The sequence below is a fragment of the Pipistrellus kuhlii genome, unplaced genomic scaffold (assembly GCF_014108245.1).
Source record: "Pipistrellus kuhlii isolate mPipKuh1 unplaced genomic scaffold, mPipKuh1.p scaffold_m20_p_43, whole genome shotgun sequence".
Taxonomy (NCBI): domain Eukaryota; kingdom Metazoa; phylum Chordata; class Mammalia; order Chiroptera; family Vespertilionidae; genus Pipistrellus; species Pipistrellus kuhlii.
In genome coordinates, this window is record NW_023425544.1 from 2,851,887 (window position 1) to 3,116,261 (window position 264,375).

General features: G+C 54.3%; 1 protein-coding gene and 1 long non-coding RNA gene across 3 annotated transcripts; one reads left to right on the forward strand and one right to left on the reverse strand.

Moving 5' to 3' along the window:
• Positions 1 to 64,484: 64,484 nt before the first annotated feature.
• LOC118704407 lies at positions 64,485 to 74,056 on the reverse strand. The gene is made up of 3 exons (XR_004983417.1): positions 74,042 to 74,056; positions 70,107 to 70,112; positions 64,485 to 64,610 (listed from the first exon to the last, which is right to left on the reverse strand). It is a non-coding gene; the product is annotated as an uncharacterized LOC118704407 (long non-coding RNA).
• A 7,715-nt stretch (positions 74,057 to 81,771) lies between these two features.
• MVB12B (multivesicular body subunit 12B) lies at positions 81,772 to 203,083 on the forward strand. 2 transcript variants are annotated; one of them, XM_036412064.2, is made up of 10 exons: positions 81,772 to 81,929; positions 96,219 to 96,341; positions 117,566 to 117,673; positions 120,810 to 120,906; positions 127,241 to 127,370; positions 127,978 to 128,100; positions 152,540 to 152,634; positions 187,216 to 187,271; positions 189,349 to 189,408; positions 200,787 to 203,083. In XM_036412064.2, exons 1-10 carry the CDS (start codon positions 81,873 to 81,875, stop codon positions 200,871 to 200,873), a joined length of 936 nt encoding a protein of 311 aa, XP_036267957.1. In that variant the 5' UTR covers positions 81,772 to 81,872; the 3' UTR covers positions 200,874 to 203,083. The 2 variants fall into 2 exon arrangements, with proteins under 2 accessions (XP_036267957.1, XP_045428013.1); XM_045572057.1 differs by lacking the exon at positions 81,772 to 81,929 and adding an exon at positions 82,127 to 82,341.
• Positions 203,084 to 264,375: the final 61,292 nt, after the last annotated feature.

A 264,375-nucleotide genomic window follows, 5' to 3' on the forward strand; every position in this document is an offset into this window, starting at 1 on the left:
CCTTTACTGGGGATGTGCCCACAACCAAGGTACATGCCTTTGACCAGAATCAAACCCAGGGCCTTTCAGTCCGCAGGCCAACGCTCTATCCACTGAGCCAAACCAATTTCGGCTCTAATTTCCTAATTTTAAAGAATTTTCACATCTGAGCTCATAAACTAGGTTCATCTGTAACATAGTTTTTGTGGTAACTCTCTTCGGTGCTGGCTTTAGGTTTCACCAGGCCCCTAGATGAAACAGGGAAGGTAATGAAATCAGGTTGAATGATGGACCCAAATCTCTCCTCCTCTGTAGTGCAAGCAGACATCCACACCTCCTTCCGTCCTGTTGTGCAGAGTATGTCCTGCCCTTGGCATTGGGTTCATCCGTGTGAATTACTTTGGCCGATGGAGTGAGAGCCCGAAATGTGCTTGCCCTTCTGCCATCACCGTGAAAACACACACACCCCAGCTAGTTTACTGGCCCCCAAACTGGGAGACACATAGAACACACCTGGGCCCTACAGTCCGGACTCCAGTCCAGCTAAGGCCGTGGTCGGCAAACCGTGGCTCACGAGCCACATGCGGCTCTTTGGCCCCGTGAGTGTGGCTCTTCCACAAAATACCACGTGCGGGCGCACACATACAGTGCGATTGAAACTTCATGGCCCAACACAGAAGTCGGTTTTCAGCTCTCAAAAGGAATTTCAATCGTCGTACCGTTGATATTTGGCTCTGCTGACTAATGAGTTTACTGACCACTGATAAGGCAAGATGAGATCAGCCAATAACCAGGTGACATCCAGAAGGGTAAGCAAGAGTGAATGATTATGGTTTGGAGGTGGCGTGTTAGGTAGCATTACTGTGGCAAAAGCTGACTGATACAGCCACCTTTTCTGGCATATACTATTTTCCTTTTCTCTAAGGGACTTCTTGTGACATTTCTTGTAAGATAGGTCACTGGCAACAAATTCTATCTATTTTGGTTGTCAGAGAAACTCTGTTTTTCCTTCACTCTGAGATGATCATTTCGCAGGGTATGTAATTCTATGCTGGTGATTTTTTTCCCTCTTACCCTATTAAATATTTCACGGCATTATCTTCTTGCTGGCATGGTTTCTGAGGAGAAATTCTTATTTTTGTTTCTCTATAGGTAGGGTGTTTTATTCCTATGGCTTCTTTCAGGATATCTTTTTTATCTCTGATTTTCTGTAGTTTGAAAATGATATGCTAAGGTGTGTATGTATATATATATATATATATATATATATATATATATATATATATGTGTGTGTGTGTGTGTGTGTGTGTATATATATATATATATATATATATATATATATATATATATTGGCATTTATCATGGCTGGCGTTCTCTGAGCTGCTTGGATCTGTGGTTTGGTATCTGACATTAATTTGGGGGAAGTATCATCATTGTTTGAAGGAATGTGTTCTGCTTCTCTCTCTCCCTTCCTTCTGGTCTTCCCATCATGTGTGTGTTATACCTTTTGTAGTTGCCTCGCATTCCATGGGTATTCTCTTGTTTTCTCCAGTCTTTGTTCGCTTTGATTTTTTAGTTTTGAAGATTTCTGTGGATAGATCCTCGAGCTCAGAGATTCCTCAGCTGGGTCTTGTCTCCTAATAAGCCCATCAAAGCACTCTTCATTTCTGTTACCGTGATATCTGATAAGCATTCTTCACTTCTGTTAGCGTGCACCTGGCGGCTGGCATTCCCTTTTTGTTCTCTCTGAGGACGTGCGTTTCTCTGCTTACATTGTCCATCTGCTGTTGCACGGATGCTGATTTTGTCCCTTAGAGCTCTTAGCATAAGAATCATACGCGTTTTAAATTCCTGATCATCCCAACGTTCCTGCCTGGTCTGATGCCGATGCTTGTTCTGTCTCTCCAAATGGTGTTTTTTTGTCTTTCACTTTGTCCTTTTTTGTCGATAGCCAGACAGGAGGGAAAAGAAACTGCTGTAAAGAGGCCTTGGGCTGAGTGGTGGTGAGGTGTGGGGGAGGGGAAGTCGTCTGTAGTCCTGTGATTAGATCTCAGTCTTTTTTATTTTTATTTTAACTGAGCCTTCGCCTCTGGCTGTGAACTTCACAACGTTTCTCAGTCCCCCCTCACACCCCACCCCCAGATCCCCACTTAGGTCAGACAGGATGGCTAGAGTGTCTGGAGCAGGCTATTTCCCCTCCCCCACCAGTCAGGCTCTGTTAACTCAGTTTCCCCCCAGGGCAAGCCTTGCTAAGAAGACCAGGGCACTCTGGTCTGTTTCAGATGGTTCCTTTTCTCCTTTCCCTGCCTGAAGCATGAGGATTTTTGCTTCTCCTCCTGGAGTTGACAAAAGTGTAGGGGAACCCATGACTGGGTGCCCCGGTCTTGTCTGCACTGAGCCTCCCTCCCTTTGCCAATTACAGTTCCGGTTTCCCTCTGGGCACTGGCTCCTGCGGTGCATTCACTCTCTGGGGGCTGCGACTCCCTGAATTTGAGACTCAGGTCCCTGAGTTCCGGTGCAGGAGGTCTGGGGAGGGACTTGAGGGCTCCCCTTTCTGACGTGTTCCCAGAGGCTGCTGATGCGGCCTGGGACCCCCTTTAATATCGAGCTTGGATGTCAAAGTCTGACATCACAGACCCAGAGTTCTCATTTGATCCACTGGTGACGTCTGTGTGGCCCTGGGAGAGCCACGGGATGTCACTGGCCATGACCTTCTCATCCATGGGGGGGTGATTGTCACCTCCCTTCCCCGGCTTGTTCTGACATGAAGGGAAAGGATGTATTTGGGGTGCTGGTGTTCAGGGAGCCCTCAGAAACTTGGGAGTGATTATTATTGGTCTCTGTGACTTGGGCATCCACGGGGGATGTTTCCGTCTGGGCTTGCCTGGCCGTGGGAGTGGCATGAGGGCAGAGGTGGGTCTGGCCAGGGTGGGGAGGCAGTGGATGGGTGGCTGTGTCTTAAGCCCCATCTTCCAGCCCAGATCCCTGCAGTGAGGGGATGGGGTCTGGACACTGGCTCCATGGTGCACCCCCCTCCCCCGTTTTCCATCCCAGTGCAGCTCATTCCTGGGGATCCTTATTTCACCTTCTTCGACACCCACACACACTACCCTGACTCCTCACCCAGGCCCCCAGCTGCAGTGCTGGCCCATGGTCCCCCCAAACATCCTTCCCTGTCCCTCACTGACACTCCTGCATCCACTCTGGCCAGAGCGGGTCAGCCACGCGGCTGGGGTGGGGGGGCCCTGCCCCAGACCCAGGCCGGCGGGACGAGAAGGGGCCACGCCCTTTCCTTACACACACTCCTAGCTAAGTGCTTGGCAGAGGACTCAGCCCACCGCCTCCCGGGTAGGAGCCGTACACGCGTGTGAGTGAGTGTGTGTATGTGTGTGAGTGTGCATGTGTGCGAGTGCATGTGTGTGAGTGTGCATGTGAGTGAGTGCATGTGTGTGCATGTGTATGAGTGTGTGTGTGCTTGTGTGTGTGTGAGTGTGAGTGTGTGTGAGAGTGTGTGTGTGAGTGTGTGTGTATGAGTGTGTGTGAGTGTGAGTTTGTGTGTGTGTGTATATGTGAGTGCGTGTGTGTGTGTATGAGTGTATATGTGTGTGTGAGTGTGTGTATGTGTATGAGTATGTGTGAGTGTGTATGAGTGTGCATGTGAGTGTGTGTGTAGTAAGTGTGCTTGTGTGTGTGAGTGTGTGAGTGCATGTGTGTGCATGTGTATGAGTGTGCATGTGAGTGTGCTTGTGTGTGTGTGAGTGTGCATGTGTGTGAGAGTGTGTGTGGGTGTCAGTGTGTGTGTGTGAGTGTGTGTGTGAGTGTATATGTGAGTGTGTGTGTATGAGTGTATATGTGTGTGTATGTGTATGAGTATGTGTGAGTGTGAGTGTGTGTGTATGAGTGTGCATGTGTATGAGTGTGCATGTGAGTGTGTGTGTGCTTGTGTGTGTGAGAGTGTGTGAGTGTGTGTGAGTGTGTGTATGTGTGAGAGTGTATGTGAGTGTGAGTGTGTGTGAGTGTGTGAGAGTGTGTGTGAGTGAGAGTGTATGTATGTGAGTGTGCATGCGTGTGATTGCATGTGTGTATGCGCATGTGTATGAGTGTGCATGTGAGTGTGTGCTTGTGTGTGTGTGGGGGTGAGAGTGTGAGAGAGTGTGTGTGTGTGTGTGTGAGTGTGTGTGTGTGAGAGTGTGTGTGAGTGTGAGTGAGAGTGTGTGTGAGAGTGAGTGTGAGTGTGTCTGAGTGTGAGTGAGTGTGTGAGAGTATGTGTATGTGAGTGTGTGTGCTTGAGGACAGCTGCTGCCCTCCTCACCTCCAGCCCAGTCCCCCTCGGCTCTCCCCAACCGGCGAGGGGGCCAGTGGCTGCTTCTGGAGCTGGCTGCTGGCTGCCCTCATTAATATTTATGACAAGAGAGGAAGTTGCATAAATCTTCCTGATACTTAATTAAACCAAACTTCTTCTGATTTCCCCTCTTTCTGCCTCACCGGCTGTGGCCAGCTCGCCTCTGAGACATTCTTCCTCCGGGTGACTGGGAGAGGCTGGGCACCCCATGCTTCCAGGCACCAGCGGGAGCTGGGGGCCAGGGACCTGCACACCCACCGAAGGCTGTGCCCGTGGCTTTGGGCAGCGGCTCTTTGCAGCTTTTGGGGGTCACAGAGACCTGAGAGGACACCGGCTGCACCCCTAACACGCCTCCTCAGGGCTGGAAGGATGGAAGTTTGGAAGGGTGTGGAGAGGAGCTGCCGCCTGCCCTCCTTCCTCTCAGACAGGGAGGCTGGGACTGGTGCCAAACCTCCGAGGAGACGCTGAGTCCCCTCGGGAAGTGGCACTGGCTGCGTCCCCGCCTCCCTCCCACTCCTCACCCTGGCACCCGCCCGCGGACCCGCCGGAACCTGGCCAGAGCTCACAGCTCCTGCCCTCCAGGAGCTGTTAGCACCCGCTGACATATCTTTGATGGGGAATCATACACAGGAAGCAGCTTGACCCCCGAAGGCCCCTCTTAGCGTGGGATTGACACCGAGCATTGACTTTGCTTCAGGCTTATCCACAAATCTCAGCCAATTTTATTAAAGAGCCGCGTGTGGTTGGAACATGCCAGCGAGACAACTTTATTTATGGCTCTTGATCGGTAGAGAGGAGCCACGCTGGATCCCGGGGTGCCCCGGCCGCAGGTGATTGGCAGGTGTGGCTCCTCACCGCCCCCTCCAACCCAGCTGCAGGAAGAGACACACTCACACGTGCAGACACATGTACCTACATTCACATGGGCAGGAGCAAACACACACACACACACACACACACACGGACGCTCACAAGTCCCACAGTGCTATGGGCTGAATTGTGCCCTATCCCCCACTCCCCTGAAATGTATATGTAAAATCTGAACCCCCACTGTGGCTATCCAGTTGAACCTTGACCAGTGGGAGGGTTGGGGTGCCAAACACCTGCACAGTCGAAAATCTGAGAATAACTTTTGACTCCCCCCAAACTTCATCCCCCTTGGTATCCATGGGGATTGGTTCTAGGACCCTGGCAAACACCAAAATTCACGCGTGCCCAACTCCCCTACCTACAGCGGTGTAGGTCCATCCCACAGCGGGGCCTCCACCTCCTCAGACTCTACATCCTCAACGGCGGACCAGAAACAGTCCAGCTGTCCATTGAAAAAGAATCCTTGTATAAGAGGATTCATGCCATTCAGACATGTTGGTCAAGGGTCAACTGGATTGAGAAATAGGACCTTTCGGGAGATACTGAGGTTAAAGGAGGTCATGAGGGTGGAGCCCTAATCTAACAGGACGGAAACCTTGTAAGAAAAGGCACATCTCTCTCTGAGGGTGCACAGGGAAGGCCTCTCGGGGACGCAGTGAGGAGGCGGCCACCTGCAAGACAAGAAGAGAGTCTCCCCAGAAACCAAATTTGCAACGTCTAGAGCTGTTGTCGGCAAACTGCGGCTCTTTGGCCCCTTGAGTGTGGCTCTTCCACAAAATACCACAGCCTGGGCGAGTCTATTTTGAAGAAGTGGCGTTAGAAGAAGTTTAAGTTTTAAAAAATTTGTCTCTCAAAAGAAATTTCAATCGTTTTACTGTTGCTATTTGGCCCCGCTGACTAATGAGTTTGCCGACCACTGGCCTAGACCATGGACTTCCGGCCTCCAGAATTCGGAGAAAACAAATGGGTGCTGTCCAGGCCACTCAGTCTGTGGAACTGTATGTCAGCTCCTGCAGGCTAATGCACACAGACCACACTCCAACACAGAAACACAAACCCGTGGAGCCATCCCTACAGACGTGCTCACAGCCACGCACCAATGGAGACCCAGACACGCAGAGACACACACGCTGACCTTGCTAGACCAGGGCAGTGCCTCCCCTGATAGACCCCCAGCCCTAGGAGCTGCTCGGTGATGGGCTGGTGACCTGAGGGGAAGGAGGGGAAGGGAGGTAGCCAGGCTCCTGGGCTTTAGGGTCTTAGACCTGTAGACATGCCTATGCAGACACTCATGCCCTGCGGTCCCTCAGACAGCGGGTGCAGAGGTCTGGAATTAGTAAGAATAAACAAACCTACAGGACCAGCTTGCTCTACATAAATGCAGTCGGCATTTACTGGGTTAACTATGAACCAGGCATCTCACACGTAAGATCTCATTTTCACTTTCTCAACTCTGTAAAGCATGACACTCTAAGGAAGGACAGGTGCCGGGTGACACCGCCGGAGACAGGCTGAGCTGGTCCACCCGGGATCACCCTTAGTTTTCTAACTGTGCCTTACCCACTTGCACGGGATAACCACAGTAATGCTGATAACCACCACCTTTTCTTTCTTTTTAAAAATAAATATATTTGTATTGATTTCAGAGAGGAAGGAAGAGGGAGAGAGAGAGAAACATCAATGATGTGAGAGAAAAACCATGGATTGGCTGCTCCTGCACACCCGCTGCAACCTGGCCATGTGCCCTTGACCAGAATCGAACCTGGGACCTTCAGTCCGCAGGCCAGCACTCTACCCATTGAGCCAAACCAGCTGGGGCGTCTTGACGGCTCCCCATGTGCCAGACACGGGTGATCCAAACAATCCTGGGCAGACATTTCTCTCCACCCCTGTGGTCTTGTTGATGGGGTTATAACTGACCCTTCACAGGCAGGCTCCAGACCTGGCTGACTCAGTCATCTGGGAAGGGAAGGGCGAGAGGCATCGGCAGCCATGCCGCCATGGAGGCCAGCCGACGGGAGAGGTCCCGGGTCCTCATCATTCATTTCAGATGCCATGCGGCCATTAATGTGGACTAGACGCCTAGACGCCGACAAAAGCAGGTGACCTGTCTGGGGCCGGGCAGACAGGCCTTCTCCCCGGCTGCCTCAAGGTCAGACTGAAGATGCTCCCGCTCCAGAAGCCTCTCTCTGTGGAGACAAGGGTCCGGGGGCGGGGGGGAGGGAGGGGGCCATGGGGATTTCCGCCAAGCCCGCGTGTTCAAGGACGATGGACTTGAACCGAATTTCCTGCGGCTTGTTGCGTGGAGCCTGGGCAGAAGGATCAATGCCCACTCATGGCCCCTGACCCTGAGGACTCTGGGTAACGGGAGGGTATGGTAGGGCTGAGAACTGTCCCTCCGGACAGCAGAGGCCCACGGGTCAGGAAGAGAGGGGAGAGGCTGAGCCGGGATGGGGGACCAGGTCTGGGACTAGGGGCCTCTGGGCTCCACGCTGCATAGTCTCAGGGACGTGGTAATAAGGGCAGAGAGCCTGGGCGCCACCCGGGCAGGGCTCCTGACCCGCATAAAAGCGCCTGGGCCTGGGCAGGAAGCGGAGGCAGGCAACCAGCAGCGAGGACAGGGCACGGGAGGCGCTCCAGGTGCTTGGGAACAGTGGGAGGCACCCGGCTGCAGGGATGGGCAGGGGGCAGGCCTGGCCTGGGGCAGGGCTGCTGGGGAGGGAGTCAGGCAGGGGTGACGGGGCTCATGTGATGGCAGCAGGGCCTATTGTAAAGAGGGTGTTTCCAGCGTGGCTGAGAAGGAATGTGGAGTGACTGCTCAATGGGCTTGGGGTTTTATTTTGGGGTCATGAAAAGGTTTGGGAACTAAATAGAGGTAAAGGTACTAAATGCCACGGAATTGTACACTTTCAAATGGTTGATTTTTATGTGATGTGGCTTTCACTTAAATTGAGAGGGGTAGGGGGAGGTTGGGCATTTAGCTGTATGCATCTCCCCTGGAATATCAGCTCTGTCACTCACCAGCCGGTAACACTGGACACAGTTTTACTCTAGCCACTGTCCTCATCTGTAAGATGGGGTAAGATTAGCACTCAGCTAACATATTGCTCTGGATAGAATGATGAGATGGATTTGAGAGTACCTAGAGCATAATAGAAACTCTGCCAGTTTGAAAAAGTAAGCCAAAGCACTTTCTAAATGTGCCTATGGTCTTCTCCACCCCAACACCTCCCCCTACCACCACCCCGCCACACACACACACACACACACACACACACACACACACACACGGCAAATTTCAACAGCACTTGGGACCAGAGCTTTGGTTCAAAAATTCGCTCACAGTTGTGTAGTTTACAAGTCTGGGTGGGTCCAGTAGGGTTCTCTGTTTAGAGTCTCACTGTCAGTGGTTGTTTTTGTTTGTTTGTTTTGTTTCGTTTTTCACTGTCGAGCATACTATATTTATATTCTTTTCTTATGCAACCTGGAGTTGATAGGTGCTGGCTTTTTTTTTTTTTTTCTTCACTTAGATTTTTATGTCACTATGACTATTGGAAAGAATTGTAGGACCTGAATACCCCCTCTTGGGCCCAAATCATGTTCTCCACCTCTTGTGCCTGCTCTCTGGGCCCATGTACAGCTGTGGTCCCTTCACTTCTCTTGTGTTCTAGACCCTGAGGCTTCCCCCTTTACTCCCCCTATTTCTTAGGATCCATCCATCAATACGTCCTTGACGTATGGAAAGCCGTCTTTCTGAATATGCTTTACCCCCCGCTCCTCATTGGGTACTCGGGGCTGTGTATAGACTCCCAGATTAAAAATCACTTCCTCTGTTGTGATGTTTGCTCCACTGTCTTCTGGTCTCACGGTAACTGCTGAGAATTCTGTGATGTGATCTGTCTCTTTTTTTCTATGGAAGCTTTTAGGATTGATGGTTCGGGGCCTAATGCTCTGAAATGCCACAATGATGGGCTTCGTGGTGGGTTTTTCACTCACTGCTCTGGATCTGCAGTGGGCCTTCCTATTTGGAAACTCGTGTCCGTACGTTCTGGGAACTTGTCTCCTAGTGTTTCTTCCTCAGTTCCATCCTTATTGTGAGCTCCTTTCTCCCTCGTTGGAACTCCTGTTAGTGAGATGTTGGATATCCTCAACTGGCCCTCTAAGTTTTAACTCTTTTCCCTTTCTTTTTTTCTTTTTTTCTTTTTTCTTTCATTTCTGCTCCTTTGGCTTTGGCCTGAGAAGTACCTAAGTGGGAGATTTCTTCAATTTTATCTTTGAACCTCTCTATTAATTTTAACCTTTCTGTTAGCGTGTTTTAAATGTCCACCCTACTGAATACTGGAAGGCAATATTTGACGAGCCTTTAAATTTTTTTCTTTTGTATTTGAGATTATGGGCTTTGAAAATCAGTTTGGAAGCCCTGTGTGCAGGGGGGATGAAGGGGGGAGCTGAAAATTGGCGGGCTTCACCAGCAGTGCCCAGGTGGGGCTGTGCTCATTTCACCAGGTCTCCCACACGTTAGCATCCATGAAACTTCTCCAGGACCTGCATTCCTCAAAAACAAAAGAACAAACTAAACAAAAAAGAAACTCAGAAATTCTCTCAAATCTTTTAACAGATTCCTGGCCATAGAGCTCTAGAAGGTAAATGGCAGAAGAAACAGAGGGTGGGGTGGGATATTGGGGTCGGGAGGGATGGGGGCCTCACCATTTGGTTTGTAGTCTTTGGTTTCATTCTGTTTTTGTCATAGGGCCTCTCACCTTCCTTTGAGTCAGGATGCCTGGGTCCCTAGAGCAAACATGTAGTCTCCTGCTAGGAGGAGGGGAACACTTGCTGTGTGGGTTAGAAAAAGGGGCCGAGGAGGGGTGGGAGATCCGACAGCTCCTTCTACAGACTGTCAACCAAATCCACCACCGCACACACCTCCTTCCATTTCCCTCGTTAACAACACACTTCACTTCCACTTCCTTCCTCAGCGTCTGCTCTCATCTCTTCCTTTCATTTATCCCAAAACTCACTGGGAGAACTGTCTTCTGTCCAACATGGCAGCCACCACCTGCATGCGGCTGTTGAGCACCCGTGGGCAGCCAGCGGAGATGGGAAGGTAAAATACACACCAGATTTCAAAGCCTGGGAATGGCAACGAACACACGATATCTCATTAACAATGTTTATGCTGATTCCATGTGGAAATGATAACGCCTTGTATGTATTGGGATAGAGAAAAAATATTACTGACATTGATCCCCCATTCTTCCCCTGCTTTTTCTAAATGTGGCTGCAGAGAACTTCCTACGTGGCTTGCGTTCTGTTTATATTGGGCAGGACTGGTCTGAACACATGCTCGGGAGCTTCTCCCTCTTGTACCCTCTTGACCTCACTCCGAGCTGGTGTCCACCTCGGCCATTCTACTGAAACGGTTCCCTAAAGAGTCACTGACAGCTGCCAGGGTCCCCCCCTCCCCGCCCCCCAATTCTGAAGCCACAGCATGACCACAGTTGACACTCTCTTTTCTTGAACTCCAGGCACCACAGCCTTCTGGTCTCCCTCCTTCCACTTAGACGGCCCTGCCCAGGCCCTCTGCGCAGGCTCCTCCCTCCCCCACCTCTCGGTGTGGCCCCGCTCCAGAGCTCGGCCCTCGATCTTCTTGTCTACCCACGCTCCTTCCCTTGGTGATCGCATCTCTCTGACAGCTTCAAATACTGTCTGTCCATCACTGGGACCGCCAACCTCAGCGTCTGCCAGCCTTCCTCACCCGGCTTCCGTCCTCAGACCCTGCAGAGCAGTCCACCCTCCAGGCCTCAGCCTCCGCTGCCTGTTCCCTCCGGGGGAACACCCTTCCCTCAGCTTCCTGAATCATCATCCCCTTTCCTCATACAGGCTCTACTCACCTGCATGTAACCTTCTCCTGGAGACCTCCCTGGCCACTCTCTCTGAAACTGCACCCCGCCCCATGCCCGTCTTTTCTGTCCCTCATTTTCCTTCTGAGCTCTTACTGCCGCCTGATATCCTGTTTCACCAGCTCAGAGTCTGCCTCCGCAGCTAGCGCACGGGCTCCGTGAAAGCCCCACTCCAGCACAGCCGGCCTTGGCCGGACCAGCCCTCCGGCTCCGGCCCCGTCTGCCTTGCTTCCTTTAGATGCACCACTCTCTGCCCCTTTCTGGGGTGCTGGGCTGGGCTTCGGGGAGCTCTTTGTTGGCGCCCCCTCGGCTGGCTCTCCATGTGTGTCTCTTCCAGCTTTGCTCACTCCACACCCTCATTCCACTTCCCAGCGTGTCCCCACATCTCTCATCCCCTTTCACCCTCTGTGCTGGTGCCTTTCCCTTTAATGAGGTTTCAGAAGGAAGCAGAAATAAAAACATTTTTTCAGCCGACCTCACTTAGCTGTAAAGTCCTGACATACTATTGCGGGGGACACCTTTCTCCCCTGGATTGTATAGGGTCTTTGTCCGTGTGCATGTGTGCGTGTGTGTGTGTGTGTGTGTGTGTGTGTGTGTGTTTCCATTGTAATTGGCTGCATGGTACTATGCTGTGTGGATAGACTGTAACTTATTACACTAATTCCCAGCGCTGGACTATTAAAGTTGTTTCTAATTTTTTGTTACGATAAAATACTATCATTCACGTGGTTATAACGTGTCCCCTCCTATCTGTAGGATTATTTAAATTCTCAGGAGGGGATTCTCAGAGGCCAAAAGGCATGTGTGTTGTTAAGCCTTCTGATCCATGTTGCTAAATGACAGTTTCAAGAAATATTCCAACCCACAGACCTCCCAGCAACAACTGTTTGGGGGTGAGGGGGGTGGGGGAGCCTGTTTCTGGGTGCCTACACCAGCAGTGGGCATTATCATTATTTTAAACCGTTAACAATGCGATCGGTGAACATCTATCTCGCCGTTACTGTGGTTTGTATTTCCCTTAATTACTAGTGAGGCTGAGCATCTTTTCATAGTTATTCGCCTTTTATATTTCTTCATCTGTTCCTGACATATTGTAAAAGATAAAAACCGGTTACAAAACATTATGGATGGTGTGATCCTATGTTTGTAACAAACAGTTTATCGGAGCCCAGGAAAAAACAAGACTGGCAAGACATAAGCTAACTACGGGGCCCGCTGGATGAGTTTTATTTTTCAAGCTTTTGTGTATGTTCCAGATGTTATACAATGAATGGGCATTATTTTTGTAACCCCCCCAAAAACGTGATTTTTAAAAGTAGCAATTATACTAATCATACTAACGTAGCCCAAAGTTTTTAGAAGAAAGTTGGGTAACCCCAACAGCCCTAGGTTCATGCAAAAGCCCCAAGGACATGGAAGATTGGTTGCCTTACCGCTGCAGAAGCCCGCGGGGAGCTAGTCGCCTCCGGAAAGGGCAGAGGTGGGCGGTGGGGGTGGGGCGGCCAGCCGGGATGTGGCCGGTGGGTACCGGGCGCTCACAGGCGTCAGCGGGTAATTACATCTCCTTTTAACGCATGCAAATTGTATCCGTATTATTTATATATTCAAAGCCACGGATGAATAATATATGCATTTATGCAGAGGTAATTGCCTTAGCCAGGTTCTTCCTGGGACTTTTATTGTCTCCCCAGACACTGAATATGCAGCTCCCCTCTCCTGACTTGGAGGGGGTCGGGGGAGGGCGGCAGTGATCATGTCTGCAGCCCCCACCTCCTCCAGGGAAGGGGAGGAGGCTGAGCAGGAGACGGAGACCCCCAATGTGGTGTGTGTGTTGGGGGGGGCATGGAGGCCAGGGCCCTGGACTTCCCGCTCCAGCTGATTCTGGCGCTAAGGGACCGGTCGTGGGTTCTGAACCCCTGAATCTGGCCCCGGGGGTGACACTCGGCTTCCCTTCTTTGGTGCAAACGGTTAGTCCTGCAGGTGTCTTCATTAACCCTGGACGCCAGCCCTGTCCGTGCAGCAGCCCCTTGTCACAGGCCTCCGCCGTCCTGGCTCCGTGGACCGTCATCTTTCTGAACCTCTGACCTTGACCTGTGCCCTTTCCAACCTGCCCCAGCTGGCCTGGGCGGGGTTGGCTGGGGCTATCCACAGCCTCTGGTCTCTGTGGGAGCCTCCTGGGTAAAGACCTCCCCGTCTTCTCTACCCCTGGCCGTTTACCCCTGGCCAGTCCCCGAGGGGGTGCACGAGGTGGCTCCAAGCATCTTCCCAGACGCGTTCAGGGAAGCAGTGGGAAACCAAGTCAGGCTGCAGTGGGTGAAGGACGCGGTAGGATGTCAGGGTCCACGGTCGCCCTGGGTCAGCTCTTCTGTGCACCTCAGGCCTGAGAAGGAGTCACTTCAGGAGAATGGGCTCGGGGACTCACCCACTCCCTCCCCCCGCACTCCCAGTCTTTCCTCCCCCATGTGCTCCGACCAAGTGGGGAGCCCACGAGAGGATCTGTGTGGACTGTTTTAAGGGAACTGGCAGAGAGAGGATTGAGGGTTTTGGTGGAAAGAAAAATGTGCTCGAGGAAATTATTTGAGCTCCGGCTGGTGTGGCTCATTGGTTGGAGCATCGTCCCAGACACTGAAAGGCGGTGTTTGATTCCCGGTCAGGGCACACGCCTGTGCTGTGGGGCCCACCCCTGGCGGGCGTGTGCGGGAGACAACGAATCAATGTTTCTCTCACATCGATGTTTCTCTCTCTTCCCCTCTCCCTTCCTCTTTCTAAAATCAGTAACCATATCCTTGGCCTGGCAGGTTTTCCCCGTGGTTAGAGCGTCGGCCTGTGGACCAAAAGGTCACAAGTTCGATTCCGAGTCCAGGCACAGACCTCAGTGTCGGGTTTGATCCCTGGCCCCGGTTAGGGGGATTGTGGGAGGCAACCAGGTGATGTGTGTGTCTCTCTCTCATTGCTGTTCATCTCTTTCTCCTCCCTCCCTCCTCCCTTCCACTCTCTCTTTAAAGATCAATGGGGGAAACCCACACATATCCTTGGGTGATCCTTGGATTAGAAATACACACACACACACACACACACATACACACATATACATACATACACACACACACACACACACACACATATTGTACATACATACATCCTGAGCCAGACCACCTTTGACAGCCTTCCCTGCCACATGCCTGGTGCAAGCCCGCACCCTCTCTAACCTGATGGCACAGGAGCCTCACCTGCCTGCTTCCATCCAGGTCCCTCCAGGCACCCCCCCCCCCACCCCTCACACACACACACACACACACACACACACACACACACACAGCAGCCAGAGCCTCCTTTCCAACCTGTCACGGCTCCAGGGGTCTCACCTCACATCCAGTCAGAGCCAGGGTCTCGCCATGGCCTCTAGCGCCCTACAAGATCAGCTCAGCACACCCCTCCCTGCCCGCTTCTCCAATAACCCGCCCGGCTGTCCCCGCCCCGGGCTGGCCTGGGGCCCTGCTCTGGGTGCGGGTGGCAGCTGTTGTAGCTCAATCATCTTTGAACTCATTTGAGGTGGTGTGGACACCCACCTGCCCATGCCACGTCCAGAGACGCACGGCCAGCTGCACAGCCAGGTCCTGCTCCCACCGGGTCAGGTCTGCTCGCCAGGCACAGGCCATGGGAGCGTGGGGCAGCCGCTGGGGACCCTGCAGAAGGCAAAGGGGATGCCGTTAGCCAGGGAGCAGGGGCCAGGCCCGGGCCTGGAGAAGATGATGGGGGAGGTGGGGGTGTTTCACGGGAGAGGGTGTATTTAAAAAAAAAATTATCATGAGAAAATTCAAACATTCTAAATTGCAAAGCATAATGGACACTCTGTACCCACCAACCATTTCCAATTATTATCAACTCATGACCAGTCTTGTTTCATCGATATGGCCGCTCACTCTTCTCGGTCATTTTGAAGCCAATCCCAGACATGAGAAGGGTTTAACCTTAAATCCCTCAGCAGCGTGTGGCGTTCACATCTCCCCGGAGCTGCCCCTGGGCCGGGGAGTCTCTTGGCTCTTCACTCCCAGGTCCAGGCTGGGCTCGGAGTCCGGGCTCCGGGCTGGGTTTGGGGTTCCTTGGACACCCCAGCCTTCCCGCTCTGGCTGGGTTGGCAGGGAAGGACAGTGTCGGGTGGAAGGCTGATCTTTCAGGAAACGATGTTGCCGAAGAGGGCGGCTGAGGGTGGCTGCTTCGGAACGGGGACTTTCCTGCCGCCCCTGGGCTGGGCCACGCCGGCAGAGGGAGCTCGAACGCAGGGGTGGGCAGAGGGGGCTCAGACGCAGGGGTGGGCCGGGCAGCCCTTTCCGTAGTGACCTGCAGAAAAGCTCAGGGCCTTCCCAACTCCCAGCAGGCCTTTCAGGAGAAACTGACATCCAGATTCTAAAACGTTTATGGAAAAACAGGAGACCTGTGATAGCCTGACCAATCTTACAAAAGGAAAATAAAGTTGGAGGAATCACTCTGCCTGATTTTAAAACTTACTATAAAGATGTAGGAATGAAGACAGCAAGATTTGGCATCAGGGTAAATCCAATGGAACCACAGAACCAAATGGAGCCAAGAAACCACAAAGAAATACCATCACACCACACACAGTCTGTTGGTCTTTTGTTTGTTTTTAAAAATATCTTTATTGTGGAAAGTATTACATTTGTCTCCTTCCCTGCTCCCCATGTTGACCCCTTCTAGACATCACCCGTACCCCCCCACCCCAGACCTTCACACTAGTGTCTGTCTTCTTTGGTTATGCATATATGCATACAAGTTCTTTGGTTGATCTCTTTCAATGTGAATAAGAAAAGTCTTTTCAATAAATAATGCTGGAACAACTAGATAAAGTTATGGGGAACAACAACAACAAAACCCACAAAACCCATTGACCCCTACCTCACACCACACACAAAGATTACTTCAAAACAGATCCTAAAAGCTACAAGAATAAAGGAAATGCAAGAGAAATACATTTGTGACTTTAGCACAGGCAAAAATCTATTAGAGAGGACACAAAAGAACTATAAAAGAAAAAGATGATAAATTGAAAACTTTTTATCAAGGGACACTTAGGAAAATAAATGGGTAAGGCAGATTAGGAAATAATATTAGCATATATATCTGGCAGAGGACTTGTATTCTTTTAAATTTTTTTCTTATTAATTTTAGAGAGAGAGGAGAGAAGGAGGAAGGGAGGGAGGGAGGGAGGGAGGGAGAGAGAGAGAGAGAGAGAGAGAGAGAGAGAGAGAAACACTGATTTGTTGTTCCACTTATTTATGCATTGGTATCTTCTTGGTATGTGGGATAGAACCCACAACCTTGACGTTTCTAGACAAATGCTCTAATCAACTAAGCTACCCAGCCAGGACCAGACTTGTATGCTTAGCATTTAACTAATGTCCTACATATTAGTAATCCAAAGGCAATCTAAATAAAACCAAGCAAAATACTTAGACACCAGAGAAAATATTTAAATGGCCAATAATCACATGAAAAGGTGATCAATAGCATTAGTCATAAGGAAATGCAAATGAAAACCACAACGAAATACCACATAATGGAATGGAGAAAAAGTTTAAATGTTGACAATATCAAATGTTGGCAAGGACATGGAGCAACCAGAAAACTTAACTTTGCTGGAGAGAGTGTAAAATAGTACATCCTTTTGGAAACAGTTTAAAAATTATTTTAAAAGGTTAGCAGACACTTACTCTCCTTAGCAACTTCCCTTCTAAGTATTTATCCAAGAGAAACAAAGCGTATTCCCACAAAAATGTGTGTATACAAATGTTTGTGGAAGCCATTTTTCATGATAACTACCTATTGGAAACAACTCAAGTGATTCTCAACAGGTAAATGTATCAGTGAGCACACTATTGTGTAGTTGTGCAGTGGTGTATTATTCAGAAATAAAAATGCACAACTTGCTGATGCAAATCACAAGAGAGCATACTATCTGATTTCATTGCTATGAAGTTCAAGAGCAACTAACTTAACTTGTGGCAAAAGAAATCAAACCATGGGACTAGAGAGAATTGACTGCCAGGGAGCAAGACAGAAGGTCACAGGAGCAGGGAAGTGATCTGTGCCTTGGTTGGCATGAGATTTCATGAGGATGTACATTAGTCCATATTCAAGGATTGTACACCTAAAATCTGTAGGTGTTTCTCTCTCTCTTTCATTCTATCCAGTCCCTTCCTCCCACCAAAAGCTGAGAAGCTTTCAGATGATTCACCCCAATCCCTGAGACCCAGAGAAGGCAAGGTGCCAGCCTAAGGTCACACAGCAAGTTGGGGCACAAGAAAATGCTAGAACCCAGTATCTTCCCCCCACAGCCCCCACATCTTTCCCAGTGTGTCCGCCAATTGGGTCATCTCTGACTAGCCTGGCCTCCCACCGGGGAAAGAGCTGGGAGGAGAAAGACAGAAGAAGGATGGAGTAAAAGAGGGACCCCCCCCAACCCCGCATGGCTTCCCCGAAGTCGGGGAGAGGTTCTGCCGGCCAGGCTCGGCAGCCTGAACGATCCTCCTGTGTTAAGGAGAATCGACAGCAGTGAGAGGGTCACAGGCACCCGCGGGCGGTGGGCACAGCCCTCGCCCACCTGGCGAGGGGTGTGAGGGTGCGCCTACACGGTGCAGGCAGGGCGGGGAGCTAGGTGAGAGAGGGGGAGCACACAGGAGGGGGAGGCGGGGCGGGGGAGCTGAGCTGGAGGCGGCCGAGCGGGAGCCTCCAAGGACTGGTTCGCCCCTAAATCACCGGCCCCATGAATAATAAATAAGGACCGCTCGGATCCTTAATAGTAGTCGCATGTCTTATTAAACTAATATTTCACAAACTTTTATTCTCCCTGTGGTTGGAGGTCAGGAACAAAGCCCCCCCTCCCCAAACCCAACACACACACACACACACACACACACACACACACGTTGGGCGGGTGGCCTGCAGCAGGGACTGGGGGGGCTGGGGGCAACCGGGGTGCCGGGCGCCCTTCCTGCCCCCTCCCAGAGGGCCTGGCGGGGCCCCGTCCGTCTCCCTCATGTGTTCATTCAGCACATGTGACAAGGTTCCTGGTCGGTGCCAGGCCCCGTGCAGGGGGCAGAGGCGGGTGGGACGGACCCCGTTTCTGCTGTGAGGGGGGCCCCCCCGGATCACAGAAAGGGGGAGACAGAGCCCCGAACAAGCCTTTGTCCTCGGGAGTGAGCAGGGCGCGGCACAGAGGGCTGAGCTGCTGGGAGGTGGGACCGGCAAGGAGGGGCAGCCTCGCCCGGCAGGTGGAGGGCTCTGTAGAGGGCAGACCAAGCTTAGGACAAGGGGACGCACGGCAGGCGCAGGGAGCCGGCCTGGTGTCCACCTGCTTCTGCCGCCAGCCATGTGGCCTTGGGGCTGCCTCCTTGCGGTCCGAGGGCCTCGGAAGGACAAGGGACCATCCGGAGGGCCTGCTGTGCGGGGAGCAGGGAGCCGGGAGTGGCCCTGGAGACCCACGGGGCTCACCCACGAGCCGAAAGGGCAGGGGCGCTCGGGAGCCAGAGGCCCAGGGTGGGGATCCAATGAACCGCTGTGGCCAGTAACAGCAGCATCCTTGTCTGAGCTGCAGTGCCTCAGTGAAGATGCTGAGTGAAGTGTGAAGCGATGCTCTGTGAGGGCCCAGGAGGCGGAAGTGTGTAAGCAGGAGAGGGATGGCTTTGTTAAGGGCTCCTGTCCATCTGAGGGGCCCGTGCTCCTGTCTCCAGGCTGGCCGCTCCGGTAGCTCAGAGAAGTGCGGCTGCGGGAAGGAAGCCAGGCTGCGGGAAGGTGGGACGCACTTGTAGAAGCGACAGGAAACGTGGGCTGGACAAAGAGCCCAGCGAGGAACCACCAATATGGCAGCCTGTCCACAGGGCGCTGTGGTGGAGGGCCCGGCTCAGCCGCACAGCTGACCTTTCAGTTCCCGGCCATGAAGGCGGAGGTGGCTTTGCTGGTCCCAAGGGGCTGGGGGGTGGGGAGATGCTGGCTCTGAACCAGGGCAGAGGGATGTACCAGGGACCCACTGGAGATCTTAAAGGAGAGAGTCCCCAGCTACCCCGTGTGCAGGGGGAGGAGGCGGGGTGGGGAGGATGAGAAGGATAGCAGTGACCACGGATTGGGATTTCCCCCTGCTGTTTAACCTAGATCCGTGGTCGGCAAACTGCAGCTCGCAAGCCACATGCAGCTCTTTGGCCCATTGAGTGTGGCTCGTCCACAAAATACCACGGCCTGGGCGAGTCTATTTGAAGAAGTGGCGCATTAGAAGAAGTTTAAGTTTTTAAAAAGTGGTTCTCCAAAGAAATTTCTTTTCTTTTTTTTTTTTCTTTTAAATATATTTTATTGATTTTTACAGAGAGGATGAGAGAGAAACATCGACCAGCTGCCTCCTGCACACTCCCTACTGGGGATGTGCCCGAAACCAAGGTATTGATACATGCCCTTGACCTGGGACCTTTCAGTCTGAAGGCCGACACTCTATCCACTGAACCAAACTGGTTTGGGCAAAAGAAATTTCAATAGTTGTATTGTTGATATTTGGCTCTGTGGACTAATGAGTTTGCTGACCACTGTCCGAGAGGAAGCTGGAGCTCCCACAGCTCCAAAGACTTGTGCAAGGTCACCTGGTCATTGAGTGTCAGGACCGGGACCCACCCTGGGACACACGGAGTTTGCACCTGCTGCCCGGAGCTGCCTCCCTGGGGGTGGCAGCCTCCGCAGCCTGCACACCAGGGCTTGCTATGCTCTCTGCGACGTGAAGCAAACCCCAGAAGAGATGAATGGAGAGGACTCCGAGGCTCCTCGCCCAGAAGCCTCCGGGCCCTGGGGAGGACTCTGAGCTCTGTGCATGGAGAGTGAAGAGGACCCTCTAGCCCGCCCACCCTGCTCAGCGCAAAGCAGATCCCTGGTTCCGCCCTTGGAGGCCTGGCTGGTGGGGCTGCCCAGGGAGTAGCCAGCACTGGGAGGGCCTGGCCGGCCAGCCTGGGAGGGATGCTCGGAGCAGCTGAGAGTGGCTGTACCTGACAGTCAGGAAGTGGGAGGGGTGGGCGCTGTGAAGAGCTCCAGGTACAGGAATGGGCAGGCCAAGGTGGGGCGGGGGGAGGAAGAACGGGGGCAGCAGGTCAGTTCAATTTTGAGGAAGGACCTTGTCAAGTCAGAGCTCCCCAAGGATGGTAACGAGTCCCCGCCCCTGGGGGTGGCCCAGTTAAAGCCGGGGGACATTCTGGGGGGGATGGAGGGAACCCAGGTGTTCGTGGATGCCCTGGGCCTTCAGGGTCCCTCCAAGCTGGGCATAGCGGAAGGTTGTCCATAACCGAGCCTGCCCCTTCCTAATCCCCTCGAGGCCCACGTCCAGCTCTGCTTCCAGCAGGGAGTGTCCCTGCAGCTGCCCGCTCAGACCTGTCTCCTTCTCCCCGTTCCTTTGGGTGAACTGGACCCCCTGTCAAAGGGAGGGAACCAAGTCAAATGGAATTGTGGGAAGCTGACGAGAGCCAGGACCTGGGGCCGCACACCCTCCCAGCAGACGCCGGTGCAGGCCCCGCCCCGTGTCTCAGTCTCTGGCTTTGTGCCTCCCCCTCCCACGGCGCGTCTCTCCGTCCTCACATCTGCCTCCTCTTCCCGCCCCGCCTCTCGCTGTGCCCCTGGGCTTGTCTGTCGTTCTGTCCTGTCTGTGACGCCTGCCCCTGGGCTTGTCTGTCGTTCTGTCTGTGACGCCTGCCCCGGGCCCAGCAGACCCGCCACGTGGCCCCCACTCCCCCTGCCCTGCTGGCGGGTCCTTTGTCTTCACGGCCGGACCGGGTGGCTCTCCCTCGCTCCCCCCATTTGTGAGCCTGTGTGTCCGCAGACAGGGCAGTGGGCTGGAGGCCACTCACAGTGACCCGTCTCTGCGATCACCTCATTATTTATCGCCGGGGACACCGGTGCTTCCATAAATTACCCCGGCCCGGAGCCGCCCGCGCCCAGATCAATAGTCGCCTCTCGACTAATACCCAATTATTAATAACCACGGGGAAGGGTGGCCCTGGCCCGGTGGGGAGGGGGAGATGGGGGTGAGGGGGTGGGTGGGTGGGAGGTGGCACCCTGTTGTGAAATACCTGCACGGGGCACGAGGTAGCGACCAAGGTGCCGATCCTCTCTGGGCGGCTGGGCGATGGGAGCAGAGACATGGCTTCACCCTGAGGTCGGAGGGGGAGGCAGAGCCCCATCTCCAGGCGCCTCCAGGCTGAGGACGGAGACGCACCGGGCCCTGAGGGCTGCTTGCTCAGGACCTACCGGGGCCCAGAAGAGGCTCAGCTTCCCCGGGAAGCGGGGCTGTGCGGGGTCTCCCTCCAGGATCTCTGGCTGCCGGCCCACCGGAGGCTGCTGGAGGCAGGGTCAGAGGTCAGCGGGCACGTGAGCCCTGCGGGTGCACCTGGATACATAGCTGAGCCCGAGGGGGAGGGCATCAGAGAGAAAACTATAAGACAGGAATGGACGGGGTGCCCTACCGGTGGAACCAGGGGCCGGGGCCAAGAGGTTGGAATCGGAGCAGCTGTCCATGCAGGTGATGGGGTGGGGGGGCGGGGTAGGGGCCAGCAGAGGGGAGAATGGGTCTCAGAGGTCCCTAACCTTGGGGTATCCCACACCCAGACACACACCCCACAGCTACTGGCTCTCTCCTAACTGCATCCAGAGGCCCAGTGGGAAACATGCCCTTAGATCACAAAGCAAAGGCAGAGACACTAAAAAACAGAAGTGCAGAGAGGCAGAGATCACACAAAGAGATACACACCCTGCTAGGCACAAAGACACACACACACACACACACACACACACACACGCACGCACGCACAGAATCAGAGACACAAAGATGCACGGATAAACACACCCACACACAGACATGCTAACACGCCCTTGTCCCTATCCATGGAGGCATTTCCTCCCGCACACAATGCCCACACGTGTGGACACAAGTGCGCGCTGGCAGCCCATCCTGCACACACACCCTTTGTGCACACAGTTGGCACGGGCGGCAGCCAAGGCCTCTAAGGGCATCTTGCAGGAGCCAGGATGAGGCTTCTGCTCCTCCCGAGCCCAGTTGGTGCCAACACTGCCACCGTGTGGCTGCAGGGGTGCAGTGCACAGGCTGAATGCTGGAATGCCAGGAATGCCTGGCCAGGGGGACCGGCTGGGAGAGACATGGCCTAGGACTTGCCCTCCCCCACCCCAAACTGGAGCATTTCCTCCAGAGGAGGCCATGCCGCCCACTTCCCAGTGAGACCAGACGTGGCCTTGGGAAACTGGGGTCCGATCGTGTGGCAGCTGGAGCCAGTACTGTGGGCCAGCGCCGTCCACTCCGGAGGGTCCAGGCGGCTCCTTGGCTGGTGTCTGGGAAAACCGTGGCTGGCACCAAGCGATAACCAGGGGGCACCCACGCTGGTGTAGACGGGGGGCCACGTTGGCTAAACTCTCCCAGAGAGACGGGTTCAATCCCAACTTGCAAGCTCACCGTTCACTCACCAGAAGGTACTGACGCTCTGTCCTGTGTCCAGGTACAGTGCTGGGATGGTACAGGGGTGCGCCTTGTGTTAATGGTGAGCATCTCCGAAGTGCCAGGGGCCCAACGTTGAAGACACAATGCAATAAACACTCACCAGGTTGATAACAGGAACCGGGCGTTAAGGGTGGGGCCAACGTGGCTAACGATGGGCAGTTACCTGTGAGCCACCCTAAGGACAATGGGTGTGTCAGTGTCACGGAACAAGACGGAGGGGTTTCGCCTGGGAGGAGGGCCTGTCTCGGAAGGCTTCCTTGAGAAGGGGACTCTAAGCTGAGTTTGAAAGGATTCTCAGAGGTGAGGTAGTGGACAGCAGTGGAAAGCTGAGCGAAGGGGAAGCTCTAGGCAGGAGGAAATCAAGAGCTTCGAGCTAAGAACTAAGTAGTGAGGGGTGTGAGGGAAGCCGAGAGGGTTGGCATGACCCCAAGTCTGCCATCTTTAGGGCTCTGGGGAGACACCACAGGAGGTCAATCACAGGCAGAAGAAGGTCACGGCTCGCCGGGTGCTTGGAAAAGCTCGCAGCGGCTGCAGAGGGGAGGAGGGCTGGGCGGCGGGGCACGGAGTGGGGATGGGAGCCATGGGCAGAGCTGAGATCGTGGGGCAGGCACACTCTGAGTGCAGGTGTTGTCCCCTCTAAAGTGGGGCTGTAATGCTCCCCTTGCAAGGGAGATGAAGAGAAAGCGCTGGGGCCTGGCTGGTTGGCTCAGTTGCTGGAAGGGTTATCCCGTACACCAAAGGGAGGCGTGCTCGATTCCTGGTCAGGGCACATGCCCACGTCGCAGATTTGATCCCTGGCTTGAGGCCCAAGCGGGAGGCCACTGATGGATGTAATCAAGCATTTGGTAGGTGCTGGGCACGTAATGAGTGCTTAACAAATAGCGACCAAGATGCCTCATCCTGTTGTTACTAGAAACTCAAAGGACCACTCACAGTGTGTTCCAGTGGTTTGTGCCACTTGGGGCCAAGCTCACTTATGGGGTCCAGAGCCCACTGTGGCAGAGATGTCCTTGCTGGTTCTCAGGTGCCCCCCACCTCCAGCTTCTCCCAGAGGTGGGCTCCCGAGGGAGAACAGTGCCTCTCAGGACCATGCCCAGGCTTCCATCCTCTGAGAGAGGGCAGTGCCAGGGCAGACACTCAGCACCCTGACCTATACGACCCCTCCCCTGACCCCCAGAGCAATAGGAAAAGGAGGCCCTGGGAGATGGCCACGCACTGAGTAGACATGGCGCTGTTGTCCTTGATTTAAAGTCTCAGTGCGAAAGTTGAGTTATTCACACGTCTCAGTCCCAGGCAGCGTGTTCATGGGAGGCCAGCTGTTCCCGGAGCCCCATGGTGCACCGGGCTCAGCCACGGGACCCCTGAGCACCCACAGCTGGTTCAGGATCGGTTCCCTCCTTGGGGAGAGCATGGGTTTGCACGGCCAACTCCTGCGCAAAGAGCTTCGTCTCACCACATGCTGATGGGAGGAATGTATCTTAAGGATAAGGGTCCATAAACGTGTTTGTATCTGAATGGTAATAAAAAAGGCACGTCCTTCAGTGAGGAGTGGATATACATCATGTATCACTGTGATGGAATAGTATGCAGCCGTTAAAACAAATGGCGTGGGCATTAACTTATGGATGAGAAAAGATGGTCAAGCGTTGATGATCAGATGTTTAAAAATTAGGTATTCACAGATTCCCGTTTTGAAAAACATAGATATACACTTACACTTTCTTCATTCTGAGATGTACATGTTTTTCACATCTTAAATTTCTGAAATCAGGATGACTTTGCAATTAATACATATGTTTGATGCAGTAGTTCTTTTCTCCCTAGAGACTGAGCAATTAAATCAATGGTGTACCCCAGAATCAGTGATGTCCTAGAATATCTTCCTCTCTCTCTCTCTCTCTCTCTCTCTCTCTCTCTCTCTCTCTCTCTCTCTCTCTCTCTCTCTCTCTTTCTCTCACCCACCCGGCCCTCCCCAGTGTCACTGAGCTGTACCTGACGTGTGAGACGGGATCTTTGAAGAGGCAGTAAGTTAAAACGAGGTCGCTAGGCTGGCCCTCGCCCAGCATGCCTGGTGCCCTCGGGAGGAGAGGAGTCAGGGCACGGATGGATGAGGGAGGACCACGAGGAGGAGAGGGTTGGCCTCGGAAGCTGAGAGAGAGGTCTCAGAGGGAACCAAACCCCCGACACCTTGCTCTCAGACTCCCAGCCTCGAGAACTGCAGGAATACATTTCTGTTGTCTAACCACCCGCCAGCCTGTGGAATTTTGTTGCAGCAGCCGTAGCAAACTGATACACTTCTTATCCCTCACAACCCTCCGGGAATAGGTGTCTCCGTTACCTTTTGCTGCACCATAAGCTGCTCCAAAATTCAGTGACTTAAAACAACAGCTGTCATTTCGTTTGCTCTAGGTCAGTGGTCGGCAAAACTCACTAGTCCACAGAGCCAAATATCAACAGAACAACGACTGAAATTTCTTTGGAGAGCCAACTTTTTTAAACTTACACTTCTTCTAACGCCACTTCTTCCAAATAGACTCGCCCAGGCCGTGATATTTTGTGGAAGAGCCACACTCAAGGAGCCGAAGAGCCGCATGTGGCTTGAGAGCCGCAGTTTGCCAACCACGGCTCTAGGGCTTGGCAGGGTCAGCTCATCTAGGCTCCACATGGCCTCGGCTGGGCAGATGGCTTCAGGATGGCTCACCCACGTGGCTGGCCGGCAGTGCCTGTCAGCCAGCACAGCCACGTGGCTGCCTGACTTCCTCCCCACGTGGCCGCAGGATTCCAACAGGGAGTGTCCCGAGAACAAGGTGGAAGGACGTGGCATTTTTATGACCCAGGTTCCAGGGGAGGGCACACTGTTCCCAGCATCCCCTGGGAGAAGTCAGAGGTTCTTGGAAGCAGAGCTTACGGGCTGGGACACACATGACGGCTTCCATGTTTGGGAAACGCGCCTGCCTCGGAGGCACTATGATTACCCCATCTCACAGCGGGGGAAGCTCAGGCCGAGAAAAGCTTGGAGTGACCGGCTAAGACCAAGGCATTGGGTCGGTTGATGCTGGATCGTGAAGGGTCTTGAGTGGCAAGTTCAAGGTTTAGGTTGAAAATAGGTGGGCACTGGGAGCCACTGAGGTGTTTGAAACAGAAGGTGACAGTATTAGAGGCTGTGTTTGAGTAGAACAGAAAGAAAGGGAGTCGGAGGGCTTGGGGTGCCCAGGAGGCGGTGACCACAGCCCCAGGAAAGTAGCAGCACCACCCCCCAGGACCGCGCTGGGAAATGGAGGGGGATGGTGGGGTAGGCCAGCCGCTGCCCCCGGCCTCAGGGTGGGGAAGAGCACCCTTCGCACCCCTCCTTGGCCCGGCCCAGCTCCAGGCTCCCTGCATTCTCCCACGACCCCCACCTTCAAGGCGCCTGGCTGGGCCTCCCTGTCCCTTTCACCGGCTCTCACCACCCGCTCGCTGCTCTGATCTCACTGCACATGTCAGTCCTCACTGTTTGCAGAGTGAACAAATGAAGGAGAGAAGGAAGACATGAATGCATGCGCGACAAGTCACACACACAAAAGTCTAGTAAACTCCGGGACTGGAAAGGAAAACGTGCTTTAAACATAACCCTGCACGGAAGGAATAGCGGAGTTGAGATTTCTCGCTGGAAACCCCGGCGGGGGATGGAGAATGGGTGTGTAACTGCCTCCGGAAATGAGCAGAGAAGAAGGGCCTGAGCAGGAGCAGGGTGGATTCTGATTGGATATCGTGGCGTCTTGGAACCAGAGAAAGACGGGGAACCCTCCCCTAGGTCCTGCGCCCCAGGCACCCCTGCTTGGGCTCCTCCTGAGTCAGTCCCTATAGTTTCCCCTAAACATCCAAAGAGCATTCCTTCTGGACTCAGCCTAGACTGAGGGGAGCAAAGAAAAGGTAAATTTCTCTCCCGTGGGCCTGAGGGCGGGGGCAGCTGAGTGTCCCTGGCCCGGCCAGTAGGGGCGGTGGGGTTGTGGAGACAGTGGCAAGCGGGGACCCTGGAGGATGGTCCTCCTGGACCCCATTCCTCCTGGGGCAGCTGTACCTCCGGGTCCTGAGCCCACCCCTCCGGGCCCAGCCCTATCCTGATGAAGCCCCCACATCCCCACATTCTGGGGCTCTGGGCTGGACTCCAGCTGAACTCATCCACCTCCTTAGCCTCATGGGATCTCCCCCCACCGGCACCCCTACTGGTCACCCCTGCTGGTCACTCCATCCTGATCTGGGCAGGAAGCTCAGCAATGGGCACCAGCACCAGCCACGCCGCCTGAAGGCCATCAGCAGCCCTGCAGGCCCCGGCCTTGCCCATGCCCTCGCCAGCTGGCTCAGCTCAAGGCCAAGTGCTTACAGCCCTTTGGACACGGGTCCAAACAGCTCCCGGGGCAGCGGGCTGGCTCACAGCCAGGCCAGGTCCTGCGAGATGCTTCCCCCCTCCCCAGCCCATCTTATCCAGCGCCCCCGCCCGCCCGCTCCCGAGGCCTGCCTCCCCCGCGGGTGTCTGTTGGATTTGACATTCGCCCTGTGGCTCAGACTCCGAGGACCCCGGCCGCCCCGCCTTGGGGACCCCGCCTGGGTTCCAGCTGGCTGGCGGGCCCAGCCAAGCGTCACGACGCCCGCGACATCCCTGAGTGACAGGGAACAAGGCGCTGCTTCCAAGAGGCGAGGCTCTGACAAACACTCACTAGGAAATAATAAAGTGGCAAAATAATTCTGCATCGGACACACTTACCAGAGCAGAAAGCGTCTGCGGAGGAGACAACATCTTGTACCATCTATCTTCCTTAAGTCCCCGCGCGGTGACAAAGTGGAGGGCGAAATCATGATGGATGATCGGACACACTTAGCCGGTACCTGGGCTCTGCAACCGCGGCCGCGGAAGGGGCGCTAATGAAGATCGGTGCCCCCCGCCCCCAACTGGCCCCGCGGAAACAAGTCTTTATTAGGGAACGGGTGGGTGCCTGGTCCTCCCGCCGAGGAGGGAGGGCGGGGGCTCCAGGGGTGACGTGAATGAACGCCAGCACCTGCGGGGTCGGCCCGGCCCTTGGCGCAGGGACAAGCGGGTTCAGCTCCCGCCACCGCCCCCGCCTGGCTGTCAAGGCGCCCGCCGCCTTCCCGCGGTGCGGGAACACGCCTTGGTTTTGTTCCCGCCCGGCCCCCCATCATTTATTCTGCAGCCTCATTTGAATATGATGAATACCGTTAGTCCTTTATTTGTTCACAACAACCAAATAATTGTAGATCCGCGGGCTTCGGGGCAATTAATCACATTTTTTCCCTCCACCAATCCACCGGAAACATGACATTGAACAATAAAGGACATTAACCTCTGCTTTTGCACAAAACTTTGCTTATTTAAACGCGGCGGGGTTATTTGTTTTCCTTCTTGCCAGGGAAGGGAAGGGTGGTGAGGAGAGAAGGCCCACCCCCCCATACCAGCCAGGCACCCCCACCCTCACAGCCCATCCTGGCCCGGGCTCGGCCGCGCATGGGCCATGGAGCATGCAGCTGTGGCTGCAGGTGCCGGAGTCGGTGTCTCCGGGGCAGGGCCTGTGTGTGCGCACAGGTGTGCCTAGGAAGGACGATGGGTGTACGTGTGGGAATGTGTCTGCATTACATGTGTGTTCATAGGCTCATACGTGTTGGTCTAAGTCTGCTCTCAGAATAGAGGCTCTGAGGGCAAGGCCTACGTGTGTGCAGGCACACATGCGTGTTTAGAGGTGTGGATATTGGGTGTATGTGCGTAATATATGTATGTGCGTGTGTGTGGCGGCTTTACATATGATTGTTAATTCCTTCACGTGTCTCCCATCAGGAGGTGGGTCCGTGTCCTCCGCCCGTTGGATCTCAGTGGACCTGTGACTCTTTGTGTGTTTTTTTAATATATTTTATTGATTTTTTTTACAGAGAGGAAGGGAGAGGGATAGAGAGCTAGAAACACCAATGAAAAAGAAACATCGACCAGCTGCCTCCTGCACACCCCCTACCGGGGATGTGCCCGCACCCAATGTACATGCCTCCAGAAAATGGCAGCTTCAAGAAATAGCTTATTATTTGGGAAAATTCTCCCCCAATCCTGATAAAGGTAAAAGGCAGTTCTTCCACAGAAAAGAAAAAGCCATCGGATGCATACCCCTCAGCTTACAGCCACCCAGCATGTTGGCTGCAGGATCCCGTGCCTGCTGGGTGCTCTCCGCCTTCCCACCAGGCTGAGCGAGGAGCTGCCCCTCCTCCTGAGGTGCCGCCCTTCCCCCAGAGAACCCCATTCCGGCTGTCAGTCACGTGGCCCTGACTGCCGTTGCCATGCAGGGCCGGGCGTCGTTGCTGGAGTGAGTGGGTTAATAAAGCCTTGGGTATGTGGTGTGTGGCTATTGATTCGGCAAGCTCCTTCTTTTCTACTGCGATCAGAACGGAGCATCTGAAACAGAGCAACCACAGTTATTTGTCGTTTTGCCCCAGGGCTGTATTCACACTCTGTCCTCTCTCATGAAATAGCCCAGGGGGAGCTGGACTCCATCCAGGTGACACAAAAAAAGTATGTGATTTATCACATCAATGACAATCTTGCCGATACGAGCCAGCGAACAGTGGCCAGCTCGCTGGAGGTTCGGGGAAGACCCATGCCCACCAGAGGGTGTGCCTGCGTTTGTAATTTACGTCAAAAGCATTGTACAGCATTACCATTCTTTGGTTTTTTTTCAGTTGTCACTATGGTTTTTGTTTGTTTGTTTTTATTTATTTTATTGATTTTTTTTTTTACAGAGAGGAAGAGAGAGGGATAGAGAGTTAGAAACATCGATGAGAGAGAATCATCCATCAGCTGCCTCCTGGACACCCCTCCTAGGGATGTGCCCGCAACCAAGGTACATGTCCTTGACCAGAATCGAACCCAGGGCCTTCAGTCCACAGGCCGATGCTCTATCCACTGAGCCAAACCGGTTTCGGCTGTCACTATGTTTTTAAGGCCTATTTGTGTGATCTGTACATGGGATCCTTGGCTTCATAATAATAGTGTGGGCCAACCCCGATTGCTAAATATTGCTCCTCCTCTAACAAACCCATTTGTAGATTTCGCTTTGCCTCTGTGCTCGCATGTCTCTGGGTCCCAGGGTCTGTGTGTGGTTAATTCACATAAGTAGTTCGGGACCCCCTCTCCAGGAAGGCTTTACCAAGTGACACCCTGGGGGCCCTGTGTGAGGGAGACGAACTTCCTCGCCTCTGCCGTTAATTGGTATCACCCAGCATTCCGGTTTGTGCCTGTCGGAAGGTGCAAAGTGCGATCTCCCTCTAATTTGCATTTCTTTGACGACTAATGAGTCTGAGCAGCGCCTCGCGTGCTTATTAGCTTTTGGGGTTTCCTTTTCTGTAAATTGCCTGTCATATCACTTGCCCGCGTTGCTATTGGAGTTGATGTTCTCTTCTTGTTGCTTTACCAGAGTTCCTGGTAGATTCTAGATGTTAACCCCTTGTCAGTTTTAGACTCTGAAAAAAAATATCAGCCCTATCAGCCGACTCTTAATTGGCCCCCTCCCTTTTTTTTTTTTTTTTAAGCACAGCTTCTTAATTTTGATGTCATGAAATTCAGAGAGTCTGTGCATTATGGTTTGTGATTTTAATGTCTTGTTGACTAGGAAGCCTCCTTGCCTTTCTCTAAGCTTAAAGACAACCTTCCCGTTTTTGCTTCTATTAAAACTATGGTTTTTAACCTTCATGTTGAGATCTTTAATTCACTGACAGCTCCCCTTATATGTGAGGCTAAACAGGGATCCAGCAATAATTTTCTCAGTAGATTGAGCCCAGAGTTTTTACAACCAGAGAGACAGAAGTGCTGGTTCTAGAGACAGGAAAAAGCAGTTTGGGAGTTGAACTGCAGAACTGGGATTCAGTTTTGGGCACATGACGCTTAGATTCGGTTTGACCAGTGCAAGGTGTATGGGTGCAGGGCAAGAGAGGATGGGATGATCAAGGAGAAAGGTGGGCAGGTCCAGGTAACCCGTCTTAGAGCACATGAATATTTTCGTGAGTGCAAAGAGGGTGATGGGAAGGAGTGTTAGCAGGAGCCGGGCCTGGTTCATAATGAGTTTTAGGAGCACCACTGACTTAGGGATGGAGAATGGGTTGTAGGAAGAGAGAGCAGAGGAAGGAGACAAGTTGGAAGGGATCTGGCTTTGCTAGGCACAGGTCCCCACCAGGGCCCTGCAATCCAAAGGAGCTTACATTTGGCCAGATGCTTTGCCTTTGCTGACCTGAGATCCTTAATCATTTTGTCTTTGTGTTTTGTAAGTCGAGTCCTATGGGACAAGGGAGCCCGTGCATGAGCAGGGGGGATGCACACAGTACGTGTATGCCTGCCACGATTCCTGGCTGCCAGTTTGTATGGAGTGTGTGACACCGTGGGAGCACAGAACTCTGGTGGATCTACCACCAAGGGGTCTTACATGTTCAGTATTATTGGCTTGGTGGCCTTTAAGTTTGAATTTGTCTAGATGTACAATCTTTGGCCCTTTTCCCCACGTCTGCATTTTTCAAAGCACTGCTTCGTTTTGGAAACATTAAAAAGTCACCGTCTCGTATCTTGATGCCATGCTGATCTTCTTTCCCTCAGTAGTAAGTTGGACTTAACCATAATGCCTAAAGGGATTTTTATTTTATCTCTGAGGGGCAATATAGCATCACTAAGCGTAGTCTCCGTCTTGACTAGTGTAGGTTTATGCTCATGGGACAGGGGGTGCCCTTTTAATACTTAGATTCAAGCCTTCTATTTTAGAAAATATTTGTAATTCCATTTTTAAAACTTCATTCTCTTCAGGGGTTAGGCTTTCTTCTTCAGGACCCTCAATTATACATATGTTGGATTTCCTTTGTCTGCTTCCATATCTATCACTTCCAAGTCCTTTTAAGCTCTTTCTTCATTTCTGCTTGATTTTCTTTACTTATCTGTTCTATATGCTCCATATTCCTTACTGTTCCCATCGAGGTGCATACCTCCCTTGTGCTCCTTCTAAATTAATCTTTATTTCTGGGTCATTTCTCTCTTTCTCTCTCTCTTTCTCTCTCTCTCTTTCTTTCTCTTTCTCTCTCTCTTCCAATTTGATCCAATTGTTGGAAATTCTCCTGTATCCCAGCCATCTCATTTCTAGTGCTTTGATTCTGATAGGTGCTGTTCTTTCACAGCTTCTCACATTTTCTGAATTGCTTTCAACTAACTTAGCTTTGTGTCCACATATGTTCTCTTTGTCTACCAAAATAGTATTTCATTTACTTCCATCTCCATCTTTTTATTTTCTTGTAAAACCCTTTGTTGGCAGTTATATTATACCTTTTCTTCATTTCCTGAATTTAAAAAAGATGTTCATTCCTAGATTCATGGGAGAAGGTTGCCATGAAAGGGGCAGAGAGGGGCCAGGTGGCTTTCCCTGCATTTTCTGCTGTTGCTGTAACACGCTCAGATGGTGGTTTCTACGTGTAACTTTTTTTCGCTTCTCAGAACTAAAACAGAATCAAGAGGTTTTCTGCCTCCCTCCCTGGGTTTCCTATTGCTCTGGGGCCGTGGTCGGCAAACTGCGGCTCTCGAGCCACATGCGGCTCTTTGGCCCCTTGAGTGTGGCTCTTCCACAAGATACCACGGCCTGGGCGAGTCTATTTGGAAGAAGTGGCGTTAGAAGAAGTGTAAGTTTAAAAGATTTGGCTCTCCAAAGAAATTTCAATCGTGGTACTGTTTACATTTGGCTCTGTTCAGTAATGAGTTTGCCAACCACTGCTTGGGGGGTCTTGCTCTTTAAGGCAATGCTCTAATCTTTACACTTTCAGTGTCCAATACAGTGGCCTCTAGCCTCATGCAGCTACAGAGCCCTTGAAACGTGTGTCCTCTGAATTGAGATGTAAAATACACACCAAATTCCCAAGACTTGGTATGAAAACGTATGCCAGCTCATGAATCATGTTTATGTTGATTACACGTTGAACCAAGATTTTGAGTATATTCGATTCAATCAAACATTATTAAAATTAATTTCACCTGCTTTCATTTACCTTTTAAATGTGGCTCCTAGGCAATAATGACATACGTGGCTGACATCTGTGGCTCAGACAGCTCCTCTAGTCAGCTCTGCAGCAGACGTCATGTATAAGACAGCAACATCAGCTTCCTATCAACGACCTCTCTGTTCTCTGAGCCTCTTCTCTCACTCCCCCGAGGGTTCCCTCTTTGTTCAACTCGTTTCCTGCTTCCAGCTGTTTTCTCTCAGGCTTTCCCCATCTGGAAGTGAGTCTTTTCTGGATATCTGTGAAATCCATGGAGTGCCCCCTCTGCACCACCTTCGTATCCCCAGCTGCCACTTGCAGGCGGTGGGGGGGGGGGGGGGGGGGGGGATGTCCCAGTTTGGTTAGGGACTCTGTGCCTGCTTGCCCCGCGCCCACTCAGGATGGAGTACTTTTCCTTGGGGCCTGCACGTATTTTACTGCTCTGGGGCCTCGGTGGTCATCAGGCGTCCACTCTCAGTGCCCGGCGCCCCTGATGCACAGCTGCCCTCTGCCCCGCGCCTTCTGTCCCTGGGTTGATCTCCTGCATCTGCCACACACTGGACGGATGGAGACGCTTCCTCACCTCGTCTCGTTGAAGAGATTGTCGGTGGATTCTTTTGCTTTTGCGGCGGTATTGATTTTGAGGAAATGTTTTGTGTTATCGGAAAGCTACCCAGCTGCCAGTCGCACTCTGACTAGAAGTCTCTTCTTTTCCATATTCAGTTCTTTAATCTGGCTGAGATTTAGTTTGATGGACAGTGTGGATCGGCTGTCTTTTCCCCCATTTTTAAGCAATTCCACCTTTTCTTTTTGTCTAAGTTGTATGCACATATTGCAAAAAGCAAAGGAGCCCAAAGGGGGTGAGGAATGAGTTCTGATTCTCCCCCGAGAGAACCATTGTAACCGTTTGATCTCTATGCTTCTAAGCGTTTTCAGTCGGATGACCTTGCAAATTACTTAACATCCTTGAGATCCAGCACTGTCATTTATGGAACAGGGGAAATAACATATTTAATTAAATCTAATATGACATCAATTGTAAGAATTGCCTTTTTTTTTTTCCACTGAGACAGAAAAAACTGCCAATTAAACTATGACACATAAGCAATCCATTTTAGGTATGTCAATATATAAAATTTAATCTTAGAATCCATTCAAAATGATGATGATGACCTTATGGGACTGTTATAGGAATAAAATGATATAATGTGTGTAAAGTATAAGAAATTATAAGTGTTATTTCATTATATAATATAACATTTATAAACGTAACCTATTGTTCAACATGCAGGTTTTCTCAAGGTTTTAGCTATTATAAACATTAATAATTCATTAATAGATAATGCAAATGATCAAAAAATCTTAACACTAAGAAATGCAAATAAAAAAATGGCAATGAAATACATTTTACTTTTCAAATGGGTAGAATTCTTTCACAATAAAGAAACATTAGGAAAACCTCAATACCTAGCAATACAATGTAACTAAATAATTGTGGTCCAGTGGTATTCTTAGCCAAAAAAAAAAGACAAATGTGAACAATTTATGTCAACCGCTGCAATTCATAATGAAAGCACAGTTATGCATATCTGCACACTTAGCAAGAGAAGCTAAAGGAGGAAACAAATAGAGACAAATTAGTTATAGTAGGCTTTAACTCACCTAGGTTTATGACATACATTAAAAAGAATAATATGAAACACCTAAAAATATAAAGAGTGGCTTAAGTCTACTATGTAACCACACTGACTAGTCCTCAGAAACTGTGCTTCCAGATGCCTTTCAAGCACTCCTGTGGGTTCACAAAATTGACCACATATTAATCCAAAAAGAAAACAAAGGTAAGAATGATGGTACAATATTCTTTAATCACATACCTAAAATCGATTGCTTATGTGTCATAGTTTAATTGGCAGTGGGGTTTTTTTTTGCACAGTTAAAATAAAAATAACAATACTCACATGCAAAAAAATTTCTGACTATAAGATTTAGAACTTTCAAACAATTTTTAGGTCAAGAAAGATTCAGACCCCAAACTTCAAAGTATTTTAAAAAGAATGATAATAAATATCCTAAATATTAGACCTATGAGATAAAGTTAGAACAGTGATCAGAGGAAAATTCATAGCCTTTGATATGTATATTAATAATCAAGTAAGAATGATCAAAATGAATGCATCATGTTTAACTCAAGAAATTAGAAAGAACAAGCCTTTAAAAATCAGAAGAAAGGAATCAAAAGGAAAAGCAGACACCAATGAAATAGAAAAGAGAAAGAGAGAGAGAGAGAGAGAAACACTACTAATTCCAAATGGAAGTTCTTTACTATGGGAAACAAGAGTATTCCAGTGGTTTGGTAAACTAATTTTAAAAATGAGAAAGTAAAAATACACAAAATAATCATGATAATTGTAAAATAAATACAGAGGCAATTATAAGGATTGTAAGAGACACGTTGTTCAACTTTATGCAAATAAATTTGACAACTAGAAGAAATCTATATTTTTATTAGGAAAAAAGGAATTTATAAAAACTGACTTCAGAAGAGAAAGAAAGAATAAACAGACAAATTAACATAGAAGAAATAATAGAAAATGCTCTTAAAGATTTATTCACTCTCTTGAAAAATAATCTGTCCCAAACAGTTTTACAAGGGAATTCTACCAGTTTTTTGAGGGACAAATAATTGCAGTGCTACTAAAACTAAAACTGTTTTAGTGCCTAAAAGTCTTTTTTTTTTTTACAGTTCAAATTGTTTTTGTGAAGCAAACAAAGATACATGGTCATACATACACATCACATATACATATATTTTTGAATATTGACTCAAAGCCAAATTAAAACACTAGCAAGCAAAATATAACCATGCTTATAAACAAAACTAATATACTATGGCCAAGTGTTTACTATAGTCATACAAAAATGGTTCAATATTTTAAAATAATTTAAATCTCTTATGTGATAAAGCAAGGATAATAACAAGTTCATGGTAGAATGTAGGTGGTAGATATATGCTTTTTGGTGTAACATTATTTCAACTTTGGTAAGTTTGAAAAATTTCATAATAAAATGGTGGGGCAATATTTATTAATATAATTCATCATATGAATAGGTCTAAGGAGGAAGATCACAAGATCATCTTCATAAACACTGAAAAGACATTTGACAAAATTCAATATCTACTCTTAATTTTTAAAATATTTCATAAAATAGGAAAATATAGTTATTTCTTTAACATGCAAAGTAGATTCATCTCAACCCATAGCCAGCATTATGCTTAATGGGAAAAACACTAAAAGCATTCCCATTAAAGGCAGGGTAAAACAAAAATGCCCAGTATCATTATTGGGCTATTATTTAGCATTGTCCTGGAAGAAATAATCAATGTAATTAAAGAAAGATATTAGAGGTATGAAAGTAAAAAAGTGGGACATTAAATTATCTTTATTTGCAGTTGATAAGATGAGATGATATAATTATATAGCTGTAAAACCCAAGAGACTCAACTGAAAAACCATTATTAAAATAAGGTAGCTCAATAATGTGGTTGGGTACAAAATTAAAAGAAATATCAGGAGTACATGTATATCGGTGCAACATACTCTGTGATTCTTAACACACTAAGTGTTTTATCGAAATAAGAAAGGTGTGATATATATGTGAATAAAATTTTGGAATGTTGAGGATCACAAGTGATAACTTAAAACTGGAAACTTATTACATATTCTTGGGTAGAAGACAAAATAAAGATATCAGGTCTTTTTAAATGAATTTACAGTGTAATGGGACCTTACCAAAATGCCAACAGTATTATTTAATGAAACCAGGTGATTCTAAAGTTCAGATAACAATGAACAAACCAAAATAGGGAACGAGGTTTTTAAATGTCAAGAAATGAGGGGGAGATAAGACAGCAAACATTAAAACATATTACAAGGCTACAGTAAGTAGAACAGTGCAGCGCTGTATGGGCAGATCAGTAGTACAGACTAAAAGTTGAGAATTAGACCCAATTATGCACTGTGGGTTAGTGTAGCATAGAATGGCATTTCATATCAATGCAGGGAAGCCTGGTCTTTTAACACAATGTCTTTGAGATCATTGGACAGTCATCTGGCGGGGAGGGGAGTTGGGTCCCTGATATGGTGGTAAGAGAGAATTTTCATGAGTTTGAGTCAAACTGATGACAATTGCTAGGAAGCGAAATCTCAACAATGGCGAAAACGCTCCAGAGAATGGCAGTTTTGCAACTTAATGTATACGTCAGAATCCAAAGAGGAGATACAAGGACAGGACGTCCATGAAATCCATGGGTGGTAGACTTAAAGGGGCGGGAAAAGCAGCGTGGAGAAATCTCTGGGATGGACAAAAAGGCAAGCTGGGGAAACACATGCTTGTTCTGTGCTGGTGGGTACAGAATAGTTATTAAACACTGACAGCACAGAGAGATGGTACTCAGAGAACAAGATGGCCAGGAGGGGGCTGTGATCCGAGGCCGCGGGTGTGCCCTGAGGGCCCGGAGAGATGACTGGCGTTCCCCAGGTGTGCGGGTTTTGGAGGCAGAAAGGCCACAGACAGGCTCCCTTCAGGGGAAGACGGGCTTTGTCAGGGCGGCGACAGGCCTGGGGCATGGCCGCCACGACTCGCTTTTCGTTAGTAGTTTTCCGTCTCTGAGTTTGGAAGCCCGCCTCCCGCCAGCTGTAGAATGCGGCCCCTTTTCCGTCCACACGAGATTGTACCTCACACCAAAATAGGTTTCAGGGGGTCTGGAGAGGTAAGCATGAAAACTGAAGGCATGAGCCACAAAACAATGTTCTGATAATTCTGGAATGGCAAAGGCCGAGCTAAGAGTGACCAAAACCCAGAAGCCATAAAAAGATTGACTAATTCGACTACATTAAAAAAACAAAACACACACACACACACACACACAACAAACAAACGAAAAAAAACTGTAAGGCAAAATTCCATCAAAGCTAAGTCCCAGGAAACTACAACCTGGGGGAGTTATTTGCACCGTCTGTCACAGGAAGCCAGGCGCTCTCTCGAATGAAAAGAGCCGAAGCAGCAGCCCCGAGGTGGGAAGCGTGTGGAGGCTCTGAAGCATGCATTCTCTCCCAATGGGCGTAACATCGCCCCCAGGAGGGCAAAAATCATTTCTTGGGGAAAATCTCTCAGGTATTACTGGTGGCCCTGCGCACCAGTCTGTGCCCAGGAGCTCTCTGCAGGGCCGGACCCTCCGCGCCGCTGCCCAGAGGCCCATCTGTGCCCCAGCTCGGTCAGAGGCCCATCTGCAGCTGATGCAGAATGCTTGCCTCGTTGCCACGGCGACAAAACAAGCATTCTGCCAGGCCTCTCATTCTCAGTGGGTGCCCCCCTGGGACTGGGGGACTCCAGCAGTGCTGAGAGGACTGGGCGCTGCCATCTTTGTGATGGAGTGATGGTTAATTTGCACATTACCCTTTAATTAGGTAGGATAATGTTTTGTGACTCTCCAATGCTCAACTCAAAGAATTGAATACTTCTAAGTATTAATTTCTTTAGTTTAAAAAAAAAAAAAATCAAACTTGCCCTAACTGGTTTGGCTCAGTGGATACAGCCTACAGACGGCAGGTTTGATTCCAGTTAAGGGCACATGCCTGGTTGAAGGGCTCAGTGCCCTGTAGGGGGCATGCAGGAGGCAGCCAATTAATGATTCTCTCATCATTGATGTTTCTATCTCTCTCTCCCTCTCCCATCCTCTCTGAAATGAATTTAAAAATGTTTTTAAAAAGAAGAAATTAAACATAATGATTTAACTGGTTATTTAAATAAATTTATTGATGATCATATAAATGAATATAATAATTTAACAATTCAAATAACTACTAGATTGATTTATTTTATTAATTAGATGAATTAAAATTTTCTCCTTATGGAGTTGATCATAAAAAAGGGTTTGCAAATATGGGTCTAAACAGATGGTTGATAGAAAAGGAAACAGAAGCGGTTGATCATGTAATAGGCTTATACAAAAAACGTACAGTACTAGTAAAGGATCGCAGCATGAATAAAAGCCACATGCTGGAAACAGCTCAAATGCCTGCCAACTGATGATGGTATATTCACACAACAGAATATTACTGAGCCACGAGAAAGGAAATACCAGCACATGTTACAACACGCATGAGCCTTGACCACACTGTGCCAGGGGAAAGAAGCCAGGCGCAATGGGCCACATACAGTATGATTTTATCACCATGAAATGTCCAGAAGAATCTATAGAGGCAGAAAGTCCACGAGTGGTGGCTGCAGGCTGGTGGCCATGGGTGTCTGAGAGATGATGGCCAAAGGGTATGGACTTCAGTTTGGGGAAATGGCTGCACAACTCTGAGGCTGTATCAGCAGGCTCTTATTTGTATATTTTATATACATATCTATTTTTTTATAGACTTCAGAGAGTAAGGGAGAGGGAGAGGGAGGGACAGAAACATCAAAGAGGAGAGAGAATCATTGATTGGCTGCCTCCTGCTTGCCCCACACTAGGGATCAAGCTCCCAACCCAAGCATGTGCCCCCACTGGGAATCTAACCGTGACCTCCTGGTTCATAGGTCGATGCTCAATGACGGAACTATGCTGGCTGGGCCTTATTTGTACATTTTATGTTTTTTAAAAATATATATATTTTATTGATTTTTTTACAGAGAGGGATAGAGTTAGAAACATCAATGAGAGAGAATCATCGATCAGCCACCTCTTGCACATCCCCCACTGGGGATGTGCCCGCAACCAAGGTACATGCCCTTGACCGGAATCGAACCTGGGACCTTTCAGTCCCCAGGCCAACGCTCTATCCACTGAGCCAAACCGGTTTCGGCTACTTGTACATTTTAAATGGGTGGATTGTATGGCATGTGAATTATATCCAGTAAAACTATGACAGAAGAAAAAAAAGAAAGAGAAAAGATCAATAATAGAAGTTCTTAGTCTTTCTTTTGGACTAGGTCACTGGGGAACTCCTAAAACTATGATTCTCCCCCAGAAACATCACCCAGGCAGAGATGTTTGCCTCTAATTTCAATGAGTTCAAGGGCTCCCCAGACTCCTTAATGTCCATGTGGCTCCGATTAAGAACTTCTGCTGCGAAATATTCAATGATATGGAAATCCATTAATTAATTAGTCCTTACGTATAAAGCGCTGGTCTGGAAACGTAGAATGCTAAGCAGGAGTTCCCTCCTGTACTGTGTGCGTGCAGACGACGAGGAGAATAAACATCTGCAGAACATCAGCTCTTCCGGTTCCGGAACATTCCTCCTTCATCCAGGTGCCCTTTTATGTGAAGTTTTATGGTTCCCTTCATATGTCTGCACTTTTTTTTTTTTTGGTTGTTTAATAATTTGGGTTGCTTTTTTGAATTGTATTTTTATTCTAATATTGCTTTATAGACTTTTATTGCTGCCACATTCATTTCATACGCTGCTACCTTATCGAATGTTATTAGTTTTTGTTTTTGTTTTTTTAGTTTTCACCCCTCCATTTTATTTAATTTTCAAAATGAAAATATCATTACTGTTTTCTGAATATAAAAGTAATACATGTTCATCATTTTCAAATTCAAACAATTGAAAAGATTAGAAAGTGAAAGTGCCTGGGTAATGCCTCCCCCTAGGGAGAGCCACTGCTTCTTATTAGCTTTGAGTATTTTTCAGTTAATTATCTGGGGTTTCCCGGATAGAAAAATCACATCATCTTTAGTGAATGTGTGACAAGGATAATGTTTGGAGGATATTAAACCAATGCATTTCCTTTAAAAGGGAATTTTAATTATGAAATATTTAAAACATACAAAGAAAGGATAGAGAATGACATAACAGATATCCATTTCATCATCATTGGAGTTTGGAGTCTCCTTACCCACCCCCAGTCATTTTCTACCCTCTTTTCCCCATTGGTGAGTATCATTCCCACCTGCTTACATGACAAGTATAGATTCATAAACAATGCATAGAATTCTTTTGTGTGTTCTAAGTTTACATGAATAGTAGCATACTGTGCATGCCTGTGATCTACTCTCTTAGCAACTTTCAAATATACAGAACAGTATTGGTAACTGCAGTCACATGTACGTTAGACCCCAGAACACACTCAGCTCACACTGGACGCTTGTGCCCTTTGGCCAACAAACATTCCTTATGAGATTCTGTAAGCTCTTCTCTCTCTCCCAGATAACTCCTCCTAGATGAGCATGCAGTTTTTGTGTGAGAGTTTTTAAAAATATCTTTATTGATTTCAGAGAGGAAAGGAGAGATAGAAACATCAATGATGAGAGAGAATCATCATTGATCAGCTGCTTTCTGCATGCCCCAAAAGGGGGTTGGAGCCCACAACCTGGGCATGTACCCTGACTGGGGATCAAACCATGGCCTCCTGGTTCATAGGTTGACACTCAACCACTGAACCACCTCGGCTGGCAAGCATGCAGTTTTATCACATGCTTTCCCCACATCAGTTGAGATGACATTGTGGTTTTTCGCTTTTACTGTATCACTGGGCTTAGCATTAATATTTTTAAATGCTACACTATCTGTGCATTCCTTGTGTGTGAGTGTGTGTGTGTGTGTGTGTGTGTGTGTGTATTCAAAAGAGAAGGAGAGAATTGATAGGTCTGTATTTTGAAAATGTGGGGTATTTTCCAGCGAATAGCAGAAGGATTCCCCCATCACCTCAGTTGGCTGCACTGAATGATACTCCAGACTGTTTAGGCTCTTATATATATGAACTTGGAAAGAGAATAGTGTCTTTTGCTGTGGATTTTTAAAAACCCTAGAAGGCATCATATTGTATGTTCCGCACCTTTCCTTTTTTGGTCGATAGTAAGCATCTTTGCCTGTCCATGTCTATACATCACGCTGGTTCACTCTCACTGCTGCAGTGTACTGCGCAGTGTGGATTTAATATAGTTGGTCCAGCCGCATCCTGTTTGAGGGGCGTTTGGATGGCTTCCAGGCACTGCTGCTACAGAATGCTGCAGTCGACATCCTGTGCAAGCTGCCTCAGGAATGCGGGCCAACGTTTCTCCAAGGGAGACGCGAACATGTGGAATTGTCATCTTATGGAGTAGGCATTTTTTTTCATTGTGGTCCCGTCCAAATGCCCTCCAAAGCGGAAATGCCATTGTAGGTACATTTTTCACAGGCGGTTTATATTTCCTCTCAAAATGTATGAATCTATTACCCCATCCTGCCAATTCCTGTTATAGTCAAACTTGAAGAAATATGGTACACTAATGAATGAGAAACAGTATCTCTATTTTACTTTGCAGTTAGTTCCCGATTACTGTTGAAAGAAACACCTTTTAAAAATATGATTACTGACCATTTGTATTTTATTTCCTGTGAGTTGCCTGTTCATAGTCTTTGTCCATTTTCTATTATTAGGTGGTTCATCTTTTTCTTACGGACTTGTGTAAATTCTGTATTTATTCTTGATCCTAATCCTTTGTCTCTTAAATAGATGACCAATATTTTTAACGTTTGTTATTTTTTCAGGAACTTTGGGGGTATCATTTTTTTTACACCACAATCAAAGCTTATAGTCAGATGTATTGAACTTTGCATTTATGGCTTTTGATGCCTGTGCTTTGTCTAAGAAACTGTCCATTCCTCAAGTTGACAACACAGTCTTCTCTATTTCTTCTAATACTGTTGTTTTGTGTTTTGCTTTTAGGATTTTAATCCATTGGAATTTTTTCCTTATGGACAGTGTGAGGTAAGGGCCTAATTTTATATTTTCTCAGTGGGAGGCAGTTGTCCCAATATCACTTATTGAATGATATGTACATGCTTTTGACATTGTATCTTATTTAGATTAATGTATGGATGGACAGGATATATCCGAACTCTCTGCTCAGTTGTATTATCTATTAATTTAACATTCTTTTCCTCCACCAACATCACCCCATTTTGAGGTTTATAATTTATAAAGTTATTAGTCTTATCAAATGAAATTAGGTTATGCTTAATGTTTATCTGGTTGGTTCAAGTACATTTGCTCTTCCATATTAATTTTGGAATCAGCTTGTAAAATTCCATGAAAAAAGCCTATCGAGTTGCAACTGGTATTATATTGACTTCAGAAATTATTTGAGAGGAAATTTATTTTCCTTTCCAAATGATTTGAGCTTTCCATTTGTTCGAACTTTCATTATAATTTTTTTTAATTTTGTTGCACTTAAATGAGAAAATATAGGCTTCCTCCAAAAATAATATTTACTGAGCACCTACTTTGTGGGAGCAGCCATGCTAGGAACTAAGGATCAATGCTAACAAGTCAAACCTGTCCTCTGCCCCTGGTGAGGTGTTAACATTTCCTTTGTTGGCAAGAAAACGTTTCATTTTTTTTTAATGCTAAGTAAAATGTATTAAGATTGAGTATCCTATGTATGTAGGTTACAGAATTTTAAATATATCTTGTAAATAGCCTTATTAATGAAGTTATTTCTTTTTTTAATGAAGTTATTTTTATCTTCCATATTTTTATTTCTTTTCCTATTCCTACCTGATGTGACAAAGATAAAGTGATGCAATACTGTTAAGGTATCCTACTTAGGTTTTGATTTTGCCAAATTCATCTTAGTATTTCTAATAGCTTTTGCTTTGTATATTGCTTTATTAACAATACCACTTATTGGATTTTTTAATAAAGATGTTAAAGAATATCCCATAATCCTACCCACAACATAATCCTCAACAGTTCCCAAACACACACACACACACACACACACACACACACACACACACTCTCACACTCACACACACTCACTCACTTAGGAAATTCAAATTGTACAGAAAACGAGAGAACAAAAACTCGTTTCCTGCTGCACTATCCCTCTTCCTCAAGGTTGCCACTCTTAGCATTTTGGTGAATTTTGTCCGAAGTCACCTCCCTTCCCTGCAGCGTGGTTCCATGGAGCCCGTGTTTCGGGAACACTGTGATGAACTGGATGGTGGGAACTCTCTCTCAGGAACAGCCCGGTGGAGTGGGTGGTTCTGGAGCTGTGTCCCAGCTCCGGCTGCCAGTGCCTCCTGCTTTGGAACTGCTTAGGCCTCAGCCGCCTGCGCCCTCCTTCTCCCCTCCGTATTCCCCCCAGAGACTGCCTCCCAGACACTTATGGCTATTCCAATGCCTGGAGAGACTGGCACAGAGCAGATGCCAATTCGGTGGGGTGCGTCTAAGGTAAGGTGACCAGATGTCCCGCATTTGGCTGGACAGTCCTGATTTTTAACCATTTGTCCCGCGTCCCGATCCAAAAATCGGAACTTTTTTAAAATGCCGTGGGACTCGGGACAAATTGTTAAAAATTGGGACTGTCCCGCCAAAAGCGGGATGTCTGGTCACCTTAGTCTAGCACATGTGTCAAACACAAGGCCCGCGGGCCAAATCCGTCCCGCCAGGCCTTGCAATGTGGCCTGCACCTCGCTGTCATCACTGCACTCCGCTGCGTTTCCATCACAATGACAGTTTATGACTGTTCAGTAAACCATTCGGCCCGCGATTTAGGCTGGATTTTAGATTTTGGCCCCTTCTCTGTTTGAGTTCGACACCCCTAGTAAGGTAAGCCCTAAGATTCCGTATTTTCCATCAGTTCCCAGCTAATCCCCAGGCTGCTGGTTCATGGGTCACAGGCTGACTAGCAAGGCCCTATCCTTAAACCTGGCTACACTTTGGAATCCTCTGAGGTGTTTTATAAAAATATGGAAGTCAGGGTGCCGCCCCCAGGAATTCTGATACAATAGGATGTGTTGTGGCCTGGCCAGTGTGGCCCGGTGGTTGAGCACTGACCCATGAACCAGGAGGTCACAGTTCGATTCCCGGTCAGGGCGCATGCCTGGGTTGTAGGCTTGATCCTCGGCAGGGGCACGCAGGAGGCACTGATCCATGTTTCTTTCTCATTGGTGTTTCCATCTCTCTATTCCCTCTCCCTTCCTCTCTCTCTAAAATCAATTAAAAAATAAAGTATTAATTGGATGGGTCATGGAGCAGGTAGTGCTCACGTGCAGCGAAATATAGAAGGACCACTAGTCTCAGGAAGCTGCTTTCTCCATCACCACACCTTCCTTTGCTGCAGAACTGCTCTCGGCAGGTGCCTGAGCCAAAGCTGCGACCCAGGCTCCTGTAGCCTGTTCTGCCGGGTCCTAGTGAGGACCAGGACCTTGACCGTGTGCTTCTCAGGGCACAGACGTCACGATGGACCTCAGAGGGGGCTTTCTACGTGGCCTTGTTCCGCAGTGGTAGGCCGTGCTCCGGCGGATTCCCTCTCTCCCTTCAGGAGGCACCGTTCTTACCTCGAGGAAGCTCCCAGAGAGAGAGAACGAGCTCAGAACGTGCTGGCTGTGCTGAAGGCATCGGTGGAGCAGACAAATGTGGCCCATCCTCACCTCCTGCACTGGACAGTCCTGGCCAGCTGTTCTCCATCAGCCAGGATCTAACACAGGCTTGCCTCCGCCTGTCCTTGCCCTGCCTGGCCCCCATTGTTTGTCTGGCCTTTGCAGTGCCTTCCCTTAGAAAAAGTGGTTCTCCAAGTGGGGTTCCGTGGCAGCAGTCTCAGCATCGCCTGGGAATTGCTTAGAAACTCAAAAATCTCAAATACCATCCCCAACCCTATTGGTCAGAAATTTTGAGGGTGGGGTCTTAAAGTCAGTTTTTGTCAAGCCCTCCAGGGAATTATTGTGCCCACTCAAGTTTGCGGAACCCTCGCCCCCCGCCCCCACTGATTCCCACCTGACCTTCAGAATTGTGCACCTTTGTGAACCTTGCAATGCAGGAGGGCCCCAGCTCGGGGTGCGAACCTGAGAGCAAGCCATCGCTCCCTACTTCAGTCCTGGGTGACTTGGGAAGAAGGTCAGCCCTGAACGTTGCAACTGGAAATGAAGTCTTGAGCTAGAAAAATAGGTTTGACCTTGTCGCTCCCTTGCTGAGGGGACCCTCTGAGACTCCACGCTGCTCTTGGGAAAAGTTCCAATCGTTTAAGGTGGCCTCTGTGACCTTAGCGGGCCTGGTGACTGCTCGTCCTGCTAGTCTGCTTTCTAACCACCTCCTGACTTCTTTTTCTTAAATTGAACTTTAAAATGTACGTCAGAGTGCATGCACATGTTCTAAAAGAGTCAAATAGCAGCGTAACGCGTATGATCAAAAGCAATAGTCTGTGCTACATCCCGTTTTCCCCTCCCAGGAGACAACTTTCAGCTCTCTGGCAATCCCCTTAGCTTTTGTGCTATTTGTCAAAACAAGCTTTCATGCTGATGGTTCCACCTTTCGTAAGAACTATATATTGACTTTCTAGTAAGAACGGTGAGGACTTCGTTCTTTTTAAAAATATATATTTTATTGATTTTTTACAGAGCGGAAAGGAGAGGGATAGAGAGTTAGAAACATCGATGAGAGAATCATCGATCAGCTGCCTCTTGCAAACCTCCTACTGGGGATGTGCCCGAAACCCAGGAACATGCCCTTGGCTGGAATCAAACCCGGGACCTTTCAATCCACAGGCTGACGCTCTATCCACTGAGCCAAACCGGTTTTGGCTGGACTTAGATCTTTACATCATCACACCAAACAGTGGTCTCAGAAGGCTGCCTTCTCCACCCCCACACCTTCCTTCATTTGTGACCCTTTCACCACATCAGCCTCAGACTTGCCAATGAACTCTGAAACTCCTCCCAACGCTTCGCATCCTTCCAACATAATGACAGCACAATGTTTATTAGTTGAATATTCAATCTATATATATATATAAAAGGCTAAGTGACTGCCTGACTGTCTTGACTGTCCGGGTGGCTGGTAGGTGTGATGTGCACTGACCACCAGGGGGCAGATGTTCAGCGCAGGAGCTGCAGAGCTGTGGTGACTTGGCAGCCTTGGTTCTTGGGTGATGCACCCCAGAACCAGAGAGGAGGGAGCCTGGTTCCTCACGGGGCCTCATGAGTCCACCTTCGGCTGTGCGTTATGTTGTTGCTGGGAGACTGTTGGCCCCAAATATGGTTTACAGCTGAGCTACAGTGACTGTGGACGCCCTTCAGGTGCAACAGGCCAGGGAGGGACCATGGGAGGTTGGCTCCAGGTCCTGCCCGGCCTGCCTGGCCCAGTCCCCCCACCCCTGACCTTCTAATTAATTTCCTTTCAGTGTGCATGAATCCATGCACCTGGCCACTACTGTTTATATAATTGGGGTTATGTGAATATTTGCCACAGGTGAGCCAGGTAGGGTACTAATCATACATTTTTTTTTTTTTTTTTTTTTTTTACAACTTTTATTTTTCCCAGAGTTCCCACTTGCCTAGTTTTTGTGACCCTCTCACCACGTCAGCCTCAAACTTGCCAAAGAACTCTAAAACTCCTCCCGATACGGTCAGACTCCTCCAGTCACCTATCATTGCATTTTCTTCACTGGAGTCAGCCCTCCTGCAGCCTCCCAAATTCCTGCCATAGCCCGGGTGATTTGTCTCAAGGCCTGCCTGGTGTACAGCTTGTCATCCGGACATGTTTCCTTCCCATTGTCACAGGTTTTCCTCTTGCCTTTCTCCTGGATTCCATTCCCTGTGCCCCATGCTTTTCTCTTTCTTGGTTCTTCTCCCTCATTTAGCCTTAGTACGTCTTCCAGGAGCATCCTGAGGAGACATACCGAGGAGCTAATATATTTGTTTAATCTTCCAAGTCTGAAAATACCTTTACTTTTCTTGGATGACTAGGTGAGAGTTAGAATTCTTGGTTGGGAATTATTTTTCCTTACAATGTGTAAGTCTTTGCTTCATGTGTTCATGGTTGCTACTGGAAAGTTCAATAGTATTCTTGTTTCCAGTTCTTTGTACACAACTTTCTTCCTTTCGGGACCTCTCTTTATTGCAAGGATCCCCAAATGTCACAATACCGTGACCGATTGCAGGCCTTTTTTCATTGGGCTGGATTGTTTGCTTCCAATCTGCAAATTCGTGTCCTTTAATTATGGAAATTTTTTGGTATTATTTCTTTGGTAACGTTCTCCTTTCTGTTTTTTCTTTCTTTATTAAAAAATTATTATTTATTTGAGAGACTTCAGGAGGGAGTAGAGGTAGACACATCTTCAGTTATCCATTTTTACCTGAAGTTCTATACCTTTCTCCATCATTTCCTCCTCTCTCTCTCTCTCTCTGCCTCTGGATGGGCCGTGCTCATCCCCTGCCCCACCCCCTGGAGCACTCTTCCCTCTTGCACCTGCTCTTCACGGGGCTCACTGTGACTCATCATGCATGTCTCAACGTAAAAGTCCCACCCTCAGAGAGACGCCCCCCATCCGGGGCCTTCTATCTGCATCAAGTACCTCCCGTGGCCGCCTCTGCTCGAGCCAGAGCTGCTTCCTCTGGATCTCCTGTGCCCCGCCTCCTCCTCTCAGACTCAGGAGGCCTTCAGAAAGATGAAGAAAGATGAAGAAGAGCGTCCTTCCAGATCCCCGAGCACCCTGCTGGCAGGCCACGCAGGCCGGCCACGGCCTCCTCCACCCGGCGACCGTCTGTCTGCTGAGCTGGTCCTGGGATCCCTTCCAGCCGCCGGCCAAGAGCCAAAGGTCCAGAGAAACAAGGCCTTCCCTTTGTTCCCTCCGCCTCGCCGCACATCTGGGGCATTTTCCTCGCACCCTGTTTCTCTTCGTCTCCGGCATCCTCTCCCTGGGCCTCTCTTTGCCTCCATCTCAGTGTCCCTCCCTCTCCCTCTCTCCCCCTGGGCCCCTGTTCTCTCTGCACTGTTCTGTCTCCCACCCCCACCCCCGCCACCTGCTCTCCTCCCATTCTCTGCTCCCCCCTCACGTCCACCCACCTCATTTTTCCCTTTGTCTTTCTCCACATTCTTCCTGCGCCCACTCTGGCTCTGGCTCTGGCTCTGGCTCCAAGAACACCTCTCTCCCCCACCCCGCCCCCCACCTGGCACCCACTCGCTTGCAGGCTCCTCGGAGTCCTCCCCTCGCATCTCCTCAGGTGCAGGGGCGGCGGGGGCTCCCCCACAGCGGGCCCCAGGTGTGGCGTGGCCCGGTGGCCGGCCGGACCGCCTGCTGTCTAACACTCTTGTAAGGTTACTATTTATCTAGTGCAACCAGAGTTGGCACACACATCTGGCGCCTGGTACTTAGTGCAATTATTTATGATTTCCACCAAGATTTAAAAGCTCATCGCCGGCCTTGTAATGCAGTAACTGATTGCGCTGCTAATGTAATTAAGAAAAGATTATGATGTCCACGTGGCGTACCAGATGGTGGCATTCACAGCGATCGGCGTGCACAACTGGCAGACAACTGCACAAGGGCAGCCGCGCGGAGGCAGCTGGAGACCGACGTCTCCCTCCAGCCACCGAGCCAGGACCGGGGGCTGCTGGCGGAGCGGACAGGGCGGGGTGGGCAGGGGAGGGCTGGGGAAGGGAGAGGAGGAGTGAGGAGGCCTGGAGAGGAGATGAGGGGCCCATCATCCCTGGTCTGCTACCTCTAAGTGGGCCTCCTTTTTATTGCTCACACACACACATACACCAGAAAGTTTTGCTGTACAGGTACACACACACACACACACAGACACACACAGACACACACACACACACACACACCAGTACTTGGACTGCCATAGCTAAGGGAATCGTTCCCTCCTTTACTAAACCATGTTGAGTAAGCGACCAGTGTTGCGAAGCCCTGACTGAGTCGACAAATAAAGCAGATGTGGTCCCCTTCCTTGCGGAGCTCTACAGACTATTATAGAAAAATAAATAAATATGGATTCCGATCCAGGGCACGTAGCTTGGTTGCAGGCTCCTCCCCAGCCCGGGCCCTGGTCGGGGTGCACGCAGGAAGGCAACCCATCGATGTGTTTCTCTCACATCAATGTTTCTCCCTGTCTTTCCCTCTCTCTTCCCCTCTCCCTAAAAATCCATGGGGAAATATCCTCGGGTGAGGACGAACAACCACGACAGAAGTCCAGAGGAAGAAGGAGGCAGAGGCCGTGAGGCTGGAGCAGATCCAGCAGAAGGAGCAGGATGGGGCTGAAGGGACACGGAGCTGGGGCCGGCAGGTGTGTGCGGGAGCCGCGGGGACCGTGGAAGGGCCTCACACAGAAGCCGGTGGGAGCGGAGGGCGGAGAGGGGGTGAGGTTTGGCCTTTCCCACAGATCAGCCTGGACCTTATTTAAAGATGGCTCATTTCACAGTGTGCTCACCTCCGTTTGCTCCTGAGATGCTACCAGAGTGAATGGAAAGAAAGAAACAGGAGATAAACGTACAAGAACAAAAACAGCAGGAGAAGAAATATTGGGGGCCAAAAGCTGTCACTGGATTCCTGGAAGCCATAGGGTGGATGGGGGAGAGGGGCAAAGGCAGCGGCTCAGAGGGAACTGCAGCTCTAACCACTAAGATAAACCGGCCGGGGCTCAAATAAAGTCTCTCATCCATCTCCCTAACCATGGGATTATGGAAATTCACTTAAAAACTTCATATGAGCCGAAGCCGGTTTGGCTCAGGGGTAGAGCGTTGGTCTGAGGACTAAAAGGCCCCAGGTTCGATTCCGGTCAAGGGCATGTACATTGGTTGCGGGCACATCCCCAGTAGGGGGTTTGCAAGAGGCAGCTGGTCAATGTTTCTCTCTCATCGACGTTTCTAGCTCTCTATCTCTCTCCCTTCCTCTCTGTAAAAAGTCAATAAAATATATTTTAAAAATAAATAAATAAATAAAAACTTCATATGAAAAATGTAAAATACATATTATAATATATAGTATAATTTGTAATGCAGTAAGTGATTGCACTGATACAAATATTTTTAGGATTATAAAAGTGGTTTTATTGGGGTGGGAAGAAATGGGGTAAAGAAACTCTTATCTTGAAAGAGACTTTAACAGATCCACCCAAAGCTGGATGAATGAATGAATGAATGAGGGAGGGACCAGGGCTGAGATAACTGAACGTATCAAGAGACAAAGAGGGAGGATGAAGAGTAGGCATATGAAATGCACTTGCTGGTTCTGCGATCTTGAGCTTGACTACCTTGTTTTTAAACCATATTTTAAGTCATTAATCTTTTTTTTTTTTTAATAAAAACGAGCCCTTAATTGAAACAGAAGTTTACAATTAACTAAGGATGCAGGTGGATGGAAAAAATCTTAATGTAAAAATGTCCATTCTCCCAACACTAATGTATAAATTTTATGTAATCCCAGATATAGTACCATTTTAATTGGATAAAATGATCATAAAGTTTATGTGGGAAAATAAGTGTCTGAGAATGGCCAAAAAATTTAAAGGAGTCGATCCCACCTGACAGATATTAAAATGCACTATAAAGCCACTAGCGGCCAGCAATACAGTGTGGGCTTAGGACTGTTGAGTTGACAGAAAACCTTGGAACAGAATAAAGAGCCCGAAAATACATCTTGGTATATATGATAATTCAATACATAATAAATATCCCACCTCAGTAAAAAAGAAAAGGTGAATTAATAAATAATGGGAGAGAGAAGCACCTTATCCATCTGTAAGACAGTGAAGTGGGAGCCTCACCTCACACCACATAAAATATTAAATCCCAATGGATTAATAGCACAAATGTAAAAATAAAATATAAAAACCATAGAAGAGAGATTTTCAGTGAATATATGCAGAATCCAAGGATTAGAGGGGACATTTTTACCTGTGACAGGGAACCGAAAGTCTACTTAAAGAAAAAAAAAATAGAATCACGTTTTACTACATAAAATTTAATCTCACCCAGTTAATTTTTTATTTGATATTGTACGTCTTGGCTGTAGAATTCCCATCTGCTTATTTTTATAGTCTATCTCTTTGGTGAGTTGTTCTATTTAAGCATTCATTACTAGCATATTTTCCTTCATGTCCTTCAACATTACGGTTCTGCTTGCTGCTTTAAAATACTTCTTAATTCCGAGATCTGGGTCACCTTGAGGCTGGTCTCCAGGACTGCCTGTTTTCTTGAGTGTGGGTCACATTGCATATTTCTTCAGATGTCTAGTAATTTTAGATTGAATCCTGGGCGCTATCCATGATACGTTGTAGGGACTCTGGATTCTGTGAGGTTCCTCTGGAAGATGGCTGATGTTATGTTTTTTTACCAGGCAGTGAACTTGGCTGAACTCAAACGCCAAACTCGGTCTACCCTGTGGTGAGCACAGCTGAAACCTCTGTTCAGAAGGCACGGGGAAGTTTTCCCACTGAATTTATGGTTCAGAAAAGACGCTGAGGTTTGGGCAAAGTTCATAAGCAGAATTGGAAACACCTCCTCCATGGATTTCTCCTTTCTGGAATTTCCTCCTTCACTTTCCAACTATGATGGAAGCCCCCAAATTTGTCCTCTGGTTCCTCAACAAGTAAAATGCAGGTTTCTACCCAGGTTTTAGCTGGCTCGTGTGGCACTGCCTGGGGCCAGCCGTTAGGCACGAAGATGCAAAAATGAGAAACTCATTCAACATTGTTCCCTTCCTCCAATTTCTGCCTGATTGTGATCCCTTTCAGTGCCTTAACATAGCCTTTTAAATATATTTTTTAAATGTATTTTTACTACAGGCCCAGTGCATGAAATTCAGTCCAGGAACCCTTGGGGGATGTCCGACTGACAACTTAGGCCCCCACAGGGAGCCATGAGGCCGGTTTCTGGCAGAGTTGTGCTCCCCCTGTGGAAGTGCACTGACCACCAAGGGGCAGCTCCTGCCTTGAGCATCTGTCCCCTGGTAGTCAGTGTGCATCATAGCAACTGGTTGTTCCACCATTGGGTCAATTTGTATACTAGCCTTTTATTATACAGGATTGATTTCAGAGAGGAAGAGAGGGGGAGAGAGATAGAAACATCAACGATGAGAGAATCATTGGTTGGCTGCTTCCTACATGCCCCCTACAGGGGACTGAGCCCGCAAGCTGGGCATGTGCCCTTGACTGCATATATTCACCAAACCTGGGACCCTTCAGTCTGCAAGCTGACTATCTACTGAGCTCGGGCCCTTTAAAATATCTTGTCCAGGGTTTATCACTGTCATCTGTCGGGGAAATCACTTTTTCCAAGGTATTCTGTCATTGGAGGTAGAGCTCTCTGATGACATAAAATTTAAACTTTTTTTTTTTTTTTAATGGCTAGAGGTTCCCATAAACAAAATGAAAAGCCAAATACAAAGTTGGGAAAAATATATTTGCCATGCATATGACAGATAAAGAGTCAATTCTGAGCTCTTACAAATTGTTAAGAAGAAGACAAAGCCTCCAGGAGAAAAACATCTCCAGGAGAGGAACAGGCTCAGGGAAGAGTAAACCCAAATGGCCAGCTAAACATCTGGCTCAGCCTCCTCGTACTCAGGGAAATGCAAATTGAAGTAACTCCTCGCCCGTCAGATTGGCAAAATGTCAAAAGAATGTTAACACCTATTACCGATGAGGTGAAAGGAGAAGTATATTTTTATATGTGGCTGGTGGGAAAGAGAATTGACATTGCCTTTTTGGAAAGCAATATGGGGAAAAATCTATTTTAAACATTCAAATAGACATTTCCCCAGCCCAGCCATCTCACTAATACGAAGTTGTTCCACAGAAGCCGGCGGAAGCACTCAGGTGTGGAATCTACAAATGTGTTTAGTGCAGAAATATTTATATGTCCAAGGAATGAGGAAGAGCCCATAATTGGATAATAGTTCAATCACGGAACATTTGTGTCATGGAGTAAGATGTAGCCATGAAAAAGAACAGATTCACACTTGCAGGAGTTTCCACAATATTATTCATTGGAAAACTAAAGAAATATGTGTAATATGATCCATTTTGACAATGACTTGCAATCTTCCTCTATATATGAGTGCAGGGGCATAGCAGAGGGTAAATTTCACATTGGCTGTTGGAATATTAGGGAAGGACCAGGAAGATGGAAAAGGGGGTACGATTAAAAAAAAAAAAAAAAAAAAAAAGTGTTTCAGGAGAATTTTAAAAGAGCCCATAAAAAAAAACACACACGTATGGATTGATCCATTCATGTCCAAACAGGTGTGTGGAGACAGAATAACAGAAAGTGTTGGAGGAATGATCATCAAAATGGGAGTGGTTAGGTTCGGGGAGTATTAATTTGTTCCTTATATACTTCTATTTTTTAAAAGTCCTTTTAAAGGTATATATAAATCACATAAGGGGAAAATGAAAGCTGTTTTTTTAATCACGAAAATGATTTGAAAACTACTGCGTTCCAGCCCAGGGCTGCCTGGATAGTCATGCCTCTTGAAAACCCATCTCTGCTTTTCACCACAGTCAAGTGCGATAGGTTCACAGACTAAGATGTCTGTTTGACAACTCCACCGGAATGGGCACCCCAAACCGGTCAGAGCCAGCCAGCCTGGGTGGCTTCCTCGTCTCTTCACCAATGGGCTCCTGCTTCCACCTTTCCCTTCTTAGCAAATGTCACCAGCATTTAATCAGCTGATCCAGCCCCCACCTGGGACTTCATCCTGTTCTTCTTGCTCTCTTCAATCCCACGTTCAATCCAAGGGCAACCCCTGTCAGCTCTACGTTCCAAACATGCCCTATGACCCACCATCTGCAATGCCACGTTTGATCTCTTGCTTAAGGGGGTGTCTGCCAGATTCCAGCCTCTGTAAAGGAAACTTTTCTTACTTGGAATTGAAAAGTAATCTGTTGAGTAATACTTTGAAATGATGTGAATATCTTGTGTCCCCAACATTTTTATCCAACAGCTCTATCCGTGAGCCTCGTTTGAATCAGTTATTGCCGTGGTGATGGCAAAAATGGTGATGTTTCTAATTGTATCGTTTCTTCTATTGTTATTCTACATCGTTCTGTAGAGAGTCTTTCCTCCTGTCCTCTCTGTGAGTAATGGTATGGATTCATGGGTTACTTTATACTTCAAGCTGCTATAGTCTAGCACTGTCGTCATTCTTCTGTACGCTCAAATTGTTCAAAGTTTGGCCATCACGGCCAACCTATCGTCTGTGTCCATTTGACATGTCTTTGCCGCTCTTGTAAGACACCCTTGCTTTTGACACAACAAAACTGGGATAATGGGGGGAATTTAAATATAAACCTTATAGTCGGTATTGTTTTAGCAGATGTCAGACTCTTGGGTGTGATCATGGAATTGCGGCCAGGTAGGGGAAGGTCCCCACTCTTAGAAGTTAGTCGGGAATCTCTTGGGACGAAATGGTGTGATGATGTCTGCAACCAACTCCCAAGTACTGGTAGTTGGAGAGGGGAGGAAACACATGGTGCAGACTCTAAACTAGGGGTGTTGAACTCAATCAGAGAAGGGCCCAAAATCTAAAATCCAGCCTAAATCGCGGGCCGAATGGTTTACTGAACAGTCATAAACTGTCATTGTGATGGAAACGCAGTGGAGTGCAGTGTTGACAGCGCGGTGCGGGCCACATTGCAAGGCCTGGCGGGACGGATTTGGCCCGCGGGCCTTGTGTTTGACACATGTGCTCTAAACGGTCCATGAGGCAAGCGTTAATATTAAAAGGATGCCTTTCTGTCAACTTTTTCTTAGGGTTGGACTTTTTCAAAATAGAAGTTGTATAAAAGATAGGTCCTGTCTCGGTCACTGGTCATGGCCCCGCCTCCCCCACCCCTGCTGCCTTGGTGACCCACAGTGCCCTCCGTGCTTGCCTAACCTCCTTGCTGGTCCTGGCTTCACCGTCCCTCGGGGCCATGTTCAGAAAGCTGCCAAAGGGGGTGTTTTCAGATTTAAATCGGAACCTGCCATTCCCTCGCCTAAAGCTGTCCCGGACCCCGGAGCGAACACCTCAGCTCCTTCCCGGCCTCCGAGGCCTGGTGCCCCCTCGCTCTTCTCCAGCCTCGGGGTCCAGGACCTCCCTGCCTCCCGAACACCCCTCCCCCAGGTGTGCACACGTGTTTGTTCTGTTCACACTCTGAGGAGCCCTGTCCGCCCCCTCTCACCCCGCTCTGTTCCCGCCCAGTCATTCCTCCCCTCAGCCCCCCGGAGTGTCTCCTCAGCGCGAGTTTGCTGTCTGCCTTCCCCGCCGGAATCGGATGTGCTCAGAGAAGAGACTTGGTCTTTTTTTTAGCACCGAGAGCAAATCCTGACACACAGAGGGGCGCAATAAACACTCGCTGAGTAAAATGGTGCGACGTTCACTGACACAGACACACGTACACAGGTGTGCTTGCACACACAGAGCATACTCACACAGAGGAACACACACACATGCTTATGAGGAACATGCAGAGAAACCAAGTCGTATACAAACTTCCCTGACCAGACATACACGTATATTTTCTATAATTCCCTCCCTCTCTCTCTCTCTCACACACATACACACTCATACAGGGCATACAAAAACAGATACACTCACACAATAATACACACTTATCTTTAGACATAGATCCCCTAATCCATATACATTCAGGCACTGGGGAGCAGACCAGCCCAGCACCCAGGAGTGGGGGCGCCCACCCATGGCCGAACGCACAGAGTCTTTGGAGGGCTGGGTCTCTGTCCCTGGGACACCCGGGTGGTGGGCCCCAAGGGAATCCCCGTGGCCAGCCTCTGGGGGACACCCTCTGCTGGACTCAGGACGTGGAGGGGCAGGTCCATAAGGGTCCCAACCGGATGGAAGCCGGAGAGGACAGTGTGCCCAGGGACACAGCTGTGAACAAGGCCGGCACAGCGGGCGGCCGAAGGAGAGGTACTAATGTACAGGGCAGCTGATGGACCTGACCTCTTGTGGGGACATACCCATCCCATTTTACAGACGAGCAAACTGAGACTCGGGGAGTGAAGCCACCTGCCCGGGTCCTCACAAGGGGCTCCAGCCCCAGGCAGAAAGGCCTCCCAGCACAAGAGAGAGCGGCCGAGGGAGGGACTTCCAGGGTGATTTTCATCCTTGTCTCCCTGCCCAGCGAGCTTCTGAAGTTCCCAGAAAGGATGAGACCCCGGGGAGTCGGACCAGGGGCCCCGCGCCGCCTCCCCCCGCCCGTGATGAATGCCTGACAGTCCTTCCCTCGCAGGGAACTCATCAGACTCATATTTCCTGATATGAACTCCGCGTCGCCCCGGAATGAGAAATCCCAGCCCCCTCGTGCTCCCGGCCCCAGATGGATGGGCTCCCGTCCCGGGCCTGTGAGTGATGCGCCCGGAGTCTGCGGAGGGAGGTCGATAAAGGCCCTTCATCAGCAGAACTGCAGGCCGGCCGGCCCCACGCCCTCCCCACGCTGATCCTGGGGGCTGGCCCCGCTGACTGCCCATAGGACATGGGGAGGCGAGGTGAAGGCCCAGCAGACGGGGGAAGGGAGGGACTGGCCTTCTCCAGTGCCGCCGCAGAGTCAGGCTCCTGTGGATCGGAGGGAAGCGGGAGGGCCTGCTAGCATTTTTGCCTTGACTTTGAAGCTCTCAGGAGCCCACGGAGGCTTTAGGTGTGCAGTCCGAGGCTGTGAGCAAACGCCTGCTGCTTCCGGCAGAGTGGGACTCCAAGGCTGCGTGCGGGGAGGACGCTGGAACCAAGGGATTCTGGGAAAAGAAACACCGGTGGTTGTTGCCTTCGTAAGAGAAAAGCAGGAACAATAACCACTCGTTGAATGCTCTCCCCACGTGCCAGGCAGGACACCGACATTGGCCTTCCTTGTGGCAGTCCATCCTCACAGGGCCCCGTGGAGGAAGGTGGTGGTGCCCATTTTACAGATGAGAAGAGTGAGGCCCACCACAGTTCGATGATGCTCTAGAGGTGTCAGGATTCAAGTCCAGGCTTTCCCTACCTCCGCGCCTGTGCTTTTAGCCATGCGTCACCCAGATAGTAGAAAGGCTGTCTGTAAGACAGTTTCTTTGTGCCCAGCGTTGAGGGAGTCCTGGGGTCCCGGAGCCAGACATGAGGGCACCCTGCCCTCATGGAGCTTGCAGTCTCTTGGGAGACTGGCATCAAACGCGGTGGCCAGGGTGCCTCAGCGGGAAAGGATGTGGGAACAGGGTGCTCAGGAATGTCCTGCCAGGAGGAGAGGGGGTATCTCGTCTTACCAAACGTGGGGAGAAGCCAGTCCACTCCCGAGCAGGGGTCTCGAGGACAAGGCCCCTGAAGATGGGCAAAGGCGGAAAGAATCTGGGCTGAAGGTCCCAGCCCTGGAAGCCAGAGCCAGAGCAAAGGGGGTGTCCCTCCTGGGTAGCCAGGATGGGGACGTGGGGGGAAGGAAGCGGCTCGAAGGAGCGTCCCATGCAGGAAGCAGCCGTCGTGAGCCGAGCTCTTGGGTACCTACCTGGCTGGGGGCGGGTTGGACTGGCTTGAAGGTGGATATTGACAAGGACACCTGTCTGCACCCATGAGGGTGTCTCCTCCTGAGGGTGCCTCCTCCTGAGGGTGCTTCCTGAGGGTGCCTCCTCCTGAGGGTGCCTCCTCCTGAGGGTGCCTCCTCCTGAGGTGTCTCCTCCTGACCATGTCTCCTCCTGACGGTGCCTCCTCCTGAGGTGTCTCCTCCTGACCATGTCTCCTCCTGACCGTGCCTCCTCCTGAGGGTGCTTCCTGAGGGTGCCTCCTCCTGAGGGTGCCTCCTCCTGAGGGTGCCTCCTCCTGAGGGTTTCTCCTCCTGAGGGTGCCTCCTCCTGAGGGTGCCTCCTCCTGAGGGTGGCCTCCAGCATTAGGAGACACTTTGGATCAGGTTACAGGGCCGGGTGGTCAGTGGGTGGGTGGTCCCGGGCCAGCAGCCAGGAGCTCAGGGAGCAGCTGTGACGCTGGGGCTGGGAGCCGGCCTGGCTGTACAGGGGGCTCCAGCACACAGCCGAGCAGGGTGGGCTCAGGGCAGAGTTTATGGTCCCGAGGGAGAGAGGAGGCTCAGGGTGGTGGCCGAACCTGAGCACATCCAGAGCCATAGCTCAGGGCAACAAGAGCAATACCGGAGGCCGCCTGCTGGTGGCGCTGGAGCCGCTCACTTGCTCTCCAGACAGTCAAGCTGGGGTGGGTGGGGAGCTCCGGGTGGGAGGGGCTGGGAGGCAGAGTCCCCCACGCCCAGGCCTGCCAGGGACTGGGAGTGTGTGGAGGGAAGCAGCCTTAGCCCCGCCAGCAGAGGGCCTGTCCCTCCTCTGCATTGTGCTGGGGGTTTGGCCCGGAACCTCAGTGTCTTGCATCCTAAAGTTTAGGCCTATCAAACCCTCCCACCCTCTCCCTCCCGCTTGGCTCCATCCTGATTCTGGCTGTGCCCTGAACCTGACCCCAAATCTTTATCCTGTCCCTGTCCCCCTGACATTCCTGAGCCCACTCCAACCCTGACATTTCTTCTGAGCCTCAGCTCCTCCCTGATCTCCAGCCCTCCTCGTCCCGCCCCAGGCCCCAGCTTCACCCCTCCCCCACGCAGTTACCCATCTTTGCCTCCACCCGCCGCCCACCCATCTCATACCAATCCCAGTCTCCTTCTTTCCCCCTCCCGCTCCCCCTGCCTCTGAACGGGGGCCAAGATTCCATGGGAAGTTTGGGAGGAGCGATGAGAGGATCCCTTGCTGGTATTCCTTACATATTATCTTAAAAGTGAGGGGTTTGCTTTGGAAGCCAACCATCTGGTGGGAATTTCAAAACGCCCTCGTTAAAACGCCACGGACAAAATCCATCCACAGGGGGCGACGTCAGACTGGTGGCCACCTTGGGGGAGGGAGTGGGGGGTCATCTGGGGAGTTCTGTTCTGTTTCTTGACCTGGGTGTTGGGCACACGAGTGTATTCCGTTGGTGAAGGTCAATCACGCGAGACATGTAGGATCTGTGCGCGTTCCTGTACCCGTGTTACACGTCATAGAAAGTTTTTAAAAAATGCCCCATCGTCTGGGCATTTGGAGTCCTCAGGGCAATGGGGCTGGCCACAGGGTCTGTGCGAAGCCTGGTTCTCAGTGTTCTCCACACAGGGCTTACCCCAATGGGAGGCTGACAATAACCCCCTCCCCCCCGCCAGCAATACCCCCTGTCCATGGGGACTGCCTTGGTGCCAGCTGCCTCTCCTACCCTAACAGCTGTATTTTTCAGGCCCGGGATGACAGGCTCAATCTATTCCTGTTATATATTTCCCAGTAAATGGACAAGGTGAAAACAGTGTCAGTTCAAATCACTATCATGACACTTAATTCTGATTTATTGTACCTTTTGCTGCAATCTCGAAAGCGCCTGCGTCCGGGCCGGGCTGGATTGCCCAGCCAGGCCCCGCGGGGTCGATGTTAAGATCAGCTTCAATAAAAGAATTTAGGGTAAGGCGGCCCCGGTGGGCAGGGGGCACGCCGGGGCCCGGAGGACCGGCCGGCAGAGACCGGCCGCCGCCGCCGCGGCCCTCCCTCCCGCAGACGCTTTGTCCCCGGCCCAGTGTCTGCAGCAGCTGGGAGATTTATGGGGGCTCCATAAACGGGTTTTACAGACAGCTGTTAGAGCGTGCCGAGCAAGGCTGGGCTGTCGGGGGACCTAGTCGCGGGCTTACAGCCAAGACACTTAAATATTATGGCCCCACATATATAAAAGCTGTGCCGTGCACGTCCTCCGCCCGCCCCCCTCCTGACCCAGGAGCGTGGGGTACGGCCAGAGGAGAGCAGCCGCTTCCAGCTGCCTGCTGGCTGGCCAGAGACAAAATGCCCACAAGCCCTGGTTCCAGTCCCTGCAGCCAAGGCCGGGGGGGCCTCTGGCGGGGCTGGCAGCTTGGAGGCAGCAGGGTGACTCTGGTCCAAACAGCGGTGCCAGGCGTGCCCCGGCCTCCTCCCCCACCCGCCTGCCCGCTGTGCTCAGGCTCAGCTTACCACCTCCTAGCAGCCTCAGGGCCTGGCTCCAGCTGTTTCCTCTGCTTTGAAAGCTCTCCCTCCACCCCACCCCCCACCCCCACCTCCACCCACCTCTTCTTGCTCTGGCCAGTTCCTGCCTCCCCTCCCAGAACTCAGCTGGAATACGGTTTTCCCAGAGGCGTAGTCTCAAGTCAGGGTCCCTTGTTATAGAGGCTCATATCCCCCCCGGACCTCTTCATAACATTTATAACAATTGTAATTAAATAATTAGTGGTGTCATTATCTGTTTAATGTCTGTCTTCCCCACTGGACGATAAACTCTGTAAAAGCAGAGATTCTGTTTGAATGTATCCCTCGTGCCTTGCACAGGGCCTGGCACTCAATAAATATTCAATAACTGAATGAATGAATGAATGAACGAACGAATGAACAAATGAACGAACCAATGGAGATGCAGAGATGAATTCCATGCAACCCTCAGACGTAGCACAAGACAAAAATGAGCTCAGATCCTGAGAGCAGGAGAAAGGCTCAGTAAAGAGAAGCCACTTCAACAAGAGAGAATCAGGGGGTGCTTCCAGGAAGAGGTGCCTTCAGACCTGCTGCTATCCTATCGAATAAAGACAGGATATGCAAATTGACCATCACTTTGCGACAAAGATGGCAGCGCCCACAGCCAATAAGGAGGGAATATGCAAATTGACGTGACCAAGATGGCAGAGGCAGAAGGTGGCTCTGGGCTGGAATGGAGGCAGAAGGCAGTGGCCAGAGCGAAGGCCTGGGTCCCAGGTGCTAGCAGCCAGGGGAAGGAAGGCCTATTCTTGCAGGAATCTTCGTGCATCGGGCCTCTAGTATGTATAGTAAAATGCTTTCATTCAGAAGTTCCAGCCCTGAAGTTTAAGACATGAGTCAGAGGCCGAAACCGGTTTGGCTCAGCGGATAGAGCATCGGCCTGTGGACTGAAAGGTCCCGGGTTCGATTCCGGTCAAGGGCATGTATCTTGGTTGTGGGCATATCCCTAGAAGAGGGTGTGCAAGAGGCAGCTGATCAATAATTCTCTCTCATCGATGTTTCTAACTCTCTATCCCTCTCTCTTCCTCTCTGTAAAAAATCAAAAAAATATATTAAAAAAGAAAAGAAAAAAAAAAAAAGACGTGAGTCAGAGGGCTGGTCCCTTAGTCTCACTGAATCTCAGCTTCCCCGTCTTTAAAATAGGGCAGTGCCTATGTCACGTGATTGTGGTGAAGGCTAAACGTAGTTAGCACAGCACACACAATAAGCGGACCTCGAGCTGTGTTACTACTGTAGCTAGAACTTGGTTATTTCAGGGGAAGGGCACAGCATGTGTGTGGGGATTTATGAAGGACAAAAATCACGTCTCCTGGTGCCCTGTTGCCTCCAAGCCTTGTTTTGTATCTCATAATCTTAGCCTCAGCCACTTTGACCCCAGAAAGGGTCTGACCCAATAAGAGCCAATCATGTGCTGGCTGGTAACCTATGACCTGTGGCTGGGCCAATTAGATTACCTTTTTGTGGGTGTCTTATTGAAGAGACCTGGGAAGAATTGGCAGGAGAGCTGAAACTGAGAGTTCCATGTTAGAAATATCACTGCACAGCAAAGGGGATACTAATTAAGAACAAGGAATCTCTAGGCAAAAAGTATTAAGAGGGAGTTTGTGCTTTGCCACACTCTTTCTTGCTGAAAAGATGGCTGCAACCAGCAATGTCCCAGAAGCGGCTCCAGAAGCTTGGGTCGTGAAGAAAGAAAAAACATTGCCATGCCATGGCCACAGTGCCCTTGACGAGGTAGCATGAGTGACAAATAGACTTTGGCAGTTATGAGACCCTGGGATTTTGGAGTTGTTTGTTACTGCAGCAGAGCCTGGCTTATCCTGACTAATAAGATGCTATGCCAATAGGTTACCACTGAGTCTGGTTCAGAATAAGTGCCATCATTTTTTTTTTTCCTGTCTCCCTCTTTTTTAAAATTTTTTTTTATTGATTTCAGAGAGGAAGAGAGTGGGAGGGAGAAACATCAATGGCGAGAAAGAATCATTGATCGGCTGTCTTTTGCACTCCCCCTGCTGGGGATCGAACCCTCAACCCTCGCATGTGCCCTTGACCGGAATTGAACCCAGGATCCTTCAGTCCATGGGCCAACACTATTCACTGAGCCAAACCACCTAGGGCTTTTCCTGTTTCTTAATAGCCAAAGGGTCATACTCAAAGGCAGAAAATGTGACTTTGGATTGGTAAAGAATTCAATGTCGTTGGAGTGAAAGAATTGACAATAAAGTTGAAAAGGGGAGTCCAGATCATAAAGAACTTGGACTAGAAGCCACATATCTGGCTTACTCAGCATAGAGGGCATAAAACCATCACCTTTTAACATCCAGTGACTCTTAAGAACTCCATCTCCCCATCAAAGTGTGTCCTTCTTCCCTCTTCACAGCACCTGCTCCCTAAGTCTCCCCTCCTCACCCCAAGTTCAGCCTGAGATCCTCTGCAGGAATCTGTTAAAGCCCCTGCTGTCTCAGAGAGAGGAACGGGAAGTCTGATCTGACCACCAGAGGGAGGGCCTACGTGCCGGCTGCTGGCTTCCCTGCCTCTCTCCCTATCACAGCTGAACCCGGCCCAAAGCGAACAGCGCAACAGCAGCAGCTGATGGATCTCACTCCACTAAAACGTGAAACGTCCAAATGACAACAAGCACCATAAACACGCTAAGCACGAGCGATAGCCTGGGAGGAAAATATTTGCAATTTATATAACAGATAAGGGATTAGCATCCAAAATATATAAAGAATTCTAGCAAATCAATAAGAAAAAAGACAAATGACCCAATAGAACCACTCAGCGAATACTAAAATCAGTCGATTTATGGAAAAGGAAATTCAAATGGCCAATAAACTTGAAGAATGTCCCGTTTCACTAGTAATCAAGGAAATAAAACATTACATTACCGGCAACGATATGCCACTCATCCCGATTGGCGCGCACACAGAAATTAAAGTTTGATGTTAAACGTGAGTGAGGGACCCTTGGATCCAATGGGCACCACCGCTTTGAAGGACAACCCATCCACCTGCCGGTATCTCCCCTAGAGAAAATGTGTGTGTGTGTGTGTGTGTGTGCGCGCGCGCGCACCAGGAGGCTCGTGTAAGCATGTTGACTGCTAGTATTATTGTTTGGAAGAGTAAAAGAATGGAGCAAACGACCAACAGCAGGGGGTTAGCTACATAAACCAAAGCATGACCATCGTATGCCGTGCCATGCAATTGTTCAAAAGAATAAGGTAAATCCACGCCATCCCATGAAGAAATATTATTGCGTGAATAAAACAAGTGGCAAAAAAGAACATAAAGCAGAACAACTTTTTATGGATAGACACAGAGAAACAGAAACACGCAGGGTACGTTTTAAAAATTTATAGGCACAAATGCAGCCAACTATTAGAAAGGATGATTCGGAGGGGAACCATCCTTTCCAGCCCTGTGAGAAGATTGGAAAGGACCTCGTTGCGGGAGCGGGTGGGAGAGGGTGGGGGAGGGTAGGGGAAGGGGGATAGTGGGAAGGAGTCAAAAGAGGATTTAGCTTTATGGTTGTTATTTCCGTGTTGCTGTTTTTCACAGAAGAGAGAAAGGAGCAGGTATTTAGGGACTGCTTGTGCAATAAAGAGTGAATTATTTATAGGGAGAAAAACAGGCTGTCTGGCTTAGGACTCCCCTCCCTATGCACAGGCCAGGGGGAGCCAGCAGCACACACACATCCTCACGGCCGGTGGGCAGAGCGAGGGGGCAGAGCGTGTGCTCTAGGATAAGCTGACACCTCTACCTATGAGTGTGCCCACGTGACCCCAGCATCCAAACCTCAGGTCAGCGGGAAGGATGGACTTCCAGACCCTGAGCGATCTCTGCCACAGGGCCCAGAGCTAGACCAGCAGGCAGGGAGCAGCCAGGTCCGAGCTGAGCCGAGGCTGTGGTGGGCGCAGGGACATGGCCAGGGCCTGCAGGGCCGATTCACAGGAGCCTCTGCAGTCACACTCATGCTCAGGAGATCCATGAGCTTGGCTTAGGGCAGTGGTCGGCAAACTCATTAGTCAACAGGGCCAACTCTCAACAGTACAACGATTGAAATTTCTTTTGAGAGCCCAGTTTTTTAAACTTAAACACTGTAGGTAGGGACAATGTTATTCACTTAATTACTCTTTCCATCGCACTGTATGTGGGTGCCCGCACGTGGTATTCTGTGGAAGAGCCACACTCCAGGGGCCAAAGAGCTGCATGTGGCTCCAGAGCCGCAGTTTGCAGACCACTGGCTTAGGGCTTTGCTGTTGCCATTTTGAAGCTCTGAAGACTTTGTTTAGTTGAGGTCTAATTGGCCTACAGCGTTACGTTGGTATCAGGGGTGCAGCATGAGCTGGTATTTGTGTAAAGAATTCTATCTTTGAACTTGTGTTTTGTAGGTTAAGCCCCATGGGCTGATGGAGCGTGCACGTGAGCAGGGGAGACAGGCGCAGTGTGCCAGCCCTGCTCCCTGCCTCCCCTTTGGGGGGTTGGGTTTGCAATGCCCTGGGAGCATGGGATTCCAGGGGATCCCCAAAGCCTGGGGATCCGGTCAGACTCAAAGCAATTAGAAGGTCAGTGAGTCATTTTAACAGCCCAGTGGGGGTGCCCACAGCCCCAAGAGGCCACACTTTTCCTTCAAATAAGAATTTTCTTGGGCTGAGACTGGTTTGGCTCAGTGGATGGAGCGTCGGCCTGCAGACTGGAAGGTCCCAGGTTCGATTCCAGTCAAGGGCATGTACTGTGGTTGCGGGCACATCCCCAGTAGGAGGTGTGCAGGAGGCAGCTGGTCGATGTCTCTCTCTCATCGATGTTTCTAACTATCCCTCTCCTTTCTTCTCTGTAAAAAATCAATAAAATATATTTAAAAATAAAGAAATAAAAGAAGAAGAAGAAGAAAAAAGAATTTGCTTGGGCCCTAGCCGGTTTCGCTCAGTGGCTAGAGCATTGGCCTGCGGACTGAAGGGTCCCAGGTTCAATTTTGGTGAAGGGCACATGCTGGGTTGCAGGCTCAATCCCCAGTAGGGGGCGTGCAGGAGGCATCTGGTCAATGATTTTCTTTCATCATTGATGTTTCCATCTATCTCTCTCTCCCTTCCTCTCTAAAATTGATAAAAATATATATTTAAAAAACTGTGTGTGTGTGTGTGTGTGTGTGTGTGTGTTTAAAGAATTTGCTTGGAAGATAGAAGGCAAAAGTGTCCTAAGAAACATGAGCTACCAAGCAACCCTATCCTTTCTTATTCATGCTAAATCCTGGGATTAACCAAGCACCCAGGCTGAGAGCCATGTCGTAGGAAGGAAGGAAAAACGAGGGCAGTCAGTGTTCCTTCCTCTCCCACCCTTCCCTGCTCATCAGTAAGCTACAAGTAGATGATGGAGGAGAAAGTGCATATGTCAGGGAGTCAAACAGAAACAGTTGAGCTCATTTTATGCAGCATTCCTATTGTTCCGGTAGGAGTGAAATACATGCCTAGCAGGTACAAACTATGCGTGCTTTTTGGTGATCCCACCAACGAGTTAAATGCTCTTGTATTTGCATTTAAAGCTGGCATTGCAAAATATAAAGTAAAATTCCTATTTGCATTACTTCTTTCCTTAGAGTGGCATTAAGTAGCAAAAAAGAATATAATGGTAAGTAGAGAAGGAAGCCACTGAATAAAGGAGAAAACTTTCTATTTTAATATTTTTGTTGCACGTTTCCCTCTGCGTTTTGAGCAAGGGGGCCTATGTTTTCATTTTGCACTGGGCCTCAGAAATGATGTTGCCAGCCCCTGAGTCCAGGGTTTCACCTCGCACCTCAGGACCCAAGGTCAGCCTGTGCCCACGGGAAAGCAGGGCAGCTCCCTGTCTCCTGGACCAAGCGTTTGGCCTCTTCTGCAGGTTGGCCCTGTCTCTGATCTGCTGGCAGATTGCTCCCTGGTTCAGAGCTGGGCTTGGGCCAGGCCGCCTCGATTCAAGTATCAGCTCAGGCTGGCTGTGTGATCTCAGGGAAATCACTTGACTTCTCTTTCCCTGGTTTCGCCATTTCTTGAACGGGGATTTTGATAACAGCACTGACCTTGAAGGAGAGGGTGGAGAAGGGTAGATAAATTAATGCCTGCCAAGTGTTTGGAGTAGCCCTTGGAACCTATAGTTGTGTGAGCCATTCTACACTAATAAGAGAGTAAGATGCAAATTGACTGTACCTTCGTGACACCCACCAGCCAATCAGGAGTGGCCATGCAAATTAACCCAATAAAGATGGTGGGTTAATTTGCATATGAAGGTGCTGAGCAGCCAGGGACAGGGTGGGACACTTGCATCATCACCATGGTGACTATGCAGGTGTTCCACTCCTCCCCAGCCACTGCAGGCCTCTGGGCAGCATAGGAAGGTGGAAAGGCAACTCTGGGCTGGAGCAAAATGGTGGCTCTGGCCAGAGCAAAGGGTGCCAACAGCCAGGGGAAGGGAGGCCCATTCTTGCACAAATCTTTGTGCATTGGTCCTCTAGTCTCATTATAGCACTTTCCACAATTTCACTGTCCAGTCAAGGAAGTCCCTGGGTGCCTTCTTCTCTTGCTGGGAGACTGGACAAAACTCAGTCTCCATGAGGAGGAAGGTTCTATGGGAATGGGGTGCACCAGCAGGCCTCGGGCTTTGGGTCTGTGCATGCAGGGGCTCAGTGCAATGCTGAGAAGGAGGCAGTGGATTGTGTCCCCAGGTCTGTCTGAGTCGGTTAGGGCTGCCATGCACCGTACCACAGGTGGTGGCTTAAAAACAGATTTGTATTGTCTCCCCGTTCTGGAGCCTGGAAATCTGTGCTCAAGGTGTCGGCAGAGTTGGCTTCTACTGAGGACTCTCCCCTTAGCATGGGGGGCTCTCCCCTCGCGTCTTCTGCCTGTGTCCTCACATGGTCATCCCTGTGTCTATCTGGGTCCTAAAAGGACACCCATCCTATTGGATTAGGACCCATCCTTATGACCTTAATTTACCCTTCAAAGGAAATACATCTCCAAGTATAGTCACAGCCTGAGGTGCTGGGGGTCAGGCCTTCAACATGTGGATTTCAGAGGGCACAGTATGTATGAGCACATGGCTGTTCTATGAGTCCCTCTGAGCACATGATTGCACATCTGTGTTTCTGTGTCTGTGTCTCTGTTCTTTAATGTCTGGCCTTTGGGGACGTTGTCCTTGTGAGTGACACAGGGGCTCCTGGGAGTCAGCGTGCCTGTGTTCATGAGCCCCCAGCCATGTTCTGTGTGGGCCTGATAGTGCCATGTGTCTAAGTGGGTCTGTAATCCAGGAGGTCACAGTCTGGGAAGGGTAGGAGGTAGGGGGTGGGGGTGGGGAGGGCTGTAGGAATGGGATCTGTTCACCTCTGGGACTCCGTGCATGTGGGTCCTCTGTTGTCTGTGTGTGTGCGTGTGTGTGTGTGTGTGTGTGTGTGTGCGTGTATCTGAAATCTGACCAGACATGTGGCTGGAAGGCAGAATTTGAAAGGAGAGGGGAAGGATCATGTTAACTCGAGACTTGAAAGAAGACAGTGTGTTTACAAAAGCGGAAGAACAGCGGGTTCAACATATGTTGGCGATGACGGCGAGAGGACGGCAGCTGAGGCTGGGCCGGCTCCGGCATGAATTCTGTGGCTTGCTGGTGTCTTTAAAACTGTCACAAAACCAGACACAGGAGCAGAACAATGGGGCTGAGCGGAATCTGCGGTGGGGGCAGGGAGAGGAGGAAGCACAGGGGCAGGGAGGGGGCGGCGTCCTGAAGGCCGCTTTGTCTCAGCCCTGGGTCTCCGAGGCCGAGCACACAGAGCCCGCAACCCGGCCTCCAACACTGAACTGAATCTCCCTCTCCGCCCACTTCCCGGCTGAAACCAGCCCACACCCTGGGCCCCGGGACCCTGGGGCGGGAGTGCCCCTCGCACACACAGCTCCGGCTCAGGCTGGGCTCTGTGCATTTTCTTCATTCCTCCCTCCAAGCCTGCAAGAAGGCAAAGTATTATCTCCATCGAGTTGAGAAAACAGAGACCCAGGAAGACACAGGGCCTTGGTCAAGGCTACAGCAGCTGGGATTGGAACGGAGGCCTGCTGACTTGCTCTTGGGATTCTTGGGATGGTGTTTGGTTAAAAAACAATGAACAAACGAATGAATGAATGAATGAATGAATGATAAAATATTCTGTGCTTTGAGGTAGAGTCTCCGCTCAGGCCCTAGTTAATACCCAGAAGGACATACCAAAACCTTCTGGGTATTAACTAGGCTCAATAGACAGAGCGTCGGTCTGCAGACTGAAAGGTTTCAGGTTCGATTCCGGTCAAGGGCATACCTTGGTTGGGGGCACATCCCCAGTAGGGGGTGTGCAAGAGGCAGCTGGTGGATGTTTCTAACTCTCTATCCCTCTCTCTTCTTCTCTGTAAAAAATCAATAAAAATATATATATTTTAAAAATACTCAGAAGGACAGTAGGTAACCCTTACTTCCTCCTCCACATCTATCTGTCCTGCAATAAAGGGGTTGATCACTGGGACCTACCTTTTTTTTTTGGAAAGTCAATGGCAGTCCACAGACGGTGGACACTGGCTTCTCATCCAGGGAGCAGACTTTCGCTGGGGAAACAAACAGGAAAGGGATGGCCAGGACAGAGATTCTCTTGTCCCCCGCCAGTCCTCTGACATGCAGACACCAGGTCCCCCATTTGGTTTGGCTCAGCTGCGGACCTGGGTTGGAACATCAGCTCTGCCCCACACTAGCCGACATTCCTTACTCTCCCTGCTTTATGTTTCATTCCTCCTTTAATTTCATTGAGCAGGTTGAAATGCACAGCTCTTTCCGGTTGTTCTTTTATCTCAGGTCTTGGGGTACAAATGTGTACAGAGTGTTTGTCTTGGCGTCTTGGTGGCTTGTTTCCTTGAGTGCTTTGTCATTGTTGTCCCCAAACTCACAGTAAGGAGCGCTTGTTTCCCCGGAGTCCCCCGTGCCCGGCTGGATCCATGGAGCCGGGGGGAAGCTTGCCTCCACTGGGCACCACAAGGTCTTCCTCTGGTCCCAGGTGAGGCTGCTGATTAATTCTCCAGGGTCGGTCTCCATGGCGCCAGGCTTGACGCTGGAGCAGGTGCAGCCCCGCACCCCTGTTTTCTTGTTTCTATCCTTGGCCCAGGCGAATGGCACGTCTTTTGGCCTCTTTGGCAGACCAGTGGGCAGAATTCCCTGCCCCTATAAATTTTGATGGGTGGATCTCTGTCTTTATGGATAAGAATGGTAATCTTTAATTATCATGACCATGTCTTCTTGGACCCGCCATCATCTGGAAACGTCCTTGTACTAGCTCCTTTTTCCCTCTCCGAGTCCCACGTCTGTGCTGTCTGTTCTAAGCAGTGCTGTGTCGCCTTATTTGCAGCCTGATGCTTCCACACGGATTTTCTTTTTTTTTTTTTTTTTTTTTTTTTAGGGTGAAAGTCCCTTGTCACCACGGCATTGGTCACAATCTACACGTTTTGATAAGGCGTGTTTTCCAACCCGAGCATCCTAATGACCCTTCATTGATTTACAAGCGCTTTGTTTACTCTCCGAGGTTTCCTTTTTCTTCTTTATCTTCTGTCAGTGCTAGCAGACTTTCAGAGTGGATAGTAATGAGAAAGGACAGCGACGGGTGTCTAGAGATGGTTTGTTTAAGTTGCGTGCTTAAATAAATGGCAGTGCCGATGGCACACGCGGGCAGGAATCACGTGGCCAGGTTGGTCCCCTGCCCCAGGCCTGGCTTAGTCGTGTCCCTTGGGCGTTCCAGTTCCAAAGGTCACGGGGCCACTGGCTGCTCTTGGAAAATCGGGAGCAGGAGAGCCCTGGGCGGGGTTGTCCTGGCGCCTCTGTCTCTCAGCAAGCTCTTCCCTGGGGCCTGGGCTTTGTGCACAGAGTTCAGTTCCACCCCATCGCGTTCACAGGACCAGCTGCTCCCCAGCCCAGGGAGCTGCTCAACCTCCGGTCCTGCTCACCGTCCCACCATCAAGTTGCCTCTTTATCTGGTACCTGGGGCATCTTCTTTCTTGGCTTTGAATTCATCTATGTAGTTATTAATACATTCTGTGACATGTTGGTGTCTTTAAAACTATCACAAAACCAGATAAAGGAGCAAAACACCTCCACACATTTTATCTAATATTTAATATGTTTAGAATAGGATAAGGATTTCCTATATTGGCTTAATGTACCACATTAACTAGAAATTTCTTCTTAAAAAATTTTTTTTTATTGATTTCAGATGGGAAGGGAGAGAGAGAAACATCAATGATGAGAGAGAATCATTAATCAGCTGCCTCCTGCACAGCCCCTACTGGGGATCGAGCCTGCAATCTGGGCATGTGCTCTGAGTGGAAATCTCACTGTGACCTCCTGGTTCATAGGTAGATGCTTGACCACTGAGCCACACCAGGTGGGCTAACTAGAGGTTTCTGGCATGATCAGCTATTATATATCTTTGAGGAAGATACTTAAACTTCTCTGAATCTCAGTTTCTTTGTCTATCAAATAAGTAGGCCCTATGATAGGAACATCTACAGAATCGGTTGTTATGAGGATTATGTGAGACAGGTACACAAAGAATTTAGCATATATGGTGCCTGGGACATAGTAGGTGTCCAGTAAATGGCAGGTGTTATCATTTCTGATCCTATTTTGCATATAGAGATCTGGAGCCCAGAGAGATTAAGTAACTTGCCTAAAGTCACACAGCTGATGGGTGGAATATGCCCCCTTATGTTTGAGTCTTCCCATTCCAGGAGCCAGACATGTGAGTGAGTAGGTCTTCAGAATAACCCAGGCTCCAGCCACCATCTGAATGTATGCTCATGAGACACCCCAAGTGAGAACTGTCTAGCACACATGTGTCAAACACAAGGCCCGCGGGCCAAATCCGTCCCGCCAGGCCTTGCAATGTGGCCCGCACCACGCTGTCATCACTGCACTCCGCTGCGTTTCCATCACAATGACAGTTTATGACTGTTCAGTAAACCATTCGGCCCGCGATTTAGGCTGGATTTTAGATTTTGGCCCCTTCTCTGATTGAGTTCGACACCCCTAGTCTAGCAGAACTGAGTCAACCCCCAGATTCATGAACAAAGTAAATGATTGCTCTTATTATAAGTCACTGTGGGAAGCAGTAGACAACAGGAACACTGTCCCATTGCTTACTAAGCACATTTCACTCTTTGATGGGCAGACAGGAGAGACAGCACTGTGTCATTCGTTCATTCATCCACTTACACAACAACTGCAGATCTCTTGAGCCTCCACTGTGCCCCAGGCTCTTCACCAGGCACTGGGGATTCAAGTAAACAAGACAGGCAAGATGGGAAACAAGCAAGCAATTAAATAAAAAGAGGAAATACCTGGTAGTGATAAATGCCAGGATGGAAATAAAACATGACGAGACGAAGTGACAAATGGAGACTTTTCAACCTAGGTGATGAAGGAAGGTTTCTCTGAGGCAGTTACATGGAGACAAATGTCAAGAGGGAGTACGATCTGGCAGTAGAATTTGCAGGTAGAAAGAATCACCAGTGGAAATGTCCACGGTGTGAATGATCTCGGTGTGTTTGGGTATCCTTCAGTGGCTGGTGTGCCTAGAACCGTGGTCAGCAAACTGCTCTTTGGCCCCTTGAGTGTGGCTCTTCCACAAAATGCCACGGCCTGGGCGAGTCTATTTTGAAGAAGTGGCATTAGAAGAAGTTTAAGTTTAAAAAATGTGGCTCTCCAAAGAAATTTCAGTCGTTGTGCTATTGATATTTGGCTCTGTTGACTAATGAGTTTGCCGACCACTGGGATAGGCTATGCTGCAGTAACAAATAAGCACTCAAATCTCAGTGGCTTTCCCCAAGAGAAGTTTATTTCTCTCTTATGTCACAGCTTACTGTGTGTCTGGAGGATTTCCTCTAAGCAACTAAGGAACTCAGCCTCCCTCCATCTCATAGCTCCATCATCTTGCGGCTTCAAGTTCACCCTGATGTTATCTCCCTGGGGACAGGTAGAAGGAAAGACGAGAATGGGGAAGGCACACCAGATACTTATCCACCTGGAACCAGGTAATACTCAACACTCTGCTCATATCCCATTGGTCAGAACTAGTCACATGGACAAGCTAGCCACAGAGGCAGTTGGGAAATATAAATGGGCACACAGATACCTTGGTGAGCCCCAGCAGTCTCTACCATAGATAGTAAAAGAATCTGATCTATATTTCAAATTGGCATTCTGGTTACTGTGTGAGTCATGGCAGCAGAGGGAATCCCAGCTGTGACAGGCTCTGAAATTATAACCCAACTCCTTCCCTTTGGAAGTTGTCACTTGTGGCTTTATGTGTTTGTTTGCTTATTTATTTATTTATTTATTTAATGTGGTTTTTATTGATTTCGGAAAGAGGAAGGGGAGGGAGGTAGAAATACCAATGATGAGAGAGAATCATTGATTGGCTGCCTCCTGCACGCTCCCTATTAGGGATGATGTCCGCAACCTGGGCATGTGCTGACCAGGAATTGAATCATGACCTCCTGGTTCATGGGTTGATGCTCAACTACTGAGCCACATCTGCCAGGCTCACTTGTGGCTTCAAATGTTATGCACATTTTACCTCTTGGACCAAAAAGCACAGAAAGTTGTATCCTGGGGGAAGCTGGGCGCAAAACTGGGGTCCAGGGTTCAGAACCAAATGTTTAATCAGGGAGGTTCTGATTCCCAGATTTTGGGATCTTGGATTGATAAATTACAAAAATAATTTAGAAACTAACCAAGAGCGATTTTTGTCTCAGAAGTCTATACTGTCATCATCATTTCACAGAATGAAGGAAATCTTAATATTTATAAGCCAGAAGGAAATAATAGCACAACAAAGAACATTTCTTTCATAGAAAAGACAGTTGGCAGCTTTTCACCCACACAGACACATACACACACATGCACCAAGCACGTGCATGGCACGTTAGTCGGGTATACATGGATTCTACACGTTAATTGGCTTCCTGGAATTGCCCAGGATCTTTTATCATCATTAAGTAAGTGTGCTGTGCCATGACCCACTGTGGACCTGCTCAGAGTTGCATGGGTAAGAAGCTGCTGGAGGCAAAGGACCATTTTTCATTCAAAGAACACCCTGGAAAGGTTCAAGTTGGGAGTCACATTTGAAATCACTGCTCGTCTTCTTTCACTGTGACACGTTAATGCTCACATCATATAACCATGCACGTAGCTCTCAATCGGTCATCTCACAGGCCTCTTCTTATAATAACTGCTTCCCTGTTGGAGGTGTCTTTCCCTTTTGGGCCCCTAAATTAAATTTGGGGCTCACCATGTGGCTTACATGTTGAGCCAGAGCATCCCAGACATTCCCCACACATTCACTATGTCCAGCCATCTTTCCGTGAGGTGGTGGCGTGCAGATGGAAATGCACTTCTGCTTCTACAACGCCACCTTGTCCTTAGTTTTCTCGTCTTCCTCTTTGTGTTTCCTGTCTCATTGACGAGGCCTGGCCCATGAACTGGCATGTGGAGGCTCCACGACTGGGTGGACAGCAGGAGCCAAGGTCCGGAGACAAACCCAAAGGCTTAGGAACCAGGCTGCTGAGAGCCCAGGGCGGCCATATGGGCAAAGGCCGGGAGTCTGGGTGAATGCTGAAGGAGCAGGCAATGCACTGGGGATTGGAGACAGGTTCTGGTGTGGCCTGGAGAGTGAGCTGGGGGCACCTACGGAACCCTAGCCAGGACCTGAGGAGCTGGCCAGATTCCACGTGCCTCTCCAGTCTTATAATACTTCACCTGGCCTCCGCTGTGAGCTCTCCTCCCTGTCATCCCCATGGAAGCGCCCCTCCTATTTTTGTGCCCTTGGTGCTTGTCCTTTCCACCTGGAGCACCTGCTTCCTGTGCCCAACCCCACCGTTTCCTGCCTGGCCCACTTGTATGCATGCTCCCAATGGAGCATGCTCTGCCGTCCTCCACAGATCAGAATGAACTGCCACTCGGTAGAGGCACCTCCTTTGCCATCTGAGCTTTGAGGCTGATGTGTTGGATGTGATGCATAAGAGAAAAGGGGGAGGCAAAGATGGGGCCCAGGTGTTTGGCTGGGCAGTTGGAAAGCATGTATTTCCAGTAGATGAGATGGAGAAGACGGGGGAGGAGCGGGTGTGGAAGGATGATCAGGAGCTGAATTCCAGATGTGTCATATTGGAGATGCCCACCAGCAATTCAAGGGCATGTCAGGTAGGCCATTGGTATACGCATTGGAGTTCAGGGAAAATCCAGACTAGGGACATCAATTTGTGAGTCACCAATACAACTGCTATTGAGAACTGGCATTGTTCACTCATTCAAGAGAAAAGGAAACAGCTTTTCTTCAATGCCTTCATTTAAAAAAAAAAATTTTAGTTGTAGTTGACATAACATATTGTATTAGTTTCAGGTGTATAACCCACTGATTAGACTTTATAGAGCATACTAAGTGATCATCCCTATAAATCTAGTGCCCACCGGATCCCGTACATAGTTATTACAACATTATTGCCTGTATTCCCTGTGCTGCATTTTACATCCCTGCGACTATTCTATATTCTATTACTATCGATTTGTATTTCTTAATCCCTTCACCTTTTCCACCCAGCCCCCCAAATCCCTCTCATTAGGAAACTGTCAGACTGATCTCTGACTTGATGAGTCTATTTCTGTTCTGCTTGCTATATTTATCTATTTTTTTTTTTTTTTTTAGATTCCACATAGAAGTGAAATCATATGGCATTTGTCTTCCTCTGCCTCATTGCTCTCAGCACAATACCCTCTAGGTCCATCCATGATGTTGCAGATGGCAAGATTTCTTTCTTTTTTTACAGCTGAGTCATATTCCATTGTATAAATGCACCATTTCTTCTTTGTCCACTCATCCTTTGATGGACACATAGGTTGCTTCCATATCTTGGCTATTGTAAGCAATACTGCAGTGACTATATGGACATATGTCTTCAATGCCTTCTTGTGCCGTCTCTCGGGTCAAGCTCCTCTTGATTTTAGAGGCTATGGAAAGAATTGCATTGTGGGTCTGTCATCATGTGGTGCCTCCTTGTAAGAAAAGCCATCCTGCACGTGGTTATGGCTTTTGAGTTTCCACAGCACTGTTTGTGGTTGTTCTGTGCTTATTTTCCACATCCTTCCAGTTAACCTCTTGTGAAAAGGAGCCTGCCCCACAACTCCTTCATCCCACCTGCTTGCCTCCTGCTCCCGAAAGCATCCGTGTTCAATCTGAGAGCACAGGTCAGATCAGAAACTCTCCAGACCACAGGCGAGTTCTGTGCAGCTGGCAAGGCTGACAACTGATGAAATTTTACCCTTACTCTCCCGAGACAGAGTCAGTCTGTTCTGGTCCCACAGATCAATCCCAGAACACAACCCTGGGAGTGAGGATGGAGAGGCCCCTGAGGAGGACAAGAGTGAGTGGTGGAGAGCTCGAGTTCAGGAAGCTGCCCGAGTTGGTCCTGGACCTGCATGGGTGAGACCTAGTAAGCAGCGAGGCCCTGCTCGCCAACCTGTGGCCACACTCAAGTAAGTGCTTCTTTTTCAGAACAAGTAGCTTGTGGCATTGAATACCTCCTGGGCTCTCATCATGTCTAAAATACATTTACATTTTTTTCCTGATTGCAAAGGTTATATATGTTCATTATTAAATTTTTTAAAAAATTGTAACTTCCTTCCTCCCTGATAAGGAAACAGTAATTTTTTCTGAATTTTATTTTTTCTTTTTTTTTTTAGCTTTATCTATGCTAATAAAAAGGTAACATAATAATTAGAATGGACATATTCCAGACATCCTTCTGGATGTCTTTCTGGATAAAGCCATGGTGGTAGAGTCTGAGGCAGAGGCGGTTAGGGGCGATTAGGCTGGCAGGGATACCAGTTAGGGGCAATCAGGCCAGCAGGCAGAGTCATTAGGGGTGATCAGGCAGGCAGGCAGGGGAGTGGTTAGGACCCAGTGGTCCTGGATTGTGAGAGGGCTGTCCCCTGAGGGGTCCCAGATTGGAGAGGGTGCACCCATCACCCCCCCCACCACCACTGTATGCACAAATTTCGTGCACAGGGTCTCTAGTTAATATAGTATAATTGATATACAATATTGTGTAAGTTTAGGGTATGCAACATGATGATCTGATATTACACTATTGTGAAATGATTACCACAATAAGGTTAGTTAACACATCCATCACCTTACAGAGTTACATTTTTTAATCTTTTTGTGGTAAGAACTTTTAAGATCTACTCTCTTAGCAACTTTTAAATATACAGTATAGAATTGTTAGCTATAGTCACCATTCTATACATATTCATCTTATAATGGGAAACTTATTCCCTCTGATTACCCTGACCCCCCTCCCCACACTGCCCTCACCCCACACCTGGCAACTGCCATCCACTCTGTTTCCGTGCGTTTGGTTTTGTAGATTCCACATATAAATGAGCTCATGCAGCGTTTTTCTCTCTTTGTCTGACTTATTTCAACTTAGCATGATGTCCTCAAGCTTCATCCATGTTGTCACAAATGGCAGGATTCCTTCCTTTTATGGCAGATAATACTTTGTTGTATCACCATCCCACATTTTCTTTACCCATTCACCCATCAGCAGACACTCGGCTGTTTCCGTGACTGGGCTATTGTGAGTAATGCCTCAGTGAACAGCCGAGTGCACATGTTCCTTCCGACATAAACCCAGAAGAGGACCTGCTGGGTCACAGGGAGTCCTGTTTTCGAGTGTTTGAGGAACCTCCACATTATTGCCCAAGGGAATGGGGATTAGCATTGGCCTAACCATATAGCCAGCCTCAGGAGGTGGCCATCATTGATAAAGCCAATTTCCTAGCCTCCGTTGCAGTTAGGAGTGGCCGTGTTACCCATGTCTGGCCCATGTGACCTGAGCTGGGACATTTCTGGGAGAGGTTTTGCTTCCCACCCAGTCTCCTGCCATGGGAGAGGTGGCCATGACTCTGAAGCTGGAGGAGCCGTCTGTGCCCATGAGGCAACCAACATAAACATAAAAGACAGCCATTCTGAGGATGCCAGCAAAGGGTGGAAGACATGTGTCCTGAGTGTCTTCATTCTCCTAGAACATGAAGACTGAGGCAGATGACGGCTGGCCTGACAAATCAATGCCTACTGCTCAAGCCACTGCTGTTGGGTGTTCTGTTACTTGCATCCAAATTCCTAAGCTATAGGATATAGATATGCTAAAAGAGAAAATAGTCTCTGCCTTCCCCACAGATAGAGCTGCTATAAACTGTTGATGTCGATATACATTTTCTCGAGTATTTTATGCACATATTAGTACATATACATAACCACAATTAAGTACAAAATTAATGGGCTGGTATAATAAATACATTCTGTTTTATAGCCTGCCTTTTTTACTTAACAAAATACCATGGTATATGTCTATGTCTTTTTTATTTATTTTTTATTTATTTATTTTTTATGACTCTGTCTTCTAGTACTAGGCCTTTGGGATATATTCAATATTTTCCCATTATCGGCAATGCTGAAATAATTATCCCTGAACATATATTTGTGTGCACTTTTCTGATTATTTACTTTGGTTAGTTATTAGACATTGGCTAAAGGTATGCACATATTAAGTGTTGACACATATATCTATTAACAGACTTTTACTGAAGGGGCTAGTCTATGTGGCCCATTTATGCTTAATGGACAGATACCTTGGTGGAGCTTTTAGTCTGGTGGGGAGACTGACAGTCGAACAGGTGAACAAGTAGGAGGTGGTTACAAATTGTGATGAGTGAGAAGCAGGGAATGAACTGATGCGGTACGAAGGCATCAGGGACCTACTTAGACACATGACCAGGCTTCCAAGGAGGTGACATTGATGCTGAGAGCTAAGGATGAGAGAGAGGGTCCAGACCCCATAAAGATGGAGAGGAGGAGCACTCTAGGCGAAATCCCCAGGGAGGAAAGAGCTTTGCTATTTAAGGATCTCAGAGCAAACCCGTGGGTCTAGAGCAGCAGAGATGAAGGTGGAGGGTCAGGCAAGGTCCAGCCACCATGAGATCTTGTAGGTCACGTTGGAGCATTTGAATGTTGTAAAAGGTCCTGGAGGGCTTTAAGCAAGTGAGTGACTTGTTGCATTTTTGTTGTTGTTTTGTTTTGTTTTTAATGATCATTCTTGTTGCTGTTTTCCATTATTGGGATGGAGGTGAAACCAGGAAGCCAGTAAAGACATTATTGAAGTGTATTGAAGTGGTCTAGGCAAGAGAATATAACACATTATATTCTTTTTTAGTAGAAATTACTTGTATTTAGTGTTTGATTTAATGGTTCCTATAAGTAATACCTTGCTCTCTCTTTTTGGTTTGAAAGAAACTGAAGCATAATTATAGGAAAGAGACATAGGAAATAAATATACTTCTTTTATTACTAATAAGGCTCACTGGAAACTAGAGCATTTGAACTATAGCTAAGTGGGGCTTTCTGTATTTCCCCCTAAATTGGATAGATTTACTTTTATAGTAGTAGGCAGTACTGGACTGTAGGAACCACTTTCACGTCCTGTGTGTTCAGGGTTCTGGTTCAGGGTTCAATTCTGGAGAAGGCTGCACACAAATGAAAATACATTAGAAAACTATTAATTTGGCAATATTGGGGGCCAGGCAGGAGCCCACCTCTAGGACTGCACACTGCTCTGGCCCTGCTATCCCTTTTGAGGCTATGGGGAAAACACCCATAGCCCTTAGGCAGGAAATAACAGACATTTACGTAAGACAAAGAGGTGGAGGCTGCTTCAGCTAACAGTGTCTCAACTAAACAGTGAGTGGTTAGAGCAATTAAGGTAGTTGACCAACCTTCCCGGCTTCCTGTCCACATCTCTCTATTAGTGAAACACTGATTAGTTTCAGGCACTGGACAACACTCTCTGCCCCAGGAACTTACCACACAGTGGAGAGTACAGTACATGAAAATATTTGCTTCATGCTATCAGATAATGCCAAAAAGAGAACTCAGAAGCATCTATTCTTGTCTGGTTCCTTCTCCCAAATTCACTAATCAGACAAGTCATTCATCCTCCCCAGGAGGAGACAGACTAAGAGTCTAATTCTAATGGAAGTCCTTCCATGTGGAGAAGAAGGCTTTTCCCTTAGCATTTAGGAAAGCTATTGATTATGATACTTACCTGATAACTGGCCATTTTACCAAAACCTCTAAAATTTTTAGTTGATTCTCTTCAATTTCTGTTTTTATATATGCACGCACATCATGCAGAAATGATGACAATTTTGTCTCTTCCTTTCCAATATTTGTAATTCCTCTTTAGTTTTCTTATTTTATTACATTGGCTACAGTTTTTTATTAGCAATTACAGCAGGCATCCTTGTTTTGGTTTGTACTTCAATGAGAATACCTTTAGTGTTTCACCATTAGAAAGTTTACCAATAGCTTTTGATAAATAAACTTTGTCATGTTAAGATGTTTAAATTTCCTCCCTAGTTTACTAAGAGATTTTTAAAAACTTATAAGTAGTTGAAGTTTATTAAATATTTTTAAAGCATCTATCCTGTTGATAAGACCCTGTGATTTGTTTTCCTTTAACAATGTGATGAGTTTTACGTATTTCCTAATGTTGAATTATCCTTTTACTTTTGGAATAAATCTTGTTTGATCATGGTGGGTTTTGATTTATTTTTCAGCAAGCTGGATTTTAAATTGCTAAAATTTTATATAGTTTTACAACTGTTGTATACTGAAGTGGGTTGCTCTATAGCAGTGATTTACATATTGGAGATGGATTGATAAACTTCTGTTTCTGGCTCAGATGAGTTTAAGAAATGCCATTTCTTCACTCCTGGATCGCACATAGACCTTCATATATAATACTAATACTTTATTGTGATTCTCCAAAAAGCAGACTATAAATGGTACATACCATTTTCTCAAATTATTTGACTGCCAACAATATATATTAACCTCTCAGGGAACTAGTGTTCTCTATTCGACCTCCATTTCTCTTTCTTGGTGTTCTCTCTGTTGGATTTGGGTCTCGGGTTGTGCTAAACTTGAGAAATTACATTGAAAAAATTATTTATTTCCCCCCTGTGTAACTGTTTAAATAACATAGGGATTGTCTGTCCATGAACGTTTGCTGGAATGTGCCTGTGAAACCACCGGAACCAGTGCCATTTGAGTGACACCGACACCTGCATGGCTTCCCCATGGGACCTGTTCTTCCACAACCAATCCCGCTTGGCACTGTTTTCTTTAGGATCAGACCGTTGTTTGGAAAAACCTGGAATGTGTGAAAATGGACTTGATGCCTTTGCAACTTGATGCAGATCCCCCCTGCATGGTTCTTAGCTTCAACTACTCCAGCCTTCTGAGCAGAGGCCTCTGGAGTAGCATCTGGCCCTGCGTGGGGGGCCGTGCTGGGGCTGTGCAGGGCATCATATTTGGCTTGTACCTTTCCCCGAGTGCCAGGGTAGGCACCTCTGCTTAACCCCCTCCTACTAGATCAGGAGTGGGGAGCCTTTCCCTGCCACAGGCTGAGTATTGACAACAGCATTCGTGGGCCATAACTTCATTAGCTCACCCCTCCTACCTTGGCAGGGCCAAACCAAAGGATGTGGAGGGCCTTATGGGAACCTCGGGCCACCCCTGTTCTAGAGGCTTCCCTGAGGCTGGCTCTGGGCCTGCGTGGGTAAATCATTGGCCAGCACGTGGGGATGTGGACAGTCGCTAGGAGATGGGGGTCTGTGTGAGGGGGAACCGTGGGTGCTGGGGTCTGACTAAGCTTGTGTTGGGTCAGGTGGGGCAGGAGGGTGCCCTGAGCTGGAGTGACTGAGCCAAGGACCTGCCTGGGTTTGCAAAGCCCAGAAGGGCTGGGTGGGCCAGGTGCCCTGCAAAAGGCACCGTGTGTGTGTCTGTGTGCATGTGGGGGCGCGGGGTGCGTGTGTGGGTGCCTGTGGGTGCGTGAGCGGTTATCCACGGCTCCAGGAGGCCTGGGGGCGCGGGGATAGGCGGCGGCGCGCCAGGGCCGGTTGGTCCGGGGTCCGGGGCGCAGCGAGGCCTAAGGGAGCCCGGGCTGCGGGTCCGGGAGAGGCCGGCTGGGGGAGGGGAGCGGGCCCGGCTCTGGGGGGTCGGGGCTGCGGGCGGCCGGGGGCAGGCGGGGCGGCGGCGCGGGCTCCGGACGCGCGTCCCCGGGCTCCAGCGCCCGCTCCGCCCCGCCAGCCTGGGGCGCCGCCGGGAGGCCCGCAGCCCGGGCCGCGCGGGGGGCGCCGCCGCCGCCAGGCCGCGCCCCGCCCCCGCCGCCGCCGCCCGGGAGGCTCGCGCTCGAGCTGCGGCGCCGGCCCCGCCGCCTGGGCCCCGGCCCGGCCCCTCGCGCGCCGCCCGGGCGATGAGAAGCTGCTTCTGCGTGAGACGGAGCCGGGACCCGCCGCCCCCGCGGGGAACAGTAAGTGCGGCCGGGCGGGCGCGGGCCCCGGGCCGAGGGGCGGGCGGAGCGAGCGCGGAGGCCTCTGGGCGGGCGCCGTGCCCGGGCCGCGCGGACAGGCCCTGCGCCGCGGCTCCCTCCCGGGCGGCGGGGGCGGCGGGAGCTCGGGCCCGAGTGCGGGCGGCGCCCGGGGCCGGGCCGGGCAGGGGCAGGCGGCCTCCGGGAGGAGCCCCGCCGCCGGTGGGAGGGGAGGCGGCTCACCTGCGCCCGGGCCCGGGCCCCGCCCGCGGACGGCGGTTGCACCGGCCCGGCCCGGGGTCCGGCTTCCCGCAGTCACGTGGGTGCAGCCGGGTGCACCTGAGCCTCGGGCAGCGTCTGGGGTGTGGCCTCCTCGGTGACCTGGGCACCCAGGAGCCGGGCACCTGTCTGCAAGGTGAGGGGCCGGGCCTGGGCGCCTGGGGCTCGGGGTGCTGGCCCTGGAAGGATGGCGGGGGTGTGGAGGAACCACCCCAAGGGCCCCCCAGCTCAAGGGGAGGCTCCAGGGCAAGAGGATGGGACAAGGGCTATGGCCTTAGCGCCATGGTGGACCCCAGACCCCCCTAGACAGGCCCGGTGAAAAGGCAGGCCCATGAGCATCTGTGTCCCCTTTGTTCCAACACAGAACTTTTCCTGAATTAAAGCGGTGACCCCTCTGCTGCCCGCTCCTCCGGGGGCAGAGAAGGGCCACGCTGGGCAGAGGACAGATGGCCATTGCCCCTTGCCCGCTCCCCGCCCCCACGGAGAAGCAGCGCCCACTGGGATTTCTGCCACCGAAGCAGACAGCAGGCCGGTGCCTCTGCACGGCCTTTGTCTCTGGTGGTTCCTCCTCAGTGTAATCTCCCTGCGCGTTTCTGGACAGCTGGCTGGATCTCATCTCCTGTGAACGGGGCCAGGAAATCTTATCAGCGGCACCAGCGAGCCTCAGGAAAGGGAGCCGATAAGCTGGCCCCGAGGAAGCCCGGGCGAACCGAAAAGCTCGGTGCGCCGGGCAGGTTAGTGGCAGGAGACGCGTGACACCTCTCCGGTCTCCGGAAATTGTGCCGGGAGCTCTGGGAGGTGGTGCCACGCACAGACCATTTCAGTGGGGCCTCTGAGAGACAGACAGGGCCTCTGCGGGGACCTGGGCCCCAAGCCCCAGGCCAAGCCCTGGACATGGCAGTTACGGGTTCACTGGAGCCTAGAAGCGTCTTCTCTCGTCCACATTTTTTCCTTCCTTCCTTTGAGCTCCTTGGCCACACTCCTGATTTATGCGGGAGGCATTTTCCCTGCCCTGCCTGCATCCAGCTGGTGCACCCACCCACCCCCACCCCACTTGGGCTGGGATGGTGCTCCATGCATGCTAAGTGCGAGGGCTGTAGAAGTAGACCTCATCTTAAACCTTGGCTTTCCTGCTCACTGCGTGTTCTTGGGCAAATCCGGGAACTTTTCTGAGCCGCAGTGGCCTCACCTGTACAGCGAGGCTGGCGATGGTCATGCTCCCTCGTAGGATTGTGGTGAGGATTCGATGAGATATTACAAGAGGCGTGCTGAGCTCCGCGCCTGCCACAGGTCAATAAAAGCTCGTGGATGTTATCAAGGGTTTGTTAACTGATGAATCAGAAGAGCAGCTTCATTTTTTATTTTATTTTCTAGTGCTTTTCTAGTTGCTATTTAGCTCTTCTCAGGGCAACTAGGAAGAGATGGTAGAGTAGAAAGGACTCTGGGCTTGGATGTAGGGGCTTGGGTTTGAGTTCCCCCGTACCTCCTGGAGCTCACGTGACCCTGGGCAAGTCATGGACCCCCTCTGAGTCCCTATTTCCTTATTGGATAAAGCGACTTAAGAATAAATCCTGCCCAGCAGGGCTGCATGAGCTCATGGATATGAGTGAGTGTGACATTGTGGAGGAGGTGGGGTCCTCGCTAAATGTAAGTGGGACTCGGGGACAGGCCCCAGTTTTGTGGGTCTGCCATTTGAACAATAAGGAAAGAAATATCTCCCTTTAGTACATTTGACAGAAACCGCATGATCATACATGGAAACTGCATGACCATATGTATTGCTGGAAGGGTTCGGGGGTAGGGGATGTGCACCGATCTGGGTTTCACAGCAGACCAGCTTCTGGGGCCCTGGAATCCAGACGCCCTGGGTCACTCCGCCCTCGCAGGGTGGAAGGACTCCATGCCTCATGCCCAAGGAGCATACCCTTGCCACACTGGGAAGTAATGACGGTGTTGGAGTCAACGTGGGAAGTGTCAGAGGTGCCATTATGGTGGTGAAGATAACAAGTGACTACATGGCTGGATGTGGTGGGCCCGGAACACTGTGTTTAGCGGCTGCGGTTGAGCGAGCAGAGTCTCCTGGGCTCTTTAGGCTGTGGGAGGGGAGGCCTCTCCCCCAGGCGGTGCTTGCTCAGGCCAAGGCTCTCCCTGGCCCCAGGGGCTCTCCGTGGTCTGTGCTTCTGGCTACGCTGGGAGTTGTGGTTTCTCTGCATTGTCGGTGCTGTTGGCAGGGGCTGCCTGCACCAGGTCTCTCCCGGCTGCTGGGGAGGCAGAGGCGCCCACTGCAGGGTGTGCTTGCCATGGACATGGTGTGGCCATGTGGTTGGTTTATGTGATGCACCGTGGAGAGAATGCAGAGCTTGTCCAGGCTGAAATGTGAGAGGCCCGGGCACCTGGTCCCGGGGGTCACATGTGGAGCTGTGTGGGCCACGCTTGCCTGAGGACTGGAGGGCCGGCTTGTTGAGCCTGTGGCTAGAGCCAGCTGCACCAGGTCGTTACACACACACACACACACACACACACACTCACACATACACACACTTACAACAACAACAACCAGGATACTCATCAACAAAGTAGTATTCAAAAAATATCCCTTGATCCTTTAGGAGGGGTATATATTATACTAGGTGTACCAGTTAGTAACGGCAAATTTTGTAATCAAAGAAAACAATAATTTCAAGAGAAACGTCAAAAGTGCTTTATTCAAAGTAATGTCCATCACTAGCTACACATTTCCCCCATCTTTCAAGTAATTTGTGGATACTGTCCCAATAGAACTTTTCTTGTTTTGAGACAAACTATTCAGAGACCCAGTTTTCCACTTCTTCGTACATTTTGAAGTGCTGCTCAGAAAGTGTGTGTGCCATCCATAGTAACAAGTGGTAATCTGAAGGAGCAGGGTCTGGTGAATACGTCGGGTGGGTTAATACTCCCCAGGCAAGATCTTTTAACGTGTCTTTAACTGGTTTTGAAGTGTGTGATGGTGTGTCATCATGAAGCAAAATTACTTGGCATTGTCTTCTGGCCCATTCTGGTGGTTTTACAATCAAAGCACGGTTCATAGTGTTATTTGTTGTCAGTATTGATCAGTATTAACGGTTTCACCTGGTTTTAGAAGCTCATAATACACCACACCTTCCTGATCCCACCAAACGCAGAGCATTGTCTTCTTTCTGAAATTATTTGGCCTTGCAGTTGATGGTGGTGGTTGACTTGGATCAACCCATGATTTTGTGCATTTGGGATTCTCAAAATAAATCTACTTTTCATCGCCAGTCACAATTCGATGCAAAAAAGACTTTCTTTTATGCCGCAGAAGCAACATTTTACTGATGGCTTTTTTGTTTTCCATTTGTCTTTTGTTCAGTTGATGTGGCACCCATTTTCCTTCCTTTAAAATTTTTCCTGTTGCTTGTAAATGATCGGAAATTGTTTGCTGAGCAACGTGCAATCTTTCTGCAAGTTGTTTTTGAGTTTGACACACCTCTTTATCCAATAATGCTTGTAATTGTTGGTTGGATGTTCTTTGTCTTTCATATCAAAATCACTTTTAAAGCGTTTACACCAGCGTTCACAAGTATCTTGAGAAGGAGCGTGTTCACTATAAACTTTCCAAAGTATACAATAACTTTTTCTTCAAAATAAAGTAATGAACTAAAACTTCCCTCAAATGCTCTTTTTTTTTTTTTTTGGCACAAAATTTGATGTTTTTAGGCATAAAAATATCTATGATGTTAACACCTTCAGCAAATTTGACATATGAAGTTTTGAAGCTTGCTGTCAATACAACAAAATAGCATACATATCAAATCGCATATATATCAACAAATGTGTAACTCCATCTATTGAAAAAAATCCGCATTATTAACCGGTACACCTAATAAATGGATACATAATGAACTAAACATTGGTAGGATGGTTAGGAAAATGCAGATTCCAGGATGTCAACTCAGGACCTGGAATCAAAATATCTGGGATGGGCCCCCAAATCTGCATGTTTTAAAACAAAGTTTGGGTTAGGCTTATTGAAACTGAAAACCACAATTACAGGTGTGTGATTTTGTTTTAATACTCACCTGAGCATACGTTTGTTTATGTTCTTTAAGAGAGAGGGCCAGCCGAAGCCGGTGTGGCTCAGCGGTAGAGCGTCGATCTGCGAACTGAAAGGTCCCGGGTTCGATTCCGGTCAAGGGCATGTACATTGGTTACAGGCACATCCCCAGTAGGGGGTGTGCAAGAGGCAGCTGGTCGATGTTTCTCTCTCAACGACATTTCTAGCTCTCTATCTCTCTCCCTTCCTCTCTGTAAAAAATCAATAAAATATATTTAAAAAAGAGAGAGAGAGAGAGAGAGAGAGAGAGAGAGAGAAAGAGAGAGAGCGCGCGCGCGCGAGAGGGCGCAAGGGAGAGAAAGAAAAACGTTGATGTGAGAGATAAACATTGATTGGTTACCTCCCACACACACCCTGACCTGGGATTGAACCCACAACCGAGGTATATGCCCTGACCAAGAATCGAACCCGTAACCTTTCCATATCTGGGAAGATGCTCCAACCAACTGAGCCACACCAGCCAGGGTTGTAGATGCTTTTACAACTTAAAAAATATATATATATATACACATAACCTAAAATATACCATCCTAATCATTTTTTTAAAATCTTTTTTCGCAGTTTATTTTATTATTTAATTTTTTTTATTGATTTCAGCAAGGAAGGGGGAGATAGAAACATCAATGATGAGAGAGAATCATTGACTGGCTGCCTCCTGCACACCCCACACTTGGGGATCAAGCCCACAACCCAGGCACATGCCCCTGGCTGGAATCTAACTGAGGACCCTTTAATCCACAGGCCAATGGTCTATGCACTGAGCCACACCAGCTAGGGCCATCCTAACCATTTTTAACTGTACATATCAGTGGCACTAAGTACATTCACATTGCGCAGCTCATCTCTGGAACTTTTTCATCTTGAGAAACTGAAACTCTATACTCTTGAAATAACTCTCATTTTCTCCTCCCCCAGGCCCAGGCAACCACCATTCTACTTCCTATTTCTGTGAACTTGACCACTGAACACCTCATCTAAGTACTTAACCTTTTGTGACTGGTTTATTTCACTTAGCATAAGGTCTTACGGGTCATTCATATTGTAGCATGTGTCACGATTTCCTGTGTTTTTTTGTTGTTGTTTGTTTGTTTCTTTTTTAACACTGAATAATACTTCTTTGTATGGATACACCACATTTTGCTTACCCATTCCTTTGTCTGTGGACACTTGGGTTGCTCTCTCCTTTTTGCTCTTGTGAATCATGAGGAACATGGGTGTACAAATACCTCTTCGAGACCCCGTTTTCGATTCTTTGGGTATATATCCCCCGTGTAACTGCCAGACCATACAGAAATGCTATTTAAAAATTTTTGAGGAATCACCACACTGTTTTCCCTAACAGCTGCATTTTCACTTCCACCAGCGGTGTACCAGGATTCTAATCTCCCACATCCTTGCCAGCACCCATTTGTGGGTTTTGATACCAGCCATCCTGTTGCCATGAGGTGCCCCTCACTGTGCTCTTGGTTTGCATTTCCCTGCTGACAGTGACGTGGACACCCTCTCCTGTGTTGGTCGGCCACCTCTAGGTCACCTTTGATGAAATGTTTAGTCCAGTCCTTCGCCCGGTTTTTCATTTAATCATTTCAGGGTGGTTTTTGCTGCTGCTGTTGTTGAGTTATAGTTCTTTGTAGATTTAGATTTTAATCCCTTATCGGATCTGTTGTTGCAAATGTTTTCTCCTAGTTTGTAAATTGTCTTTTTCCACTCTGTGGGTTGTGTGTATCTTTTGATGCAGGTTCTGCAAATTCTGCGTGTTCTTTATATCCATTGTCACGCTGCAGAGAAAACGGTATTATTTCCCATCCCACTTTCATAGGGAGGAAACGCAGGCCCAGTGAGTTAACTTGCCCGGGGCCACACAGCTGCGAGTCAGTATCAGGGCTGGCATTCCAACGCGGGTCCCTCTGCCTCCGAAGCTGGCAGCCTTTCCATGCCTCTCCTTTACCTCCCATTCTCCCGCCCAGCTCCTAGCATCAGGAGGCCCCGCGGGGATCTGCAGGGAGTGGCGTTGATTTGAGAAGCATCCGGTTACAAGAGTCGATGGACGGGAGACTTGGCAGTGGTTCCCTGTTGGCCATTGGGTACTCCTTCCTGGAGACGCCTTTGCTTGGACCTGAGAAAGAGCAGGGACGTGCAGACCGTTTTGTTTATTTGTTGGTTGGTTTAAACACTCCGTAGGCTTGTTCTGGAGCCCATCTGCTGCTCAGAGTTCCTCCAGCCATTGGCGTTCGCTCACACTGCTGGTGGTGCCACGTCTTCTGCCCGTGGTCCCTTCCCCTCGCCCCACGCACGCTCCCTTTCGCACCCCACGCTTGCTCTTCCCTCCGTCTCCCTGGCACACCGGGCGGAAGCCAGTGGCCCCGCATTTGCAGTCCCTTTCTGTCTGCCGCTGTATCCCCCTGGCTCAGTGGCATTGTCCAGGCTTGGCCCCGGACCAGTTAAATCAGACGCCGGGGCGGGGGTGGGCAGCTGTAGTTCTTACAGACGCCTTAGGACAGTGGTCGGCAAACTCATCAGTCCACAGAGCCAAATACCAACAGCACAACGATTGACATTTCTTTGGAGAGCCACATTTCTTGAACTTAAACTTCTTCTAACACCACTTCTTCAAAGTAGACTCGCCCAGGCTGTGGTATTTTGTGGAAGAGCCACACTCAAGGGGCCAAAGAGCTGCATGTGGCTCGCGAACCGAGGTTTGCCGACCACGGCCTTAGGTGAGTCTGCTGAGCAGGCGGCCTGGAGCCCGCCGGCCCCTGCAGGCTGCGGGCTCCCTTCCTGCCTGTGGCCGCCCCGCCGTGGCGCTGTGCTCCTGCGTGGGCTGCTGGCGCCCTCCTTCACCCAGAGAGACATGGCTGCTGGGGAGAGGCTGGGCGGAACTGCATCCACCCACCTTCCTTCCATCTCTCCATCCATAGCCGCTGTGAGTGCCCGCTGTGAGCCAGGCCCTGGCGAACACAGCACCCCGAGCACCTTCATTCTTCTAGGAAAGCGAGCTGTAACCTGAGGGACGTGGATCATGTGTGCACACGTGTCATGCACCACGGTTCTCAGGGACAGCAGCTGTCCGGCGGGGCCGCTGGGGACGTTTGGGGCAGAATGGAAGGTGCCCCCCGGATGTGGATGGTGGGGTGGAGTGTCCCAGGGAGGGAGTGAGGTGGCCTGTGTGGCAGAGGGAGAGGCGGGCTCTCATCCTGAGGCTGTTCCTCAGGGGTGATTGCCTTCCGGTTCTCTCCACTCCTTCGTCCACTCGTTCAGCCCGTCATCAAACACCTCGTAAGCGCCTGCTGTCGTCAGTGTGCCTGTGGGCCGGCTGCGTGAGCATCACTGGGCTTGTCAGAAACGCGGCTTCTCGGGCTCCCCCCTGCACATGCTGAGTCAGAGCCTGGGAGTGGGTTCTGGACTTTTTTAAAAAAATATATTTTATTGATTTTTTACAGAGAGGAAGAGAGAGGGACAGAGAGTTAAAAAACATCAATGAGAGAGAAACATCGATCAGCCGCCTCTTGCACAACCCCTACTGGGGATGTGCCTGCAACCAAGGTACATGCCCTTGACCGGAATCGAACCTGGGACCCGTCAGTCCACAGGCTGATGCTCTATCCACTGAGCCAAACCAGCCCGAACTCTGTTTGAACAAACTCTCTGGGCGACTGTTTGGGAACTCCCGCTCCAGAGTGCTGGACTTTCCGTCTTCGTCGGTGCGTCCCTCCCTCAGTGCTCAGCGCCAGGCGCCCCCTGAATGTCCGTGGGCTGCTTTGCACGGGCCCCGTTGGGTCCTGGGAGTGTGGGAGCCCCTCCGGGGGAGGAGGGCAGAGGCCCTCCTGGGACGGGCGGTTGACAGACACTAGACACACATCTGGTTTCGGGAGGCGTTTTGGAAGTCATCAGCGGACGGGTTGGTATGAAAAGATCCTCAGCATCCATGTGGCAGTCGGGGGGTGGGGTGGTGATGGGCGTGCCTGCGACCTGAAGTCCTATGTTCTGATGGTTCTGGCCCGGGGCCCGTGTGCCCGGTGCTGAGATGGCATGGGCGTTCCTTTCTCTGCGGACACGGTCGCCTTTAGGGCAAGGGAGTGGCTCATGTCACTGGACATGAGAGAGCGTTGCTCTGGGGCCTCCTGGGATCGTTCCCTTTGTGGGGCATCTGCCTTCTGTTGGGGGCATCTTCCTTCAACTTCTCCTGGGGACAGTGGCACCAAGACCTGAAGGGGGCGGGCGGGGACGACCCTCACCGGCAGTAATGGTGGGCAGGCCGGTGCAGGGCTCCAGTGTTCTGGAGAATGTGCTCCCCCACCGGCACCAGGATCCCCGGTTTTGCAGCATCAGGCTCGGCAGGGGCAGGACTCCGGCCGCTGCAGTGCCGTGGAACCTGATCTGGGTTTATTTCTGGAGAGTGAATTCCAGGTCCTAGCATTGCACTGTGCTGGGCTGGCCTGCCTCACGTGGCTTATAGGAAATCTGTTTGATAATCAAGTGGTTAATCTAAACTGAATCCTAGGTCAGATGGCGTGGACGTGTTTATGCACCAGATTCTCCCACCAGAAGCAGCAGGCCTTTACTGGGGAAAGGGCAGTGCCTGCCATTGTTAGTGCCTGTGGTGGAGAATTCTTTGATCTAGGGATGCTTAGGGAAATGTTTGCTTTCGTTTCCCAGTATCTTAGCAGCCCTCCCAGTATCTTAGCAGCCCTCCCAGTGGTCTCAGCAGCCCTCCCCGCAGTCTGTGGCTGTTGTCGCCAGACCACACTCGGCAGCCCTCGTCAGAGTGACTCGGCCTCTGGCTGGTCTCCGGATAAGCGGTCCGGACCAAAGTGCAGGCGGCACCAGGGTGCCGTCCTGAGTCCACAGTGACTCCCACCAGCCTGTGCACCGGCTCCCAGTAGCAGGCTGGCCACTCGCCTGGGTGCTGCATGGACCCTGGCCGCAGCTCCCGGTCTCCTGAGGAGGTAGGTCTCTGCCCGTGGCTGCCAGGGAGCGGCCCTGGGTGTGTGTGGAGGTGGGCATCAGTAAAGACTGGATGGGGTGTGTCCTTCTGCTCCCTGCTTAAGCTTAGCAGCAGAAAGGTCCCTGTTACCATGGGGTGACCGAGGGGCATGGATTCCTGCAGACCCCCACTGCCACGGGGAGCAGGCAAAGCGGATGGTCTCTCGGCAGTGAGAGCCTGCTCCTGGGCACAGAGAGCAAAGTGTGTACACACCGCCCTCCCTAGCTGCAAGCTGGTAGCTGTGGGCAGACACTTTATGTCTTTTGTGCCCTTGACTTTGGATTTCAAACAAGCGGATAGCAGTTTCATCCTTCTGTGGGGACTTAATTAACCCACTGTTTTGGTCATTTCAATTACAGTAGTCCAATTTAACCAGCCCCCGCCCTCCCCAATAGTTAGAAATTACTCTCCTCCAAAGTTGTGTGCGAGGCACGCCTTAGCCCCTGCGGGCAGAGCCGGCTGGCGCTGCTTCTGAGCCGCAGGGAAGCCCAGCCGGGGTCCCTGCTGCTCCGCCTTTGAAGGCCTTCTCCCTGCCCCCCGCAGCTGTTGGCCCCCATCTTTAAGCCCTCAGCCTGCACCCACCCCGCTGCCAAAGGGGCCTCTGTGGAGAGAGGTCTGAGCTCTGTTCGCTGGGTTTTGATTTCAGTGCAGGAGTTGATAAAATGAGATAAACCCCCAGCTCACAGGGCCGGGGAAATTAAACAGAGATGATATCAAAGTTCCCCTGAGTTTTCAGCTGCGATACAGTAGCTTGGTTTTCTCCCAGCCCACGGCCCGGAGGCAGGCCTTTGATTCTGAAACAATGTTCAGCATCAGTTAAGCCCAGCACCGCTGACTTCCAGGGATTAAGCAAACGGTGGTGGTAATTCTTTGATCAGCTACCAGGGAGCCGTGTGCCGCGGGTATGAAGGGCTTTCTAGTTAAAGTTCATTTTTCTATGAACCTGGGATGGCAGCCTGGGCGAGGCGCCGCAGCTCTGGGAGCTGGGGCCGCCCCCAGGCCGTGTTCGCAGCATTGCAGGCAGCAGCAGGAAGCGGTTTTCCCCTTCCGCCCCGTGTTGTCGCATCGTATCCACTCAGCGGCGGCCTAGAAAGATCCTCTGGCTTGGAAAACACACCTCACCCTAACGGGACCCCAGCTAGTCTTAGTATGTACGTGCAAGGCATGTGCACGCATGCACGCACGCACGCACTCCCGCCTTGCAGAGAAGTCCTCCTGGGCAGATACAGGAACAGCTGCCCAGAGCCATGCTCTGCAGACCCCTAGACTTGCACATGATCTGGCGGAGGCTGCCTGGGCGCTGGAGGTAGAGATTGGGATGGGGATTGGGACCTCTCAGGTTCAATGAGGAGGATGAGCTCCAGGTCGGTGTTGCCACCGCACTCTCTCCTGGCCCAGTGTCGCCAGCACCTTCATTCCTTACCTGGCATTTACTGAGAACCCGCTTAGTTTCATGCTGGCTCCGTCCTATGATCCTCAGTAATCTCACCATCATCTAATAAAATACTGGGTCAGCTTTTAGCTTTCACTGTACAGACCCTCCTGCAGCTACGGGGGGTGGGGGGGGGTGGGGGGTGGGGGGGGGTGGGGGGGGTGGAAGTTCCTCAAATTGCCCCCTCCCTCAGCTGGTCCTGCGACCTGCTGTGGTAACAGAGCCCGTGTGTGCTGTCGATCGGCCTGCACGCCCCATGCATCAACCTATTCCCTCCCGAGCAGCGCTCGGATCTCCCTCATTAGGACTAAATTTACCTCCGTCCCGCACAACCGCGGCCCTAGCTCATTTTTATTGTTGTAAATTATTTATGAGGGAGATGTTGAGTCTTGAAACGGAGGTTCGAGGGAAATTAATCCCATGTTCCTATTATCTTGCTGTACTTTTCTCGCCCTTGCTTCACTGACCGGGCTGTGGCTCGAGAAAGAAGGGCTTTCCGTGTTCACTATGATTAGTGTGGAAACGGGTCCTTCAGTCGGAAAGGGATGGGATGGTGGCATCCCTCTGCACCGTGTCCTGGGAAGCAGACCTGGCTGGGGAAGGCGGGCTGAGGTCCTGCTCGGCTCTGCTGAGAACGCCAGGCCTCAGTTTGCTCTCCTGTGAAATAGGGACCAGGCAGCCCAGCCACCGCCCAGGTTTGGAGTGGGCATCGGTGGAAAAGCAGCCTGAGAAAGCTTCTTGGGCATTGCAGGGGTGTGAGTGTGTGCACTGAGCGATGAGGGTGCCGGTGAGGAGCTGCGGAGGGCGAAACTGGGAGTGGTGGCAAGCAGGCCCGGAAGTTGGTGTTTTAGAGCAGCATCGCCTCTTGCAAGACAGGCTCCTGCTGGTTTGGAGCACCCTGCACCCCTGGCCCTCCCGGGCAGACGTGCCCGCTCGCCGGCGGCACCCAGGCCTCTTCCCCTCCGGCCTGGCCTGTGCCTGCTGAGCACTCCCAGGCCGGCGCCGCCCCTCCCGGCCCCGGGCTCCGAAGCCGGAGCGCCAGCTAATAAATGGCCTTTTGTTAGGAAGGTCAATGGAAGTGACGGCGGAGGCGCTGTTAGGGGTAATTTGCAGTCAGAAAATATGTAACGGGGGCGAGCCGCCGTGAGTGATTGCCGCTGCCATGGCTATCCTGGGCGTTTCTCATTAAAAGCTTCCTCTGCTGCCGCCGCCGCCGCTTCCTCCGCCGCCCAGCTGGCCGCGCGGAGCCATTTGTCTGTGTTTCACAAAGGCCGCCTTCATCCCCAGGGTGAGCAGCCGGGAGGGGAGAGGCGAAGGCGAGCGTGCGGGATGCTCTGCAGCCGGCCTCCCTCCTGCGGGCCGGGCCGTGCCCACGCGGCCGGGCCCTTTGTCTGCGCAGCGGGGGCGGCCATCTTGGACCGGCTGCCGGGCGCGGTGCATTCTGGGAGCGCATCCTCCGCAGGCAGGTTCCTGCCTGCACCTGCCAGCGCCCAGAGCAGAGCGAGCCATTGTCGTCAGTGCCTCGTGGAGGATATTGGAATCTATCAGCAAAGGAAATATTTCTCTCTTATTCCCATGCTTCCCTCCCCCTCCCCTCTCAGATAGTACTATCTTAATAATAATAAAAAAAACTTACCTCGCATGTTCTTTATTAAATTCACAGCGTGATATTTTAGCGCTGGTAGAACTCGTACATTCTGTTAATGAGTTGTTAATGGCAAAGCATTTTGGTCACCAACAGCAGGTACCCATATTTTGCAAACTGCAGCATTGTTGTTATTGTGTTACCGAGAAGAGGGAATTTTCCAAGTGAAGATATTTTTTGGTCTTTACAGCTTTGGATTGTGCTGGTGCAGATATTGAATGACAGACCTTCTCTATTGGGGGCATGTGTGGCATGGGGACATTCATTCATTCATTCATTCAGTACATATGTACTGTATACCTACTGTGTGTGGGGAGCGCTAAGCCCTGTGCTTTATGCAGATAAATCTATCTAACAAATGACATTTTAAAAAGAGAAAATGATGCAGCCTGGTATCCTGGGCCCTGCCCTGAGCTCCCAGAAGCTTCTTTTCATCAGACTTAAGCATAACTTGGTTTGCTTTCATCATAAACAGACGCTGGGAGTGCAGCGGCTGCCAGGCTAAGAAATACCTTGATTGGAGACTTGGCTGCATTGCATTAAGTCTGCTTCCGGAGCCTTTTGTGGGTCCTGCGATGCTGATGATGTGGGGGACCTGCATGTAGCATTTTAGTTGTTCCTATTTAGGAGGCACACTCGTTTTTAACAGCCTCTGCCTTTTCTGATTCTGGGCTGAGAGCTCAGACTATCCCTCCTGCCTGCCTGGGTAGGCGGAGTGTTCAATTTGTTTAGAAGCCGTAACCAGCCTTGAGGGATCTAGCAGACCTGCAGCCAGTGGAACGTAATTGCTGCAGAAGGAGGTGGAATGTAACTTGCTCTTTTTCGAGGCTTGTCCTTTTAAAAGTACTAAAAGCCATTTACATAAGGTGTTACCTCTTTTATTTGCTTTCTGGTGCACTGCCACTGGAGCTGCCCAGACCCAGTGCTCTATATACTGCTTGTCTCCTTTGGTCACATCAAGGGGCAGTCGGCGGCAGAATAATAATTCTGTTTCCCCTCCCTTTTCCCCAAAGCGCCCAGCAAGAATTATGGTCATTGTTAGTGTGTAGCTTTGAGTCAACGCCCATGCCCTGCAGGATTAAACACAGAAAAGGGACCTTTCAGTGCCTACCACGTTCCTGGTAATTTACACTGGACATGTGTATCCCCAAGCCCACCTGCCTCATCTGCTCTTCGTTGAGGGCCTACTGTGTGCCAGGGACCTCTCCAGGACCTTCCTTCACGTGACTCTTGGTTCTCACAGCAGCTCTGTGACTGTCAGTGCCAAGGCTGTGTGCTTGCTCAAGGCCGTGGCCTGGACTTGACCACTCCTTTGCCTCCATGCCGGAGACGTTCTCCCAGGTGTGTGTTTGCAAAGCTCTGTCTACTGTGCAGCCCCCCTTGGCGGTGGAAGAGGCTGCAGGGTTGGCAGCCTGCACCTCCATAGGAACTAGTACAAGGGAGAGAAATGCAAGGTGGGGGTAGACTTGGTCAAGTCTGATTTATCCTCAGAGAGGTTCCTGGTGTCTGTTCAGAAGTCAGGCAGCTAGATGGGAGATTGGAGAGTGGTTTGCCTTTGGGTCTGAGTTTAAATTACATACATACTCGGAGCACGGACAAGCCCTCATTAAGTGTGTTAGCTCGGTGTTCAGAGCTAACTTGAGACAAGCAGAGGCCAGTGATGCTTCGAATTCTTGCTCTGAGGAAAGAGCCAGGTGGGGCCAGGGCTCCTGCGCGCTCTCAGGAAGTGGCGCTCAGGATGTCGGCCGGAGAGGCCGCTCTGTCTGCGTGAGACTTTGCATTGTTCGCGGCGAGCGCTCAGTGTGAATCCTGTGCTTTCTCTTCCTTTTCGGAACCAGGACAAGTCCACCATGCCGGAAGTCAGAGACCTGTCGGAAGCCTTGCCGGAGACGTCCATGGACCCCATCACCGGAGTTGGGGTGGTGGCCTCCCGGAACCGGGCCCCAACGGGCTACGACGTAGTAAGTCCGGATTCCGCTTCCTCCCTTCCGTTCACGGATTCCTCAGATCTCCGCCTCCTGTGCGCCGGGCCCTCTGAGCCTGTGTGTGAGACGTGTTTCTTCCCTCCACGCCCTCAGCAGGGCGGGCACAGCACCGGGGGGCAGGCAGGGCGTGTCCTGGATTGGGGGTCAGGGGCCTGCGCCTGTCCGGCCGCCCCTGGCCCAGGCCCCGGCCTCCGGGATGCTCATCCTCACCCTCTGTAAGACCTGCAGGCTGGCTTCATTGATTTCCAGTCACTTCTCGCTGTGACGTTTCATGAAAAGGATCCAAGTGTCTGAAAGGCCCTTGGTGATTGTCATAGGGTGTCCCCCACGTGTACATGTCACATACAATCGCCCAGCTTGTTCCGGCTTCCAGCAGTTTCCTCCCGGCCGCTCATGTAGCTCACGGCTGCACTGGGAGGGCCGGTGGTGCATCTCCGCTTTGCTGGTGAGGAGACCGAGCTCCGGGAAGTGAAGGGACAGAGGCCCGTCCTTGGGGGTGGCAGGTCAGCGCTCTGACGGACACACCACCACCGCTCAGCGGCCCTTCTTGCCCTGCTTTTCGGCAGATGTCGGTGGTGGGGCAGTAGCACTGATGGCCGGAACTGGTTCTTTTGTTGTTTTCATAAATAAACTCCGATTGGGGTGGAGCTTTAAGACATGCAGAGGAACATCAGAGGGTTTAGTAAACAGTGACCCTGGTCCTGGATTCTGAGATTCCCAAGTGGTCTTACTTCCCTCTTGTTGTTTACAATAGCATTTTATTTTTAAAATATGTTTTATTGATTTTTTTTACAGAGAGGAAGGGAGAGGGAGAGAGAGTTAGAAACACAGATGAGAGAGAAGCATCGATCAGCTGCCTCCTGCACACCCCTTACTGGGCATGTGCCTGCAGCCAAGGTACATGCCCTTGACCGGAATCGAACCTGGGACCCTTCAGTCTGCAGGCAGACAGACGCTCTAGCCACTGAGCCACACCGGTCAGGGCGACAGCGTTTTGTGCTTGTTCGTTGAGAGGGTGCACCAAGACTACACAGAAGAGGCCTCCGTAGCCAGCACGGGAAGCCTGCTGAGGTGATCAGATGAGTGTCTGGCTCCCAGGGGTGGGTTGCAGGCCTGGCCCGGCAGGAGCCCCGCGGCAGGGTCCCAGCCTCGGCATGATGGGCGTGTGGGGCGGGCTAACCACATCCCTGGGCCGGGAGGCTGTCCTGTGATCACAGGAAGTTCCGCAGCATCCCCGGCCTCTACCTATAGGTGCCAGTGGCACCAGCCCCCAAACAGGACAACCAAAAGTGTGTCCAGAAACTGCCAGCTGCCCCAGGCTGAGGGGTGGGCGGGACCCGCCCCGCTGAGGACGGTGCGGGGGTGGGGGTCAGCCGCACGGGGCCCGTTGGGAGGGGAGGAGCCTGTTAAAATGCTCCGTGTTCCCCTCCCGCTGTTTGAAAGCTTATAAACATTTTAAACGAGGAAGGACGAGGGAATCCCTTTGGACAGAGTGCGGCCGGACTAAACAGCGCCTGTCATGGAGTGGGATCATTGGGGGTGGCTTGTGCCACGGAGCTCTGGGGAAGCTATTAACCTGCTCCCGGTGTGAGAAGCCAGTGTCTCCTGATGAGTTAGATACGAAGCAGCACTGTGCGTGGGGCGGGGCAGGCCTGGCTCTGGGGGGGGCCGGTCCTGGGGTGCCCTCCCGGGGGGCTCCTGCTGGGGTCACCCCCGGTGCGGCCCCATCTTCCTGCTCTGCTCTTGTCGGTCTGTGTCCTTCCCGTCCCGCCGGAGCCTTCGGGGTCGGCATGGACGCTTGCCGGAGGCAGCGCTGGCCTCTGGCCGTCTGGCTCTCTGGGCGTCTCGGCGGGTCTGACGGGAGCAGCATCCATCCCTGTCATTTTCTCCCAACGCCGAGCTGGGGCGGAGGGCGGGTGGCAGAGGAGTGGAACTGATAAGCGCGTCTCATGCCTGCGCCGGCGCCGCCGCGGAAGGTGAGCAGCACGGGCTCCGGGCGGCCCGGCAGTTCCCGGCCCCCGCGCCGGCCGAGGGCGAGCTCCTCTTAGCCCTCTCCGGAGCCGATCGTGTCGCTGCGCTGACCTCGGGCTCTGCTAGACCACAGCTGCTCCCCAGAGGCCTGGCCCCGAGTTCAAGGGCAGAGGGGGGAGCTGCTTTCATCTGGAGTTTTGAGTGAAGCCAACATCCGGACCGGATGGCAGGAGTTTGCCGGTGGCTGGGCCTCGGAGAGGGTGGTGGCGGGACCTCGCCCTGTCCCGTCGCCGGGGAGCGCTCTGTCCCGCCCAGTCACATTGGGCACCAGATGGGTGCTGAGCTGGGCAGCACAACCACTTTCACATGGGCTCAGGCCCCAATGCCGCTCCAAGTAAAAGATGCCCAGTGTTTGCTTATGAACATTTAATGTTATAACTCCTCTTAGGCAGGGGCTGAGGGTTATTTGCTAAACTTCTTCATTTATTGTCCCGATTCCTGCATCCCTCTCTGAAATAGCCCCCCCACCCTCTCACCACCACCCCCACCCCCACGGCCTGGCTCCCTGTCTCCGAGAGGCTGGTGACGGTGCTCCTGCCCGCAGAGGGCGGGTGGGTCTCCTGTCCTGTGACACCGCGCACCTGAGTCATGGCTCTCGTAGGGGCCGGTGTTTGCCGAGGGTGGAACATGCCGTTTTTTCATACGTGGATGCTTTAAAGTTGGCTGAAGGGTGAGTGAAAGGAGACTGCAGGTGGAGGTGGCTGTGAACTTGGTGACAGGCTCAGGAGCAAGATTGGAGTGGACTGAGGGTTCCGGTAGAAGTGGGAAGCGAAGAGGGAGGCCGAGTGACAACGGCCTTTGAAGGAGGAGGAAGAGGGAAGTGGTCCCTGGAGGATGACGTGGGCTCACGGGTCCTTTTTTCTTTGTTTAAAGGTGGGAAGTGTTAGTACACATAGTTGCTGATGGGAAGGAACCAGCAGTGTGTGTGTGGCGGGTGAGGGGGGAAGGTAGGGAGAGGAAGGGGGGGTTACAGTGTAGGACAGAGCTGCTTGCTGGCAGGCAGAGCTGCAGAGGGAAGCCAGGAAGTCATGTTTTCCAGCTCTTCTTCCTACGGCTGCGTGCCGGGAAGCCAGCTGTGGTCGTGACCTCTGACCTCCGAGGGGGCCTCCAGGGCTGGGGCTGCGTGCGGGCCAGTCATCCGGAAGTCCCCACTTTCATTCCTTCCTTCCTGCTCTCTCGCCCCCTCCATCTCCCTGTCTCTCAGCACTCCTGTTTACTTCTGAAACTAATTGGACCACAAAACATTTCTTAAAAGCTGTGGGCCTTATAATTTACATATGCCGTAGATGTTTTGGGGAGTTTCTAAATAATTGGAAGGTTCAGTTGCTTGAACGGTCAAATGTGAGGGCTTTGGGGTACCAAGAAAGATCAGCTCCCTCCTCCTCCTCCTCCTCCTCCTCCTTCTTTTTAAAAATATATTTTATTGATTTTTTTACTGAGAGGAAGAGAGATGGATAGAGAGTTAGAAACATTGATGAGAGAAACATTGATCAGCTGCCTCTTGCATACCCCCCCACTGGGAATGTGCCTGCAACCAAGGTACATGCCCTTGACTGGAATTGAACCTGGGACCTTTCAGTCTGCAGGCCGACACTCTATCCACTGAGCCAAACCAGTTTCGGCATCAGCTCCCTTCTTGACCAGCGGCCGTGTCTGGGGGACACAGGGAGGGAGATCTTTACAATCCTAAACCTGCAAGTCAGGTCCTACATTTTACTCACCAACGTAGAAAAAGAAAAGAAAAACCTTGTAACTGCTGATGCAAGTTCCAGCAGGCTGGTGTTTTTATATAGTCTCAGGGTGTGTTAAAGGTCCCACAAACGCGTGTAGAGATGGCAGTGACCCCTAATTAGAAGCACAGGGTGGGTGGCGAGTGGAGAACGTGGACATAACCGCACTTCCCGTCCGGTCGCAGCTGTCACTTGTCTCTGCAGAAAGCCGCTGTTGGGGAGGAGGGGCGAGCAGAGCCGGAAGCCCCCCTCTTCCCCCTCGCGGCCGAGGACATCGGCCCAGACCTCCAGGGCCATCCTCCGGAGCCTGCCTCCGAGAAGCAGAAGCAGAAGCCAGGGCAGCAGCCTTTCCTGCCGCCTCTGTCCCCTCCCCACGCGGCTCTGCCGCCAGGCCTGCTCCCGCCTCACACGCGGGTTTATTCTCAGAGCCAGGGCTTGTGTGGGTAAAAGGCACCAGGTGTTCCTCCCTTTCGTTTTGTTAGAAGACACATTAAAGTGAGATTTCCTGGGGACACAGAAAGCGGTTTCATGACCAGCCCTGCGGCCTTTGTGTGACTGGCCCCGCCCGCAGAGCCCGCCTCGGGGCGGAGCGAACCAGAGGATGCGCATGGACTGCTTGTGCCTGGCACCCAGGAGGTGGCGAGAGGCAAGCACTGGCTGTTGATAGGATGAGTGGGTCAGAAATAGTACTGGGCAGCCAGCTGGCTCAGTGGTTGAGCTTTGACCCATGAACCAGGAGGTCATGGTTCAGTTCCTGGTCAGGGCACAGGCCCAGGTTGCAGGCTCCACCCCCGGAGGGGGCGTGCAGGAGGCAGCCTATCAATGAGGTTTCTCTCTTATGGGTGTTTCTATCTATCCCTCTCCCTTTCTCTCTCTAAAAATCAGTAGAAACATTTAAAGAAAGAGTGCCTTAAACTACCTCCTCCTGTCCTTTTCTCCCCTACCAACTAGGAACTTTGGTTTGGCCCAAAGATCGGAATGATGACTTACTCCATGGTGGGGAGGACCCCGGGGAACAATCCGGTGTGCTGGTACTTCCTTCGGTTCGCCGGAACTTCCTGTCCATTCTTTAGAAAAGCTTCGAACAATGAAACCTCGGTTGGTTGGATTCATGGAAAATCGAGGGGCCTGCTTTAATTTTCCTCCCATTGTTTTCGGTTACATGTTCTATTTTGAGGTTAAAATCCGCATGGAGTCTTAGGAAGCATGCAGAGATCTTGTTTACCCTTTTCTCCGTTTGCCCCCATGTAACAACTTCAGACTGCATTGCGATCTCCCAACCTGGTTACTGGTACACACATGGTCAAGATCCAGGACATGTCTGCTTATAAATGTACAGGGACTTTCTCTTTATTCGGGTTTGGTGAGGCCCACAGGTCGGGAGAATGCCACTGACAAGATAGTCTGTTCCCATGGACCCAACGGGAGGGGCACCTCTCCATGGCGGACTGAGTGAGCGGAGGCCCAGGGTGGTTCAAGAGGCGGAGAGCGAGGAGAGAGCCTTTTGTGTGGTTTCCACAGGAAAGGCAGGGAGAGGCAGGCCAGGCGCTGAGGACTGTCCAGTGTGAGTGGCTTCAGTGGCTTCGGCTGTGGAGTGGCCTCTGGTGGTCAGAGCCTGGCCTGGGGCGGTTCAGGCAGCGGGAGTGTCCCAGCCCGAAGGAGCCTGATAGAAGCGGCGGGTTAGAGATTGGGGCGCAGGACTAGTTGGTTTCTGTTCAAAAGTGCTCAACCAGGTCTACTGATTGTAGGAATTAGCTAACCTCCTTTATAACCACTAATTTGTTCCCCAGTTTTGTTATTTCAGATGTTTTAGAAATGCAGTCATACAGCACGTAAGCTTTGGAAATGCCCTCCTCCCAACCCCCCTTCAAAAACAGCATGATTCTCAGGAGATTTATCTGGAGAACCTGCTGCATGCACCAATCCTTTGTTCCTTCTTATTGCGGACAGTGTCCATCGGTGAACCCGCACCATGATTGTTTAACCCTTTACCCTCGGAACAACATCTTGCTTCATTTGTAGTTATCATGAGTAAAACTGTGACCAATACCCATGAACCAGTGGGTTTTATGTTAGCCTGCATTTTCATTCCTCTGGGCTAAGTGGCCAGAGTACACTTGCTGGTCCTATGGTATTATAGTTGCATATTTAGTGCTTTTTTTTTTTTTAATGTAAATGCCCAACTACTTCCCTTTGTGGCTATCACATTTTACATTTCCACCAGAAATGTGCCAATGATCCCGTTTCTCCCCATCCTTTCCAGCACTTGTCACTGTCAGTATTTTTTGTGTCAGCCGTTCCGATAGATGCGTAGTGATAACTCGTTTGGTTTTAATGTGTATTGCTCCAGGGGCTAATGATGTTCAACATCTTCTCAGGTGCTTAGTTGCCTTCTCTGTGTCTTCAGTAAAATGCCACTTCGTGGTTTCCTCACCTTCTAACTGAATGGTCTGTGTGTGTGTTTTACTGTTGAGTTTTAAGAGGCCTTTGTTTGTTTAGGTATGAGTGTTGGGTTGATTATGTGATTTGTAAATATTTTCTTCAAGTGTGCTTGTCTTTTGATCTCAACAGGGTCTTTCACAGAGCAAGAATGTAACATTTTCATGACGTCTAATTTGTCACTTTTTAAATTTGTCAATCATGTCTTTGGTGTCAAATCTAAGAACTGTTAGTCTAGCCCTAGATCCTGAAGATCCCCCCCCCCCTTTTTTTTCCCTGTAAGTTTGATAGTTTTGCACTACCGTTTCGTGTAAGTCTGGTGCAATTTGACTTCGTTTTCTGTAAGGTGTGTGTGAACTTAGGTTACAGGTCTTCTGCCCCCATCCCCCTGCCTATAGATGAACACACTCAGGCCATTCGTTGAAAAGGCAGTCTTTCCTTCTGAATTGCTTTTCAAACATAAAAAAAAAAATCAATTGGTCATATTTGGGGGGCTCTCTATTCATTTCCATTCGATGCGTCCAGCCCTCGCCAGTGCCACACACTATCGACTGTCGCAGCTACACAGTGAGTCTTGACATTGGGTAGAACGATGCCTCTCACTTTTTTCTTCCTAAAAACAATGTTACAGCGGCTCAGGTTTCTTTGTGTTGCTCCATATACAGGTTAGAATAATCTTGCCTACATCAATAAAAATTGTGCTGGGGGTTAGATGGTAAATATTTAAAAGGGGGTTTAGACCCAATTCCAGCCTGGGTCTAAGTAAGCGGTAAGTTCAACAGTTCTGACACTGTCTACCTGCAGACAGCACCAGACTCCCAGGTTACGGCTCAGTCCCATAGAACCACCCTGGCCTGCTTTACATGCCAACTGCAAGGCCACGTGGTCCCCTGTGCTTCTGCCAGGTCAGCTGTGGACCAGAAGTTCAACGACCCCCTTCTTGGGTTTGATTAATTTCCAGAACTCAGAGAAAGCTTTTCTCTGCTAGATCACCGGTTTCTTATAAAAGGGTACAACTCAGGAGCACCCAGAAGGAAGACATGCATAGGACAGGTATGTGGAAGGGACACGGAGCTTCCGGCCCTCTCTCCCAGCGTGCAACTTTCCCCAAATCCCACAGGTCATGACCCTGGGAGCTCCGGACTCCATCCGGACTCCATCCTTTTGGGGTTTCATGAGGCTTCCTTTCGCAGGCATTGTTGATTAAATTACTGACCACTGGTGATTGGTCTAAACACCAGTCCTCTTCTCTCCCTGGAAATCAAGGAAAGGGTTGTACTAGAAGTTCCAAATGTATGTGTAGAATTATTTGTAGCATTCCATTATTGTTATCTTGGTGTCTGCAGAGACTATAATATTCTCTGATTCTGATATTGATCATTTGTATAGTCTCTTTTTTCTTTTTCAGTCTTAGAAGTTTGCCAATTTTATTAACGTTTTCAAAACAACCAGCTCTTTGTTTCATTGCTTTTTACCCTACTTTTCTGTTTTCAATTTCATTGATTTCTGTTTTTATGCTTATTATTTACTTGCTTCTGCTTGTTTTTGGGTTTATTTTGCTCTTTTTCTAGGTTCTTAAAGTAGGAACTTAGATATTGAGTTGAGACTTCTCCTCATTTCTAATGTATATGTTTAGTGCTATTAATTTCCCTCTCAGCTCTACTTTAGCTATGTCCCACAAGTTTTCATATATTTTACCTTCATTTTCATTCTGTTCAATGTATTTTTTATTTTTCTTTAGATTTCTTCTTTGACCTGTGGGTTATTTAGAATAGTGTTGTTTAGTTTTTAAGCGGTTAAGAGATTTGCCAATTATCTATCTAGATTGATTTCATTGTGTTTGGAGAACACACTCTTGTATGATTTCAATTTTTAAAAATTTGTTGAGGTTTGTTTTATAGCCTATGAAATGGTCTGTTCTGTCATATGTTCCATGGTCACTTGAAAAGACTGTGTGCTCTGCTGTTATTGAGTGGAATTTTTTATAAAGATAGATTAGTTCCTCTTGGTTGATAGTATTGTGTTCTTCTTTTCCTTGCTGCTTTTCTGTCTAGTTATTCTCTCAGTTTTGGAGAGAGTGGTGGAGTTCCCAACTGTAATGTTGGAATTATTCTTTGTTCCTTTCGTTTCATCAGTTTTTGCTTCACATGTTTTTCAGCAGTGTTGTCTGATGCATGCACATTTAGGATTGGCATCTCTTTTTTGAGTGTTGACCATTTTATCATCATATGATGTCTCTGTCTTATAATTATCTTATCTCCAAAATATATTTTATCTAATATATCTTTTTTCATACTTTTTCTTCCAATCTGCTTATACCATTATATTGGAAATAAGTTTCTTTTAGACAACGTATAGTTAGATCATGTTTTTAAATCCACTTCTCTGCAAATTGCTGTATTTAATTGGTGCATTTAGATCATTTATATTTAACATAATTATTGATATGTTTGGGCTTAAACCTGCCATTTTATTTTTTATTTTCTGTTTATTCTATGTTTTTATGTTTTTTATTGCTTGTTTCTGTATTCTTTTTCCAGCCTTCTTTTGGATTACTTGAAAGTTTGTTAGAATTTTGTTTTGGCTTATTGTAATGTTTCTGAGCTTATTTTGTTGTATAGTATGTTGTATTGGTAGTACATTATATGTGTGTGTGTGTGTGTGTGTGTGTGTGTGTGTGTGTGTGTCTAGTAACTTCATTTTACTAGTTCAAGTGAAGTATAGAGCCCTTACTCTCTTTTATGTCCCTTTATGCTCCCTTATTTATAATATAATTGACTTAAATATTTCCGTACCAGACAGTGTTATATTTGCTTCTACCTCAAACATAATTTAGAAAATTCAAAAGGAGAAGGTCTATTTACCCATGTTTTTATATACTATGTGTTGTTTTTTTATTTTCTTCCTGATGTTTCAGAGTTTCTTTTAAAAAAAAATCATTTCTTTTCTGATTAGAGAACTTCTTTAGCAATTCTTCTAGAGTATGTCTGCTGGCGGAAAATTCTCTTAGTTTTCCTTTATCTGAGAATGTCTTTATTTCCTGTTCATTTCTGAAGGATATTTCACTGAATATAGGACTCTGGGTTGACAGTTCTTTTAGCACTTGAAAAATGATGTGTTATTTCCTTCTGGCCACTGTGATTTCTAATGAGAAATCTGCCATCATTCGAATTGTTGTTCCCCTATAAGTAAAGTGTTGTTCCATTCTCAACTCTTCAAACATTTTTCTTTGTCCTAATTTTTCAGGAGTTTGATTATGATGTGTCCTGGTGTGGGTTTACTTGGATTTATCATGTTTAGAGTCTGCTTACCTTCTTGACTCGGGAGAGTTATGTCTGTTAAATTTAGGAAGTTTTCAGCCATTATTCCTTCAGGTATTTTTTCAGCCTCACCCCATTCCCACTCTTCTGGAACTCTGATGAAAGGGGTGTTAGATCTTTTGTGAGAGTCCACAATTCCCCGAGGCTCTGTTCATTTTTTGTTCAGTCTATTTTCTCTCTGTTGTTCACGTTAGGTCATTTCTATTCTATCTCCCAGTTCACTGATTCTTTCTCTCTCTCTTCTGTTCTGTGGCCGAGTCCATCCATTAAGTTTATTTCAGTTATTGTATTTTTCAGTTCTAAAAATTTCAATTTGGTTCTTCTTTATATTTCCTATTTATTCCCTGAGACTTTCTGTTTCTTTGCTGAGATTCTCTACTTTTCATTTGTTTCAAGCATGTTCATAATTGTTCAGCAAAGCATTTTCTTGATGGCTGCTTTACAGTTTTTCTGGCCCATATAATTCAAACATCTCTATCATCCTGATTTGGGCTCTGTAGATTGTCTTTTTAGATTCAGTTTGAGATCGTTCTGTTTCTTGGTGCTTTTCTTTGGCTAAAACCTGGAAATGTTGGGTATGTATTATGAGACTCTGGAAAATAATACAATAATTAATAAATAATAATAATATAGTTGTCTACTCCCAACTGTAATCCTACTTGTACTTAGCTGGCTCCTCTGACACTGCTCTGGCAGGAGAAGGAGGACGCCCATCTCTTTCCTGCCAGGTAGGAGTAGTTCAGTCTCCTCCCTTGGCTTCTGTTGACCCTCCAGGAGATGGGCTCCTTGTTACTGCTGGGAGGTGGTGGAGGTTTAACTCTCCAGGAGCCTCCACTTCTGCCCCCCCCCCCCCCCCCCCTCAGCGGGAATGCCTCCTTACAGCCCCCTGGTGGCCCCCACTGACATCACAGGGGCGAAAGCCCAGACTGGACTTTCCACCAGGTTTCTCCAGCATCACTCCCCTGGGGGCGAGGGAGGCCTCATTGCTGCCTGGTGGGGATGAGAGTCCTGGCTCGCCAGTGGGCCCGCCCTGAGCCCATCTCGTCAGATGTTGGGGTGCCTGTTAAAGCAGGTGAGGGTGGAGGTCTAGCCCCCTCCTCTGGCTTTACTGGGATGGGGGGTGGGCACAGTGGTTTGGGTGCTGTTTGGCTGGAGTCAATCTGTCATTGGGTAATTGATCTGTTACAGAGAAGGCAGGCTTTGGTTAGGGCTTTTGTGGTCTGTGTCTGTTGCTGCTCCAGGTCTGGGATACGTGGGGCACAAAGAAACCACAGGACTCACCATGTTGTTTTTCCGTGGGTCCCGAGGTCCCTGGCTGTCTGCCTTCTTCTCTCATCCTTTAGAGGCCACTTGCGTTACTTTCACCGAACGCCCAGGATTTTTTATTTTTGTATTTAGTGGGAGGAATAGGAACAGGTGTATCTCATTTCATATTCCTGGAAAGGGAAGTCCTGGCTTGCTCTAGTTTTATGTTAATTTGGGGTTAACCAGAGAATCTGTTTCTTTCTAAGCCTGTCAGAAACCTTTCCTAAGCATCGACATTCAGCCTCATGTACATAGGCAAGAGAGCTGCCACTGCATGGCTATGAAACACTTGCCAGTTATTCCTTCATGTCTACAAGATTCAGAGTGCCGTAGGCCACCGTGGTTGGTTTCTGTGGCCCGCACCGAGACTGCTTCATGAGGGATGGTGCCTGTGGGGAGGGGACATGGAGCTGGAGCTGAGAACTTGCGGAGGAGAGCTGTGTTGCTGAGAGAGGGAGTCACTGCAGGGGACAGACCTCCCTTACTGCGAGACGGCCACGTGAGGGGGTGAGACCAGGAGGAAGAACCGGCTCTGAAGTAGTCACACATTCCGGGCAGCCAGCAACCAGTTCTATGCATTAGTCAGTTACGTGGAAGCGATGTTTTGTTTTATTAACAGCTTAACAGTTCGGTCTGTATCTTTCCAATCCTTTTCTATGAGGATTACACACACGCGCACGCGCGCGCACACACACACACACACACATATACATATGTACATACATACGTGCACAGGGTGGGGCAAAAGTACTTTCACAGTTGTTGACATGGAAAATAACACAGTAATTGCCAGGACCAGTTTGGCTCAGTGGATAGAGCGTCGGCCTGCGGACTGAAAGGTCCCGGGTTTGATTCCCGTCAAGGGCATGTACCTTGGTTGCGGGCACATCTCTAGTGGGGGGTGTGCAAGAGGCAGCTGGTCAATGTTTCTCTCTCATCGACATTTCTAACTCTCTGTCCCTCTCAATTCCTCTCTGTGTAAAATCAATAAAATATATTTTTTTAAAAAAAGAAAGAAAATAACACAATAATTAATAAATAATAATATAAGAATACACTGTTTTGTGTACTTACAACTGTAAACCTACTTTTGCCCCACTGTGTGTGTGCGCGCACGCGCACGCATGTGCACGTGTAGTAAGCAGGAGAGGGAGAGGCTGCAGTTTAGTGATGAAAAATAGAGACTCTGGAGCCCTCGTACCTCGGTTCACATCTGGCTCCTCCGCTTATGAGCTGTGTGACCTGGTCAAGGCGCTGTCCCTCTCAGCGCTTCCGTTTTCTGCTTTAAAGTGGGGATGGTCCACAGAACTCTCCTCAGATCGAGGTGAGGATTAAAGGAGCTGATGTTCGTAAAGTGCTGAAAACAGTAACTTGCATTACCTTGAGCCATGCACCTATTGTTAATATTATTATTAACTCTGGAGGCCTGTGCACTGATTCGTGCACATTGAGAGTAAATTCATTAGAAGGTGGCCAGTGGGTGGAACTGGACGAGGTGGGCTGGACGAGTCCTGGAGCCAGCCTCCCATAGTCCCTCCCAGGCCGGCTCGGCTGCACTGGGGTGGCACTGGGGCTCGAAGGGCATCTGTGGAGGGAGCGGGATCCCAACAGCAGGTGGGGTCCCTCGGCCTGGGCTGCAGGGATCAGCCGAAACCGGTGGTCCAGCATCCCCCGAGGGGTCTCAGGGTGTGAAAGGGCACTCGCAAGGTTGCTGTCACTAGGCAGCTCCTGTGTTGAGTGTCTGCCCCCTGGAGGTCAGTGCATATCATAGCTACTGGCCAGTCAGCAGGTCGGCCAGTCTGCCAGTCGCTTATGCTTTAGTGTATACCGTATTTTTCGGACCATAATAGGCTCCGGACCATAAGATGCACCAGTTTTTAGAGAAGGGAAATGAAGAAAAAAAGATTCTGAAACAAATAGTGTCCTAAAATATTTCATGTGCATTAAAACCCAACATCACAGTCATAAACACATGTAATCAACCCTGTAAAGTAAACAGCAGCATTTAGAACCATTTTAGAGCCGGGCAAGCACACAGAGACCACACAGAGCCGGGCAAGTAAAAAAACTTTTTTTTTTAAAGTATATGTGTAGGCTATATTTGGACCATAAGACGCAGGGACTTTTTCCCCCCTGCAGGGGAAAAAAAGTGCGTCTTATGGTCCGAAAAATACGGTGTATATATAGGTTACTATTATTAGTACATGTGTTTTACATAATATTCCTTCTTTCTTTGTTTCTTTAACAATTATGTAGGGAATCTTTTCATAACAGCATCATTCTTTTTAATGGCTGTTTTTCTACTGTAACTCATTAGTCGCTGCCGATCCTTTTACCCATCAGCATACACTCAGAGGCTTATCACAGCACTGCTTTTCAAAGACCAAAGAAAAATTTTTAACTGAATTAGCAGGCATTGACTAACAAGTTACAGTAGAAAAATAGCCGTTAAAAGGAATGTCCTCTTATTCATTCCTGATCATGATCATTGATGTTATCTCTCTTTTTTCCTCCCCAGGCTGCCTGGACTTGTATCAACTTATTGATCTTCTCAAAGAACCAGTGTTTAGTTTTATTTTCTTTGTCATTTTTATGTATTTTCTTTTATTTCATTTCTTCTGCTTACATTGGGTGGTTTAATGTTCTAGTTTTTTAAGGGAAAGTTTTGATTATTGATTTGCAGTCTGTCTTCCTTTCTAATGTAAGCATTTTAATGCTATGAATTTCCCTCTAAACTCTGCATTAGCTGTATCCCTGAATGTCATTATTTTGTATTTAAATTTAATTCCATTCACAATACTGTTTAATTTTCCTTTTAATTTTTCTTTGACCTATGAGTTATTTAGATGTGTGTTGTCTTGCTTTCATAAATTTGGGGATTTTCTATATATATTTTTTCTGTTACTGACATCTTATGTAATTCCATGTCATCAGAGAGAAAACTCAGTTTTATGGCTTAGAAAAGGAGTTTTCTGTGAAAGTCCAGATAGTAAATATTTTAAGCTTTGTGGGCCACATGGGGACTCTATTGCATATTGATTTTTTTTTTAATTCTTAAAAATATAAAAACCATTTGCAATTCATAGGCTGTGCACAAAGAGGCTACAGCCTATAGTTGATCTGTAGTTTATGGACTCTGATCTGTGTTGGTAAATGTTCCATGTACACCTGAAAAGAATGGATTTTTCTGCTGTTGTTGCAGTTGGAAATTTTCTGGGCATTATTAACAGAGTTCTCCTTCACCTCTTTTTTTTTTTTTTTTTTTTTTTTTTCCCCCCCCGAGGCTCTAATTACAAATATATTAGACCAATGAATATTTTCCCACAACTCAAGAATCTAGAAAAACATATGGAAATAATATGATAGAGTGAGAAATCAGAAGTAAAAGGAGGGGTAATTGGTAATTGAGAATTGATCCTTTGTAAAAAGCACAATAGATAAACTTTTTGGCAAATATGATAGCAAAAGGAAATATAAGCAGAATTTAGATTGAGAAAAGGGAAGTGAGAGCATAAGGAGGTGTGAAAATTAAAGGACTATGATGAATAGCTCCTATGTGTAACCTTATGTGACTAAAATGGAAAATCCTGATGAGTTAGATCATTGCTACAGCTACTTAAGAAGAAGAAATCCAATAACAAACCTGTATCAAAGGAAGAAATTGAAAAAGTCATTAGAGAATTATTTCCAACAAAAGCGCTAGGCCTAAATTGTTTTAAGGTAGCATCCCTAAAATTGTCAAGGAACTGGTAATTCCCACATTCTGCAAACTATATAAAAGCTTTGAAAAAGGATGTGAAGCTTCTGAACTAGTCTAGAGGAAAGCTTATTTAAAAAAAAAAATACTTCTGTCTAGCAGCCTCGTTGACTCTTTTATTGTTCTGAATTCCAACCTACCACGCACCCCCACCTGATTCCTGGGCTGTTTCCTGACCCTTTGATCACGGTGTAAGCTGCCGCGTTGGAAGGTTATGTGATAGGAAATTGTGTGATGGCAGACTCCGCTGTGTTTGTGGAGAGGACCGGGCGAGAGGGCAGGGGTGTGAGGAGGGCTTGCTCCGCCGGCTAAGCCAATATCCACACCTCTGTCCTCCCTGTCCTTCCTCATGGCCGAGAACTGCCCCACCGGCTCCCTGACTCCGCCCAGCCTCGCCCTTCCTGCAGGAGGGCCTGTGGGAACTAGAAAACGCTGCTCACCTGCTGAGAATGGTCTCCAGCTTCTGCTTTCAGATCGAAGGCAGAGTCACTGTTTTATTTATTTCTGAGTGTTCAGCAGCCAGCACTCAGAAGGCTATCAAACGGATGGGCTTCCCTGGGACCTAAGACTTACTTTGATGTGCCCTGGCCGGCCTTCTCGCCCCTCGGTCCCCGAAACTCTGCCAGTGTCTCAGCTGTGCTGGCCCCACGCCTGTCCCGGGCCCGGTGCCTGCACCCGGCCTCTCCCTGAGGAAGGATGACGGGGCGCTTTGTGGGTTTTTATATATATATTTTACTGTTTTTTACAGAGAAGAAGGGAGAGGGACAGAGAGCTAGAAACATCGATGAGAGAGAATCATCCATCAGCTGCCTCTTGCACACCCCCTACCGGGTATGTGCCCGCAACCAAGGTACATGCCCTTGATTGGAATCAAACCTGGGACCCTTCAGTCCTAAGGCGACGGTCTATTCACTGAGCCAAACCGGTTTCGGCGCGCTTTGTGTTTTGATGGCGGGCTTCCTCTCCTCTGTTGTGGCTCCTACCACCTTTTAACCTCCGCTGCGGGCCGGCGTGTATCTCTGCACAGACAGGCGTCTTCCATGGAGCTGCCCTCACACCCAGCTGTGCCCGGGGCACACACACACCGGCATGCAGAGAAGGCCTCCCGCCTCGGTTAGCTGGCCTCTTTCTCCTCTGCCTCTCTGTGTCTGGGATATTGGATGCCAACATCCAGCTAAGTTATGTTTGTGTTAAACATGAATTGAAATGCAATTACAGCTGGCAGTGTGGTTTGAGAGCTGAGTAATAGAGTAAAGAAGAAGGGTGACTTAGTCACAAGTGCCAGTTCATCTCCTTTGCTTTCTTGCTCCTGTCACTGAGCGTGACTCATGAGCTCACCGGTTCCACTCGTCTCCTCCTAATCCCATCACATTAACTCTTCCTGCCCCCCTCACCTTGCCGGTTTCTTTCTGGTGACACCTTTGTTCACGCGCCAGAAGCCAGAGCCCCGCCTTGCAGTTTGAGCTGTTCCTCTGATCCAGCAGGAACCTGTACCAGCACTCCATGGGGGGAGCGTGGGCAGGGGTGGGCCGGCAGAGTGGGGGAAGGGTGTGGGGATGGGGGAGGGGAAGGCTGGGTGCAGATCCGTGTCCTTCCTCAAAGCCTAGGGAGCCAGGAAGCATCACTAGAGTTTTTGCTAATCCCAAGACCTCCAGTTTTCACTATTTTCTTAGTCTCCTGCTAGGGCCCTCGCTAAGGGGAAAATGGTGCCATTTGTCAAAAGTGGTGCCTTCTCACCTTAGACTAAGGTGACCAGATCGTCCAGGTGTTGGCGGGACAGTCCTGATTTCTAACGATTTTTCCCGCATCCCGCGGCATTTTAAAAAAGTGCCGATTTTTGGAAAGAATCTTTCCAATGTTTCCAATCTTTCCAAAAATTGGGACTTTTTAAAACGCCGCGGGACGCGGGAAAAATCGTTAGAAATCAGGACTGTCCCGCCAACACCTGGATGATCGGTCACCTTACCTTAGACTAGGGGTGTCGAACTCAATCAGAGAAGGGGCCAAAATCTAAAATCCAGCCTAAATCGCAGGCCGAATGGTTTACTGAACAGTCATAAACTGTCATTGTGATGGAAACGCAGCGGAGTGCAGTGATGACAGCGCGGTGCGGGCCACATTGCAAGGCCTGGCGGGACGGATTTGGCCCGCGGGCCTTGTGTTTGACACATGTGCCTTAGACCCATGTTGTTTTCACAGGCTTATTGTACTGCACTCAGAAATTACGGCTTATCTTTGGGCCTGCCTTGAGGTCTGGAATTTGGTTTCATAGAAAAACCCCCTTGTTCCTAAGACGGCACTGGGGTGTGCTGAGTCTCCGTGGGGTCTCCAGTCTGTGCCGCCCTTGCTGAGCCCTCTCCAGCCCCCCACCCCCCGTGCCCACGGGCGTGTCCTTCGAGTCCGGAGATGACGGAGTGGACGAGGGGAACCTGCTTTCACCAGCAGGTCCCGTGCTGGGCACTGGGAGTCGTGAGTCGGAGGTGGTCCCTGTCTGCCCGTAACTTACAGACCCGCCGACAGGGAGAAAATGAGAAAGAGGTGACACGAGACGAATCCCCCAGGTGCGGTCTCAGGGCCACTTCCTCCTCCTTTCTTGCTTGTTAATCCTCCCTGTGTAAATCCATTCATCCTGTCCTGGTGCTCTGCCCTTCCCACACACCCCTGCGGCTGTCCCCCTTCCCAAAAACGAGGAGATGTCGCCACTGCCACCATCCTGCCACCTCACCTCCCCACCTCCCAGCCCGTCTCCATCAGGAAGCCCTGCCTGCCCAGGGCTCCTGCCGCCCTCTCTTTGCCCTTCTTTTCACTCACCCCGCAGTTCCTGTCTAACTCAGTAGTTTTTCCCCAATTCTTGGCCTCGTCTCAGCTTTGAATGCTATTGACCAATGTCTTCCTTCCTTAATAGATTCATTTTCTGAATTCAGAACTAACACATGCTCTTTGTAGACAATTTGGAAGACACAGAAAAGTACAAGATAGAGAATAAAACTAATCAGAGGAAAAATGCTAATACATTTTGACAGAGACGCGTGTTCATTGCTTTTGCTGAAAAGTATTGGACATTTTCAACGGAATCTTTGGCCACATGGAGCTCTCCATTCAGGATACAAAGCGATACGACGCAAACAAAATCAGAGCCAAAAAGACACCTGCAGTTCTTCACCGCGGCACCAGCTGAGCTGAACGGCTTTCCCCTTTAAGGTTTTCAGAAGCACCGTGGGCGCCCCTCCTGGAGGACCCCCAGGATGGCTGCTCGGCCCGCCTCCCTGCCGTGCCCACCCTGCCCTGGTTGAGAGCTGGCGTGGCTCCGTGGTTGGCCACGGCCCGGGCCACGTGTTCCCACGGTGCAGGCTCTAACGTAGGGGTGTCGAACTCAATCAGAGAAGGGGCCAAAATCTAAAATCCAGCCTAAATCGCGGGCCGAATGGTTTACTGAACAGTCATAAACTGTCATTGTGATGGAAATGCAGCGGAGTGCAGTGATGACAGCGCGGTGCGGGCCACATTGCAAGGCCTGGCGGGACGGATTTGGCCCGCGGGCCTTGTGTTTGACACATGTGCTCTAACGCGTCAGGCCCTTTGAACTCCCTTCTTCCTGGCAGCATGGGCCAGGCCTTTCCTCTGGAATGTCTGCAGTTCCTGGCCCCGTTTGCTGTCTGCCTGCCAGGCACAGCTTTGCATCGTGGGTGGGCTCTGCTAACCCCGGGCGTGAGCAGGTGGAGGAACCTGCGGGAGGGCCGTGCTGTCTGTCCGGAGCTCCTCTTGGGCAGAGCGCTGGGCCCCGGGGGAGGACCCTCTGACGGCGCTGAGGCCGGCCGCACGGGCCTGTCCCGATTTTTTTTAAACTCTGCGGGACGCGGGACAAATTGTTAAAAATCAGAACTGCCCCGCCAAAAGCGAGACGTCTGGTCACCTTACTCTAGAAGTGTTTCTCAGGCAGGTCTCTGTTTCTCACCGCATCGGATGAAGGCTTTTAAACTGTTGATTTTCCCATCATAAAAGTTACGTAGAGTCAAAGGCATGAACTTGCAGTTGTAAGATCATTAGGCCACGGGGATGTCTGAGGCCTGTCGCTCCCGTGGTGTGGGCCTATGGTTCCCGGGGTGTGGGGCCTGTCCCTTCTCTGCAAGTGCTGGCGGTGGATTTCTGATCCCATACTGGGTGGGATTCTGTTCTTTTGCTTTGAGGCAGGACTTTTTCGTTCACTTTGGTGGACCGGATCGGGACCAGCCCCAACTCCCCTCCTGCCTGCCTCCCCTTGGTGGGCTGGAGGGCATTTCATATCTGTGCTTCGTTGAGATGAGTTGTGGCCTCAGGGCAAGCCCTGGCCTGTGGTTTGTTTGTCCGCTTCTCAGATTCGTCAGGGTGGATGGAGAAGGGGCACTGAGGAAGGGCCGGCCTGTCGCCCTCACTCTGCCCGCCAGGCCTCTCCATCCTGTCCAAGTGTCTTCTCACTCAGAAAAGGGAAGTCCTGCCAGTGGCGAGAAGAGGGAAGTGTCATTTCCAAACCGTGGGAACGGTAGCCGTGGTGTGGGCACACCCACTCCTGGTGGGATCTCCCCATACACAGGAGAGCCTCGGGCCCCTCTGCCCCATGGGAGGGGGGACACAGCTTTCTGCCGTCCGGGGTACCAGCCGGCTCCTCAGACTCCCAGGGTTCTGCAGACTTGTTTAAACGTATTAACAAGAACGCCTTCGTTCAGAGAAACCAAATAGGTGTCAGGTGGCATGGCGTTTCTTTGTTCCCACACATTTTTATTTTCACATTTTAGTGGTTCCGAAATTGGGATGCACCTAGCAATATAGATTTGTACATTTTGATATGCTGCTATTTCTTATTTTTCTAAAGGGTGTTTCTTTAAATCTCTAAATGATTCCCAGATGACTCCATCCTAGAATTTAGGAAATACAGGGAAAGTGGAGCTTGAGAAACAAAAGACCTTTCAAAACATGGATCCAAGGAAGGAAACACACCGAAGGGGTCTTCAGTAGTGCGAGTTGGGGCCACTGCATTAAATCTCAGGTTTTTCAAGAAATTCGATGTGTGTCGTCGCGGGAAAGTGCTGACGAGGTCTGATCCCGAACCAGCATCTTCCTTCCCATGGGGACCACATAGCTGGAGCGGCGGCTCCTACCTCGTCCCCGTTCCTCTCTCCCAGGTTCCAGCCAAACACGTTTGCATATTTAGCAGAAGTCCCTTCTCCGCCTTTGTAGCATTTCTGATTCACCATTGTTGGGTGTGAAAAAGGCATTTCCTTTGCCTGTTGCCCGTGGGCTTTCCTGGGGCAGCCTCCGGGAAGGGCGGGGGGCTCCGGGCCTCCCGGCTGGTGCCGGTGCTGTGACTGCGGCCGCGGCGTGGTGTGCGTGAGCCGCTCCTGCGTGGGGCAGACGGCAGGGTTCTGTGTAAAGAAGGAGGTGCCTCCGGCAGTTTGTCAGCGTGGCCAGGAGGTTGTCAGGTCCAGGACCGCATCCGGAGGCTGCCCCTCTCAGGGACAAGCAGGGAGACACCGAGTGTACCCCGACAGGGATGCTGCTCCCGAGCCTTCTGGTGGCCCCCACGGTGCCAGCCACGGTGCTGGAGGTCCACGGATCCTCTGAGAGAGGCTGGTAAGACCGGCGTGTTAGGAGAATTCACCAGGAGCACCTGGAGGTCCCTGTCCTCCAGCCCCTCCCCTTCCTCCCTTCTCCTCACAAGCCCTTCCCCCTGGAGCCCTCACACCAGCCCCTCCAGCAGCCCGTGGGCCCAGAGCACGGCTGGCTTCATCTTTTTTCTTTTTTAAAAAAAATATATTTTATTGATTTTTCACAGAGAGAAAAGAAGAGGGATAGAGAGCTAGAAACATCGATGAGAGAGAAACATCGATCAGCTGCCTCCTGCACACCCCCTACTGGCGATCTGCCCGCAACCAATGTACATGCCCTTGACCGGAATCGAACCTGGGACCTTTCAGTCTGCAGACCGACGCTCTACCACTGAGCCAAACCGGTTTCGGCTGGCTTCATCCTTGACCTCTCCTCAGAGGGAAACGCCAGCATCTGTACCCTGGCAAACGGCTTCCTGGTGAGGCTATGGCCCGGGAGCCGGGTCTGCCTTCTTTTTCTAACATGAGACAGTTCCCGACCTTGACTAGCACTCGCAGAGCTGGTGCCTGGACGATACGCAGGGAGGGGTTTCCTGACACCTGCCCGGCCCCGTGGACCCCACGGACGAAGCACCTGGCGGGCCTGGGGTCCTGGAGCAGGGCCGTGCCAGCTCCCCACGGCGGTGCCCTCTCAGGGGGCATCTCACACCCCATTGGGCCTCCTCCTGCACCCCGACCCCCCCCCCCCCCGGGGTGGTAACGAGCAGCCTGATGTGCTTGCTTCTTGGCCGTTACAACAGGAGTTGCTCTCTCCTCATCAGGACCCGTTTTGTCAGGGTGTCTTTAATCAGGCTTCCCGGGGGCCGAGCTTTTAGAAGTTGTGTTCTCACTCTCCCTTCCCCTTTGGAAAGTCTCTGCCGGGGCCGGAGAAATGAGCTAGTGAGATGCCGTGCGGGTTCGGCCGGTGCTGATTGGCACAGGCACGGGGGCGGGCACGCTTTGCTCCACTCCTCACCTGGGTCCTGTCTCTCTGCAGGTGGCGCAGACGGCAGACGGCGTGGACGCTGACCTCTGGAAGGACGGCCTGTTCAAGTCCAAGGTCACCAGATACCTGTGCTTCACCAGATCGTTTTCCAAAGAAAACGTAAGTCTCAACGCGCCTTTCCGCTTGCTGAGTGAGCGCACGCCGCGCATGCTGCTGCCGGGAGTGTCCTCGGTGTCTGTTGTGGCTGATCCTCGTCACCACAGTAGCTCAGCTGTGGCTTCAGTGAACCGGGTGGCACCAGCGGCCCACGTTGGGCTTCCTTTATGAAGAGTGTTTATTATTAACCGTGTGCCCCAGTGTACCGTGAATTCCACTAAAATGTCTCAGGTGAACCAGGAATTCCTCCCGCAGCTCTCATTTGCCCACCTTGCCTCCGAGGAACAAATCCCAGGTGTGTGTGTGCGGGGCGGGGGCGATGGGAGAACTTTCGGAGGAGCCGGATTGAAAGCTGACCTACACCTGGAGGCGCAGCTAGAAAGGTGCTGCCTACTCAGCCCTCGCCCAGATTTCGCCGTTTCCAGAATGGTCTTCCCCGGTCTCTGTGTGCCATGGCGTCCCCTGTCCTGCAGGTGGGCATTCACCAGTGTCCACTCCTGTTAGTGTGCCTTCCTCAGACTCGGGCCATAAAGGGGAATTTTTGATGATGCCCTTGGCGCCGAGGTCAGCTGCTCCCTGCCACGCCGGGCTGTGAGGATGGACTCCGGGGACGACCTCGCTCTGCCCAGTGGCTTCACGGGTCATTTCTGATCTCTCATCCTCCCTGTCCTGACTGAGGAGGCTGCGGCTCATATGCCACTTTCATTGTGTGTGTGTGTATGTGATGTGTGTGTGTTATGTGTGTGTGTGTGTTCTTGGTGCTCTAGGCCAGAGGAGTCCCCCCTCGTGTGGGCACAGTGACAAGTCTAAAATGGCAGGAGCGTGGCCTGCGCTGGTTAATTTTGGTGTTAAAGCTCCTGTGGGGAATGCATGCTCCAGGCACCAGTTGTGGAACACTGAAGAGATGTCCAGGGAGGGCTTCCTTCGTGTGCCCTCCTCCAGGAGGCCCGGGAGCGGGTGGGGCGTGAGGAGGGTGTCAGGGGAGGACCGGGGCCCTGGGGGAGACCTCTGCCCTCCTTTGAAGCAGCAGAGGAAGTAGGTCATCTGGTTCCAGAAAAAGAAGGAGGGCCCCGTGGTGAAGTCCAAAGGGATCCATTTCCGGGGTGGCAGGGGCCACGGCTGGCCAGGGGTGGACAGGAATGAGGCATCGTCTGATCTGCCGCAGCCGCCGTGGGCCTGCTGTCAGGAGGACGCGGCTGGCGTAATTTGTGCAGCCGGGAAGGAGGGACCGGGATCTCAGGGCCGGACAGATTCTTAATTAGGTGACTTGAGACTCCCAGTGTAGGAGTTTGGGGAGACTCCTCTGGAACTTAAATTTCCTTCCCCCAATAACGCCATTAATACCGGAACCCGGCTTTGGAGTGACATTGCTTCCTGGGGAAGGATCGAGATTAATTGCACTTCTCATGCCCTGTACTTTTTGCATTACCTGTAATAATAATGTACATAGATTAGGTAGGGAGGATATTAAACAGAAGGATTTATGAACATTTGAATATTAAGTTGGTTATCTGTGGCTACCTTAAATGCAAGGTTGTCAAAAATAATTACAGTATACTAGCAAGCACTGGCGACCAGAGGCAATATAAATACCCTGAGTCAGTGCATATTGGGCTTTTGGCATGAATCATTTGCTCAACAAGGATGGGGAATACGTTCTTCATATTTATGAGGAGGAAATGAAAGAGAGCCCGGGGTGGGGGAGGGGAGAGGGACACGCGGAATTAATGGCGTCGCAGGCCCACCGTATTAGACCCGGTGCCGTGCAGCCCCGGCGCGGAGGGCCCGCGCAGGCGGGAAGCTCCGGCCGCACAGCTCCCGGTTGGTGTGCTTTTTAAAATGGCCGCCCCACCCGCGTGCCGGTTTTATGGCCCGGGACGTTTGTGATGTGGAGGGTGAGGCCGCTGAGTGGTTTGCAGTGGACTTCCGCGGAACCCGGCTTGTCAGGCGGAAGGCATGTGCAGAGGATACTGATGAACGCCCATCGTCTCCGGGAGGGACACACCCAGAGCTAATTTCTCAGTGCAGAACGCAGCGACGGCAGGGAAACGCAGCCGCCATGGAAAAAAGGGTGATGGATTAGAGGACGCAGCTCTGCAGGCAGCTCACGTCTGCGAGTTAGGCTCACGGTTCAAGCCCCATGCGAGGTCGGAGATGTGTCCGCACCCTGAGGGTCCCTGGTCCGCCTGCCGGGGCTGCACTGTGCGCTGTTTGCCCGAGGCAGCCACTGAGGAGGACTTTTGGAGAATTCTGCGAGAAGGAAACGGTTTTGTGACAACAGCACTGGTGTACACTTGACTCATGACCTTCAGTTTCATTTAAACATTTTATTTCATTTGCGTGCTTTTGATTTATAATGTACGGATTCGTGCACTGGTGGGGGTCTCTCCGCCTGGCCTCAGTCATCAGTCTGTCCTTGGCTGGCTCTGCTGGTGAGGGGGGAGTACCCGCAGACTCCTCTGAAGGGTTTAATGACACCCTTGGGGCAGCCCCCGTATTGAAGTTGGGGGGCAGGTATCTTCAGGGCTCATTCCAGGGCATCTGCAGATGGTTCTCTCGCAGTTACGGGGTGGGAGCTGTCTTCGGAAGACGTTTTTGCACCGGTCACAGACGCTGCGCACCGTGGGCCCCGCATACTACCACTCAATAGAAGCTTTAAGGCCCCGGTGCATGCATTCTGGAAGGTGTGTAATACTGAGGCTGCTCCATGCTGTGTTTTATGATTCCTGGGATTTTGCAGAATGTATTGAGCAGCAGAAACGTGTGCCGACATGCAGGCTGGAACCACGTAGGGTGCAGTTGGCTCTCTGTTCGGTTTGGAGGCAGCTCCCCCACGGCTTCCCAGGGATGTGCCCTCTAACTCCGCCGGCTGTGCCTCCGCACTCCTGGCTGCCCGTCCGCCTAGCTCGGGCGCGCCGTGTCCGGGGTCTGAGGGAGCGGCTTTGAGGTTCTGCAGGGAAACTCCTTCCCGGCCGCCGAGTCCCCGTGTGGCCGCCGAGGGACATGAAGGGGCTCCCATTCTCGTTACCCTGCCGTCGCGAAGCTGCAACAGGTTATGGTGTCGATACCCATCTCGAGGCCAATGTGGCAAACACACCGCAGGCGTGTCTGGAGTAATGGTCTTTTCTCTCTTCCCAAGAGCCACTTAGGGAACGTGCTGGTGGACATGAAGCTCATCGACATCAAGGACACGCTGCCCGTGGGCTTCATCCCGATCCAGGAGACCGTGGACACACGTGAGTCCCCTGTAGTCCCGCCCATCCCAATGCCGGTTCCTTCCTCCGGGTATAGTTTTAGGTATTTTTATGTGCATTTTTCTTTGGAAATATTTTAGGAGTCCCTACTGCTTGTCCATGAATAAACTGGTGCCTGACTCAGTTCTCCAAGGGTTCTGTAGTGTTCTGGGGAGCACTGTGTAAGTGAGCCCAGTGTCCCTGTCTCCCAGAGGGGGCTCCCTGCTGAGCTGGCCACAGGAATGGATGGAGAGGCGGGTGGCAGTCTGTCCTCGGTGCATCCTCTGTGCCGCTGAAGCCACACTTGGCAAAGACCCCGATGCAAAAGGGAAAATAAAAAAATTCCCAGGGAATGCAAGGGCAGTAATGTCCCCATTTTGGGCTCTTGGAGCTCACAAGAAGGGCCCGAAGCAGGAAGACTGCCCGCCAGCGGACACAGGATCCCTGTGAGCCCCGAGCAGGACTGAGCAGAAGGGCCCCTGACGAGTTAGAAGCTTTTTCAGGGCCATCCGCAGTGACACAGCACCGGGAAACCTCTGTGTATTTGAGCCGCCTCATTTTGACGGGATATAATTTGTTTTATTTTTAATTACTCTTACCAACTCACTTTAGGATGCCCACACCGTGAAGCAGTGAATTAAGAACGAACTCAGAGACGCCTGCCTTTATGACACGGTTTCTCTGTGAAATTCTGTGTCTCACTCTGCGCCATACACGTTTGAGTTTTCCGTGTTTGGCCCCAGTGGGACCCCCTATTTTTGCTGGGTTTTGCTAGCATTTCCCATAGACAAGACTTTTCATATCTGCATAGGCCCACATAGCTCTTACTTCAGTGACACAAGGAGGTCCCACTGTGTAGCATATTTTCATTTTCTTAAGTCTCCTCACTTTTGGACATTTTGCTACTACTTGTTTGAAATTATATGCGTTAGTTAATAATTATAATAGCTGATACTGTTTTCTGTGTGCTGACCCCTGTGATAAATGCTCTACATACCTGAGACCATTGAATCTTCAGAAGACCTCCCTTTGGAAATGGGTATCATTAAACCCAGCGCACATCTGTGATGCGAGAGCCTCAGTAACAGCTTAGGGGTTAAAGAATTTACCCCTCGGAGTGGGGAGTAACTAGAACACACAGGAGCCTGACACCAGCCACACTTCTAACCACAGTGCCAATCTGTAAAAGCGTGTGTTTAACAAAAAGATTTTACATGTTTATGTATCAGGGGGGTTTGGTAAAACTTTATTGGCTATCCTAGTAATTCACACACCATACAGTTTACTCATGAAAGTATACACTTTGGAGGTTTTTAGTGTATTCACAGAGTTTGTAGCTACTATCAGCAGTTTTAGAATATTTCATCCCCTCGTCAGGTATCTCCTCCCCAGTCACTGTCCATTTCCCTCCACCCTGTGCTGGCCCTGGGCAGCCACCAGTCTGCTTTGTAGGAGTGCCTGTTCAGGACGTTTCATGTGAGTGGAACCGTGCAGTATGTGGTCCTTCATGATCAGCTCCTCGTACTGAGCATATGTTCTCAAGGTCCATCCGTGTTGCAGCATTTTATTCCTTTTTATCGCACATAATCCGCCATGTATATGGATATACTGCATTTTGCATATCCATCCACTTGACGGATGTTTGGGTTGTTTCTCCCTTTGGCTGCTATGAATAATGCTGCTGTGAGCATCCATGTACCAGTTTTTGTGTGGACGTGTGTTCTCATTTCCCTGAGGGATCTCCCGAGGCGTGGGATGGCTGGGTCCTGTTCTGACTCCGGATGTAACTTTCTGAGGAGCTGCCACAGTCTCTAGAAGGGGCAGCACCGTGTTCCCTCCCCCCGCAGTGCGTGCGGCTCCCCAGCGGGGGTCACTGTCCTGATTCCGGGTCTCCGGGGCAGGAAGTGGGCGCTCTGGTTCCGGTGTGTGTTTCCTGTTAGCTAAGGATGCTGGGCATCTTTTCCTGTGCTTGTTGGCTGTGGGTGTGTCTTCTCTGGGAAGGTCTCTTCCGGTCCTTTGCCATCTTGAAGCGGGTTGACTTTGTTTAACTGAGTTGTCAGAATATTTTAATATTGTTGACCCTTGGGTAACATGGGTTTGGACTGTGTGGGTCCAGTTATACACAGATTTTTTCCCCAGTAAATACTGTAACCATATTTTCTTAACATTTTCTCTAGCTTACTTTATTGTAAGGATACAGTGTATTAATTGACATATTAAATACATATTAAAATATGTATTAATTGACCGTATATGTTATTGGCAAGGCTTCCAGTCAATTGTACGCTATTAGTAGTTACATTTTTGGATTTTTTTTTTATTATGTGGGGATTGGTGCCCTATCCCCTGTGTTTTTCAGGGTTTAACTGTATTCTGTATATAAGTACTTTATTAATTATGTGATTTGCAATATTTTCTCCCATTTTGGGGGTTTGTTTTCTCCCCCCCCCCCCACTTTCTTGTTGTCCTTCAAAAGGTTTTTTATTTCGATGGGATCTGTTTACCTTTTTTGGGGGGGCTTATAGTTTTGGTAACATACCCGAGAAATCATTGCCTAAATCAAGGTCACCAAGATTCATGCCGATGTTTTCTTCTAAGAGATTTACAGTTTTAACTCTAACATTTACGTCTGCGATCCAGTTTGAGTTATTTTTTGTGAATGGTGTGAGGGAGGGGTCCAGCTTCATTCCTGCACGTGGGAATTCCAGCTGAGTAACTGTCCTTCCCCCGCCGACTTGTCTCGGCGTCCGTGGTGAGCGTCAGGGGGCCATAGCTGCCCATTTGTTTCTGGTCTCCGAGTTCCTCCATGGACCTGTGTCTTTCCTCATGCCAGTCCTGACTGATCACTGCAGCTCTGTATGAGTCCTCCAACTTTGTTCTTCTTTTCCGAGATGATCTGACTATTCTGGGTCCCTTGGGTTTTCACATACATTTTGGGATTTGTCAGTTTCTGCAAAGAAGCCAGCTGGGATTTTGATAGGAACGATAATGACTCCGTAGGTGTGTACAGATTGTGAATGATTTCCTGGTAATGGGTGTCCTGGGCCCTATGGTCTGCCCAGCCTTCCTCTACAAGGTGCCCCTCACATGCAGACTCGCATGTGCGCTGTGCGTTCCCCAGGCTCCTTTCTTTGCTGGCTACAGATTTGCTAGTTTTCGTCTGAAATGCCCTTTCTCTCAACTCGGACCGCCCACACCCCACATCTTCCCAGCTGAGCCCAAGTCCTCCCACCGGCATCTGGCAGACTCTGGTCCCCGCACACCAGAGTGAAGAAGCTCAGTCAGCTCAGGTTGGCGGGGGCCTGTGGCACTGCGGGCTTTGGGACGTGAAGGTGATGAGGATCCTGGCTCTCTCCTCAAGGACCGTAGTCTAGTGAGTGATGTGCACGTGGCAACAAGGACCTGCATTACAGCCCTGTAATGAGACAGGGCTACGTCCATCAGAGGCCAGCCCCTGCCTTCATTGCAAACACGTACTGAGGGCGGGAGGGAAGGAAGCAGTGCTTGTCACAGTGGCGGCAGCTGAAGGGAGTGATTCTGCCTCTTAATTCCCATCGTTACCTCCACGAGGACCAGGTGCAGCATGGCCCATGGAGAACTCGGGCTGTGGAGGTGACCCACCTGACATCGAGTCTGGCTTTGCACTTAACAACTATAGGACTTCACCCTCCTGGGCCTCAGTTTCCTCATCTGTAAAATGGGCAAGGGGATATTGTCTACCTCACAATCATGGTCTTAGCTGCATTTTAGCCATTTATGTGTTTTCTTCATGTCTTTGCTACTTACCTCTTTCTTTGAGGGCAAGATCCGTGTTTAATTTACCTTTGAATTGCCTAAGGTCCCCACTGCACACAGTGCCGTGCTCAGAGGATGGGCTCAATAAAGATAAGCGTTATTACTCTCTGTTGCCAGATTAACTTCCAGAAACACCAATCCACGGTGCCACTAATGACACAGGCTTGTACCTGTTTCCCACAGACCTGCCAGCATCGGTTTTAAATTTTTAATTTACTTTTGCTATCCCAATTTTATTGAATTTTCATTTCGTTATTTATTAGCAAGACTGGGCATTTCACAAGTGGTTGCTTGCTACCTTTGCTTATTCTTAAATGGCTTGTCCACTTGACAACTAAAATTGCCTGTAGATTTGTGTTAATTTTCCACCCCCATCGCCTGCCTTTCTGCGTTTTAGAATTGGTGTTCGTTTTCAACAACTGACTGACTTACGGTGTCTTTGTGTTGATACTGTGGAGCCACAGGGGGTTCCCATTCTGCACTTTGCTCTCACTGAACCAGTTCAGCGAGGAAGCCCGGGGGGAGCCCGCCTGGGCTGCGGTCTGGCTGCTGTGGGGTGAGCCTGGGCCGGACCCGGGGCGGGCAGCCTTTCCCTGGGCCTGGACTTTCTCAAGTTGTCCTGGCCTCTCCGCCGGGTGTCTTACCTCACAAGGAGGGTGGGTTCGGGGTCGCCTTCATTTCGTGTCATTTCCTGGGGCCTGTACCCAGGGCACGGGTGCCGATTGGGTGCATGTGAGGCCCTGATTTTATAAAGTCAGCCAAAAGGAGGCGACTCCTGTAATCAGTTTAAAGTACAGTTAGTTGCAATCCATGTAGGCCTTAGCCACTGGCAGGCTGTTTGCTTTAGTAAAGGGCTGCGTCCTCTCTGTGCTCACTGGCATGACTGGACGCATTCCTATTGGCTCTGCGGACGTATTTCCTTACAATAGGGGTGTCGAACTCAATCAGAGAAGGGGCCAAAATCTAAAATCCAGCCTAAATCGCGGGCCGAATGGTTTACTGAACAGTCATAAACTGTCATTGTGATGGAAACGCAGCGGAGTGCAGTGATGACAGCGCGGTGCGGGCCACATTGCAAGGCCTGGCGGGACGGATTTGGCCCGCGGGCCTTGTGTTTGACACATGTGTGATAACACATTCATGGTTGTTCCTCACTGAGCACATACGTGTGCCAGGCACGGGGCTCAGGGAAGCGTATCTCGACCCCCTTTCATCCGCCTACTCCCTCAGGGCGGGTTCCATCGGCTCCTTTTACGGACAGAGGGACAGAGGCCCGGAGAGATTAAAGCCATAATGCTCGGGTCTGTGTGACTCACGTCTGAGTGACGGCAGTTAACGAAACGTGTTTAAAACCCACGGATGAGCAAGCAGACACCGGCTGGCACCGCGGGGCTGGGCGGGCACAGACACAGGCGCATCCTGAAGACTCGGTAACTAAAGCATCACGTCGTTATCTTGTTTCCTCTGAATAACTGAAGCAAAGTTATTTTTTATAAAGAAGAATTCCAGCTGCAAGTGTAGGAGGATGACAGAAAACCGCCACTTTGAAACCTTTAATGAAATGAGGGATCTAAGCAGCAGTCGTGGGGGGGTGAACACTCAGAGAGTGGCTGCTGGGGACTTCGTCCCGGGGGACAGACCGACACCCCCAGAAGCTGAGCAGGCGAGCTGTCGCCACAGGATGTACCTGCACCACCCGGGAAGTGTTTTTGTCTAAAAAACCCCAACCTGCCTCTTACCCGCCTCCAGCCGTGACTGCCGTTCACAGGGGCACAGGGGAGGGACCAGCCTCTCCAGCACCGGTGCCCGAGGACAAGGGAGAGGGAGAGGCTGTGCCAGAGTAAGAGCGACTGGAGAGGCCTGGCAGCCGGTCAGACAAACCGGCAGTGAAGTGGCTTCTTTGAGACCATGAAGGGAACTTGAGTATAGACTATTGATTGGATGTATTAGGAACTGTTGTTCATTTTCTTAAGGATGGTCATAGCATAGTGATCGTGTTAAAAAGGATTGTCTGCCCCAGGTGCCTGCTGAGCTATAGGACAGGTGATAAGGCATGGTGTTAGAGTAAGGTGACCAGACGTCCCGCTTTTTATAAAAATCGGGACTGTCCCGCCAAAAGCGGGACGTCTGGTCACCTTATATTAGAGATGCACCCTAACTCCTCCGGCCAGGCCCGGGGTGAAGCCCGCCTGTCCATGGGGCGGCGCTGAAACTAGATGACAGGAACGTGTGGGGTCCTGCACTCCGGGAGAAAAGAAAGCGGTCCGTGTGATACAGCGTGTTCACGCGCGGTGTCCGTGTGCTGTCTGTCCTGCGGGCTGCCGCGGGAGCAGCGCGGCTGCTGCTCGCAGAGGTGGCGTGGGGAAGCCTGCCCTCGGCCCGCACAGTGCTGCCCGCCGGGGGCCGAGGGAGGCCCGGAGGGGCAGGGCCCAGCGCTTCTGCCCGGCGCTTGGGTGACCAGCCCCTCCCGCTGCCAGAAAGGGAACGTGACGGGACAGGATGCGCCGAGTAGAGACTCAGCCTCTCCCTGTTCTTCCCGCAGAGGAAGTGGCCTTTAGGAAGAAGCGGCTGTGCATTAAGTTTATCCCGCGGGACTCCACGGAAGCGGCCATCTGCGACATCCGGATCATGGGCCGGACCAAGCAGGCGCCCCCTCAGTACACGTTCATCGGGTGAGTCTCCTGACAGACCTCGCCGCCTCTCTGTGCCGGCTCAGCCAGGCCGGACCACCACGCCGGCCACTGGAGGCCGGCTCTGAACGGTGACACCCAGGGCACAGAGGGCGGTGTGGCCCAGGGCACAGAGTGTGGTGTGGCCCAGGGCGCAGAGGGTGGTGTGGCCCAGGGCGCAGAGGGCGGTGTGGCCCAGGGCACAGAGGGTGGTGTGGCCCAGGGCACAGAGGGCGGTGTGGCCCAGGGTGCAGAGGGCGGTGTGGCCCAGGGCACAGAGGGCGGTGTGGCCCAGGGCGCAGGGGGCGGTGTGGCCCAGGGCACAGAGGGCGGTGTGGCCCAGGGCACAGAGGGTGGTGTGGCCCAGGGCGCAGAGGGCGGTGTGGCCCAGGGTGCAGAGGGCGGTGTGGCCCAGGGCACAGAGGGCGGTGTGGCCCAGGGCGCAGGGGGCGGTGTGGCCCAGGGCACAGGGGGCGGTGTGGCCCGTCTGTGGGCAGCAGTTCCCTGGCGTTTGAGGCAGCGGTTCTTTTAATGGAGCCAGTGTGCTCTGTCACTCAGGTAACTGCTTTGTGCTCACCCGCGCCATGAAGATCTCTCTTTTCTCCCAAAGGGAACTGAACAGCATGGGCATCTGGTACCGGATGGGCCGAGTTCCAAGGAACCACGACTCATCTCAGCCCACAACACCTTCCCAGTCGTCGGCCGCTTCCACCCCCGCCCCCAGCCTTCCCAGGTGAGGCCCGGCCCGCGGCCCCTCGGGCTGCGGTGCGGGTTACAGGCACGTGGTCCAGGGTCCCAGGGCACACGTCTCAGAGCCCCTCCGCTCAGTATCTGCTGCAATGGTGCGGGAGCAGTGTGCCTCCGGAGGAGAGTTCAAAGTCCAGTTAGAAATCCTTGCATCGCTCGAATGCGAAGGCCGCGGTGTGTTCTGTCCCGCACACACGAAGGCCCTGAGGGAGCAGAGCGGCAGCTGCAGGGTGCTGGCTGGCGGAAGGGGGTGGAGTTCCCTCTGCCTGGGCCAGCCACTCCTCAGAAACCGGGAGGGTCGGTAAGTCGTCGTGTTCATTTTCACATTGTTCCCTTTCCCAGTGAGTAGAACTGAGACGTGAGTGGTCTGGGTTTGAGAGAACAGTGAGAAGTCTTTTAGGAGATGTTAGTTTTAATCATTGTTTCCACAAAGAAACTCGGGAGAGCAAACAGCACTCTGCAGCTGATTCTAGTCGGGATGGTGGTAGGAATGGTCTCACTTTCTGTAAGATGCTGGCGGGGAAAGAGTCCCGCCACGCCAAGAAACCGCGCATCTCTAGGAAGTAAATTATTTGAGGACAAGGAACAACAACAGCAGCGATGACGGATTAAGTCTGAGACGGGGATTACCAAAGTAAATAAAATGAGGAAGGCTTGGCGGCGGTGTCATTGGGGATTACTGTCACATAAATGAGAGTGGGTCTAGAAGCTTCCAGGTGGGCCAATGGAGAGGAACACAGTCTGTCAGGATCAGGGCAGAGCGGTCCGGTGGGCTCCGCTCCTGGTCCACGCCCACGCCTGGCCCTGGGAGGCGCAGGGTGGCCGGGCTGCACTGCTCTCTGAGCACCCGCCCCTCGGGAGAAGCCAGCTCTTTCGGCTCATCCTCCATGGAGACAACCTGGGCTTCCTCCTGACAGACCACAGCCAAGCGGTCCTTAAGCTTAACTGCCTGGAATCGCTGACATTTCAGAAGCAGCTTTCCAGCTCACTCCGATGGGGAAGACACAAACAGCGGATGTGTACCCAGAGGGAGGCGGGGCCGCTGCGTGTGTCTGCCTGGGTTAGGACGGTTGGGGAGCGTCCAGCCAGGGGCCGTACCCGGCCCTTAAAACCGTTTGGTCTGGCCTGCCAAGCCACTAGGGATGATTAATAAGTGTTTAACCAGATATCGCAGGCTAATGCTAAGTTGGTGATGTGTATGGCCTGCGGATGTTGCTGTGAATATGCAGTGGCCCTTGGCAGGAGACAGGTCCCCACGCTGCGTTAGGAGCTCGAGGCTGATGCAGTCAGTTCAGCGCTTGCTCACTGTGCAGGGCGCGGCCAGAGCTGCAGTCCCCTCACCTGTGCTCAGGGCCGCGCAGGCCCATCACCTGGGGCAGGCTCATTGCTGGGCCGTTCCAGCTGCTCCCTGTTGACATCCTCGGCTGGGAAGGACCTGGAAACGGGCACAACCTCGGGCAGGTTTTACCTTCCTGTTGGGTGAAGAAGGTGCTGCTTCCCAGTGAGTTAAAGCAGGAGGACCGGTCCCCACAGAAGCTTGCCGGTCAGTCAGTGATGGGCACAGTCAGTGGTGGGCACGGTCAGTCAGTGGTGGGCACGGTCAGTCAGTGGTGGACACGGCCAGTGGTGGGCACGGTCAGTCAGTGGTGGGCACGGTCAGTCAGTGGTGGGCACGGTCAGTGGTGGAGCCCGGTGGCTGGCCACTGAGGTGAGAGGGCCCGAGACCCCGTGTGGCAGCGGGTGGAACTGCAGGTGGTATTTACAAGGCTTCCATATTTTATAACCTCTTGTTGTACAGTTTATGGTTTACAGTGCTTATAAGGAAATTGGATCAGTTTTGTTTTACTTGCCAAATAAAACAAATGTCAAAATAGTCAATATAAAATGTATCCTAATTTGGCTGAGTTAAGTCAGCCAGTAGGCAGTAGAATAATTGGATGTTACATTAGTGCTTCCCAGTCACACCACTGTCTCTCCGCTCTCCGCCTCGCTGTGCGGGTTACAGGGGCATGCACAGCTGCGGAGCCTCCCGATTCGTAGGGCTTCTGTGCCTTTGGCTTTTGTATTGTTTTCTTATCCAGCATCTTTGATAATTTTTTAAAAATGAGATGCTGATGACTTATCCGAGCTTTCCATTGGAGATCGATGAAATGATGAGTATGCTACTCGATCCCTTGAGGTTTCAGGTCTCTAACTCCCGGCAGGGGAATCTGGCAGCTTCCGCCCCCTCGCCTCCCCAAGCCTCAGACCTCATGCTGACCTGGTAGCCTGGTCTTCCCTTCCTTTCCTGCTTCTGTGTCTTTGCTCACGTGGACACGGGAGATATCAGCCCCATGCCCCCTCTCCCAGGGAGCCTTCCCTGAACACCAGGGGCTGGGCCTGGGTCTTGGCTTTCTTTTCTGAGCCTCTCGGCTGTTCAGCGTTTGTTCTGGGTTGTGTTCACTCTATGTTCGAACTCCTGGAGGCAGGGCTGTGTCCAGTGCCGGTGACCTCCCAGCCCCCAGCGCAGGTCCAGGCACGTATTCAGTTTTGCAAAAATGCGTCTCCATCAGTCTAAGACCTTGTGCTGCTCTCACCCACCACCTCCCTCTCCCCCAAAACTCCAGGGCCCCTGAGCAATCCTGGGGATTTTTCTGTTTATGAGAGTAATACGAACTTGTAGAAAATTGACAGAATACAGAAATCCCATTTCCAATGAGCAGAGGTGCATAATTGTCATTTTTCTGTGCACTTTTTCCAGAGGCGATATCATGTAATAGCAAGCTGGTGTTTTGCTGCTTCCTACTCCTGTAGTGTTGAACCACCAGCATAAGAACAATTCCCTCAGCCTGGTCTTTGTGTGAACCAAGGATCAGGTTGCAAAGCCTGCGCAAGCGTGAGAGAGTGGTGATGCGGCGCCCTCTACCGGCCAAACGTGGAGGCGGCGGCGCGAAGGACTGGCCGGCTGGTATCTGAGTAAAGGGCTGCAGGTGTTTCCCCAGCAAATCCCTGGCGGGGCCTGGGAAGGGACGAGGGAGCTGGGCCAGGAGCAGACTGTATTGTTTTCTTGAGCTCCAGGCTTTGTCTCAGAAGTTAAAATTGTGTTGCTCTACCCCTGTTTCTTACGTTGCCACTCATATTTCCAAGAACTAAATGCCATTTTTTGGTGAGCTCTGATCTCCAGCTTAATTCAGACAAAAGGCAGTCGGTGGAGCTCTTCAGGAATGGTAGGTCATCCCCTGAGGGCCTTGTGGACCCAGCCGAGCTGCCTTCTCGATCGGAGGCAGGGGCTGCCGGACGGGCGCTTTCTGCCGTGTCCTTCCTGTGGCTACGGACAGAGACCGCCCTGTCCTTTCATGGTGGCCCTGCCCCCTGGCTGTATCCACTGAGTTGGACGAGTTTTGGTGACATTTGTGGCAAAAGGCGGGATTAGGTGTCTGGGCAGAGCTGCTCTTTCTCATTCAGCGAATCTCTCTCATCTCTGCACACTATTCTGAGCTCCCAGCTGCCGAAGGTGATGCCGCCTCTCCCAGGAGCTCGGAGCCTGTTTGCTCTCCGGCCTCGGCCCGTTGCAGGTTGGCTGCAGCACGGCGCTGGCTGTGGGCTGAGGCCCAGACACCCCCTTCTCTGCTGGGCAGGCTGAGCGCTGCAGTCCGCCAGCGCAGCCTTCCCGGTTCTCTTCTGTGCCGCTGCCGGGCCGGTGCAGAGGGGGAAGCACCTTCCAGCTCGGCCAGGCCAGCCCTCCACCCTCTCCCACGGGGGCTCACCGCCATCCTGCTGGGAGAGAAGGGTGTGGAGAAGCTCTGGAGGCCGGTGCATCCCGGGATGGAGGACCGAGCCCTGGGGTGTGGGTGTGGGTGTGGGTGAGGGTGAGGGGGCGGCCTGTGCCGTCCCAGCAGGCCCTGGTGCACTGCACCCCGGCTGCTCAGCGGCAGAGCCCGTGGTGTGATCACACCTTAGCAGCCCATGTACCACATTTGCAGATGACACAGAGCAGTTAGGGAGCTGAAGGTCCGAGTGACAGAGCCAACCCTCCACCACTTGCTCCTCGCTGGAGCCCCGCGGCCAGGAGATGAGGGTGACAGGCGGGCAGGGGCGGGCCTCAGGAGCCGGGCTCAGCAGTGGTGTGAGCGCCCGGTGGGAGCCGGGGTGTGTGGCAGGCAGCCTGGCGTGTGCAGAGGGCGTACCCGTTAGGCAGTGTCCCACGCTCTGGCTGCACTGGGAGGGCGTCCCCTGCCCGCCCCGCCCTCACCACCTGCGCGAGGAACCGCGGGTCAGACCTGGGAGACACGGCCGCTGCAGCGGAGTGCATGGCCGTCCGTGGGAGGCTAATGCGGAGGAGATGCCAGCGCTGTTTCCGGGTGGGGATGGGCCCTGAAAGCCCCAGAGGCAAATAGATTGGGTGAACTGAAGCTAGAAGGCGTAGACCCGGGCTTCACATTTTAAAAATGAGCAAATAAACTCCCCCACGTAAGAACTGCTGGGCCTCAGAGAGGCCAGCGTCAGGGCCGTGAGTTCCCAGCTGCTGGCACCAGTCAGCCAGCTCTGGGCTCCTCTGACATCACCCGGCGTCACAGGCCCTGTCCCACGCTCGGACGTTCAGGCTCAGGAGACCACGTTAGGGCGCGGGCACCTCGCCTCAGGCCCGGGAGCTCCGGTGGGCGGGGAGGGCCCAGCAGTGGGTGTCTGTCCCCGGGATCTGCCCACCCGACTTGTCGCCGTCGGCTTCTGGGGCCCCAGAGCCGGTGCAGAGGAGCTGGATGACGGTGGAGTGACTGCCTGGACCCTCCCCGCGGCCCCCGCCTCGGCCCGCGTGAGCCCGTCCCTTTCGGAGTCCGTGTCCATCTGGAATACGCAGTCTGGCTCCGGTGCCGGATTCTCTCTGTGGTTGTCGGGCCCAGGGGGCCTGGAAAAGGTGGAGAATGTGGTTCCAGCAGCTCCGCTCGCCCTTCCCGCCTGCCTGGGTGCTCAGGCCTGTCCGTCCTGCTCCACACTGACCTCAGGCTGTGACAGGGCCTGGGACCCTCCGCCGACACCGTCCCTCCCTGGAGGGAGTCACCTCCCTCTGGAGCCGCCGAGCAGCCTGCCCTGCGTCCTGGGCTCTCCGGGGCCGGCCGGCGAGCTCCCCTCGGAGGGTGCATGGCGCCCCAGCCGCTCACAATCTTCGGTGATTTGTCAGCTCCCAGCGAGACGTCAGTCACGTTCCGGAGTATGTTTCCTGGTGACAGACATAATTGTACTTAACTTTTTGCGTGGATGTTATCAATCTGTGACAGGTACTCTGGGAACTGGGGCATCGTGATTGCGGGGATCTGTCACATGCACTGACTCCTCTTCGGGGACACGGGTTCAGTCACAGCCTTCGCCTGTCGGCGTCAGGTCCGGAGAACATAGATCCTCGCTGACCTCAAAGACCGCTCCGTCACCCACCCCTGGGCTGTCACCGGAGAGGTTAACGGCTCCCCCGGAGGGAGGACCGGGCGCGGGGACCCGAATCCGGCCCTGCGCCCACGCCTGCCCGGCGGCCCCATCGGAGCTCGGGAGCTGCTGTGCTCTGTCCGGCCTCGCTGGCGCCTCCCACGATGGGGTGGACTCGGCCTCGGCCCCCCCCCCCGCCCCTCCCGCTGCCGAATGACAGTGACGGGCGGAGCTCAGCTCGCGGCGGCCGTCCTGCTGTCCATCCTCAGTACCTGTCAGTGTTCAGTGACGAGGGGTCTTTGTACCACAGGTGACAGCCTCCTCCCACAGCTGCAGGACGTGAGCGAGAGGCCCCGAGGGGCGCAGGTCGGGCCGTGTTCCCCTTTTCCTGTCCGGGGTCTGCCGCCTGCCCGAGCGGCCGGGGTCTGACGGACCTGGACCGCCTGCAGGGCTGGCCAGGCCTCGTGCATCTGCCTCAGAGAGGGCCCAGCGGCTCTCCTCTCCATGGGAGAGGCTCGCCCGGAGGACTGAGGGCATGGTGACGTGTCAGAGCTGAGCTGTGCTCCCAGACGAGGCCCATCCTGTGTGAGGAGGGGGTGTCCTGCTCGGGCTCAGAGAGAGGCAGCGCCAAGGCCTGGTTCCAGGGCTTTGTTTTCCTCACACAGACACACCGTGACTTGGATTTTGCTGCACTTTCACAGCAGCCAGAGGCGGTTTGGGCCGGTGAGCCGGGGGGAGGGCTCTGTCCTCGTCTCCCCCGATGGCGGCCCTCGAACCCTGACCCCCTGCAGGGCTCGCCGGGCAGAGCCGTGTCCGGCCTCCCTGGGATACTGAGCCCTCCTTTCCCTCCACACAGAAGCCGCTCACACACACACGCACACACACACGCACATGCACACACACACACACACACACACACACACACGTGCCTGCTTTGTCTGCCGGAGAGGACACAGTTTCACATCCTTCGATGTGACACCTCTGCAGGTTTTTCTCTCCTTTGTTTTGGCAAGGGGGACCCAGGCGGGCGTGTGCCCTGCGTGTGGACCTGTCTGTCTGCGGTGCTGCCGTCCACGCTGCCAGGCACAGGCTCCCACAGCGGGGTGTCAGAGCGGACCCGCGCGGGCCGGCTCCCGGGCCTCAGGTGTCTCTACCACCTGGCGGCTTTTCAGACACGGCCCCATCCTCTCTCTGCGGGACCTTCACTGGCTTCCTGTTGTCTGATGTGGCTCCCACATTGACGCACGTCACCCGGGAGTCATCTCTCGGCTCCTGAGTGCGGCGTCCCCATTCCGAAGCCCCTCTGCTCCAGCCAGGCCTGTGCCTCCCTCTGCCGCACCTGCCCTCCTGCGAGGCCGCTGGGCCCAGCGTGCAGCCTGGCCTGCCCGCTCCACACCGGGTGCCCTCGCCGCCTCTGAAGGGCCTGGCCTGCCCGCCCCACACTGGGTGCCCTTCCCTCCTCTGAAGGGCCTGGCCTGCCCGCCCCACACCGGGTGCCCTCGCCGCCTCTGAAGGGCCTGGCCTGCCCGCCCCACACCGGGTGCCCTCCCCTCCTCTGAAGGGCCTGGCCTGCCCGCCCCACACCGGGTGCCCTCGCCGCCTCTGAAGGGCCTGGCCTGCCCGCCCCACACCGGGTGCCCTCGCCGCCTCTGAAGGGCCTGGCCTGCCCGCCCCACACCGGGTGCCCTCCCCTCCTCTGAAGGGCCTGGCCTGCCCGCCCCACACCGGGTGCCCTCGCCGCCTCTGAAGGGCCTGGCCTGCCCGCCCCACACCGGGTGCCCTCGCCGCCTCTGAAGGGCCTGGCCTGCCCGCCCCACACCGGGTGCCCTCCCCTCCTCTGAAGGGCCTGGCCTGCCCACTCCACACCGGGTGCCCTTCCCTCCTCTGAAGGGCCTGGCCTGCCCGCCCCACACCGGGTGCCCTCCCCTCCTCTGAAGGGCCTGGCCTGCCCGCCCCACACCGGGTGCCCTCACCGCCTCTGAAGGGCCTGGCCTGCCCACTCCACACCGGGTGCCCTCACCGCCTCTGAAGGGCCTGGCCTGCCCGCCCCACACCGGGTGCCCTCGCCGCCTCTGAAGGGCCTGGCCTGCTCGCCCCACACCGGGTGCCCTCGCCTCGTCTGGAAAGCCGCATGCTCTGGCTTCCCCTTCCACTCCGCCAGCGCCGGGCACAGCGGCCTTCATGGGCTGGCTCGCTGCGGGCCTCTGGTTTTCGGCCACACTGGCGGCTTAGTGATGGTGGATTCTCTCTCCTGCTCCCGCTTCCCAAAGCCTCGGGAGAGAACAGCGACTGCATCCCTGCGCCTCCGCACTCAGCAGGACTTTCCCCACTGCCACCTCCGAGGCTGCTCACAGCCAGTGCTTCGTGAGGAATGTGTGGCCCCAAACGGGGGGCGGGGAAGGGGGTGTTTTAAAATAATTATTAAACATACTCAGTGCGCTGGTTTGGATACGTAAGCAAGGCATCGTGTATTCATACATCGCGCCTTTCCACTTGTTCTCCATCCAACAAGCAGAGACGCACATTGTGCTTCTCAGGAGCCAGGCCTGTTCCCAGCGCTTTGTAAACAACAACGCCTTTAACCCTGAGACAGCTCTGCGAGCGGCCCTGTGACCACCCCCGGTTCACGGTGAGGAACCGAGATCGGGGAGGTGAAATGCCTTTCCCGGTCACACAGCTGAGGTCAGAGGTGGACCCTGTGGGTGCACACCGTCCCTGCGCCCTGATGCTGACCGTGTCCCTGGTTGTGAATCGCCTCACCGGGCTGTGGCTGGTGCAGCCACCCCATTGCGAATCCCCACCGTCTTCACACGTGTCCCCGGCTCCTGCCCAGCACCTGGGAGACAGGACTCCCCAGGGTGAGCCTGTGGGGGCGGGCGGGAGCTCATGGCTCCCTGGGCCTCTGGTCAGGAGCACCAAAGCCGTCTGCTCCCCGCCGTTAGGGAGACGAGCAGACGCCGGCTGGGTCCAGTCCCCTTGAGTTTTAGACGGTGAACGGGCACAGCCTTCCACCCCGGGTGCCACGTTGGGTCCTCGGGCCCTTGGGTGGCTCCAGAGTCCTCGATGAAGCCGGGTTACAGCAACTCGGTTTATTCTGTGATCAGCACGTAGAGTGAAGAGGCCACAGAGGAAGTTATCTGAGTCTCTCAAACGCTCTCAGAGCCGCGGCCGCTTCTGTAACGGGATCAGACTTAGGGGTGGTGCACGGACTGTTGAAGGCGCGATTTCACCGGAACGCAGTTTGGTGGTGGTAGACGGGAGTGATGAGCTCAGGCTGAGCAGTCCCTTTTTATGTCCATGTTCAGTGTGGCTTCTCGGGAGGCCAGCGCTGCTGTTGAATGAAGAAGGGACCATTCCTCCACGCAGTGCCCGGAGCTGGCCTGCTCGCCCCCTCACACCACCAGGCCTGACCAGGCACTTGCTGCCTGCGAGTGTTCTCTCCGTGAGGCCTGTGCCTGTCGGGTTTTCCTCGGTGGGTCTGGTGGGTACGTGTCCTCTCGTTGTCCTGAGAACGGCTGCCCGCGTGGCCTGGTTCTCTCCGTGCCGGTTCTCCGTGTGCGGGGGGGCCGTGTGCGGGGGCGGAGCTGGGTCTGGAGAAGGGCCTCCTCGGGCTATGAAAACGGCGCTCCGAGAGTCAGGACGCATTTGTCAGATCCCTTCAGGGCGTTCAGAGGCGCACGTTTTGCCTTTCATCAGCCTGGAGGCTGACAGTCTATTTGCAGGTAGCTGGTCCGTGGAATATTTCACCTGGTCTCTCACTCCGTGTGAGTTTGGCTGCCAAACAGAGTAAAGATGGGTCTTAAACAAGCAGTATTTCCTGGGACTTTACTAACCTCCCCCTTTGCTGTTCTGTTTCAAGACAGAGTTTCCGTTATCAATTTGGATATTTAGCGCAATCCTCTGCTTGCAGTAACTTTTCTAAGGCCCTTAGGTTGATTTGGGCTGGGCTTCTGCCAGAGGGGAGGGCGGCATTGAACTTGAGCAGCAGGTGTTTCTTTCCAGTTGAATAATAATATTAGTTGTTATTTTGAGAATAAACACAGTTATCATTATTATTTCAGCCACAGTTTTTTGAGCATCTTGTGTCAGGCATCCTGGGAACATTTGTGTGTGCTGGTGAATCTGTATTGCCACGCCGTGAGCTGACTATCGATAGATCCTCCTCTTAACAATCGAGGAGTCTGAAGCTTGCAGAGACCGTGACCGACCTACCAAGGGCGGAGCGTCAGGATAGGGAAGGCAGGATCGGAACCCAGGTCCCACCCTGCGTCTCCCCACCTTCCAGGGGCCGCGAGGCTCCCGGAATTTGGGACTCTGCACCCAGTGGGCACCGACCGCCAGGCACCAAACGTGCCAGGACCTGGTCCAGACCGTGGCCAGCATTCCCCTCCATTCGTCATGGTCTCACTTTGCCCACCGAATTGTCTTCCCCGACGTGGGGGGCGGGCCAGGGGGCGGGAAGGCGGCCGGAGGTCCTTCCTGGGGCCTGGGTGTCCGCCACTGCCCCGCTCTCACGCTCTGGGCCTTTCATGAATCTGGCTTGGCAGCCTCGCTCCCCTTGGCGCTGGGAAAGGGGTATTTTAGGAGGCTGGAAGGAGATGAAAAGCTAGCTGTGTCCATCTGTTCCTTGTTTTCAAAAGCAGGGTCAGTGAGGTTTAGAGACTGTAAGTATTTCGGTTTATAAGATTAGACGCGATCATCTGGAATGGCCGCGCACCGCCCGCGGCCCCAGACGGGGCTCGTTCCTGTTTCTTTTATACGGGGGGTAGGTGTCTGGGCATCGCAGGGCTCGGAGCAATAAAACTTAACGCCGTGCAGAAATGCCAGGATTCGGGGCTGCTGCAGCTATGAAGCTCAGCCCTCCCCCTTTGCTTTAAGGAATCGGCGACTTGAAAAATAGCAGATTGGTACAGGGATGGTAATTTAAGGAACTGAAAGCTCCAAGCTTCAAAGGAGTCCAGTCGGTGGCATTTTCCTAAGGAGGCATTCTCTTCACTCAGATTTTTCCCGGGTCGAGATTAGACATCCATTCTGAAATGTGAATGGTTCAAATTCAACACTTTTAGTGAAGACGGGGCAATCGTTTGCCCCCATTTTCTCCTGAATTATGAGTGGGAAATGACATGGTTGTTTTTCTTGATCCTGAGATCCTTATAGAAGCTCAGGATGAGAGCGGCTGTCTGGCCAACCCCGAGACTCCAGAGGGGGACCCGGGCCGAGGCCTGATGCCCACCCCCAGGGAGAGGCATCGCGGGGCCGGCCCGGCCTCCGTCGCGGGGCCCTGGCCCTTTCCCTCTCCACCGGGAGGTGAGACCGCACGTGCGGCCTGCTGGAGCCAGCACCTTGGGGCGGGAGGCTGTGGTCACACCTTGGCCCTGACCGTCTCCCGGGGCCCTGCCCGTCCCCCGCGCGGAGGAAGCGGAGCCCTGTGCCCGCTGGCCGTCTGTCAGGTTCTGTTCGCTCTTCATACCTCTCCCGCTCTAAATCTCAGATGCAATTTGTCAGGTTAGAGGAGGGAGCCATTAATAACCATTATTTGGAACTGTCGAGTCTTCCTCTCTGTGCGAGTGTCTGAGTTAAGCATCCAAAAAACGGGCCTTGCTGGTGGCAAACGGGCCTCCACGGGGCCGGGGCCTCCACGGGGCCGAGCCGGCCGCCCCGCCCCCACGGCCTCCCTCGCGTGCCAGTCCCTCCACGTCTGTCTTCAATCGCCGAGGGGCTTCGCACGTCCTCCTGGAACTCATTAGTGCTGTTACCGAGGACCCTGCTGTAAATTGCGGACTTTTTTTTTAACTGCTTGGAAAAAATTTCTCCTTAACGGTTTCATTTTAGTGCGCTTAGGGAAAGAAAGGATTTTTCTCGTCGAGCATTTGAGACAGAATTGTTCAGAAACCCCGACGTCAGCGTCCGTGGGCTCTGAGCCGGTGTCCGAAGTAAAGCCAGGGTCCCGCCATCCCCTGCAGGCTGGGGGGCTGCGGGAGAACCCCCACACCGTCCGACGGCGGTTAAGAAAAAGTCGGCATCCGGCATAGATGTGAACGCACGTCGTTATTCTTTAACGTTAACATTCCACCAGAGCACTAATAACGACTGTTAATATCTTTCCGTGGAAACTTAGGCAGAGGAGCGGTGGTGGAAACGGTGTTTAAGGCGAGCTGCCGGCATGATGAGAATGCAAATAAGCGTGATTAGCCTAATGATTCCGCCGCCGCCACGGCTGTGCGCGGAGAGCTGTGAATATGTCACCGGCGCCCGTGAGTTTGGAAAGTGTGTCAAAACACAACTTCAATTAGTTTGCTCTAATTATGGCTCTGGAGAGTTTGTAACTACATCACTCCTCATTAAAAGAGATTTTCTTCCATGGATTCATGCAACATACAAAGGAAAGTTTCAAAGTTCCCGATGCCATTTGCTCCGGCAAGGAGCAGGGCTGACGGACGGGGGGTGCCCCCTGCCAGGCGGGCCGGGCGGCGGGGGGCCGGCCGGGGCAGCATGGCCGCCCTCTCCTCTGCCCCGCGATCAGCTTCCCGCCGAGAGTGGCATCGCAGACGGAGCCTCTGCGGTTTCCGAAAGAGGGCGATGGAACCATCGCGAGCTTTTAAGAGGAAGCTGCTGATCTGACGCTATTGGGACGACCCTCACTGTTAGCTTCTCAGAGGGGCTGGGCGTCTTCAGACCTGCCATCGCCAAGTGCAGCGGGCAGCCAGCCTCGCCCTGTCCTGGGGCCCGGAGGAGATGGCGAGGGGCAGTGTGTTACTCCCGGTTCTGCACAATCACTCGGCGTCTATGAAATGGCCACAACAGTTTCCATATAGTGAAAAAGAGGGCTTGAGGGAAACGTCCTCTCGTCTAAACTGATACGCAGTTATAAATGCTGTTGTCACGCGGTTACCATTTGGAGAAAAGAAAAATAGTCACATTTTGTGTCCTGTTACGGACGTTCCCCTCCCCGTGGACACCAGGTGTTCCCACGGTGCCCACTCTGAGGGTGTGGACGGCATCTGTGTCCAGGGGGCTGGACCGGGCTGTCCGTGGCACTGCTGTCTTGCCTCGCCCCACAGCACCCTGTGGCTCCCCTGCCTGGGGAGCTCAGGGGGCACTTCTAATCCAAGCATCAGCGTTCCGGGTGCTGGTGGAGGAGGTTTTGGTTGCCCCTCATCCAATGTATTTGTGGATATCCAGAACACAGCCTGGGACGTGTTTTTGCTGGCGTGAAGCGCTCTTTGTCTTTGTTGTTGTTTCTGGTGAACACAGAGGGTGCGTGTGGGAGACGAGTGACCTGCACCTCTTCAGACCGTCACTGTTCCCTGGAGCGAGTGTTTCCCCTGAGCCTCCGCTTCCTCTTCTGTAAACGGGAATGAGAACACGCTCTTTGCGGGATGTTGTGAGGACTAAGTGGGGGGCATAGGAAGAGCCAGGCCAGGCGCACAGTGGGCGCTCGTGCATACGCGCTCTGCCCGAGTTCCTTCCGGACCGGAGCCTGGGCAGGAGCGGCCCGGCCTCAGGCCTCGCTGCTGCCGCCATTCAGCCACCGGCACCGAGTGTCCCAGGTCGGCCTGTGGGCCCAGCCTTCTCCCCTGCAGAGCAGGACAAGGGCCTGTGCTCACGGTGAGCAGCTGGTAAGGGGTTAAGACAGTAATTGTGTAAGTCTTCCAGGCTTTCTCCCAGTTCTGCTGTAATTTGATGAAGAACTTCACCCTAATTAAATATTCAAATTAGGAATAAGTGTCAATATGGCTTCCCATTGCCTGGAATGATGATTTATTGTATTCAAAACTCCAGCGGCTCACTGCATTCTACCCCGAACCGGTGCTCCTGATTATTCCTGCTCCGCACTTGCCGTGCCTGTGTTTTAAGATTTAAACTAGTAATTGATTTGCCATATGCTGTCGAGCTGCACACACTTGAAAGCTGTGCGTGGAGCGCTCGGGGGGCTCGGAGCCGTGATTCCCTCCGCCTCCCGGGGCAGCCTTCGCCCCGCCCCACCCGTGGGGGCCCGCGCGCGTCTGTGCTGCCCAGGAGGAAAACTCATCGCACAGGCAGGCTGGCAGCTTGAAGTCATATGGACCCTGGCAAACGGGTTGCTCGGATGGAAGGTGAGCAGGTCTGCGCTTGCACTTCCTTCATGCTGGCGGCGCCTCGCTGAGGAGCACGGCCGAGTGGAAAACCCGTGAGCCCAGGTCCTGAGCGGCCTGTCTCCTTAGCTGTGTGACCGGGGCACGTTTCTGAACCTCCTCCCCCGTCTGCAGAATAACGCTGACCTTGCTGGTTGGGAAGATGGGAGCTGAGTGTGCAGCGTGAGGAACAGTGCAGGTGCCCAGGGCGGTCCCTGTCGTGGTCCCAGGCGGCTACAGGGGCAGAGCCTTCTCCCTCCCCCCTCGTCCTGCAGAGAGCCACTCCCCACCTTCCGAGTCAGAGCCTCTCGCAGCGCTCACTCCGCAGCCTCCATGCCCCGTCTTACTTTGTGGCATCGCGTGGGTCTGCCGTGACCCTGGCGTGCCTGTTTCAGCCTCAGGTTCCTCCCCCGCTGTGTCCTCGCCTCCTGGCGAGTGGGCTGGCTACCGGGCCCCCGGACGCTTCACGGGGCCTCCTGCCTGTGTGCCTGGTCGGTGCTCATAGAGGTGTGGGCTCCTTTGTTTTAGAATTAAAGCATAAAACCTGTAGTCCTTTATCTGCATCTCTTCTGACAGAGCTTTTCGCTTCTTAATTTAGGGGCTTATGTATGTTTCCATTCAATTTCCTAAAGGGGAAGCTATGGGTCTCATTTGGTGTTTTTTTTTTTTTTTTCTTGGTTTTTTTTTTAGTTTTGTTGTTTTATTTTTGTTTTCCTGTTTTATTCTTTTAGAGAAGTTTTAGGTTTACATCAAAATGGAGAGGAAGGTACAGAGATTTTGCATATGTCTCCAACCCCATTATCAGCGTCACTCACCAGATGGTTCTTTTTTTTTTTTCCCCCACTCAAGGATGAACCTGCATTGACATGTCATAATCACCCCGAGCCCTGAGTTTACCTCGGGGCTCCGTCTTGCTGCTGCACAGTCTGTGGGTTTGGACAAATGTGTAACGACATATGACTACCATTGGGGCATCATACAGAGCACGTTCTCGGCCCTAAAACCCTCTGTGTGCCGCCCACACATCATCTCCCTCACTCCCTTTGGCGACCACTGGTCTTTTACTGTCTCCGTGGTTCTGCCTTTTCCAGAATGTCATCGAGCTGGAATCATACGGTGTGCAGCCTTTTCCGCTGGCTTCTTTCTCTTAGTAACACACACTTACCGTTCGGTTTTTAAAATATCCCCGTGCCAAACACAGTGCGTGGCATGCAGCGGGAGCCGGCATTAATCAGAGCCGCCTCTGCCCCTGGACACGGGTTCGCTCTCTCCCGGAGGGGCCTGGTTTCAGGGGGTGCGTTTGGAAGTAAGTTTCAGGTCTGGGCTTAGAGCTTTATGAATGTAATTGTAGAGGAAATAGGTCTGTTTTAAGTTTTGCAAAACCTCCCTTGATTTTCCTGGTATCATTACAAAACAAAAACCGTGTTTCATCAGACCGTGAGAAATGACAGTAAACTTTGCACACGGAGATTTCTTTCTGAGGTTGGCTCCGAATCGATGAGTGGGGCTGGGAGGAGGGAAAGCCACACCTAAAAACATTTTAGGGCTTAGAATCATTGAAATCACAGCATTTCTGGCACAGCCGGGATGGCTCGGAGGTTGAGCATTGACCTGTGAACCAGGAGGTCACGGTTGGATTCCCCAGGGCACATGCCCGGGTTGCGGGCTCGATCCCAATCCGCACTGTGGGGCGTGTGCAAGGCAGCTGATTGGTCACTCTCTCTCTCATCATCGATGTTTTTATCTCCCTCTTCCTACCTCTCTTAAATCAGTAAAAACATATATATTTTCAAAAAGCATAGCATTTCTGTTTTGGTGGGGCCAACTTATAAGAAAAAAATTTGCAGGATTTTCTCGCCTCTCTGGGTCTCCAGAGACCTGAGTCCTAACCTGGAATCTCCATGTGGAAACCGGGGGACCCGGGACAGGGGTCCCGGCCGTGAGGTCCGTGAGGGGGTGCTGGTCAGGCCCTTTTGGCGGAAAATGATTCGTTTTAATTACCTTCCAGGGTGAGCCGGTGCCTGAGCATATGGTCCTTGAGAAACAAGCTCCCTGAACTGTCAGCGAGTGTGGCCGCGGACGGGACCCGGGCTGACACCGTGACCGGCCTGGGAGAGCCGATGCCGGGAAGGTGCTTATTAAAGAGCCAGCAGGTGTGGCCCAGGCCCTGCCCGCCGCTCCGCACCCGCCTGTGCCAGGTGTTTTACAAGAGCCTCTTTCTTCATTAAACGGCGTTCATTAGGCACGTCCTCACACCTGGCGCGGAGGCTGCGCGGCGCAGATGACTTCTTCCCAGCGGCGTTTGCGGGAATGAAGTGGAATTTCATTTAGCCATGTGCTCTGTTCCTTCTCCCCCCGACCACCTTAACTCAATTAGCTCGGCTTCTGCACGTCCCTCCCCCACCCAGCCTGTGCTTCCTCTGCGCGTTGCCGTGGTCCCCGCCACCCGCAGGCGCGCAGCTAGGAAACCAGACGTGGCCGAGGCAGCAGGAGCGGGTGCTGCCCTCCACGCCAGTCCGTCCAGTGACCCCAACAACTTTGAGAAGAACTCTCCTACTTTTGCCATCTCCTTTTCGCCCAGTAAATAGAAAAAATAAGTTCTCGTTGGGAAAAGATTAAAAAAGAGCGCTTAAGAGGATGTGGAATGCACACTCCCGTCTCAGACTTCTGCTGGCCACACGGCGAGCACGTTCCCAATCACAGCCCTGCCTCCAGCCCGGCCGTCCCAGCCGAGGGGCAAAGCCTTCCGTCCTTTGTGCCATGGCATTATGTGTGTGTATGCGTAACCACAAAAACACGCTGTGTGTGTGGTATTTACATACTCTGTGCCAGTGGTCGGCAAACTCAGTCCACAGAGCCAAATATCAGCAGTACAAAGATTGAAATTTAAACTTCTTCCAACGCCACTTCTTCAAAGTAGACTCGCCCAGGCCATGGTATTTTGTGGAAGAGCCACACTCAAGGGGCCAAAGAGCCGCATGTGGCTCGAGAGCCGCAGTTTGCTGACCACGGTCCTAGGCCCTTCCTTGTTTCCCCGTCTCCAGCTTCAGTGCTGTCCTCTAGAAATCACCTGGCCTGGTCTTGTGTGGGAGGCGAGAACAGGACCAGGTGTTAGGCCAGTGGGGTCAGAGCAGACCCGGGTTCAGCAGCCTTGCTACCGGAGTTCTGGCTAGGATAGGATTCAGAACCAAGATTCAAACGATAAGAAAACACTTATTTACAAAACCTTAGAGGGAATTCGTATAAGAAATGGGCTGAGGAAGCAAGTTTTAGAGGCAAAGGAAGGGCCCTTGGGGCTTGGGAGTGAGGAAGGAAATGGTAAGCACCTGGTGGGGGAGGGGAGGGTGGGGAGGAGAAGGGAAAGGCTCAGCACTCTGAGTCCTCGGGGTTTTAAGGGTGGAGGTTTAGGGGCGGTTCCAGGGAAGATCTTAGTAGAACATTCAGCAACTTCCCATGTGTGTCCTTCAGGTCTAGGTCTCCACTGATGGATGGTCAGCACCAGGGTGGGGGGGTCGTTATGCAGTGCGGCTGGTCCTGAGGTCAGCCTTGGCTGGGTTTGCTGGGCCTGGAGCTGAAATACAACCGAGGCCGAGATGTCATCTCTAGCGAGGAAAGGCCACGGGCCCAGACTGCATGGCCGGTGATATGCTGGAGGAGGAAAGGGGGGGAAAAGTGTAACTTGATGAGCTTGTCTAGTTCGTGCTTTTTTGTGTGTCCTGTTTAAGAAGTCTTTGCCAGGTCACAAAGGTTGTCTCTCGTGTTTCCTCTAGGAGAGTTCGTGCTGCTATTGTTAAACCAAGATGCGTGTAACTAGAGGATCAAGCCCTAGGCGGCCTGGATGTAATCGTGTGTTCCTCCCCTTTCCTCCGTACTAGAATGCCCCGTGAATCTCTTGGGTCATTTTTTATCTGTGTGTGTGGGTATACGGTGTGAGGTAAGCATCAAGGTCCTTTGTTGTTGTTGTTTTTGACATGTGGTTATGCAGTTGTTCCAGCATCATTTATCGAAAAAGTTACCCTTTCCCCACTGAGTCGTCTTGGCACCTTCGTTGAAATTCAATTGGTCACATATGTGTGGCTCTGTTTCGACACGTATGTGTGGCTCTGTTTGGACGATCCGTTCTGTTTAAACACACATTAATCCGTGTGTTTATCTTGATGCCAACGCCACCCTGTCTTGATTACTGTAACTTTACACTCAGTCTTGAAATAAGGATTGATTTAGTCATGAGTCACTTCACTGATTTTGTCTGGAATGTTGGAAGCCCTCTCAGGTTCTATATTTAGATGTTTTATTTTTAACTCAGCAAGTTTTAAACTGTTTAAATTGTTACTTCTCTTAATGGTTTTGATTTCTTTCTAACACCTAGAATATTTAGGTTGGGGTTTTTTTTTCCCCGCATACCTATCACGGTTTTCTTATTGTCATTTCTGGATTCTTTCTCTGCATTCTGAAAATTCGTGGTGGGCTTATCCTACTGTGTTACTAATTCAGATTTTTGAAATTTTATTTCTGCACTATTTCTAATGCAGATCATTTTTTCTACACACAACAGTAAGTTGTCTTCCCAGAGGAAATGTTCTTTTCATCTTGTCATGTGACACTTTTTCCAAAATATATTTTTAGTGCTTTCAGAGAGGAAAGGAGAGGGAGAAAGAGAAACATTAATGATGAGAGAGAATCATTGACCAGCTGTCTCCTGCAAATCTCCAACTGGGGACCGAGCCTGCAACCCAGGCATGTGCCCTGTACCAGAATCGAACCTGGGACCCTTCAGTATACAGGTTGACACTCTATCCACTGAGCCAAACTGGCTCGGCTCATGTGACGCTTCTTAGATGCCTTCACGATGATGTATTTCCAGACTGGGTGCGGCCAAAAGGGGCTGTGCAGTTCTTCCTCTGCTCCCTCATCCCACTTGGGGGCTCGTTATTGATAGATGATCTTCTGAATCTTTGTTATCTTTCTCTGTTCTCATTAATGTTCTTGTTTTTTGTTATGGTTTGGCTTTTGGTTAATTCTCACCTGAGGATTTTTTTCTTCTTTTTCATTGATTAGAGAGAGTGTAAGGGAGGAAGGGGGAGAGAGAGAGAGAGAGATACACACAGGTTAGTTGCCTCCCATGGGGCCCGGAATTGAACCTGCAACCCAGGTACATGTCCTCGGCTGGGGAATCGAACCCAGGACCCTCCCAAAAGCTCAGTAAAGAGCCCGAGCATTTGGGGGTGCTCTAGTGCTTGGGGCCAATGCTCTAACCATTGAGCGCATTGGCCAGGGCTCTCATTAGTGTTTTTAGAACCTGGGTAACTGGCCCTACAAATCACAGAGACCTGGTTTCTTTTTAGGGCATATAGCATTTTATCCTCCTAATTTGAACTTTTTCCATTCTTTTAAATATTTTCAGCTATCGATCCTTCTTCATACCATTGAAAGTGAATGAACAAATGTGATTCTTTGTCACTTGGGGAGATGTGCTGTTTAACTGTCTTGTCTTGCTTATTGTGTCTCATAAACACAAGTTGTGCTCTCTGATGGTCCGTCACTGCCGCTAAGAAAAGGGATCCCCTGGCTGTTTGGGGACTTGGGGGTGACTGTGTACAAGGAACAGCAGGATCCAGGGTGAGCACCACATCCAACTCCTCCTCTCTGGCTGATTGGCATCCTCCGATCAAGATGTGTTTAAACCGAAGTACCAAATCCTGGGCTCTTGGGTATATTGATTTCACCCGTTAGCTCTCCCCTGCTCTAGAATAGGCTCAGGAGTCTCTCGTTTACATTGTTATTCCTGCTCTGCCTTTCTCCCTGGCGCAGGTTTAGGCAAATGAACAGTGGGGAAAAGCAAAACCCTCAACGTGTCTTGGGCTTCACCACCCGGCCTTTGCAGAGTTACATTCAACACATGGTCCTGCATCAGTGGCTTTCAAACTCTTGCTGTAGGAATTTTACAGTTTTTCAAATGGAGGATTCCAAGGAATTGGTGTTCGTGGTAGTTATTTTTATCCACATTCACCTTATCAGAAGTTAAAACTGAAACTTACCTCAGAACAAGGACACCATCATGTCACGTAGCTTCCGGAACCTCCTGTCTGCTGTGAGAGGGTGAGGGTGAAAGGCACGTGATGTCTCAGTGTTCTCATGGGAAGAGCTGCGGCCTTCTGGGCGCAGTCTGGGAGCCCTCGGGTCCGTGGGCACCAGGGGAAGCTCCCCCAGAAACAGCACGGGACTGCGATTTCACGCCTCAGGTTGTGGCTGGTGTGTGTGTGTGGGGGGGGGGGGGGTAGGAGATGACAGTGACACCTGCCTCTAGCTGCAGTGGCCTCCTCGCTGCCCTCTGACAGTGTGAGAGGGCAGAGGTGTCCTCCTTGTATGTGGCCACGGGCCCGAAAGATGAATGGTCACATTTTAAAAATTCACACAGACCTGGAATCAGCACTAGAAAATACAGATTTAAATTAACACGGAAAAGGCAGAATCCCATCAAAGGAAATAAATCGTGCTGGCAACCATTGTCACATAATAAAATGGATTCTGGAACTGAAGGGCTCTCATATGGAGCTGTCGGCAGCCTCGTGGCCACGTTAATTGAATAAGGTGCCTGGCGGGGGAGGCGGGGAATGAGATCTCCCTCGGCATCTGCTTAGCCGGAGCCCAGGCAGCAGCGTGCGGGATGCCGCCCTGTTCGCTGCGGGACAGCCCGTCCCACCTGCAGAGACGCGGCAGCTCAGCGGGGCAGCTCCTGGGGGACAGAGAAGGGAGCTCGGTAAAGTGCCTGGGCATTTGGGGGTGCTCTAGTTGGAAGCCTCAGTTACCGAATGGGTTTTTGGAATATTAACTCCTCATTTGAGTCAAATGGCAGCCATCGTTGGCCTCTGACGGCCTGCCTCTTCCTCCAGCGGCCCCGGGCCCACAGGCACCCCACTCCTCTCTGGGCACCACACCGTAGAGCCGGCTTCCTGTCTTTGGTAAAAAGGATTATTCCCACCTTAAGAAGTTGCTGGGAGGGTTAGGCAAGGTGATGGGCATGAAAGAACCTTGCCCAGTGCCTGGCAGGTGGTTCCCCACCAGACAGGGACACAGGGCGGGGGTGTCATTTCGCTGAGACTCAGCGGCTGCAGAGCTGTCCCTGTCCCTGTCCCTGGAGGCTGACACGCAGAGCGCGGACCACTTCTCCTCCGCAGGTGACTTCCGTCCAGTAACCCCAGTGATCGCTCCCTCGGCCCAGTCTGCTGCTCCTCGTTCACGGAGGCCTGGGGTTGCCCCTTCCCCACCTCCCTCCTTTCCGGGCCAGGAGCAGCGGAAGCAAACACGCAGCATAGGGACTCTCCTCCCCAGTGCAGCGGGCCGAGGCCTGAGCACTCTGCTCCCTGAAAGCTGCCCTCCACACTGCCACGTCCACTCCGTAGCTGGAGTTTCTGGCAGCTTGATTTTAATTCAACCACTACCTTTGGAACAATTACTCTATGGGGGGGGGGGGTAGAGGGAGAGAAAGGGAGGGAGGGAGGAAGAGAGAGAGGTGGGGAGGGAGGGAGGGAGAGGCACGTCGATTGATTGCCTCCCACACCCCCCACTGGGGCCAGGGGTCGAACTGCAGCCAGGTATGTGCCCTTGATTGGAAATCAAACCCATGACCCTTTGTGCATTGGGTTGATGCTCTAACCTAGGGGTGTCGAACTCAATCAGAGAAGGGGCCAAAATCTAAAATCCAGCCTAAATCGCGGGCTGAATGGTTTACTGAACAGTCATAAACTGTCATTGTGATGGAAACACAGCGGAGTGCAGTGATGACAGCGCGGTGCGGGCCACATTGCAAGGCCTGGCGGAACGGATTTGGCCCGCGGGCCTTGTGTTTGACACGTGCTCTAACCACTTACTAGTACCTACACTGCCAGGGCTTGAATTGTCTTTTAATTTTTTATTTACCGCAACACCAGGCATTGTCATATGAGATCAGAAACTTCCCCCCCCCCCCTGTAAATTCCTGGCCGCTGCCACCACCAAATTCTCGTTATGTCGTACCTATTTTCCTTCCTAGCAAAGAGCAGTGCGGTGCACGCTCTAATGGATCTCCCAGAGGCTCCTTGGATCTCCTAGTAACTGGGGAGCACACACGGGCAGGAATGGAGTAACGGAGGCTCACAGCACTTCATGTCCAAGAGGGCCCAGGGATCCCCATGGAGTAGGTTCAACCCTGGATTTGGTTGACACATATTCAGTAATCTAGGGCAGAAATCGCCCTAGAAAATGGGGTACAAAAGTGATGAGATTTGGCCCTGCCCTTGAGAGGTCACAGTCATACGAGAAAGATAGGCTTATATCAAATGGTTACAGTATATCGGGGTACCTAGAGTGAGAGGGGTCATTCAGGCATCCAGTCCAGCCTGGAATAAGCCCTGGGTTGGCCCTACTGAAGAGTGGGTGCTTAGACGGGGTCTTGAAGGATGAATAGGAGTTCGGAAAGTACATAAGGAATGGAGATTCTGGGAAGAAGGAGCAGCATGAATAAAGAATCAAGCTAAGTCATAGGGGGGAAAAACACAAACCATGGCATCGTCATAGAGTCACAAGACCTCCCTTCTTCCTGTCAGAGGGAGACGCAGGCTGGCAGGCTGGGCAGCTGTGTGAAAATGGCTAAAGCCGGGTGTGAGTATGGGTTTGGTACCCAGGGCAGGGGTGTGGAGTGAGAAGGTAGCTAAACTAGAACTTTGAGAACAGCAGCCTTGAAAAGGTCAGAGCCAGAAAGGGCCATCTGCAAGGAAGAAAGAGAACCAGGCGGGGGTGCAGCCAGGTGGGGCCGGGGGAGGCAGTGGAAGGTCGGACCACATTGGGTCCAGGGCGGCTAAGGAGCAAGGCCCCTGTGCCATAGAATGGTCCCAAAACTACGGTACTTGCGGAGAGGAAGGCAGCAGGCCATCTTGGCAGGAACTATGGGGGGGGGGGGGGTGTAAACTGTAGGTGCTGAATAATTGCTTGCAGTTACATGGTAATCCTCATCGTAATTTGCTGCTCCACCACTCGGGGCATCGCAGGTTTTGCCCTCCCTTTCCCACAGGCGGGCAATCTTTTAAAATTGCAAATTGGGTCTCGTCACATCTCGGCTTAACAATCCTTCTGGATCCCGTCAGAGCTCCAGCAGGGCCCTGAGTGCCTGCAGCCCCGGAGTAGCTGCCGCTCTGCACAGGCGTTCGTTCTGTCCTGGTTAAGCCAGCTGTGTCTTTGGGGGCTTTCGAGGCTCAGAAACCTCCGGGTGTGGCAGCCCTGGCGCTGGGTTGGAACCGTGAGGGGATCCCCGGGGCGTCCCACGGCGCCCGCGCTCAGAGGGCCCCGCGCCCGCTTGTGCCCCGCTGTCACCATGTTGGAATTCTTAATGACGTTTGAACCAGAGCCCCCCCCCCCCCATCCTGCCCCGAGCCCAGCACGTGAGCCGCAGGGCAGGCTGGGTCGCCTCGGGGGCGGTGGGTGTGAGGAGCCTCAGAGGACCGGGGAGACCCGCACACCGGGGCCGGCGCGCCAGCCTCTGCGGGGTCACCTGTCATCGTTTGCGCTCTGCTCAACCACAACCGCAGCCAGTAATTCATCCTGGCGTTTGCTCAGCTCCGGTGACTGAGGGCTGTGGTCAGAGGCATTGATCAATGCCGAAGCCTCTGCAGCTGCCCCTCACCCAGCTTCCAAAGCGGCCGGCCGGGCCTAGTGCTGCGGTGCCTGTTAGCACTGACGCCTGTGGCCTCACCCGGGCCCTGACCCGGCGCCCAGGTCTGGGCTGCGGGTCGGTGTCGTCAGCGAGTTCCCAGGCGGCTGGAGGGCCTTCGTCCGTGCCGTGAGGGGCAGCACGGAGTCAGGAACCTTCGTCTCCGGGCAGAGAACCCCCTCCTCCGGCCCCGGCCTCAGAAGGCGTCACAAGAAGCTCTGCCCCTTTAAATGAGTGTCTTTCCTTCCTTTGAGGCTCACTCAGCGCCCAGTTGGTGTTCTCGGCGCGTGTCACGTGGAAGGTATTTGTTCCTGCACCTCTGGCCCCTGCGGCCTGAGGGCTCCTCAGGGCTCACCTGCACCCTCAGCCTCACGCACATTCACTGCCCACGGGGAGCGCCCAGTGGCCACGCTGCTGCTCGCCCTGCGGCCCCAGCACACCTCGGTGCTCAGGGAAGCCCCTCTGAGTCGGTGGCACTGCCATCAGTGCTCACTCCACAAATGCCTCTACAGCAAGCGTGTCAAACTCGCAGCCCGAGGGCCGCATGCCTCATTCATTTGACCCTTGTTAGCCTTTGAGTTTGACATGCGAGCTTTACAGCCTCGGTGCCCAGGTCCTGGGAGGCTCCTGCTCGCTCCTGGTCTGTGGGCACAGGCCTCCCCAGAGCACCCTACCTCCCAGGAGTCCTTGTGCACCAGTCGTTCCAGGACTGGGGTTGGCAAACTGAGGCTCTTGAGCCACATGTGGCTCTTTGGCCCCTTGAGTGTGGCTCTTCCACAAAATACCACAGCCTGGGCGAGTCTGTTTGGAAAAAGTGGTGGCCACGCCCAGCACCGTATTCACAGAGCGCTTCCCCAGGGGTCCCGTGTGGAAGCTGAGGGATGGAACCTGGGACCAGGACACAGAACAGCCGGCTCACGCCCAAAGCCGCGGGCTCTGGGCCCGTGGGTGTCCCTTACCTGGTGGGCAGAGCCCTGGCCTGAGCCGCCCACCTCCTTGGAGCTCCCTGGGCGTGCCGTCACCGGGAACCCCTTTCTTCCTCTCCGAAGCCCTTCCCGGTGTGGAACCTTCTGGATTCCTTGGGGAACTGGGGCTGGTGGAGGACCCTGCTCACCAGGAGCACCTGCTCTGCGCCATGCTGCTGGGGGCTGCCGACGGCGATGGTGTCTGTGCGCTCTGCACCCAGGAATGCTCCCCGCACCCTAACCTCCCGTGTCCGTCTCCCCCAGGCACATCTCCCTGACGCTGCCAGCCACCTTCCGGGGCAGGAGCAGCACGCGGGCGGACTACGAGTACCAGCACTCCAACCTGTACGCCATCTCAGGTACGTGGGCCCGCCAGCGGCAGCTGCCGTCCGTCCGCGCCTCCTCCCTCCGTGCTTCCAGGGCATCCGTCTTGCCACCCCTTCCCTGCCAGGCCCTGCTCCCGGCAGCCAGCAGCCCCCCTCCTCTGTGTCTCCGCACACTCGGAGGAGGGCCGGATACGCAGCGTGTTTTGAAACTAATGATGAAAAACAATGTGTGAGTTTCCCAGGCTTGAGGGGAGGTTTCCAGAGAATAGGCAGCACATTGTTCACCTGCCAGGTCCAGGTCCGAGCGGGTTTCCCACGGGGCTGGGGAGGGGGGGGCCCGCAGAGCTGGGCCTGGTCTCCCGCCCGCATCCAGGCTGTCCGCCTCTCATCTCTCACAGAGGGAACGCGGGCGGGAGACCAGGCCTAGCTCTGCCCCCTCACCCCACACAGGAGTCTGTGATTTCTGAACTTGGCCTTGAAATTGATAGTGTTTCCTTGGCAGGAACTTCATCAGTCCTGGTTCTCCTTTCCCCGTCACCGGGGAGGGCACTCACAGCCTTGTTACGGGACTGAGATTCATTAGGTGCCTGGCGGGCGGGTGGCTTGCTCCCCTCGCTTATCCCGGGCCCTCGTCGGGGTGTCTGTCTGAGGGGGAAGTGCCACTTCCCAGCGCACGCCCTTAATGGTGAGTGGCACTCTGAACACGGAACATGGCATTCCCTCATGTTCCGTAATGAACCGCTTATTTAAAAGGTAATCTTTCCTCTAAAAATCCAACCTCGGGTTACTCAATAGACGCAGGAGAACAATGGTGTAATTCGTGTCAGTATTCGTTTTTCTCGTTATGATCACTGCCTAATGGGTTTGGAAGTAAGAGCAAAAGCCAGTTGTTCCATTTCTGGGTGGCGCACCTGCTGGGAGAGGTGAGGACGGGTGTCCCGGGCCCAGGGCCTGGCTGCACGCCCGGAGCCAGGCGCCCGGGAGGGGGGGGTGGAGGGGACGTGTCTGAGAACAGCATCTCCAGGGGGAGCTGCACTTGTGCAGCGGCTCTGTCTGCAGAGGCCACAGGAGCATGGCCGGCTGGAAAGATGGCCTGTTTTGTGGAAGAGCCACTGTGTCCCCAGGTGCCTACTGGCAGAGCATCTCACTCTGCAGGCACGTGTGGAGGCTCAGCCGGAGCTGAGGACGGCTCCCTCCAGCCTGCAAACCTCTGGGCGGTGTGCCCGCTGCCCCCCTCGGGCTCTCTGATGGCTTTCCCAGCTGCTGGCGTTCCTGCGGAAAAGGGCCCGCGGAGCGAGGCTTCCCGGCGGGCAGGAGCGCCTGTGTGCTCGGGCCGCGCTTCCTCGCCGGGCTTTGATGAGGTGTTGTCTGGGTTCATTTCAGCTGTTCGCTCAGCAACGGCCTCGAGACACGGGAGAAGCCATTCAGCAGCTTCAGTTACAGTTACGTAAACGGCAGACAGTTGGGTTTTATCTCCCAAGCAGAGGGAGCTGGGAGGCTGCAGCCCAGAGCAGCAGGCAGCTCGGGCCTCGGCGGCTGCAGGCATCAAACCGCTCTGCCGGGCCTGGGAATGCTTTGTGGTGATGCTGCCAGAAACACCCGCAGGACCCGCTGGCTCCGGAGGCTGCAAGCTCAGCACCGGGCAGCCGCGTGCCGCTGGGAAGCCTGCCCGCCGACCCCGGCTGCCTGCCCGCGGCGTTCTGGATGGAAGGGGCAGAGACCGCCCTCCCCCACACGAGCAGGATCTGGCTCCGAGTGCCACTTCTCCGTGTGGTACTGCGAAGTTAAGGTTTCAGCAGTTTATTCCAAAAACAGTCAAGGCAGCGTGTGCCCTGGGCCTCAGCCCTTGCCCGGTGCCTGATGCCTGATGCCACGGTAGCTGGAGCACATGCTCACGACCTGCGCCTTTGGTGCAGAATCCTGGGGGCTGGTTCGTGCCTGAAAATACTTGATTAGTTTGCAGTCCTTCCTAACATAAGTAGATTTCCAAACAGTGTAACTAGAATCTGCAAAAGCAGCCCACATCTAATTTGTACGTGTGGTTAGTGAAGTACTATTTGCTTTGAAATGTTTTCCCAAGGGCATGCCGGAATTTCTCTAAGACATCTACCCATGCCACCTGCAGAAGGAAGACGCTGCTCAGGGCGGCTCCTTCGGGGAGGGAGGGGGCGGGCGGCAGGCCTTCAGCCAGGGTCTGCCTCGCCCAGGGATGCCCTCTGTGGTCTGGGGCAGAGGATCACCCGGAACCGCCCCTCCAGCGCCTGCAGCCTCGGGCCACCACCTCCCGTGAGCTCATTTCGTGTCTGCGAGGTCCTTCTCGTCGGGCAGGCTCTGCCGATCTGTGTGTGTATCCGTCAGCCTTTCGGGGCCCCGCGCGTGGTCTGCCCGAACCTGTCGGCTGCTCTGCGTGATCTAGCCCGAGGTTTTCTCCTGCACTCAGAGTGGGGGAGGAGCACGGCTCCTGCTGAAACCCTGATACGCTGGCGTGTGCCCCGATCGGAATGGCAGTCCCCACACCGCCTCCTCTGGGGACTCCCCCTGGGATGTCAGCGTGCAAAAGGTTATTATTCTGGACTCTTCCTGGCTGTTAGTTTTCTTTTTAAGAATATCTTCTCTCTCCTGAAACGTCTTCTAGTTTAGTCCCAAATGATGGCATTCTGCCTTTTCTTTCTTAGAATTTTTAGATGATTAGATGTCTGAACATGTATTCGTATCTATTTTCTTTGTTCCGGAAAGATTGAAGGTAGCTCGAAATACATGTAGCAAAATAAAAATGGGAGTGAAAAAGTAAGTGTGAACAAAAACCTGGGCCAGGAACTTAGGGCGCAGCCGCGGGTGAGGGGCAGTCTGGATTCGGTGCTGGGCCAGGGCAGCTTCCGTACAGACAGCAAGAATCAAGCTGGCTGTCCCTTTTACTGAACCTTCCCCGTCCGGAGGCCCCCAAGGGGCAGCGAATAGCAAAACCACCGTTTTTCAGTGAGTTTAAAAGGTCCACCTGAGCCTGGCCTGTGTGGCCCAGTGGTTGAACATTGATTTATGGACCAGAAGGTTGTGGTTCAGTTCCCAGTCAGGGCACATGCCCAGGTTTCTGGCTCGATCCCCAGTGGGGGGCATGCAGGAGGCAGCCAGTCAACGATCCTCTCTCATCATTGATGTTTCTATCTCTCCTTCGCCATTCTTCTCTGAAGTCAGTAAAAATATATAACGTTTTTTTAAACGATCCACCTGAAGGACCACGTAGGGGACCCGCTCGGTGAGCCAGAGATGTCTGAGGACTGAGAGAGATGTCGCCTTGTGCTGAGCATCACACACCGTGGGGACTCAAGACCTTGGGGCCCGTCCAGCCTGAGGGACACCCCTGTGCGGGCACCCAGCCTGCAGCACAGGCTTCTGCCTTTCACCCAGGAATGTGTCTGTCCGTCTGTGACAGCTGTCACCTCCTGAGCCGGTGACTGTGGGGTGCTGGTTATCAACTGATTTCTATTCCCAAGTGAAGAATGTTTGCAAAAGAAAACCTATTTTTCTCCCTTTTGAAAAATGGACACGGTAGCTTAAAGTAGTAAAATTAAGCGCATGCATATTAAGACAGGCAGGTAATGACCCTGGACACCTCACATACCCGCGGATTCAGGAGGAACAGCCTCAGCGAGGAGCTGTGGGCCTCCGTGTCCTTGCCTTTGAGTCGGGGGCAGATCCCGTGCTGACATGTCCACTTACCCATCGGCGTTAGGCTGACCACATGCTTTATCCACCACATCATCACGTTGGAGAGTGACAGGGCACAGTGGCCCCAGACCACAGCCATGACCTGGAACCGGCCTGGGGCGTGTGTGTGTGTGTGCGTGTGTGTGTGTGTGTGTGTGTGTGTGTGTGTGTGTGCATGTGCATTTTTTTTTTTTCGGTTTTCTTTTTGATTGCTGGAAAAGCCAGCTTATTGCCTTCTGCAGCTGTTCCCTCTTAAATCTTTTTTTTTTTTTAAATATATTTTATTGATTTTTTTACAGAGAGGAAGGGAGAGAGAAAGCCAGAAACATTGATGAGAGAGAAACATCGACCAGCCGCCTCCCGCACACCCCCCACTGGGGATGTGCCCGCAACCAACGCACATGCCCCTGACCGGAAATGAACCTGGGACCTTTCAGTCCGCAGACCGACGCTCTACCACTGAGCCAAACCGGTTTCGGCTGCAGCTGTTCCCTCTTAAAACCCAGTCCCCATTCAAGATGCCGACACCAGGAAGCGTGCGAGCGTGGGCAAGTCTGAGCCCATCGGCCCCTCCGCTTGGCCCGCGCCTCGCGAGCAGAGCGGAGGAGGACTTTATCGGAAACAGAGCCGTGTATGAGCCATGGAACCGACATCAGACCAGGAGAGCACAAAGCAATTAAAAATAATTAATGTTTTCTGAGTATCAGCCTTCTCCGTGCAGTTTTAATCTAGTCCTCATTTAAATGGGAAGACGGACATTTAATTATCAGTATTATGAAATTCATGATTTATGTATTTCAGCCAGTGGGATAAAATTTCTGCCACCAGCTCTTCATCTTATGATGAGCAGAATCTGTATATTTTAAGATAGGATCCTTGGAAAACGCGCCCGCAGCATACCGGACGGCTGTAAGCGTCTTTCCCTTTCACGTGTGGCGACTACATTATTTCTACCTTTTAATCAGGGGAAAACCTCACCTGGGAAATGGAAAATAAGATTCAGAGTTTCATGTCCGTAAAGCGTTGCCGGTGGAAAGCGAATGCCGGCAGACGGAACAGCCTGAGGAGCGCCGTTTTTTTCCACGGGCGGTGCTCCAGCCCAGTGGTCGGCAAACTCGTTTGTCAGCAGAGCCAGATATCAACAGGACAACGATTGAAGTTTCTTTGGAGAGCCAAATATTTTAAACTTAAACGTCTTCTAAGCCACTTCTTCAAAATAGACTCGCCCAGGCCGTGGCATTTTGTGGGAGAGCCCCACTCAAGGGGCCAAAGAGCCGCAGTTCGCCGACCACGGTTCTTACCCATCCGCTCCGTGTGTGACGTGCACGCGTCACGCTGCAGAGCTGGCGCCCGTGCTCGGGGTGTGCGTGCCTGTGGTGCTCCCTCCCCGTGTACCGGGGGTCAGCGCCTGTGAGGTCCACGGCCACCAGAGGGAAAGCCCTCAGTGGAAGCCGGAGCCATCCGGCACCCTCTGCGTTCGCAGCGTCCATCCGGCCTGTGTCTGTAACGGGCACATCCACGGGGCTCCCGTGGCCTCGGGTCTCCGGCTCCTCTTCCCTGCATCCTTCGCTGAGGATTTTCGGGGTCACCCAAGGCTGGTGGGAGAGGCGGCGGGGAGTGGGGGGACGGGACGGCAAGGACCCAGGAGAGGGACGCCCGCTTGCCGCAGCCACAGCTAATGGGCTGAGATGAGAATTCCTGAATGAAGTGCAGAACGTATTTATAATAACGGCGCTCAAATCAAGGAGGGAATAAGTCATCTTAAAAGCGTATAAATTTTTATCATCACCTCCAGCAGCCACCGCGTCCCTTGTCTATCCATCTATTCTGGCCCTGACTGACAACACAATCGAGCACAAAGAAAAACAGAATAAGGAAAAGAAGAAATGGGTCGGAGCGGAGGGGGGATTGATCGCGCGGCGTATTTGTACATCCCGACGTAAGAGGTGCGCCTGACAGGTGGCCGGGCTCGCTCTGCACACAGCCATGTGTGTGCTGTCAGGCGCACGCACTCGGCCTTGTTCCGATTGATGAATTGCCTGCTTTCTTGATTAAACCTTCCGTCACTTAAGAAACAAAAAGCCTGTGTTTAGATGGCAGAGTGGGACGTGTCAAAAAAACCTGTCTCCTTTACCTTTGTGCAGATGTTGGGCACAGACTGTAACATGTATTATTAAAATGAATGTGGCATTTACTGTGCATTATTCCTTTCCTGGGAGAAAGGCCTGTAAATTATATGCTAATAATAAGCTTTAACCCTTTCGGAACGCACAGGATTTAGGAGTGCAAACGCTCACGTGGGCCCGGCTAATTGGCTGTGCTCTCCTGTGTCCGCCGCGCGGCTGTGTGGCCGACGCTAATGAACAGCCTCCCGGAGTGTCCACTCTGCGATCCCTCCTGAGGACGAGGGAGACCCCGGGACCCTGCGCCAGGCTCTGGGTGGCATTGCCAAGGACATAGCCCCGTCCCAGCCCTCCAGCGCGCCTCCTGTCCTGGGGACCCTCTGCTCGCCCTCCCGCCTTCTGTTCCCACTCACAGGGCGGGGGCCCCCGGGCCTGCAGGGACCAGGTATTGTGCCGTCCACCTGGCTGTCTTCCTAGGCCCGGCTTTTCCGTCCTCAGTCCAGGTGCCCGGGTGGCAGACTCATCTCCCAAAACACAGCTCCTCAGATCAGACCCCATGCCCTGCCCCGCCCGCGGCCGGCTGCGGTCACTCAGACTCACTGCCGTGTGGGGCTGCCCCACCTGTGGTCTCCGCTGCGCCCGCCTGCCCGCCGTGGCCGTCCGTGCCTCACCCTGTGTCTGTGCGTTTGCCCTGCCACTCGCTGGCGCGGGCTGCCCGCCGCCTCTTCTCTGTGGACCCCTCTCGGAAGGCCTGTGCCCACCCTGCCCTGCCCGCAGCTCCTCTGCGTCCCCTTCCACTGGGGGTGCCAGCCTCCGCCCGCTCTGCGGGGAGATGGCAGCTGTGAGCCGGAGGCGGTGAGGCTGGATTAGAATTGGAGGCTCCCTCGATCCTCAGAATGGGGGTTGGGGGGAGGTGGTTAGACAAAGGCAAGGCCGTGGCAAAGGCTGTGACCCCTCTGGGGGCCAGCAGACAGAGGGCAGCAGGGCGCCCATGGGAGACGGCGCAGCACGGGACGATGGGCTCAGGGTCAGAGCACAAGGCCCCCTGCACGGGGAGGGAGGACTGCGCCAGGGAGTCCTCTTCCGTTGCTTTTTTGGAGGAAAGAGGTCGGGCTGCTTTCTGCTCCGGGCTTCCCGTCTGCTCTCCCCCTGCCTGTGGACAGGAAAAAGTTAAGCCTTTTTCCAGTTTCGTCATCGTGAAAGATGAAAACGTTATTAGGTGACAGACACTTCAGTGCTCTGAAGAGGGCAGGCATCCTCCCGCTGTGCTTCCCTCCTCCCTCTGGTTTTTCAGATGTCAGAGCGCAGGCGACACGGTTTAATGGGCCACATCCCCCTCTTAAACCCGAGAACGAGGGGGGGATCCCCCTCTCAAACCCGAGCGCGAGGGGAGTGGGGGGGGGGACCATGGCGGGAGGGGGAGGCAGGTTCTCACAGGCCCCGCGCCAGCCGAGCCCTCTGGGCGCTCCTGCCCGCCCCCTCCCCCTCAGTAACGGCAGTGGCGGGTCAGCGGTGAGCACGGCTCAGCTGGCATCTGTGGGCGGCTCCGGGCATCAGGCGCCGGCCAGCACCTGAGGCAGCAGGGCGGCGACACCACCTTCCGGGCCGCGGACACGCGGGAAGGAGCCCTGTGTTTGCCCATCGGGCCCCGAGATGTTACCAGCGAAAGTGCACTGTGGCCTCCAGACCTCACGGGCCTTCCATCCAGACTGCCTGACTGCGGAGAACACGGACACCGGAGAGAACCGGCTCCCGACCCGCCTCCCGTGGGCTCGTCGTCTTGGTCCGGTTTAAGACCAGAGATGTGTCCCCACTTCCCCACCCCGATCCCCCTCCTGGCAGGCGCCATGTGTGACTGTGGGCAGCACGGGATCCTTCCCGAGGCTGCTCCCGGAGACCTGACGACAAAGGGGAGGCTCAGTCCCCGCGCCTCTGCTCTGAGCGCTGCTCCAGCCGTCGCTCCGGGCTGAGTGTGGTCTCCTCCACCACACTCCCCCGCCCGGGCAGCCTCTGTCAAATTAGCCTTCCTTTCTCCCTCTGTCTCTGTCTCTCTCAAAACAATAGACTCTCAACTGCGAGAAAAATGATATGATTAAGGCAACTTCTTTAATTTAAATATATTTAGGGAGCTGGAGTTGTTTTTGTTTCTATTAAAATGGATCATGTTAATTTATTTTAATAATATTTAGCCTTCCTGTAGCACTTCCCATGTAGAGACTGGATCGTAAGCAGTTTCCATGCATTTTTGCCATTTAATCCCAATAACTCCTTACCAAGAAAAGCTCACAGAAAACCTCACAGAAAACCTTACGGCTGCATGCTATTGCTCTTATCGTCTGTGTTTTATGGACACAGCACAGCTGCCAGCGTTGCTGCACCCCTGTGCTCCAGCCCTGTAAAATAAACATCTCTAATAAATACATGTTATTGTTATAAATATTTTACAGGTGGGAGAAAACGGAGGTTTTGAGAGATTGTGATTTTCCCAGAGTTACGCTGCTAGTAAGTGGGAGGGCTGAGGTTCGAATCCAGCCTGACCCCGGCCGGAGCTCCGGCTCCTGAGCCGAGGACGCTGCCCTTGGCACCCAGAAGCCGGAGACGGCACACGCACCCAGAGTGGATCACACCAGGATGGAGTGGGCGTGTGAGGTCTCAGCGTTCTTTAAATCCCCAGTGATTCCTGGCCCATCCCCGCCGGGACCTCATCAGTGAGGCCGTTGGTGCTGAAGGTGACAGGCCCCAGTCTGTAGGGAGTCTGAGCAGCGGCTGTGGCTCCCACCCGCTGTTGCCGGGCAGAACGCCGAGGTGAGCCCAGCGCCCACACATAATGCCGAGTGATCTTAGGCAGGGAGCGTCACCTTCCTGTGCCTCCGTCTCCTCGTCTATGAAATGGTGACAGGGTTTATGGTGAGGGTAGCATTGTGCCCGGTCGTAGCAGGTGCTGTCGACGTGGGTCTGTGGCTGTGACATCCCACAGCCCCTCCCCCCACCCCTTCCCGGATCTCTTCCTGGGCCCTCAGGAGCCTCCTCTCCCTCGTTATCGGGGTTCTCCCTGTCTGGCCGTCGGCCCTTCGTCTGGAGAGCTCTAGGCACCGGCTGACCCCGCCATGGCCTTCTCTTCGTCCTGTGCCCAGTTTCCTTTATTAGGACTGAGCTCCAGGCGTGTCCCCCGCTCCCCCCGGTCCCGGCCCTCCTGGACCCCAGCCTCGGCACGGCTCTTGTTGAATAGCAGCCACCTCAGCGCCCCCCCTAACGCGAGGTGAAGCTCCATTTTCTGGATCGGCCTCCCGTCCAGGCCAGGCCGAAGCCAGCCCCGGCCGCTGAGCCACTCCCGGCCCTGCGCATGCCCCAGCTCCAGCTCCAGCCTCGCTTTGTGCCAGACGAACGCGTTTCCTGCCAATATCGGGACAGAGGGGACTCTGATCTGTTTTAGAACAAGGAAGCCCTCCTTCCTGCGCGCGACACGCCTGAACCCATCCCCTGTCACACGTGTGTGTGTGTGCGTGTGTGTGTGTGTGTGTGTCCTGAATGCCAGTGCTCTCCCCCTCTTTTTATGAACGGCCAGGGATAGGTTTTTTAAAAAAACAAACAGGATAGTGTCCCATGTATGTTCTTTAAAAAAAAGCTTCCGCGCCCCAGCCTCGCGTTGGGACGGGATGTGTCTGTCACCGTCCCAGGGCGCGGCCCGGGCGCTCAGATCTGTCTCGGGTCCCTCCAGGTGGGGTCCTGGCGGGAGCGGTCCTCACGCCTGGCTGTTTTATGGCGCCGCGGCCTGGCGGTCCCTCGGCAGGGCCACACCCACGATTCTGAACGAGTGTGTTCCGTTGCCGCTTGTTCCGTCCGTAAACACGCCCGTGCCAGCGGGACGCCAGGCTGCCCCTGTCGGAGCGCCTTGGCCTCGTGAGTTACACACGGGTCCCCATCCTCTGCCAAAGGTGCTGTGGGCAGCCTCTCCGGCCGTGAGCCTCTCGGCTATTTGTGCGTCTTGTGAAACGCTGGCCCTCTGATTGGCTTTCTAATTCTGCAAAAGCCGGTTTGTCTCCGGTGGCAACATCCTGTTTGGTGCCCGGTTCTCTCTGGGCGGGGGGGGGGGGGGGCGGTGGAGCCTCCTTCTCCCTGTCGGCCTGGCCCCCCGGGCTCAGGGATGTTGGGGTTTCCTTGATTGTTGAGATCCACCCTTTGGTATCTGCCTCTTCCTGCCGCACGACTTTGGATAGTTCACATAACGCTTCGGTCCATCTTGTCTTCCGTAGTCCTGAGGGTCAGAGATAATGGGCGTGAAGCACCTGGAGCCGAGGGGCCCGCAGAGCTGGTCACCGGTATGGCCGTCACGAACACTGGTGTTCTGGCGAACTGCTTCCTGATAGCCAGGGGGCCCGGGTCTTATTCACTCTGCAGTCGGGCCCCTCCCACCTCATCTGAAGGTGCAGTCCGGTGAGGGGCCACCAGCTGGTCCACTGAGGCGGGGCCAGGAGGGACCCCCCTGCAGGGCCCCGCCCAGCTCAGGGGACCCTGTAGCATGACATAACGTGAACCCCCCCTAGGAGTTCAGAAATGGGCGATTGCTCGAGATATCCACGTGCAGCTGGTAACACACTCTTAAAGAGAACTGCCAGCACCTGAGGCAGCCCCGTTTCCCCTCCTCGTCGGCTCAGCCCTGGTGAAGAACAGGCGTGTCTGTGCTCAGCCCGCCGAGGGCTTTGACCTCTTTCTCCTTTGCCTTTTGGTTCTTGGCTTTTTCCTGTCCCTCCCATCGCAGGACCCTTTAGCAAAACGAAACAAAAAAAAGCCCTTTCCTTGTCCAGCATCCTTCCCTAGCTGTGAGCCAGGGCTTGGCTAAAGGTACGCGAGAGTCACATCACCAGGTCCCTGCTCCAGGCCCAGGTCCCCGCGCCAAGCCTGGCCGGCAGCCAGGAGCACCAGGCACTCAGGGCGGCCTTTCAGGGGTAAGAGAGTAAACAAGCTTCCTTCTACGTCCCCGTCTATGGCGGCTGCTGGCGGGCTGCCCCTGCGCAGGGGCTGCTCCTCGCTTCGGGCTAGGTTTTTAAAAAGACATTGTACCTTTTGTTTGGACGTAATGAGGACGGACATTTTAATCGGAGGTTAGTCACTTATTTTTGCAAACTATTGTTTTGATTCATCATTTTTGCAGATAATTAAATGGTTCAGCTGGCACAGTGTGTCTACTTATTAAAATAGGTAATTTTGGGGTGGGGGGGAAAGAGAGATGCTGTTTTTTAGATCACTGCACAAGAATTGTTTCTATCTTCACCTCTGAGCATAGTTTCTGGTTGTCAGATGCTTTCTCGTGTTCCAGAATTCGGTGTCCTCTCGAGCTGGGGATGAGAGGGTGAGGGGCAGCTTGCCCTTGGGTGACTGGGGTGTTGGCCACCGCGCCCTCTGGGAGGGGAGACTCAGTTCGCCGCGCCAGCGCCGTTCAGAAGGACTCCGGTTTAATTGGACTGGGGGGAGAGCCTACCAGCTGTGAGCCTCACAGCCGCAGTCCTTGTGCTAAAAACAGATTAACTGTAGGCCTCGCAGTGGGTGGAGTTTAAAAGTCAATTACTGCTTGTCCTATTGTAATTTACGCACCCAGGACCTGCAGAAGTCTGTCCCTTGGTGTAAAGCTGAAAAGGTTACGTGCACTCGTCGGAGTGTCACCAGGACTCTCCATTTGTAAATGCCTCGGCGACACGTGTTTGTGTGTGTGCAACTTGTAGCTGTAAACCCCGCCTGGGAACAGGGTCCCCTCCGAAGAGGAGCTGTCGAGGTTTCCTTCTCCAAGTCCACAGAGGCTCAGCACGCCGCCCTTTGTCCGGCGGTCTGATCCACTCCCGGGTCACGAACCAGCAAAGAAATGGCCCTTCAGGGGTCAATTTTTTTTAAAAAACAAATTGCTCACGAGGTTTGCCTCCTTCGATTTTTCCATGTTTGCGTCCTGAATCAGTTTGTTTGCTCATTAAAAGGATTTATTTTAGGTGGACCAATTAAAACTTTGGAAGCTAATTTTTTGCTGAGCAGTGCAGACCTCTGGAAACACAATTTATAACACGGCTTCTGCCCTTTTCCACCCAGAGCGGTCTGATGGAGCTGCAGGCTCTGGCGCGCGTGCAAGTCGGGAGCTGCTGCTCTTTGTCCTCCCTCTGCGGCCGCGGTGTGGGGAGGCCTCCCCGCCTGCATCGTCTTCAGGGGAACGGGCGAGGCTGGGAGGCCGGGCCCGCCGGCCGGCCCAGGAGAGGCACGCCAGATTTGTTTGCTTGCACAAACCCCACGGTTTAATTTTTTTAATAGGAAGCTGCTGTGCAGTTTGGATATTTAAACAGTTATTAACCGAATGACAATTAACAGATTGCATAGACAGATTTTCTTTTGAAAACCTCTGAAATTGAGTACAGTTTGCAAAACTATCACGGCATAGTAATGACAATGAATTTTGATTTCCCGGAACTGATATTAGACTCCTTATTAAACTATGTGCATCTGCTTTTAATTTACTCCAAATAATTGGAAAATGCAATGAAGCTTTCCAATTAAAGCACGGCTTTATGCTGTTTAATAATACCCCCATAATATTATAGCTTATGAAGTGACAGGTGAGTTGGTGTATGAATAAAACATAAAGGCGGCAATAAGGGACAGAAAACCGGAGACAGTTGTGGGGATTTTAAATGCTGGATGTAATTTGCATATATTAATCTCTTCTTTTCAGCCTTATCAGGCGTTCTTCAGTATTTGAAGTTAAAATAGCGTTGACAGGCGGGAGTACGCTTAGTTTTTTCAAGGATTTATTACTTGTATAATTTCTGATCTTTAATAAGCAGATATGACTGATCCTCATAGTTCTATAGAAATCGGTTAATTGTTCCAGATGGCGTGTACTGATTATGCAAAATTACTTTTCACACCATTTTTTTTGTGATGGAGTTTGGAGTAAAATTAAATTTTTTATAGCCTTCTTATCATGCTGTTTTACAGTGGTTTTCCCACAGAAGTTGAATTTAATCTACTATATTACATTGACCAGCACGGTTATTCTAATGCCGCATTCTGTGATTTGACAAAGAATAATAGAACACATTGCTCATTGTTCATTACTGTGTTCCTAATAAAAAGGAGCTCCTGTGTATAGAACGTGGCTGTTATTTATGAAGAATGCCTAATTCATGCCGTTGAAAAATGCGAAATTGTACCACGAAGTAGCTGCTTTCGGGGAGAGACTATCAGGGAGAAGCAAACGGAAACGGGTGTGTTGCCGCCGATTGTACACGCTGAAGGCGGGTCTTCCTTCAACGGCTGGAGTGTGGAAATTGTGCCACTTTCTTCCTCTTCGAAGGGAAAAAAAAAAGGCTGGCTAATCTCATTCTATTAAGAGAGGCGTCACTGGTTGAGTCGTCTTGATTTCCATAATCCCAGAAGTCCTTCATAATTGAATACCATTTATAAAAGGTGCTTACACTTTGGTGTAAAGTATCAAAAAAAGAAAAAAAGCTTCCGTGACCGCTCACCTCTAACTGCCAAGTGGCGGCTCCTGCAGGGCGCGGGTGCGGGTGCTGGTGCAGCCCAGCCGGGCTGTGGGTGCGGCCGTGGCTCTGCCCGGCCTCCCGGCCAGCTCAGGGGGCATTCTCTGTGGCTCCGCCCGAGGGGGAAGTGAGGACTGAGCAGACTCACCCCAGATTGGGACCGCGGGCTGTTCCCGGGATGCGGGGAGACGCGGTTTCCGGGGGGAGGGGTGGTTTTTGTTGCCGTTGTTGCATCGAAACTCCTGGCTGGGTGTGTAGTGTTTTAAATGCACGGGCTTTGTGGTTTTTGGTGTGTGTGTGTGTTTATATATTTTTGTTGATTTCAGAGAGGAAGGGAGAGAGAGAGAAACATCAGTGATGAGAGAGAGTCATTGGTCGGCTGCCTCCTGCACACCCCACACACGGGGGATCGAGCCCACAACCCAGGCATCTGCCCGTGTCTTTCTGAGTCATAGGTCAACGCTCACCTCAACCACTGACCCACACCAGCCAGCCCAGAGTAAAAACATGTTCGTTGTATAACCTGCAGTTTGGCCTGTTTTCCAGAAAGACCGCCGTGTATTGTCGGGGTTTCATAGGCCCAGGGATGTACTGTTTTCAGTGGAGGAGATCCGTGTGCGGAGACTCCCTCTTCCTGTGGCTGGCGGCCTGCCCCCAGGAGCTCCTCCTGCCCCGCAGCCCCGTCCCCCCGCCCGTCGTCCTTCGCCCTCCTTGTTGGACGGACGGGAGCCGGGTTGTGGTTTGTTTAAGGCTTCAGTCCCGGAGCCCTCGGGGGGAACCGAACTTTTTTTATTTTTATTTTTTTTAATAACTTTCCTCCAGCAGCACCGATTGCTCTCGGTGTCCCTGGGCGGGAGCAGGCTTGGTGGGCTCCTCCGCCGTGGGCTGTAGGGGAACAGACTAGCAGGCCGCAGACCTGGAACTAAGGATGTCTGTCTGTCTGTCTGTCTGCCTGCCAGCCTGCTGGGGGGGGGAGGGGGGGGGGAGGGGCGCCGGGTCAGGGGGAGGTTGCTCTCTGGGGCTGCGGGATTCGCACGGGAGATGCCCAGGCGTGACGGCCGCCAGCGCCATAGGGTGTGCTGTGTCCGTGGCACCGCTCGCCGGGATGCTCGGGTGGAGTTCGGTGTGGGGCCTGGCCCGGGTCTGAGCAGGTGTGAGGTGATGGGAGGGTGAGGGCGGCATGCCTGGCCGCCCGCAGCTCGGAGGGGCCGGCAAAGGAACGGCCTGACTGAGGCCGGAGCGCTGGCCGCAGCAGCACCGCTACGTTCTGCGTCTGCTCGCCCCCGCGTTCCGTGCACATACGGTTCCTTTCACACACCCTTTTTGTTGTTTTTTAATATATTTTATTGATTTTGTACAGAGAGGAAGGGAGAGAGATAGAGAGCTAGAAACATCGATGAGAGAGAGTCATCGACCAGCTGCCTCTTGCACACTCTCTACTGGGGATATGCCCGCAACCAAGGTACATGCCCTTCACCGGAATCGAACCCGGGACCCTTCAGTCCCCAAGCCGACGCTCTATCCATTGAGCCAAACCGGTCTCGGCCACACACCCTTTTTGTAAACGCAAAACGTGTTTTCTGTGAAAGTGGAAATTCTGTGAAAAAGAGAATGCGTAAATCAGACATGATTAAAAATATTTGTTCTAATGCAGTAATAATTCGGTAGTAATGCTTTCATCAGTATAGCTGAAGGCTACATTAAGTGGACAGACTTTATATGGATTCTCTCATTTTAATCTTCAAAATGCTATCTAATGTCTCATTAGGACTTGCATATAATGTATCTTAAGTACAGTCATTAAATATAGTTTAGGGAGATTTATGTTCAGATATTGCTTAAAGATGTTTTAATAGGCCCATTTACTCTGATGATATTAATGAGCTCTTAATACAGACGAAGCCTCTAAAACTGGTGGCAGAGGCTCCAGCCTGCACACAACAACTTGGGGTCAGCGCCTGGTTTGGACGAGAGCCCGCAGGGGAGGTCCCCCGACCCCCAGGCTCAGTGCCAGCCCCTCCGATGAGCCCAGACTTCCGGCAAAGAGCCGCCTCTGGGTCCGGCGGCCACTCCCGCTTTCCTGTGAGCCTGAGCACAGTCCTGCTCGCCCAGAGCCCTGCACAGGACACGTGCTAATTGGCCTCACTGCACGTCTCCAAGGTCATCTGAGCGGCGCTGTCGCTCTTGGCAAGGGCACGGAGGGCTAAAGGAGGCTGTTACGGGCACCTCGAGGCAGCATCTGCCCGGAGGCGTGCGGCCCCTGCGGGCAGCGGAGTGGCTGAGGGTACGTGACCGAGTGGCCTGCTCACCGCAGGAGCGGGGAAAAGCCAGCCCGGCGGGATCGGTGCCGCCGGCCGGCTCTCCCCGGGCCCCGCTTTCTCCGTGTGGCCAGAGAAACACTGAAAACCAGGTTTTTCTTTTTCAGTTATTTTAAGGGGGGGAGTGTGGAAAACCTGTGAGTTCAAAGGCTTCCCTAATCGCTAAATTGGTTTGTTATAAAAAGATAATAGCGAATCTCTCCTTTCCGTAATTGGACATGGCTCCCCCGCGGGCCGGTGCAGGCTCAGCCCGGGCACACACAATAGCGGCTCCTCCGGAACCCGTGCCTGGCTAATCACCGCCCCGCGTCCGGGAGAGGACCGGGTGCTGATTAGCATAATTAATGACAAACGGCGGCGCGGATTGGCCGATTGGCGGATTGGCGGATTGGGTTAGCTGATGATGGATGCAGCCGGCCGGGCCGGGCCTGCCAACGAGGCCGCGCTGGCTGTCAGCCTTCTGTTCTCGCCGAGGCGGCCCTCATTAGTCACCGTGGGAGGTGCCAGTTTGTGTTCTGTTTGGAACACAGAAAACTTAATAATCCGAGCGAATGCGGCCTTCCCCCTTCCCCCCGTGCTTACTCACAAAATCCCTGCTCGCCCGTCCCCGTTGTGGCCCAGCCGGGGAGACGCCCACCGCGTCTGAAAGGGACACAAACTCGGCCTGCGACGCGATCCTCGGACCCGGGCCGCAGTGCTCCGCCGGGGAGACCTCGCCCGGTGCCGTTTGTCTGAGTGTTCGTAAGGAGAAGGATGAACTGAGCCAGGCGTTCCGTCCTGAAATAAGACCAGCACATTTATCTTTGACCCGATTCATCGGACCTCATTTACATTCTCAAATGAGACTGATAAAAATGGATTTACCTCCTAACCTTTAGAGGGGGGACGTATTTCTCTGCAAGATTTCCGGGGCTATCTTCCCTCAACTGATAAGAAGCAACTCCTTGATCAATAAAGATGAAAATCCTTCATTTGGATTAGTGAATGAGACTAATTATTATATAGTTAATTAGCATCTGGAAATGAGGATTATCTTAATTACAAAGCACAATTTCCCTAATAGCTACAAAACTGTAAGTTTGATCCGTGTGGAAACTGGTAACTATTATTATGTAATTAGTGATAACATTAATAGCACGGAGTATTTAGGCATGATTTGCATATGCAAATGTAATTTACCTGAGCCGAACAAGTGGACCGTTAATGACGGGAGCACTGACAGGAAGTTCTGTATGGCTGCATGGCGCCCACTCTACTCCGGGCACCTGGCTAGAGAGCGGTGGGACCTTCTATATTTAGGTGGCGGCGTGGAGCTGGTTTGAAGAATGGAAAGCTGTCAGTTAAGTAACGAAGCCACCGCTCAGGGAATCGCGGCCATGCAGCCAACTCCTCGACTTTGCTTTCCCGTTGCTTCCCAGTACCTGGAGTCTTAGGATCCTTCCCCTGCACATGGTGACATCTCTGAATGGGGGACCAGTCTGACAATGAAGTGCACTCACACACACACACACAGTCACACAGACACACACACACACACACAGTCACACACACACACACAGTCACACACTCACACACATACACTCACACACACACACATACACTCACATACACTCACACACACACTCACACTCACACACACACACACACACACAGTCACACACACACATACACTCACACACTCACACACACATACACTCACACTCACACACACACACACACACACACACACACTCACACACACACACACACCCGCAAATTACAAAATTGACCATGTAGTTCACAGCTTCTGGGGATGGGGGGACCCAGAGCTTTCTGAACTCTGTCCCTGTGGCCCCAGAGTCTCCTTCCTTCGGAGCTGCTCCTTTCTCTGCATCTTGTCCAGTGCCCCTGCTCTCCCTCCAGGCTCCCCGTGTTTCCCAGAACACGCATGCCCACGAGGGCGTGGGAGATGCGGATGCCAACGTCCCCCAGCCGCTGTCAGAGGGCAGCCTCGTTCGAGTGAGCGTGATGCAGGCCTGTCCGTGGGTCTTGGCGGGTTCTGCTGTGGTGACACGTGGTCTCCCCAACGGCAGTGGCTGACAAGACCCCGTCTGTTTGCCACCCAGGTCCCACGTCGGGGACAGCAGAGTGGTGGGGTCCGGGCCCCTGGTCTGGAGTGCAGGCCGAGGGAATAGCCCCTTCGCTGCCGTGCTGTGCTCAGAGCAGAGGCAGACCACAGGCCTGGGAGCCCGGGGCCCACGCACAAAGCCCAGCCCAGCAGCAGGCCCCGCGTGGCCCTCCCCCAGGAGGCCCGGCCTTCCCCTGGCAGGCGTGACGTCAGGCTCTCACAGGTGATTTTGAGTTTTAAAAAGTGAGTCTGTTGTAAAGAAAAGTGTAAAGTCAGCAGTGACACTGGAAGAGGACAGTGAAGCTGGGGTGCAGCCCTGTCCTAACAGAGGAAGCATTGGCTGTGGGAGCTTATCTCCGAGCTCTGGGAGCGTGGCCTGCCCTGCTCATCTGACCACCTCCAAACTTGAGCAAGTTGCTGCCTTTCCCTGGAATTCAGCTTCTCGGCTGCAAAACGAAACGGTTGGGCTGCGCTGCCACCCTCCGAGCACCTGCTGGGAGCCAGCACCTCGCTGGGCACCCACTGGGCACCCCGCTGGTGGAGGCGAGAGCTCTGCCCGGGCTGCTGGACTCGGCAGTTCCTGCAGAACTTTTAAAACAGGTTTACTAGACAGAACAAGACGCTGATGTATTTTTCTTTATCAGAAACAGACACTAACTTTTCTGAGTTGGAAAGGAAACATATTCATTGTAGAAACATTGGAAAATACATCAAAGTACAGAGAAGAAAATAAATATCATTCACAATCCCATTACCTCTAGAGAAACAGTATTCTAAGGTGATCCTTTCAACTTCTTTCTGTACCATATATATTTACATGTAAAAGTATATTTCTACCTAATCATCCACCCGTCAGATTTATTGAGGTGTCATTTACATACAATCAGATTCGTCCCTGTAATGTGTGTAGCTCGATGAATTTTGTTAATGCAGAATTACATGGTAAATGTCACAGATCCACCTCCAGAAGCAAGATCCGGCGTTTTCCCGTCACCCCCAGCATTCCCGTGTCTGTGTCCAGCCATGTCCCGGCCCCGCCCCGGTCCCTGGCGGCCAGCAGGGCTTCATGGCTGTGAGTGGACTCACCTGGCGTGCAGCCCATGCATCCCTCAGCTCGGGCTTTGTGTGTACGGGAACTTGCCCCTTTCTGTCCCTGAGAATGTCCATTCTGTTTGGAATCCTGGTCACACTGCTTTCTCCTTGTCATTCAAGTCTTGGGAAGAGGGGGGAGCATGGGCCATGGTCAGCAAACTGTGGCTCTCGAGCCACATGCGACTCTTTGGTCCCTTGAGTGTGGCTTTTTCACAAAATACCACGGCCTGGGCGAGTCTATTTTGAAGAAGCGGCGTTAGAAGAAGTTTAAGTTTAAAAAGTTGGCTCTCAAAAGAAATTTCAATGTTGACTGTTGCTATTTGGCTCTGTTGACTAATGAGTTTGCCCACCACTGGGTTGGGGAATCCAGTATTTGTGTAATCTTCCTCAGGGATACAATGTGCTTTAACCAGCCCTCGATGGCTGGATACTTAATTATCATCACTTCTAATTGTAACACATTGGTGACCACGCCTTCAGATAAATCTGTGCTCCCTAGGGTAAGTGTGAATCTTTAAGCACTTTGATACATAATAACAAATCGGTCACCGAAATGGTTGAATCCATTTACACTCCCACACAGTGCAAAAGGGGTTTCTCCTTTAAAACACTTGATCTTTCCTTACGAACGTGCTGTTATTTTGTAAGATCCTTGTCCATTGGGAAGATATTGTTAGGTTATATCCGTGGACTGCGTGGGGACCCTCCCCGCTGACGGGCCACTCGCACGCTCGCCGCGGCCCCGGGGCGTCTGGCTGGCTGTCTGGGGAGCCCTGGCCGCTCTGCGGAGGGGCCTGCTTGGTTCTCAGGTTTCTCCTGCTTTCTGCCAGTTTGTAGTTCATCCTTTAATTGTGCTTTTCTTGATGTGTTGTGCCTCTGCCATCACATTTTAGAAAGTTCTCCTCTGTCTGATGGTATATTCTGGAATCGTATTTTTCCTGTTTCTAACATTTTAACCTAAAATTCGTCTGTAATTTGTTTTGATGTGTGACATGAGGATGTTTTTTCCAGATCATTTTTTACTGTCCCAGAAGCACTTACTAAATAATCTCTCCTTTGAAAACAATGTCATGAACTGCCTATTACCTGCTATGATATATTTTGTGGTGTGTGTCCTGGTCCTTGGACTTAACTGCATATTCTAGTGGGAGGATTACTTTTAATTTTGCTATCCTCTCTTATTCTTTATAGCTGGTTTTCAAAATGTTTCTGGTAATCCTATTCAATTTTTTTACCCAGTTGTTATTTAGAATCCCTCTAAGTTTCACGGAAAATACTTTCAAGATTTTGATTGAGAAACCATTGGAGTTGTAACTTAATTTGGGGAGAATGGACATCTTTAAAATACTTGGTCTTTCCTTCTAGAAATGTAACGTGGTCCCTCTTTATCATTCAGTAAAATATTATTCATTCCTAGATTTAAATGTTTTTCCTTTTTCTTTGCCCATGTTTTTAAACTTGAAATTGTGTGTGTATAATTATATTATATAAACGTGTACATATTTGTGTATGTATATAATTGTAAATATATGCATATATATATATAATCACTTTGTAAGTGGCTGCCTCTTTGAATTTGCTATTTCCAGTAGCTTCCAGTTGGTTTACTTGCATTTTCTCAGTACATATCAATTTCATCTGCAAATACCGTTTTATCTCTCTGATAGCCGTGTACCGCATTTCTTTTTCTTGCTTTATAGACAAAGCAGCAAACGGTAGTGGCAGTAGCTTGCATTCTTATCTGGTTCGTGACTTCAGTGGGCATGTTCCTAGAGTCAGGTCTGAGGTAGGCTGGTCATTTAGAATAGTTTGGTCATGCTAACCAAAGCATTCTCCTCCTCCTCCTATTTCCTGGGTGTCCTTTAAAAATTCAACTCAGGCTGAGACCGGTTCGGCTCAGTGGATAGAGCGTCGGCCTGCGGACCCAAGGGTCCCAGGTTTGATTCCGGTCAAGGGCTTGTATCTTGGTTGCGGGCATATCCCCAGTGTGGGGTGTGCAGGAGGTAGCTGATAGATGATTCTCTCTCATCCATGTTTCTAACTCTCTATCCCTCTCTCTTCCTCTCTGTAAAAAAATCAATAAAATATATTTTAAAAAATTAAACTCAGGCACTTATTTTAATTAACTAATTAATTTATTTTTATTTCATTTTTTCCATCACCATTTATCTCCTCTATGCCCTCTGCCTCCTCCACGCCCTCCCTCAGCGACCACACTGTTGTCATGACCAGTTCTCTTTTTTCTAATTTCATACAAAAATAACTTCAGAACCTTATATTCATTCTTACTTAGCTGATTAATACGAAACTTTTTATTTTGATGACTTAGCATTTAGAAATTTATTGTTATACTTATGAAATAAATCCTACTTTACCGTGGCACATTATTCGTTAAGTGTAGTCCTCGGTTTTAAGCTGGGTAAAGTTGGGTGTTTTATATAAGTGAAACTGGGCTTAATGCTTAGCAAGATATTACTTTGTGTGCTCTGAGAATCAGCGGTCTTTCTTTCAAGCGCAAGGACACTGTAAAGTGTTGTCCTTTCCGTGCCCGGAGGGGAATGATGAGAAAACGTCCCCGCGGACGCCGAGCACAGGAAGGCAGCGTGGAGCGGGGCGCCGGGGGGACGACCACTCGCACTGCTCTCACAGGGGTCGCTTTCCTTTCAGCTTCTGCTTTTTCCTGAGTCAGTTCTGTCCTTTTTATTTTTTGAAAGAAAAGGCAGCCTTTTCATTAAAATTTTAAACTTTAGTGGTATAAATTATGCCTAAGAGTTTTTAATTTTAAAATTAATATACCTGTGGTCAAATAGATCCCTAATGTTATTGTTGCTGTTTTTTTCTCCCTTTTCTTGGTTATCCTTGTTGAGGATTTATTGTTTTTAAATTTATCTTTTAAAATGACCACTTTTTGTTTTTTTTGTATGTATAAAGGCACTAGGCTTTTGTTCTGTATTTCATTATTTAATTATTTCTTTAGTTGCTTTTTTCTAATTTGGTTTGCTTCTTTTGTTTTTAAATCTTCTTGGGATGAATGGCCACCTCATTTGTTTTCAGGTTTATTTTGCTTTTGAATACAAGTATTTAAAGCTGTATAGCTATATGTATATATATATTTGTGTATTTTTATGGTATTTTTATATATAGGATTCACATTTATAAAATGTAGTAAATTTTAGTGTTGTCTCTCTGGCTCAAGTGTTAGAAAATATGTTTTCTAAGTGGTTGAGATAGATTTTATTTAACCTTTTCTTATTAATTTTTAATGTTATTACTTGGTGGTCAGAGAATGTGAGCTGTATAATTTTTTGTTTTTTAAAAATGTATTTAGACTTTCATTGTCATCTACTATGTGATCAGTTTTTGTCAGTGTTGCATTGACACCGGAAAATATTCCTTCTTTCTGGAAAGTATAATGTTTGAGATCCATTCTCTCTCTCCCCCGCCCCCACCACTCACTCTCACTCTCTCTCTCTCTCTATCTCTTCCCCTGTCTCCGCCTCCCCATTCTTTGATCAAGTAGGATTGATGAGTATATTTATGTTCATGTCCATATACGCATTCATTCATCCTACTTGACCAAAGAATGGTAGCTTTTATTGGTGAGTAAATTTCTTCTAATGTCATTATCGTTGCTGAGCATGTTTTGTCTGTTTCAGTGAAGTGCTGGGCAGGCCATGAAGGTAATGACTGTATTTTACTCTTCCTCGCGGTGAAATTCCCCCTTTTGTCCAGTTGTGTTTTGGGGCCTTAAGTTCTGGCCCCACGTTGGCCCTCAGGCACGTGGCGGGGCCGCGGGCCCGGCTGTGAGCTCTGCCGCTCCTCCCTCTGCTCCTTTCTAGGCCTTTGCTTCGGTTCTCCCACCCCAGGGCGCCTTCCTGTTCCGCCCACATCCTCTCCAGCCTCCGGCCGGCACCCCAGCCCCCTCTCCCTGGGGCGCGTGTGTGGTGGCTCCTCCGTGGGCGCCGCCGGCCGCCTGTGCCCGGGCACACACTCGCCGCTCCCACTCCCGCGTGTGCACGTGACGAGCTGACAGGACAGAGCAGTCCAGGCCCAGCACACGGGACTCTCCCACCCCACACATTATCCTGCCGCTCGGGGACTGCTGGCTGGGTCTGGACCATTGTGTCCTCAGAGTTCATCATGAAACTAATTCGTTTTTTAAAGTTACGTCAGGAGCCTTATTCCAGACTTTGACGTGGGATGGGCTGTTCGGAAGCTTCCTCATCCCCCGGTGACCACCAGGCAGCGTGGCCGGGAGCGGGGAGGGCGAGGCCCGTACCTGCAGGACAGGGACTGGCCACCCGGGAGGAAGGCCCGGCTCCCGGAGGTGGGACGCAGCCCGCTTCTCTCGTCAGGCAGCCTGGCCGATGGCCGCTGAGCCTGCAGATCTGTCTGGCCGGGCGGACCTGCCCTGGCCCCTCGGCAGCCCAGGCCGCCAGCCCTGCGTGGCCGCGCAGATGGCAGCCTTGGCGGCAGAGTCAATGCCAATATGTCCCGGCCGCACGTCAGCCTGCAGCTTATTTGTCATGTCACAGCCTCCCGGTCAGGGCCACCCCCCTCCCGCACCCCCGCTCCCCGGAGGATTATGTGGGAAACTGCCGAGTACGGGACACACACACACACACCCCGGGCAGAGGCGGGGTTTCCGGGCACACATCGGTCGTTTTCTGTCAGGTTAATAACAGAACAGTGCAAAGCGTTGATCGTCTCGGCCCCTGTTGCAGCACCTCATGCAAACCATCTCTTCCGCTCACACAGCCCGGAGTGCAGGCGGCATCCACCCGGCTGGCGGGGTGGAATGAGAGCGCAGAGAGCCCCGTTCCTTTTCCCGGAGTCACACAGCGCAGGCAGCTGGCCCGGCGTCTGCCCCTGACTCGCCCCGGGGTCCAGGGCGTGGTCCGGGCTGAGCACACTCGTCCCTTGCTTGGGGCTGGCACCTGGGATTAGGGCGGTGGGGCAGTGGAGGGGTCCCCGGGGCGCCCTGTGGGCCTGTGGGTGAAGACCAGCTGCGCCCCTCAGCCTGAAATGGGGAGCACTCAGGCAGGCGGGCTCACCTCTCACCGTCTCCCACTGGTGACCCGGCCCCAGGTGACAGTGGGCACTGCCGGCAGAAATGCCCGTGTCTGCCCTCGGGGGCAGCCTGGCTCCTTGCTGGCGACATCTTGGCGTCTCGGGAAGGGCAGGGTTACAAGAGGAACAAGAGGACGGGAAGCTGAGTGTCCTCCCTCTGCCCTTCACCCCAAACCTGATCGGGAGCCGGGCCCCTCCCCATCTGGGTCCTGGCTTCCTGGTTGTGGAGATGACGGAGGCGGGAAGCCTGGAAGGTACCGGGGAAGGACCAGGCGGTGAGGCGCAGTGGCCGGGAAGGTGCCTGCTGCACAGTGTGGGCGGGAGCAGCCGGGGGCACCCCCTCTGCCACCTCCGGGAGCCAGCTGCTCCTCGGTCCCTCAGTGCTCCCCGGAGGACCTGGAGCCCCCAGAGCACGGCTCTGAGAGGAGTGGGATCAACAGGCCCGGACCCCCGCCCACGGGTGGCAGCGTTCAGACACTGAGGGCGGGAGGCAGAGGGAGGGCAAAGGCCCGGGCGCGCTCCCAGGCGGGCCAGGCCTCCCCCTCGCCCACGGGAGGAAGAGGGGACTCGGGGGCCTGGGCTGACTGAGCTGAGGGCGCAGGGCCTCAGCCTGCGGTTGGGGGCGATGGAGGCCGGTGGCGTACAGAGCAGACGGTGAGTCTGCACCGGTCCCGCCGCTGGCCGAGCCTCCGGATAAATTCCGTGCAGCGTGGCTGATTGAGGACCCCTGGGGCCGTGGTCTGGCTGTTAGGAACGTCACCGCTTCATTCCGCTGCCCTCCTGCCGTTTTGTGGTTTGGATGGAAAACCCATTCCCAGCAGCGCCCTCCGTGCACTCGGGGGAGGCAGGAGCAGCCCCCTGTGTGTGGCCGGCAGAGGCGCCTCCTTTTTCTCGGTGGTTCTTACCGAGGGCCCCGGAGGGGCTTCATTTCCTGTGTGCACACATACAGGTGTGCGGCACACATGCATGCATACTCGTGTGGCCACACACACACACACACACACACACGCAGGCTCACACACGGACACACAAACCGGGCCCCCAAGAACAGACGTCGTAAATACGGAACCACACGGCCTTCAGCCATGCGTTTGTTCACAGAGCCTGCTCCTGGCTGGTCCCCGCTGGGTTCTGGGCCATGAAAGGCAAAGACAGGCCTGCCCTTGGCGGGGGCGTGCTCTCCCTCCGGCATCTCCTCGCCGGCACTCTGTGCGTGTGGCGTGGCCCTGGCCACAGTCCGTCTGTGGTTTGGGGCAGCGGCCTCCGGGCCTCAGGGCGTGCGGCTGACCTGGGAACGGTTTGTCCTGGATATTGCTGGAGTGACGGGCCTCAGCAGCCGCCTCCTGTGCGGGTCAGTGTGTGGGGAGTTCCGGCCAGCGGGAACAGAGGTTCAGAGCCGGGCCCTGCCTGTGCTCTGCGGGGGTGTGTGCGTGTGGGGTGCAGGGCGGGGGAGGGGCTATTTAGGGCCTTTGCTTCAGTTCTCCCACCCCAGAGCGCCTTCCTGTTCCGCCCACATCCTCACCAGCCTCCGGCCGGCACCCCAGCCCCCTCTCCCTGGGGCCCGTGTGTGGTGGCTCCTCCGTGGGCACCGCCGGCCGCCTGCGTGCCCGGGCACAGCACACGCCTGTCCTGCTCCCCGCGTGTGCACCGAGCGAGGTTGGTTTTGCTTATTTTGAGGTTGGACATTTGGTGGCTGTTGCCTCTCGGCCTGCTGGGACTTGGAAAGAACCCCATTCCCCACTGGCCCTCGAGTGGAATGGGGTAGATAGGGGTTTGGTGAGCTTGGCTGAAGTAATTGGAACAGTAATTGGGATACCTTAGGGGAGGGAGAAGGGAAGTTCAAGGGTAATTGCTAACTGATGCCAAAAATGAAAGACTGGGAAGTGCTCAGCAAGTTCCAGACCTTCCTTCTCAGCCGTTTCTGCAAACTGCAGGCCCGTCCTTCGTCTGGGGGTGCAGACATTGGGGGTGCAGCTGTAGGACAGTGCGGTTTCTTTCTAACTGCCCTGGAGCCCGGTCCGGGTCTCCCCTAAGACAAGCCGCTCCCCTCCTTTGAGCCTCAGGCCAGTCTCTGTCCGGCGGGGGCTGTGGGAGAGGCTCCGTCAGGAAAAGAGCTGCAGTGCCTTGTCAGCTGAGGCGCGTGAGGATGGCAATCCTGTGCGATTTTGTTGAGATGTTTTTGTCTGTGCTGATGTCACACACACAAACCCCACGCAGGAGCCGCCTCTGCATGCCCAAGCTTCACGTTTTATCGTCAGCCCTGAGGGTGGAAATGTCAGGGGCTGTTGCCGCTCTGCCTGCTCAGACCGAAAGAACCCCATTCCCACGGGCCCTCGTGTCCCGGGTCCGATGGGGGAGCTGGTGGGTCACACGGGCTTGGCCCCTGCTCACCTACGAGGCTCATGTATCATAGTTTCTTTCTTATTGCCGTGCCACCTAGTCACACGTCGTGTGTGCACACATCACACACGTGCACACATGGCACAGTGCACACATCACACGTGCCTGTCTCATACACGCAATCCACCTGTGCGTGCATTACACGTGTACACACATGCACATATCACACACACACGGCTCTCCTTCTCTCTGAGTTGTCCCTATTGCCAAACGTGGTTTCCATCCAGGCCCGGGTGAGGGCAGAGGGCCGGAGAGAGGAGGATTCTCTCCTGAACCTGCAGGAGAGCCTGAGAGAGGAGGAGGGCACAGGAGCCGTCCCTCCCGGTGGGGCCGCTCAGCGCCCATTAGCGCCTTCCTCGGCCCCCTTCAGCAGTTTGAAACCTCTCTCTCTCCTGAGAAAGAGCCTTCCTGCTTTAATTTCCAAACTTCAAAGATTACTTTGGAAATAACGTTTTTCCAGTGAAATTCCAGAGGCTTTACACATGTGTGAAAGGAGGGCTTGGCTGTTAAATGTGTTTGCTCTGCCCCTCGGTCCCTCAACTACAAAGGTGCCGTGACCGCTGTGCTTTGTTCTCTTAAACATCATTCCAGCTTGCCAACCACCCCTTCCCCCCCCACCTTGGGGAAGCCCAGGGGCAAAGTTTTACCCTGGAAAGCAATTTTCCTGCTTGGGCACCTCTCCCAGCCCCACAGCTGCTCCTGGCCCCGTCTCCGTCAGGCCAGAGCGAAGGGGCCGGATTGGCGACGGGACTGGTCACAGCCAAAGGCATCTTTTTTAATTTTTCGGTTACAGTTTGCATTCACCACTTTTTTCTATTAGTTTCACGTGTGCCAGAGGGACCTCAGTAAGGATATTTGCAGTGGCCGGGGATATGGGCAGGGTTGATTCCACCCTGCGTGTCACACAGAGACCCGGCTGAGTAATTGGGGGAGGGGGGGGGGTGACCCGCTGACTCTCTGGCGCTCCATGTTACGGGGCTTTGCTGTCCTGAGAGATTTCAGAACAATAAGCTTTGATAAACCATCTTGAAACTCTCAAAATCTCTTCCCAATCCGGTCACGGACCGTAAATGTTTTCCTGGGATAATTCCCCAAAATAGTCCCAAAGGCCCCAGTTTTAAAACGGCTCCTTTAGCACATATTTTCCCCACAAAAACGTGGTAATATAAAAGTGAAGCATTTTGACGAACTTGTAGAACTAACGATCCATAAATAAAAGTCGACGTCATTTATAAGTTATTTAAATGAATTTTGTCAGTAAAATTTAAAATTCCTCCGCATATTGCATCGCTAGTAGTAATTTTAACAGTGAGTTTGTTCGTGTAAAAAAGAACTGGGCGGAGACCAGGACTCCTCCAAGCCGGCTGTGGGTGCTGGCCCGGGCTCCGGGTTTACCCTCGGGGTCCCCACCTCGGGACGGCACACGGAGGCCGAGCGGCGGGGAGCCGGGAGGAGAGGACGCTGGCTCTGCGCCGCGGGCTTCCTCTCCCCCGGAGCGCGGCCGAGCCCCCCTGTGCCGCCGTCCCTCCGCTCCGGCTGTCGGTGCCCCTCCCAGCACCCGCTGTACACTCGGGAGAGGCTGAGAACTCGCCACCCATCTTTCTTGACTCTGCCTCCACTCTGTGAAGCTGTGTGACCGCTGTTTGCAAGTGTAAACGGGGGATGACGACGACGATGATGATATATCCCTCCCACCACCCCACCCCCCCATGGGATTATCATGTCAGCACACAGAAGGCACCCAGACCAGGGTCTGACCCAGAGCAGGATTCACAGACTGAGCTGCCACCACCGCCCTCGGGGGCTGAGGGGCCTGGTGGCCGGCGAGGTGTGGGGACAGGTCCCCGTTGCTGCAGGTCCCTGCTTGACCGTCCGAGTGGCCGGCAGCAATGCTCTGTGATCGGAGACAGACCAGGAGCGGGTGAGGGAAGAGGGGCCCACCTCCGCACTCCGGAGCCGGCCGAGCAAGGCCTTCCTGCCTTCCCCTCGCCCGCCCAGGCCTCCTCCCCTGCCCCGCCCTGCCCGCCCGGGCTCGGCCGCTGCCCGCAGGCAGAGCCACACTCGGCTCCTCGATCGCGTCTTTGTCTGAGAGCGACACTGCCAGGGAGCTGTGTGCGTAGGTTCCCACGTTTGTAATTAGAACAACTGAGAAACGATTTTCGCTGTGAAAAAAGGAATAGCTGCACGGACGTCTCCGAGCAGACGTGCTGTGAGCGTGCGGAGTGTTGTTATTTGTCGTCAGCCCAGCACCGTCCTCTCCAGCTTCACGGAAACGGAGGGACATCCTTCCTCCTCGCCCAGCGTCTTCAGCACGAGCGTCATTGCACATTTAAAGGTGACAGCGATATCCATAACGTGTTTCCATTGGATTAATAATGTTTAACGCTCACAGCAATAAAGCGAAATGTTTTCGTGAAGGTGCTTTATATCACGAGTGGAAAATCCAAGTAAAAGGCCACACACAAAACGTAATGGACGCCGAGAGCCATGCACTGGGGGAGCCGGGCGTGGAGCCGGGCGTGGCGGTGGCTCGGTGGAGCCGTGGTGCCAGGCCTGGGCCCGGGGGAGGGGCCATGTGCCCCTGGCAGCGGGCTCCGGGCCCTCGCCCACGCCCCCGCCATCCATCTCCGCCCAGCCGAGGAATATGACAATGTTAGCATTTTTCATCGCCCTGACGTTACCATTAATAAAGCAATGAGCCAAAAGGGGCTTTGCTGAGTCTGTTCTTTATGCTCCCATCACTCACGACGAGATAATTTCACACAGGATCGCTTTAAAATTAAACGGCGATAAAAGCGCTCTGCTGTTCTGTGTTCACCAGTTCACAGAAGTCTATCAAGTCATTAACGTGTCATGACAAACCGCTCGATGGCTACACGAGTAATTAATTATTTGAATAAATAACAAGTTGAACTTGGGGCTCTGAACCTCCGTGACACCCGCATCCCATCAGGGGTGTCGGGACCTCGAGGGGCGCCCGTGCGCGGAGTCGGGGCGCCAGGCCGGGCGCCGGGCCGGGCGGGAAGCAGTTCCGTGCACAGGGCTGCGTGGCGGGCCCCGCGCCCACACAGGGTTTGGTGCTGAAGGGTCCCGGCAGCGGCCACTTCAGACGCCCTCGATCAGCGATGCTCTCGGAACAATGACACCGGTGCTCACCATCACCATTCATCTCAGCGTGTTTTCCAGGATAATTACGGCAATTACGAGCCGGGTTCCTTTCTCTGCGCCCATTGTGGGGAGGAACAAGTGCTTATTATCTATCGTGGACGGTTCGCAGAGCCCGGGCTGAAGCTCTGTCATCTCCAGGCGCCTTCTTTCAGATCCTGACGCTCACGGGCGCTGAAGCCGAGGGGCGTCGGCCGGCGCTATTGTTAGGCCTGCGGGCAGCGCGGGCGGGCGTGGTGGGCACGGCGGCCGGACTGTCCGGCAGCGGGACTGCTGGGCTCGGCGGGAACCGCCATCAGGGGGCGGGCGACGCCGTGGCAGGTGCAGGCAGGTGGACGGCAGCTCACCGGTCCCCGCAGCGGACTTGCACGGCGAGCTAACGGCAGTGTTTGGAGAACACGTGTCCGTGGCATGCCCCGTAAAGGTTAACGTTAAACCTGAGATCTGGGGACCGCGTGGCACTCGGGCAGAGACGCACATGCCCCGGCATTCCCACATCGGGGTGGGTGTCAGCCTCCAGGCGCCCCTGTTCCTGGCATCCCTGGGGGCCGGAGGGGGCGGCCGGGAGCTGGGTTTGGGGAGGTGACGCAGTGCTCTCGGCAGAAGCCATTTCCACAGGGAGGTGTTTCTGGAAAGTCCTGGTGATCGGAGCTGGGCCTGTGGGAAGAGGTGGGCAGGGCAGGGCCGTGGGTCCCCAGGGGTGGGAGCAGGGTGTGGGGGAGGGCAGGCAGGGGAGCGGGCCTCACCCTCTGGCAGCCCCTGTGCGCCTGGCTGCAGCGCCTGACGTCCCCGGCGAACTTCAGCCTCCATCGGCGGACGTTCTGAAGGGAAGGGATGCGAACGAGGAGAGACACTGCGTTTGACAGTGATCCCCCAGACCCCCAGGGGGCACACCGCCTGGGCCAGGCGTGGCGCTTCCTGGTCGCGTGGTCTCAGTAGGAACGTCTCCGGGCCCACGGGCTGCCGTCCTCCCCTCCCGCCCCCCGCCTCCGGCGCCGTCTCCGTGTCCCGCCTCCGTGTCCCGCCGGGAGCTGTTCCCACCGTGTTCTCCGTATGTCCTCACTCGGAGCAAAATGCAGGTGGCCTCTGCCCCAGGCCAGGAAGCACTTGGGAAGTTTTAAAAAGCATTTCTGTGTCCGAGTGAGAATGTCCTTGTTTGTGTACGTGGGGTTCCTCGTGGGCGTTGAGTGTGGGGCCACGGCTCGGCCTGCTCACGGGCCTCCCGCCCCTGCCGCTCGAAGGCCGGGGAGCCCCAGCCTCCGGAGGCGGGTCTGCTCAGAGCCCCCTCCCCTCGGCCCCTCAGGCCGCTCTGAGGGCCCTCGGACCCCCCCCAGGACGCTGGACTGTGGGAGGGGAGTTACTCGCAGGCATTTTGTGTGGAGAAGGAGACTGAGGAATGGGGTGGGGGGGGGGGTGAACTCCCTAACTGCCAACTACTAGAAGCTCGGAGAACCTTGGTTTGTGGTGTGAAGGGACCTTATCTTAAAGAGCACGGACCTGGCAAATCACCCCGACCAGGGGTTTTCCGCCCTCGGCATCGGGCTCCTGTCCAGGGCACAGCAGGCAGCCTGGCCCGCCGAGTGCAGTGCTTGTGCGGGGCAGGCTATGCTGGCCCCTTGGTGGTGGCTCACCCGTGACACTCACAGGCCAAGCACGGACCCAGCGCCCACGAGTGGCTGGGCTCACGTGGCCCCACCCCGTGCCAGCTCCGTCCTCCCCGGGGCCACCCCCGTGGGGGCCTCGGGAGGCTCTGCGCTGACAGATCCCGCCCTGGGCTTAGAGGTGACGTGGGCCCGGAGGGAGCTGCCGGCCTGTGTGGACTCAATGGGAACGTTGTCAGCGAGCAGACAGCCGGGAGGCGTCTTCAGATTCCTCCGAGAGCATCCCAGCGCGGGGCCCCAGGAACGCGGGGCCCCTTGGCGATCGGGTTTGCAGGGAGCTTTGAGAAATGGCTGGCGTTCTGCACGAACTGTGAAGGGCGTGAACCAGGCAGGCGAGGGAGGGGGTGGCGGAGTCTGATCACTGACCGCTGAGCCCCAGCAGCTCCCAGGCCCGCAGGCCTTGGCTCTGAGATGGTCGTGCTCCCCGCTCATGTGCGCTCACTAACTCCGCTCGGCAGCGGAGCAGATAGCGACGAGGTGCTGGCCGTGGAGTCTTCTCTTCTTTATTTTATTTTATATTTTTACCACGTGGTTTTGTGACTGTCAGGCGTGTTGAAAAGAACGCCTGTGTTGCTTGGAGCCGTTGTGGTGGTGGAGACATCAGTGGGGAAGGGGCTGGCGGCCCTGAGCCACGTGGGTGCCCAAGGCGATGGGGGCCCTGGCAGAGCCCTCGGGAGGCGGTCCGCGGGGGCTGGGGTCGCGCCTGCAGAGATGCGTGCTTGGAGGGGGACTTCAGGGTGGCTCTGAGGGGGCCGCCTTGGCCAGTAAAATTATACTTCTCATCGGAAGGAAGACACAGGGGCTGCACCCCATCGCATGGCCAGACAGAGTACCCACAGGCTCATGGCATAGCCACCTGTGCCGCAGGAGTCCACGTTCACGTCCAACAGACTCGGCGTGCAGGCTGGCCCCCTCCCCACGCGCAGCGCCTGGGCGTGCAGGCCGGCCCCCTCCCCACGCTCAGCGCCTGGGCGTGCAGGCCGGCCCCCTCCCCATGCTCAGCGCCTGGGCGTGCAGGCCGGCCCCCTCCCCACGCGCAGCGCCGGACGTGGGGGCAGCTGGGAGGGAAGTCCCACCCCCTCCCTCCTCCTCTGACGCCGGGCCAGCTTTAACACCGTAGCGGGTTCGAGCTTTGTTTGTTTAAACCTCGCAGGTTCCCGGTCTCCTGGCCTCAGCGCCCGGCTGCACGGAGAACAGTTGAATGAGCTCATTGTTTCCTGTTTTTCCTTTAACGTATTTTACAAACACTCCGCTGACAGGCCTGACACGCTGATTCCTATGCAGCCGCGCTTCGGTGTGGGATTGCAGCATTAATAACAGAGTTCCACGCGCCCTGCCATCCTTAAGCATGATCGTTATGATAAAGGGCACACTCTTAATTACAGGCCTGCTTAATTACAGCCTGCCACGGCTCCGTTTGTTTAGGAGAATGCTAATTGTGCTCGGGCCCGCGGCACTTCCCGCTTCCATCGGCGGAGCTGGCTGGCTCGGCACGTTTTGTTCAAACTGCCACCGAAAACACAGGTAAAAAGCGAGATGAGATTGGGAAGCACTCTGCCGGCGCTCAGAGGCCCTTCCCGCTGTCTGTCACCTTTCCTTTCTCCCCACAGCAGCCCTGAGAGAGAGAGCGCGCTGTGCTGTCCCCATTTTACAGACAGGGTCACCGAGGCTCCCAGAGCTGAGGCAGCCTACTGGCCGCACACCTGCCACCTGCTCCGTTGACCCCCAGCCCGTCCTCCCGCCACACCCTCCCCAGCAGGCCTCGGGCTCGAAGCCTGGCTCCCTCCAGCTCTATCATTGCTCTGAGCCTCAGTTTCCCTAATAACAACCTGCAAGCCACCGTGTGAGGGTTACCCAGTCTGGGATCAGTGCCTTTGGATGCCCCCTCCCCTCCCCCCGCCCCAGTGCGGGAACGGCGTGCGCCGGCCTCTGATGTTACACCAGCATACTGTGTAAGTCCTCACGGGTATCGCCGGGCAGCCAGAGAGATGGCTCCAGGTCAACACCGATCTGTCAGCCAGCTGCTCGGGCACCGAGTCCAGCCAGTTAGGGATTCCCCGTCACACGGTCAGCTGTTTATCCGTCTCGTCCACGTGGGTCACACGCGATGGCTTTCCCATGTTTCGCAAAATCCACATCCCTTCCTCCCACCGTAATCTGTGACGTTTCGGTTTTTTTAAATCAGTGCCGTTTGGCAGGCAGATTGTCAGTTCGGCAAACTCGCTGGCGCCTGGGGGCTCTGCCGGCGCGAGGAGCTCCGCCGGGGTTGGGAGTGTCCAGAGCGCACTCCGTCCGATCCCAGCCACGGGGCCCAGCCAGCCAGTCGCCTGCCTGCCTTCCTTCCGAGTGTGTCTCCGTTCCCTAGAAGCCTGTGCAGAGCAGGTGACTGAGCTCGGAGATGAGGTGGTGCTTCGTCCCAACGCCTCCCCCAGCTCCACACGCTGCCTGGGCGCCCACAGGGCCTCGCCTCTGGCTCCGCCTCCGGCCGCCTCGGGGTGCCTCGCCCCACACCTGCTCGCCCATATGGGGGTCAGCCCGCTGGTCCTAGCCCCCACCGTGCGGGTTCTCCGGTGTGGAGGGGCCTCTCCCTGGCGGCAGGGGCACTGTCTCCCCCTCCCTTCAGTCTCTCAGGAGCTAAGAGCAGGCCTTGGAAAATGCTACGTATGTGGGTACATGTGTGTACACGTGTGTATAGGTGTATAATGTAAAACGTGAATATGCAGTAAGAGAGACATGACACAGTCCATGTTTATCTCTGAAAGTGGGCATTGTACGGGGTGGCAGAGGTAGGCTTACGTCTGATTGTGTGGAAGCAGACACGCAGGTTGTGGTGACCGCTGCAGCTTTATTAACTCACAAAACGTCCGCAGTGCGACGTACATAGAGGTACATGGAATGCTACTGCTGCTAACATGTTCCAGTTGCCTTTTTCTGCGTCTTTTTCTCCTCAGTTTTTATCCCATCCTTCCGAGCCCCACCAGCCACCTGGGAGGGCCCTCCCCGCCCGTCGCAGCTGGTGGGCAGCAGCTGGCCAACAGTCCAGGGGCCACCACGGCCACAGTGCAGCTGTGTTTCTAGATCTTTCTCTGGAACACGTGACTGTCAGTTGGAAGGAGGGATAAAACCCGATCCCGGACCTGAGGGCCCCAGGCTGGATGTGACCCTCAGCTGAGAGCGTGTCTGACGGCCCCTCCCGGCTCTGCCTCAGGCCGGGGCAGGCTCCGGGCGGTGCGGGGCCCTCGCTCGCTCCGCTCCGTCCACCCCGCTGCCCGCTCTTCAGGGGACGCAGTGTCTGCTCCGCACCAGCCGAGCCCCGGGGCAGGGCGGTGCCTGGACTCAGGCCCTGCGTGCGGGTTGGCTCCAGCAGGGCCTGGCTGTGCTGTCTCTGCCGACGTCTCGGTTATTTAACCTGGTGGTGTCTACAACGCCCTTCTCTCTCCTCTTCTCTTGCAGCAATGGATGGAGTGCCCTTTATGATTTCAGAGAAGTTTTCTTGTGTTCCGGAAAGTGTAAGTGTCACGCACGACTTCTCCCCTCCCCTCCTATCCCCTTCCCTTCCCTTCCTCCTCCCAGTCTGAGCCCCCCCTGCCCCGGGCACGGCCTGCAGGCTCTCCTGGCGGCCCTCACACCCTGCCCCTTGGGGTCATTTCTGCTGGCACATCTATCCCCCCGTCCCCCCCACTCCCCTCGGTTGGAAGCTCAGCCCTGCAGCCAGCGACAGGCTGCCTGAGGCGGGGAGAGCCAGGCCCCTCTGAGCCTGGGGGCCGGTGCTGCCCCGTGTAGGTCCTTGAGATCGAGTGAAAGGGGGAGCGGAGAGGAGGGGAGCAGAGTGACTAGCAAACCCAGATGCAGCCAAGCCTTGTTGCTTCGGATGTGATGGTTAATTGGACTGAACTTCGCTTGGTGTCCGAGTTCAGCTTAATTTGGGGTTTTTATTGAAGGATGATGACGTCCCACCGAAAAGGGAGGCTGCCTCGTTTTCCCATTGTGATTGCTACTCCGTGACCCCGTGTCCTCTGCTCTCTCGGGGGGCTTTCCATTGACTGCCAGCCTCCCCACCGGCCTCCCACTGCCCGGGAGCCAGCCAAGGCCCGCGCCCGCCCCGCTGCCTTTAGGACGGGGTCTGCGTGGCTGCCGGGGCCTGAAGGCAGCGCTCAGACCCGAGAGGCCGGCGCCCACCACCCGCCCGGCCTGGCACCCGCCCCGCCTGCCCCCAGGCTCCCCGGCTGCCTGCCCCCCGGGGCGGCAGTGGCCCTCGGCCCGCCCTGCAGGCCGGGCCCACGCGGGCCCATAGCCGGTCCCCGGGGTTCTGTCCTCCTGGAGACGTTTGCTCTAAGAGCTAATAACCGGGAGGGCCTGGGGGGCACCGGCTGGAGAACCCGTCCGCGGTGTTCTTGGATCGGACGTACACATGGCGGCTGAGTCTCCACCTCCATGAAATACAGTCGGCTCCTCCGAGCAGCTTCATCCCGAAAACGCTCCTGACTGACACTGGAGCACGAGTAACTCCGCCGACTCCGGCCGCGTTGCCATGGCGACGCTGGCGCCTCTCCCGCCCGCCCCTGGGAGAGGCCCTCTGTCCTGCGCACCCGCTCCGGCCGGGAAGCCCAGTGGGCAGCGAGAGCTAATGACACAGCAGCTGGGCCTCCGCCGGAGCCCGGCGGCCGGGCAGGCGGCCCACGCGTGCGGCCTGGCAGCAGCAAGAGCCAAACTGCTTCCCGGCTGCTGGCAGCGGCCCGGGGCCCAGGCCTGGCTCGGTGGCCCTGCCCCAAGACCGCCCTCGCTAATGGCTGCTGCCCGGCGCTGCCGACTCAGCAAGTGCCCGCGGCGCGGAGCAGGCCGAGCCGGTGCCAGGAGCTCCCCGTGCCCCCCTCGCCCAGTCCTCCCCCAGCCCGGCCGGCCCGCTGCTCCCTCGGGCGAGGCGAGGAGGGGGCGTGGAACCGAGGCCGGTGTGAATCCGGGCCTCTTCCCACCTCGTCTCACAGGAGACCCAGCCCGGCTCCACTCTGCCCCTCGGCCTGCCGCTCAGAGCCGGGATCCCGGGGGCAGGAGGAGGCTCAGCCCGCTTCTGGGCCTCCGCTGGCTCTCAGCGTGCTCGGCTTTCCATGCCTCCTGTTGAGAAGCATCTTTTATTAAAAGGTCCCCCACGTTCGTGAAATTACAGAAACACCCACCAAAATGCGGCATTATTTTCCACCACCTTTCGTTTCACAAGTGATCGCTGATAGGCAGTGATTTCACACCCCTGGCATTTCCAAAGGCCTGGAGCTCCCCCAGCTCCTGCCTGGCCCCCAGTCCGGGGGAGAGCTCACCGCCTGCTCCCAGGGCCGCGGGAGGAAAGCAAACCGTTTCCTACATGAAGCGGGCGGGGAGGGGTCCCTGGTGACAGGCCTGGCTTCGGACGGCGTGACCCTCGGGCGCTGAAGGCGGGTGACTGAGCAGTGGTCCCCCCCTGCCAGCCAGGCTTCCGGAAGAGCCCGCGCTGGTCCCTGCAGGGCCGGGGAGAGGGCGAGGGGACCCCGGATCACACGGGGGTGAGGGCACGGGCTGTGCCTGCCTAAAGGGCGCTGTGGCCTGTGCTTTCAGATGCAGCCCTTTGACCTGCTGGGGATCACCATCAAGTCTCTGGCGGAGATCGAGAAAGAGGTAAGCCGGGGGTGGGGGGGGGGGGTAAGCTCGGGGGAAGGGGGCTGGCTGCCACGCTGGGGGTGCACACAGGATCCCCGTCAGCCCCTCTCCCGGCGCCGGCTCAGCCTGCCTGGCGTGGGCCCTCCTCGGTGGCGCTCGGGTTGTGGGAGGGGGCTGCCTTTGGTCAGGGGCACAGATGCAGAGACTCACCTGTGCTTCATGCCTGTCAGGGCCCCTCCCTGGTCTCCCTGCTCCCTGCCCCCAGGGTGAGGAAGGAGAGGGCCGGCCCACATCCAGCCCCGGAGGGGCCGTGGAAGTTTCTGAACGAAGTTTCTGAGTGGCAGCACCTGAGGTCTCTGGCTCGCGGGCCTCCCTGTGGCCCTGGGACAGGCCGCTCCGTGCCTGAACCCCATCGCCCTGTCAGCCTGGAGCCTGGGGTCAGGGCCTGCGCTGACACCCTGGACAGAGACGGGATTCACCCGGTCGTGGTGGGCCCCACGGAACCCCAGTGAGCTCAGAGGCAGTGTGGGCGAGGCTCCCCGTGCGCGCCTGGGTGTCTGCGGGCCGTGGGGGCCCGGGAGGCAGCGGGCAGGGGAGAGGACAGCGGGCCAGCTCTGCCCCCGGGTGTGACCTGGGGAACGTCTCCCGATGGCCCGCCCGCCCGCCCGCCCGCAGGTCCGAGCCCTGGTCGGCAGGCAGGACCTCCCTGGCGTGTCCGAATGAAATCACCCCCGGGAGGGCGTGTGCATGCTGTCGAGCAGATCTCAAAGAAAAAGTCACTGGAAAGGCAGAGAGTCTCGACCCAGAGACACGCTCGGGCCACGCGGGCGGGTTGTTGAAAGTGAACGAAGCCGCGGTTAATAAAAACGTTACAGCCACGCTCCTCGCCGCCCCTCCTCCCCCGGCCACGGCCCGCCGCCCGCTCCGCCCACGGCTCAGCGCGGGCCTGTGCCAGCAGACGGGCCCCGGGCCTGAGGAGGTTTGTTCCTCTCCCCTCACCTGGAGGGGCCCGGGGTGGCCAGCGGCAGGAGCGGCAGCACCTGAGGTCTCGGGCCCGCGGGCCTCCCCGGAGCCGTGTCCCCCTCGGGCCTCACTGTCCTCCCGCCCAGGCCCAGGCGCTCTCCTCGGAGGGCCGGCCTGTGATGGAGCATCTTCCCTCCCGTGAGCCGGGCTCGCACACGCCCGTCTCCGCCGCTTCACGTCCGGGAAGCAGTCGCCCTGCTCCACCCGCTGGATCCTGTCCCGGCAGCGAGCCCCGTGGCCGTTACTGTGCCCGGGCCTGTGGCCCTCCGCCGGCCCCTCCGCCTCCCTCTCCCCCCGTCCCGCTCTCGGGCGCGGTGGCCGGGAGAGGGCCCTGCCAGTGGTGGGCTTCGTGCTGCGTGCAGGACGGCCGCTGAGTCCTGTGCCGGACGGGCCTGGGGGGCCGGCCAGCTCCACGCACAGCCTCTCGCGCCGCCGCCCGCCCCCATGGGAACCACGCTCCCTCCCTTCGGGGCGCCGCTCCCACCCAGCGAGGGGTGCTGGTCGCCACCAGCTTCCCGGGGGAGCCACAGCCTCCATGTTCACGGCTCCGAAGCCGAAGACAGGGAGCGTCTAATTAGCAGAGGGACGGTCTAATATTAATCACTCCCTTAAAAGTGACAAGGGAGGCAGCACGTTTAACCACTTAATGGCTACAGGTTTTTACGGGCTGCGTGTGCGGGCGTGTTTAATGAGGAAGTTACAGATCTGAGGGAGCGTAGAATTTTAATTTTATCCCTAAATATTTTCCCTGTCCCCGTGTTTGCAGTCAGCCCTCCAGAGCGCAGTCACGTGGAGCGTTCTTTAAATGAACATATTTGCTAACTGGCATGATTTCAGTTTTTAAAACATTGGTTCCAGCAATTAGGCCTTTTTTTTCTTCCAGTTCCCAAATGACTAGAGAAATTCGTCTTGATTATAATTGCTCTTAGCCACGCATATCTAATTTGTGTCTTTTTAAGCGTTAATTAGTAAACAGTCTGCGTTGACATCTTTATGTTTGTGTGTTGAAAAATGGGGCTTATTGCTTATGTAGCTCGGGGCCCGCTCCACAAGCACCCACGTCGCGACATGAGGGGGCGGGGGAAGCTAATGGGACGCATGTGGCAGCTCGAGGGGGAAGGGGCTTTTGAATTCAACTTTTGGGCGTGCAGGTTCCATCGGCTTCTGCTGGCCCCTTCTCCCCACGGCCGAGCTTCCGTGTGGCTCTGGAACCTGCACGCGCGGGCGGAAAGGGAAGCGGGAGATTTTTGCATCAGTAATGAAATGGCAGAGTCCCAATTCTATAAACGCAGAGTGTTCATATCCCAGCACAATTGTTCCTTCTCTGGACTCTGGAAAGCTTTCATTGTGCTCATTAACGTGAAGGAAGTCTGTGCAGGGAGAGGCCGCAAAATGCGTGGTCCCTTTCCGCCATCTAGTGGTCACGTCTTAAACTGCAACAGGAAATAAGCCGCCTCCTCTCCACTTGTGAGATGGAACCTTTCCACCATCCAGACTTATCTTTATTTATATTTCAGTAAGGAAGCTGATATAAAGTAGGAGTTAACCTTTCCCCGCCCCCTTTTCTTTATATTGCTCAGGGGCAGAGCCGCCACAGGTTCTGCAGGTGATGGCAGAGTGGAGGTGATCCCAGCCCAAAACAGAGACCTGATGTCGTTCGGTGGGTGGCCCTTGGAAGGCCCAGGAGAAGTGCTATTCTCACTTTGAAACGTGGGAAGCAGCTTGGGGCCCCCCTCAGGACTCCGACCACCATTTAGGGACCATTTTAGGCCAAAGACACGCCTAGTTCTCCCCCCATAAATCCTGGCAGGTGTTCTGGGCAGTTTATCACCCTAAGCAGCTCCCCTGCCAATCAAAAGCGACTTGTAACATTTAATGCTTTCCCCGAGTTCAAAGGCTTCACATGTTTATAAAAATGCAAACATTTCAGACACATAAACTTTCCCCACACTCCACTCCTGAGAGAGAGAGACACACACACACACACACACACACACGCTCACAGTTTACACGTTCCCTGTCCCTGGTTACACACACACCCACACACACACACGGGCTCACAGTTTACACGTACCCTGTCCCTGGTTACACACACACACACACGGGCTCACAGGTTACACGTACCCTGTCCCTGGTTACACACACACACACACGGGCTCACAGTTTACACGTACCCTGTCCCTGGTTACACACACACCCACACACACACACGGGTTCACAGTTTACACAGTACCCTGTCCCTGGTTACACACACACACACACACACACACACACACACGGGCTCACAGTTTACACGTACCCTGTCCCTGGTTACACACACACACACACACACACACACGGGCTCACAGGTTACACAGTACCCTGTCCCTGGTTACACACACACACACACGGGCTCACAGGTTACACAGTACCCTGTCCCTGGTTACACACACACACACACACAGGCTCACAGGTTACACAGTACCCTGTCCCTGGTTACACACACACACACACGGGCTCACAGGTTACACAGTACCCTGTCCCTGGTTACACACACACACACACACACACACACGGGCTCACAGGTTACACAGTACCCTGTCCCTGGTTACACACACACACACACACACACAGACACACACGGGCTCACAGTTTACACGTACCCTGTCCCTGGTTACACACACACACACACACACACACACACACACACGGGCTCACAGTTTACACGTACCCTGTCCCTGGTTACACACACACACACACACACACACACACGGGCTCACAGTTTACACGTACCCTGTCCCTGGTTACACACACACACACACGGGCTCACAGGTTACACAGTACCCTGTCCCTGGTTACACACACACACACACGGGCTCACAGTTTACACGTACCCTGTCCCTGGTTACACACACACACACACACACACGGGCTCACAGTTTACACAGTACCCTGTCCCTGGTTACACACACACACACACACACGGGCTCACAGTTTACACAGTACCCTGTCCCTGGTTACACACACACACACACACACACGGGCTCACAGTTTACACGTACCCTGTCCCTGGTTACACACACACACACACACACACACACACGGGCTCACGGTTTACACGTACCCTGTCCCTGGTTACACACACACACACACGGGCTCACAGGTTACACAGTACCCTGTCCCTGGTTACACACACACACATGGGCTCACAGTTTACACGTACCCTGTCCCTAGTTACACACACACACACACACACGGGCTCACAGGTTACACAGTACCTTGTCCCTGGTTACACACACACACACACACACACACACGGGCTCACAGTTTACACGTACCCTGTCCCTGGTTACACACACACACAGGCTCACAGGTTACACAGTACCGTCCCTGGCTGCACACGTCCCGTGCACCTGGCCGTCCTGCCATGTCAGAGCGCACAGATCTGCCCCTCCTTCCTGAGGCTGCATGTTTCCCGGATGATAATTTACGCGATCCCCCCTGCCTGGCTTGTGAGCTCCTCCCGTTACTTGCCGTCTCGCTGCTGTGGTGCGTCTCCTTGTGCTTCGCCAGCCTTCGTTAGGGTGTATGTCACCGTCTTCCTTCCCGGAGAAAGGAGTGTGCCTTCTGGACCCTCCTCCAGCACGCGAGGTGCCTGCTTCCCCCGTGTCTAAACGTGAGCACCTTTCATGTTTACTGCTCGTTTGTATTTCTTTTATGAGTGTCTTCTGTTTGGACCCTTTGCCTAATCTCCTCTGTCGCCTTCTTTAGCTCTTCTCATTCATTTTTAAAGAGTTCTCTGTGCTCTTTATAACAACCTTCTCTGTTCTGTGCACACACACACACACACAGGCAGCTTTTCACCTTGTTAATAACACATCCTACTAAATTTTTTCATGGGCAGGCTAATTTTTGGCTTTAGATCACATTAGATGATTATAAAAATACTCCTATTTTCTCCTACCCTTTTGTACATTAATATATTAAAATATTAAATGCTTCTCAACCCCTCAGTCCACCTGAAATGTATTGGAAGATGCGGACGAGAGCCATATTTAGTTTATCTTAAAGCGTTACCCAGTTTTCTTGCGTGGGTTATTTTCTTCAGTAAGTTTTAAACACGATCTCACCGTACACAGCCACGCACCACGGGCACGACGGTGGGCCCGTAGATGGTGCCGGAGCGGGAAGCTCCTGTCGCGTGACATCACAGCTGTCCTCACCACCCGTCCGGGCGGTGCCGTCGGTGGGGTGTGCCACCTGCTCGCCAGTCGCACACCAGTGTGGCAGGTACGACAGGCAGAGTGCGTAAGACTTGGTGATGATGATTGGCTGTTCCTGGTTTGTGTATTTGCCTACTCTGTTGTTTTAGAGTGCGCTCTCTCTCCATGCAAAGGTGTTGGCTGTAGAACAGACCCTGTTCCGGGGCAGAAGCCGCCCACTCGTGCTTCCCGCACCGCCCGGCTGTGCGTTCTCTCTCCTGCAGCGTCAGTCCCTGTGGTTCTGCACGGGCGGGCGGCGCGGGCGGGGGTGCCGGCCGTGCCCGCCGGGTTTGCTCAGGGCCCCGAGCTGCCCCCACACACAGTCGCTCAGGACGTGTCTCTCAGAGGCTTCCCTCAGCGTCACGTGGCACGTGACCGACTGGCTCCTCGTGAGAGTTAGTGAAAGGACCTTCTCCTGGCTCTCCTTTTGTCATCACAGTTTCGAGTCTTAGAGCTCGGTGATAAGTCTTAATGATGGGGCCAGCTCTTTCCCCCCAAACTTTCCTAATTATGGTCACACGACCGTTCCCCAGCGGAACCTCAGAGCCGTGCTGGGCCCGGGGCTCCCACAGCTCCGTTCGGCTCCTGTGCCAGGGAGGGCGGGACGGGGGCGCCATCGGGAGCCATCGGGAGCGTCTCCACAGCCTGCGCCATCCCTCGGCGGAGCAGGAGGGTTCTGTGCAGCCTGCGGTTCCTGCCGGTCCTTCCCGGGGTGTGTGTGTGTGGCTCTTCGCTCCCTCCGCTGTTCTGTGACTCCCCTATCAGAGCTGCGGGCCTGGGGTCGGCTCCCGCCGCCCGCTGTTCCTGACGGTTCCTCGGCGGCTTTTCACGGCGGACAGGCCCCAGCCCCGGCCCCCCCTCCGGTGTCGGTCCCTCGCTCGGTGCCCGCGCCTGGCCAGCACGGCCGGCCACATCCCTCCGTGCCGCCGTGTTCTCAGTGCAGCTTCTAACTGCAGCATCCATCCAGAGGCTGCGCTCTGGCTTGTCCTGTGTACGGACGTGTCCCTCTTTCTCTCTCGTGTTGAAGAATTAGCCGTCTATTTTTGTTTTCCTAAATGTTTTTATTAGAAATGGATGGTGGCTTTTGATAAATGTCTTTTAATCGTCTTCCGAGATGCTCATTTTTCCTCCACCAGCGTATTAACGTGGTGGCGATATTAATAAGCTCCTCGTCCGGAAAGCCGGCCCCCGCCCCCTGTGGTCCCCGCGCAGCCCCCGGGCCCGGGCCCGGCCCCACCACAGACAGGAGCGCCGGGCCGGCTGCAGATGGCTGCTCGGCGATGGCGCCGGCGGGCCCATCTGGGCGATCCTGCTGCTCGCGCCTGCTCCCCGGTTCCCTGTTATGTTCGGGGATCTTCCATCGCCCCCAGACTGAGCTTTTGGACGGTTACCTGCGTGTGGGGAGAAGTGAGCAGGAAGGCGAGCTGAAGGGTGGGAGGCCCCTTCCCAGCGGGGCCACAGCTTCTCCTCCTCCTCCTCCTCCTCTTCCACCCAAACCAGCCGAAAGCAGGACCGTTCCGGCGTCTTCCGCAGAAAAGCTCGGGGAGGAGACGGACAGACAGACAGACATCTGGGTGTTAGGCCATGGGCGGCAAACTCGTTAGTCAACAGGGCGGCAAGCGCAGTTTTAGGCGATTCGCAGGGAAACTCGGAAGTGCTGGGGCCCTGACGGGGAGCCTGGCGGTCGTGGAGGAGGGGTGTCTGTTTAGCAGGGGTGGGGGGGACGTAGGAGTCACAGACCCCCCTGCACGCCCCGGGTTCGGGCGGGACGGGGGGACTGCTGAGGGGGAGCAGGCCGAGGCCCGGCTGTCCCAGCGGCTCACCAAGCCCTTCCCGGGCGGCTCTGTGCCCAGACGCGGTGCTGCTCCCGGAGGTGGGCCGGGGCCTTGTCCCATCCTCACCCGGGCGAACCAGCGGTGAGGGGCCGGGAAGCGGTGAGGGTCCGGGAAGCGGTGAGGGGGCTGGGAGAGCCCGCGGTGAGGGGCCGGGAAGCGGTGAGGGGCCGGGAGAGCCCGCGGTGAGGGGCCGGGAAGCGGTGAGGGGCCGGGAGAGCCCGCGGTGAGGGGCCGGGAAGCGGTGAGGGGCCGGGAGAGCCCGCGGTGAGGGGGCCGGGAGAGCCCGCGGTAAGGGGCCGGGAAGCGGTGAGGGGGCCGGGAGAGCCCGCGGTGAGGGGGCCGGGAGAGCCCGCGGTGAGGGGCCGGGAGAGCCCGCGGTGAGGGGGCCGGGAGAGCCCGCGGTGAGGGGCCGGGAGAGCCCGCGGTGAGGGGTCCGGGAGAGCCCGCGGTGAGGGCGCCGGGAGAGCCCGCGGTGAGGGGGCCGGGAGAGCCCGCGGTGAGGGGCCGGGAGAGCCCGCGGTGAGGGGGCCGGGAGAGCCCGCGGTGAGGGGCCGGGAAGCGGTGAGGGGGCCGGGAGAGCCCGCGGTGAGGGGCCGGGAGAGCCCGCGGTGAGGGGCCGGGAGAGCCCGCGGTGAGGGGGCCGGGAAGCGGTGAGGGGGCCGGGAGAGCCCGCGGTGAGGGGCCGGGAAGCGGTGAGGGGCCGGGAGAGCCCGCGGTGAGGGGCCGGGAGAGCCCGCGGTGAGGGGCCGGGAGAGCCCGCGGTGAGGGGCCGGGAGAGCCCGCGGTGAGGGGGCCGGGAGAGCCCGCGGTGAGGGGGCCGGGAGAGCCCGCGGTGAGGGGCCGGGAGAGCCCGCGGTGAGGGGGCCGGGAGAGCCCGCGGTGAGGGGCCGGGAGAGCCCGCGCAGGGACCGTGGTGGCCGGTGCTGGGCTGGGCTCTGAGCCCGGTGCTCACGTGGGAAGAGCAGCACCAGCTCCGCGGGGCGTGAGGATCTGTCCCAGCGCTCACTCTGCACCCGCAGCTCCTGCCGCCGCCCCCGTGGAGGAGCCCGAGGCAGCCCGGCCTCAGCAGGCGCGGGCGGCGGCCAGCGTGCCCCTGCTCCGGGGTTCTGGGACCCCCTCCCCCGGGAAGGAGGGCAGCCTGGCTTCCCGCAGCCCGGGGCGTCCGCTCCCCAGGCTGTGAGGTGACCCTGTGGCGCCACACCAGGCGCGAACGGCCGCGGCAGGCACAGCGGCAGGACAGACCGGAGGCCGGGCCTGCCGAGCCGGCTCCCCCCTTTCCTCCCCTTTATCACCCCTCCCCCCCCCCCCGCCCGGGGCGAGAGGACGCCCACCGCCCTGAGGGGCTGAGCCTGGTGGTGAGCACAGCAGGTCGGGCCTGGGCTGAGCGGCCAAGGCCGTGCCAGGCAGGGCCGCTGCTCAGAGCCCGCCCCCGCCCCCGCCCCGCCCCCTCCCTCTGACTGTGCAGGGACCCTCCGTGCCCCATCCCAGGGCCAGCCCTGAACCAGACCCTCCCCGTGGCCGGAGTCTGGCACCTCACCACCCTCCGTCCGTCCGTGGCCCCCGCCGGCCTTCCCGGCCCCTCACTCCCCGCAGCGCCCTCCGTGCTGGCGCCCCCTGCTCTCCCACGTCCGCACTGCAGCCCCTGAGGAAGTGCCTCCTGCTTCCCGGGCCGTGACCCCTGCAGTGTGGCGTCCCCGCAGCCCCCAGCTCTGAAAAGAGCTGCAGACACCCCAGAGCGCCCCCTTCCTGCAGGAGCTCGGGCGGCTGGACCAGGGGGTGAAGGGGAGGGACCTGCCTTTCTCTGGAATCTTCCCAGCCCAACGCTGACGCCGGCCCCACAGGCCGGGCCCCACCGGCCCTGGGCTGGCCGAGCCTGGTCCTGAGGGGAGGGCGGCCTCCACAGGAGCGAGCTGTGTTAGTGAGAGCGGGGTGGGGTGGGGCCACCTTTGGCCGGAGGCCCGGAGGGACAGCCGGGCTCCGGGTGCCTGGACGCCGTGGCCTGCGTCCCCCGCGGCCGGGGTGCCGCTGGGAAGGTGGGAGCCGTGTGGCTCAGGGTCTGAGGCTCCGGTGCAGGGTCCCCGGCCTGGCTGGGCCCTGACAGTGATGTCTCATTCCCCTGGGCGCGGCCGCCCAGGCCGGTGCTGCTGCTGCTGCTGCTGCTGCGGTGGCGGCCTGTGCCCACCAGAGGGCGCCAAGGCCCGGCGCCGCTCCCCTGAGCCGGCTCTGCAAACCCAAATTCTTTTTAATTGAAAAATTTTTTAATTCAAAAAGGATTTGCTGTTTGTAGGCAAGTGCAGGTTTCCCTTCCGCGGGAGACTAACGTCCTGAGCAAACAGATCTGGGCCCAAATCCTCCTTCAAAGGCGCTCGCTGTTTGCCCGGGGGATAGGGGCTTCCAGAGGCGGCCTAGTCTCTTGGGCAAACACTCTGGGCCCCGTCCCGCCCAGACAGCGTCGTGGGAAGGGCGATCCCGGCCTAAGGGGGATTATGTCCGGGGACATATGTTGAAATTTCATTTGGGGAGTTAGAGAAAACAAGAGGGGGGGGTCCCATATGACCTAAAAGGGAAAATCCCCAGGGCAGAGGTGGGGGTCACCAATCTGTGCTGCGCCCGGATCCGGCCCCCTCGGGAGGGGAGGGCTGTGTGCGCTCTTGTCCGCTCTCCCCACCCCGCCCCGCCCCTGCCCAGACTGAGAGGGGGGGGGGTTAGCAGTTCATCCCCTTGAAGGCCCATCTGTGCCTCCTGCCTAGGGACCTGCCCCGACTCCTGCCCACAGGGACTGGCCCAGGACTCCCTAGCCCCGGCCGGCACTGCTTCTCCCTGCGGGGAGTGTCCTGATCCCGCTGGGCCCCCGCCTTCTCTGCGGCCGCCCCGCTGACACCCAGGCAGCCGCGGGCTCAGGCCTCTGGCTGTGGGCATCGGAGCTCCTCCTCCGCCTCCACCTCCACCTCCCTCACGGGCTCTGTGCTGACCAGCCCCCAGATCCGCCGGCCGCCCCGTGTCCCCACCGCCCCAGCCCCGCAGAGCCTCCAGGGGGGGTGATGCCCGAGGGCCTGGGACCGGCCCCGCTCCCTCGTTTGAGAGGCGCCTCGCCCTGCTGCCGCCCAGGCAGGCGTCCTCCGGCCAGTCTCCAAGCAGCCGAGGGGACGCCCCAGCCTCCTGCACCCCCAGACTCTGGGTCCTCACCCCAAGGCCAGCCCGGCCTCTCCTCTCCCCACCGTGTGCTTTTCCTGCACATCTCCACGCCCGTCACTCCAGCTGCCTGACCCCAGTGCCTCCTCTCCACCCCTTCACCCAGTGCCACGTCCCCCGCAGAGGGCCCCTTGGCGCTCCTTGGCCACTGAGCAGAGCTCTCCTGTTCTCTCCCCGCCTCCCCTCCTGTGCGCTCACTGGGTCAATGGCCCGGCGTGCCCGCCCTCCGCCCTCTCCTGGGCTCTGTGGCCCCAGCGCCCAGCGCCCGGTGGATTAGCTCAGGCCGCCCAGGAGGGAACACTTACTGCTGCGATGCACCTGAGCAGCCACCAGGTGGCGGTGTTGTCCCGGACTTCGCCCGGAGGCCGCTGCCTCCCTCTGCATGGGTCTGCCAGCCGCCTGGGAGCTGGACCGGAGGTCCTGGCCTGAGCCCTGGTCCCTAGAGAGAAGAGTGACCCAGCTGGTACCCAACAGACCTGGAGGCCAGGGGGGGTCAGAGGTGCACACCTCACCCCACCCTCACAGCAGCCCTGGGGGCGCAGGCTGTGACTCCCCTCTTTGTTGAGGTGTAATTGACAGACAGTGTGTTCATTTCAGAGGTTTGAGGTTTGTATGTATCTCAGAATGGTCAGGCTCCTTCGCATCCGTCACCATAGTTACAGAATCTCTTATGTTGAGAACTTAGCACCTTTCAAATACACAAACAGTATTAGCCATAGTCACAGGCTGTCCTCCATCCCCGAGGCTTTATAACCAGAGGTTTGTACCTTTAGGCCCTTCCCCTTCCTCCCCACCTCGTGTGAGTGTGTGTGTGTGTGTGTGTGTGTGTGTTTCCTCCCCCTCCCCCCCCCCCCCCCCCGCAGAGCAGCCCGCACGGGGTCAGATGGCGCGTGTTTGCCGCTGGCGTCATGGCTGAGGCTCTGCTGTGCTGGGGTCCCCCTCAGTGTGGGGCAGGGAAGGGGGAAGCACAGGCCTCAGAGACGAGCAGGCGCTGCGGCCCACAGGCCCACGCTCGCACCCGGGTCCGTGTGCGCGCACAGGGCCGGCGAGGCCCGCTCCTGACGCTGTCTGTCTGTCTGTCCGTCCGTCCGCCCGCCCTCCGCAGTACGAGTACAGCTTCCGCACGGAGCAGAGCGCCGCCGCCCGGCTGCCGCCCAGCCCCACGCGCTGCCAGCAGACCCCCCCGTCCTGAGGCCCGGGGCCCGGCCGCCTCCGGGGAGAGGACCACCGCCGGTGCCCGCCTCGCCGCCCCTGCCCCCTCACTGCCCGGCCGGGGGCGACCGGGCAGCCGAGCTCCGCCGGTCCTCAGCCGGCCCGACGTGACCCCGCCCGGGACAGCGTGACCTGACTAACCTGTGTGTGCCGCCTGCCGCTCCGGCGTGTCCTCACCGAGCCCTCGCCGGGCACAGTGACCCCTTCCCGCCGGGCGGCTCTGCACAGGCTCCACGGCCCCGAGGACCGCTGCTCCCGCCGGACTCCGAGCGGGACTCGCACTGGATCCCCCGGGACGCCTGAGGTTGGGGCCGTGTGCCCGGTGCTCCCCGCTCCCCCACACCCCCATCCCCCCAAGGGCTCGTCCTGCGGAGCCCACGTGCCATCACGGTGCCAACTGCCTCTGCCGGTGCCGGCCCCCAGGGGCCGCCCTCGGCCTCCGCATCCTGCCGGCCCCGCTCACAGGACCATCATCAACATCCGTCCGACCCTGGTCTGACTCCTGCCCCCAGCGCTGGGGGCACGGCACCCTGTGGGTTCACCGCGACGCCCGTCTGCCTGGGAGTGGTGCTGCCGCCTCTCGCCCCAGGCCCTGCCCATCGGGGGGGTCACAGGAGGCTGGGCTTTGGACAGAGGTTTGGGGTGCGTCTGGGCCGGGCAGGCAGCACGGGAGCCACCCCAGGGACAGGGCCCCCTGCGGGCCCCGTGGGCACAGGAGCCAGCCCCCAGGCAGGACGCGGGCGGGCGGAGAGCACCTTGCCCGCCTGCCCCGGACCCCCCCTTGGCCTTCTCTGTCACACCTCCCGCGCTGCGGGCACGTGCGGGCGCCTCGCGCCCCAGACTGCGGACACCCGGGAGACGCCGTGCTCCCTCGCGGCCAGTGGGGGGACGTGCTCGGCTGGGGAGCTGGCGGGCTCGGGCGCCGCGGGCAGAGCTGGCTGAGCTGCTGGGGAGCGAGGGAGCCCGTGGCCCGGAAAGCGTGTCCCCTGCTGCTCTGTGGGCGGGCGGCTGTTCACACCGGTGACTGGTGACTGGATGGCCGACGGGGCTGTCCGCTCCCGTGGTCCGTGGGCCCTGGCCCGGCTGCGAGGTGGCCCCCCAGGGGCACCCCGGCCCCGCCGCTGCCTGGTGCCTCAGCAGCTCCAGGGGCCGGTGCGGGCGTCAGGAGGTTGTGTGGTGGCTTCCAGGCAGCTCCTGACCCTGTGAGGGGGGTGAGGGGAGCAAGCAGGATGACCGGCTTCCTGGAGGGCACTCCTCTTCACACCCACTGCCGGGGGGGCGGGGGGGGAAGGTACTCGGGAAGGGGAAGGCTGCGGCCCTCCCTTGGCCCCTGCGTCCCCCCATCCCAAACCGCCCCCCCCCCTCTGAGAAGACTGAGCGAGCACAGCACCCCACCGTCTCTGCCCTCTGACACCGGCCTCTCCGTGGCCTGGACGTGGCCAGCAGAAGCACCTGCTGCAGGTCGTCCTGGGAATTTTCGAGAAGGCTCCCACCCACCCAATCCTCCTCAGCCCGATCCTCCTCCACTGGGTGAGGGAGACGAGGTCAGGCCCCGCTCCGTGGGCGGCTGCCCCCCCGGGCGGCGGGGAAGGACCCGTGGGCCGGACGCTCGCCACGCCTGCCCCCTGGCCGGGCCTCGGCCGGCACAAGCACATTTCTCCCGTCGCCCCTGGAAGCAGACACACCCGACTCGGACGCTGTTTGCAGTCCGACCGACAGAGCGGCCGGGACTGGCCAAGGCACAGGCTGGTGAGTGGCAGAGACAGGGTTTGGGCAGAGTCTCTGGGCCCCGGAGCCACGGTGCCAGCCCCCCTCCATAAGCACATGCCTCGGGCAGGGCCAGCGGGGGGCGCCAGCCGGCCGCCCATCATATGCCAATCGGCTCTGCGGAGACCCGGGCCCGAGAGCGAGGGCAGGCGGCCGGACAGCGCGCTGAGCAGTCTGACTGCCCGGCCCGCCGTGCCCTCGGCTGGAGGAGGGCTCCCAGCCCCGGCCGCCCGGTGCCCACCGCCTGCGGCCGCCCGCCCGGCCCCGGCCGCCGCGCTGTCACCCCCGAGTGTGGCCACGGCCAGTGCTCGCTCGTAGGAACGTATTTATTCGAGGCGACTCCGGTTGACAAAGGGAAGTTTCACTGTGTGATCGTCTGTCTCCTTAATGTAATTTGTTAAATAAATGTTCGTTTTAACCTTTTCCCGGCTCCTGCTGTCTCTGAAGCTCCTGATAGAGCGCCCCGGCCTGCAGCTGGTCCCGACCCGTAAGGGGCAGACCCACCCCCGGCCTGCCGCCTTCTGGAAAGAGCCGGCGGCCGCCGCCCGGTTCCGCTTAGAGGGGCTGGTCCCGGGCCGGAGCCTCGGGGCCGAGAAAGGCCGGCTCACTGGGCACCGGCTGAGGGAACGCTCTGAGCAGGAGGGCGCGGCCGTAAAGCAGGGACGGGTGGCCACTGGGAGGAGCGCATCCCTCATCGCGCCTGCCCCGGGCCGTCTGCGGAGGGCCCGCCCGGGACACGCAGCTGTGGGATTTCGGTCCCATCCCCGCCGCTCCCCTCGCGAGGGGGCCGCAGGGCCCGGCCGGCTCCCGGTGAGGAGCGGCAGGTCCGGTTTCACCATCAAAGCGCCTGTCTTTACCGGCGACCGTGGCATGCTGGAGCTCGACAGCACCGCCTGGGCCCGCACTGCCTCCGCCCTGCTCCTGCTGGGCTCGGGGAGACCGGGGTGACCCCAAGGGTCCCCACAAGTGTCAGCGCCTCAGCCCAGGCCCGCCTTCGGCATCTCTCCAGTCTCTTCCCACAGCGGGAGGAGAGGAAACCCTCCGGGCCAGGGCCTGTGATGCCGGCCACAGCACAAGCCGAGTCTGCCCAGGGCCAGAGTGTCTGCACAGGCCTCGGGGGAAGGCGGGTGAGGGTGCTCAGCGCCCGGGGGCACCTCGCACTGGCCTCGGCAGCAACAAAAAAACAAACCCACACACAGCAGCCAAGGCCAGACCCAGAGGACACTCCAAGCCCAAAGCAGGACCTGGCCAAGCCTCAGAGGCCAGAGCCAGGAGCACCCGTCTCCTGTCTTGCACTCTGCCTCTCCCTCTCATGTGCTCTGTACACCAGCATTTTTGGCACACACAAGTGGGGGTACGTACAGTCACCCAAGTTTACACATGCTCATTCAGAAGACTCAGAGGCAAGAGTCCCAGGTCAGACTCGGATCGGCCAGCCCGGTCAGGTGGCCCCTTCTACTCCTGGTAGCTCTGGCCCAGGTGGGAGGGCAACTGTGGGGTCACAGAGTACCTGGAGCCAGTTCAGGTTTGGGTACTTTAGGGGCATCTGCCTCAGAGGGAGGCAGGACTGTGGGCAGAGGGAGGGGAGACCTTCCCAGGAAGACGGAAACGCACCTCCCAGGACAGCCAGGTGGCTGCTGGGAACTGTGAGGTGGGTGGCGCATCATTTGTCCTTCCATCCATCATCTAGCCACTGAGTTACGTGTGAGCACCTTCCGAATGCAGGCCCTGAGCTGGGCGCTGGGATTCAGCAGCGGCATTCGTCTTCACAAAGCTGATGGTCTAGCCCCGTGGTCAGCAAACTGCGGCTCTCGAGCCACATGCAGCTCTTTGGCCCCTGAGTTTTTAGCAAAGGCCAGCTGAGGAGTACCCTAATCAGGTTAATAACAGTGTACCTACCTATATAGTTTAAGTGTTAAAAAAAATTTGGCTCTCGAGAAATTTCAATCGTCGTACTGTTGATATTTGGCTCTGACTAATAAGTTTGCCGGCCACTGGTCTAGCCCATCTCATTTCATGCAGTGTGTACACACCCCAGCCATCTCTCTCCTCCTCCTCCCCTGCTCTGCCTATTTTTTCCAGACAAACGCTCATCCCTAAAACTGGGCATCCCTGAGCCCCACCCTTGCCTTTCTCCCCCCTCCTGCATCCCCCAGCACCGGGGGCAGCCCGTGTCTTTATGCTTCGCTCCGTCCCTGGCCCGTCTCCCCGAGCTCCGGCCACACAGCCCAGCAGCCACCTGGATGCCCCACCCTGACCTCGGCGTATCCCCAGCTGAATGCCCCAGCTTCCTCCTAACCCCACACGGCTCCCCTTCCGACACCTCCACCTCCGGAACAGCCGCCACCTCCCCGGAGTCACCCCACCGCCAGCCCATCTACGTTTGCTTCCAGACTCGGCCACTATTTGCTCTTCTTGCTGCTCCTTTTTCAGTCTGGCCCTCCACTCTCCTCACCTGGATGACAGCCATTCCTCCGCCTCCAGGGCCTTCCCCTGTCCGCCATTTCCCACACCGCCAAGATCCAGCTAACGAGACGTCCCGTGCTTTACCCCTCGCCCTCACAATGGAGTCCAAGTCCCTCCGGTGTCTGCCCTCCACCGCCCATGCCAGCCTCAGCTCCCACTCAGCTCCCTGCTCCATTTCTGGTTCCCTAAACTCTGTGCTTCTTTGCCTCTGCATATGCTATTCCCTCTGCCTGGAATGCATTGTCCTGATCGCTGCCTGGTAAACTCCTATTTGTCCTTCAAAACCCTACACCTCCTCCGTGATGTCCTTCCTGGCCCCTTAGAAGTAATGGACACCCCACCCCGCTCCATCCATCACACATCAGAGCCGTGGCTCCCTCGGTGGCACTGGAGCCATTTGGTCCTCTCGTCAGAGTATTTGCTCCTGGAGGAAGGGGTGTGTGTCTCGCTTGTTACACTGCCCTCCCCACCACAGAGGTACTCAGTCTGAGCACCAGCGGTGGCCTGGAAAAGCAGCAGGCGCAAGCAAACACTGAATAAATTCCCTGAAGCCCGTGGGGAGACCGGACTCAACTGCTGAGAAGAACGGACCCCAGTGGCACTTGCCGTGAGGCTTGTGGCCACTCCAGGGCCGTGATGACCAATGACCAGCCTCCCTGGTCCCCAGAGATGAGAGTGAGCCCTGGGCCTCATCCAGCTTGTCTCTGAAGCCACGGTGCCCAGCCTGCCCCGTGGCGGTGGGGCGGGGGCAGGAAGAGGAACTGCCACAGAGTGCCGGTTCTCTCCCTCAACCCCACCTCGGGGATGTCAGAGGAAGAGAGACGATGGGTGAACCACAGGATCCAACATAAAGCTAGGAGGGCCTGGGCTCGGAGTGAGGAACAGAGCAGGCCAGAGGGAACGGCGGCCACAGACACAGGTGAGAGAGGGCGTGGGGGGAGCGGTTTTCTGGCTAGACTCATCATTCCCCCTACGTGGCCTCCACATTCATCCTTTCACACCAAAGCAGCTGCTGGCTCCCTCTTCCCTCTCACCATACCTCGGACCAGGTGAGGGCAACCAGACACCGGTCTTCGGGAAGACAGGGATCTTGGGAATCTTCTTGAGGGTCTGGATCTCCTGATGTGGGAGGACAAGGTTGGCACATCTGAGGTACATTCACCCCCAACACCTTCTCCGGAGGGGGCACAGGGTTTGCAACCTTGATTGCACATTAGAACTTCCTGTGCCAGACCACACCTGGGTCACTGAAATGAGAACCTTTAGATCAGTTTCCAAAACTTCTCTCATGATGAGAATCACCTGCTGGAGTTGTTAAAATACAGATTCCTGAATCCCAACTAAGAAGTGCTAAACTAGAATTTTTGGGAACACAATTTGCAGATGACATGATATTATATATTGAAAACCCCTAAGACTCCACACACATATAATACACACACACACACACACACACACAACCCACAAACCTGTGAATAAATGAATTCATAATTTGCAGGATACAAAATCAATATTCAAAAATGTTACTTTCCTGTACACTAATAATGAACTCTCGGAAAGATAAATTAAGGAAACAATTTCATTTACAATGCATCAAAAAGAATAATACATCTAGGAATAAATTTAACCACGGAGATGAAAATGAAAGACCTGTACACTGAAAACTATAAGGCATTGATGAAAGAAATTGAAAATGACACAAATGGAAAGATTTTTTTAATGTTCATAGGTGGTTAGAATAAATAACTGGAAGAATTAATGTTGTTAAAAAAAAATCCATACTACCCAAAGCAATCTACAGGTTCAATGCAATCCCCATCAAAATTCCAATGGCATATTTCACAGAAATAGAATAAAACTATTAAATTTGTATGGACCACAAAAGACCCCAAATAGCCAAAGCAATCTTGAGGTTAAAAAAAGAAGAAGAAGAAGAAGAAAGCTGGAGGCATCATGTTCCCTGGTTTCAAACTAATTACAAAACTACAGTAATCCTATATAATAAAGAGGTAATATGCAAATTGATTGCCATGCCCTCCCACAAGATGACAGCCCCCATGTGGCCACAAGATGGCTGCTATAAGATGGCCAGCAGTGGAGGGCAGTTGGGGGCAATTGGGCCGGCAGGGGAGCAGTTAGGCATTGATCAGACTGGCAGGGGAGTGGTTAGGGGGTGATCAGGCTGGCAGGCAGAAACAGTTAGGGGGTAATCAGGCAGACAGGCAAGCTGTTGGGAGCCAGCAGTCCTGTACATCCCCTTAGGGGTCCCAGTTTGGAGAGGGTGCAGGCTGGGCTGAGGGACACCCCCCCACACACACACTCCCATGCATGAATTTCATGCACTGGGCCTCTAGTAAAAAATATATGACAGTATGGTATTAGCACACAGACACATAGATCAATGGCACAATTAATTTATGACAAAGGAGCCAAGATTACACAGTGGAGTAAAGACGGTCTTTTCCATAAATGATGTTGTGGAAACTAGACAGCCACATGCAAAAGAATGAAACTGGACCCCTCTGTTACACCACATACTAAACTCAACTCAGAATGCAGTGAGGCTTAAATGTAAGACCTGAAGCCATAAAACTGGGGGAAAAGCACAGGCAGTAAACTCCTTGGCACTGGCCTTAGCAATGAGTTTTTGGATCTGACTCCCAAAGCGAAAATCAACAAATGGGGCTATATCCGAAGAAAAGGCCTCTGCACAGCAAAGGAAATCAACACAACGAAAAAGCGGCCTGAAGAAAGTATTTGCACATCATCTATCTGATCAAGTATCAATATCCAAATGTAGAAAGAGCTCAGACAACTTAATTGCAAAGCAAACAAACAGCTGATTAGAAAATTGGCAGTGGATCTGGGTAGACACTTTTCCAAAGAAGACACTCAGGTGGTCAACAGGTACGTGAAAACACGCTCCCCGTCACTAACCATCAGAGAATGCAAATCAAAACCACAAGGAGCTGCCACCTCACACTGTCAGAACGGCTGCTATCAAAAAGACAAGAAATAGCAAGTGTTGGCCAGGAGGTGGGAAAAGGGAACCCCCTGCCCCCTGTTGGTGAGAATGTAAATTGGCGCAGCCCCTGTGGAAAACAGTATGGAGATTCCTCAAAAAATTAGGCATAGAGCTACCATAGCTAATAGCTACCAGCAATTCCACTTTTGGGTATTGATCCCACGAAAACAAAAACACGGATTCAAAAAGATACACGCACCCCTTTGTTCACTGAAGCGTTGCTTTCCATTGCCAAAGTGTGGAAACGGCCTTGGATGGATGGAGATGTGGCAGACACACAATAGAATACCATTCAGCCATAAGGAAAGGATGAAATCTTGCCATTTGCAGCAGCAGGGAGGAATCTCGAGGGCATCCTGCTAAGTGAAAGAAGTCAGACAGAAAGACAAATACTGTGTGATCTCACTGATGTGTGGGATTTTTTAAAAACTACAACAAAAAAACCAAGCTCGGAGATACAGAAAACAGAGTGGCGGCTGCTGGAGCCAGCAGGGAGAAGGGGGGCAAAACGGGTTTGGGGGATCCAAAGGCACAAACTGCTGGTTACATAGTAAGTACATCATCGGGCTGTGATACACCCCATGGCGCCATGGTCAATAACGGATCCTACAGTGCGTATCTGAGAGTGGCTAAGTATGGTGACAGATGCTAACTAGACGTACAGTGATTGTTGCACCATATTTGCAAATATCGAATTGTTGTGCGCCTGAAACGAATTTTGCATGTCAATTATACTTCAATCAAAAATAATTTTTAAGTTTTAAAAAAGTCACTAATAAACAGAGTCTCATTAGTAATCTTTCTCTTTAAGAATGGCTCTTCTATTCCGCAGTACCTTCTGTGGAGAGGGGTCCCGGAAGATGGGGTGGAGGGGTTCGTGGAGGGGACGAGGTCTGCTGAGCTGGGGGGGGGAGGGCTCTGGGCTGGGGTGAACGATGCTCCGAGTGGTGGGTAAGCCAATGAGGGGAGCGCTGCACTCTTCACCGGGCCCCACAAACATCACGAAGGACAGCGGCAGCACGCCTCATGCGTTACCTCCCCCCCTTAGCAGGCATGGAAACAGACTCCCGGGAGCTCAGAAGCTCACGGCCAAGGACGCGCAGCCTCCGTGCTGGGCCCGAGGGCACTGAGTCACGTCCCCTCAGAGGAAGTGCCCCGTCTGCAGTGGCTCCTCCTGGGTCAGAGAGGCCCAGCGTGGCCACCCCCCCAGCGTGCGGGACCTGAGGCTCTGGGCTCACAGCAGCCGGCCACCCGGGAAGAAGCCGTGCTCGGACACCACCATCCACTTGGCGGGTGCGCTCCGTGTCAGGGACCCCCAGCAGACGGCAATGGGCCTTGGGGAGGCCCCCAAAGGCCCCTTCAATGGGGCAGGAAGGGAGACAGGGTGCAAGGTGCCCCGTCCACCCCGTGTGGGAGCCCGTGGCCTGGTGCATGCTGGTGTCTCGTCCGCGTGCCTTGGCAGGGATTTGCCAGAATGTCCAAGTGCTCAGGGCTAGTACCCACACCCCCCCGCACTGTCACTGCCTCCTGCTGGGGTGGGGCCGCCTGGGCGGCGAGGGGTAGGGGTGAGGGGTGAACGCTCTTCTGCCCCAGGCCGGGCCCTCGCTCTGCGGGGACCCCACCGAATGCTGGCGGTTCCCACGCCTGCAAAGAGCAAGCAGAGCTCCACCGGCTCCGCCAACGGCCGGAAAATAAATCCCCGGCTCCACGCTGCGGACGTGGGTTTGGGCCGCGTCCAGCCTGCACCCAGGGCCCTCCGGGACCCTCGTGGGGTCCCCCTGCTGCACCCACTGGCCAGCGGGCAGAGGCCTGAGGGGACAACGGAGGACAGGCCGGCCCAGCCTGGCGGTGATCCGGAGGCCGGATCCGCAGGAAGAGCCTGAGCCTGGGGACCAACCTCTCTGAGCTCCGCCCTCCCCTGCGCTCGGCTTGGAGAGGTCACATCGGGGGAGCCTCAGCTCTGAGCCTCAACTTGCCCATCTGTATAATGGGCACATCCACAGTCCCTGCTCGGAAAAGCCGCCGAGGGTGAAGGAGACATAGCGCGGTTGTCCAGCGTCCGGGCCTGTGGCAAGTGCCTCCCTGAGCCTCATTTCCCCACCCCCGAACGCGATGACAAGGTCCTTACCTCCGGGGTCACTGGGGTCAGCACACCCAGGAGACTGCAGCTGCCCGCTCCCCCTGGCCGTCCCCGAACAGCCACTGGGGCGGGGAAAGCTCAGCCAGGCCCCGACCCACCACGGCCCTTGGGGATCCAGGCCCCCCGGTCTGGCAGCTGCTGGCTGGGAGCACAGCTGTGCGCCCCCCGGTTCCTGGCTGGAATGGGGACCGTGGGTAGCCCACAGCGGCGGGGAGGGAGGGAGAGGGCAGGCATGCACACACACACACACACACACACACACCCCGGCCTCCAGGGCCCGCCTGGCTGAGTCACCTGGCAGAGGCACTCCGCGTCTGACACCGGCCAGAAAATGAAACTGTCCCCGGCGTCTAATCCTTCCCTTCCCTCTGGCAGCTTAAGCCGCCCTGAAACCTGACCAGGCCGCCAGCGAGGGGGCAGCGTGAGCCTCCACGCGGGGGGCGCCTCCCGAGAAGCCGCCTCGGAGACCCGGGTCGCAGAGCCAGGCCCGAGCCAGACTCAGACTCGGCAGGGACGGTGACCCCGGCCCCCCAGCCCCCTCACAGTGTGCCTCCGAACCAGCCAGCCGAGGGGCACCCCGAGAACCTGACTGATTCCTAACCTCCCCTCCCCTCCCCCGACCCCCACCCCCAAAAAACACAGAGAAATCTCTGAGCCGGGCTGTGACGGGAGATTAATCCTCCCCGGCGAGTCCCCGGGCACGTGTTTTCCTAACCTCCCTCTCAAATGAGAACCATTTGTCCGGGGAAGCGGGGAGGCCTGGCCCGGCGGGCAGACATCACCGGCACCTGATTGAATGTCAAGGACAGTGCGAGGGCCCGGCCGAGGCGAGAGCAGGATGTCTGCGGCGACAACTGCCTCTTCCTGGTCTCCGGGGCCCTCGGCTCCTCTGGGGGCCTGAGACCCTCCCGCCGCCCCCTCCGCCCGCCGTGTGCCTGGGACCGCGGCACTGCCTCTCTGAGCTCCCTCCCCGTCTGTGAAACGGGCGCGATGCTGGCCCTGTGCCCCGCGGTGTGCCCGGCGGTGTGCCCACCCGGGGCCTGGGAGACAGCGGCCCCTGGATGTCTGTGGAAGGAGGCTTTTCTTTTTCTATTTCTTTTCTTTTTTTTAAATATATTTTATTGATTTTTTACAGAGAGGAAGGGAGAGAGATAGAGAGCTAGAAACGTCGATGAGAGAGAAACATCGACCAGCTGCCTCTTGCACACCCCCTACTGGGGATGTGCCTGCAACCAAGGTACATGCCCCTGACCGGAATTGAACCAGGGACCTTTCAGTCCGCAGACCGATGCTCTACCACTGAGCCAAACCGGTTTCGGCTGAAAGGAGGCTTTTCAACAGGGTCTCGCGCCCCCCCCCCCCCTTGCCGGACTCCTGGTCGAAAGGCACCGTTTGCCCCCGGCCGGGGCCCTGCAGACAGCTGCCAGCGTCCACCCTGACTGTGGCCCCGTCCCCCCGCCCGGGTCACCCCTCGGGAGAGGCTGCCCCTGCCCAGAGCTGGAGCGGCCGGCACTTTCATATGGAGAGGGCTGGGCCGAGTTTATAGGCCTACAACGCTGTTTCTTTAATTAACTCGGGGCCCTGCCGATGGCCTCTCCCCCCGCACAATCCCCCCCACCCCGGCCTGTTTGAAGTTCGCAGACCCCCCCTTCCCGCCGCCTCTGCTGCCGAACCAACGGCAGACCCTCGGGCTCAGCTGGGAGGACTTGGTGCAGAATGGCCATCAGGGCTCCCGCTCCAGCTGGCCGCTCCCCCAGCGTCTCCCCGGGAGTCTGATGGCCTGGAGCTGAGGCCTGAGGGAGGGTCTCCGGACTCAGAATGGCTCCCGGGTCTGGGGGGCCGGGGTTCACGGCCCCCACACGGGGGAAGGAGCCCCGACGGCAGGAAAGATGCCGGTTCCCGAGACATGGCCGAGGCACCGGGGCGCGTCCGCGTTCAGGAAGCTGCTGCTCAGACAGAAGGTGCCGTGGTCCCGCCTTTGCCACCGCCTCCCCCGCCGGCCGCGGCTGTGCAGGCCTCCGGACCTCCGAGGTGTCAGCCCTGCGGGTCGGGGGCTGGGAGGCGTGGGGTCCAGGCGTGGCCCTGATGGCAGAACGGGCGCTGACGCCGCAGAGCTGGGCCACGGAGACCGGTGCCCTCCGGCCCCGCTGCTTGCCCCCCACCGGCGTCCCCACCGGCGTCCCCACGCCTCCCACGGAGCCGAGCCAGGAAGGTCCCGGATGGAGGCCCCGCGGGCGCTCACGTCTCTCCCTCGGGGCGGGCTGCCTCCCTCTGTGCCCCGCAGAGTTCTCTGCGGTGACGGATAAGCCGGGGGGCCTGGGGAGCAGAAGCATTTTGGCCGCTTTGCGTCAAGCCTCCCACTTCTTGCTTAACGAGTGCTGAAAGCGGCACCGCAGCGAGGCCGGTCCCGGCTAACGAGGGAGGGGACCGCCTCAGGCAGCCGCCCGGGCCCAGCGGGACCGGGGCTTTGAAGCCGGGGCCGAGGCCGCCGCAGAGCTGGGAGCGCGGAGCCGGAGCCCGCGGAGCAGAGGGGGCGAGGGCTGGTCCCCCCCTCCCAGCCCTCCGCTCCGGCCCGCTGGGCACCGGTGGCCCCCACTCCGTAAGGAACCGCAGATCGCCAGCCTCTGCCGATCCGCTTCCTTCAAAAGCCGCTCAGATGGTTTCACTTCGCCGCCCGCTTTGTTGAAAGATGTAAAAATGTCCAACCACCGCAAAGTAAACATTTCAAAGCTCCCTCTTTCCAGAATCCATCACATTTTCAAAAAATCCCTTGAATTTCATCTCTCCATCCCCAACCCCTGCCTCTCCCCGCCCCCCCCCTCCCCCCCCCCCCCCCCCCATCCTCGGCTCTCCTCGGCCCGGCGTGTTTTTCATTAATTCCGAAGCGGGTCCGGGTAAAGCCGGTGTTTTCAGGCCGTGTTTTACGGGCGGGAAGTAGCTTTGTTATTTGGGAGATGTATTAGATAAGTCGATGTCTTGTCAGAACCGGGCAGGTTTTCTTTATTAGGGTGAGATCGTAATGAACTCATCTGCTTCCAATATTTATAAAGAGAAGAGAGGCCATTAATTCTGCTGCTTGTGAATAAAACCATCTGTGATTTCTCTCCATCTGATGGGCTTTGGTTTTAATATACATTTTTCACAAATAAGCGCGAGGGGTTTTTTTGGCAAAAATGTCACATGCAGGACCTCATCAGGGAAGAATGCGGAGGGGAGGGGTGGCGAGATGTTTTGTTGGCTCAGTCATTTCTCACCTTCGCGCGGGGGGACCCGCAAGCCAAGTTTGGCGCGTTAGGTGCCCGAGTCCCCGGCCGCCGCTAATGCGATCCCTGACGTGTGCGCAGCGGCCGCGGCCGCTCCAACGGTTGTTCCCCCCCGGGAACTGCACAGTTCGTTTAACCTAATCTGTCCTGACACTCGGATTATAACATTATGAGCTTCTTCGGGGAAGTAAAACAGTAGTCGTCTGCTCCGAAGCAAAGCAGACGCTAATGCAGCGGGCACAACGTCAGGGGAAGGGGGCTGATCGAATCACGGTGTCGCTCTCTGGGGAAAACACAGTCAGCGTGCGTTTTTTTGTGATTTTTTTTTTTTGTGTGGGTATTTTTTTCCTCCCGATGGAAATCTGGGACGTGTTTCCATCCGGGAAGAAGTCTGAACCCGGAGACCCGGCTTGATTAAACCCCAAACCGCCCGGCCTCGCCCCCAGGGACCCCGAGGGGACTTTGACTTCTGGGTGTCAGAGCTTAATTAAAAAGTCCACCCAGCTGCTCTCCCCTTGCCGAGGGGCCCGGAGGAACCAGACCCATAAGCTTAATTCCATTAGCTCACCTGCCCGTGTGCCCGGGGATGGGGCCCAGGAACACACATCACCGACCCGCCCTGCAGACCCAGCGCGGCTGCCCCTGCGTGGGCACCGTCCGCAGACGGAGTCCCCGGACACTCGGTCGCAGCTCCCACCCTCCACACACACGGCCGTGTTCAATCTGCCGCCCGGGAACGCCGAAGCGCCCAGCGGGTCATTATCAGGATTGCTGTGTGTGATGACGTGCACATCATTGATTATTTTATGATAAATAAAATAATAAGAACCACAGTAAATAAAATAATAATAAAAAAGAACTCGGCCATGTCTCCAGGAGATCGTCACTCCCACCCTATGCAGGCCACGCCCTGACAGCCCCACTTGACAGACGAGAAAACTGCGGCTCCGGGAGGCGAGAGGACCTGAAGCCCAGAGTTCTCAGGCCGGAGTCTGAGGTCCTCACCCTTGGCAGTGAGCGCTTCAAAGCACTGAAGGCTAACGTTTTAATTAACTTATTTTATGCCAGCCCACCACACAGAGGATACGGTTCAGGAGGTGCTGAGGCTGCCAGGGGAGGGGTGCGTACCCTGCCTGGCCCCCGTTCCCCTCCCCTTGGCGGCCACTTGGGACGGTCTATGGCGTCTCCCTCCAGAGTCCGGCTTCTGCCGGCAACCCCGTGCCCGTGGCCTTTTCTGAGCGCACACACGGAGCGAGGCAGGTACCGTTCGGCAGCTCGCTCCCTCCATCGTGTCTCCTGGTGCGTCCTCCATCCCATTCCTTTAAAGACTGCGTGCCATGCCATGCCCTTCCCTCCACGGAGCTGAGCCACACGAGACTGTCCGTATCCAACCATTTTTTACCGATAAAAACGCCAGCCTCGTGCCTGGACCCGATCTCCTGGTTGGACATGTCGGTGGTTGCCCCCCTTTCGCACCCACCATGGTGCTGAGCTGTGTGTCCCCTCGCACCCGGACAGGGAGGACAGACGCCTACATGGGCCCGGCCTGCGACGCGGGTGAGTCCAGTCCCCTCCTCAGAGCGAGGCGTGCACGCTGCGTCCTGTCTGAAGCCCCCCCGGCTCTGTTGTCCCGCACGCTGTCATCCCCTCGTTCGTCATTCGGCCCCGAGAGGAGATCACCCACCACCGCCTCCTGAGCGTGACCTCAGCCCGGCTCAGGGTCCCCCACATCACGGTGGGAACACACAAATGTCTCCACCCGACTCAGACTCCCTCCCCGCGGCTGCCGGGTCTGTGGGCCGCGGAATGAGCCCGCCACCCCCGCCCCCACGATCCGGGCGGCCGAGGCGTTTTAATAAGGGAGCTCTCTCGGAGGATATTGCTTTCCTGTGACAACGGCCACAGGCCTGGCGTCTCGGTGTCAGACCTGTTTCCTGTCGGGGCCTGTGCCGGCCCGCCGGCCGCTGGGTGGGGGTCTCGGCTGCAGCCGGGCCGGTGGCTGCTGACAGCCCCGCAGAAACCGGCCCGGCCCCCGCCCCGGCCCCTGCCCCGGCCCCTGCGGGCCACCTGTTCCCGCGGCGGCCACCGCCAGCTGGCCGGGAGCCCGCGGGATCTGCCGCGCAGACCTGCTTATTTACGGCCTCCCCGGGGCCCGGCCGGCAGGCATCGCCGGAGGACGGCCATGCGTTCGCCTTAAGCAGGACCAGGTACCTGGGCGGAGGGGCGGCCAGGGTGAGGGGCCGTACAGACGCCTCGTTCCTCTCTGCAGGTTAATCTGATAAGAGGGGCTCCCCGAATCCCCCCCTGTGGCTTCCCGTGGGGAAGGCTTCGCGAGGGGCCAGCTGCGAACGGCCCGGGACACACTGGGGGGCTCTGGAGCCACAGCCTCGCTGATGCCTCTGGGCTCTGTCTCCTGAATCTTCTGCCTTTTTTTTCTTTATTCCCCCCCCCCCCCTTCAATGATGTGCTGATGCAGAGCAGGGCCGAGAAGGACGGCCCCGAACGGAGAAACAGCTGGCGTGGGAGCAGATAGCATCGCGGTGATTTATTTCCAGGGGTTTGATATTTTAAGTGATTGTTGTTGTTACGTGTGGGCAATAAATCATCCCTTAAAGTATCTGTTAATAGAGTGTTTTATTCTTAAAAAATAATAACTCCTTTCCCCCCACCCCTCCTCTTTCAAGTGGGTGTGGGTTGTTTCTCGGAGCCGGAGCCTCGGGTTTTATTAAGAGACGGACGATGAATAAGAGAGCGTGTCGCAACGTCCCTCCGCCGGGAGATCCCTCCGCCGGGAGATCTCTGCCCCCATCTCCTCGCTGGGGCGCGCCGGAGCCCCCCCGGGGAAGCAGGGGGAGCGGGGGCTCCGAGGCGGCCTCTTCACACCCCGTGTTTAAATGTCGGGCAGCATCTCTATTCCTCTGGCTTTTTCACTGCGGGGCTCCTGTCTAGGAATTTTAAACACCAAGACGGCTGCTCTCAAAAGGCGGCGCTTAAAACTGCATCCCCGAAGCCCTAAAGTCAGGCCCTGACGCCCCCCCAGCCTAACCCTCCCACCTTCTGCCCAAAGCAACCGACGGGCCGCCGCTTAACACTAATCTTGTGCTTGCTCCCCGGCCGGAGGTCAGGCCCAGAGCCCTTCACACAACCCCGTCTCCGGCGAGATCTGAGGCTCCCAGACGGGAACGCCCGGAGCCGGGCGGGGGAGGCGCGGAGAGAGAGGAAGGAGAAGAATGAAAACAAAATTAAATTTTTACAATTAAGTGTAGTCCTTTCTTTTTTTTCCTTTTTTTTTTTTCATTTAGTTAATTTCCAGCCGCTCACGTTTATTGCGCATTAATTATGCATACAGCTTCTGTGTGGCTTAAAAAAGTGAAGAATGGGGCCCTTATACCTCTGGAGGGCCGGCTGCCGGCGGCTGGAGAGGCCTGGGGTCAGGAGGGGCAGGGGCTGCCCGCCCCCCAGCGGTGCGAGGGGCGGAGAGGGGATGGGACACTCCACGCCCCCACCCCGTGCTCTCAGATCCGGCCACCTCGACGTTCGGAAAAGCATTTCCTGCACCAGGGGTGGTGACCGCAGGCCCTCGGCTGGCTGGATGTGTTTCTGGGCCAGGTCTAAGGAAAAGACCTCCCACCAGCCCCTGACCAGCCCCCGTCAGCTTGTCTGGGCCAATATCTGTGTTCAAACCCACTGGCCCAGGCCTGGGCACTCAAGCATTTCCTTCCACCCCCCTCCGCCCCTTCGTGCCAAAGGAGGCCCAGGAGGCAGAGCCCGAGCGGGGAGCAGTCAGGGGTGGGGAGAGCCTGCTTCTAATCCCACCCAGCCCGGCCACAGGGACCCCGGTGCCCCCACCGTGGCCTCTGTGTGCCCCCAGGCCAGGCCACGTCTCTGTTCTCCTCTCAATCCAGCTGGAAACCCCTGTCCGGCCAGGCTCCCTGCTCATCCGAGGCCTGTCCTTCCTCTTCGGTCCTAAGGCCCGGCGTCAGGCACCTAGGGGTGCCGAGGGCCCCCCCCCCCGAGCTCACAGCCCCCTCTTCCCTGCACAGGGTCCGAGCAGACAGACCAGAACCCAGCCCAGAGCTGCCTGCCCTGCTGCTCTCTGACCCCCGGCTCCTCACCCCAGACAAGGCTCCCTCCACACAGGCCCCTGAGAGAGCGTGTGGACACCTCATTGTACAGTCGGGGAAACTGAGGCTTTGGGAGGGAAGACGCCAGCCCAGCCTGGTCGGCCAGCTGAGGGGCAGCCCTCAGGGTCCTCCTGGGTCCCACCGCCCTCCGCTCCCAAGAGGCTGGCACCTGCCCCCTCGTCTCCATCACGGATGGTCATGCCGTTGGTCGACAGTCGCTGTTTGGGCGGGTGTCTCTGCAGGAGGGGGGCCTGGCACAGGGACTCCTGGTCCCTGCGTCTCCCTCCGCGAACGACCACAAACCCGGGACCCGGCTGTCCACCGGGAACAAAGGCTGGGGAGCCGCCACCCCCGAGGGCTCAGCAAGCCGGGCCTGCACGGCCAGTGGCACCCACCGCGGGCAGCCCCCGAGGACGGTGCGGGCGGGAGGGGGGCAGGACGGGCCGCACCCCACGCTAACCCGCCCCGAGGAGCCACGGCAGGAGCTGTGGGCCTGGGCTGCCCCTTCTGTTTGGTGGTTTTCATAAACGTTGCTCTCCCCATAGTTCTGCCCGGACAAACCGTACCTCCCGCTCCCTTCTGTTCCGGGCGTCCCGCCCCTTCCCGCCGCGACGCCGTGACGAGCTTTGCCATAAACGCGTCATCGTAAAGGCACCCGTGCGCGCGGATACCGCCGTGTGGAGCGGCTGTTACTCCGCCTTCTGACAAACCGAAACGTGAAAATGGGCCAAAACGCCGGTTTCACCCAACACGTTTTCGTCAGGTCCTTTCCTGTGTCGAACGCCTCCGCGGGGTCCCGGGCTGAAGCCCGTCCAGCGCGGGGTCCCGGGCTGAAGCCCGTCCAGCGCGGGGTCCCGGGCTGAAGCCCGTCCAGCGCGGGGTCCTGGGGCTGGCGCCCCCGCGCGTCCCGGCCCCGGGGGCCACTCTGTGACGGACAGGATGCCGGCTTCCCTTCGCCCCACGAGGGGGCACCCTCCCTCCGAACGGGCCTCCCCGGTGACCGGTCGCCGGCACCACGCCCCGGTGAGACACCCGTCGGGAGGAGCCCACCCTCGCCACCGTTTTCGGCGCGGGATCCAGCGGTGGCGAGTGCCCGTCCACGGCCGCCACCGTCCCCGCCACCGCCCGCGGACTCTGTCCATCCCGCAGGAATTTCGTCTCCACTCAGTACGGACTGCCCGGCCCCTCCCCCGGCCCCGGCCGCCACCTTCCTCCTTCCGGTCCCCGTGAACCTGACCCTGGCCCTCTGGGCGCCTCCGACAAGCGGCAGCGTGCAGTCTGCCTGCCTGCCTGCCCCTGGGGTGTTTCGTCCTCCTGGTCCGCCCACGCAGCGGCCTGTCAGGCTGTCCTCCCTGTGGAAGGCCGACCGCTATTTCTCTGGCCCAGACACTGCTCCCAACAGGTCCACAATCACATACTCACATCCACATCAAAACACCGCCCCTCCGCCTCTCAGCCTCATCCCGGCTGAGCGTGGATGGTCCCGGGGAGCTGGAGATCCGGGTCCCTGACTCCCCACAGGGCAGGGGCAGAGCGGGAGCGCGGGAGCAGGAAGGAGGACCAGGGGCAGGCTCTGACCCGAGAGGCATTCGGTCCACAGACGCCTCCCGAGCACCTACTGTGCGCAGGCGCTCTGCCGCCCGGACCCACGGTCTGTGCCCCCGCCGCCCCCGCTGCCCCCAACGGAGGCGGGAACGGAGGCCGCCTGCTCAGGGCTCCGCCTCTGTCTGTGTCCGATGGAGGCGCTGGTGCTTCTGCCGTAACTAATCACCGAACCCGCCTCCCAGGCTGCGGTGGGTTCTGTTCACAGGGCAGTGGTGGCCGGCCCTGGAGGAGGCGGCCTGATTCGTGAGAGCGTGCCCTGAGGTGTGTGGGATGGCACCGGAGACATCCTCCAAACTCCCACGAAGGCGCTCAGGAGGAGGGAGGGCCCACCAAGCAGAGGGCGAGACGTTGTCCTGCGCAGCCCTCGGGCTGGGCACTCGGCCTCTGTCCTCTGCTCTCAGCTCTGCTTTCACAGTGAACGCCTGGGGGGGCCTTTGCTCTCAGCTCGCCCCCCCTTATTGCTCTCTCCTCTGTGGAGAGGTGGCCGGGGGTCCAAGGGGCCGTGTCAACAAGGAGACGTGAAAAGGACATTCTGCCAGGGACATCCCACCCCCAGGGACACCCCACCCCCAGGGGCAGCCCACCCCCTGGGACACCCCCTCCCCAGGGGCCCATTGAGACCCCAGGCAGGGTTATCACAGACAACAGGTGAGGGGTCTGTCCTGACTCCGTCCTCCGAGCAGGGCTACCCTGATGCCCCCATCAGCGGAGAAGCATCGGGCACAGAACCCATTGCCAACCAGAATCAGAACACACACACACACACACACACCCCCCATGAGCCCAGGAACCTCATCCGTCCGCCCGCTTCCATCTCCCAGGTGCCACCCCAGGGCCCGGCCCAGAGCGGGCGCCTGGCGGAGGGACTCAGAGCTGGCGATGCCGTCTGTTCCCCGGTTAGAGTGAAGCACAGGCCTCCCTCCTGGCCGGCGGATCACGGGGCCCGGGCTGAACGGCTGGTGGTGGTGTGGCGGGCACACTGCTCCCTGCCTTTCTGGGCGGCAGCCATGAGGGTGAGCAGCCTGGGGGGCCCGTGGGGAGGAGACAGCTGAGGCCAGAAGGTGTGTGTGTGGGGGGCGGGGGGGCCGGGAAGGCCACTAGGTCAGGGACAAGGCCGCCCCGGTCAGAGCCAGGATCCGGTGAGCTCCGGCGTGGCCTCTCCCGGGGAAAGGCCGGGCCCGGGGCTCAGGGTCTGCCCGCCGGAAAGCGCCTCTCCGAGGAGGAGGAGCACCTGAGCGGGTGTTTTGTTTTACTCATCAGAGAGCGAAGACAAGGCCCATGGGGCTGGGAATCCTGGGGTCCCCAAGAAGGGCTGCTGGACGCACCAGGCCCTTCCCTCCCTCCCAGGTGGCTCCCAGGGCAGCCGGGCTGGGGAATCAGCTCCAGAGTCTGGCTGGCTGGTGGCTGTGGCCTCACAGAAGGCAGGGCTCCGCTACACGCGGAAATGAGGGAGGGACGTGGGGCTGGAAGACGGGCGTGCCAGGGCCTGAGGGCCAGCGGAGGCCTGTGGTTGGAGCTGGGCCGTGGAGGACAGAGCCCGTCCCATCTAGTCTCGGACCCACCGGCCGCCCACCTCTGAGCCTGTGCCTCTCTCCTGCGAGAGGGGCTCGCTGCCTGCTGCACTGCTGCCCCTGTCAGATCCGGGGCTCCATGCCCGGCCCAGGGGGCGCCCTCGGAGCTTGGGCATCGTGCCCCTCACGGCTGCGAGAGGCCTGCGTGTGTGTGCCCACGGGCGTTTCGGCCAACAGGGACCCTGGCAAGCAGGTCTGAATGTGGAACCCGCAAAGCCCCCTCCTCACCCACGCCCACAGCCAGGGCCCACATCCCCGACTCCCCCTCCCCGAGGGGGGACGGCCGTGTCCCCCGCGGACAGAGGCCCGCGTCCCCCGCGGACAGAGGCCCGCGTCCCCCGCGGACAGAGGCCCGCGTCCCCCGCGGACAGAGGCCCGCGTCCCCCGCGGACAGAGGCCCGCGTCCCCCGCGGACAGAGGCCGAGACCGTGGCCCGCTCCGCAGGGTTCAAAGGAGCCAGAGGAAAACTGGTAACTGGTCCCAGACGGTGTGTCCGCGCTATCAAAGCGGGTCCGGAGCAGTGCTCCCACCTGGAGAGGCCGCACCTCATTAGGGAGCTCCGGGCCGCCGCGCGCACCGCACAATTAGGCCTGCCCTGCTTCGAAGCAGCCTTGCTGTGTGTGCGTGTGCGTGTGCGTGAGCATGCGTGTGCACGTGTGTGTGCGCCCATGTGTTGTGTGTGTGTCTGTGTCTGTGTGTGCATGTGTCTGTGTGTGCATATGTCTATGTGCGTGCATGTGTTTGCATGTGTGCGCCTGTACCTGTGTGTACGTGTGTTTGTGTGTGTGTTTGTGAGTGTGTATGTGAACACGGGAAAGCCTCTGTGTGTGTCTCTTCTTTCTATATCTTTTTGGCTCTTTGCTGCTGTGTTTTTTCTCTCTCTCTCTCTCCCTCTCTCCTTTCCATCGATTCTTTCACCCTCTCAGTGTGTCTCTGATGACCCCCTCTGCCTGCCGGATACCACAGACGTGCCAACCAGACAAACACGGCCCTGCAAACCCAGCCTTCCTGTCCTTGGAGCCGGTTCTGAGACACTGCACCCCCACCCCTCACCCCCGCCCCCCTCATACACAGCTTGGCCAGAAGACGCGACGGTGCAATCCCTCGGCCAAGTCCTTCCACCTCCAGGTCTGCCCTCACGAGCGCAGAATGCTCGCTATTCCCGGAGCAGGCGCCGGCTCCGGTCTCCGGATGCCGCGGTGGACGCGGCCGCCTCTCAGCCCGGATTCCTCCACATCCCCGCCCCGCGGAATGTCTCCCACCCCGCGGGGAGTCCTCAGCAGGGGCCGGGACACCCCTCCGCACCCTTGGGGAGGCGTCCTGCTCTCCGGGGACACGGACTCATTCCGGGAGCGGCACCCAAATCAGACCCAGGCCCCGTGAGCGACACGGGCCGGCCCAGGCCCCGCCGCCCGGCCCCTGGCACGGGGGCCGTCTCCTGGCACCGCCGCCGCCCCTGCTGAGACACAGCCCCCACATCGGGCAGCTCTCTGGGGACCCGCGTGCTGCTTTCCGTGGGGAGGCAGATTCTAGATGCTTCTTTTTTGTCCTAACACCAGAGAAAGCAGGCCCAACGTTTGCAAAATTAGAAACAGCCTTGGGTCTCAGGCCTCGGCTGATGGCACTCGGGTATTAATCCATTAAGGCAATCAAAAGAGCTTAAATAAAAGCCTGCAGCCTGCAATATACATGTCCCCGAACAAGCGGTAAAACTTCCTGAAAAGGTGATTTCAAAGCCATACTGCCCACGCTTGGCAAATTGCATATTTAATTATTTTGTCAGTCCCTCTCTCCCCTCTAATCTCCGGGGAAAAGGCCCGGGACATACGAAACCAGTTAGGATAATTAAGCTGCGATGGAATTAGGTGTCGGCTGATTTCTGGGAGAGAGGGCATCCTCTAGCCCGCCGAGATGTGTGCAGACCCCGAGAGAGAGGCAGGACCGTCTCTCATGTCTGCCTCTCCGGAGGGAGATCAAAGGTCCTTTGTCCCTTTCAAGATGTTTGTAGAATTTGTTTCCCAATTACCCCACATTTGCGCACTGGGACATCCTAGTTAACTCTTTGATGGCACCTCTGGAATGGGGCCGTAATGACATCCAGCGGCACCTTCCCGAGCCCGGCTCCAGGCCACGCTTCCCATCTGGGTCTGCGCTCCGGGCGGGAGGGGAGAGGGGAGAGGTCGGCGGGAGGGAGGCCGAGAGGGCCCAGGCAGTGGTCTGGGGCCCTTCGGCTGCAGCCAGGCTCTCTGCCCGGTGACACGGGCCTCCTGAGGCTCAGGCTGGCCTGAACCTCTCGTCCCCTGAGGCTCGGGGCTAGGGCTTTGCTGTTCGTTGCAAAGTGTCGCCGTCCTAAGATCAGCGCCCCGGGCCTCCTTGGAGTATCACTCCAGAAAGGAAATGCGCGGAACGCATGATTTTCCCACGTCGGGATGTTTCTCCTGGTCCACAAGACGTGGGGGGGGGGGGGAAGAAAGAAAGAATTTTAAAATATTTGGAAGAAGTGAAGAAAATAAAAGCCATCAGGCTGTGAAGTTTCCGTTATGACCTCGTGAAACTAACTGTAGAAAGTCAAGGTAGAAAGTCCAGTGTTAAGACGTTTTATCTGACACCCAGGCTTTGTGGGTGCCTTTTGCTCCGTTTCCGTTCCTCCTGTTCTGACCATCTTTCCTTCCTGGTCGCTCACCTCAAACGATTTGTCCGTAACAACTCTGTCTTACCTGAAGCAAACGAGAGGGAGAGAGAAACAAAAGGAAAAGCCGCTCTTAGCCTATTCCCAGGCAACATGGAGCCGCCCTCCGGGAACTGGTGTTCGGGGGGCGCCCACCAGCCTCGGAGAAACGAAACAGCGGCGACTTCAGGAATCCTGCTCCGGGAGCTGCCCCCAGGACTTCTGCCTGTAACTTTGCCGGTTTCTTTCCTGGCACGTCACCCCGGACACCCCCCTGTGTCCTGACCAGTGTTTCGCTGAGGAGAGGAGGGAAGTGTCCCTCATACGCGGCTGTTTCACAGATTCTCTCAGAGACGCCGGGGGGTCCGAGGCAGCCGCCAGCCCCCCTGTTCTCTGCAAACAAGGGGCTCAGAAACGCCACCCGCCCTCCCCGGTGAGAAGTCCCCGCGGTGGGGGAACGCCTGGCCCCTCCAAAACCATCTCCCGAAAGAACGTCGTCACCGAAAGATGCATTTTCTGACTCTCTGCAACCGTCCGGGGTGACCGACCACAGAGCCGCTAGACGCTGAGGGCAGTGCCCCCGCCCCGCCTGCCGGAGACAAGCCTGGAGGCTCCCGGGCAGGGGGCAGGCACCCCCACTGGGACAGGAGCCCAGACTTCACGGTAAACACACAGGCTGCACCACTCCCCGGGAATTTCGGGAAAACGAGGAATCCTTTTATTTTTTGGTATAAGTATGTCCTAAATATCACGGTGAACACACTTATACTAAACGTTTATTCCTGGTGACCTCAAATACCCGAGGGAGCATCCTGTGTTTTCTTCCGCAGCCCTCGCCCTGGTTCTGACAGGGGGTCGGGGGGCAGAGCCGTCCCTGGTCCTTCCAGAAGCAGAATCCAGTCCCTGGAGCAGAGGGTGCTCCCGGCAGCAGGACGTGGGCCGGCTCTGTGCCAGCCCTGGGTGGGCTTGCAGCCTCTCCCCGTCCCCTCCCTCCCGGCCCAGGTCAGGGACCCCAATCCGAGGCAGGAAGCTCCGGGCCGGGGCACCAGTGAGCAGCCGGAGCCCGGTCGAGGGCCCCGAGGGCTGGGCGTGGGGGGACGCCTGGGAAGGCCGGCTGGGCTGCATGGAAGCCCCCGATTCTCCATCCTGGGGGGGACGGGGACCCTGCCCGCCTCCCTCCCGCTCGTGTACAGTTCAGTGCGTTTATTCTGATGAGCAGTGGGCCCATGACAGCCTGGGGGCTCTGCCCGCTGTCGTCTGGCCCGGCTGTCCCCATCCTGCCTGGGCCCGGCCCCCCATGCTCGGGGAGCTGGGGGGCAGCCTCGGGGGCTCCTGTCCGAGCGTGAGACCTGGCACGTGGGCCCTGCTGGGGCGGTGGGGCCTCCAGGAGGGGGTGAGGGTGGTGAATCCGTCAGGATTGCCAAGGAAGAGGATTCCTCCTCGAGGCTCACCTCCCAAGGTCCCTCTCTCTGGCTCGTTCCCCATCCCCAATCAGGAGCCGGGGCTCCGCTTCTCCCAGCCCCTCAGTGTCCGGCTCCCCCACCTTCCCACCCAGCCACTCCCTCGGCCAGTCCTTCCTCCTGTCCCCCCTGGCGCCCTGCTGCTGCAGGAGCCCTCCTGGGCCTGCGGGCCTCTGGGGAGACGGGAACAGCTGGCCAGCATCTGGCACTCACCATTAGCCTGGCCCCCTGCCCCCCGGGCCTTCCGCTCCCCCAGGCGGAGTAATCCCGCTTCCTCTAACCTTTCGCTGGGTCCCAGGCCCCGGGCTTTCATCACGGCCCCGGCCTCTGGGCCGCTCCAGGCCCCCGGCCCTCCCGTGGCTTCTGCTGGGCCAGGCGGGGGCAGGGGATGGCTGACCCCTCTCCCCTCCCAGCCAGAGCTGCGGGGGTGGGAGCAGCGCAATCAGGAGAGAAGGCGATGGCAGGCCCACGCCAGTGCCCTCCCGGGAAGGTGTGCCCGGAGGCAGTGGGGTAAAGCCATCGGAACTCCCCTTCCTCCGAGGGCTGACTGCGCCGCCTGGGACCTCATCCCTCACACCCAGCTTCTTCCCTCTAAAGGGGCAGTTGGAAGGTCCCCGAGAGAGGCCCCTGGGTGCCAGGCCCTGGCCCACGGGGAGAGCGAGGACGGTGTTGTCAGCGGTGCTGGGCCCAACGAGGGCTCACTGTTATTCCTCACCCCAGACAAGAGTGCGCGCGCCCAGGCTGCCCTCCCCTCGCCCCCGCCCCCCACCCCCTCCACGGCCGGATCTGGGCCCGCCACTGGGCTCTGCGCAGCCCGCTGGCTGGGAAGGAAGGGGCTTGCGGACCAGCTGAGCTCCTTTTCTGCTCCTCGGTGCTTCCAGAATAAGGTGACCAGACATCCTGTTTTGGGTGGGACAGTCCCAATTTTTAACAATTTGTCCCGAGTCCCGCGGCGTTTTAAAAAAGTCCTGATGCAGGGCTGACGGAGGGGGCCCTCTCGCTCGCTTGAGCGGCCTCCCCAGGGCGGAGTGTGGGTGCCCCCAAGCTGGCCAGGGCCCCGAGGTAGCCAGGCCAGGCCAGGCCAGGGCCGCTGACCTCCAGCGCTCAGCACGTACAGATCCGAACACAAGCCACCTTCACAGACCCCTCCAGCCACCCACGGGCGGTGGTCAGGTCCCTCCGAGACACCCCGCCCGGGGGCCCAGAGCAGCAGGGCCCTGGTGTTTGGTTCAGAAGACGCGCACCCACCCCGCCCTGCGGTTCCTGGCGCCCCCCCCCCCCCCCCCCCCCCCGCCCTGGGAGGCCCTGCAGAGCCCGGTGAAGCCGCCTCCCTCCCCGAGGACTCTGCCCCCAGCAGCCGGGCCTGCTCCTCCAAACTCCCCCTGCCACCCGTCACCGCCTCTGCACACGGACACCCAGCCCACGGCCTCGCCATGCTTCCCCGCAGCTTGGAAAGCGTCCCGGAGACCGGGCGATAGTTATTAAACCCTGCAAACGTCTAAGGACTCTGCGGAACGCAGATGCAAACGGCTCCTGGAGTCGCCTCTCCCCCCTGTGACGGGGCTCCGACGTGTTCTCCTAGCAATCATGCTAACGCCCCGAACACCGCCCCGCAGACACGCAGAACACGTTTCCCAGGAACCGCTCCTGCGAGAGGCACGCTCTCCTCTCCCTCCGTCTCCGCCGAGGAGAAAACCCGGAGTCAGACGTGTCGCTCATCGCGTTTCCGCAGCAGAATCCCCGGGGGGGCGACCCCCCGACCGCGAACGAGGACAGGAGGCCCCGCGGGGAAGCCCACAGCCGCCCGCCCGCCCGCCCGCCTTGGCGTGTTTGCCACCTCCCTCCACGGCGTGCGGGCCCAGGGCGCCGGGTCCCGGCTCGCCCGCCTCGCCCAGGGGGTCCATGGAGCCGCCAGAACGTACCTGCGGATCCCGAGGGGCAGCTGGTCTCCGGGGCCGGGACCGGCCGGGCCGGGCGGGAGGGCGGAGGTGCGCGGGCGGAGCGTGTGCGGACAGGTGCACGGCCGGCCCTCTCCGGGCGCTACCTGCGGTTTACTGGACGTTTATTGGAGCCCACGCAGTATCACGGCGCACCTGCAGGCCGTAAAGCCCCGACGTGTGTGAGGCCGAGGAGGAAATTAACGGGCGCTCCCCGGGGGGCGCGGTTCGAGAAGATGTTTATTACAGACCCGGGGCCCCCGGGGCGGGCCATTAACAAGTTGTAGAGTGATAAAAGCGTTTTTATCCTTTCTCTGTGACAGAAGTAGGAAGGGGGCTTTCACGGAATCCATAAAAGGCCCGCTTCCTAATGAATTTTCTTAGCTCTTTATTAATGGGGTCGGCGGAGTGGCGTCGGGGGTCCCTGACCGTGAGACAAGGGGCAGAATGGGTGATGGCATGGGCGGGGGGTGGGGGGAGAGGGTGGCAGGGGCCTGGATGCTGGACAGAGGACACACCCACAGGGTCTGGGTTGGAATCCGAGGCCTGGGAGACCAGGGGAGCACCTGGGCGCCTGATACATCCACTCTGCCCCCGGGACACTGCCCGGCAGGCCCCTCCGGGTGACGGGGTGAGCCGGGCCAGCAGGCAGGTCCCGAGCCCCCTCTTTTTAACCCGCTGCTCCCCGCTCCGGCCTGCAGGCCATTACCGAGATGAAAGCCGGGAGAAGGCCTTTGGACTGCGGCCGCAGAATCTAATTGAATTATATGGACGCAGTTAAACGTCTGCTTCAGAGAGGAGGGCTCGCTCTCAGGACTGGATGCCTCGGGAGTTAATGGGCTGTTTGAACAATACAGGCCGAGCGCCGAGCACAGGTGGGCTGTGTTAATAACTTTATTTGGACCTGCTTTTTCCCCCGCTTTGAGGCGCACAAGCCTTCCATTAATGCATTCATTAGAGTTTATGGCCGGGCTCTGGTTTTCTCCTAATGACACTGTCCAGACCCGGCTCCCCGGCTAATTGAGGCCAGCTGCCCAGCAGCCCCTCCCCGGCCTCGGACCCGGTGTCACCGGGATTAGCTGCTGGGGCTGGGGCTGGGGCTGGGGCTGGAGCTGAGCCTGGGCAGGGCCTGGGCCGGGCCGGGGACCATGGCGGTGTGGGGAGGGGGCCCTGCTTGCTTCTCCCCGACCCCAGGAGCTGGAGGAGAGGAGAGGTCAGGGGAGCCGGTTCTTCGGACTCCCCGGCCCACCCGGCACTGGTAAGGAGCCCCATGGGTGGACGTACACCCCCACCCCCCATCCCAGTGGCCAATGGCGCCTCCGTCCTGCCCCCTCCTGGCCCTCCTCCCCACTGCAGTCCCCTGGTGTTCCAAGATCCCAATCGGCCCCCCTCAGGCCCCGCTGAGCCGCCTGCGGTGGCTCCCCGTGTCCGGGGGGAGGTTCAGACTCGGTCTTGCTGCCTCCGGCCTCGTCTCTCCCCTTCATGAACCTGGGTCCCTCCTCCGCTTGTTGGGCACCATCAGCCGGGAACGGCTCACCCGAACCCTAAGAGAGCCCCTGCTCCCAAACCTGCCAGGCCCAGTGCAAAGGCCACCGCCTCCAGGAAGCCCTCCTCTCCTGCCTGGGCTGGAATCCTATGCGTGCGTCTATGTCTTATCCTTGGCCCCTGCCATCCACTAGGCCAGGCGTTCCTTGGAGACAGGATCCATGTTCGATATTATTATTAAAATAACCATAGCACACTAGTGGTTCCCACGTATTAATCACAGGCATTAGCTCATTAGATCTCCACAGCGCCCCAGGACATGCTTTATTGTCCTCGTTTCACAGATGAAGAAACCGAGGCTCAAAGACAAGGTAGTTACTTGTTCCAGCCTTCCCAGCTCTCCCACTGCTAAGTGGGGTATGGCGGGTGGAAATAGGACATTCAGTGCCTACGTCAGGGGAGGGTAGCCGTGTAGGCTCCACTTGGTTCCCACCAGCTCGGCTCCCAGAGCTGCCAATTACACTTTCGGGAATTAATTTTGTGAGCTGGCTGTTAAAACAGCCATTGTTTAAAATTAAGTTACATAAGCTTATCATTAAATACGTGACCTTATACTTAAAGGAAAGAAATACTCCAAACTCGTCAGTTCCTGGGAGTTCACATCACTTACTGTCACTACTGCCCTGAGGTCGTCTGCGTGGCCGCGGCTGTGTGGTGGGAGGGGACCCGCTGGGTGGGGTGCCCCTGGCATCTCTAGATCCAGGCCCCGCCTCCAGGAAGCCCTCCGGTGCCCTCTAAGTCAGGTGGCCTTCCCAGTGCTCCCACCATGCCCATCCATAGCCCCTCCCTGCCGTCACCTCACCTTTCAGATGGTCCTTCTGCTCACCTGCTTCCCCCAGCGCCAAACAGAGCACAGGGCGGGGGCTCTTCCTCCCCAGGGCCCCCTGTGGCCACACACCAAGGAGATGCTCAGGGAACATGTGTTAGCATGAACTAAAACATACAACTATCTATCTCTATCTCTATCTCTATCTCTATCTCTATCTCTATCTCTATCTCTATCTCTGTATCCATATCTGTATCTGTATCTGTACCTGTACCTATACCTATGCCTATATCTATATCTATGCCTATATCTGTATCTGTATCTGTATCTGTATCTGTATCTGTATCTATATCTGTATCTAAACAACAGAAATGTATTTCCTCACAATTCTGGAGGGTAGACGTACAAGGTCAAACGCTGGCAGGTTGGTTCTGTGTGAGGCCTCTCTCCGTGGCTTGCAGGCGGCCACCTTCTCGCTATGGGCTCCCGCGGTTCCTCCTCGGTCGGTGCATGAGTGCATCCCTGTTGTCTCCTTTTTGGATGTTTTTAACTTTTAATTATTTTTCATTTTTATTGAATGGATTAGGGTGACTTTGGTTAATAAAATTATATAGGTTTCAGGTGTACAATTTTATAACACGTCATCTAAGGCACAAAAATAGTAACACAGGGAATGCCGTTCTGCAAGGATTCGGAGAATACCTGTGAAAGGGAAGTTCCACAGGGGGGCCGGCCTTCACACGGAGCGAAACAAACCTGGGTCTCCCCACCGAGGGTCCGGGGAAGTTCCAGAAGCTACGTGAGCCAGAGCAGTGGTCGGCAAACTCATTAGTCCACAGAGCCAGATATCAACAGTGTAGCGATTGACATTTCTTTGGAGAGCCAAATTTTTTTTAACTTCACCTTCTTCTAACGCCACTTCTTCAACATAGATTTGCCCAGGCTGTGGTACTTAGTGGAAGAGCCACACTCAAGGGGCCAAAGAGCCGCATGTGGCTCTCGAGCCGCATGTGGCTCTCGAGCCGCAGTTTGCCGACCACGGAGCCAGAGGCTAAGCGAGGAGAGCAGTGGTGAGAGCCGAGGCAGTTAAGTCACCCTGTACCCTGGATGTCGGAGGGTTTGCACCTTATCCGAGACCCAGGCACAGCTGTAGAATGCATGAGGCAGTGAAATAACCGTTCTAAAAAGATGACCCTAAAATGGCATCAGGCCCAGACGGTTTTATGGGCGCTCACAGAGAAGGATCATTCCCACTTCCAGAGAATAAGGAAAGATGGGAAGGTTTGCTGGCAAACAGGAAAGTTTCCCTGAGAGTTCTGTGGAGCTAGTACAGATGTGATGCCATATAACCCATCATGACGGCACCCCTCGCCCCTCTGGGCCAATCTCCCTGAACATTGACGGGGAACTAGGAAGGCCGGCACCACCAGGCCGCATCTGCAGAGCATCTCCCCAGGAGTGCAGCCCGCGGATGCATAGCCAATGTGGAGATGAGCTGCTTCCCCAGGCCTTGCTGTCCAAGGCCCACTCTCCATGTAAACGGCAGGCAGGCTTTGCACTTAGAGAAAGGTGACCAGATTTTAACATTGGTGAAGCGGGACGCCATTGACAAGTTGGGGGGAGGGAGGGATCCTTGATTAAAAATTTGATCTATATGGAGCAACAGAAATTTTCATTGAACACAAAAATAGTATTGTAATATTTTTTTTAATTTCAACATAAGTACAATTTACAAATATAATAATTTTTTTAAATTATGTATAGTCGTGTCACTTTCAAGGCCGGCACTAGACTTTTTACCGCCACTATCAGATATAAATAGTATGAGTACTGTCTGCTAAATTCAAGAAAATTTATGTGTTTATGAAATAAATAAATTACTTACCTAAATTATCTGAATAGCTGATTTGTAATGACATCACTTGTGTAACTAGCTTACCAGCACGCAGTATGATGTGTATCGTCTGAGAGACAGTTACAAAATGTTTTTGTCGTTGCCAATCCCAAAAAATGCCATTCTTCATTAAGTCCAAACAATGGTGGTCGAATTCTAACAACTGACCAACAATGTGAACTTTGATAAGCAGTTCTCGATAATCAGTTCTCAACAATTCTTTGCTATTATTAAAGTTTAACATTATAAAATTAACAAAAATAATATAAAACTCATATCCTGGCTAAACAGCCACATGGCCGCCGAAAACCGTATATTCCCTTCCTGTTCTCCCGCCGTTCCCTAGCTTGTCCTGCATTCTTTCCAAAAACCGGGACTTTTTTAAAACGACGCAGGACGCGGGACAAATTGTTAAATATCGGGACTGTCCGGGACGTCTGGTCACCTTACCCAAAGAACCCTGACAAATCCTAAGCTGAGAAATCCTCAGCATTTTCAAATGAAGACACACCGTTTGCTCATAAAATGCAGCACAAGCAAGTAAATTATTGGAGCTAAAAAGAGCATTTGCTAAACACCTAGTGGTTAGATAAGTAGGAAGAAATAACTCCTACATTTCAGCAGCAAGTGTTAGGAAATCTAGTGGGGGGAAAATTCCATTTGTAAAAGCTGTAAAAAAAAAAAGTACCAAATGCCTAAAAGGAAACAGAACCAGACATGGGTGGAATCTCTAAAACCAAAAAACATGCCTGAGGAATACAAAGAACTTTTAAATTACTAGGGAGATAAGGCGTTTTACTGGGTGGGAAGATGGGCTACTGTAAACATCTTTTTAAAATACGGCTTTTTAAAAATATATACTTTTATTGATTTCAGAGAGGGAGAGAGAGAGAGAAACATCAATGATGAGGGAGAATCATTGATCGGCTGCCTCCTGCATGTCCCACACTGGGGATCAAGCCCACACCCTGGGCCTGTGCCCTGACCCGGAATCAAACCCTGACCTCCTGGTTCATAGGTCGACGCTCCACCACTGAGCCATGCCCACCGGGCTAGCAATGCCTATCTTTACCCAAGTGATCTACAAACTTAAACAGAACCATCAGGAAAAATCAGTGAACTTTTATTTTTAGTTAAGTAATTCCGAAGTTCACCTGGAAATACAAACATTTTAGAATTACCATGACATTTTTGAAAAGAAAGATTAATGAGAAGGATTTGCTTATAAGATAACAAAACATATTGTAAAACTGTAGTAATTAAATCAGGGAGAACCTGGCAGAGAAAGAGCCAAGCATGTCAGTGAGCGAGATCCATGTGGAATTAAGTACAGCAAAAGAAAGAATTCAAACCAATAAGGAAATAATGGAATTTTAATAAATAATGTGGAGATATTAGAGGAACCACTGAGAATAAAATAAAGTTAGATTCCTGCTTTACTGCTATGTGAAAACAAACTCCAGATAGATGAAATATCTAACTTTTTAGAAGGGAATTATTTTTTAATTCTTAGGAGGAAATATTGATATTTTTATAATCTTGAGTGTGGGGAAGATCTTTCTAATGTGACTCTAAACATACGGAAAATTTCAATTGCTATATTTAACTACATAAAATTATAAAATATTTGGTGTATCAAAATATTCCAAATGACCAAAATGTAAGTTTTAAGTTTTATTCTAAATTGGAGGGAGGAGCGATATCTTCTAGGTATATGACAGAAGTGAGTATATTTCATACAAGTATCTCTTACAAATCTAAAAATATGAGACAATCCTCAAAAGGATAAAAATGGTCCATATGAATAAGAAATGGCCCTTGCTGGTTTAGCTCAGTGGATAGAGCGTCAGCCTGCAGACTGAATGGTCCCGGGTTTGATTCCAGTCAAAGGCACGTGCCTGTGTTGTGGGCTTGATCTCCAGTAGGGGGCGTGCAGGAGGCAGCCGATCAATGATTCTCTCTCATCTCCATTCCTCTTTGAAATCAACAAAAATATATATTTAAAAAACATATAAAGTTTAGGAAGTGGCTACATAAATTGTACACCCATCCTGAGCAGCAGGAGGAGGAGCGGGGGCCATGTCTGTGTGTGGGGTGGAACGCCTCTGGGTCGCAGGCAACATGAGAAAAGCAGACGCCAAGCAGGAGTACAGTGTATCTGTGGTTGTGGGAAATAATATACCTACCTCTCTATGCATACAAATGAAAAGACGCCCCCAAAACACCACGGGGGCGGGGATAGCTAATTGTACTTTTAAATTTTTTATCTTGTGTGTGTTTTTTTTTTAATTTAAAAAAATGAGAAAGATATGCTAAATATGTGCATGTATATTTTCACATGGAAAAGCTGTCACCGTTATCAGGTTACTAAATAGCACAAATAACGTGATACCATCTTTAAAAAAAGAGAAGTGTGTGTGTGTGTGTGTGTGTGTGTGTGTTGCCTGCATCCGGCTTATCAGTGTTACTTCATCTCGCTGCTGGGCTTAATAAACATTGGCTGGATAAATCTATCTTCTAAGATCTTCCTGGAAGATAGATGCTGCTGTCTGAAAGGGTGCCCATCCGTGGGTGATAGGATTATGAATGGCTTTGGTTTTATTTTATTTGTCGTTTTTCCCTAAAGTATTTTTAAATAAATAGGTATTGTATTACTTTCATAACTTTTTCAATGAAAAGAAGTAGAAGCCAATCGCTTCTCTACAAACTGCGTGCCTCACGGGCTGGTCCATGGGCCAGGTGGTTGGGTCTGGATGGGAGAGCCTGTGAGGGTGCACCTGCCAAAGACCCCTCCCCGCACCCTCCCGCCATCCTGACTCCCACCCCGCACAGGCAGCAGACTGCCCGGAAGCTTATTGGAAATGGCCTTTCTCAGCCCAGTCCAGGTCACTGGCCCTGGGGGTGACTGAGGTGCTGTGGCCCAGAGCCTCCGGACAGCCCAGGTGGTGCCAGATACAGGCCCTCTCACCCCAACCCTGGGCAGCCACCTGCGGCCTGATGCTGCCACTGGCCAAGTGGCCATCCAAGATACGAAGCTCAGCAGGCGCTCTGGAACCGTCCCCTCCCTGGTCCCCGACTGAGGCCCGGGGTGGCTGGCACTGTCCTGTTCCCCTCTCGGAAAGCTGCCAGTCTTGGCCAAAACCAGTTTGGCTCAGTGGATAGAGTGTCGGCCTGCGGACTGAAGGGCATGTACTTCGGTTGGGGGCACTTCCCCAGTGGGGGGTGTGCAGGAGGCAGCCGGTCAATGTTTCTCTCTCATTGATGTTTCCACCTCTCTATCCCTCTCCTTTCCTCTCTCTCTCTCTCTCTCTCTAAAAAAAAAAAAAAAAAAAAGCTGCCAATCTTCCAGCAAGTGCCCGGCGTGGGGTTCTGATCCACAAAGAACCTCCCCCGGCTCAGGACCCGCATCTCGGGATGGGGTGGGTCCTGCTGGTCCTGGCCTCCTCCCTGCCCCCCCTCCCCGGGGGCTCAGGCCGGCTCCTCCGCCCGGAGCAGCCGGGAGTGGCGGGCGGCGGCGGTGCCTGCGGGTGGATCTGTGCTCTGTGCTCTGCCCACAGGTAACCGGGAGCCATGCCGATGGCTCCGTGTTCTCCGTCACTGAATCTAAAAGGGTTTGAGCGGGTTCCACTGAGGCAGGGTCTGAGGAGAAGAGGCCCGGGTGGGGCAGGGTTCAGCCCGGTCTGTGCCATGCTGGGTGCTGTGGGGTGACGGAGGGGGGCAGAGGGGGACCCGCTGGCAGGGACACACCCTTCCCAGCAGGTGGACCGCCTTCCTGAGGGCCGCCCCGGTGTGCAAGGGAGGGGCCTGGAGCGGGGGAGGCCTTTGCTGCCAGGCTCCCGGCCTGGCGATGAGTCCAACTCGCAGAGGGGCCCCTGTGCCGAGCTCGGGCTTACACGTCCACGTCAGTCACTCATTCATTATTCATTCATTCATCCCTTGGTTCCATCACCGTGCACGCCTTGCGTCCCTGCTCTCTGCCGGGCCTGGGTGCCAGGGCCTCGTGTGTAAGTCAGAGGGACCAGCCTGCAAAGGCTGCAAGGTGGGTGGGCGGGGTGCCTGGCCCCCCACCCCCTCCCCTGATGCAGGCTCAGTGCAGAGCGGAGACCTGCCCATCCCAGGAGCACGGGCACGCGGGCACCCAGCCTCCATGTGGGTGCAGCGGGGGAGCGAGGGCCGGGCCGCCGGACGGGGGAGCGGTGTGAGTGCCGGGCGGAGGGCCCAGCCAGGAGCAGAGCAGCCCTGGCGGGGGGGGGGGGGGGGGGGGGGGGCGGCGAGGGACACAGAACGGGATGGGGGGGTGGCAGCTGCCTCCCTGGCCACCAGCCCCCTCGGGCAGGGCGATGGGCAGCCCGATAGCGGCGATGCCGGGCGGCGGCCACGCTGTCCTCCCCCCGAGGCTCTTTATCGCGGACGCTGCGTTGCCACGGAGCCGCCTCGGCCCGCTCCCGCCGTTGCCGGGAGGATTATCAGAGAGATTGGAGCCTTTTTAATTAAATCCCGGCCGAATGCGACTCCTCGCCCGCCTGCGCGGAGCAGCCCATCCAGCATCCTGTCGATGTGGCGATAGCTTTGTCTCCCGGCCCCGCTATCAGCCCGTCCATCTGGCTGCGAGGCGGCCGCCCTGCCCCCAGCCGACAGCGGCGGGCACCTGGGGAGAGAACAGGTGGGGGGGGGGCAGTTGCCGGGTGCAGGCCTGAGGTTCCCCAGGCAAACTCTGCCCAGAGCCCAGCCAGAGAGCCCGGCCTGGGCCCCCCACTCGGCCGTAAGCATCCTTCTCACCGGCCACTGGAGTTTTCCTGGGGGCCAGCGATTGTGCCTGGCACCTGAAATCCTCGGCCTGCCACCTTCAAAGGGAGGATTACGTATCCTGCCTACTTTACAGAGGAGAAAACTGATCCCCCCGAGGAGGGAAGTCACTCCAGCTGGGAAGCCGCAGGGCCCGATTCACGCCCGGATCCTCCGCCGGCAAAGTCTCCACTCCGATCGGCTGCCTCTCCGACCGGTGCCCGGCCTCCCTCCCGCCAAGCCCCCGAGCTTTGTCCAGAAGCTCCGGGCACCGGTGGCCGTGACCCTGACGGTGTCACAGCCCACGTGGTCCCTGCGATCGCGAGTGCCCCGGCCTGGCCTCCTCCGGCCTCCGGAGGCCCGGCAGCCGCTGCCCCTCTCCTGGGGCAGAAGTGGGGCCCAGGGGGGGAGGCCCTGCAGCGTCTGCCCGCCCCCTCCGCTCCCCGCGCTCCCCGGGGGAGGCGAGCGAGTGCCCGGCACAGCCCAGGAGGCGCCGGGTCGGGGCCGGGGCTCGGGGGGCTTCACGCCGCGGCCAGAGGATGAAATTAACTCGATAAATAACGCGGGCAGCCGGGCGGGGGCGTTCCAGAAAGCCCGGCCTCGGCACCCAGGCCTGTGCGCGACCTGACGGAGCTGAGTTTTAATTGCAGGCCCCGCACCCGCTGCGGCCGCCCGGGAGGAGGCGTCGTGCTTTTTAATTAAATCTGTCCGTTATCACGGCGCGTGGTTATGAAGGGCGGCCCATCGCTGCTGCCGGGAAACGGACACACGGGCTGCAGGTCCCCGGGGGCCCGCGTCCCCGGCCCCCAGCCCCACCCTCGGCCCGGCTGCGGCACCGGAGACGCCGGGCAGGCCCTCGCACCGGGCCCTGCTGCGCTCCCGGCAGGCACCTGCCGCCCGGGGCTCCTGCTGAGCATGGGAAGCCCTCGTGCCAGGACCCAGGGCCAGAGACACCTGGGGGGATCCTAGCTCAGCCTCCTGTTTGCTGTGTGACCCCAGGAACAAAGGTCACCTGTGTGGGCGCTGTTGGGAAGCTCCCATATGCCGGCCCAGCCCGGTGGGTAAGCTGTGAGCGCTTTGTGCACCATCCTACTGACTCACACAAGAACACCCCAAGAAGCAGGGACGGCTGTTATCCCCATTATACAGGTGGGAAAACTGAGGCTCGGACACTACTGACGGCGGGGCACGCAGGCTGTATTATGGCTGAGCCAGGATTTGGATGGGCCCCTCCGTCCCCCGCCTGGAAGATGGAGAGAATGGCTCTCACGGGGCAGGGAGAGCCGCTGGACGGGCAGCGAAGAGCGTGCGTGAGCCTCCGTCAGTATCGGCTGCTTCCATTCGAACCTTGTGTGTTTGCTACAGGAGAGGCTATTCGCATGATTTTCTTTTTTTAATATATTTTTTATTGATCTTTTTTATAGAGAGGAAGAGAGAGGGATAGAGACCCAGAAACATTGATGAGAGAGAATCATCGATCAGCTGTCTCCTGCACCCCCCCCCACCCCCAACCGGGGATGTGCCCGCAACCAAGGCACATGCCCTTGACCGGAATCGAACCCAGGACCTTTCAGTCCGCAGGCCGACGCTCTATCCACTAAGCCAAACCGGTTTTGGCATGATTTTCTTTTTTAAAAAATACATTTCATTGATTTTTTTTTTTTTATAGAGAGGAAGGGAAAGGGAGATAGTTAGAAACATCAATGAGAAAGAAACATCAGTCAGCTGCCATAGTATAAGCTCTTGACTGAAATCGAACCTGGGACCCTTGAGTCTGCAGGCTGACGCTCTATCCACTGAGCCAAACCGGTGAGGGCTCACGTGATTTTCTAGGTGAGGACATTGAGGCTCTGTCCCCCGCTGCCCTGGACACACACGCCTGTGGCATCATCCCAGCAGCTCCTCACCAGCTTTCCAGCCCTGACCTGCCTTTCCATCGGCCTGCCTCCTCTAAGCACTCAGAGCAGCTGCTCAGTCTCTCATTAAAGTAACATATGCTTGATTTTTACTTGATTTATAAAATGAAATGAGGATAAACGTGTACAAAAAAAAAGAAAATTGAAATCACCTCTAAGTTAAGGTGACTAGACGTCCCGCTTTTGGCGGGACAATCCCGATTTTTAACAAGTCGCCCCGCGTCCCGCTTGGACAAAAATCGGGACTTTTTAAAAACGCTGCGGGATGTGGGACAAATTGTTAAAAAGTGGGACTGTCCCGCCAAAAGCGGGACGTCCGGTCACCTAAGACCATCTCTGCGGGCTCATTTTGTCTGCCGTTTCCCCACTCACTCATCCCCTCACTCGTGCGGCATCGGGGAGCCCGTCCTCCGTGCGGAGCCTGTGCCGGCGCTGGGGGAACGGCGGGGAAGGAGGCACACCTGGCCCGCCTGCAGGGAGGAGATCGCTGTGAACGAGGCCATTGAACCTGGCGTGTAACGGGCACAGCACACCCTCCTTAAAGGATCATGCACCATAACCACCTGCCAGTTATTCCTGGAATGAAGGGCGATTGACCGTATGAGCATTGATCGATGTCACGCACCGCGTTAACAGCATAAAGGAGGGTGGAGGGAACCACGGGGGCACCTGGGTTGATGCAGAAAAGCATTCGACAAATGTCAACACCCTTTCGAGATTAAAAAAAACACTCAACAGCCGGGACCGGTTTGGCTCAGTGGATAGAGCCTCGGCCTGAGGACTGAAAGGTCCCGGGTTCGATTCCGGACAAGGGCATGGACCTTGGTTGCGGGCACATCCCCAGAAGTGGGTGTGCAAGAGGCAGCTGATCGATGATTCTCTCTCATTGGTGTTTCTAGTTCTCTATCCCTCTCTCTTCTTCTCTGAGAAAAATCAATAAAATATATATTTTTTTAAAAAAAACACTCAACAAACTGGCCACGGACGGTAACTGCTTCAGCACCATGAAAGCCCACCTCGAACGGCACACTCGGTCGTGGACAGGAGAGCGAGAGCCAGGCCCAGAGGACGACCTCGCCTCTCCTGTCTCACACGGTGCTGGCTGCGCTGGCGAGAGCAAGAGGCGGGAGACTCCGTAAGAGGCATCCCGACTGGAATGTGGGAAGTAAAATCGTAGCTGCTCACAGCTACTACGAACTTAGGTGGAGAAAGGCCCTGGAATGCCGTGGTTAGAATTAATCAGCACATTCGGCAACGCAGCAGGATCCAAAGTCAACACAGGAGAGGCAGGGGTTGTTCTGAACACTCACCGCGAACAATCTCAAAGGGAAATGGAGGAAAACTCACTTACCATTGTCATCAAAGAGAATAGAATACTGAGGAATTCATTAACCAAGGAGTTTGGAAAACTTATAAAATAAAAACGACAAAGCATTTCCAAAAAGTAACTAAGGACAAGTAAACGAGAAAGCATCACACTTTCATGAACTGGAGGAATTGGTGTTTCTAACATGTCGATACTTCCCAAGACAGTCTACCTACTTCGTGCAATCCTATCAAAATCGCAGTGATTTGATTTTTTTTTTTTCCAGAAATAAAAAGCATCTGAAAAGTCATAGGGAATCTCAAGGGACACCAAGTAGCCAAAACAATAAGAACAAAGTTGGATTCACACTTCCTGAATTCAAAACTTACTCCCCACTGACTATAGCAATCAAAAGAATGTGGTGCAGGCATGAACATAAACATACAAATAAATGGAGTAGAACAGAGTGTGCAGGAATAAACTCTCACACATATGATCACATGATTTCAACAAGATGGCGGAGACGAGTCGTTGGAGGAGAGACGTCTTTTCAACCAGTGACACTGGGAAAACTGGATATTTACGTGCAAAAGGATGGCGATGGTCCCTTACCCAACACACTTCACAGAAATTAATTCAAAATGGACCAGGCCCAAATGGAGAGCCTAAAACGATAAAAGTTTGAGAGGAAAACAGGGCGAGAGCTTCACAACATTGGCCGTGGCCGTGATTTCTTGGATCTGACCTCAAAGACACAGGCAACACCCAAAGAGGCAAATCGGACTTCATCAAAATGAAAAACGCTTGTGCATCAAGAGGCACCCTCAGGAGAGTCAAAAAAGGAAACCCACGGGATGGAAGGGAATATTTACAAATCAAATATCAGATAAGGGATTGATATCCAAAATATTTAGAGAACTACTAAAACTCAAAACACATGCAAACAACCCAATTCAACAATGGGACAAAGACTTGAATTACAATTTCTCCAAAGAAGTTACACAAATGGCCAATAAGCACATGAAAAGATGCTCACCATCATTTGTCATTAGAGAAATGCAAATCAAAACTACACTTCATACCATTTGCTTTCTTTTTTTTTTTTTTAATATTTTTATTGGTTTCAGAGAGGATGGGAGAGGAAGAGAGAGAGAGATAGAAACATCACTGATGAGAGAGAACCATTGATCAGCTGCCTCCTGTACACCCCCCACCGGGCATTGACTGGAATCGAACCCAGATCCTTTCAGTCCGCAAGCCAACGTTCTATCCACGGAGCCAAACCGGCTAGGGAACGCTTCACACCATTTAGGGAACACCATGTAGATGACTCTTATAAAAATAACATCTATAACGGAGAACAAGTGCTGGTGAGGACGTGGAGACGCCGGGACCCGGTGCCCTGTTGGCGGGAACGTGAGGTGGTCCGGCCACTATGGAAAACAGCCTGGCAATTCCTCAAAAATTAACGATGGAATTACCTTCCTTCAGCCTGGATCAGGCACCTCCACTGCCCAGCAGGTGCTGAAGAGAACTGCAATCAGGAGGCACGGTGAACAGCAGGAGAGGGGAGGGAAGGCATGGTTTTCCCAGTCACCTTACTTCACACCACTTTGCACTTCTTTGCCACAGGCCTTTGTAACTGATTTTTTAAAAATGTATTTTTATTGATTTCAGAGAGGAAGGGAGAGGGGGGTAGAAACGTCAGTGATGACAGAGAATCATGGATCGGCTGCCTCCCGCACGCCCCCTGCTGGAGGTCGAGCGCATGACCCGGACATGTTCCCTGACAGAGAACTGAACCGTGATCTCCTGGTTCATGGGTCAATACCCAAGCAGCATGCCACACCAGCCGGGCTGACAAATGATTTAAAAAAAAAAAAAAAAAGATAATATTTAAGAAAAAAAAATATGTTTGTCAAACATTATGGTTTTCCATTTCTCTTTGTGGCAGAGCTTCGTTATCTGTTCCCCTGGGTTTTGATCCTGTGTGATGTCAGCACAAGGGGGCGCACACCTCGGGAGCCCCGATGCTTCACTCTTTGGGTGGGAACAGCCCCTCGAGACAGGAGAACAATGAGCACAGTGGGTGCCCGCCCCTCACACCTGGGCTGGACCAGGGTCCTCACACGCAGCTCAGCCTGGGCTCCCTGGTGCCCGGCCCGCCTGGACCACCTGTAGCTCTGGCTTCAGCCTGGATCGTCTCTCTCTCCCCCTGGGGATGGCCCTCATCAGCTCTGGCCCAAAGCTGGGCCAGGAAGACTTGAAAGGGTGGCCCCCAAGGTAAGGGTCCCCCTCGGGGGCACGATCCTGGCGGCCCCATCCATCTCCCGCCAGCTGGCCAGCGCATCTGAGGCCCATGTGTGTGCTCCGCCGGCCGGGGCCGGGGCTCCGTGTTTTATGGCCTCCTAATCCTCCCCTGGCAGAAAGGAAGTGCTGGGCCCGCCGGCAGCGTGGAGAGTGGCCGGAGGATCCGGAAAGGAGAGAGAGATTCATGGACCATCAAACAGGACTTGTGCCTCGGAGGCCGCCCCGGCCGTCCTCGGGGAGATAAATCACGGCCAGAGGGGAGATAAAAGGGGCAGGGACCCTGGCAGGGTCCTGTCTTCCCAGGAGGAATGTGCTGAGGGGGACTCTTTCCCGGGTTCCTGCAGAGCCGGGCTGTCTTCCCTCAGCATCTTCCCCACACCCCCGGGGACCGGCTCCCCGGCCCTGCAGCCTGCACAGGCCCTCAGCACCTCGCTCGGAGAGGGGTCCCGCGCTCGGCTTCCTGCTCTGCTGTCCCAGCCTGTACATGCTTCATTGCTGAGCAGAGGGCCCCCCATGCTCATGGAGCCTGGGCCCTGGCGAGGGGTGGCTTGGGACATCGGTGCACCACAGCCCCTCTGGCTGGCGAGTATTTGTCCCAGCTTGCCTGCCTCCAGAGACGGGGCGCTCACCGCCTGCTGGGGGCGCCCACTGAGTCCTCGGAGAGACAAACTGCAGCTCTGAGGGTCGTGGCGATGTGCTATCGCGCCTCCCTTTTCTTGTCTGAGAATGAGGGGAGTCACAGGGCTATTGTGAGAACTCAGAATCCTGCTTTTGTAACCAGAGATCGATCGTTGTGATTAGGCACTGTGGGTGAAGGCTGCCTTCTGTCTCGTTGGACCTCAGGCCTGGACAATGGTTCGCGGGAAGAGGTAGGAGATACACACACACACACACACACACACACACACACACACACACTCACTCACTCACTCGCTCACTCACTGCCTGAAGCTCCCTTCTAGGGGCAAACCTGTGCCTTCACCTGAGCTCCACCCATCAGGTACCTTGTTCTCTGCTGCCATCTTCTGGCTGCAATAGGGCACTGCAGCACCGCCGCCGATGCATCTGGACACCAGGCTTCTTCATTCCTTCTCGCGGGCGTTAGGAGATAATGGAGTCGTTGGACGGCTGTTTACAGGGGACCTGCTTTGTGCAGGCGCGGGGGACTTGGCAACGAACATAAAGACAACGTCCCTGCCCTCCGGGAGCTGACATGCTCCAGGGAGAAGTGGATACTAAACAAGAAAAACCATAACTTGATTTCCACTGGTGCAAAGTACCGCAAAAAAGAAAATAACGCAGAGGGTGGGGCCCGGAGGCTGTGGACTCTCAGTGGAGCCAGAAGGACCAAGTCCGTTCTGAGGTGGGGTCTGGGGGACAACAGGCTGAAAGGCTGTCAGGAGGGGAGACAGGTGGCCTCTGCTGCAGCCTTTCTTCCTCCCTCACCGTCCTCCTCAGCGTCCTCATCTGGAAAACGGGAGAATACGGTTAGCAGAGCGGGAACTCAGCTACGTGCTTTTAGAAATTACCTCACTGGTGCCTTGGGTGGGGCCTGGATGAGGCTGGTTGACCTATTTGGAAATGTCTTTTGTGTGAAGTGTATCATTGGGCATGTGGAGGTATTATTGATATGAGAAAATGCGAAGTAACTGATTTACTATCTGAAAAGGGATTTACTATCGGGGAAAGGGAGGGAGGAAGAGACTGAACATAAACTGTGCACCTATGGATAAGGACAATGGGGGATGGGGAGGGGGCGGAGGGTGGGGTGGGAACCCGGTGGAGGGGGGAAGAAATGAGGAACCTTTGTAATAATATGAACAATAAAGATTGATTTTAAAAAAAAAGAAAGAAATTACCTCACTGAATTGTTATATATATATTTTGTTGATTTTTTTACAGAGAGAAAGGGAGAGGGATAGGGAGTTAGAAACATCGATGAGAAAGAAGCATCAATCAGCTTGCCTCCTGCACACACACACACACACACACCCCCACTGGGGATGTGCCCGCAACCAAGGTACATGCCCTTGACCTGAATCGAGCCTGGGACCCTTCAGTCCACAGGCCGACACTCTATCCGCTGAGCCAAACCAGTTTCAGCCCTCACTGAATTCTTGAAGAACCCTGCGAAGTAGGTGATTACTCCCCTTTTCCAGACCAGGACATTGAGGCTCAGGAGACAGCATGATTTGCCCAACACACAGCACGGAGGCAGCCGAGGGGGTGGGGTGAATGAGAGGTGGGGACCAATGCCTGCCTCCTGTCAGTAGAAAGGCGGACTCACAGCCTGCCTGCTCCCTCCACGCCCGCTCACCTCCATCCTCCCTGAGGCGAGGTGGCCAGAGCAGTGGAGGGGAGGGCTTCCCTCAGGGCCGGCAGACCTGGGCCGGCTCCACTGCTCAGGAAAACTTGAACGTGACCTTCCTCTGACATGCCTCCCTCCAGACACAGAGTCCCTGTGTCCATGGACCTTAGTCTGGACCTTAGTCTGTCACAGTCAGTCCCGGGTCCATCCTCCCAGACTCCAGGCATGCTGTCCATTCTCTCTGGCCTCGGGGGTCTTATCTTTGTTTATATTTTTTTAATAAATGTTATTGATTTTTTTAGAGTGGAAGGGAGAGGGATGAAGAGCTAGAAACATCGCTGAGAGAGAAACATCGACCAGCTGCTTCCTACACACCCCCTACTGGAGATGTGCCCACAACCAAGGTACGTGCCCTTGACCGGAATTGAACCTGGGACCTTTCAGTCCGCAGGCCGACACTCTATCCACTGAGCCAAACCGGTTTCAGTGGCTTCTCATCTTTAAAGCAGGCAGACTAAGCAGGGCCGCTGGGGGGCTGTGGACTTGCAGGGCAGGGACGGTGTACACGGTGAAGTGCAGTGCACACTGGGGCCAGCCGTCCCTGCTCCTCGCCCAGCACCACGCCACGTCCTTTCCACGCATGTTCTCTTCTCAGCCTCACAATCACCCTCTGCGTGACCAGCTGGGCCTGGTTTGCCTGGAACTTTCTGGGTTTTAGCACTGCAAGCCCACAGCCCGGTGAATCCCTCCGTTCTGGGCTAAGCCTGTCAGGCAGAGAACGTTTGCTCCGTTTTCCAGGGGAAGAAACAGGCTCTGAGCGGATATGCACCTGCCCAGGCCCCCCAGCTCCAGACCTGTCCTCTGGCTGAGACACCTGGCTGGTCCCTGGGGACGGTGGGAGCCATGGAAGGTTCAGGAAGCAGCAGGCTCATGCCCAGGAGCTCACTGCCCACCCAGGTAGCCGTTGGGGGGGGTGGGTAAGCCAATGATGCAATTCAGAGAAGGACAACCCGAAGGAACAGCAAAATGCCCCGTCACCCTCCCTGCCTTGTTTGGGTTCTGCAGGTGAAGGCACAAGGGCCTCCAATAGGTTCAATGTGGACCGGCAGCCCCAGAGACTCAGGCCCGATGGCTTCCACATGGAGCCGTGGGCCTCGCCTCCTGGAGCCCGGGCTGGCGGGCACGTGCGTCAGGCACCTGGGCGTCCTTGGCGGCGTGGGAGGGGCCGGGGGCGCTCCGGGAAGGCCGGGCCTCGGGGCGGAGTGAGAAGGAGGCACAGGCCCCAGGTCGGCAGGTCTGGAGCCAACCCCAGCCCCAGCCTCAGGGAGTCTCTGGACTGTTGCTGCCCAGCCCGGCGGGAAAGGCCTGTGACGGTCCCCACTTTACAGATGGATACGCTAAGGCTGGGAGGGGGCACCCCGGGGGGAAGCCCCTGAGCTGCAGGAGACCAGGATCCTACAGCCCCAGAGCCCCCTGCTGGCTCCTTAGGGCCCGCGCCTGGCGGAGCGGCCTGGACCGGCGTCTGCCCCCTGCGTCTCGGTCGGCTCACCGGGAAGACGGCGGGAGAGCCCGCACCTCGGCCGGGGTTCGAGGACTCGGGAATGCAGTCTGTAAAGCGCTCCCTCGAGAGGGGCCGGGACCGTGGCCACAAACGTGAGTGATGCCCGTGATTACTGATACCCAGTGCGTGTCCCCCCCGCCAAATACACGATTCGGTCCTCATTGTGGGGGCACTGTGCCCACCGTGCCTGGGAGCGGGGGCAGGGCTCTCACAACTGGGGGGGAGGGGGTGACACCGGGGCGGAGCCCTGAGGGACGGGGTAGACGTGTGGAGAGCCGGCGATGGCGTACCTGCTCCCCCAGCCTCGGTTTCCCTGTCTGTAAAGAACCCGGGGTGGAGGCCCTGCTCTAGAGGAGGGCACAGGCTGACGTGGAGGCAGAGCCCCAGCAGCTGGGCCAGGAAAAGGCCAAGGCACAGGCACGCTGGGCTGGACAGGGCAAGCTCAGAGCTCAGAGAAGGGAGGGTCAGGAAGGCTGCCCGGAGGAGGCGCCCTGGGCTGGCCCTCGGGCTGCCCGAGGGGCTGACCAGATAGATGCCTGAGGGGCCTCAGAGGCGGCGGCTGCCTCCCCAGGGAAGGAAGAAGGAGCTGCGGGGTCTGAGCGCTGGGCTCCGGGGCCTGGGCCTGGGGCCTGCAGGAGGCAGGGTCCTACCCTCCAGCTCTGAAACCTCCCCCAGAGGGGGCAGGGGGCTGGGGCTGGACCAGGCTGACAGCACCGGACCGGACAGGACAGGATGGGACGGGAGGAGGCAGCGGCCATCGAGCGGGGAGAGCGGGGAGGAGGGGGTACAGATGGGAAGCAGGTGGGGGGTGGGTGGGAGGCAGGAGACAGATGAGGCCTGGACAGGGAGGAAACGGAGAACAAGATGGGAGATAAGATTTCAAAGGCGCGTCAGACGGTGGCAGCGGCTGTGGCTACGGCGCAGAAGGAGCCGCGCCTGGCGCTGGGCCAGGAGGGCAGGGCTGGGCTGGAGACCTGGGGAGGGGCGGGGGCCAGAGGGCCAGGCCCTGTCCACACCGCTGTGTCCCCAAGGACTGGCCCACTGCACATCCAGTCCGGCCCTGCCGTCCCAGCCACGGTCCGCTGTCTGCTCCGTCTACAGGGACTCATGCCTGCTGCTCAGGGTGCGGCCTGGTCCTGCCCTGCATCCCAGCCGCTCTTCCATCCCAACATCTAACTGTCTGTGTCCCTGCGCCCGGCCACCCCGCACAGCCTGCCCCTGCCCAGGGAGGGTACTCTCGCTCGCAGGGGCCGGCGTCCCTGTGCAGTGGGAGGGGACGCCTAGCCCTTCCCAGCTCTGGGAGCCCCCACATTCCAGCAGATGGAACCCGAAAGGGGGGCCTGGGAGGGCTGGAGGAGCCCAGGAGCATCCGGAAGGTCCCGGATGAGGTGACTTAGCTTCACCCCCACCCAGCCTCTGGTCACACTCACCTGGTGGCCTGCGGGTGGCTGTGGGGACACGGGCTGTGCAGATGCTGTGGCCGCCCCTGACCCACGGCCACCGGCCCGCAGCCACCCCACCTCTGCACAGGCGCCGGCCCAGGCAGCCTGGCTCCCCTTGCCCCCTCACACTGGCGGGCCCTGGGAGCACCTGCTCCCTAAGAGGGAGGACGTGCACCCTGGGAGGGAGGGAGGACCTGCACCCTGGGAGGGAGGACGTGCACACACTTGCTCTCCAGCGTGGTGCTCACAACACGAATTCCCAGGCCGTGTCGGAGCGCAGAGATGCAGGCGCCCAGGGGTACTTAGAGGCACAGTGTGTGACCTCACGGGGTCTCTGGAGCCTCCGGATTCACCTTCCGTGCACGGCGTGCCCCTCGGCGCCACCTGTGTGCTCACCCCGGGCGTGTCCAGCGTGGCCACCGCACCCCGAGCAGTGAGCACATCCGAGGACCCGGAGCCCACACCCCCTACTGCTCGTGTGCCACAGAGAGGGCACCCGGGGTGACCACAGACTGCACCCCAGGCTGCAGACAGAACTGGCGGCGGAGCAGGAGCAGGCCCAGGGCTCAAGGGCGTGGACCGGGCGCCACGTGGCTCCGCCCGGAGGCTGCCCGCACACAGGGGGCTGCCCGCACACAGGGGGCTGCCCGCACACAGGGGGCTGCCCGCACACAGGAGGCTGCCCGCACACAGGGGGCTGCCCGCACACAGGGGGCTGCGCGCACACAGGAGGCTGCCCGCACACAGGGGGCTGCGCGCACACAGGAGGCTGCCCGCACACAGGGGGCTGCGTGCACACAGGGGCTCCGCCCGGGGGCTGCCCGCACACAGGGGGCTGCCCGCACACAGGGGCTCCGCCCGGGGGCTGCCCGCACACAGGGGCTCCGCCCGGGGGCTGCCCGCACACAGGGGACTGCCCGCACACAGGGGGCTGCCCGCACACAGGGGGCTGCCCGCACACAGGGGCTCCGCCCGGGGGCTGCCCGCACACAGGGGGCTGCCCGCACACAGGGGGCTGCCCGCACACAGGGGGCTGCCCGCACACAGGGGGCTGCCCGCACACAGGGGGCTGCGCGCACTCAGGTGACTGCCCGCACACAGGGGGCTGCCCGCACACAGGGGGCTGCCCGCACACAGGAGGCTCCAGGAACTCGGAGGAGCCGTGGCCCAGGGAAAGCAGAGAAGGAGGAAAATCCATTCGGGGCCAAGAGCTCTGTCTGAACTTTGTCCTTTTCTCAAGCAAAAGAAAATATTATTTCACCCTCTGAAGAACCACACATAATAACGGGCGAAATGTCAAGACCAATGTTGATATAAACCCCCAAGGAAAACAAACATCTCGTACCTTCTCCGCGGCCTCGCCACCTCGCCCTGCCCGGCTGGTTAAACAGACGGAGCGGTGGGCAGAGGGGCGGGGGGCGGGCGCTGGGAGGGAGGCTGGGCCTCAGGAGCCGTCGGGGCGGCCAGCCTGGGGAGGACACACAGCTCAGACCGGCGCGAAGAGCTCGGTCTGGTGGCCAGTCCCAGTGTCACTCGCCGGCTCGGTGACCTTGGGCAGACAGCCTGACCTCTCGGAGCCGGAGTTTCCTCATTGGCACATCAGGAGGATGGCATGGGACAGTGCGGGGAGGGCACCCAGCGCGGTGCCTGGCACAGATGTTCAATAAAAGTAACTGCTGCCCGGCCGGCGTGGCTCAGTGGCTGAGCATCGGCCTGTGTGAACCAGGTCACCGTTCGATTCCCGGGCCTGGGAGGCAGGCTCAGTCCCAGGTGGGCGTGCCGGAGACAGCGGATCAGTGATGCTCTCTCATCAGTGATGTTTCTATCTCTCTCCCTCTCCTTTTTTCTCTGAAATCAATTTAAAAAAAAAAAATTTTTTTTTTAAAGTAACTACTCTTAGGGGCCCAGCCAGGTCGCCCAGCAGGGAAGATTTCAAACCAGGCCAGCCGAAACCGGTTTGGCTCAGTGGATAGAGAGTCGGCCTGCGGACTGAAACGTCCGAGGTTCGATTCCGGTCAAGGGCATGTACCTTGGTTGCGGGCACATCCCCTACAGTAGTGGGTGTGCAGGAGGCAGCTGATTGATGTTTCTAACTCTCTATCCCTCTCTCTTCCTCTCTGTAAAAAAATCAATAAAATGTATTTTTTAAAATAAAATAAAATAAAAATAAAACCAGGCCCATCCGGCTCCAAACGCCCCAGACCAGCGTGACTCCCCGGCCATCCCGGAAGCTGGCCCAGAGGCCCTGGGCTCCTGCACCCAGATGTGTGTCGGGAGCTGTTACCTGTCCCGCCCGGGAGACGCCCATGTTTGGCTCCGGCTCGAAGCCACCACTGACCAGCCAGAACCTATTGGTTCTCCCAGCCCCACCCTGCCCGCCCCCCCCAAACTCTCAGTCCAGTTTTTTGAGATTTTTTTTTTCTGAATTGAAAACAACCCAGCAAATCCTTGTGGAGCCCCTGTCTGTGCCGGGCCCTGGGCCGAGCCCTAGAGGCCCAGCTAAGTCCTCTGCGAGTCCCGCCTTCCAGACAGGCCCGACCCAGGGGGACGGGGAACAGATGGGACAAGACCATTAACATAAGGAGCAGCTGCTCCCCAGGGTGCCTGCTAAGCCCCAGGGGGCGGTCAGGAAGAGGCCGCCTGTGTCTTCGGGGACTGGGAGGGGGCGCCACGTGAGTGAGGTCTCGGGGAGGAGCGACGTGTGCCGGGAGGAGGGAGAGGAAGGGCCGCTCCGGTAGCAGCAGGAGGCAGGCGCCGGAGGGACGGCCATCGGCGAAGTCCATTGCCGGGGAGGGGGGGAGGCTGCGGAGAGGGTCGCCCACTGATCCGAGATCCACAGCGAGGAAGCAGGACTGGGGCGCTGGCAGGGGCCACGGGGGGGACAGGTCACGGCGGTGGGCTCACGCCGGGAGCCGCGGGGCCGTGGGGGCACAGGCAGGTGGTGTCACGGGGAGAGGACCGGCGAGGAGGCTGAGACCACGGCAGCTGAGGCGGGCAGTGGCCGGAGGGATGCCGAGGGCAGAACTGGAGGGTTTGGTGCCCCATGTGGAGCAGGAGGAGAGGGAGGGAAGAGGGAGAAGGGAGGAAGAAGGAGGGAGTGGGGAGGGAGAGGGGAGAAGCCTATGGCTGCTCCGAGGTCACACCTGTAGGGGCTGAGCGGGCGGGGCCTCCTGGGTGAGGCGCCCAGGGAAGACCCCCAGAGGCAGCGGGCGGTGTGGGTCGGGGGACAAGGGGGAGGTGGGTGCAGGCTTGCTTATCTCCCTGTGGCCGTGGTGGCCGAGGCGCTGGGGGGTGGGCGTGGGCCTGGGTGGGAACACCAGCACAGGACGTGGAGCCGAACGTGAGGTTCCCAGAAGCAGCCGGGGAGCAGCCGGCGGCGGTGGGGAAGCAGAGATAGGCAACATAAACCTGACAGGGACCAGACCACGCCAAGGGCCGGGTGGCCTCGCCAGGAGCCGTTCCAGGGCTGGGGGAGCCGATCCGGGGCTGGGGGAGCCGATCCGGGGCTGGGGGAGTCGATCCGGGGCTGGGGGAGCCGATCTGGGGCTGGGGGAGCCGATCCGGGGCTGTAGGGGAGCTGAGGGCGAGCACCAGGAGCTGAGGGCTGGCGGGGCTGGGGAGGCGGGCACAAACAGGGGCCGCACCCCGTCTTTTAAGAGCTTGGCAGGGCCGAGACCAATTTGGCTCAATGGATAGAGCCTCGGCTTGGGGACTAAAGGGTCCCAGGTTCGATTCCGGTGCCTTGGTTGCTGGCATATCCCCAGTAGGGGGTGTGCAGGAGGCAGCTGATCGATAACTCTCTCATCGATGTTTCTAGCTCTCTATCCCTCTCCCTTCCTCTCTGTACAAAATCAATAAAAAAATATTTTTAAAAATAAATAAATAAATAAAATAAGAGCTTGGCAGGAAGTGGAAAGAGATGGAAGATGGTCCCTAGCGGGAGACGCCAAGGTCGAGGGAAGGTCTGCATTTCAAAATGGGAAGCTTAAACGCTGCTGGCGGTTCCGTTCGAGTCATAGCAGCCGATGGGCTGCTGGAGGCAAGGGGGTGCCAGGGGAGGACACTGAGAGGGCGGTGGGGGTCGGGGGAACAGGGTGGTGGGCTGGGGGGCTGTCCAGCCAGGGAGAGCAGTGTGGCCGGAGGAGAGGGGTTGGGGTGTCAGCGCCAGGCCCTGGGCCCTTCGAGGACAGCCTGCGGCCCAGGTGGCGAGGCCCGGCTCCGGAGCCAGGCTGACCGGGGCCTGCCTCCCGGCTCCGCCGTCCCCCACATCGCGGCGCCCTCGTCCCCGAGGCCGGCCCCCCGGGAGCCGGTGCACGCCAGGCATCCAGCGCGGCCCGGCAGCCGGGGACCCGGGTAAATGTTGGCGAACAAGAATAATAAATAATGAGGAGCGACCGGAGGGTTTTGAAGCGGGAAGTGACAAGGTCAGATCTGCGCCGTGGAAAGCCCCTGCCGGCGGCGGAGGGCGCCTCGGGGAGGAGCGGAGGGGTCGTGCACCGCGCGAGGTATGTCTCTGAAGTCTGTGGGAAGTTTGCAGTGTCAGGTTAAGGGCTTGATTGGTTCCATGTTTGGTTTTGATTCGGCGGCTTCCTCGGGTCCCCCTGCGTCGGACGCCCGTCCTGCCGGCTGGCCGGGGAGCGGGGCCTGCTCCGGGCTCAGTGGCGAGTTTCAGAAGGAAAATAAACCGGTGGGGAGAGTAAATGCAGGAAAATAAATAAAAACCGTGGGGGTGGGGTTTTGGGTGGGGGCTGGCCGGGGGCTGGCCGGGGGTGGAAGGTCTGGGGGCCCCTGAGGAGGATCCAGCAGAGGGAGGGGCCCGCCGAGGAGGCTTGCTGGGGTGGGGAGGAGAGGTGCAGGGTGATTCCTCGTGAAGTCTCCAGGGTGCTCCTCGGGGAAGACCAGCAGTGGGATCCAGACAGGGTCAGCCCTCCTCACTCCTCTGGGCCGCGGCAGCAATAACAATATGGGCCCTGGCTGGTCCTGAGCCCGCCCTCCTCATCCGTCGGACGGCGTCCTGGTGAGACAGACCCTGCTGTCAGCCCATTGCCCAGAGGAGGCTCAGGGAGTGACGCCGCTTGGCCAAGGCCTTGACTCAGAGCCCCTTGGAAAAGACACCCACACTCTCATCCATCCCGCTCCGGGGGCCCTGGCTCGTGGGGGAGACCCGGGGAGACCAAGGTCCTCAGACCGTGACTCAGGCACCGAGCAGGAGGAGCCCCGGGAGCCGGTGGCCTTCCCTTCCCGCTCTCCGCTCACACGTGTGCTGTGTGACCTTGGGCGGGTCGCTTCCCCTCTCTGAGCCTGGACCGCCTCCTCCTCAGTCCAGGGCACGTCCGCGTCTAATCCCTGGATTTCATTGGCCGCCTCCCGCCTGTCTCGGACCCAGCACGTAGTAGGTGCTCCAGGAGGCCAGGCCCTCTTCCCAGGGCGTCCCTGCCGGGGATGACGCTCTCCATGGAATCCACGCTGTGAAAATAAACATGAACTCAAGTGGCCCCAGGCTCCGCGGCAGCCAAGGGGAAGCCAGGTCCCCAGCCTGTGTCTGTTCTGGGCAAGAACAAAAGTTTCCCTGTGAAGTCGCCCCCCCCCCTACTCCCCCCATTCCGCTTCCCTTCTGGAGCCAGCTGGGGTGGGAGGCGGGGAGAGGGCCAGGCCTGCAGCCCGGTGAGCTCCGCTGCCTGTCAAACCCAGCCTCCCTCCAGCCCAGCCCCATCCCAACCCTCCTCCGCCCCCAGGCCGAGGCAGGTGGGGGGCCTCCAGACCAGGTGGCCAGGGGCAGGGAGCTGGGGCTGCAGTAGGATTCCCGGGAGGGACGAGGTGGCCCGGGACGCGGTGTGACAGAGTGGGGAAGCCACCCGGTGTCCCTGCAGCGAGCACCGAGCTCCCTCACTCACACCCCTCCCACCGCCCCCGCCCTGTTAGGAGCCTCTCAGGCTGAGCGGTTCAGGAGCTGCTGGGGACGGGCCTCCAGGACACGGCAGCGCCAGCACGGAACCTTGTGCAGAAACCCTGGCCCCTCAGGCCTTGCCGTCGGGCAGGGAACGTCCCCTGTGAGCCTCTGTCTCTGCATCGGAGCCACCGAACGGACCGTCCCGCTGGGCCAAGGGCAGCCACATCCACATTCACAGCAAATTCTGCTCAGCAGCTACATGCACCCTCTGCGGACGGGAGAGGCCCCCACAGCGGGTCCAGACACGCGGCAGCCTCGGGGGACCGGCGAGCTGGGGCGACGGGGGCAGTGGCCTCAGAGAGGAGAGCCAGAACCCGCACAGAGGACGGGCTGTGGCTGCACTGGGCAGCCTCATGGCAGCCTCCACACCAGCGTGTTCACGGCTCTGCTGACAGTGGGATTGCTCCGGGGGAGGTGGGGGGTGGCAGGAAGCCCCACTCACACAGCTCTCCCCAGCTCTTCAGGAGCCCAAGCAGCTCTGCGGTGGGCCCCTCCCCCAGCAGAAGCCAAGGAGTGACCTCACCTTCCCCTCCAAGGTCATCAAAGCACAGGAAGTGCACGGGGAGGGCCGGCTCTGCGTGACAGTGGCCTCGGTGGTGAACTCTGACCGCCGTGCAGTGTCCAGGGTCCCCCGGGATGTACGTGAATCACATCTCAATAACGCAGCTTAAAGAGACGCGGCTTACGGTTGCTCACTGCTGGTACACAGAAATACCGTTGGTTTGGGGGATTTTGATCTTGTGCCTTGCAATTTTATTGAACTCACTTATTCCTTTGAGCAGGTTTTCTGCAGATTATATTGGGTTTTCCACAGAATCGTGTCGTCTGCATACAAATGCAACTTCCTTCTTCCTTTCAGAATAAAGCCACCACCAGGCTGTACCTGGAGGTACTCGTTACACCCCCACTTCCGGCCGGGGCTCCCCAAAACACCCAGGAGAGGGGGGCTCTGCGAGGCGCTCGGCCTCCGCAGTGAAGAGGCCGGTGCTCAGAGCCAGAGACCAGCTTAGAGAGACCCCCTCACCCACTTACAGCTGGGTGGTCCGATGTGACCTGTGAGGGTCTGTCCGGCTTTCCAAATCTCTCTAGCCACAGAAAGTGTGTGTTTTTGTGTAAATGCATACATGCAGTAGGTGTGCTCCTTTTTAAGTTGGATATAAAATGCCTTTCCTGACTGGGGTGGCAGGCTGATGGCGTCAGAGTGATGGTGATCGCGGTCCTTTCCCTCCGGGGATCATGAGAATTCACCACATCCGGGCTGTGAAAGTGTCTGACGCACAGCAAAACGTGGAGCCACTGAACGGGGCTTTTGGTTATCTGGGAAAGACATTTAAATATCTTTTCATGTATTTTTATTGATTTCAGAGAGGAAAGGAGAGGGAGAGAGAGATAGGAACATCAATGATGAGAGAGAATCATGGATCGGCTGCCTCCTGCACACCCCACACTGGGGATCGAGCCCACAACCCAGCCATGTGCCCTGACTGGGAATCGAACCGTGACCTCCTGGTTCTTAGGTCGACACTCAACCACTGAGCCACGCTGGAAACTTTTCCAGCCTAGTGAAGCACCCCATCAGGGAATTGTCAGCAACACAGCAGTAAATATCAACACAAAACAGATTATTATTGTAGGTCACACATGGAAAACAAAGGGTAAAATATTTAACTGCAGCAGTATTTGACTATATTCTGCACATTGAGAAAACCTGAAGTCATTTTCAAGTTCCACCATTTCTTACTTCTTTTCAGTTGGGTCAAGTTTCTAAACTTTCTAAATCTCCATTTTCTGGCTAATGAAAAGAAAATAGGATTCCACTGAATCTCCTATCTCTCTACTTCAGGACATCTGTAAGGATTAAATGAGATGAGGCATGGGAAAATGCTTCACAGACATTTGGTTAAAGTGTAAAATGTTTGCACCTGGCTATAAAGCAAGTTGTGTTCCTGGGCTGAAGAAACTCAAAGGAGGCTAGTCGCTAGGGAGAGGAAACCAGGCGTTGCTATGTGACATCATTACCCGGCACCCACAGCCACCATTCCCAGTCTGGCCTGGATTGGGCTGTGGGGGACATTTTGTGCTGTGGGGTCTTGACAACGTTGGCTGCAATTTGTTGGGCTGTTGCTCTGGGATGGTGGCAGGGCTTGTGTCCCACTTGGGGGAAGCTGAATGTTGCTTTATGAGGGCCAGGTCTATGGTGCCATTTTTCTTTAAATGGCCAGTGCGCGTCACACTTAGCATATTAGCCTTTTATATATATAGATAGAGAGCATCCCCCCAAAAAAATGTAAGCACACTAAACAGCTGATAACACAACTGATCTTTGTATTTTGTGTTTTGTTTTTTTTTCAGAATGAACTCATTAGAATTAATAATTATTGAAAGTGTGTATACATTTTTGGGGGATACCCTGTATATATAGTAAAATGTCTGGGAGAAAAACAGCTCAAAATATTGGCCTGATTACCCCTCAGAGGTGAAGTTAGGAATAATAATGCTCTTCCCCCTGGTTTTCTTTCTGTTTTATTAGATTTTCTTGCTTTTCGAGAGGTAAAATGATAATGACAATACAAACCATGTATTAAGCACTTTGTGCCAAGCAATGTGTTGAGAGCTTTCTATGCGTTTCCTTATCTAAACCATATAAGGACTCTGGGAAACAGGTACAGTTGACTAAAGACTCAGGCAGGAATCTTTCCATTAAAAGTGACAGAATATTGCCGAAACCGATTTGGCTCAATGGATAGAGCGTCGGCTTGGGGACTGAAAGGTGCCGGGTTCAATTCCGGTCAAGGGCATGTACCTTGGTTGCGGGCACATCCCCAGTAGGGGGTGTGCAAGAGGCAGCTGATCGATGACTCTCTCTCATCAATGTTTCTAACTCTACCTCTCTCCCTTCCTCTCTGTACAAAATAAAATATATTTAAAAGTGACAGAATATCCAACTCCAGCTGGCTTAAGCCAAGAGAGAGGATTAACCTGTTAACCGAGCGGGACTTATAAATATGTCAAATGTAAACAATATCTGGAACAAGGAGGACTTATGAATACGTCCTTGACATATATGTTGTACCCTGAAACGGACAGTATATATTTTTTGTGATCTTTATAATTGTTTGTAAAATTTATAATTTTTTAATTTGATGTTTCCATTTTTTTGTTGGTATTTTTTTCTATTTGTTTGTAATTTTATATTTTCCTTTGTGCTTTATATATAAATAAATGAAAAAACATATATTTCATTTATTTTAATTAAGTATAAATAAAAATAATAATAATATGAAATTACATCCACCGGGCGTGACATACTGACACGTCCTAGTGAAAGAGTATGCTCCTGTTATACATTTCGTAATTAAAAAGGGGACTCCCCGTTAACAGGTTAATTAGCTCCTGTCAATGAAAAATCATGATTGGCTTTATGCATGGGGCTCAAAAATTGTCCCCCACAAGGGGTTTCGATTGACGCCCATTCTCAGACAACCAATCCCATTTGGGAGCAAGATGGCTTTGTGGCAGGGCCCCGTCATACCCTCAGGACCACACGGCTATGGGAAAGAAGTGGTTCCAGCAAAACCTTAAAAGACACTCCATTGGACACCTTGGGTCACGTGACCACCCGTGATTCAGTCTCTGTCGGCCAGGGTCACATGCCACAGTCATGGAGCCAAGGAGTGAAATCACAGCTCAGACTGGGAGAAGCAAAAGCAAAGGCCGGGGAATGGATGCTGAGTGGGAGGGAACTAACGAGGCGACCACCACAGTGACTCCAGTTCACTGGAGAAGCAGGAGCTCAGTGAAGGAAAGTAGTTTGCTCCAAGTCGCACAGGGAGTGAGTGAGGGGCTGGGGATTTGAGCCCCCGCCTTATAACTCCGAAGACCATAAGCTTATTTACCAGACAATAATGCCTTCTGTGAGTACCTGGATCGTATTTTGATGGATCTAGAAACAAAATAAGATCATCCGCTCCCGTCAGTGGGGTTGGGGTGCCTGGCGGGGTCGGATGCAGGTGGGGTCGGGGCACACCCTCAGCACCTGTACCCACTGCTTCCTTCCCAGAGGGGAGATATCCCATTGTTTGGTATCTTTCCACCAACACACGTTGCCAAGAGCAGCCCTGACGCTGGCCAATGGACGGTGCAGCTCAGAAAAAGAAGACACTCCAAACACACAGGTTACCATGACAATATCTGATATTTATTGGCGGCTTAGTGTGCGCCAGGTTTTGTGCTATTGATTCCTCATGGCCGCTTTGGAGGAGGGGACAGGTGCCGCCCTGTGTTACAGACAAGAAAACCGAAGCTCAGAGAGGTGATGCTCCTCGCCAAGGTCACACAGCCGTCTTGGTTGGAGCAGGGCGTGGGCTGAGCCTGACCCCAGAGGCAGCCCCTCGTCACACCCCCGATGCCTGTCTCAATTCCTCTGCAGCTGAGAGAGGGTTGTGGTGGGACCTACAGAGATCAGAACTGTAGAAAGCGAAGGTGCTGATCCTGTAACTGAATATTCAAGGAGGCAGGGAAAGCTGATGCTGCTGGCTACACTCCCCTGGCATTGCCTGGCGTTTGCTGGTGACGGATTGTGCAATCAGGGCTGCGGCACAGCCTGGAAACCTGCTAAATATTCTTCCTGTTGCCATTTCCATCTTACTCTTGAGTTTATACTTATTTTATATGGATGTCATCACTGGTGAAAATAAATCCAGCCTCTAAGTAGACACAGATTTAAAGGATATTCAATAAGAAGAATAGTCATGACACATTGTTAGTGGTTTTTAATGTAAACTATATACCGTATGTGTGTGTGTGAATATATATATATATATATATATATATATATATATATCATGATTCAAATGTTGTTTCTTATAAATATATATGTCCATACATTTTTTTAAAAAGCAACAAAGGAATAAACAAAAGGTTAATTCTGGAGCTAGTATTTTGGATTATTTTTATTTTTCTCTTTTGTTCTTTTCTATACTTTCCAAATTTTCTATAATAAAGTATAATACTGTATACCCATAATTGAGAAATTAATGCATTTTTACAAAGGTTTCCAAGTATAAAAGACATAAGACTTCAAGCTTTGTTCTTCTCTTCACCTTCTTTCTTCAATTATTCATTCATTCATTCAACACACCTGTAGGTCTGTGCTGGGCGGGCTCTGGCTCAGAGGGGACCCAATGGGGACCCGTAGGAACGCCCCCTGCAGCGGGTGGACCGTACTCCTTCGCTCAGACAGGAACGACCCCCTGGATGAGAGCTCCGTGAACACAGGGCCGTGTCTGCGTCATCCCTGCTTCCCAGCCCCGCGAGGGGGCCGGAAACAGATGTTCGGAAATACTTACAACTGAGTGGCCTCCGGAGGCCTGCGTCCAGATCCCGCTCCTGACTTCCAGTCTCCACGTCTGCAAAATGGGGGGAAATACCCAGCTCGTGGGGTTGTTCGAGGAAGTCTTTTACACGGTACGTGGACTAGTACTAGACCCTCCACAAAGAATAGAAATAACGACTGTCAGCTTGGGTCGACTGGAGCTTGACTAGGAATGAGCTGGGTGTAAATGTTGGACAAGGGTGTGTGGAGTATGTTGCCACTTATCTAGGAAAAGAGGAGGCATTACATTTTTAAAAAATATATATATATATATATATTTTATTTCATAGAGGAAGGGAGTGGGGGAGAGAGAGAAACATCAATGGTGAGAGAGAATCTTTCAAGCTCACAACCTGGCATATATGCCTTGACCAGGAATCAAACTGCAACCTCCTGGCTCCCAGGTTGACCCTCAACCTCTGAGCAACGTCAGCTGGGCTTAAATTTTAAATGAAGAGACAAATCAAAAAGTGGAGGCAGCAAAAGTCACCTGAAGGGAGAGGAAGGGAGCAGGGAGAAGGGCAGAGACAGAGCAGACCCGACTTGGGAACCAGGCCGGTGTTTCACGTGATCCTAGGACTATGCCAACTGTTTCAGAGAGAAATGCCAACCGTCAGAGAGCAAGGCCAGGGCTGGGCTCACTGAGGGAAGTGGTGGTGGCCATGAGGAGAGGGGTCTCTCCACCTGACTCCCTTCAGGCAGAGCAGAAACAGACGGCAAGGGGACAAAAGCAATAATCACGCAGGTGGCGCTGGGACTCTCACCCGGAACGCCACGTGGAAGTGGGACTCGGCCAAGGAGGCCACCGTCCTCCTCCCTGAGACTGGGGCGGGGACACAGCTCGGGAGGCTGTGGCTCAGAGGGGACCCAATGGGGACCCGTAGGAACGCCCCCTAGGCAGAGGGCACAGACGTTCCGGGGGGTGAGGCTGTGATCCGGAACTTAGACGCGGAGTGCCATCTGAACTCAGGATGTGTTTTTAATGAAGTGAGGTACTTTCTTCTTTGTGCAGAGTGCTACCTGAATCCGATCAAGCCTCTAGATCTGGTCACAGGGAATACAGGGGACCGTGTTAAAGGGCCTCACAGGAGTCCAAGCCGCACAACCCAGACCACGGGAAACGCTACAGGATCAGCAACCAGGTTCCTTCAGCAAATGACAAGGATGGAGAGGTGGGAGGGAGGGTGAGAGAGAGACAGAGACAGGGAGATGGGAGCAGGGGAGGGGAGGAGAGGGGGTCGGAAGGGGAGTATAGACTTTAAAAGGTTTCAGAGACATGTATGGCCCTGGCCAGGCAGCTCAGCTGGATAGAGCATTGTCCCGAAACACCAAGGCTGTGGGTTCAATCCCCAGTCAGGGCACATTCAGGAATCAGCCAATGAATGCATAGCTAAGAGGAACAACAGCCGCTGCTCAGAGGGAGGTAGGAGCTTTCTAAGCCACCCCATCCCCCCACCCCCAGGTGGATTCTACACTTGGAGCTTTTTCACGGCTTTGGAAAAGCCTGAATTACCAGCTCTTCCTGGGAGGATGACTCTGTTGGGCAGGCTGAGGGGCAGGTGGGAGCAGGGTGCAGGGCTGAGGGCTGAGGGGCAGGTGGGAGCAGGGTGCAGGGCTGAGGTGCAGGTGGGAGCAGGGTGCAGGGGTGCGAGCTGAGGGGCAGGTGGGAGCAGGGTGCAGGGGTGCGGACTGAGGGGCAGGTGGGAGCAGGGTGCAGGGCTAAGGTGCAGGTGGGAGCAGGGTGCAGGGGTGCGAGCTGAGGGGCAGGTGGGAGCAGGGTGCAGGGGTGCAGGCTGAGGGGCAGGTGGGAGCAGGGTGCAGGGGTGCGGGCTGAGGTGCAGGTGGGAGCAGGGTGCATGGCTGAGGGCTGAGGTGCAGGTGGGAGCAGGGTGCATGGCTGAGGTGCAGGTGGGAGCAGGTTGCAGGGCTGAGGGCTGAGGAGCAGGTGGGAGCAGGGTGCAGGGGTGCAGGCTGAGGTGCGGGTGCGAGCAGGGTGCAGGGATGAAGGCTGAGATAGGACCCGGGGTGGAATTTTCTGGCTTTTCTGTGCACCGGGAACAGCTGATCCCGCAGAGCTCCATCAAGCCCGCTCACCGCCCCTCGGAGGCCGCCTCCGCCCATGGGTGGCGGTGCGAGGCGGCGGCCGCGGGCCTGGCTCTGACGCTCAGGAACCGGAGCGAGCGCCCACTTCCCAGCTGGGAGCCTCGCTGTCCTCCTCTGCGCCCCAGGAGCCCAGGCAGAGCAGCTTCCCGGCCTGGCCTGGGGATTCCCGGAGATCACAGATGTCGGAGGCTTACAAAGGGCCTGGCAGAGTCCGTCGTCAATAAAGGTTAATTATCAGCATCATTACTATTACCGCTGCTATTGATGTGTGCAGCCTGCCCCGCCTCCGGAGGGCTGCTCCTTCTGCGGGTGCGATTTCGGGGACAGACCCTGCCAAGCCCCGCGGCTGGGATGCTCCGCTCTCGGGCCTAACGGTGCCTCTCGCATCCAGAGGAGCCCCTCCTCCGAGGAGAGTCCGGTGGGGTTGCTCGGGGGACACATTCCAGAAAGAACAGCTCCGTGTAACCTGAGACCCTGAATCTGGAAACACAGCCTCTCTGGGAAATGAGAGGATCAGGTCCCTCCCAGGCCCGCCCACCCCCAGGCGTACAAAAGGGATATTGAAACCCAGAGGCCTCGGCACTTGGCCTCCTGCCCCTGGTCTCGCCCCTCGCCCCAGCCAGAGAGATGGTCCTAAAAAACAAACTTGACTGCGGCACTCCACTGTTTAAATGCTCCCGTGGCCCCTGACTGCCCTCGGGTTCAAGTCCACACCCCTTATCTCGTCCCACAATGCCCTGCGGTCAGACTCCTTCCCACACCTGCGGCCATGCCCTTGCTCTGACCCAGCCATACATGCCTCAGGACCTTTGCATATCCAGTGACCCTCGCGCCCCCTCTAAGCGGTCACTGCCTATTGGCACGTAAGGCTGGGTCAGAGCAAGGGCATGGCCACAGGTGTGGGAAGGAGTCTGACCGCAGGGCATTGTGGGACGAGATAAGGGGTGTGGACTTGAACTTGAGGGCAAACCAAAGGAAGAAAGGGCCCCTGTGGCACACACCAAAGGCACCGGAGTCACAGGGAATGTATTCAAAACCCAGCATGGCCACCATGCACTGCTGGTCTAAGGCCGTGGCCAGCAAACTGCGGCTCTCGAGCCACATGCGGCTCTTTGGGCCCCTTGAGTGTGGCTCTTCCACAAAATACCACGGCCTGGGCGAGTCTACTCTGAAGAAGTGGCGTTAGAAGTTTAAGTTTAAAAAATTGCGCTCTCAAAAGACATTTCCATCGTTGTGCTGTTGATAGTTGGCTCTGTGGACTCATGAGTTTGCTAACCCCTGGTCAAAGGCAATATATGTGGCCCGTCTGAACCTCAGTTTTCTCATCTGTAAAGAGGAGCTCTGTAATAACGCCTCCTTCAAAGGCGCATTGGGGGCATTCAGGAAGACCCCATAGGATAAGGTGATCAGACATCCCGCTTTTGACGGGACAGTCCTGATTTTTAACAATTTGTCCCACATCCCACGGTGTTTTAAAAAAGTCCCAATTTTTTTTTTTTTTTGAAAGATCCTTTTAAATCTTTTGGGCTTTATTAAAATGCCACGGGACAAATTGTTAAAAATCGGGACTGTCCCGCCAAAAGCGGGACGTCAGGTCACCGTACCATAGGAGCACCTGCCCACATGTGGTGGGGACTCGGTGAATGGCAGGTGCCACCCTCCCCGGTGCATCTGGGCGGTCACACCGGCCCAGACCAGCGCGTCCCAGCCTAGTCTTGCATCACCCTGGGTTAGGCTTTGGGCCCTTGAAGCCATCCCTGCCCTGTTTTCTGTTTTGGGTTTTGTTTCGCAGCCTTTCCTTTGGAGAAAGTCCAGCTCCTCCCTGCTGGAAGAAGATGGGGTGTGTGGGGGGAGGAGGGGGGATGGGAGGAGGGGGGGGGTTGCTCATGCCTTGGCGTGGTTGCCTGGAGAAGCCACGTGGGGAGGAGCCTGGGGTTTGGAGTCCGGCTGATCTAGGTCTGAACTCGGGATCTGACCCATGATGCTGTGTGACCCTGGGTTAGTGGCTTCACCCGGTACTGATTTCCTCGCCTGTTAGAAAGTCTCAGGATTTGGATACTGGAGGCAGATGGAGGGACTGGGATGAGAGAAGATTCTGGGTGTGCTTCCCCAGCACCTACAGCGATTCCTCTTGGGGAGGGACTGGGGCGGGGGAGAGGCGCAGGTTTACAACAGGAGTTACCAACACAAACACCCCTGGCAAGTTGAAGAGGTCAAGTGTCTGGGCTGGGCTGGTGTTATGGGGGTAAATTGGGGGTGGGTGCGAGAGGGCACAATTTAGCCCGAGATTATCAACACCCTGCTTGACGAGGGTCTAAGAATATCAGGCCTATCATTTTTCAGGGGAAAAAGCCATATTTTCATGCAAAATCTCATGAATAATTTATGGTAAGGGGTATATACTGCACAACTCCACTGATACAAAATTCAAAACCAGGCAATATATATTTTATATTCAAATCAATATATATATATATATATAATTGATTTCAGAGAGGAAAGGAGAGGGAGAGAGAGAGAAACATCAATGATGAGAGAGAATAATGGATCGACTGCCTCCCGCATCCCCCACAATGGGGATCAAGCCTGCAACCCAGGCAGGTGCCCTGACCGGGAATCGAACCATGACCTCCTGGTTCATAGGTCAACACTCAACCACTGAGCCATGCCAGGCAAGCATGCTCTCTTTTGATCCAGGTGTGGGGGTCGTGAGAGTAACTTTGTAGTGCACTTCTCCGTATATAATATATTATACTTCAATAAAAATGCTAAGATAGTTTTAGAATAAACAAGTCGAGATGGCGGTGCTAGGGGGAGAGACGGCGAGCATGCACCAAACCAAACCGTCCTGCAGGCAGCGGCCCAGGCACAGGAGGGTACCTGAGACCGGGGCGGGGCGCTCCCGGCCCGACACCCTGGACTGGCTCTTCACCCTGACGCAGCACCCCTGCTCCCCAAACCACACGGAGGGAACAGCCCCCCGCCCACCCCGCTGCCCTCTGGTGAGGTCCGGGAGCCACGTCTCTGGCACCTACCTCCCAGCCAGCTGCTTCTGAGCTCCAGCTCGAGAGAAGCAGGCACACCCTGCCACTCACATGAGGAGTGCTGCCCCCAAACCTCTCCCTTACCGATTATTCATTTCGCTTCACCAAAAATTCCCAGGGGACAGCAATCAAAGGCAGCAGAGTTCTGGCCCTCGCTGGTTTGGCTCAGTGGATAGAGCTTCAGTTTGTGAACTGAAGGGTCCCAGGTTCGATTCCAGTCAAGGGCACATGCCCGGGTTGCGGACTCCATCTTCAGTAGGGGGCATGCAGGAGGCAGCCTATCAATGATTCTCTCTCATCGTTGATCTCTCTCTCTCTCTCTCTCTCTCTCTCTCTCTCTCTCTCTCTCTCTCTCCCCCTCCCCCCTTCTTCTCTAAAATCAATAAAAATATACTTTTTTTTTTTTTTAAATAAAGGCAGCAGTTTTGTTTCCAAAAAGCCTTCCTAGATCCTGGAGTTCACTGAGCCCACCTCCCAGCCCACAATCCCACACAGCAAACCTCAAGGCTGCAAACCCTACAGGCACCTTCTGCGGGGAGGGGTGGGGGTGGTGGTCCCAAGTGGAATGGCCCTGGCTCCGATAGCTCGGTTTTATTTTTATTTTCACTCTCATCCTTTCCTTTCTGAGGGCCAACACGCGACACGCACGTCTCCTATGGAAAGCGGCACTAGCCAAAACAAACGCACACCGAAGGCATTTATTTGCACAGACACTCATAAACCTTCACTGGACCCCAAATCATTACAGGAAGGGGCGAGCCCCAACCCCTCTGGAACCCAGCGTTTTGAAGCGGATTGAAGATAAAGATCAAATAGGATGGGCGCTGGGCCCGCCTCACCCCCAGGCCCCTCCCGCCCACCCCAGCCTGGATCCTCCCCGGGAGGCCAACGAGCGTCCTTGCGTTTGTGAATTTGTGTCCAATTCACAGAAAATGTCTTTCTGTGAGTTATTCTTTGTGTCCTAATGAGGCTTTTCTTTTTCTTTTTTTTCTTTTCTTTCTTTTCTTTTCTTTTTTTTTGTTCCAAACACATCCTCGGTGGTCTCTTTGTTCTGGCTCACTCCTCCCCCAGGGAGGCCCTGGTGTTGGATGGGCTGCTGGCATAACCCAGCCCGTCCATTGGGTAAGAAATGCGAAGAGTCTTGAGGAAAGT

Excerpts from the sequence above, each read along its gene's own strand:
- MVB12B (XM_036412064.2), top strand. The coding sequence starts at position 81,873 with ATGAGAAGCTGCTTCTGCGTGAGACGGAGCCGGGACCCGCCGCCCCCG. Across the intron at positions 96,342-117,565 it reads CCCCAACGGGCTACGACGTA|GTGGCGCAGACGGCAGACGG; the intron begins GTAAGTCCGGAT and ends GTCTCTCTGCAG. Across the intron at positions 189,409-200,786 it reads TGGCGGAGATCGAGAAAGAG|TACGAGTACAGCTTCCGCAC; the intron begins GTAAGCCGGGGG and ends CGCCCTCCGCAG.